The sequence below is a fragment of the Etheostoma spectabile genome, chromosome 5 (genome assembly GCF_008692095.1).
Source record: "Etheostoma spectabile isolate EspeVRDwgs_2016 chromosome 5, UIUC_Espe_1.0, whole genome shotgun sequence".
In the NCBI taxonomy this organism is placed as follows: Eukaryota; Metazoa; Chordata; class Actinopteri; order Perciformes; family Percidae; genus Etheostoma; species Etheostoma spectabile.
In genome coordinates this window covers 33,083,220-33,371,577 of record NC_045737.1, presented here as the reverse complement: position 1 = coordinate 33,371,577, position 288,358 = coordinate 33,083,220, and the positions used below count along the sequence as shown (strand labels likewise).

At 40.2% G+C, this 288,358-nt stretch overlaps 5 protein-coding genes and 2 long non-coding RNA genes across 9 annotated transcripts; 2 read left to right on the top strand and 5 right to left on the bottom strand.

Annotated features, from left to right (window-relative positions):
- Nucleotides 1-41,510: 41,510 nt before the first annotated feature.
- plk2b (polo-like kinase 2b (Drosophila)) lies at nt 41,511-47,384 on the bottom strand. The gene is made up of 14 exons (XM_032516342.1): nt 47,111-47,384; nt 46,908-47,015; nt 46,684-46,800; nt 46,287-46,416; nt 45,880-46,063; nt 45,492-45,690; nt 45,212-45,359; nt 44,884-44,978; nt 44,431-44,563; nt 44,128-44,208; nt 43,570-43,729; nt 43,051-43,180; nt 42,779-42,889; nt 41,511-42,582 (listed from the first exon to the last, which is right to left on the bottom strand). The coding sequence occupies exons 1-14, from the start codon at nt 47,300-47,302 to the stop codon at nt 42,391-42,393; spliced, it is 1,980 nt and encodes a 659-aa protein (XP_032372233.1). The 5' UTR covers nt 47,303-47,384; the 3' UTR covers nt 41,511-42,390.
- A 3,835-nt stretch (nt 47,385-51,219) lies between these two features.
- rab3c (RAB3C, member RAS oncogene family) lies at nt 51,220-63,939 on the top strand. Of its 2 annotated transcripts, none has more exons than XM_032516153.1 (5): nt 51,220-51,367; nt 53,164-53,388; nt 57,761-57,879; nt 61,384-61,508; nt 61,626-63,939. In XM_032516153.1, exons 1-5 carry the CDS (start codon nt 51,350-51,352, stop codon nt 61,814-61,816), a joined length of 678 nt encoding a protein of 225 aa, XP_032372044.1. In that variant the 5' UTR covers nt 51,220-51,349; the 3' UTR covers nt 61,817-63,939. The 2 variants fall into 2 exon arrangements, with proteins under 2 accessions (XP_032372044.1, XP_032372046.1); XM_032516155.1 differs by lacking the exon at nt 51,220-51,367 and adding an exon at nt 51,737-52,000.
- Nucleotides 63,940-68,181: 4,242 nt separating this feature from the next.
- Nucleotides 68,182-270,677, bottom strand: LOC116689604 (cAMP-specific 3',5'-cyclic phosphodiesterase 4D-like). The gene is given in 18 exon segments (XM_032516152.1): nt 68,182-69,421; nt 69,424-69,439; nt 69,526-69,708; nt 70,191-70,313; nt 70,409-70,563; nt 72,771-72,870; nt 73,046-73,210; nt 73,311-73,409; nt 73,586-73,761; nt 74,165-74,258; nt 82,607-82,719; nt 87,581-87,630; nt 87,996-88,072; nt 88,172-88,208; nt 90,473-90,664; nt 228,710-228,948; nt 245,747-245,805; nt 270,524-270,677. Coding segments are annotated over 17 exon segments (2,364 nt in total). The 5' UTR covers nt 245,792-245,805; nt 270,524-270,677; the 3' UTR covers nt 68,182-68,921.
- On the bottom strand, nt 203,025-222,779 carry LOC116689608 (uncharacterized). Its single transcript, XR_004332056.1, has 3 exons — nt 222,770-222,779; nt 214,255-214,260; nt 203,025-203,102 (listed from the first exon to the last, which is right to left on the bottom strand). It is a non-coding gene; the product is annotated as an uncharacterized LOC116689608 (long non-coding RNA).
- Nucleotides 218,568-219,467, bottom strand: LOC116689606 (cAMP-specific 3',5'-cyclic phosphodiesterase 4D). Its single transcript, XM_032516156.1, has one exon. The coding sequence runs from the start codon at nt 218,859-218,861 to the stop codon at nt 218,568-218,570; it is 294 nt and encodes a 97-aa protein (XP_032372047.1). The 5' UTR covers nt 218,862-219,467.
- Nucleotides 260,027-271,578, top strand: LOC116689607 (uncharacterized). Its single transcript, XR_004332055.1, has 3 exons — nt 260,027-260,189; nt 263,572-263,668; nt 270,023-271,578. It is a non-coding gene; the product is annotated as an uncharacterized LOC116689607 (long non-coding RNA).
- An 11,850-nt stretch (nt 271,579-283,428) lies between these two features.
- Nucleotides 283,429-287,827, bottom strand: elovl7a (ELOVL fatty acid elongase 7a). 2 transcript variants are annotated; one of them, XM_032516146.1, is made up of 8 exons: nt 287,437-287,827; nt 285,583-285,675; nt 285,278-285,468; nt 284,695-284,775; nt 284,541-284,597; nt 284,297-284,402; nt 284,052-284,188; nt 283,429-283,936 (listed from the first exon to the last, which is right to left on the bottom strand). In XM_032516146.1, the coding sequence occupies exons 2-8, from the start codon at nt 285,644-285,646 to the stop codon at nt 283,688-283,690; spliced, it is 885 nt and encodes a 294-aa protein (XP_032372037.1). In that variant the 5' UTR covers nt 285,647-285,675; nt 287,437-287,827; the 3' UTR covers nt 283,429-283,687. The 2 variants fall into 2 exon arrangements, with proteins under 2 accessions (XP_032372037.1, XP_032372039.1); XM_032516148.1 differs by lacking the exons at nt 285,583-285,675; nt 287,437-287,827 and adding an exon at nt 285,722-285,727.
- Between the last annotated feature and the right edge of the window lie 531 nt (nt 287,828-288,358).

The window sequence follows — 288,358 nt, the reverse complement described above, 5'->3', positions numbered from 1 at the left end:
TTTCTCCTTTTTGCCATTGCTGTTTATGAAAACAAAGTAAGATCTGTAACATATCGAAACTTTTGTATGAACACTGTGTGCTATTTTTTTTTCATAGCCTACAGTTATAACAGCAGTACATGTCATTGAGCTGACGCTTTTATCCAAAGCGACTTACAGTTGCTATGTACAGTATGTCAGAGGTTGCACACCTCTGGACTGGAGCAACTGGACTAGAGTGTCTTGCTCAGGGACACATTGGTTGATGTATCACAGTGGGAATTGAACCCAGGTCTCCCACACCAAAGGCATGTGTCACATCCACCATCACCACCTTACACCACCCCCAAAAGCAGTTTTGCTATTCTTATTCCCTTCCATCATGCAGGACTACTCATAAATCTTTATGTAAAAATTCCTGAACTCTCAAATAATGATTTGAACTAACTAAATTAAAACAATTATGCACAGTAATCTTTTTCTGTAATAAATTTGAGGTGTAGGGATTTTACAGACCAGCAGAGGGCAAGAGTACCCTGTACTGACAAAGTATGAGAACTCGAAACACTACTGAGATTCACTCCATCTTTCCTTCCTTCTCCCTCCCTTCCTGGTTTGGATGACGATGAAATCTCGTCATATTTGATCATAACATAAAAACAGGTTAACTCTTTAGGGAGGCACAGGTAAAGGTGGACTTCACTCTACATCAGCTAAAGACAATTTTACCCTATTGTTGTTAGGTTGGATACAGTAGTTACAAAGTGTTATATTCTACTCAGCAAAAGTTAAAGGTTACTACTAGTTCAAGGTGAGTCCTGCACCAGCTGCCGTCTGGGAATCTGCAGATGTTTATGCACAGGGCGCTGGCGATAAACTGCTTCCTGTCTCATCCTGATCCAGGAAGGGAGGTGGGTGTCCTTCCTGCAGCAACAGTTACTTAGTCATGTGTTTTTGCTGTCAACTGAATATATTTGTTCTGAACTTGTGTCAATAAAGATTTAAGTGTGACAGACAGGTGAAGGCTTTTTTTTTTTTTGCGTATGGAGCATCCTTTTGGTTTGCCTTTTCAAAAAGGCAGCTACATTTTCTGTTTGTCTAGTTTGGTCATTCAGCTTACATGCCAAAAAAAATAAGAGACCTGTAGCTAGAAGAGAAATGATAATGTGTCATAAATCAGATCTTGCACTATTTACAGAGGAAGGAGAGGTTCTGACGGCTTGATTGTGCTTTGTGAGGGCTGCCAGCATTATTGGACGTCACATTTGGTAAGCTGTAATGGCGATTTAAGTTATTTTGTTTTAGTTAGACTAAAAACCTCAAACGCATATACTGGAAATTCACATCCAAAGACTACCACACCAATACATGCATTACTGTAACTTACACATGCAGAAACCTTGCAAATCTATGAGCTCCTTTGCATTAAAAAATCATTATAGTGTAAACATGTGACTTGACAGACTATATACTTTAGGCCTAACTATCAGCCACTCATTGGTTGCAAGTGGTGGGTGGCAAACTCTTCAGGAACCGGCTATTGTTGTTTACATATTGGTCCCATTTAATTTGTCATTGGGATCATATTTTTTCTAAACTTGTCGCAGAAAGTAAACACTTTGTTCGAAAAACAAAATCCCCCGTGAGGCGTGGGAAGGGTAGTGTGGGCTTTGTTTGGAGGACTCTGCAAACAAATGAGTCGGACAGTTCAGAGGCACTTCCTTACATAACTTGGTCCATAATGGGAACACTAAGTTGAACCAGATCAAGTTAAACCATCTTTCATGCATGCACGTACCGTATAGACCAGGGGTGTCAACCATACGGCCTTAGGGCCAAAACCATGCCGTCAATAATATTGCCGTCAATAAAGTATTTCTGATTCTGATTCAAAGAGTCTAATCCAGCCCACTTGATGACTTTGCAAAGTGTGAAATTTGCAGAGAAGTCATAAATTCAAAATTTGGATATTCCTATTTGTCCACATGCTGTCCTTGTAACAGTAGCAGGCCCTATGCTGGATATGCTATTATAGATCCCACATGCTTACATACAGGCTAGACACTGTCAAGCCCAATGTTCATGCATGAGCCGCTGGTGGAAAATGTCTTTGTCTGTCAGAGTGTTGGGTTTTCCTAGAAATATCGATCAGTTCCTATTTCTTTACAGAGCTAAAGGGGAAGCCCCTGTGCTTGGTGTGTTCACAGCATCTTTAATATCATTTTGGCGCTAGACACATTTTCTTTTCCATCCTGACCAGAATACAGTTGAAAAGAGACGTATATGAAATTGCACATATTTTCCTCAAGATATATCAGGTTGTTCATCTGATTTGTAAATACATTGTTTTGATAATTGTGAACATTTGTCCTTTTACACTATAAGAAAAGGACACATTTGAAGGGGCTGTTATTTATGCAATGGTTTTACTGGTCTGGCCCACTTGAGATCAAATGGGTCGTAAACTCAAAAAGGTTTAACACGTCCCTGAAAAATACTTTTAATACTTAAGTTGAAGGGCTGCCCCAACACAAGTATTGGTTCTTTTTCTTCTTCTTCTTCTTCTTCTTCTTCTTCTTCTAGACAGGTAGTAGTACTTTTACTCTTTGTGTTTCCCTGTGCACAGGTGACCCTATTTGATTGTACAAGGAGCATAAATAAGAACAGCCATTACCATTTGTCTCTCGTCTTTGTTTTCTCTGCTGCTGATTTATGATTACCTTAGTCATTTGAAATCCCATTTGAAGCCTACTTTTACAGAACAATGTAGTCAGGAAGATGTGGGCCCTTGCCTAATGAGTGAAACTGTCAGGTCAACAACTTATCCTCTGACGTAGATCATGAAGAGGTGGGTGACAAAGGGTCAGAACCCATTGTTACAGTGTAAAACGGATGTGGCTGATTAACACTGTGGCCCACACCTACGCTGGTTTTGTGATTGTCCAGCAACTGCCCACTTGATGTGCTATTAGTGGGACTGACAGACAGCAAATCATTTTTCATACTTGTAAATTATAATTCAGATCAATGGACACATCAGCTGCATATTTATTGTTTCAAATTTGTATGATACATCACTGGTTGATATTGCAACTGAAGTGCAAGTCCTGTGTGAGTCTTTTAATACAGTATATTGTTTATGTTTATTGTAAATAGTGTCAGAATATGAATAAAGTATTATTTAACTGTACATGTAAAGAGGTGGAAATGCCCTTGTTAAAAAATACTTTTCTGTATAGGGGTATTTACTGCTTTTGTGCAAATGAAGACTGGATGGAAAAAGAGATCAAATCCACTTACTGTCTACAATGCATTGGATAACACTTCAAGCTGGACATTTTCTAAATACTAAAAGCATTAATAACAGGTGTATAACAACAATCAAATTGTTGTTGTTTTTTATTCCAAATAATAATGTATATAATGAAAATGTAATTTAAATAGACTTGAGACAGTTCCTTTATAAAGTATACAAGCCACCAGGTGGCAATGTGTGAAAGCTGGGGGTTCTTAATGACTCAGCTTTAGCAATTTTCATTTACTCTGGTCTCCAAACACCACCCTCAGTCAGGCTCCAACAATGACGGTATGAGCACTGAGCGCCTATTGTGTTGATATTCTCCAAGAGTATATTGCTGCAACCCGTCTCGATATTCTTGGGTGAATCATGTGAAACTCCAACACGTGTAGTGACATAGATTTGTGTGTGTTTACAAGTATAGTATCCCTCACCACATGTGGACCACTAAACAGTCAGCAGCTGCGGAGCATGTCCTGCAGTGTCAACAAACCTTTCTGGACTTAGACAGTTTATAGTTTAGATAATTGATGAGTAATATAAACAAGATGGTGCCGTTTCTGTGGGATGCTACAATTTCCACGAAATCCTAGATGTCATGTAGCGGCTAGAGATGTAAGTAAACAATTGGCAGCTGTGGAGTAAAATCAGCTTCATTAACAATACTATTCTGTAAGAATAAATCCAGTATTAGAATTTATATTTTTCATGAGCAAAAAACCCAAGCTGCTATGGTAAATGTGAATTTCAGTAACTGCTCAAAATGCTTTATGGTGTATTATTATAAGCACACATTAGTTACACTAAGTACATACATGGAGGTGAGTCCAAAGGTTAGCTATTACTGTAACAGCTGCAGTGGGTAATACTACATGAAGAGGATTCTATGCAAATGAAAATTATTTTGAAGTACTCTTAACAGCCCATCTCTACAGGTGAGTGTCAGAGATGCTACAATTTTGCTCACTATAGCTTTTTTTCAATGTGCGTAATCAAACAATTCAACTGCAATAATGTTGGTTTTTCAAAAAGAAAAGGGAAACCCCTAAAATGTCAAGGTCCTTGCATGGTCCAAAGTGTCCATGCCCTGTGTGGCCCTGCTCAGTCTGCTGATATGATGTATGCCTAGCCATTTTTAAACAACTAAACCATTATTTAAAGTGGACCCAGATGCTGTTTTTTTTTTACTGCATGAACATCTTTGAGAACTTTAATTGCCTAAGGGGACTTTACTGTATCTGTCCATACAAGGTGTGTTTCAGTGCATAGTCTTAAGTTCAAAAACACAGAAGCCACAGAAGAAGAGTATTATGAATTCTCCCACAGTCCATAAATGATTTTCAAACTTATTTTAATATTGAATGACTACACCGGTTACTTCTCCCAGCCAATGGGATTTAGGGGGAGTTCGTTAGCAAACCCCCCAAAGCTGTAAAAGATACCTCCAAAAGTGTACTCATTATAATTAGATACAAATTTCTCAGTTGCAAAAATGCCATTGTACACCATTGACAGTAGTATTACTGTAACTATTTAGGAAGTGCAATAGTATGTGTGCATGTCATTTTTGTGTGCTGTGCATTTTCCAACAGGATGGAGTGCTTATCTCACAGTCAGACAGACAGGCCTTGTGTGGCTATCATGCATATTTTCTTGTCATGTACAGTTTGTGTCACATAATGTGTGCTTGCTGTGAATTTTGGCCCCCACTTTATTGCATTACAATTATCTGAGGTGTACTAGAGCATATGAATATGGTGAGTTACAGTAAAAGAGGGGTTATAAAGTGCATTGGTTTTTGGGGCTTGTATCTTTTACAGTAAAGGGATCCAATGTTGCTTATACATTCAGAATGTACAGTAGATGCTCTAGCAGCTGCAGGCCTTGGCCTCCATTATAGAACTCAGGGATGGATGGTACATAATGCACTGTAAGTCTTAACAATTTTAAGAATTCAGAAAGTTATCATTGACATTACTAACTCAATCAACCACAGAAATATTGTAAAAAACACGGACATTTCCTTCAATGTTAATTACACTAACCCAGACTGTAGCATAAATCCCATTAAGCACCCATCTCCATTACTTTATACAATGCAGCCGTTATGAGCAGGTACACAAACTCCTCCGGGCTGTAGTGAATCTGTCATGTCTCCACAGGTAATATTGGGGTTGGTGAGTTCGAGGGCATGCAATAACCAAGACTGTGAGTATTAGCAGTGTTCCTTTTCTCCCCGGCCCCACACTGAGCTCTACATCACAGCACAGTGGACTCCACCTTTTAAACTGTCTGACTTGACATGTAATAAACAGACAGACAGAAAGGCAAACAGACAGAAAGACAGACAGACAGACGGAAAGACAGACAGACAGAAAGGTAGGCAGACAGACAGAAAGGCAGACAGACAGACAGACAGACAGAAAGACAGAAAGGCAGACAGAAAGACAGACAGAAAGGCAGACAGAAAGACACACAGACACACAGACAGACACACAGACAGACAGACAGAAAGACAGACAGACAGACACACAGACAGACAGACAGACAGACAGGCAGACAGGTAGGCAGAAAGACAGACAGACAGAAAGGCACACAGACAGATAGATGGATAGACAGACAGATAGATAGACATAGATAGATAGATAGATAGATAGATAGATAGATGATAGATAGATAGATAGATAGATAGATAGTGTATTTATCTGATAGCAAAACACAAAGTGTTTGATTCATATGTTTAAACCCATCCTACTATGTACATGTACACAATCAGTGTAAGAGGTCGGAAATGTTGTATAAATCCTGTAGTACAAACTTGTCAGCCTGTGTTATGTTCATTTTGCTAACTGCCTGGAACACTGAGCAGCGAGAGTCCACTCTAAGGCGGAGTCACAGCGAGTGGGCACTGAAATTTCCTCTTTCTGTAGTCAGACGCACTACTTGTGTAGGTGTTTGTGTATATTCGTCACTTGCGTCATGCTGTGTGCTTCCATGTTTTACAAGATTACCTCTTTGAATGACTTGTTTTAAATAGCAGCTGAAATGCGCATATCTGTGAAGATGATGCAGAGTAAATGCTAAAAAGGTGTTTCTCAGTTCAAATGCCAAAACATTTAATCAGTCCCCCACAAACTAACTTTGTACTATCTAAAAAGGTTGTAAAAAAAAGCAGCAATACAGCATGTGTAAAATCCTTTATGATGTATATTTTATTATATTTAATGCTTCCTTTGAACGTGTTTGTTTAGATGAAACACTCCCAAAGCTCAACCATATGAGAGGAAGCCTGTCAGCATGTGGTAACATCATTCAAACATTACTTTACACTGGTGTCAAATTTCAGAGCCACTTATCACGAGTGCAATGGTGAAGGTCTTCACAAGTTAAGGCAGGATGTTCAGCCATAAAGCATCTTTGATTCAAGTATTGTGCAGAATATACAAAGGGATGAGCAACGTATCAAATGTGAAGGATAGAGGAAACAGCTGTGTTGTCATGGATAAGAGGCTCCTCGTGACGAGGCATGTGGGTGATTCTGTCTCCATGGTAACCTAAGCTCCTACCACAGGAACAGTTTGCGAAGAGAACAGAACAGAAGATGTAGAGACTGGAAACTTTTTTGGAGTATATGAATTTGGATGTCACACATCCAACTCCCATTCTTACAGAGACATTCTTACAGTTGCCAAGTGCTGTCACTCTTAGCCCCCTACACAATGGCTCTCAAAGTGATCAAAGACAATGTTTTTTAATAATTAGTTAATACAGTAGGAAGGCCAAATAAAAAATTAGACAATCACTCTTGTTTAAGAAAACTGTCTGTTTTTTGACTTACTTGACAAATGAAATTATTTGAATTATTAACTTTTAAGTCAATAGAACATTGGATGAACAAGACATGTACAGTTTGTCTTTGCTGACCTCTTTAGTTTTTGAATTGTAAAAGTCATGCAGGCACACACTCTACAGATGAATACTTGGAGAGGATATTTTCATTCTGGTTTGGTCAAAATCTTCAGACTGAGCCTGAAAGTTGTGACGTTGTGTAGATGAAGAACACCAAACTCAAGAAAAGAAAGTCAGAATATGACTATGTAGTGTGTAATGGGTTGCTTGTAGTGATACATCCACTGATAATAATCAACCAGTACTGCAGTTCCCTTCAGTTTAGCAGAGATTTTTTAACATCTTTCAGCTTATTTTTGTTTAATTCATCGAGACATATCATGTTTTTATTAATGAAATGCACCTGTGGGATGCACCTGTACTGCCTGACATTTTCCTTCAGAGAAAGAGAGGTTGTGGTCAAAGAACCACTGTTGGAAATGTGCACACAGAATGTGTGTCTTTATGACACAGCGTGTTATTTGGCTGTCACGAGACTCTTGTTCTTTCATCGCTTCCCCAGTAAATATTCTTAAGAGGGGGATTTTTATTCAGACAGAAAAGTTTGCTGTAGGCATATGTAATGTTTTTGCAAACACAAATATTGGCATCCAGAGTCATCTAATGATTTCCATCAATTTGCTGTTCTAATCAATGTGTGTTCATGCACAGTGTGTTTATATTACAAACTTATATCCTAATTGGTTGGGACATGCTGTGCCTTCTCGCACAATGCTCATCAGCAGCATAGACCACAAAAATAAAAAATGAGAGGTCAGATAAATAATCAGTGTTCATGAAATTAACATTACCTTTCAAAGTCAGAATACCAGTACTTTACAGATCTCCCCAAAAAATGAATTAGACAGCTGCAGCTGATTCAGAACGCTGATGCTCGAGTCCTCCGTAATGAGACCAAGAAAGTGAATCACTTCACTCCAGTTAAGGTCTTTACACTGGCTATGTGTCTGATGAGAAGTGATTTCAAAATTCTACTGTTCGAAAGAGTTGAAAAATACATTTCTGATATACTAATACATTATGAACCATCCAGACTGGGACAACTCTGCAGTGTTCCGTTTTCCTGCTCCACAGATCTGGAACAAACTCCTAGAAAACGGCACATCCACTCAGTTCTTTTAAATCTTTTCCGTTTGACGCTGTCTTCTAATAAATCAAGTATTATTATTTTTTTACCCTTCACTATCACTTTTATTCTTGTATTTTAAACCTTACCTTACTCTATTTGAGCTTGTTTTTATTTGCTATTCTCTTTAAATAACTCTTTGTTTTACACAAAGAACTTTGAATTGCCTTGTTGCTAAAATGTGTCGTATAAATAAATTTGCCTACGCTGACAAATTAGATAATGATATAAAATGACTTTGATGTCCTATAATTCTAGTTTTAAACCCCATAAAACTAATTTAGGGTGGTTATGTAAATTGATCACTTGAAGAGAACACGAGGACCTAATAATGAGCTCTGGCTGACAGTAACTTTTGATGTCTGGCCATCTGGCTCTCTTTTTAAATTAAGTTATGATTAAAGCATGAAGCCAAGCTTTTGGAAGACCTTTACATAAACTTAGAAGAATAGTTCTCAGAAACTAAAAATGTCTTATTTTGCTGGCAGGATAAAGTGATGAAATTGTTTTACAATTTTGACTTCAAAGGAACCACAAATAAATATTTCATCTGTAAAGTAAAGCCATCTGTAAAGTGCGATAAGGGGAAGAAGAAGGTCTCTAACTTTTTCTTCAACTGAAAAATAATATCCCAGAGGCTTCTCAGCCAAGGGAGACAGTGCAGCAGTCTTCTTTGCTGTTTCACTCAGCAATCAAATTTGATGGACACGATTCTGAAGGGAGCAGTCATCAGTTTGGTATATGACAGAATATCTCTGTAAAGAAGCTTGTGTTTTAAAAGTCAAATATGTAATACTGACAGCTTGTGTTTGAAATAGTTACTGCAGTCCAAATTCAAAATACTGAAAACAGCATAGACAGTTAAAGAGATGGACCAACAGATCCCGTAGTTCTGGACGGAGAACGGTGAAGGAAAATAAAACCTCTTTCCCGGTGATGGTTAGGCGTTACTGCGCAGCCTCCAACTGAGCTTGACAACATAGTTGTGACGTGGACAACGTGTCTGAAAGTTGTAAGTCTTCTGGTAGCTGTGCCAAGAGAAATCTTCATCATTCCCAATCAGCAGAGATGGAGAGCGTAGGTGTATGTTAGGAGATAACATAGACATAGGCTAATTATTGCTAACTAACATGCTAGTTAACATTAGTAATTAAACCTAAACAGCTAATGTAAGTCGACTGTCTGCGAGCTTCTGCTGGCAATACGGTGATTTGTTGACTATGCAACAGTAAGGCTGAATCCCATTTCTTCTACTTACCCCTACCCCTTACCCCTACTTAAGTCGCTTGGTTATGACACAATCGTTAGCCTATTTTTACAAAAACGTCTGCGGAGCCATAATGTGAGAGACAAGGTAATGGAGCCTTTCATAAATTGTTGTGTTTCTTAAGAAATAAACAATGGACAAATAGAGTCTTGAAACGCTTTAGATGTCAAGTTATTCACTGTCAAAGTGGCGCCAAAATGAATGGCAGTCAATGGGATGCTAACTGCAGGTGATGGCTTCGTAGCATTACAATGGCGCCATGGGAGCTACACTTAGAGAGGAGAAGCTAACCCCCTTGGAAAATAGTAGTCTCCCCTGGCCACTCCTCCCCAGCATCGAAGTTCAAGGGATTTGCCAGGTTGAGAATGCTAAACCCAAAGTCACACAACGTCAATGCTAGCTTGATGCCAGTCTCACATTTCGAGGACATTACACATTATGGTTGCGTGCCAGTTTGTAAGAAAGTGGGAATCTTCTTACTGTCCAACATATCATAACCTTGAAGCTGGCGATGGTCACGTTACAATAACATAACATAACTTTATATACATGCGACCTGTAGGGAACACTGTGTCCCAATCCAAATATTCAGGCTACTGGCGGTTTTGACAAAGTTAAATTGCATGTTTACATTATGAGGAAGTCAAACTTGCTGTTTCTGGCATATGTCATGAATAATTTTGTTAGCAGTTAGCGTTTATTAGCATGGTGGCGTTGGCACCATTCAGGATCACTTCACTGGCTGTGTCTCGGGTTTTTTTTTGCGAGTAACTAACTACCGGTGGCTGGGTTAGTTCACTTGGTTGGTCAGGCTCACATATGTTACTCCTCAATGCAACAGCTGTGTGGCCCTTTGCCACACCCCCCCGCCCCTTTCATGTTTTCATCTGTCTTGTGGAAATAAAGGCCTAAAAATGCCCCCAAAACGATCTCCCTACGTTAACCTCGATAGCAATGAATGACGTTTAAAGCCTCCCTGTTTAGGAGGAAATTACTCAACTCTGTGTCCTTTTAGGCTCTACGATGTCTCCATCTTTTAATATTTACCCATATTTTACCTTGTCTCTGATTATGCAACCGTTTAAAGATGGCGAGTTTTGTTTTTAGGAAAAATCAAGATGTCTATTTTAAAACATATTCAGCCTTAAAATTCTATTTTCAAAAGAGGCAAATCATTGATAACTATCAAGCATTAAGTTCTTGACGTCAGACACAATGTTAAATGACATCCCCCTGAGTTTTTTATAATGCTGGCTTTTACACCTCTATTTTCAAGGGCACTCTCAGGAGACCGTAGGTGGTTAGACTGGAAATGGAAAAAAAAGTGAACGGAAAACTGTGGCAGAGCAGCATTTAGGGTTACAATATGTAATAGCTCAGTTTTAAGCTCTGCAGTAACTTGGCCCAAATATTCTATTGTCTAAAATTCCACTCTGCCTCCATCTCCTCCTCTACTCCATCTCTAATGCACCACTGGAAACAAAGAGGTATAATTATGTTAAAAATGAAGCACCCAAATGGTTTAACTCTTTTCCAGCTACTATCACTGTCAATTATTTGAAAACAAGGCTCCATCCACAGAAAAGTGGCAGATAGGAAAGCCAGTTCCTTATCAAAGGATACAAAACAGGCACAAAGCAGATTATTATATCTCTTAGAGGCTAAAAATACTGCCTGAGACTGGAAAACAAAGACGTAACTGTAAACTTCCATCCTTGTTGCTATTCTGATCACTTTTGCAACGTGAGAATGCTCATGACAAAAGTCTTCTTGGCAGAGAGCCTGAATTCTCTGTGACAAAAGAGGAAACGGTCAGCAACTGTGATTGTTTTCTGTTTGCTTCATCATGTTGTTGGTTGTAGTTGTTTTTTACTATTTTGTGAGCATTGTTCATCTTTATTGTAATCATATATGAAATCATGTACACTGTGGTTTAGACAGTGGACCGTACTTAGGGGGTTTTCACACCTATGGTCTGTTTGCTCTGGTCCGAATCAATTGATGAGAGAAAAATCCAAGCGAACCAAAATACATCACAATGAACCACGCAAGAACGCTCGCTCCACTAATTGGTCAGATGTGTCTGGGGTGGGAGCAAAAAAGTAAATACAGAAGGAAGGTCCTGTGTTCTGGACTAGTATTTTTTTGCATCTCCATGGTCAAAAAAGGTTATTTCATTCAAATCATTTTTTTAGACATTGTTTTGCGAGCGAAGTTACTACGTCTACTATGCTCTCTGAGACTTTGCTTTGCTCTGCCGGCGTCGTCTTCAACTTCTGTGGCGGCTGGTCTGGCCACGAAAATGTGAGAGATAGCTACCTTGACCACAGTCTATTTCTGTGAGAGAAACCTTGCTAGCTGCTAGTTTGCTGCTCTGTAGCATCGCAAATTGCAAAGCACTCCTGACTACAGGAGCTATTTAGCTCAGATTTGCGGAGTACACATAGGTGGGTCAGATCACGTTCTCATCATTAGGGGTGGGGGAAAAAAATCACTACATAGTATCGCAACATTTTCAGTGGCAATACTGTATCGATACGAAGGTGCCAAGTATCGATCTATTATTATAAATGTGGTGGTCAGTTTGTCTGCTTGACAATCCCATTTGGAAGCCATAAAATTGAAGTGTTATGAACAAACAGAGACATGTTTCTTTTTAGGTGAAACAGCAGTTGACAATGTTTCCTTTTGGGGACATCATTTGAAATAGGGAAAAATTAGAAGTTGGAAAAAAGGTTATAAATTGCAAGATATCGCAGAATATTGCAATATGTTCAAAATTGCAATAATATCATATCGTGGCATAAGTATCGTGATGATATCGTATCTGTAGGCCTCTGGTGGTTCCCACCCCTACTCACCATAAACAAATTGCTCCAGAGTTCTATTGAAAGCAGAGAGCACCTCTTTAAGGACGTCTCGGTATTCTTTTTAGGTCCTGCATTCACACCTGTCCAACAAATCGCACCAAGGGGGAAACTTAACAGATTCAACTGAGCTAAATGAGGCAGGTTAGGCAAAGCCCCCCCCAATTATTTAGTATTCATTGCACCTCAGGAAGAGCAGCGTTTGCATTAGCAGTGGCAGCTAATCTACAAGTAATCTATAATATAGAAAACATATATTTGATTTATCAATGTTTTCCGAGATGTCTTTTCAACATTTGACAACATAATGTCTAGAAACTGTTTAAACATGAAATGTTTTATATTCATGGAAACAAACTGCTTTAAATTCTACATAAAGGCCATAGGTGGGAAGGTGTTCCAACACGTGGTTCCTGCAGAATAGGGTGTAATGGGACGTGCATTGCTCACCTCTCTGCCCTCCGATTCACAAGCACCTCGCTCTCTAACCTGGGTGGTGGCCGACTTTCACAGCATTGTTCCAGGCCTCCCATACTCCGCCATTTTGTTTCCTGTGCAGAAAAGGAAGTCCTGCCTGCAGCTGTTCCCATAAATGTGAACTAAAGAGCTTTTGCAAGCACAAGCGCACACACACACACACACACACACACACACACACACACACACACACACACACACACACACACACACACACACACACACACACACACACACACACACAGGGTATACACACATCCTCTTCCTTCATGCTTCCCCTCAGCCTGAGTTCAGGATGCCCCTGTCTGATGTGAAGATGACCCCCAGGGATGATGGGATGAAGCCGAAAGCACGTCTGCTTTCCTTTCCAAGACCAAAACCCTGCCTGTATGTGAGATTCACATCTGCAAAAGTATTCAAGGATATTGCAACATACAGGTAATTTTGTACACGCTCAACCACAATAAATAATTGCGGTAATATAATAATATATGTAACATAAAACACATTCTTGTACTGAGTAATCGGATTAAAATCTATTCAGGGTTTATAGGATTCCATAGGTTGTTTGCTTTTATGACTCCCACTAGTATTTTTTGTTTTTCACGCTGGCAGCCTTGTCTTGTTGTAAGTGAACCTGTGATCCTGGTCCACAGCATGGCGGACAGATCATCACATGACTGCAATTATACAACCGTGGGAAAACACCTAATGACCCCATTCTTATGGAGAGGCCGATGCCCTCATGGCTGCATGTTGAAAAAGTTCTTCCGAATGGATGTTGATATTATTTGGGCATCAAAAATTACATCACAGTCTAGATAATACAGTTAGTGAGACATCTTATTTGCACTGTTATTGTTTCTGTGCAGTGATCCTAATAATCCCTGGCCCTTTTAACAGATTTGAAGTCAATTTAATAACCATGCAGAGTCTGCATGAGCTTGCATGTGGTTGCAAAGACCTACAGCATACACGCATCATGTACTTTATTGATAATGATGAATGTTCTTATCACGATGTACTTATCACAATCTTATCAGCCAGTGCCAGAACAGCTGGGATTGAAAAGATTTCCGGACACTTTGTAAACAGACTGAAAGCAGACAGATGTACCACCCACTTGCCAATCTGCTGCATATTATCATTTAACAACATTTAACAAGCACGGCAGCAACAAATTAGTTGGAAATGCTCACAGTGTGCCAGAGCTTAGTGGAACTAATTTCCATGATTGAATGATATATCGATAATTGCACTGTAATGGGTCCTCACTTGGCCCACTTTTCCTAAGGTCGCAAGCGTCTGGAGATTATACCTCAATACATTTGGTGGGAGACAGGAAAGTACCCTGGACAGTAGACAGTCCAATAGGTTGAACATACACCCTCTCATTTACCTGTGGGCAATGTAGACTGCATCTGATTTGAAGTGTGGGAGGGAACTGCATATGCAAACGCAAGGAGAAGCATGAGATAATTTAGACATTAGATTTTTTTTAACATATTTTAATACTCTCTTTGGAAATTTTCGTAGGAGTTATGATGTTAATTAACACTGCCATTATTCTGTTTTAAATATGGTGTTTGATTACTCATGGACTAAGAAAAAGCTGTAGAAAATACATTTTTCAATGTTGGCAATTGGGTGATGGCATTTAGTGCATAATTAAAGAACTTTCACAATTTGATATGTAAAACACTAAACTGAATATTGGTTTGTGGGTTTAATCACCAATTACAACAATCACTTATTTGCTGTTACCCTCTGCCCACTTGACTTTTTCCAAAATGGAAACAAAAATGCAATCACCCTAATAAACATTAAACATCACGACTAGAAAAACTTAATAGTGTAGTACATTTTCCACTTTATACAGCCCTCATCGGAAGAATTAGATGATGAGCAATACCAGTGAGTAGTTTATTTTTATTTTTATTTTTTTATTTTAATTTTCAAATGACTACTGAAATGCACTTGACTTTTCTGTTTCGTGTGTGGGCGAAAACTTGCCTCGAGGTATTAATTATTCCTCAAATACGCTTTCCAAAACAGACCCAGAAATATAGTGTCTTAATGATACTCATGAACCCAAAGAATGTAAATAAATCTCTTACATTCCTGCCATTAATTAGACTTCCTTTCCATATCCTTTGCTTTACCCTCTGGAGGAGCTGGTTTCCTCTCTGCAGCCATCCATATGCTTCCTTTAAGGAAGGATGTCATCACACCTCCTCCACTCTAATGGTTCCACCCTTTCCTCACTTTAAACTCATCGGCCAGCCAAGTTCAACTGGTTCGATTGGGTGTGCAGTATTCATACTCTGTTTCGTACATTAAGTCCTAATCACACCTCAGTGTGGAGTACAAAGGGGCATATAAGTATATTATGGGTGTGCACCTACACATTTTTTGTGCACATGGATTCTGTGTGTGTAATGGGTGTGCAAGGGACTGTGGAAAGAGTAAATGAACCTCAGAATTATGAAAAGCCAATTACCTCTGAGACAAAGTGTTGTCTCAATATTGTTACCAGCTAGATCAAATTCTCTCGTAAGCTAAATTTATGCAACATAGCCTGGATTCTACGCTGTATCTCTAAACTGTAATAGCCCAGGGACCAGGACATGTTGTTAAAGAGATTGCATCTGTGCATTGGTGTGGTGATTCCACCTGTAAAACAATACCTTGTTTATTGACAGACAAGGCACTCATGGAGAATATGAAAAGTTCATATTGCAGACAATTCATATTGCACATGTTTCAGTTAGGATGAGAACAATGTGGGGGAGTTGTATTTTTCATGTTTTTTTTAAAAGGAGGCTGGATGAGCTTTGTAGTTGCAATAACGGCAGTTGAGCACGGGGGGCACCATCCACCCACACAGTACATCTATATCTGTGGACCTGTTTGTGACTCACTTAGAAAAAAAAACCGGCGGCTCTCTGACTATGGAGGAAGAAGAAGAGGAGTGTGAAATGTTGCTTGGCTCAGGCAGGGAGAGGAGATGATAACTTGCTCAAGAGCAAGCAAGCTCAATGAATCATCCTTGGGATTCCATCAACACACAGGGTGGTGAAGCCTCCCCCTCAACAGGTTCAGAGGAAGTCTTACCCCCATAGGTGAGAGCCAGGGAACTTCCTCTTGAAAGGGACGATTCACCTCTGCGGTAGAAAATCAAGACATTTGGATTGAAAAGGTGTGGTCGAAGCTGGGGTCGCTCATGTCAAACAGTATTGGATTCGCTTCTTAATTATTGTAAATCACCTGAAGGCTGTAACCTGTACAGGATCATTAAAACAATTCTGCAAGGAGTTTTGTCCAAAAGTGAAATGGCTTTCAATTTATATGAAAGAAAAACACTTGTCTAAAGTCCTGCACTCAAGCATATGCTGCTTTCTGCAAAGAAACCCAATGCACACCCAAATTACCAATAGCTACATGACCAAATGTATGGTACACTTTAAATACCACTCCATTTTGGTGCCAGGCTTATGCTGTTTTTTCACATTTGTGTAGGAATGTCTCTGGGAATGTGCTTTGGCATGCGCAACTATGTGTGATTGCATATTAGTTCACACACCTGTCTGTGTGTGTCTCTGCAACCAGCCAGAATTTGTAAAACCCTGTCTTGTCATTACCATCTTTAGCCAAATGTGACGTCAGAGGACATGAGTGGGAGAGCTAGAGAGTGGGACTAGATTATTCAATGGGAACATATAGCAGGAAACACCAGCACAAGCTCATATACATGTATGTGACATCACAGTTGTAGTTAGGGCTGTGTAAGGTAATTCTCCCTAACAAACAAATACCACTCTGCTTTTTTGAATGAGCATCAGGTGCAGATTAACCACACAGTCTTGGAGAATGTTGAACAGCCTGCTTTAACAGGAAGTGTGCTCCATCCTTGGATTTACTCCCTGCTTGTACATGGAAATGTGAACAAAGGAGCGATTTTAGCTTCATGGTGTTCATCTGATCTTACAGAAGAAATTCACATTTACACCTATGGGCAATTCAAAGTCTGCATCATGAACGCATGCAAACCAGAGACTAAATATATTTACAGTACATCCATGAAGTTGCGTAGGGTAATGCATAACTACTGCTCTATCCACAAAATGGCTGCATGCTGGGACAGATGCTGAATCACAAATTTTGCTGTGACACTCACCTTCCTCTGGCTCTCCAAGGTCTGATTCATGTATCTCTGCAACAGCTGAGGTCAAAAAGTCTAAAACAAAACATTATGTGGTTAGTTGAATGGACTTAATGTTTGGAAATTGCTTTTCTCCAACTGCGCACAACTAATCTAGATATTGATCTACAGCCTTTAAAAAAGAATATGGCTTCACCCTCTGGATAATTATTTTTTTTGATGAATTTTTTGTCAAAGTATTCACGCACAGGTTGGCTCAACATACAGTAATGTCCAGAGCAAGTGGTAATAATTCACAGGTTGAGAGTATACTGTGTTTACTTTTTTCAGTTCAGTTTTCTGTCAACGGACTGCAGGTTTTTTTTCTGGCTGTTTACAAGATACAGTCTAACGTCATCTAGTGTTTTAATGTTAAACTGTGTTGCAGCAATTAAAGCCCGGAAAACAATGGATAAGGTTATTCTAAGAGGCAGAAATTGCCTTTCTTCTAAGGATGTTTTTAACAAAGAGGAAGGGGGTTGAGGCTGGTAAAAAGAGGAAAGGGAGGAAAAGAAGGGGAGGACCTTTCAGGCCTTGGTTCCCACTGACTGTGCAGCTGGACGAGCAAAACAATAATGTGAAACAAACAGTGAAATGAATAAACACTACCACTCCCTCAGGAAAGTCCCTGTGGTACATGCAGGACAGTACGGCAGCCGGTGTTTAAGCAAGACCATCAGTTGAAACTGTCATGACATCAGAAATCATGACCTTCAAAACCACATGATGGATGGGAAAAAGGTCCTTTTAACTTTTAGGCAAATTACCATGACATTTTGTACACACATTTATGGTCCCCAGAGGATGAATCCAACTGACTTTTTGCAATCTCTGACTTTTTCTGTAGCGCCACCATGAGGTTAAAGGTCCAATATGTAATACTGAATCAGAATCAGCTTTATTTGCCAGGTATGAGGACACATACGAGGAATTTTGCTTTGGATCATCACTGCTCATAGTGCGGTTACACATTCAAAACAAACCATAAAACAAAACAAACAATATATACAATATGTATATACACTAATATGTACACACTCTAAAAAGAAATAATATAGACAGGTTGAGGCAATAGTGCAATGAAGAGTGCAAAGTATGCAGGAGTAAATTATGATAGTTATTGTTTTAATTGTGGAGCGTAGTGCAAAGGGTGCTGGAATAAACAGTATTATGTTATGATATTACAATATGAACAGTAGGAACAGCTCTGAAATAGAGAGTGAGAATGATGAATGAATAATAAATGACCCGGGGTTTGTTACGTCTCTGGTCACGCAACTGTTTGAAACATGCCAGGTTGTTTTTTAGGTCAGGTAGAATCTATCTCTGTTGATCCCGAACATTAGAGCTGTAGCGAGCTGGGTTACTTTTTACACGTATATCTGGCAACCCGGCCTGGCTGCCAAACTGGGCAGTTGATAACAAAGGAGATAATACTGGCATTTGCATTGTTGTCAGAAAACATAGTATTTCAACTCAGCATGATTCCTTTATATCTGATGACGCATTGGGGTCATCTTTGGATTTATTACAGTACATATGCATTACAAATTGGACAATTTTGGCAATAAGTGAAACAACTATTGAAAGGATGGTGTCTTTTGGTTTGTTTGTTCGTGTGTGTTTGTCTGATTCTTTGGTCCTGGGATGCGTTCCTAAGTCCCAGTGCATAGTTTGTTATTTGTTGAAAAATAAACATAATGAAAATATTTGATCACTTTAAAACTATTGAATGGATGGTCATGAAATTTGGTATATGCATTCATGTTCCCTCAGGACAAATAATTAACTTTCTATATAGCCCCATCATCAGGGGATTTTTTTAAATTGTCCACTACTGTTTTACCACATACTTGCAAAACTTATATCTTTTCCATCAGCCTGAGCTGTACTTTGTGTTAATTTAGTTGAATAAGTTAGTGTTGGCATTAAAGTAGGAGCAAGCTAACAAGTAACGCACCAGTGTGAATGAATAGCTTTACAAAGACGCTAGCTCGGCTGCAGACTTTTAGCCTGTTAAACATCATGGGTACATTCTATTGTATGAAATTTCAGAGTATCAAGATTATGGTGTGCATCATCTCTCTCTTTCTCTCTCTTTATACCTATCTATCTACATGTGCAATTTCTGTGTATTTTATAAATTCAGTTTAATCATAATGCTTGCTTGGCTTATGTGCAGTAATAATGATCCAACAATCTCGGTATTGTCAGATATTTATTTGAGATTCTTTCACTTACATTGTCAACGATACATGCCTGTGAAGTGCCTAAGTACAGCTTATTAAAAGTCATTGTTCTCGGTATTATCTATGTATCCAGCTGAGCTTCCGTTGTGCTCTGAGTCATCAGTGGCAACTATGGCGGAGAGAGAGAGAGAGAAAGAGAGAGAGAGAAGGGAAGGGAAGGGAAGGGAGGGGGGGATGCAATGTTCTTGGCTTCCACCATGTTTTCACTTCATCACAACCAGTTATAGTTCTATTCTCTACAGTCTATTATGCTTAGTCATGGGCCGTAACTGGTTAAGTCAATTTTTTGTCACCACAGATGGATTTCACTTTGTGATTAAATTAAATTAAATTATAGTAGTATTATGGTAGACTTTTTGCATAGACACACTGTTGATTTAAAAGAGCAGCACAATCTTTTCTAGCTCTCTGAAGAGTCAGAGAGGATTCTGGGCTGCTTCACTGTTTGTAATGACATGTTACTCCATCCGGATGAGAGGAAAGAGCAGTCAGCAAGGGCAGAGAGGTTGAAGCAACTGGCACTTTGTGTTTCTGTGTATTCGGTAAAAGAGAGAAAAAGTGCTCAAGTCTGCTAAAAACGTTAAAGCGCATTAAATCTATGACCAATGCTTCAGAGAGTGTTACATTATTGCTATTTACTTATCATTATTGCAAAACTATGCTGATTTACAGTATTTGTTTCTTTCCACGTCTGCGTGAATGTATACATGTGTGTGTGAGTGCAAGAAAAAATAGAGAGGAAGAAGGACTGTGTGTGTAGCATGTGTGTGTGTGCACTTGCATTCTGTTTGTCCACTTGTGTGCATGAGTACATGTCACCGTGTATCTGTGCATGTGTGTCTGTTAACCAAAAGTGTTAAGTAACTGCCCACATGGAGCAAGATTGGCTAGTGTTGCTTGGTGGTTGAATATGATAACTCTTGACAAAGTGTCTGTGTGGCTGCAGGGACCAAGGCTAAAGTAGAGCAGACAATAACTGCAAGCGGACACTGAACTTTACGTCCCCAAGCATCAATAGAGGCTCTGCAATACCATGTAAACATTGGCAGCCACTTTCAAGTGAAAAGGTCCACTTTATGTGCAGCATAAATAGCAGAATAATACTCTTTCACATCCAGTAATGAATCACCCTTGATAGTATATTTGTCTTTTTTGAACAGATAAACAAGCCCTGTTTGGCGTAAAGCAGCTTCCACAATGGAAAGAAAGAAATACAACAAGAAATTCCAACAATATCAAATTCTCCCTGATCCCCATCATTATGATCATCTTTAAATTCATTACTATTTATCATTACTTTTGGATTCATTGCTTTTATCATTCTCTACATACTGTCTACATCATTAAACTACGTAGACTAATTATATCTTCATAATCGTCAGTCATCTCAGCGTAGGTTGTGTCTGCCATTGGCTGTCTTTATCATACTTCATCCATACTATAACCCTTTTTGCAATTTTGTTTTAATGACATGATCATCATTGTACATAGTATTGTGTCATTCACATCATTTTTGACATGTTCATTATTCCCAACATTTTTATTCAAATTGTATAACCTAGTTACTCTATTATTATCTTCATCACAGTATAGTCTTCATAATTTTCCCATATGTCGTTAGCTGTCTTTATCATGTTACATTTCCACAGCATTATTGTTGAGCAGTGCTTTTATTTTTATTTAATTTTTTGAGTCTTGAAATGCTGTGGTGCCAGCACAAGCATGTAAGCAGGGGAGGCTGTAGTTGACCTTAAGAATAATGCTACATCTGTGTGCGTGTCACCATGGACACAAAAACGGAATTATCATGATCTGAAGCAAGCATACTGTGTTGTGACTTACATTGGTGGAGTTCGTCATAGTAACGGTTTGATAAAGGTTTACTTTTCAGTCTCTCAGGAAGTCCAATGCTGTGGATTTTGCAGCTGTGACAAGTAATGCAGGATTTCTAGGTATTGTTGCCCTCTGAGCTCTCAGAGATTTATCTTTGCTTCTGAATGATATAAAGGAACACATTTTAGCCTTGTATTTCCACCACTGGTACTTTGTTTTCTAGTGTACAAAGCCAGAGCCTCTGTCTAAAGTTATTAACACTTCATATTTATGTTTTGCTTTGGATCCTTAGTGTTTGCTGACACAGTCCGATATAATATTTTTTTTTAGCACATTTGTGTTTATTTTCCCGAATAAAATACAGCTACACTGATCACAGTTGGGCTACAGTAAAATAAAATCAGCAAAAAAGCAATTTAAATATATTTGACAGCAGAATAGCTCTGGGGGTGCTGTATGTGCCTTGGTCATTGTCTCATAATGCAGCCAAGCCTTTTAGTCAAACTTGATGTTGATGGGGTCAGTGGTTATAATGAATTTGACTTCCAACAAACAGATCAAGAGGAATTTTTCCATTGGTGTTGCATAATGTGTGCCACGACAATGTAACCTAGAGTGCAGGTTACATCGTCTTACGCAACTCAGACAAAGGCCAGAAGCAGGAATGACAGGTGTGTATATATCAGTTCAAACACAATCACAGATATTTTAATGGAAAATGAAGGGCTGCATTTGGTAATGGAGCATAAAATGTCAGGTCAGTCGAAGAATGAACCAAACATACTAATCCATGACATTAAAGTGTCACACCATGTAAACTCCCTCCATGAGAATGGTGGTAATGTTTGGAACTCATGAACATACAGTATATATATATACACAATAGAAAGTACCTGCTTTGGTATTCGGGAAATGCAGCTCAACAACTTCACACTGCAGTGATCATTATTACGTAAGTGACATCCTGAAAATGAATGGCATGCTAAGCAGTAAGCATGATGTCATTTTTTTTCTCTTTGACTATGAAACCATCCTTGCTACTTACCCAATTGGACATGACTTGAACAATCCATCCCTAGGTTTTGTTATTGAATTGTTAACTTGAATTGCTTTCAGTGGTCGTCCGTAGAGAGGCGATACATGGAGCAGAAGCACAGGGGAAAGTGAGATGTCAACAGGTCACTCAAGGTTACTTTTCCTCCCCTTCTGTTCTCAGACAATCTTTCATTGTCACATGCTTTTGTAATATTTGAGCTATTTTAATGATTCACATGCAGATGGTCTACAAATCCTAACATACTGTCCTTTGCAATGGCAGCTTTTTATAGAGGAAGCATTTAAATACTGAAATACTTCTTCTTAACACATAACCAAATGTTTAAAATGGCATTTGTAATCATTTTAAGGTACCCGGGTTGTAATTTTATCCTTGCAGTCATAAACCAAATAAGGAATCAAATCAAAACAAGCATAGAACCTGTGTCAACCCATGTTTGCTTCACAGTAGGGATGGGTATCTTAAAAAATGGGATACCAATACCAATATCCTTAAAGTGATACTGATACAAATAGAGTACTTTATTTGATACCTTATAGTAATTTGACACCCATCATGTGAATGGAAGCATCTCAGCACGCTGAACTGTCAACTCCATCAACTCCGTGGTCGACTTCACCACACCACCGACTGTATGGGTTGCAGGTGCTGCGGTAGTGGGCTAATCACATGTCGCATTAAAATTGAAGAACGCTTGTCATGATTGGTTGCAAGCAAAAATATGTAAATAGTCTCTTTTTCTAGATCTGTACAAAAAGGATCGAATGAAAGTATTGTTCGACTGGAAAAGTTTCCATACTACTTGGTCCTGGGTTAACAATGCAACGGTGCCCAGCTTTACTTCACAGGGAGTCATAAAAGTCCCATGAACTCTCACTCTTTATAACGTATCTAAGGGCGTGAAGCTCATGGTGCAAGTGCATTTAGGGCGTGTCCAAATCCTTAGTGTCTTCATTAATTTATGCAATAAACCAATCAGAGTGTCATCTCCCATTCCCTTTAACAGTCAGGCACGTTTTTACATTGGTGCATTGCTATTATGATGGCGGATTTGCAACGTCATATTTTTATTTGTAATCTTTTGCATGTTTTTGTGCTGCTGCAATTCCCTGTGTATGTAACAATGCTGTGCATAAAAGCTGTTTTATGGTTCTGCATCAACTCCACGCCGTACCTACGCAGTATAACTATGTGTGTGTGTGGGTAATGAGTGATGGAGCGAGGGAGAAAGTGAGAGAGTGACTGCAATTGTCTTCGGAGCAAGTTGTGACTCCAGAGGCATACTGAGAGAAACAATGTGTCTTTCCTGTGCTTAATGACCATGATGGGAAATCTGTAGCAGGAAAAGTTAACCCTCTCCTTGATTTTTCTCCTTGAGCGACGTGCGTGGCTACGACGTAGGGTCCGGCCTAGATGCAGAGGGGTCAGCGGGGGTATGCCTTCAATTCCACTCAGAACCATAAAAACAGCCATAAGCCTAGGCGCATTTTACTAATTGGCTGTTAAAATAATGACATGCTGCGCCATTGACTTTAGACCAGGTTTTTGATGGTCAATGGCGCAATCACTTCCCACTGCCTCAAGACAGCAACACGCCAATAATTCACCTGAACACACCTCCCTGTAAGACCAGCACACCCATGGGCGCAAGTGCTTTTGCAATTTAAACAACGTGGACGCCGGGCGGGAAATTGACAACTGCGTCAGTCTTAAACTAGCAGAGACACTTGCATCAGGGTGCAAGATAGGGCCCTAATTGTAACATGACCAAAACTAAATGCTGTCATATGACACTAATGTTGGTGAAAAGACCAACATTGGTCTTGGTGGAGAAGGCGCACATATACGTAGAGGTTCATGCCTCAGCGCAGAGGTCTAGGGGTCACCTAGCTGTTCTGTCCATTAGAGGTGGAAATGCCCAACAAAAATACTATAAAAAAAAAAGTCGTGGCCTTTGTGAGTGTGTCTCACACCTATATGTTACATCACTGCATAAGGCTCTGATAATCCCTGTATTCACTCCTGTATGGTGTTTTTATGACTCATGCACCTCCATGACCCTTCCCTTTTCTTCACCATTTCCTTTCTTCAATCCTTCGTAGACTTTTTAGCTTTAAGGGATCTCTAATGCCTCTCCCTGTGTTTTTCATCTCACACTAGCTACCTGGTTCTCCTTTTCAATTCCCCTCAATTTCTCTCTGTCCGTTCTATCTCTCCCTCTGCCTCCTGTGCACATTAGTATTCTGTTCAGTCCCAGTCGGTCTAAGCAGGAAAGCTGTGGCTGTCTGCTCGCCTGGTTTGAACCACTGGAGTAAGGCACCCCAGCACGGCAGAGCACTTTATTCATCAGTGTGTAATTACTCAAACAGACACACATAGGCAGACAACCTCACACATAAACTCTGCTAAATCTCTACCTATCTCCATATCTCATAGGTCCCCTCCCCACTTTCTGTAAGTAGTGCTGCTCACTGCGAGCTGTCCCTGAGTGCACTCAACGCTGACAGATTTCATTAGAGCTGTAATGCAGCTTGTCTGAGTGTCTGCCTTGATCACTCCTACAGGACAACACAGACCCAAGACATCATGACACAGCACAACACACAACACAGGGTTCAACAGCAAGGCACTGCACATCACGACAAAGCAAAAAAAACAAAAGAAAAATACAGCACGACACATCATCTTGACAATCACTCTGGAATCACAACAGCTTCATTTACCAAAAATAAATGAATTTGTGTCATGCAAGTACTTACAATACTGTGTATTTCATGTGACATCCACTTATATATTAAGCATTACATTTTTGAGGATTGGGCTGCACTCTAACATTGTATTTTTACTGAATACCTTCTGTATCTTAGTAACCCAGAAGGCATTTGCAAAAAGAAAATTCAATTGTTCATTAGAGCAGAAGATGCTAATTCTCACATCAATGCCAACTCAACCAACGCAGGATGCTTTAGCTCCTGCTTGGGAAACATCATTTTAGTGTTGCTGCAGGAGCCCAGCATCAGTGTTTTTCACTCTCAAGCAGTCAAGCCGGCTATGGCAAACAGGGGCGGCTCTGAGGAACGAAAGCAGTGTCACACTCACACACACACACACACACACACAAACACACACCTGTTCTCTGTCCCCCGTTGTCCTATGAGGCACAAGTTCACAGCCCAGGGCTTCAGATGTCAGAGATGTAAGCACACAAACTGTGTGATCTCAGCTACGTATCACTTTCAGTACAGTCCTCATGCGTAACTTGCAAGTTGCCTGCTGCTCAGTCATTTCAACTTTTGAACATTATAGTCTCTTGAAATTCATAAAAGTTTTAATCCTAAAATGTCAGCCCTGGTTGATTTGGGCAACAACCATTTGGAACCATAGAGTATATGACTGTAAAAATAATGGGCGTAGCATCAGTTACATCACCTATTGGTTTATGGCCGTTTTGAAGCTTCGAGTTTGGCAATTTGCCAGTCACCATCTTGTTTTTTTTTAAACCGGCAGGTGAACGCTGACCTCAGAGTAATGCGGACATTCATCTGCATGTAGGGCAGTACAGAAAATCTGCATACTTTCCTTAAATGTACTAGCTAACACTAACGCTAGCTAGCTTGCTAGCTTGGTTGGCAAGATGCTACAGAATGCGGATCAAGACATTTTAAGGCTACCAAAATGTTCCAATTAACTTTGATGAAGCAAAAACACACAGTGAGATGGTCAAAGTTTAAGATGAAAATAGACAACACTCAAACACCAGTTCACGGCTTTTTATTGCCATGGACACAAGTTGCTAAGCCTCTACCATGATTGATAAGTCAGCACACAGTAGCCACATCCCAAAGCCGCATCCCCTGCATGAAAAAAACATAGTCCGCTTATTCATTTGAACAGTGGGTGTGCCAGTGAAGTGGCCGCCTGCAAAACAACTCAGTGATCTCAAATATCTCAGACTGTAGTTTTTTTCAACCTATTTCATATTTTTGTATTTTTAGGTCATTATCAGAGCCACCACATCACTTATCCCTTTGTTGATCTCTGATACTTAACCAGGTAAACTGTATAGCTTAGCTTCCCAGAAATGTTCATTTCCCAGCATTGAGCATTTGTCATTGAGTTCAAGTGGTGCTTCTGTATCTGTATGTGCAGCGCAGAAAGTAGAAACACACGTCACGATCAGCATCACACTGGCAACCATCATGCATTGTGACCCCAACATCTGCTGCTTGAGTTATATTTTTAACCCTTGTGTTGTCTTCCCGTCAAAATTGAAAAACAACACTTTTATTGCCTCTTTTTATGTTTTGTCATTGTATGTCTTTTTTCAACACTTTTTTCAATGTTTGTCACTTTTTTTGACATTTAACACTATGTAACATTAAATGTAATGTTATTTTTTTTAAATTTATGGTCAATAAACCTCAGTTATAGGAAATTATACCTATATTTTTTAGACTACAATTAAAGGAATGTATGTTGATTGATAATCACAGATTGGAACATGTCAACTTTTACTCAATACTATATCAAAACCACTTATTTTTAAATGCTGTAAAATTGAATAAGACATTCCAAAATTAATGAAAGCAGGGATTTCTACTTGCCAAAGAGCGCTGTGTGAAATCAATCATGTTATTTTGGGTAACTACAAATGGGTAGTTAAAAAGAAAATTGACATAGGAAAACGGGTCAACTTGACCCGAGGACAACATGAGGTCATGTACTCAACTTATTCAGTAGCGCACAAAGCAATCATACTGCCTCTTCAGATGGAGACCTCTAGCTCACCATGAAAAGCATCATATTGCCAGAAAGCTTTCCAAGTCATTTATTTACTTTAATTGATACTTTTTACTGAGCCCCAGTGGGGAAATTACAACTTACACTCTGTTAGAAATAGACATGCTCACGACCTATTCATGCACAAATGGAGAGATGTGAGTGGGCTGTCAGTGTCAGATTTGGTGCCTTGCTAACAAACATCTGGCATCTCTTCAGCAGGAGATCCAGGGACTTTGACCAGCGACCCTCCAGTTCCCAACCCAACTCCCTACAGACTGAGCTAGTGACAGAGTAATTTCGCACTGTGGTCCAGTAAGAGTGCAGTTTTTGGACAAATCAGATACCCAAACTTTCCTCTGTATAAAGCCGGGGGTGTGAGCAACACTTGTCATTAGTAAGCAAAATGCAGAATGTACTGTACTGTAGGATGTTGGAGTGTTTGATTTCCTTATTGCTTTTTAAAATATTTTTTAAAAGCATAACATTAAACATACTTAGAGTTAAGGTTGGTGCCAACCTTCATTTTCATTTCTCTGCCTGCTATTGACAAGTGAGTCCGCCTTGGTATTGTTGGTATGCTATTGAGCAACTGATGACTGGTGCAAACAAGCTAAAGGCATTCAGGGCAACAATAAATGCTGCGGAAAACACAATGAAATGTTGAAATGTGTGTAGATTTGTGTTCTCTTCTTTTCATGCTTTAATACAAAATCTGAAGCTATGTCTCAAAATCTGTTTAAAGAGATATAAATGTAAAATTAAAGGAATTGTTACATGTGTTCTGTTTGTGAGACTTGATTTTGAACCTGCACTCTGACAGTAAAAAGAAGAACAGGGCACAATGCAAAATGTATGAGCTGCCTGACAAACAGTTTAGGAATTTATTCTTGCTTTTAATCTTGCATGCATGGCAGACATGCCCGGACATTTTCTGTAGCTGAAGCTCAAAAATCAAGTCCAAGCAGGACAGCCAACTGAGCCAACACGAACACTGAGCTTTACACATGTATCATGTCACAACCAACCACATACTTAGAGTTAGACACCTCCTTAGAGTAACTTAAACTTAGATCAAGACACCTCCTTAATAAAAACAAACAACTTAAACAACCTAGATTGATGATCTGCTTTTAATGCCATAACATTACTTTTACAACTTGATCACCATTCGTCTTAGTCAATACTACATTCTTACTTACGTACTTACTGCACTGGTAATGGTGCATATAGATATTTTACTGCAGTCAATTTATAATTAGCAGTGATATAACATCTCTGAATAATCTGCACATAGTATTCTTCACACAAAAAACAATAAATACCACATGTATTTTAACACTGGGATTTCAGGATACTTTCATGTGTGGTAACATGTGGTAGGCCTATATGAGTGTTTCTGAGAATTAACTGTTTGATTTGCACCTGTGAGATTTGCTTTCAGCTGTGAGAACAACTGGCTCTAATGACGTTTTCTTTCAAGTAAACATTGCTAGATGTCAGTGTTTTGCATGTGAGGGAGACATCATTTTACTGAGATTGAGGTACTCTGTTTAAACTAGCAGAATTTACCTTACTGATCAGGTAATGTTTTAAGGTTATGGTAGGGGTTGAGCATGTGCAGTAGTTAGTAATGGAGGATTGCTTTGACATTTTTACATTGACATAAAATAGTTAAGTAGCAGTAACCTGTTCTTTTAGTACTGTGTTATGTTCCTTCACCACAGCTTCCCTGTCATATTTAATGGGAAAATTGCAGTTTTGTAGCATAGAAACATTCAGATAAACAATTGTATGTACATAGCTGCAGTATTTTCCTGTATAGTTCAACCCACAAAACCGTTCCACACTAAAATAATGTCTAATCTCATGAAAAAAACTACCCGAAAAGTGACTGCACTGTTTTTGTTATCCTGCAAAAAGGCTCAAGTGCACCTGTCGAGGAAAGCAAAGACAATGGGGTAAAACAAGCTCATCTATCAACTCTTCTGAGCCCTTCCCGTCTCTCTTGTACCGCTGTCCTACTTCCTGTTGTGCAGGAAGCGTAGCTAAATCCGCTCCACCCACTGCTCCAAAAGTAAACACTGTGTGTGATGGAGAGATAGAGAGCAAGGGCGAGTGGCCAGGTTGTTAGCCAGGACTGATTTTAACCAAGTGTGGCTCATTAAAAAGACGAAATAAAGTCATTGTTCATTTATTGAGGAAGGTGAAATAAAAAAAAATGAACAGTTTTGCTGAGCATAACACACAAAGCAAGGTCTCAGCAGCTGCACCTTTCCATTGTAGGAGTGGCTAATTAACTCAGGAAACAGTGTGGCAGGAAAACCACTATTGGGCACATTTAGGATGCAGGAAGCCTCGTGCTTGGACAGCCAACTCTTTCCTGCTGGAAGGAAAGGTGTGATTGCTTACTTACTCACTGATCTGCAGGTGCAGACCCTTTTATGTACCACCAACAGTTACAGATATTAGTGTAAGTAGAGCGAGAGGGGATCACTTTCCATTATTCATACATTGTAAAGGAAAGTTGTCAATTAAAACTTTCCTATGGTTAATACATGTTGAATTAATGCATTGAACATTAGAAAAATCAAGGAGGATCCCTTCCCTATTTTCTTAAGAGCACTATGTGGGCAGAGTCATCATAGTCATGATGTTTCCTTTTTGTGACAACCATCAGGTCTGCAGGGATATTAGGCAAGATGTCTATTGTTGGAAAACATCTTGGTAATGCTGATTTTTATTTCTGTCCTGATGTTGGCTGGACTATCTGACTATAACATCTCATGAGTGGCCTTTGTAAGTCGCCGATTAATATGTTTTTGCTTGGTTAGTGCCAAATATATGCTTCATTTTAATCACCATCTGGCAACCCATATGTTTTTTGTTCATTATTTGATTTGTCAACCACAGTCAAGCAATTACTGTCGCCTCAATGTTAAGTGGTATTTTGCACTCGAGTTTGGGATAGTGATGCAGAAAATCAGCTTATCAGTCAGCTCTCATCCAATTCCTGCGCAGTCGAAATGATTCAGCATAAACATAAGAAAAATCCATTGAAGCTGTGAAGAGTTTAATATTGGTCCCACAGCTGAATAATGAGCTGTCATTTCTGCTGGTGTCTCTCAGAGCTTTGCAAAAGCTGATCAGAGCTGCACTTTTAGTGAACTTCTGTCTCTGCATTATATTCCAGGAAACAAAGGAGCCTTCTTAACAACCTCAGTTAATATTCGCAGTGTCTCACTACAACAAAAATTTGGTTGGCAAAGGGCTCTCGTGGCATTTGGTTGTATTTACGTAGCAACACCAGGCATTTCAATCTGCCATTTGTGAGGGAAACTGCAGTGTATTTCTAAGAAAGCACAAAACCATGACTGACTGAATGATTTTGTACTTTGTAGATGTCACATGAAATCATTTTATTGAAGGTGCTCTAAGCGATGTTGGGTGACGTTACGTCTTGTGACGTTCAAAGTATTTTCAAACAAATCAAGACTAGCTTGGCCCTCCCTCCTCCTAATCCCATCCCCTCCCTCCTGTGCTTCCGCCCACTGACCCCCCCCCCACCCCCACCCCAGAATCCTTCTTGTTGGTTATTAGCTGGAACGCTGGAACACGGTTTGTGTATGCTTCATGGTGCAGGTGGGCCCAGTTTATTTTTGTTGCTGTTTGTAGACCCTGGGCTGTCTACAGAGACTGTGCTTTTTTACAGTGTGTTCTGTACACACATGAACACTTCATGTTATCTTTCTTCTGTCCTTTGAGGAACATAATCATGAACAGAGTGATGCACTTGCATGCACACATACACACCACTATATTCACATGCGTTGCCCTAATTGGCTCTGACAGTTGATCGCTAATAGACTGAAACCACAGGTCCTGCTGTGAGGTTCCTGCATCACCTCATCGTCATTCCAGTGCCCTACCAAGCTACATTTACCCCCCTCCTCCACTAATCAGTCATATTTTTCTTTTGCTGATTACACTGAACATATCCTTGACGATTGCTCCTGTGCCACGGGAAATACTGCCGGATGCATGTATGTCCCTTTATTTCTGCTTACTTTGTGTTGGAATTTTAAACTCCAGTGGGTTTATGAGGACTATGGTTTCCTGCTCCTCAGATTTCTGCTCGGTAAATCCAGACAGCTAACTATCTGTCCCATCTGACAATTGTGATTGGTTTAAAGAAATGCCAATAGCCTAAACCAGGGCACGTTTTTCTCCCATCCCCAAAAAAGGTCTCTACAGCAGATGCAAAAAAGCAATATTAAGCTATAAGCTATTAAGCTGTTAAGTTAGCACTTAGCATTAGGGGAGTCATGATTTTGATTTTAAACTGAAAAATGAGCAAAATGAGCTCTTGATTTCGGATAATTGAAATCAAATGCAGGATTATTGATTCCACCATATTTGTTTCTGTCTCCACCAATGCCCCCCACATCTTGCTTACTGGCCGGTAGCATGCAGCTACACACACAGGGTAACGTTAGCTTTCTAACATTACCCTGCTCAACATCATTGAGAATCCGCTATTTTAATTACTCCTTTATTCTTGGTATTTTTTCTTGCATTTCAATGACAGTGACTAAAATAAATTACTATAATTATGGTGCTTTTTCCAGCACCTACTAGATGCCAAAAAAATACTTTCACATAATTTGGACAGGCTTTGATGTATGTGCATGTGTGTTTCTGTGTGGATTTCTTTCTCTCATTGTGTGTGTTCCCATTGGAGAGCTCTGGATGTTGAAAAAAATGCATTAGGCTGATAGATATCTAACACTCCATGTCTCAAGGAAGATGATGCCTACCTCATGACTTCTTCAGACACCCATGCATCTCCACATGGTATCATTATCTTCCCATGATTTTGGACAATGGATCCTTATATTGAGAAACATAAGGAGCAATGAACAACACAGTCCTCTGTTTAGAGATTCCAGATAAAAACATTGCAGGGCACAGAGATTGCCCAACTACATGAAGCATCTTCCTCATTCTTGATGTGGGAGGTTTAAGTGTTGGACTCTTCCAGAGGCTTGTCTGGGCTTTATGCTTGCTTGTTGACATGATTTCTGCAGAAGGTATTTGGGCTTTTGAAGAGTTGTCAACTAGATTTTTTCTACCACTCTTATCCAATTATTGATAACAAAGAGCTGGGATTGTTCATGCAAATAATTGTTCATAGGCTGATAATGAATATAGATCCATATTATTTTCTACAGAGTGAATAACTGCTCCAAGAGAGAATGTTGGTGAGAAATTGAACACTACAGTAGGCTATATGCCAATTAAAAAAAACATTTGCACAAAGTGACTTTTCTATGTCGATAAGAGCATTAAAATGAGAAGAAAATAATGGGACAAAAAGAAATCAATAGACATTTAGAATAGATAAAAATGTGTGATTAATTGCAAGTTAACTATGACATTAATGTGATTAATCGCGATTAAATATTTTATTCGTTTGACAGCACTATTGCATAGTGAAAGATGACAGAGAGAGGAGTTATCCCTCCAAACCTATCTATCAACACACCCAGTTCTCCAGAAACTCAGCCATTCCTGTTTTGATTCACAGTAGTTATTATACCTGTATACTTAGTGGTGGATGAAGTATTCAGATTCTTTATTTAGGTGAAAAGTAAAAATAACCCACTATGAATTTTACAGGTAACAGTTATGCTGTAAAAATTGTACTGCAGTTCAATTTTAAGTTTAGTACACAAGTACAGACAGATTATCAGCAAAATGAAGTGTTAAGAACAAATATATACTGTAAAATTGCATCATCACAGCATTTGAGTATATGTACTTACTTTTCACAACTTCTTATAGATAAGTAAGAGAGGTCAGCAGACCATTGCAGGACATTAATACTCACATCAAGAGTTTAGAATCTTTGTTCACATGGGCATCATGTCTTTGAACCTGGATTCCACACTGACAAGTCTGTTGTTTAAATCGACTGACTCACTGTGCTGCAGAGAACCTGTAAAAATCCTTGTCAATGCATGTGGCATTTTAGCTACTATTAAAAGGTGTTAGTCAAGACCCTATATGGGTCGGCAGATGGGCTTTTAGTCGACACAGACAAAACTTTTAATTACCGACAGTCATCACGTCGCTCTAAAGTGAGGGTGAGTAAGCGGTTTGTCTGTGTTGGTGCACTTAGACTGGGTAGTCACACAGGTGAACTCAGCGGAGCCTCGTCGCGGTACGTGATGCCACCTGTTCCTCGGCACGGACAGTGAACTCATCTGGAAGGCAGACAACTTACATGATGTTAAAACAGTCCTTACATGGATGTTAAAACAGACTCTGAAACCAAAACCAAAACAAATTGTTGAGTACATTTCAGAAATAGAACTCATGTTGTTTGGGAAAAATTGTCTCCACAGTGTCTTTGTTTTTACTAAGTCACAATTTTTCACTACTCAAAATAGGGACTTTTCCATGGTGAGTTTACACCAGCATTCATCAGCATTTTCCCTTTGATCCCCTTTGATTTATCTTGGAACCCTTGAGGAAAAGTCTCACACCATGACATCAGACATGGCATAATCTGAATGACATCATCTGTATAACACCAGCAATGCAACCTACATGTTGCTGGGTTTGATACAAATATTTAATGCTGTGTTCCTTCTACTTGTCCCACAGGCCAAATTTAACTTGATGGATATGTAGGGCTGCTTATTATATATCTACCTACTATTACATTTAAAAGTCTATATATCTCAGTCAGTCCCTCCAGGAATTCCTGATGTCGCGATCGCCACAATTCACGCAAATTCAACCAATTACCCTGAATTTGGAACTCACAATTTTGACCAATCACTGCAACTTTGCCACAAACTTCAGCAATAACCAGAGTTTGCCGCGAGAACCACCGACCAAGCGGGAGTGCGAATGGGTTGATGTTACACAAATACGTCACCAAATTAATTTCCTTGTTTCTGGTATGAAGGCGAGATGTGTGGGACTCAAAAAGACAGACCGCGCATAACATTTCAGACCGTCCTGCCAACCTGTTTACATTTTTACATCAATGCACACTGTAACGTTTTTTTACCCTAAAATTGCTGAAAGCAGCTGCTGTTTCAGTCCTGTCGGCAAACAGACAAACAATGTAAAGCTCAACAAGCCACTGACAGACATGTTCAAATTTGATTGACTATTAGTCTTAAATCCACCAGCCATTTTCATATTATTCCAACACTTGTAACATCCTGAGCTTTTTTGTAAGGAGACTAGGAAAACTCAGCCCAGAGTAGTTTAATACTCCCCAAAATAAGTTTCCTTTTTATTTTTAAAGAAGTATACCAAAACAAATTGGTGGGTTGTCTCCCGCAACTTCATTGCAACAAAAATACTAAAGACATTGCGACTATTTTTGTAATTTTCCACAAAATCTCCCGCATAATCAGGCATTTTGGGCAGCAACAATCTAAAACAAAGACCGCAAAATCCTTGAGGGACTGACATATTATTACACGGGATCTTTTAGAGTGCGTAGTCCACGTCTTCCTTCCATCCCTACACTCATCTGGCTAACTGTTCCCATCTCGTCTGCCAGGCCAAACAGAGGATATCCATGAGGATGTGTTCCTGTTCACTTCCCCTGAAAGGAATACAAACAATGACAACAGCTATTGTCCTGCCGAATGGTTAAAAGTAAATGGCGTGTCAGTTTGTCCACAGTTAGTGTCACATTTTGCCAGTTGAACGTTTATATTCAGCGGGAGAGGTGCCAGTTCACCTCCTGGTCACTGCCAAGGTGCTCTTGAGCAAGGCACCAAACCCCCAACTGCTCGTGGCGCCTTTCCATGGGCAGCCCCCTCACTCTGACATCTCTCCATTAGTGCATGTATAGGTACTGGGCATGTGTGTGTGGTTCAGGCCTGTGTGTAATGTGTGTAATAACAACAGAGTGTATATTGTCATTTCCCCTTGCGGGACTAATAAAGTATGTATTATTATTATTAAATAACACATTAAAGTGTTAATGTGTTAATGTAATTTCATTAATCAGCAGTGAAATTAATGAATGCATAATAATCGTAATAACCGTAATTATTTTTCAGACTATAATCGTACCAACCAAATCTATAATTGTTGTATCCCCAATATGAAGTAAGGAATCCTCAGATTGTGTCTGATAGAAACACCTCTGTTACGCAAAAGTAACCACTGTTGTATGTACAAATGTAGACTGTAAAAACTAGTTTTGCAGTTTTATAAAATATCTCAAATAATCTCAAAATAAGCTTAACCAAGGAAGTGTACACGCAATGCAGGGTGACTCACAGAGAGCGGCCGAATGAATTGCAGCTGGGTGTTTACATGCAGGCAAGGATGAGAACACCAGTTGTCATGGAAACAGTAGTGTGTCTCCCACTCAGCTCAATGGCAGAGCAAGTGGAGACTGCTGATCTATTATCAGAGATGATGTAATGATTGGCTCACTGATGCGGGCTGTCAGACGAATCCCCGGAAACACTGCCCTACCATGCTAACCTCATGCCACACTCTCTTGTTTCCTCTTTGTCCAAGAATTTCACCTTTTTTTCTGGAGCAGGCAGAACGTTTTTATGAATGAGAGCGCCTCACAAAGAGGGCAGCAATATGTTGAACAGACAGAGATGATTGCAGTGAAACTACTCTCAATGAAAGAACGTGTCATTTAGCCAGTTTTGGTTGTGTAATGTGAGGTGCTGGTTTTCCTTTTAGTGAAAACATCCAGCAGACACCCAGCATGCAACAACACGTCAATAAATAGTAGTTCATGTTTTCTATATGGTTAGCTTGTTACGTCACAGAGAAGGCAGTTGTGTTGCTTGAACGCCACACTGCCAACTTTCAGTTGAACATAAATTGCTCTTCATTAAAAATAATCTAAAATAATAATACCAATATAAAATCACAATGCAATATCCCGTTTTCTCTCTTTAACATTAGCTGATTTGAAAATGTCCTGTGTGTCCTGAAACGCCGGCACACTGAAGCATCATCAAAGTTTAAAAGTTAACCTTGTGGAGATTAATTTCCCACCAGATGACTTTATGAATCCGATCCTCCTCCATCCGGCACTACAATCCATTAGTCCACCCATGCATTTTTGCTGAGCATGCTGGGAGAACGGCAATTTAGATAACATTACCTTTGGCATTTACTAGACCAGTTTGAAATAGCTGGCTCGGAATAGGGTTGGGAATGTACAGTTTGCGGTTTTATTGGCAACAAAGTGTGTTAGTGTAAGTAATGACGTTGGAATCAAGCAACAACCATGTATCAACAAATTAGCATCTATTGCTATTGCTGCTATTAATGACTTTGACGTATATTTATATGAATATACACAACATGATTTAGATATTGTATTATTGCAACAATAAAACATAGTTCTATCTACCAAATATGATGGAATGTATAGCTCCAGCATCAACCCATTGCGATGAACAATTCGCCGTGAACTTGTTGGGTGTGTGTGTGTGTGTGTGTGGTGTGTGTGTGTGTGTGTGTGTGGTGTGTGTGTGTGTGTGTGTGTTGTGTGTGTGTAGGATTTGCTTTGTCCTTCTATGAGTCACAGGGTTGAAACACTGCTTTGAAGCCTCTGGAGTTTCCTCCCTCCGCTAGGCAAGACGGTATTTAAACACTTGCCACACTTCACAGATCTTTGTGAAATGCCTTGCTTTCCACAGTCACACCAATACTGCTCAGCTTAAATAGCCTCTGAACTACGTGATTATAATGGTTGGTGTGATGGAATGATGGGGGGGAGGACCACGTGTTTTTCTCTGCTGATGACTCAAGCATGTATATCAAGATGATTCATAGATAGATAGATAGATAGATGATAGATAAATAGATAGATAGAGAGATTCAAAATGTAGCAAGTTTTGCACAATAAATGTTGTTAAAAGTGCCCATATTATTAAAAAAAACACTTTTTCAGGGATTTGGGGTTTTATTTTGTGTCTCTGGTGCTTACACACACATGCAAACTTGGGGGGGAAAAACATCCATGCTGTTTTGAGTGAGACACGGTTTCTAAATGTCCTCTGCCTTCCGTTTCCAGGTGGCTTTCTACGTCACTAGCCGAGACTAGGTGAAAAAAACACTGCACAACACACCTAGTTCACCATAATCTCCAAATGAACTACTTCCTTGTCCCTGTTCTGCAGGCATTCCACAAGTAGAAGAAGTCTCCCAGCTAATCCTGCCTTGTGCTGACCAAAGTCAGCGAGAGTTATCTAGCTGATGGGATCTTACCTAGCTACTGAGCATGTGTGACTCCCAACAAAGATAGCATAGAAGTGAGATGTCTCACTCTGTAGCTAAAACAAGTGATGCAGGATCTGTCGCAATGTGCAGAAAATACACAAAAATATGTTTTTTTAAAAAGTTAACCGTGTTAACCTATTTTGGTACAACCTCAAAATACAATTATCAATCTGAAAATGAGAATAATATGGGTGCTTAAAATAAGTAAGGAAAATATAAAGAGATGGAAATGCACTGCACAAGAAGTTACAGAAAATGTTGAACTCTGTCCTTTATAAGAAGCTAACCCTCCCATTTGGAAAGAGGAATTTGAGTATGACAAAGGAAACTTGAGAAAGTCACTGTAGCACACCCTTTCATTTGCCTGTTAGGATGGTATGCGGTTTACCTACTTTGTTGCAGCTATTTCAAAGAAGAGCTTAAACAATAATCGTATCCACACCCATTTCATTTCAATGATCCAAAACTACTACTGTACACTATTATGACAGGATGGGATGCATTGATTCCCACAGGAATTGTAACCCAAAATGCAAAATTTGCCACCATTATATCACTGAGAGACATATCTGGCCTAACTACTGGACTGGCCAAGAGACCTTTACCAGTGCAAGGGAATTTATAGAAGTATAGAAAATTGAGGGAGTTCAGTAAATTTGGTACGCAATCACTAAATTTGGAATAGTATGCACAGCCTCCCTAATGTTGGAAACTACTGTATACACACTATAGTAATAGCATAGCTATTATATTGTTTCATTCAACTCATCAGTAATGGCTCAGGAAAACTCGTTGTGTTGATTTTTTATTGCTGTGGCTGTTCAGGCTGAGTTTTTCTCATTTTCCCCTCTTCGGTCTTATCTCCTGCCCACACACAACCATGTGATGTTTTTATTAAAGAAGTCAGCAGGTTGTTACCCCGTGTACTGGAAGTCACATTCTCCGCTGACATCATCGAGGAGGGTGCTGATGCAGTACAAGGAGCCATGGCAAAATCGGTTATCACAGAAACTGAAAGGGAAAATAATTAGTCACTTAATTATAACGATCAGTCTGTGACGCTCATGCACTGCACATGACAGCTTTTGCAAGAATCCAGCAGCAATGTGCCAAAGACTGCGTACAAGGGTTCATCTCAGTTCACTGCAGCTGAGTTAGTCTGGCACGTGTGATCAAGGTCTGAATGAAGAAACCTCCATTACATGCATTTCACAAAAGGCCAAACATTTAAGTGATGGTTGAAGCGCTGTGCACATGTTGTGTGTCGATTGCATTCGGGTATTTCAGTCAGTCGTGTTTAGGTTTTAACCATGTACTGCAACAATAATACGTTTCAGTTTGGCTCATGTGATGAATCTGAAAATGAATCTGAGCAAGCTAGACACAGACCCTAAGCTCACAGTGGATGTAATGGATGTTATATGAAACCTGCCTGTCTGGGCTACATTGTGGCTCCATATGCTACAAGCAAATATCCGAAACGGACAAAAAGAAAGGAGGGAATAACAAATGCTAAGAGATTTCCTTTCATGGTTGAAACTTGAGGGCTCTCTTCTTAATTTCTCCTTAACTCTTTGCTGCTGTGTTGTCCAAAAATTGTGATCCATAAATGTTGCGGCAATCGAAAAAGTTTTTATTTTCAACCAGGATAAAAAGATACTGTACTGAGCATGTACTGTGGCCAGTGCATCATACAGGATTATTCATTCCCAACATCATCAGACTGAACACCTTGACTCTGTGCACTACATCCTGTATCCCATGTGCCATTATCATTGCATCTGTATATCATTTTCATTTGGACAACTTTCAAAGTGCAATTTAATAATTCATGTGTAATTTATTGTATGATACTGTTTGCTATATTTTGTACACTTATCTATCTCTGTGCACTTACACACACCGCTTTGCTCTTATCTTTGCAAACCGCAATTTCCCCGCTGTGGGACATGAAAAGCTTTTTGTTATCTTATCTTATTATACTGTAAGTAGTTGTTGAGAAGCAAACAAACGTTGTTACATGCACGTATGCAAACACAACACTTTTTCTTGGTAAGACTAAAGTATTTGACTAAGTTTGCACTGGCAAGTTTGTACATTTGACGGCGGTGCATTGCTCATCTCTCTAGTCGATACTGTAGGCCACAACAGAGAATGGACACAGCTAGTCATCCCAGCTCCCTCTGCAGTACATCTGTTTTTGTCCATATAGTAGGAGGAAGAGTGCTGACATTTGATATGCAAAGGCCCTCTAATCCCCCAAGTGCATCCCAGTATTTGCACATATAAAAGCATGTTTTTTTTCTGGCAGAATGTGCCTACTACCATTTTTAATGCCAAACTGACTCACTCTTCTGCCTCCAGAGAACTTTATGATAGAAGCTGAGGTAAAAAGATTTCCTTTGTCACTGCAGCTTAGACTCATTTCAGAGCTTAGCATGTCAGCATGCATTAAACTTTTCCCACTTTGTGTGGGTGATACTAAAAACTAGCAGTGTCATGACATGACAGTGACACTAAAAACATCAAGTGAACTCACGCTTTTTTGCTTTTTGAACTCCACAGGGTTTTCCAATTAGTTTATCTATGCAGTATGCTTACAGACGTGTAGGAAGTTGAAGTCAATAAAGCTGATCAGCTGGGCGCCCAGATTGCTCAGTTGGTAGAACTCCGGCAAGCGGCCCTTTGCTACGTGTCATCCCCCTCTCTCTCCCCTTTCATTTCTTCAGCTGTCCTTAAATTAAGGCCTAAGAATTCCCAAAAAATGATCTTGGAAAAAAAACAAAAAAAAATGATCAGCTAACATTTGTTGAGTCACAGAAGAGATCCTGACTTGACCTGAATTTTTGCTTACAGTAATTATTATAGGAGCTGAATCTACATTGGACTAGGAAATATTTTCCTTCACATAAGCTCAGATGCCAGTGATGATGCTGCACTCCCTTTCAGATGTCAGTACCAAGGGAGAAAAATTACGTCAAAGGCCAGAAAACCTCACAAAATCTATTTGTGTCTGACGATGCATCCATTCCAGGGGCCATTACTGTCAAATCACGCACACTCAGACCTGGAGGTGCTGTCATAAATAATTCCTGCTCCTTCTACTTGTAGGCTACTTCCTGTTCTGCTTCTGTCTGTGTGGGTATGGTTATGCATGAGACATTCATTATTGAACTCTGAAGAGCGGAGATATTTTGAGTGAACAGCTGAGGGGATGACTCAAACATCCATGTTCAACTTCCATCATTACATAAGCTCGGAAGGTGAAGAGGTGTCCAACAGACAGTCGAATACTCATGTGGAGAACAGAGCGAGTGCAGCGGAAGAGCCAATCAGCCGTGACAAACACAAGTTACAATTACAGCACAAGTATGTCAGGAAATGAGCTTGACTATCAGCAAGGACAAGCCGTGCCAGTGTGTTACGCAGCTTTCATTGATTTCCAGCTCTCACCAAATTGGTCAGTGGATGCTTGTTTCCATGGTTACAGTCAGTGAATGTGAAAGGATGTCTAAGAATGATTGTAGCCTCAATTGCTCTGATGCAATCGCCGACATAGTACAACAGAGTCTGTCATCTTATTAGTCTCTCCTTCTAGCCGTGTCATTATCTGGCCGTCTTCCTTCTGTATTTCCGACCCACCCAGCTGGCCTGTTGGTCAGTGCCTATTGTTTGTATGCGAAGTAACGTGCGCCCGTTCGTGTGAGACAAGGTCACCCGCATAGCACAGTCAAGCCATCTTTGCCATCCTCCATTTATCACTGCGGAAAACTAAGCAAAGACATGGCCTTGAGAAAGCGAATAAACACCTTCATTGGTACTGTAAAACTGCCCTTCATTATGTATTCATTTTTTGTGAGTTGCCCATTTCCTGTTGAAGTTTAGGATAATAGGCTTGCTTTGACTTGGACCAGTGCACAGATGAGTGTAATTTAATCCAATTCTTACCACACCGTGCAATACATAGACTCAGGAACTGCTTCTTACAAGGACAAAGTTCATTTTCAGGTTTGTTTAAATGCATTAAAAAAAAAAAAATCACAATACCAGCATCTGTGGAAAATGTAACAGCATTAAAAATCTAATAATATCTTTGGGCAGACAGAAACAAAATAGTGATTCCAAAAATAAAAATGGTGTACAAACACTCAATGAGAAGGACAAGTACTCAGAAATAGATTTTTCTTTTTTTTTTAGAAAATGCTTTTTATTATTAAATAAATAAATACTGCCATTATTTTTGCACAATAAGTTATTTAGAACATGTTCTACCATGGTGATAATGGCTCTTAAGGGATCCTTTAAGAATCTCTGGTACTGTTTTTTAAATGTAATTCTCTCCCCCTCACTCTTCCACCTCACATCACCCCTCTGGTTCCCAGCTCAATGTACTGAGTCCATCCGTCACCAAAGAGAACAAATCACAGTTTTAGAAGTGAGTGTGATGTTACACCCCCTCCCACTCCCACTCACATTCACACACACATATATAAACAGCCAAACTTTCTAGCATCCCAATCACTTGTCTCCACTGCTAAGTTGGCTGTGACAAACACTGTACATCATTTACAATTTTCCACAGTCTAGCTCTGGTTACATTCAGAGCATCAGTGTATGGATTCTATAAAACAGCATCAACTATACTATACACATTTAAGCTGGAGCCAGCCCAGCGTATGTCTTTACTTCCCAAACATCCCTTTTCCCCCCCAAAAAAACATCTGAGGTTCACATTCGTACCAACATACTCATTCCAACATGCTCAGTCTTTCATTTCCTCCAACAACCAACATACAAATCAGCCCTTTGCCATTGTAACTGTCATTGTGCTACATTTCATTCCCCAATCCGCAGAGTCTGTTATTTTTTCACCAGCACCTCTGCCGAGTCATGAAGGTGCAACAGTACAGGAATGTTAATTAACTTTTCACAGATCCAGCCTCAAATTTGTCCTTATCACACAAGATTCCTTTCGAGTCCTGGTTCCACTGCAGCACTGCAGCAGCACTATGTGTAGATTTGGCTGTGTAACGCCATCCAAAACATATTATTGGATTAGCTGCATCTCTGCAGAAGCATGTTGAGGGAGTACACCATGCGTTCACGCAGGTCAGTGGGACATCCAGACGTCAACAGGGAGCTGAGTTTGAAGGTTTTGGAGACGCGGTCCTCATTGATGTAGGTCAGCATGTACTCATCCCTCTGGCAACACAGGATGATTTTGGTGTGGTCGTGATAAAAGTTGATCTTTAGAGATAAAAAAATAAATAAAGTTAAGTTTTTGTTTATTCTTTATCAATATTCTCTAGCAATTTTGAGCAAGTCGTATTTGATTTGCGGTCTAACCCTCCTCTGTTAATCTGAGTTATGCATTCCAATTAAAAATGGGCTCCTCTGAACATGCCCAGCAATGGCTGTGTTTCCTTTGATAGTGTGTTTTTACCTGGAACGTGCCGTCGTTAAAGAGCATCATAAGGGCGCGGTCGGACTTGAGCCACTGCAGCAGGTAGAGTCTGGGCATGTGTGCATCCGTCATACTACCCAGGTCCCCACCCTGAGAAAGCAAAATAGCAACACAGCCAGATTAGACAGGCAGCAACATGAAAGACGCTGTTTCTAATGCTTCAGGGGATGGAAAGACAAGACACAAAATAGCAAGAAAGATACAGGTTACAGAGGGGAGGGGAGGGGGGGGGGATAGAGAGATTTACTTACATCCATAAGGTTCTCCTCCATGTAGTGGGAAAAGTACTTGAGGACAGTCACCTGGCCCACAAAGTGTTCAGGAACCTCGCAAGTTGGGAAGACAGAGCGCTGGCCCAACTCTGCATAGTAATGGATGTTCCTGAAGAGATGGAGAGAAGGAGATAAACCCAGTTACCCAACCACTCAGATAAACACTACATAAATGGACCAGAAATTAAGGAATTTCCTTGACATTCAAAACCCGTTGTTATTCTTGGCTGAAAATATGGCTCTTGCTTGAGAACAATCTAGGTGTCAGTGAGAACATTATAAGATATTTTGGTTGAGATGGAGCCTGTAATTTCATATGACTGCTGAAACCTAACAAGTCAAGCCCTCCCTTCAATTTGGTACTTATGTCAAACCACTAACAGGTTCTTCAAAGTTATGCACTCTTGCATGTTTACACAAGCCATCTCAATTATATGTAGCGATTAATAACTGTCAAACTGAAGGTGGAGTGTTGTAAAAGCATAGACTAGTGCATACTTTCGGTCTGGCAGGAGGCTCATGTGAGTGCCGTTGTTGAAGAGAACTCCCACGGTGTGATCAGACAACTGGTAGCCAAAGCCATACTTGTTGGAGTAGTCCACCCATTTAGTCACCCATTGAAGACTGCAGCTGTTGGAGCCCTGAGGAATGTCGTCGGCTGCAGGGTGAGAACACAGAGGAGGAGGATTAGAATACAAAGACGATTTAAAGAACCAACCACCTTGACTGTGAAACCACGAACAATCCTTGACTCTGTTAAAGCAAATAACTAAACTCCAACATTTCCTCCAGGTTTACAGTTAGAAACACGAAGAAGAATGAGCTGGGCAGTAATTTAGGTGTGTCAAAATCAGGGAGGGTATCTTTGAAAACTAAAACATGGAACATGAATGTAAATATACTTTCTGAGTCTTTTGATCAACACGTGTCTCTGTTTAGACATTTCAAGGTAAAATACAAATAATGAGCTTTAGTTGAATCCCAAAATCGTTCAATGTGTAATCATCTCATCAACAACTACATACAAAGGTCTCTCATTTCAACAAGTCAACTCACCTTTAGGCATGTTCTCCAGACACCCCCTCAACACGCTTGCAACAGTCTCAGCCACGCTTCCCGTCATGCTGTCTTCCAGGCCTTTAGGAACAACAACATAGGGTCATTTAGCTTGATGTTAACAGTACAGCACAAGAAATTACTTTGCACTCTAGCTGTTGCATCAAATCTCTCCATCACTGATGCACTTAACCAAATGTATTTACTGTTGTTGGATACACGTCAGAATAGAGTATTATATAACATCAATATCTGTCTGTGATCACTGGGCTGTGTGTGTGAAACAAGGGCTGGTAAACTCACATTCACTGCTGCTGCTGCAGCTCCCCAGACTCCCCCTGACGATCAGGCGGATGGTATCTCGCGTTGTCGGGGACTGACTCTCTGTTGCAGGACCGACGGGGCTTTCAGCAGATGACGGAAGTAGACTTCCATTCTGAAGGTGGGAATAAGTGACGACAGGGTTTAGAATCTCCAAGTTTGGACAATCTCTTCCTACTATGACTAAGCAGCACCCACAGTTTCTAAGTGGTTGGCTTAAAGGTTAAAAATAAGTGCTTTTATAAGTGCTTTGCTCTGAAATTGGTAGATATGAAGTGTTCGTACAGCATCAGCGTGACACATTGGATCTCCTCAACATGATATCTCATATCTACCTATTTATTTAATGGCTGCATGAATAATGTGCCTGCAGCGTCGCCTACACTAAGTAAGGGAAGTAAATGTGTGTTTTGTGTTGAATGTATGAGCTCTTACCTCAGAAATCTTTTTGCTCTGTTGTTGGCTGATGACAGTTCTCTCCAGGTCATGCTGCAGTTTGTAGATCTCCTCTTCCTCTTTAGTTAACTTATCTATCAAAAGGCAATGAAAGCGCACAACATGTCAGAGCATGACCTTTAAACCAGCAGCTACATACACACAGCACTATGGGATAAAATGTGACTTGTGCTTCCAATTGTCTGAAGATTTAACTGTGTTTCTTGTAGCAACCCCAATTGTACAAAGTGAAAGATAACAGACTGGTGTGACGAATGGCATTTAAAGTGGTACATTTATAATGCTCAGTGGTTGATGGAATACTCACTCAGAGTCTCGTAGTATTTGACCTTGTCTCTCTTCCCACCAAAGAGCGCAGCGGCAGCTTTCTTGAAAAAGCTCTTGGCTGGACTGGAGACGTGGAAATCTGGTGCTGAATGGCAACAGCTAGCTGACAGACGCTCTGGACTGAAGCCCTATGGAGAACAAAAGTGGGTCAGTGTGCGGCTGGTGCTAAAGGACTCGATGTTATTCTCCTACAGAGTGACATTTAGTGAGACAGACCGTGAGCAGAAGAGACAGACAGGGAGGAAAAAATAGGGTCTAACCTGTGTAAAGAAATCATGCCTCAGAATGTGGTCCAGGTTAGGTCTGTCCTCTGGGATCTTGGCTAGCAAACTGGTGATTAGCTGCTTAGCCTGTGGCGACAGGGAGGAGGGCAGGGAATAACGTGCCTCTCTAATACACCTGTATGTCTCCTTTAGGTTGGTGGTTTCAAATGGGGGCCTGCCCAACAGCATGGTGTACCTAGAGTGGAAAGAAGGGCAAAAGTGAGGTGATTTTCATCACAAAAAATACATTATATTACACTGACTGACCATGAAATATGATGCCAATGTGTCTTTTCAAGCTTATTATCTGTTATTCAATATTGGTTTATATATCGTTACTAAACCTTTTAAGTATCTAATGGTGAATTACAGTTTGCCTACTTACATTACACAGCCTAGAGCCCAGACGTCTGATTCACAGCCGTGGCCCTGCTTGTTGAGCACCTCAGGGGACAAGTAGTTGGGAGTTCCACAGATCGTTTTCCTCCTGTTTCCCGCGGGCTCCAACTTGGCAGCAAGACCAAAGTCCCCGACCTTCAGCTCCATCGACTCGCTCACAAAGAAGTTACCTTTCAGGAAGAAAAAGAACGAAATGATGAGCACTGGATATTTAACCCGGGATCAAAGGCTAAATACTGCATGGATCCTCTGATGAAATGATAAGAGAGAGAGAGAGGAAGAAGTAGGCTTGTATGAGAAAAAAAAAAAATCCTCACTGTACAGAATGCATCTTTACAAGTATTCATGTGTCTCAGCACTGTAGTGTGTCACTGCTGCATAAATATTCCTTACCAAGTTTCAGGTCTCTGTGAAGAATCTCTTGTTCATGCAGGTACTTCAGTCCAGATACAATCTGTCTTAGATAATAACGCACCTCTGGCTCAGTCAAAACTTTGCGAGCCTTCAGGATGTGAGCTAACGACTGCAAAAAGACAAAACAGAGAGAATTATTACAGAGCTGTTTCCTGAAGTGTAATCACTCTATAGGAACACATTTTATTTCATCTTGGGAAACTGTAGGGAGGTATGTCGATTTCCTGTACCATACAATTAATTATTATGTCATTACAGGACTTTTATAGAGAGGGCATATGTGTGCTGTCTCATTGACTTTAGGTGCAATGCAGGTGTAATCCAAATTTGAAAGACAAAGAACAAGAGACCTTAGTATGTGTCAAGTAACACTTACTTTTCTACTGCAGTATTCCAACAGGATGTAGATGTTCTCCTTGTCCTCAAAATGATGATAAAAGTGCACAATGTGTTTGTGGTGCAGTGCTCGATGCAGCTCAATTTCTCTGTCAATCTAGCAGGGAAAGAGACATAATGGTCACAATAGTAGCTGAAGGCAATGTTGCTTTATCTGCTGTCTAGACACACCAGTGCGCACGGGCGCCGGAGCCGCGCGCTTACCTTCTCTCGTTGGTGAGGTTTGGAGACGCGTGCATGCGGGATGATTTTGGCTGCGTAAACTTTGCTGGTGGAGAGGTCGGTCATCTCGTAGCATTTGGCAAACCCTCCCTGGAAAGAAGAACACACACACATGTTAACATGCTCCGTCTTCGGGTTACGTGGTAAATCCAAAAAGTCGACTACAGACTCTGTGCTTGAGCTACCTTTCCCAAAACTTTTCCACGGCAGTAGCACTTCCCAGTGGCCGGGTCAGTGATTATCCTGGCCATGTCTGAGGGCGCACTGCGCTCATCCGTTCGTTTTCGCCGAGGTTCGCTCGACCTCTGTGTGGATTCACACATGCTGCTGCTGCTGTTGTTTGTCTGTTGGGGCCCGATATTTCTCTGTATTTCCATTTGCGCTGGTTAGTAGTCTCGCACTCAGAATGCAGCCCGGAAAGCCTGTCACTGAGTTTTTATGCTCTGGCACCCACCCCACCTCCCTGCCTGCCGCCCTCTCTCTGACGTCACGGTGTGAAATGACAGCATGAGGTCTGCCAGATGTCAATTACCTTACACGTACATTACACTGGTGTTAATGATGGCACGTTTATGACATCAAATAGGAGAAACCAGCCTGTGGATTATGTCATTTAATCATTTCTAAGTTTTCATATGATTATTTGCATCACCTGCCGCCATTCACAACAATAATACAGACTGACTTCTGCAGTTTACCTATTTTGTCTATGGAATCCGAGTAGGTGGAAAACATATTTTACATTTTGGTCCAAACTAGAATTCAATGCGTTAGAAGTGGGATGCATTTGGTCGATAAAATATCCACTATGCAGAGGATAAACATGATCTGTATTCTACTCAGGCTCGACTCCTCCTGTGTTTTGCACCAAACTCAGTTTGGAGCACTAGCACCCTCAGGTGGAGATTGTAGACCAGAAGTCCAAGACCAATCCTGTATTACAATTGTGCATGGACATGTGAGACTGTATTCGACTGTTGGGTGGAGTGTGAGCAGTAGTTTGAGTGGAAACATTGTAGAGGTGGCAGTACACTGAAAGATCTATGTTTTAGCTTGCAGATGCAAGTACATTTTAATAACCCACTGTATGAACAATTAGACAAATGATAGTGTGACTCCTCAACGAGGCCAGACAATTGGGTAATCTCAACAAAACCAAATTTTGTGTGTGCATGTATATCAGAATCCAAATGAAATCAAAACCAGAGAAATTGTAGCTCCCTTTCAATACAATTTTCAAAAAAAAAATTGGCAAATGGCCTTACTTTCCAGCAAATCTGATTGAAATATTGTTGTACTGCTTACATACAATGGGTTACAGATATAACCATGGTTCTCAGACTAATGTGTCCTTTTGACTACCCAGTAAATATTCCATACAACCCACAAGGGTCAGGTGACAGATAATTTTTCCAGACCTTTCACAACCTAAACTTTTTTTTTGTGTCTCTAACCCTCAGTGGGTGTCCGGGGGACACACTGACTAAAAATTGGCATTCATATCTTGACACAACACGTGAATCTAACTACAACCCAACAAAAGCAAAGTGACAAAATAACAAAAGCAATAACCTTACAACCCCTCATGCAACATAATATTAAGGAAGTTTATTAGTGTCCATGTGGAAGTCAAATAATTTGTAGTTAAGCGCTCTAGAATGAGATCTTACCTGCTCTCACATGGAAATTGGACATTACGTAGACTTTTGTACTATGTATATTTTACTTTGTACAAAATTGTTTTTATGCCCAGACCAACTGAACGGGACATTTGTGTTCTCAAATATAGCTCCTTTGAGCAATGTCTAGATAAGGGTTGCAGTGCATGTGTGAAAGTGGCTTATGATTATCAGGTAAGACATTTTACATTGCAAACAAACTTGTCAGAGCTCTCCAGTGCACACGTGTAATAGGGACTGCTATGTGTATGTATACATATATAGATATATATCTATATATCTATATATCTATATATGTGTATATCTCCAACCTTTGCCATTTCTGTACTGTAGCTACTTATTAGCCAACAGATACGTAGGAACCGATATTGGCTGAAACCAATTTATTGGTCAACCTCTAACATGTTCAGGAATGTTTTTGGTCAGACACTTATGTAAAGAAACCAGTCCCTATCTAGCTTTAAAGAATATCTTTCTTAATGTCTATGCTTTTATGAAAAATAAATTATTGGAGTATACATTTAGACGTTACACAGTTACTTTGTCAAATACAATTATGTAAAACATTTGTCATCAGGATATCTCAAACTCTTGAATTTCATTTAACAATTTTGGCAAAGCTTTGACCTTGTAATTGTGTAAAGTTGTTCAGGATAAAAACAACCAAACGGTCTCCATTGGACACAAACATCACCAGGGCAATTGTCCAACAGCAGGTGGTGCCATAGAAACCTAGAAAGGTTTACTAAACTGGGGTTATGGTTTGAATGACATATTCTCGGTTTTGAGGCCTCGCCCCTACTATTTACGACATGGCCAGACGTAATCAGGCCAAGAAGTGGCACTTTCCAGAGGTGGAGATTGATCTCAGTTTTATTTGCAGTAACGTGTGTCCTATTTGGATTCCTAAAAACTGGTATTAGGCTGTATGAAGAATATGGAATAGAAAGAGATCACTGATGCTGCCATATTAAATAAGACTCCAGCCAGACTCCTAACAGTAGCTAATATGTAGATTTATATTGCAATCTCCAAGGCATATATCTTATGAGTCAGAGCCAGGCAACAGCTGTAAAGACACCTGAAGAATAAATAAAAATGTTGTGCATCGTCATGTTTCCTGCATTGAATATCATTGCCAAACACAACACCATACCTTTACAAAGCGAGGAGTAGCATCCTGTCTCCTTGGTGTAGCCCCCAGCTGGAACTGTGCTGGACCCTGGTCTCTGGGCATCAGCTGGCTCCATCGCTACATTTATGGAACCCTGTTTTCCTGCACAATGTTGTGCAGAACCCCACTGGCGTGTAAAGTAGCAAAGTTTTAACTTCTCCAACTGTATCACGGAATTCATTATTTGATGTCAAATGCAAGGAGTGCCATTGTCACAACCTACCCCACTACCAGGGTGTGTTGTAACACAACCTGGGGTAAATTGTAACAGTAAGATTGAAGAACCAAAAAATTAGACTACACCACAAAATCTGCAACTATATAAGTTTGTTGTGCATGTGCCAACACAAAAGCATCTTCCTGTGCTCATCACTGATGGCCAAATGAAGAAGAGTGTCAGTAGGGTATGGATCCTAACATTAGAAGAGCTTTTCTCCTCTAGGAGAAGGTCAGAAGTAGCTCGTAATCATAAATATATATATATCATATATAAAATCATGGGAAGATGTTTGACATTTAGTAAAACAACAAACATGCATTTTCTTATATGGTGTTACCCCCCCCCCCCCCCACCCCAGCATGGTTTGAAATTAGCATAGATGAAATGACACATTTTACATAAGAACCTACTCTCTTGCCTGATACAAGTTACCTAATTAAAACTTCAACAGTATCAAAACTAATCAAAATATAGACTTGTTTCCAAAAATTACTTTCATACCTGAAAATAGTTGTTTTGGCTGTAAAATCTGCACACTTTTTCTCACAGCTGTGCAGATTCACATGCAAAATCAGGGAGTGAGTGGTTATACATGACAATTCTCACAAGACTCTTATGTCATCCCTTATTGGTGAAAGTGATGCTGTTGCAACCATCCCTGGTCTCCCCGCCCTAGAACGTCATCCTCGCCCTATGAAATGTCTTCCAACTGGCCGATGCAAGACTCATGCCAGGTAGAGCCAGAATGTGTATTCGAGTAGTCCACGCTTATGTAATATCTGTTAATAATTGTGTTTGACTGTGGTGTTTCTTTGCGCACGGTGGACCATAACCTCCCGGTGTGAGAAGAGTTAACACCAGTACCAGTAAGACTAGGCCCACAGATGCTCCCAAGAGAATAATTGCTGGTTTGAGCCAAATGGTCCTCACCTCGTTATGATAATGGTACAGTTTCACATTTACATCTCTCAAATTAATTATGCAGGTACATTAATAAGTCTAAACGAGAGCCGGTGTGATTATAAATGCAAAGGTGCCCATTTTCTTCCACTTCCGCCGCGGCCTCATCCTGCACTTGCTCCCATTGAAAGGCCCACAATAACCATATTCATCAGCACTCAGACCGCTCTTATTTGCTCAGCCGCTTGTTCTCTGAAGCGGAGCTGGCTGCATGGGCGGGGGCGGGTTTGGGGGGGTGGGGGGGGGGGGGGGGCAGCAAGACAGACCACGAGTGACGCAAAAAAGGAGAGGCCATTATATTGGCTTCCTGAAAAATAGAAGAAAGAAAAATATAGGCTACTGTAGCTGGGAGTTTATTATAGCTGCTGGAGTGAATTTAAAACAGACAAATATGGACTTGTATGGGAAGGTAAGGTGCATGGTTTTATTATTAAGCTCATTATGAAGAGAGATAAAGAGGGAGAGATCATCCAACGTTAAAACCAACACATACAAAGTATATAGTGGATATATATGTATATAATTTTAGCCTATGGGTCTAGCCTACTGAGCAGTGAGGCTGAACAAAGGTTTCCTGTGTAAGTGGACACTTTCTCTGTAGGCGATGTAATGCTTTTTAAAGAACGAACTACAAAGCGTTTTCCTCTGCTTCCACCCAGCTGCTGACAGCTGTTGGAGCGCTGCATGCTGAGTAATGTAGTCGAATCTCGACCTGTGATGCCATCGTCCGCGTCTGCGCCGACGCCGCGCAAAAACTACAACCCCCATCTTCTCGGACCCCCTCGGTGACGCCGCAGACACGCGTGACGCGCGCTTTTCCCCTTTGCTCGTGCTCGTCTCACGCGAGCCAGCCTCGTCAGCTCAGGGGCGCGTGCCAAACGCGAAGCGAAGGAGGGGACAGCTCCCAGGTGCTGAAATTGGTCGGCGCTCGAAAGCGAAAGAGAGAGGGGAAGAAAACCAACGCCTGCATTAGACACAAATACAAAACCCGTATTCTGCAACACAGGGGCAGATACAGATAGAGCCAAGGTCTTCAAAACAGGTTTGTTCACACAATGTCCTTGTTTGCTTTATTAACAGTCATGTGGAAGAATTTCATTAATACATAAAATGACCTCCTGCCCAGAATTGCTCGTCTAGCATTAGCTGGCATGCAGCTCCATGCTCAGCTACAGCGTGTAATTTCTAATCAAATCGTTGGTTTCACCGTGGTGTGTGTAAAAACCAGCATAACACTGAGATTTTGAAAGCGACGTCCTTGCAAATACTGCCTCGGTGTTTTTTTTTTTCTTCATACACGGAAGCGAGCAGAAGCCCAGTGCAGGATGTGCAGGATGGAGGTCCGGCATCTTTTATAACTGGTTAGGCTACCGGGAGAGCTCGGCTGCCCAGGTTTGACATATAATCGCATCTTTGTCAAAATATTCACCTTGTAGCACAGATGACTGTGCTCTTGACATCTTGCTGTACCAGCTTGGCCTCTTAGGTCGTTGCCTGCAGGCAGCTCGCATGGAAATTCTCTGTGTAGATGCGTTTTTAATGTAAAAAATAAATTTCTATTGTACAACAGGGGGCTATGGTTTTCATTTGGAAGAAGATCTAATGCTGGGGACATTTGATTGCATTTTTACTAGGAAAGCTATTAAAATATCAATTTAAAAATCACACTCAGAACTGTTTATAGTTACATTTTAACTGGGAAATTGTAGTTTGACATGTTTTATTCTGATACAGTATGGGTGTATTTTGCCATGTAGGCTAAATAAAAAACAGTGTATCTGTTGTAGGCCTACACAAGATATCAGAGTATATTGCATTTGTGAACTCTTTAGTTAATTTCTGTATTGACATCAATTATCATAATCCTTTAGTTTCATTAATCATTTGGGCTTAAGAGAAGAAAAAGTCAGCTTTTTAAAATCCTGGTTATCTAATACTCATCAGTACAACAGCTTGCTGCGTTGGTCATGCTGGTTTTGCCTGACACAGCCTTCTGTCACCTCTGATCTGTGGCCTGTACAGCTAGCTTGTACTGGATTCTCCATTTAACATTGAGAGTCTACTGAAAAACAAATAATCCGTTTTTTATGAAAACGTGTCAAATCTTCTGTGTCACAGCTCGGATTAGCTTCATAGTAACTCAAGGTGAAGCTCTTAATACATTCTTTTCAGCATCTCTGTTTTTTTTTTGTTTTTTTTTTGCAGATGGCTGCCACTCAGGATGTAAAAGGAAAGGGAGAGGGCGGGGACCAAAACTTTGACTACATGTTCAAACTGCTAATCATAGGCAACAGCAGCGTGGGCAAAACGTCTTTCCTGTTCCGCTACGCAGACGACGCCTTCACTTCGGCCTTCGTCAGCACAGTGGGCATCGACTTCAAAGTAAAGACTGTGTACAAAAATGACAAGAGGATCAAACTGCAGATCTGGGTATGAAATATTAATATCCAAGCATTAAACATTTAGCGGGCAGTCACAAAATGTTGGATTCCTGACCAAACCAGATGAAACAAGTGGAATACAGCTATCAAAAATGTTGTTTCTGCTTATCCTGCACTGCTTGGCTGGTCAACACAAGACAATTAATTATCTAGTTGCTGTTAACTCTTGAATGACCTACTTTTTCCCCATTAATTTAGAAACCACACTCTATAGATAATTTGCATATGCTCCAATTATCGGACTTTATAGTAGGAAGAAAACACATTTCTAGACTACAAAAGCACAAAGTACAGCTGGGTTTCTTTATGCCATGCCAACCATGCACAAATGTCCATTTCATACAGTTACACTGAGAGCATTTGTAGAAACATAGTTAATGTATGGAAGAAATCTGTTTTCTGTTATCCTCCAAGGTCTCATTGAGGGCTACCAAAGCTCTAACGGGGTAAGGGCTCTTCAGAGATCCCCTTCCCCTTTGTTTCTCTCCGTCTTTAAGTTCCTGTAGAGTGACTCCTGTCTGTAAAAGGCTGTCCATCTTTGCACAGAGACCACTTTCTCCTGACCCCTAACCATGTCTTTCTTTGTAGATCAATATGTTTCAAGGGCTATGACGGGTTGTGGCTTGATAGCTGTGTTTGGCCACATAAAAAAAGTCCTCTCCACACGGGATTAGCTGTGTATTAATAATATTTAAGTTAGGGTTTTGTCTCTTAGGACAGATCATGCTTCATTGGTAATACAAAGCAAGTATGATCATAGTCCAAGTTGGTATGCTTGGACACACTTCCCTTTTGATCCTTTGTTTTTTGCATTATGTTATGTATACTTTAGTCGAAGTGTAGATTGTATGTATGAAACTGATCCTATTTCCTTCATTATTCAGCTCTGTAGATTTAGATAGACTGATGTCATTGCAAGCAATCTTTTAAAAGATCAATTTAAAACACAAAACGGACCATTTCACTTATAAAGGGACATTTTACCTGCCTAACTAAGGCATTTCTTTATATTATAGTGTTTAATTTAGCACATGGCCCATCCTGAAGCTTTAATTGGAGAAAGCTTGCTGCATTGTGTTTTCTTAGTTCAACACGCCACACTCCATCCAAGTATGGACACAGATGGAAGTCTCAATATTTCTGACAGGAGACTAGTAAGTGTTAGTTTGGCACAACGGAGGAGAACACAGAGGCAACACCTTCCTCAGAGTGTGTGGGAAACTGAAGAATGTCTGAGGCTGTTTAATTAGGAGTTCATCTGAGCTGTTAAAGCAGATTGTGTGGTCATACCTCTTAGATAGTGAGGGATAGAGTTAGGATAATTTCATCATCAAGAATAGAGAGTAACCACTGAAGTTGTATCAAAGTTCATTCACAGTTTCCACACTACAGAATAGTACAGAAAATGTCCAACTGGAAGCTCTCTACAGCCGCTTATTCGTACAAAGTGGATGTTAATACAAAGTCATAACAAAGTCGATATTGTCACTTTATCTCATTGGGTCTGGGAGTCTCCTCCGCCTGCTCTGCCCCCAGAAACATCCTGTGTCTTTAACAAGGACAGACGTGGCTCCATGGTTATCTTGTTTAGAGTGATCAGTATAATGAGGTATTCTTATGCAAACAGTTTTATTAATAATCAGAGAAAAGGTATGTATCATCATTTTTCTAACAGATAGATATGTTAAAGTTCCTCTCGTTCTCTCTTCTCATTATTTTTTTCTATTTTTCTTTTCTGTGCTTCACCAAATAGCAACTTTCCTTCTGAGTTTTTGTTCTCTCTTGTCATACCAGATACAGTGGCTTGAGAAAGTTCACACACCCAGGCTAAAGTTGATTAAAAAGAGGAACAATAAAGCATCTTTTGGAAAGTAATCTTAATGCCTTAATTAAAAAAATGTTGGAAAATCCAACCTGTTAAGGACACCAATTTTCTTGTGAATGAATAATGTATTGTAAATAAATACAGGGGGAAAGAGAGATGCAAATGCAAATCAAACCAGCTGTTAGGCTAACTGAAATAACATTAAGCCTATCTCTAGATATGGTGAGGGGTGTGTTATGATGATGTGTGGGGGTGTGTGGGGGGGATATTTTAATTCCAAAGGCCAAGGGAACTTTATCAGGATGCATAGAATCCTGGATCCATGAAACAACTGGTCTTTAATAATAAAAATGTGCCTGCCTCTAAGAAAATGTAACAAAGGGGTGTGTATAGTTTTGCCCCCTTGTAGTTTAAGGAAGAACATTTATTTATTAACAATACATTATTCATTCACTAAGAAAATTAGTGTCCTTAAAAGGTTGGATTTTCCTAAATTCTTTTCAATTAAGATCAATTTCCAAAAGATGTTTTTTAATCCTCTTTTTAATCAACTTCAGCATGGGTGTGTAAACTTTCTCAGCCACTGTATGTCTTGCAGCAATTAGTCACCCCCCAGAAATGTGTTGTTTGCTAACCATATAAAGAGCCAAAGAAGAAGCCGTCTAGCAGGATGTGAAAACTAGATTTGGACATTGGCTAATCGGGATAATGTGTTTTCATCATTAGCAAAGATAAAGCATATTCAGAGAGAAAAAGGATTGCCCTTGCATTCATTTAATTGGTTGGCCTTTTTTAATAGGGCCCAAAGAGAACTGAACGTTAAGTAAGCAGCCCTTAAAGGTCAAGGCTATTGGCTTATGTCATGCATGCTTATGTGGTAGTCGCACCATTGATCTGCTAAGAGTTAAAAGGGTCAAAATTCATCACAGACTTTTCCCTGTTGTCGTATTAGGCTGAAGTGAATGAAGCACATCACCGAGCATTGCCAAGATGAACCTCGTGAAAAAGTGGAACTCACTTTACTGAATGAAGAAGAGTTCAGGCACGTGTCAGCCTCTGCTCAGTACCTCTCCACTTGAAGCAGTCAGCTCTTTGGATTGATTTTTTTGTTGAGCTGCAGACCAAAATCGAAGCTTTTTAAGGAGCTCCAATTTACAACACTCAGCATTTTTTTTTCCGTCCTGCTCTGTCTTTTTAACTGAAAACAAGCAAACCGGCTCATTGAAATAACCTGGAAATGCAAAGGTCATTGTCAAGCACTTGAACAAAAATCAATGGGCTACTGAAATGTCTAAGCCTCAGACTTCAGACAAGAGAAAAAGCTGAGGTTAAAACAGGAGGACTTGTACATACTGTATCATGACTTGGGGCATGTACAGTAACAGTAAGAAGAAATCAATGAAACATATTCTTTGTCCATTTCTGCTGTCGAGAATGTCAATCCTCAAACGGTGCTCTTTCTACGACACACACTAGCTGTTTAAATAAAAAATGCACACATTCACATGCATTTTTGGTGTCATTGTAAACCGACAAAAGGCCTTAGCTGTGGTGTGTGTGGGAGCTCAGCAGGCTGTGAGCTTTGTCTCTACGAAGTGAAGGTCAGAGCTGTCCTCTGGCTGTAACAGGCACACTGTTGCAGCTATGTGCAGACTGACAGAAAGCGAAACCACAGTGCTAGATACAATCCAGTGCTGCCTGTCCAGCTTCTATTTAAAACGAGCTAAGTGGAGCAGCCAAAAACTGCTCCATCATGATTCACAGAAACTTGCAAAAACATGTGTTGTGGGTGGAAGAACACGCTAAACAGGAGGGACATCATTGGAATGTATTATTATATAACGTATCCTAAAATAACAAGTGTACACATCTTTGAACAAACAACAATATTCTGGAGCACACATTTCTCTGTCCTCCTCATGGACACTCTCTACTGACGAGTTGAATCTGTCTGCATCAGGAGCTATTCACATTTTTATTGACATTCCATAGCAAAGGCTGCAGTTGGCGCTTGTTTTCAGGGCAATCTGTGTACAACGCTCCTCGAACGCTGTGTAATCAACCGCTTGCTTTCCCTTTGAGCAATTTCTTCAGCCTTATCATAAACAGCAAGCAGTTTTCCCAATATTGAAATCATATTCTCTATTTCTCGTCCTTTCTCTGAGAAATGCATGCCATGAGCTGAGCGATTATTTTATCGAGGAGAGGAAAGAATCAATCTCATTAGCCGAAATTGAACAGCTGTTTTTGGCATTTTATCAATGCAAAGCCAGTGAGGCTGTGATCATAATGAGTATTTCCACATCATGAACACAACTACCACAGCCATATGTAAATGTAGATCCTAAATAGTGCTCAGATTGGAACCAAAGAGTCTATTAGCATGTATAAATAGCTGCAGATTAATAATGTACATGGCTTCTCATTTACAGTTATGGACTAATACAGGATGTGCTGTGCAGGGTCATGTCAATGTTGCTGAGCCTGACAGTATAAATAACAGTCAGCTGGGCTAAATCAAGTTGTCTGTGTGTAGGACACAGCAGGCCAGGAGCGCTACAGGACCATCACCACTGCCTACTACCGCGGGGCCATGGGCTTCATCCTAATGTACGACATCACCAATGAGGAGTCCTTCGGTGCTGTGCAGGACTGGTGAGTTGTTTTGAGCTCTTTGGAAACAACGTTGGTCTGTTTTTGACAGGGTTTGTATGTAGCTGCCACCTTCCATCTTACTTCCTACTTATAATTTATTGTTATGAGCATCAGATCAACACAGCAAAAGGGCTTTGTGTTTGTTGCTGGGATGCAATCAGTTGATGTATCCTGCACACTTAATAGTGTATATTGTTTTTCCTTTTTCCAAGACTAAACAGTTTAGCATCGCTATCTAACAGCTACGGTACATTTCTCTCTCTCAGTGTTGTTATGTGGTGTGCACCGAGGCTTGGAGATCTAGGGTAATATTGTAAAGGTCATGACTCTCGTCCATGTGTGACACAAGCGTCTGCAGGCTGAAGAGCAACTCTGAGCCAAGTCCAAATGTCTGTGATTTATGATGATTCATTTACGTCTAAAACTGAACTTAGTAGGCAACGTTCATCTGGCTGCAGAAAGCAAGTTTACGGGTTATTTGAGTTCTCATCGGCACAATCAGTGGAACGCTACAGCGAGAGGTTTTGGTGAAAGGAATTCCAGAACTGCCAATTAGAGATACATGTGTGTTTTGATTCACAGGTTGCTTCTCCTTACCCCCTCACTCTCCACAGGTGTTGTGGTGCGAAGCTGTCACTTTCCGTTTTATTTACACCCTGCTGTCCTACAGTTATCTCTGTCTGCCAGGGCGAAGAGATTATGGGAGTAGAGAATGAGCTTATTTTGAGAGGAAATGTTTCTGAATCGTCATATTCTCATGATGTTACTGTTCCAGCTGCAGGAAATCAGGATATGACTCACACAGACCTGATATATTGGTGATATTTTTGCAGTTAAGGCTCGAGCTGAATGCCATGTGACATGTATCCATGCAGAACTATGACAATCACTATTAAGGCCAGTGTCTACTTAGCCCACATCACTTAGCTGCAGCAGCAACACTTGACAGCTGCTTTAGGAGCATCTGTCATGGTTAAAACATCTGTATTAGCTGCATTTAAAGTGAGCACATATTCAAAGCCTGGTGGTCTTTAAATGGGGATTACATGTTTTAAAAAGGCACAATTAGGATTTATTTATTATTAGCATGAATTGTGTTAGAATGATTCACATTATCAACCTGTTTTGTATTTAAATAGATTTCGAGTCATTCTTCCTAAGAAGATCAAGGCCCTATTTTTAAGAGGGGTCGGAGACAGACACACCTATTATTCTTTTAAGGCCTGTCTGACACCTTGATGGTACACTGCAGTTTGAGCTCTGTCTGTGATGTGTATCTTAATTAACAAAGCCAAGTGTCGCTGGCAGAGACAATGCCGGAGAGTTACCTGTGAGCTCACGTACCAGACGTTGCACAAATCAGTCAACTATGTGGGAAGAGGCTTTTTTTTACCTTTCACATAATCAAAATTCTTCTTTTTTGCCTTTGCCACAGGCTTTAATTCCACTTTCTCTTTCCCTTGTTCCTTGTGACAAGGTTGTAGAAAAAAAAGATGTTGCTATGGCAACGGCTCCTTCCCCAACTGTGGCTGAATTAGGCTTGTGACGTGCTCATTTCCTGCCGGTGACAGAGACAAAACAGGGAACCATTGCAATAATGACATCAAACGTAGGAATCAGAAGAAGAAATCATGCAAATGAATTACGCTATACACACACACCACAATCTCAAAGCATTTACTTCACATTTCCCATGTTGTCCTCTGTTCTCCAGGGGGCTAAATTGTATAAAAAACACCTTTTGTAGCCTGCTTAGCTTTGTGACTTGATACAAACACAACTGTTTTTTCTGTCAGTGAACATTATCAGCAGTTGGCTTCAAAATGACCCATATCTGAACCGCTATCAGACATCAGAACCATACAGAAAGAGAGGAGTGCTAACATCATGCTGCTCTCTCTCTCTCTCTCTCTCTCTCTCTCTCTGACTCGTTTCTTCCTCTCTTTCTTACTGGCTCTTTCTCTAATGTTTTCAGCCTGTGGTGTGTTCACTGCCCTACTTTTAGTCAGACTGCAACACCACGGGAGATATTTGTTCCCTAAATGTTTTCTCAAAATGTGTTTGGAGGTTTGAACAGTACAAGAACTTCTTGCATTCACAGTTAATTTCCTGTAAATTATGTGAATGTTGAAAACGTCGTTGTTATCATGCAGGAACAATTGATAGGGCTTACTATGCAAATTATTTCGTACAGCAGAACATACATACATACATGTACATACATACAGTACATACATACCTACATAACATACATACACACATACATACATACATACAATACATACATAACTACATAAATACTGTACATACATACAGTATGTACTTACATATATACACACACATCCATACATACAGTACATACAGTATGTACTTACATACATAAACACACATACATACATACATACATACATACATACTTACATACATACACACATACATACATACACACACATACATACATACATACATACATACATACATACATACATACATACATACATACATATATACATATATACGTAAAATGCACATACAGTACATATCTTACATACATATACACATACATACATACACACCACATACATGCATACATACATACATACATACATATATATACGTAAAATGCACATACAGTACATACTTACTACATACATACACACATACATACATACACACATACACTACATACACACATATACATACATACAACATAATACATACATATAATAAACGTAAAATGCACATACAGTACATACATACACACATACATACATACCACACACATACATACATACATACATATATACGTAAAATGCACATACATACATACATACATACACACATACATACATACACACACATATATACATACTACATACATACATACATACAGTACATACATACATATATATACATACATATATACATACATAAATACTGTACATACATACTGTACGTACATACATACATACAGTACATATACTTACATACATACATACATACATACTGTACATACATATGTACATACACACATAAAGTACATACAGTTAGCCATCATTTAGTAACACACCAGTGTTTCCTATATGTCTTGTCAGTGAATACAATATCCATCAGCCTGCTTGTAACACATCCAATAAATGGCTTACCAATCAGAAGTAGGCAGAAGCCAAAGAACAAACCTAAAGGAAAGGATACAAACAATGACAAATATCAATGTCAAAAAGCCAGAAAATACCTAATGATAAACTAAATCTGACCAATAGTGATTACTGTTACTACGATTACTGTATTATTACTATTATTATGTTTTAGCACAGGCAGGCAGTTGTCCTACCTTTCCACTGCCACCATCAGTGACTCAAATATTACATGATGTCAAACACAAGGTGATGTAATAATTGTTTATGACGGGTCTATATGGCGAACAAAGCTTACATCGTGCCCTTCACTCCAAACGCAGCAACAGCATTTGACTGCAACGCTTTTATTTCCGATTGTGTGCAGGTCAACCCAGATAAAAACCTACTCGTGGGATAATGCACAGGTGGTGCTGGCTGGAAATAAGTGTGATATGGAAGAGGAGCGAGTGGTCTCAGTGGACAATGGCAGACTGCTAGCAGAACAGTTGGGTAAGTCTTGGAGCAACATTCAACCTTTTTGGGATATCATCAAAAACACTGCAACGTGGAAGCAGCTTTGTTGTTAACCATTTCCCGTTCTCGTGTTTTGCTCTCCCTCTTTCCAAGGTTTTGAATTCTTTGAGACCAGCGCCAAGGACAACGTCAACGTGAAGCAGACCTTTGAACGTCTCGTTGACCTAATTTGTGACAAGATGTCCGAGAGCTTGGACAGTGATCCGGCCGTCCCCACAGGAGCTCCCACTGCCAAACTCACAGACAGCGCTCCGCCCCTCCAGCAGTCTGGATGCAACTGTTAGTGACTGACGTCGGGAAGCAAAAGGGAGGGCAGCGCGGGTCCTCTAAGGTGGTAGTGTGCAGAGTTTTGTTCTCCCTTATCACTCCTGCTAGTGCTGCTTTCTCTGGACTACAGCTCAAACCCTGTTTAGTAGTAGAATTACAAAATATCACCTTATATCAAGAGCAAATAACCAGACAAACAGACATGGCTATTGTAAAATGTGCAACATTACAGGATATCTATAATATAGAGACACCGTATTCTCATTCTTCTACTAGTTAGTATGGTCATAAACCAAGTATGTGTGATAAGGCTGGAAATAGTCCATAGTCATGATGTACAGTTAATCCTTAAAACCTTTAAAAAATCCATAAGACCTAGAATAGCTATAAAATGAGGGATAGAGTCAGTGAGTGCTTACATTTTTATTTTTTGTACAGTATGTATTTTCTTTTTATAGGATTATTTTGTCTCCTATAGCTGCCAAATCGATGATTTAGTGCACTATAGTATGTAGCGGCTTTCCTTTGTGTAATGAGTGTGTGGTTGTTGTGTGACTGTACAGTAAGTGTGTGTGGGTTTGCATGAGTGTGAATATTACATCTGAGTCACAAACGAGTGCTGGAACGTTGTCATCTAAAAAAAATAATCTACCTTGGATAAAAAAGTGGCCTTTTAGCATCTCCAACACGGCCTGTGTAGTTCTTCTGTCATGTTTACTTTTGGAATGATTCCAGTGTGTATAATGTTGCTGTGAGTACTATTCCACGTTTTGCTGTCTGTATATGTGTAATTGCTCTGATAAGTATATCTGTAAATCTTAAAAGCAACTATTTCTATGTGCTTAGCCTCTTAGATGACCCGTTATAGTTTGATACGATAAGCATGCTGCCAAAAGTCTAAAGATAAAGCCTAAACATCCTCAACTCCATATGATAGATGTGATCCAGCATTTCATTAAATACAAATCTCACACAAACAAGACACAGTACAGTGTATGATATACAACAACTGATCAGCTCTGGCATGGAAGAAACAGCCATATATAAAAAAAAGAAAAGAAAATCTTTGTGCTTTATTAAAATGATTTCCCTGCTTAAAAAAACACCATAGACATAGACTAAACACTAGTTTAAAATCTGAATGCAGGCATGGACACTGATGTAGTGGTGTTGGATGATAACTTGAAGTCAATATAGTATAAAGGTTATAGCTGAAATCCAGAAAGCATTTCAGTCATACAACTCATGGAAAAAACGTGCCAAAACGTTCCGATTCCTTTAGCATCATCAGTTGCTTGTTGCATAGTTGAATAAAAACTCCCAAAAAATTGCATGAAGCCAGTTCTGACTTATCTATGTAGATTTATATAATAAGATGTGTATATATCACTCTGTGTTACAGATTTAGAAGCATTGTCATAGCAGTTGCTGTGAGATGCAATGGGCCAATAAGTGCAATATTTTATGAATGAAACCCTGTACATAGTTTCTCCTGTCCTTGAGTACAAAGACTCTATCTGCAGTATGTGAGTGACAGTTCGGTCAGAATGGCTCTGAAACTGATGTACAACCCTAAAAAAAAGTGAGAGTGTGCTTCATTCAGTGACGGCAGCCACTGAATGTGTGACTTGGTGTGTGTGTGTGTGTGTGTGTGTGTGTGTGCGTGTGTGTGTACCTGCCATATTGAACAGACAAATTACGTAATATAGTGCATTGTTTGTGTATACCTTTTGTACAAATGTATTCACGTACTATACGCTGTTCCCGCTAACTGTTGGGTGTTGGTTGATCTTGTATTATCATGTCAAAAATGCAGTGTTATTGTGAAAGATAGTCAGGGAGATAACTTAGTCCATGCCATCTGCCATACTGTCGAAATTCTAAGAAAAAGGATTCACGTACTCTGTGCGTGTGCATCTGTGTGTGTGTGTGATATTATAATTTTATGCTAGTAGCCACGATGTAAATTATTATTGTGTTGATCTCCCGTCAAGATTCATTTAATAGACAAATCTCAAATCTGGTCCAATCTCATTTTAGAAAAAACTTTACATATATAATTAATATATTTGTTTCTCAGAGTGCAAGCAAAGTTAGAAGTATGTTTTTGAGATTATAAGAAATAAATCAAATTCTATCAGTGGGTCTCTGTGTTCTCTCTCTTTTGCTGTTCTGACTACATAAAGGCATGAAGGAGGGATTGGGTGGCTGGGATTGGGTGGCTGCTGCCCTCCAACCCTAACCTGCTGTCTCAGAAGCATTGCTGTGTCCTGTTGTTGCGTCTCAGAAGCCTTGTTTCATTTTGAGGCAGTGTACACCACCTAGTGTTGGAGCGCTACTCTTGCATCGCTGGTGATTCATGTGAAACAGTTGATATTTTATTACATTTTCCTGCTTTGGTGGTCAAATGCAGTGGTGGAAAGTACACTCAAGTACTGAATTTAAATACAATTATTGGGTCTTGTATTTTCCTTAATTACACACAGTTTATGCTATTTTATTTATAGTTCTACTCCACTTCATTTTAGAGGCAACTATTTGACTTTACGTTTATATCACAGCTGTAGTCTTGAGATACTTTGCAGATTAAGATTTGACAAATTAATTGTATATTTAACTACCCAACAGCACATGTACAATTGGCCTCATCCTAACAGCTTCATTAAAATGTCCCTTACATGTTCCTCCATCAGAAGTAATAATCTAATATTCAATTATATAACACCAGTGGTGAAATGTAGCTAAATACAATTACTAAGTTTGTACTTAAAGTACAATTACCTTCAATGTTATACAACTTTGTATGTATACTCACCTACATTTCATTCAAATGTCCTTTTTCCTCCACATTTATCTGAAAGCTATATTTACCAGTTATTTGGAGATTTTGATTTTACATACAAAATGTATATATAAAATATGACGCATTGTTGTAGATAAAACTACCCAACAGTTGCAACATTAACCTAGTAAACAATGTTTAAACACAGTAGAACTGAGGCTTTACCCTCACCAGATACAACATGAAAATCCTACTTAAACAGTGCACGCATCAATAATAAAAATCCAATGATACAATATACAATATAAAACTGAGAAGGGCCATTCTGCTCCAGGAATACTTCTCATAAGAGTATTTGCTTAAGTAAAGGATCTGAATATTTTTTTCTACCAGCTTTATATACCAAAGTGTGTAAACCTGTATAACCTACATGTCAAAGAGGGATTTATTGATCACTTCATAACTGGTACTATCACAGTATCATATACAACATATTTCTTTGTCTTTATTGCACTTTTTAGGATATGAATAGCAGGTGGCCATGTAAAAAAAAACGCTTTGACAATAAACAGAAATCACAGTCTTTTCTTTCTCAATAGGGCTGCAGTGGTAACTGTTCGATGAGACGAACGGCGGATTACACTGTTCAGTAAGAATGAAGGACAGAGCTGAATGTGCTGCTCACGCCCTTCCGCCATGGTGGCTCAAAGACAGATATCACCCAGAGGTGGGTGGTGCGTAAGATTATAACACATATACGCAAAACAAAGAATGCAAAATTGAGCATATCTTCTAAAAAGTGTATTACTGTAATATGAATCTTTGTAAGAGGCTGTATAGGGACACAGAGTCTAGAGCAGAACTACAGACCACACCCAGCAGTCGGTGGAAAGTTACTGAAATGCCAAATATAGAAATTTTCCTCTCAGGCTGTCATCTCTTTCATCAGTGAAACAAATGTCCAGTGCATCCATCCCACACAGTATAACAATGACAACAAGAAACCAGTGAGTAGGCCGAATCAACCCATGCTTTTATTTAATCCATTGCATATAAAAACTTTTTTTCATTCTTTTTTTATTTGTTTTTTACATAAAGTTGTATGATCTACAGTGCTATCCAATAGACTGCAATTAACAAGGAATCCATTAAAATAACATTTTAATTGTCCTGTGAAACGTCCAGACAAGTTGGCATTCTAAAGACATAACCCAAAAAATAATTGTCCTGAAGACCTTTTTTTAAGTTACAGTTTGTGTTTTCCTTTCATACCATAAAAAATAGAACACAGAATGAGAAAAGAACCCACTGTTTCCATTGGTCCAGGGCTGTTTAGAATCTACAGTATGTGTGTCAAAATAAGAGTCCCTGTTTCGGGACAAAACCCAAACCCCTATCCCACCCACCCCAATCTGCCCTTCACTTACAGAAATACACTAAACCCTTCTCCTGCCCGGCAGAAAGATGTCAGTTGTTTTGAATATTGCAAGTAATGCGAGTGGAGGTGTGGGCCGAGCATAGATAAGCAACACACTGTCAGTGTTTCAGCCATAATTAATGCAGCAGTGGCTGAACATGCAGATGTGTCTCAAAGCCTCTGTGCTTTGTAGGCTGCGGTCGAGAAGCGACAACACACTCCTGTTGCACCCCGTTCAGTGTTTGGAGCTGTGGTACAACCACATGGATCTGCACGACACTGAAATAACTCTGCAAACACACAGCAAAGTTACTCCCATGTCGTTTAAATCCGAGCGGTTGGGTCACATCTTTGAGTATAGTGGCAGGGCGTAAGGAAGGTGTGAGCTGTTTCGACCAGGTCTACAGCAAAAAACGACTCTTGGACATCCGGCTATAGGCCACACATCACTCAAGTAGTCCATCGATGACTTGTGGTTGACCTGAATCCCTGCGAGCTTCTGCACTGACAACATGTTTTCTTCACAGAGACCCACTTTTGACGGAGCACGATGTGTTTGGTTGTGATAGTAAAAACGCAACATCTTCCAATTCACCACAGGAGATCAGGCCAACCCAAGCCAAAAGATTCACTAATGCAGCAAAAGAGAACTAGAAAAATAAATAGAAAAAAAGGCTAAAATAAAGTAAATGACATGCGTTGAATTTAAGGCACAGCCCATGGGCCAAGGAACAGTTTCTTTTTAAAAAACAATTTGGCTTTCCCCTCTCTTCACTGAGCTATTTCTCAGATAAGCAACCTGTCGATGGATCATTTTTACACTGAAGCTCTTACACGGTCATAAACATCCTCTCGACAAGATGTACGTAGTACAGCCACACCATCATCAAAAGGGATGATAAGAATCAACCATTTACAGCAAACGGCATTATGATAGTAATAACATTAATAATTATATATTATATACAGCACAATAAATATAATTTTGTAAACAGCGATAAAACCAGAACATTTTATTACAGGTAAGGGCATTGGGTGAGGATGAAAAAGAGAGAGATAAAAAAAAAATCTTGGCACAAAATGAATGATTAAATTAACTTTTGAAATGAGAATTAATATAAGCCCCCTTTAAAAAAAACAAAACAATGTGCAGTATTTCAAGTGTTTTTTTTTCTTTTTACATTTGTTGATTTTTCATATTTTATGTACACGGAGAGAAAAAAAGGTATATTTGGGTATTGTAACTGCCAAGCCTGTACTGTGGTCTATGCTACAGTTAAATATTTACTGTACCACCTTTATATTGCAAAAATGACTCAACGATTAGAAAAATATAACAATAAATAATAGAATCAGGTGTAAAGTGAAAAATGACAGAAACATGGAAGAAAAAAAAAAAAAAGTCTTGGACGAGGTGTAAGACAGCAGCGTTCAAGCCTACGTATTCATGAGAGTGTTTTGGCGCATTTAAACATATTACAAATATTTAAGTGGTGATATATGACTATATCAGTGCATTAGAATATCTAAGTAGAGGAGAGATTTATCTGATGACTTCGCAATGGAGCTGATTGTCTTGTCGAAAACAAAGACAGCAACTGGGTTTAATGTTGAGATGGCAAAATTCATACCTCTTAACAGAGATGAAGTGGCTGAAAAAATAAAAAAAGTATGCAGCTGTTTGGGATGTGGACGTCAAACGAAATGGGCAAGAAAAATAAAAGCACAGTAAAAGCTTTCATAACATTGGTATAAAATCCCCCCAGTAGTTTTTTAACACCATTACTATTTCTGTATACTCTGAGCACTAATCAAGCTTCTAAAAAAGGTGCTTTTTGTATCAACTACAAAGCATTGCATTGTCTCAGGATGTGTTCAAAAGAACTGCAGGCAACAATAATAAAAATGTAAAGACTTCATCGAAAACAATTTCAATGAGAGTAAAGCATAAGACTTTCGGGTTCCTGCTTCCTAGTCGGTAAAAACTCTCACCAAAATAAAAATAAAAACTATGAATAAATTCAAATTGTCAACTCACAGGAATAGCCACACAGGGGTTTAGTGGCATGAGAGTAGTAGTGTAAATGCTATTGGAGAAAGTACAAACACATCAGAACACTCCAAATGTATTCCAGCCATGACGCTATCCCTATCTGTTACACATTTCTCCCCATTGGTTTTTCGAAAGTTCTCTGATCTTCTTTGCTAACAAAAGAAAGCCTCTGATTGCTAAATTTAATTGTGAATCATACAGTACGAGACGAAAAGGAAAGTCTACGACAGCATCACGGCTGTTTAGTTTGAGCTTTGTATCAGTTAGGTTTTAAAGGAAGACTTCCACATCAGAAATGGGTCTGGAAAAGCTCCCGTGTGCTGCAGCTTTCATCTCTGCGGCGTCATCCGCCATCAGCAGCATCAAATGCCTCCTAATTCGGAAATAGAAGGAAACGGCCTAATCGAGAGGGAGATTATCCTTGAACATACCGATAGCTGTCTCTGTGGAGCATGGGCACTTGATAAAACACAGAAACGCCGCTAAACTTTTAGACAAGGCTGAGACGAAGCAGAGGTAAAGGAAAATGTGATATTATGTGAACAGCACTGAGCGGACTGTGCTAAATGTACTAAGTTAAGTTTGTAAAAGGGAAGGTGTAAAAGTGAAATAAGAACACACCACTTTAGTACAAACAGGTATGGAGAGCAGTATTCCTGAGTGCAAAAAAACTTGAAGTACCGGTGGGCGTGTCTGAACGAAGCTGACAGGCGGAGTGGCAAAGGTGGAGAGCAGCACACGCTTTGGAACCAGAAACATACATGTATAAAAAAACACAGACAGACCCCCACAAAACCCCAAAAAATATTCTATAAATAATCATCTGTCATTACTAAGAAGAACAGTTAATCGGGTGCTGTCCATAAACTGCTATGTGTGGGGGGTTTCCTCTTTCTCCTCTTCCCCCTCTGCTACCTCTTCCTCCACGGCACACGGTTGTGAGCAGAGGGTCTCCCCCTCCTCCGCTACCTCCTCCTCTTCGTCCTCCCCCACCTGTTCGTCTAAAGGAATCTCTGTTGATTCAGAGTCCTGTGTACAGAGTGTTTTAGAGTCAGTACAGCTATTTTCCTCGTCTTCTTCCTCCTCCTCTTCCTCCTCCTCCTCCTCCTCGTCCTCGTCTTCCTCCTCCTCAGGCTGGCTGCCGCTGTCTTTCTCAGTGTCCGACTCCCCGTCCTCCTCCAGGGTGAGCTCAAATTGGAACTTGTCCCCTCCTGGGGGTCGAGTGCCGTCCTCGGGCTCGTCCAAGGTAGGAGAGGGGCTTTGGGGGATGGTGCTTTGGTACCACTCCCTGTTATCTTCCAACGTGTCCAGGATGTCCTGGGCGTCCGGGTGGACCAGGTCAGCCCACGTCTCCCACAGAGGGTGAACATATAATCTATGAAGCCAACCTACAGGAAGCGAGGGGGGAAAATTAAGTAACTGAATGCGTGTCTATGCACAATATGCATGTACAGTACATGTGTATGCGTGTTACCTGGCTCTTTTCTACCGAGGCGTTGTGTTTGTCACACATAGGGCTGATCTCCATGCTCCTCTCCCGCTCTCTGTCCCCCTGGCTGAAGAACTCCTCCATGATGCGGTCCGTCCACTGCCGGTACAGCTGGAGAGGCTTGGTGGGGTTGCTCAGATCTGCACAGTGCACCATGTTCTGTAGAACCTGAACACAACAAATTAAAAGGTCTAAAACACGGGGCCATGATTCGTAATAGAAGGAAGCATAAAGGCTCGGTCACAGCATCATTACAACAGTGATACTTCAGGCTGAGATTCTAATGTTGTGATTAGTTCATTTACTTGCGGAGATGAAACCAATGCAACTCAAACTAATGCGTTCAAACTAATTCAACTAATTTCAAGTCCAAAATGAAGGAAGCTGGCATTTTACTGTCATTGAGTCCTGCAAGTAGTCTCAGCCTCACCATGGTTTCAGTACCACACATTTTGTAAGGACACCCAACAGAATGTCCTTGTTCTACTTCTGAGGTATGTAATGTATTCTTCTAAAAGATGTGAAAGGTTCCAGAAACTTACAGTAGGTCTTGCAGAATCTTGAAGGGGACCCAAGTATTCTTTGAATATACATGAAAATCACAAAAACACAGGCTACTTGGCGTTAGTGGTCTGCCGCTGTATCCTGACCTGTATCCTGTCAGAGTAGTTGTCCAGCAGCAAGACACCAGAGCTGGTCACCTTCTTGGTTTCCACCATAGTTTTCAGATCAGCCAGTAGATTCATGTGCTTTGACATGTCTGTTGCTAGCACCTGGTAATAGCAAAAAAGACAGAAAAAAAAAGTGATTGAATGAACGTATAATGTAGTGCAAATAATGCATTGCACTTAATATTTTTTTCACTTACAATGTCAATGACCATCTTTCGCAGTGATTGTCTTTGTTTTTTGGTCATGTTTTGAAAGATGTCACAGTTCTCTTCTTGTAGGAGCTTGAAACCAACTGCTAGATGGTGGTTCTCCAACACCGACGAGTCATTGTACATCAACGCTAGCTCTGAATCTGCAGGGAGGACATTTTAGTTAGTGGGATTCTGGTTTTTCAGGTTTTAAATAGCAGAATAAAAACATGGTATTAACAGAATTTATGCTTCAAGAAATTTGAGAGGATTTTGCCGGGATTATTTTGTAAGATAACACAACGAGGTACATCTTTCCAACAGAATGAGGGGCTAATTAGAGTTACAACATTCACTGCTAATAGACCTGAACAAATTTGATATGTGCTGCTGTGACACATGCACATCCATCCCTTGCTCGGTGCATGGCTGAAGAAAGCCCCAGCGCATTTTCCGCTGAGAGGTTTCCCCACTCTGAGTCATTTGAAGGTCCTCTAGCTGTATTTAGATTTCCCATTAAGATGCATTAGTCTCGGCCATAGTGGAACAGAGCAGCAGAGGGGAGAAAGGGGATCCTGCTCCGTTGCTCTGTGGCTGACATAAGATCAGTCTGGTGGCTCCTAACTAAGATGACTCACACTGCCTTTACTGCAGGGATTCCCCATTTTGGGCTTATGGGAAGCACAGCACATTTTGTGTGTGAGGCTGTGCGGTGTCTTTTTAGTTCTGATGAAGCTATTACTAATACTCTTATGCAAAACACACATATGGAGTGGTTTCCAGAATGGCTGATACCCACTGGATATCAAATCTATTTGATGGGTTTCCCTATAAATTACCAAAGCAAGGCGATATTCAGGGCACCTCCAGTCATGAGCGAGTGAGCCAGTTAAAGTCTCTTGCTTGAGAACACAACACCAGTAACCATGTAAGTCTGGTTAAAGGCTCGCTTCACTCACTTCCATCACTTCCCTGGGAGGTATCTAGTCATGCTTTAATCTTTTCCAGATTTTAAGATATCTTTGTGATATGGTGGTGGCCTAAAGGTTAAAGAAGCAAGCATGTGACCGGGAGGTCGTTGATTCAATCCTCCAGACCGACAGGATAAAATCTGTGCGGGGAAAGTGAAAGAGGCACCGCTGAGGTGCCCTTGAGCAAGGCCCTTAACCCAACGGCTCCAGTGGAGTTGCTCAGTGGGCAGCACATCAGACTGTGGTTGTACTGGGCAGCTTCCAGGTATGAATGTGGAACTGTGGGAATGTGATCTGCAAAAGAGAGGCTTCCTCTTAGTGAACCTTTCCCTGAATAAATAAAGATAAAAAATAATAATTTCTCCCTCTACTTTACAAACGGAGGATGGATATCTAACAACCTGCCTGCATGGTTAGATACCACTAGAGATAAATGAAAATATTACTTATTTATTTGTAGCTTTTGTAATTTGGTAGGCATAACTTTTATCCCACTTTATCCCAACAACAGCAGTTAAACTACACAATATGTCAAACAAAGATTTCCCTATGCAGTGCTGTCTACTACGTCCATGTCTTAGTGAGGATGTTACCCCCCCGAGAACATGTTTGCCTGAATTAAGTTGTGTTATAAGGAAGGGTACCATTGTGGACAATATTGATTTCCTCTTTGAACCCCTCTTTCTGGAAATCACTTGTCAAAGCCATGACACGTGAGTATGTTTGGTGTATGATGGCTGCGGCCTCCCTGCCTTTGTTGGCTCGGGTCTCGTGTTTGACGTGTTGCAGGTGCTGATTGGCGCTGACGAGCTGCACCTGGTACAGGCTGCTATTTTTGGCTCCGATAGGCACGGCGTGACGGCGACTTCAGCCTGTTTCTTTACTCTTTCCTTAGTTATGTTGATTAATGTCCTGATGTTTTTGATTATTATTTTTGATTGTTTCAAAATAAAAATGGTTTTCGGGCACCTGAGCAGCTCACCTGGTAGAGTGCGCGCCCGTATAAAGAGCCTCGAAGCAGCGGCCGCGGTTTAAACTCCGACTTGCGGCCCTTTGCTGCATGTCATTCCCCCCCCCCAAAAAATAATCTTCCAAAAAGCAGCCTACTCTCGTTGTCTCCTTTTCTTGTCGCGGTCGAGAGCCGGGCTGTAACACTAAAAAAAACTAACTGGCATGTATGCATGTGTGTTCTGTTTTGAACATTTGTTGCCATCCATGTACAGTAAATCTGCATCCAAGTTTGGTTGGGTTCATTGTCTGGAAATTGCAAATGTGTGTGCTGGTGAGGCAGAAAGTGTGCACCTGGGTATCAGAGTGTGTGTTCGTTTTTGTGAATATGCACTAATGACACTGCTGAGCTACTGACGTAGCTGCTAAGACAGTGCCATTTATAGACTCACTGGTGTTGATGAGGAACTGGTTGGAGACACCAGGATGGTCCACGTCGTGAATTGCACTGGCAAAGATGGCAGCTAAGATCTCAAGGTCTGTGAACACAGCCTGGAAAAAAAAAAAAAATCAAGCACAGAGGGGGAGGGGGGAAGGCATTGATGAGAGAATGAAATCATTTGACAAAAATACCCATGCAAGTAAGAGCCAATGATTGGACTTGGAGCAGAAGTTTGATTGAAGCTGATTGTGGAAGTGTGGGCTTTTGTGCGCACATGCGCCTCACCTCGAGGGCGGGGGTGGATAGCAGCACATGAGTTGACTGGGTGACGTCAGCAGCATGAATGTTGTTATGGTAGGCCACATCGCCATGATAATGGTCTTCTAAGGTCATCAGGTATGTTATAAAGGTGTCAAGTGGAATTTTAAATGTTTTTAACAAGTCTCTTTCCTACAAACACAAGAGAGAGTTCATGCTCAAAACATTTTCAAGATTCAACACGATTTTGTAGTAAAAGATTAAGACAAAAAGAACGAGTGACAGTGCTTACCTGGAATATAGTGTGCATCATGACTGTCAGTGGCCGATTCCCAGAGAACTCTGAGATTTTAAAAACGTTAAGGCCCCATTTATTCACATGCTCAAGCTCCTGAAAAAAGAAGTAGAGACACAATTAGAAACAAAACATTCTTTTTTTTGCTTCTTTCTGTTCTTTTATTATTACCTGAGCCCTTAACCCAAAGCACATTTCAGATTTTTATGTGAATGTGTGACTTATTTTGCACAACCTACGTGTACACTATTTGTCAGGACACACAAACACACCTTAGCGAGTTCATCCTCGGTCTCAGTCTTAACTCCGAAGCGGGGGATGTTCGAGTTTGTGAGGCTGGAGGAGTGTTGCAGCTTTTTCACCCCGCTGATCTGAGACATGGGCTTGTTCTTCTTCTCCTTCTCCTTCTGTGTCTGAGGTGTTGGCATCTCCACTTCATGTTGTTTGTCTGGAGAGATCCGGTGAAACACAAGTGGAAGGTGAATATGAGGACGATGACGTCTTTTGTTGCACACATCATTTTGGGGCTATGTTGGAGTGTTTGAACCAGAAAAAAACTGAGTCATCTTCTTGAAAATTTGGCCTCAATTTGATATGATGGTACTACTATATCCGGGTTTAAAAAAACACCTGTTTAAAACACCTGTTTACGAGATTATACTCATATCATACTGCTGTTTAAACAGGGTTTCTGAAAAATTTTATATACTGCATGTGTTTGGCCATATACGAAACATGACACCACTGACTCACTCTGAAGCTTGGCACCATATTCATTTTTACATTTCAGGCAGAAGGAGATTTTTTTTTTTAATTCCAAACCAGTGAGTTTTTCCTGTGTCATCACTCACCCAGGAAGGTGCTGGAAATGAATTCAGAAACCTGGTTCCCAGAACGGCTCATCTCTGATAGGTGAGTCAACTCCCTGTTCAACATCCTCTTGAACTAAAAGAGAAACACACACACACACACATACATACACATACACATACACACACACACACACACACACACACACGCACATTAATGAGGGGTGTCACAGTTTGTGACACAGGGCAGGGAAATCCCACACATATTTAAATACATCTTACCCAAAAACGGAAAACACAATTCAAGAGCTAAATATATGCTCATTTGACAATAAATGTTCTCTAAATATGTTTGAGGCAAAAAGTATGAGGCCACAAATACAACATATTTTTTATTTGATTAAAAACGCATTTTCCTGAAGGCAGTGGGGAAATCAAATGGTTACATCAACACTGACCCATTTTACTAACAGATTCTTTCATTTCCAGTTACACCAAAAGAGCTGCGCTGCACCCAGGAACATCACTGTTTGTGGTCACACACACACACACACACCACACACACACACACACACACACACACACACACACACACACACACACACACACACGGTCAGAAGGCCAGGGATGTACGTAATCAGTAACCCAATTTCCCAGTTTCTTTCTTTCAATTTCAGTTTTTCTCTTCCGCACTGCCTGCTCCTCCCTGCCTCTCCCTCACCCCATTCTCTTTTCTCTCTCCTGTGCCTAATTGGAGTGGCAGACTCAAATTTAGCTCCGGGATTTGATTTGAAGACCAAACCGATTGACAAGGAGGAGAATGCTTGAAATCAGGGATTTTTTAAAGTGGCTGCAAAACAACAGAGTTACAAAAATGGAGCGCAAATTAAAAAAAAACTAAACTAACCAAACTAAATCGCTGCATTATCTGAATCCTTCTGGCTTTGGTCCAGATGTATAATTTATGTATATTGATTAAGTATACAGATTAATATTGATCCCTTCAAATAGGCTATTACAACACTGCGGAGTGCTTAAAACAAGAGCCATCTGTAGTGTGCTTTTGTCAGGAAATAAAAGTCAATAGAGTAGAAAAGCACCAAATACGTCACATTGAGCTGTATTTACATGATGCATAACTATTAAAACAAATAAATGGAATGCCAGTGAGATTAGATCTTTCTTTTTTTAATTAAAATGTGTGGCTAACCTAAAAAAAAAAAATCCATCGCAACATCCCAAAAAATATGGAGCAGCTCAACTACCCAGAGGATTGTTGACCTAAAAATGTTTTCCCAGAGCTCTGAGACCCTTTGTGGCAATAAAAAAACTGAAATGACCAACAAGTCTTTAACAATTTACACATGTTGTAAATGTCTGTGCTTTTAAATCCAAATTCACTTAAAAGTGTATGTTCTTCTTTGCCGTTCATCCAGACATAAGGACAGTGCAAGCATCAGTAGCTGCATCGCAGATGCATCAAAATAGATGATGGACCCAGGAATGTCGCACCTTTGAAGAATTGTTTAACATGCAATATGTCAGCGAGGAGCTACATACAGTATGTGGTTTCTATTTGTGGTCATTTAACATCAAAATCGGTGTTCACATGAAGGATGCACCTGAGTTACAAAACACACAATTTAAACAATCACATTAAAACAGGTGTAGGAAAAAGGATAACACCTGAATAATTAATTGAAATAGATTAATCCGAGACCCCATCTTACCTTTATATATCCCCAGGACACAGAGAGCAGATAATTTGCTTCAGGCATTTTGACAAATCAACAATATCGATCCAGAAATACAGTTCGGGTGATGAAAGCGCTAAACAGCTAACGAAACAAAAACAGTCCGCAGCTCTGGCCGCTAAAATACTTCAACCTGAAGAGCTTTCAGAGTTTGGTTCAATGTCCATAAATGAAGCATCATGTTCCTGTCCTGCAAATATCCACATAAAAGAGCCCATGTTCCGGGAAGCAGAGAGGAAAAGCAGATTCTGAGAGAGGAGAAGTGGGAAAGTGGCTCCCCAAAGATCCGATGAGAGCATATCGTGACCACACACACTGTGATGCACATGACGTTCACTCACTCACTCACGTACACACTCACGTACACACACACACACACACACGCACACGCGCACACACGGGGACACACTGCTGAGGTTGTGAATAATTGATAATAGTGCGGATGCTTGGTAGATGCCAAAGCACCAGGACAACAAAATAAATTCTGTCAACAGCTCCCAAACAGGGCTGGCTGCCTGCCTCTGTGTGTATGACATAAGCTCCCATGTGACGAGCACAGGCTGCTTCTCTCTCTGTGTCACATAACAGCAGCAAATCAGAGCGAAGATATGGAAGACGTGTGAGCTCATCACCACCTCTTATTGGCTTGGATTGAAACAGACTTGAGGTCACCTGCTGTGTGATTGGCTGTGGTGGAAGTCAGTGGAAAACCCTGACCCCGTCCTTTTCCTTCCATTCCTGCAGTGCAGCAGGATGTATGTGTGTGTGTGTGTGTGTGTGTGTGTGTGTGTGTGTGTGTGTGTGTGTGTGCGCGTGCGTTCACATGCATTACATGCTTGTATATCTGTATGCAAGACATATTTACGTTACATGCAATAGTTGAATGCGTTTACATGTTGACTGACCTAACCTTCTGTACAATACAATGTACAAGCACAGGTTACCTCATCCAACATGATCCAATACAGAGAAACTGAGGTCAGCCTTCACGCCTGTACTCATGGAAGATGAGTCACAGTAGCATCACTGTTGATGTATTACATGAAATCCAATTAATCTTGCAAAAAGAATGAGCGTCACATTTAGCTGAAGTTGTCTCAGTAGGACAGAAACTGAAAGCACTGTCTCCACACAGACCTTATTGAACCAAGTGTTTTAATGCACTTTTGTCATCAGTAACAGCACAAATGGTCTTATAAAAGAAATCATGAAAATACACATATGAACAAATATGAAATAATCAAACATTTCGTGTCTCTGAAGTCATTTCTATGCAACTAATTTAAAAGCCCAATTTCCCCATTGAAGCTATGTTTTGATAGCAGTCCAGAGAACTTTAACGTCCTGTCAACCACCAAACCATGACCAAGTAACCTACAAAAGTCAAAAAGTCAGAACGACCAGAAATACATAGCAAATTGAAATAATCACCTGCGGGTCTGCTGAGTCTGACAGCAACTTATTAGCACAAGTATAGTACCATTTGGCGGTTCGAACAGTGTAAAGAATAACTCCAAACCTCTACGACAAAGCTACAGTAAGTCCGAAAAAAAAGCTTTAAGAACACTAGGTGGCGACCCCTGTTAACGGTTGTCACAGTTGGACCTTACAGGACATATAGCAAAAATCTGTAAACTTAAAATGACAGTTTAGTTTATCAGAGATTAGTTGGTACATTGACTAAGACATTTATAAAAATGTCATGATATAAAAATATGATTATCTACTTAGTTATTAAGAAAATTTTGGATTGAAGAATAAATCTAAAAAAAGATGTTGATTTTCTTCTCTGTTGTGTATATGTGAGCATTGTTTCAAAGGTTGGTAATCTGTGATCATCTAGAAGAAAGGCTGTTTTATGCGTCTTATTCTGCTGGTTGTGATTTAGCGCATGTGTTCAAAGGGACCCAAGGCTCAGTGCTTTGTACCCCCGCTTAGCTAGACAGGCACTGAGTATTTACATGCAGTCCTTTAATAGCAGCATGGACTGTGAGTCTAGTCCGCACATGGATTGAAAGGACCCAACGCCTGCACACACCCCACACAACCCACCTCACAAACAGCACGCGGAGCGAGCACAACGCAACAATCCAGCAGCTTTGATTGACTCTGAGCCAAGCAGGCCAGCACAGGCCCAACACCACACACACACACACACACACACCACACACACACACACACACACACACACACACACACACACACACACACAGCTTAGCCAAGAGGTGTGAACACAAACTATGGTAGAAATTGGAAAATGTCACAATAAGCTCAGCTGTGACTTGTGTGTAATTTGTTCCTCGGCGGAGTGACCAAAATTATCCACTCGTAGCTGTATTTACAGTAGCCCACGACACCCCCAGATCTCTGTTGGATTTGTTTCTTTTCTCACATTCTACATTTATTCTGGTGACTAACTCCCCCCCTCTCTACTGAACACAGGACAACAGGAACACTGTAATTGCCAATACTATTTCCGATCAATGTACCGGTGACTGCTAGATGTAAGTCTGCTATCCATTTATGACCTTAACAAAATGTTGAGAAGGACATCTGTACAGTATGTAGGAAGCTAAACGGTGATGGTAAGTGGTAAGATAGTCTCGCATTGACAGACGTTCCTCCACAGCACTGCGAAGGAGAGATGGGAGAAAAACCTGTTTAAAAAAGTAATAACAGAAAGATAGAAAATGAATAACATATTGGGAATGGAGATAGGCAAAGAGCCATTCTATCATCTCTCACTTCAGAAAGTCCAAAAACCAACAAAACCAACCAGCAACTTGTTCAGTTACTGAAGAATGACCTGGACCTGCACTTGTAAACCTAATGAGTTACTAACAGACTGATGACACAATTCAGAGGCGTCTCCTGGCTGAAGTAGATCGAACTTTAATGGACACAGCAGAACGTAGTGAGGTACACTAACAACTAAAACGCATCCACAAAAATCTGAACAAATCAACTGCTGTATAAAGAGCCTTTGCTGAATAATAACTCACCCTGTCTGATATCATCACTGTATGACATCAGAACAGAAGCGTCACATCAATGCTGATCACGAGCTGCTCCTATTTCTTTTCAACCGAAAAAAGCTGATTGCCTAAATGGGATCTCCACAGGTGCGGGCTGTGAGCAAGAGTACAAATTGCCAGCAATGTTTAGTTGTTTTCATGCACAACAAAACAAAACATGCAAGAATGAAATACAACACCATGCCACTCGGCCAGGCATGCCAAAATGATTCATGAACTTCAATGGAAAATAATCTAAAAAATGAAATAGAATAACGTGGTGTCAACATATAACATAGGGCTTTTAAGCCGGGGAGCGGAGTTCACTTCGCCATTTACTTTCACAAAGGGAAACACTCAGGAGGGTTTTAATCCGAAACCACAGTCTTTTTCCTAAACTTAACTAATCGTTTTGGTGTCTAAACTTAACTGTCGTCACGGCATGAAGCTTACTCTTTCTCGACTAAACTTACTTCACTTCCGTGGCCCCTGAAAGGAACGTCACCTGGCGGTGCCTGGTTGGCTCACCAGTCACCTATTGGCGGCTAAACACATCTACCACCTGCTGCTGATACGACGGAAGTCTGTAGCCGGCGTCGCGGAGCTCAGTAGCGGCTAAACACAACTAGCAACTGCTGCTCGGATTTTATCATATAGACTGTTCACGGTACAAGGCTCAAAACTTAAAATACTTTTATTTTAGGTAGATAGATAGATAGATAGATAGATGTTTATTGATCCCAAGAAAAATGGGAAATTACGGTGTTACAGCAGCAAAATCAGTCCCAAAGCACAGAATATAAATATAAATGAAATACTGGGAAAAATATACATACAATATACATGAAATAATAATGTGAATAGAGTAAAAAAAGAACAAATATTTGAATATGTACAGGATGGGGAAACAATAATGTGCAACTGCTTAAATAATATGTTAAAATGTTAAAATGTATGCTACATGTAAATAAACCAAATTGTGCAGGTTGCATTAGTGCAGTAGTGTGGTGCCCAAAAGTCTTATCTAGCACCCAGTGATGACATGTTAAAAAGTGTTATTGCTTGTGGAATGAATGATTTTCTGTAGCGGTCCGTGCGGCCAAGGTACGGTCTACAAACAGACAGGCTTCGTTCCACATTCACTAACTGCATTTTCATCAAGCATAATAAGCTGATTTTTAAAAAGAAGATATATAATAAGCTTTTTTTTAAACAGAAGATATTTCAATTCATTGATTCATAGCATTGATCACTTTGGGGGGGGAAGATACATTCCGTCCCCACCAGGGATAAAAAATAATTCAGCAGAGACAGGGATATGTAGACGCTACGTACGATATGTAGATATGTCCCCTTTACCCTCATGTTGTCCTTGGGTCAAATTGCCCCGTTTTCCTATGTCAATGTTCTTTTTAACTACAACATGATTGATTCCACACAACGCTCTTTGGCAAGTAGAAATCTCTACTTTCATTCATTTTGGGGTGTCTTGTTCAATTTAATAGCCTTTGAAAAAAACAAAACATTGAAGAGGTTTTGTTGACATAAAGTTGACATATTCCAGTCTGTGATTATCCATCAACTTCATCCATCAAAAACATCCATCCATTTTCTTTAATTTTAGTCAAAATAATTTCTAATTTCTGCTTTTCTAACTCAAACATGAGGTATAACTTCCTTCAAATGAGGTTTATTGAATATAAATTCCAAAAATAACTGTAAAACTAAAGTTAATAAGTTAGTGTTACGTACTGTTGAAAACGTCAAAAAAAGTGACAAACATCGGGGGGGGGGAAAGCGTCAAAAGTGTTGAAAATGGGACAAAAACATAAGAAAGAGACTTTAACATTGATAAAAAAGCCTCAACAAAAGTGTTGATTTTGACGGAAAGACAACACAAGGGTTAAATATTTTAACTGATTGACGGCTCTAGTTCGAGGGAAAATGAAATCTATTTTAAATATTGCAACAGACACACTCAGGCATAAGCGTTAAGGTTTTAGCCAAGTTGTACAGTATGTGTGGTGGCCAGTATCCAGGCATAACACTGCAGGTGTCCACCTGGACGCTGGTTTTAGTTATTGCAGATGTCTATCTGATTGGCTAGACATTTACCTTACCAAGGCTGCAACACGGGGTGCCAATTTTGAGAAGCTATTTCAAAATTTCAGTATTGCATTGTTTGCATCTCCGACTTTTCTTCGTGGATAAATTAAGGCTTATGTCGAGTATTGATTTATGAATGTCTGCAGGATACAGACACAAAGTACAGTATATGTGTAAGATGTAGTGACTGTATTTACCTATGATATATATGTGTGTGTGTGTGTGTGTGTGTGTGTGTGTTGCTGAGTGAGATAGCAGACTGGTTGGGCCTGTGGCTGTTGCCATGACAACCAGAGATAGCTGTCCTGGTGAGCAACAGTGAGGTAGTGCATGTTACAGATTTTGTCTTTCTTTCAATCTTTCACTTTACAAGGTGACGTCTTGGTCATGCATGTGACCGCGGTAACATCAGCGGTGAGTGTATACGTTTGTGTAAGTCCTTTGTCTGTCCGTCCTCCCTGATTCTCTTTCTGGTCCATTCCCCCCCCGTGTGACATCACCAGAGCTAATCAGCATTCATAGCAGCACAGCAGCCTCCGCACACGCGCACACATGCACACGCACACGCACACACACACACCAAGCAACTGAGCATGCTCACAGCACTACTCCTTGTCTGCATGACAATGCTATAACTAACACACGTAAAAAACATAACACAAACTGTCCAACGTGTGCTTTGACGGCTGAGTACTGAAAAAGGCATCAAAGCACATCATATGTACAACCAAATAAAGACTGTAGAAGAAGTGAGCTCCTCAGGCTCCAACAGTAACTGCTATGGGTTGAAAATAACTTGACAAATAAACAGGGAGGGGGGCTTGATGACAAAAGAGCAGTTCACACACACACTCAGGAGGTAATGTCTATTAAATTATACTACACCCATTCAAATTAATCAAATCAACGACCTGTAATGTACTGGGTATATATGCTCCGGGTAATTTGTATAAAGTTACACATCAGCTTGGCCTATCATTAAACAATAAACACCATTCCACTACTGCTGAATGACCATACAGTATATAGTACATTTCTTTGTTACTTTATATGTCTTTAGTTATGTATGGAAATGCAGCTGTGGGTGTGGGTTGATTAAAAAGTCTGCTTAAATGGTTTATTCACGGGCACACTCCTGTAACTTAACCCACAAGGACAGCGCTGTTTGCAGCCAATTCCAGATGTGTCTACTAAATAATCTAAAATAGATAACGTAACCTGAAACAAACACTAGATATATAATATACAGTAAATAAAAGTGTTGGGTGAAGATCAGTATATATATGCATCACTCTGGTGTCTTTTCCTGAATAATGGTGTCTTGTAAGCCTGTTCGGGCTGGGTGTATTATTTATGCACAACACAATAATAATAATAATACTAATAATAATACAATCAATTTATGCATACATCCTGTTATCATCAGCCACAAAAACCACACCACAGTGAATCCTGGGTAGCAGCCTATGTGACTCTGTTTCAATAAGAAACACATGAAGTGCGTTTATAACATTGGGCAATATAGGTATGACAAAAACAAAACAAAAGCTATAGCAATGAGGCCAACAGATGTTATCATTTTAGCCTCTAGAACTTTTGGTTTTTCTTACCTTGTTGGAGGCCATCTCGCTGACAGAGTGTCTTGTCTGCAGTGTCTCCAGCTGGTCCAGACACCAGTCCAGCTCCTCCAGGGTCTCAGTGGCCAGTTTCTGGTAGGCCTCCTCTGCAGGGGCAAGACAGGAGGGCAAGGGGTCAGTAAGGGCCCGCTTCAGAGGGCTTGTCGACGATCCAGGCCCGGGGTCTCCCACCCCACACACAGCTAAGCTGGGATACCCCGAGTAGACACATGGGTGACTCTTCATACTGGACAGGTGAGCCAGCTGTGCGGGCCTGGGAGACGTCCTGTGTCCTAACCCACAGATCAGCAGTCACAGGTCAGCTGAAGCAAAGCTCACCGATTCCCTTGGAGAAAAGAAACCTCCAGTGCAGTCCTACAGTTCAAATCCAGATTCTTCCTCTTAAGAGTAAGTCAGATACAATCCAAGGGAGTATAGTTGCAGGTGATGGATGATAAACGGCCACCCTGAGTCACTTCTGGGTGTCCAAATGAATGTTAACAGTAAGAAAATCCCAACAGAGAATACAGAGGTAACAAAGCACAAAAGGAGCAACAAGGATTTCTGTGTAATCTCACATACAGACTCATGCACTATCTCCCAGACACAGCACACATATCACAGTCAGTGATCTAGGTGTGTAAGGTTTACACTATCATTCTTTAGAGAGATGTAATTCCAGTCATGTAGCAGGATAAACAGCAGTCTGCTTAGCAGGCCCATGTCTGCCATAGGAGAGATTGAGGGAAGACAGGGACGGTGGAAAAGAGGATCCCGTGTTAAACTCAGAACCAGTCAAGATCCATGTCAATACTGTCCAGCAAGGAACCAAAACCTGATTGTTCACAGCACGCTGACATGTTTAACAAATGCAAGACACCTCACACACACACGGACGGTAACAGACACGCATATGCATACACACACACATACACACCAGACGAAATGCTAACCATAACACATCATGATTTTTGTCTGCCCTCTCTGCCAATGAAAACATCAATGCTATCCGGGAAGCAAAGGGTATAATCCGGTGCTGTGTGTGTGTGCTGGATAGTGTTTCCTATAGATGCTGTGTGTATAGAGGGTGGGCTTCTGTTGCTCCGGCGTCCCTGGTAGCCAAACGTGCTTCTCTCCCCAAGCTGTACCTAAAGCCTGAGAGGACTGCACTGTGGATGGGGAAGGGAGAGTGACAAAATGTGGACTGGAGTAGTAAAGGAGTGGAGCCAGAGCTGGGAGCTCCCTATACTCATACTGTGTGTGCTTGCATACTAATATAGGTTCAGTATACAAATACACCAAAAAAAGAGAGGTAAACAAATGACGGCTGATGTTATGGTAAAGTGTTGAGCGTTGCGCATCACAATCCCTACATCTACTTCAGTTTCTTTTTCATTTGAAATTGAAGACATGCCTCTCTCAAAGTCAGCCTTTTGTTAAAAGAAAATGTCACTTCGTCAAAAGCCAATTAATATTGATGCTCGACTAATTTGGGAAAGCACAGGCTTGTAATGTATGTGATCTGGGATCTGAGAAGGGGGGGGGGGGGGGGGGTCCACTTTAACTGTAATTCAATAAACCAGACAGAAAAAACCAGAGGAAGATTAAAATACACAAGGACCACATTTAATCACATAACGCCATGTCAGCTTAACAGTTCAGTTAGCATTTTGACCCCATTAAAGCTATTGGAAAATAAGGTTCTGTATTTATTTAGGTTTAAATGATAAAAATGCTGTTTTTTCACTCGTTTTTTGTTCCGGGACAATCCCCCCTAAAAGAACATGATGCAAATGAGTAGTTTTTTCAGCTCCTGAATATTTCAATTTCAATTTGGAGTGATGAATTATAATATTGTATTGTACTATGTTTGGAAACATGCAAACCATTTTTGTTTCAGTGCATGACTATAATTATTATTATTAATATTAGTGTATACAAGCATGACCACTGACCATTTATTTTGTCACCTCCTATTATCCACAATATCCCACCTCTCCTGCTTCATTGTCTTTGACATATCTCTCCCTTCCTCCTTCCATTAGCCCCCTTCCTCTCCCACACTCCTCGTTTCCCTCCTCTGGTCTATGAACATCCTTCCTCCTCCCTCTTTTGTCTCATTTCTGTCCCTCTCCTCTTTCTGTCTCTCAGTCCCCCTTTCTCTCTCTCTCTCTCTGGTGTGGTGTCGGTGGCTGGGGTGCTACTCTTTCTGACAGCAACTGCACTGACGTCAATGACATTCTTCTCATGCTTAGTGCGACATCAGACACCGGCGCTTGGAGAGGCCACTCTGCTGCACAGACGCAGGGCTGCAGCCAAACTATGTACCGGAACAGCTCGACAGTGAAGTCGGACTGTGTGAGGATGAGGAGAAAGAAGGAGAAAAATATGCAGAGACAAGAGGAGAGGGGAGGCTGAACTACTAAGAAATAACACTGATGTGATATCAAATGGTAGATAACTCATATATGCTGTAATTTTTATTGTGCATCAGCCTAGATGCTTGGATGTTCAGCTGTTTTGGTTACATTTTAAGATGGTGTCATGTACCAATTACAAAAGAAGCCTGTAATGGATTCCTAAAGAATGCTCTGTGCCACATGTGTCATCTGTCAATATATTGCTTATTTTTTAATTATCCTATTTAGTGATGTTTAGTTTCACTATGATTTATTCCTTGTCCTCTTGTGTTGTTTAATAAAAAGGTTATTTTTCCCTCCACGTGGAGCATTGTGTCCTTATACCAATGTTGTGGGGAATTTGAATGGTATGGAAAAGAGTCAAAGGACAATATTGGTAAAATATTCATCTTTAGTACTTCCCCTCTACCCCATATGGAAATATAAAGGAATTCCCATCTCTTTAAATACTCTAGCAAATTTTAAGAGGCCTGGGACCTTTAAATAAAATATCCTATTTATCTATCCAAGCCCAAGTTGTTTCCATATTATGAACAAGATGCAATGTCAAGAAGAGACGGAAAGGTAGAGTAGTTTAGAGTCGTGGCCTCACTCATTATGAAATGAACTTTATATCCAGCATACAAAACAAAGGTTTGAAAGACTACAACACCATTTTAGACTGAGTTTATGGGATATTAAGTGGTAAAACAATATTGTCCACAATCTCATGCTGACTGATTAACTGATTGATTACAAAGTTTCTCTCTTAAACTTTAAGCAGCATATATTCTCATCCACAATACATAAAAGCTCACAGAACTACTCATCATTTAAAATAAAATCTTAGATGATTCTGAAATATCTTCTTTATCTGAACAGTAAGTCAATGGCAGTGGGATGAGCATAGATAGGAAAGTAGAAATAGAGCAAAGAAGCGTCAATGTAACCATTCTTGAAAACACTGGTATCCTATCCCTAACTGATGTCCTGAGTAACTACTTCTTACTATTATTCTTCCTTTATTGTCTTTGTCTGCAAGACGACTTAGGCGCCGCATCAGCAAGCCATTGCATTACAACTAGTCAATACTCAAACAAGCATTCTCACGACTCACAGCTGTCACCAGTTTATGGCAGGGCCCATAATGGCTGTGCACCAGTGTGATTGTGTTCTAAACATAGCACAATGTCTCTAGTTCCTCATATATAAGCCAGTTATGTATCAGGAATGCAATTCTTAGGAGAATTGTTTAGATTGATCTCCCTCAAACGTGCAAAATGCCTTTACACTTGAAAAAACAGTCATGTTTTTACCTCTCTTAACAATATGCATGACTGTTTGTGTTTATGTGATTCTATGGGTGTCTGCGCAAATGCCTTAGGGATAATTTTACTAAACAAAACTCAGTGACATTATTTATTAATGATGGAGGTTATATGGTTTCCTCTGCAAACAGCAGCTAGATTACAGCCATTGATACTGCTAGAAAGCAAAGTGACTGTCAAGGACAAGTCTATTCTAGCCAGCTAAGACTGTCTGTGCCATGTCCTCCTCACAACAAAAACTCAAAAAGTAGGACAGAAAGATGTTGTCTGTCTATTGGCAGCAAAGTTAACATCACGATAAAAACTGCCTCGTGGAATATATAGGCAGGGTTGGCAAACTCTCTGTCTGACATAGGGTTACAATGGATGTCAACTTGCAAAGTACCTCAAAAAAGCAGCGAACAAACCTCTCTACTTGTTTACCTGCTTTTCAGAAGTTGAAGATTTAACAGCATCTTGGCTATAAAACAAACAAATGGCATCCACAAAAAGCCCCACATATTCAAACTTTATACAAAATAGCAAAACAGCTACTGACAGGGAACTATTTGCTCTTGGTTAACAGTCACGCTTTTCCGCAAAATATGTCTTCCATACTTGTATTCGGACCATGTTGGATATTCTGTTCATGTCCCCAGGCTTCCTGCACAGCATGTCTGTGTTTGCCGGCAAATCACCACCATGCTGATATCTTACAATAAACAAAAGCATCACTCCAGAAAAACTCCAATTCCCTTTATTGAATCTATTTAGCCACCAGTTTTAAATAATAGAGTGCATATTGCTACTATTATTAAAACTTCTGATATAGTCACTTTGCTTTAAGTCCCCTTATTTAGCATTAACTGTACAAGCAGCATATAAAGATATAATGGATGGTTTATAACACACCATAATGTTGTTGTGCGCAGATATATAGCCACTTGTAAGTGTGTATATACAGTATTTGTCAATTATAGAGTTTCCTATAACGACATTATATAATAATTGTTGACAAATACTTTATTAAACACTTGTATCATGATAGTGTGTCATGAACCACTTATTGAATGTTAATATACCGCTTATAAATGGTGAATAGGGGGACTTCAAGCAAAGTGTTACCTCTAATGCCAACAATAGTAATTATTTTCTTTTTCTATCGCTAAATATATTCCTGACATCTAATTGCACACACACGCGCACACACACACACACGCACACACACACACAAAATCATGCTGCTCTGGCAGTACATGTACCTGTGAAGGTGGTCTTGGTGATGGGTGGTGGGTTACACATTGGTGATCTCCTGTCATGGGGCAAACAAACACACACTGACATTTCCTTTGGAAAACATTACAATCGTTAGTTTACCTCAAAATATTTTATTTACAACTCACTCATTTCTACACATGCAGTGTACTGTAGCAGAGCTTACCTACAGACTACTGTTGTTGTAGTACTTAATAAGAGCAGCAGGGGGCGAGCAAAGCCAGGCTGTGAGTGAGCACTGGACACTTATTTAGTCAAACTTCTTAGTCATGAAGTGCGTATTACAAATATTGTGATATGCTGGCATGTTGACCATTGTTGTCTGTAATACAGTCTCTCCTCCCACTATGACAGGTTTCATTTTTATTTGAAGAAAAAAAAACAGCAAAGCTGACGACTTACTTATTGGATGCCCGGTCTTGCTGTAGATTAGTTAATGCACCAAAGTTGTTTCGTACGGTTCTCAAGCTGGCAAGAACCTGAAGGAAACGTGATATATTAGAACCGAATCATACATCAGTTTGTAAAAGTGTGAAGACAACACATAAAATAAGAAAAACTGGCACTCAAGAGCTCACCTGTGCAAAGGGCGTTACAATCATATCGTCACCATGACTGAAAGACACAAAGACAGTGGCTTTAATGTAAGCTGCAGATCTACAGTATTGACATCCAACAACAAAGGAGTGTGCTCATGTGATGAAAAGGTCAAGGGGAGGATGGAGAGAATGAGGAGGGAGGAGCGGGGGTCATCACATTAGATTAGTTTCGGCATCTCTGATGCACTCGATCAGAGTGACATGTTTACTCGTCACATCAGCGACCAGCTGAGGCCCGACGTCACCATGCGTAATAGTTTCAACAGCTTTCAATAAGGGATTAATTGGTGGGCATGTCTGTGTATACATAAGGTGGTTTAGTGAATGCCATGTCCAGAGAGATATTTTCACAACAAGGACACAGTAAAACAGCTGTCTTTGCACGTGCTGTACAGCAATGTCCCTCACACAGTCACCCTTTCTCCATGGCCTCTCCCTCTCTTTCCATCCCAGTTCCTTTTAATTTTGTATCTTATTGTGTTTTCTGTCTGTAACTGCGTTTGTATTTATACTGTTGTCTGTCTTGGCTCTCTTCAAAAAAAGAGATTCATAATCTCAATCGGACTCTCTTGGTTAAAAAGAGGTTAAAAGAAAGCTAAAGGAATCTTAAAGGGTGAACCATGAGTTGGAGTCCTGCTGACCTTCGAGTCAACATGTGTTCAGGTGACATGGCTGTGTTAATGGTCATGAAGCTTGCCTCCTCCAGCTCAGTTCTACAAAGCCGCAGCCACTTCATGCACGCACCCACTGGCATGTGAGCTAACATACATGGCAAGAATGTCAGAGGAGACGCACGCTTGTCATGTGCCTCAATCACAAGACAAATAGGAGGTATTTAGAGGAAAGACGATGTGGCTACGTACTCTCTGAGAGTAGACAGAAAAGAGGAGAGGTAAGAATACGAGTTGGGATATGGCTGTCCGCCTCTGACTTTGGCCTTTTCGGGGGACACAGACTGCCCTAGCTCTGTTTTCTTGTAAAAAAAAATGTCCTCTGGAATATGGTGTTCTAAAGATGACTCTTTGTTAAGTAGCCTACTTGCAACATGCAATTTCTTTTACATGTTTACGTCGATTGTGATTGTGAAGCTGTCTTATTAATATTATCAAGAGAGCTGTTAAGACAAGTTGCCTCCTAGCTTTCTCCAGTTTCCTTGTTTATGCAATTTAAGAGAAAAAAAAGATATGAAAGGATAAGTCATAAATGCTAAAGATTTTTTCTTTTTAGGTTTTTATCAAAGGAATGTGCTTTCATTATATACACTGACCCTGAAGATGCCAGTTGGTGTGTACCCATCTTTGCGCCCATGGGTGTTCTGGCCTTACAGGGAGGTGTGTTCAGGTGAATTCTTGACATATTGCTATCTTGAGGCAGCGGGAAGTGATTGTGCCATTGACCAACAAAAACCTGTTCTGAAGTCATTTCATTGTTATTTTTTTTTGACAGCGCATTAAAATTTGACGACTTGGGAACAGCGCAACCTAGGCTAGCACACACAGCAGCAGCACGCAAACATGCAAAAGATTAAAAATAAAATGATTACAATGTGAAATCGTATAATTCTTTGATCTGCAAGTGCACTTTTTACGTCACGCACGAGCAGATCAGTTTCTTCTCTTCTTCCTGCTCAGCCATCTTGCCATCATATTAGCAATGTGCCAAGGTACAAACGCACCTGGCTTTTAAAGGGAATGGGAGATGACACTCTGATTGGTTTATTACATGTTACGCACAAAACACACCTATGATTAATAATCCACAAAGTAGAACCCTTTTAAACCATGCGCCCGGCACACAAACCCTTTTTTTCACACTAGCAGAAGTGGATTTGGAAACAACCTAAACGCACTAGCGCCATGCGCTTCAAGACGCGCACTTAGATTGTTAAAATGGGGCCCAATGTCTGGAGCTTGTTCTACTCCATCCATCCCATTATTCTTATGAGTTATGCAGACATAGAGTAATCAACAATTTGCCAAATATCAAGAGTCACATACTTACTGCTTGTGGACACTTTGTGACAGACCACCTTGTTTATCCTACTGGATGTGGCTAAGAATAGATGTTACACCACACAATCAGCTGTTGGTCATGCACATTTCTCACCAGTGCCAAAGCTAGCCACGTGGCAGCTTTAAGACCTGGTCTAAAAAACCTTCAGCCGTGACACAGATTCAGAGAGGCAAAACAATGCATAATTGATCACATTTAGCACAATAGGCAGCATTCGGGTGTATTTCATGAAGGTTCAAGTCACAGCAAAAGACACCTTGCACTCACATGTCACTGGCAATGGAGGAGTTCCGGGACATAGACTTGGGTGAGAGGTCGTAGTCACTGTCGGAGCGGTACAGGAACGACTCTCTCCGTTGGCTATGGACAAAATTGGCCTGCAGGATGAGGCCTGAGCCCGGGCTGGCCATGGGGTCCAGGGGGCTGCGACCTGATGACGTGCCATTGTCCACATCGAAACTGCATATGGAGAGAAAGATAGAGGGAGAAAGATATTAAAATCAGAATCTGTAACAGAATGTACTTATTGCTGCGTGATGTGGCTTGTCTCTCCATGTCCAAAAAAATCAAAGGCTTTCTGTAAACATTAATATGTTAGAGGTCTTGATGACTTCAGAGCTTACTCACATATCAACTAAACCCACATGAATGTTTTTTCCACTGCAGCAGCATAGATCTGACATGCACTATTGCTGTTAATTGACAGGCCTACACGGTATATGACGTGCCTACCGTGTGGGCATGAGGGCCCGACACTGCTCATTTACTGGAGGATGATGTAAATTTGCTCATAAACTTCACCATTTAAAATTAGAATCAGTCTATGCCTCCTTATCTGGCTGATTATTGGACGATTATGATTGGACAAATAATAGGCTGCATCACCAACAGTTAGAACTAATGCAGCAATATTCAAAGCCATCTACACACAACCACTTGCGATATGATTTGTGCAAACTCTGCACAGGCCCGTAGGGACTACCTCTGTGCTAACAATGCCACTGACTCACAGCTGAAAGGTGTTGTACTAAACCAGTGACACCTTTTCCCACTGCGATGTTACGATGAGCTCCTTAGTCTCCTTGGTGATTGTTCGCCCAAGTATAAGTAATGCCTGTCACCACGGATATCTGCCTCATCACTAAGTCTATTAAGCAACCCCATAATCCCATCCTGTGTGGATGCTAAGGTCAGGGGGGATTCCCCCAAAGTGCGAAACATAATACGCACAGGGATGACGTCCCCTTTCTCATCATCATCCTCACTACCAGTACGGAACATCCTGCTCATGTTAGCGCTATGTTCAATATGGAAGAGGAGAGGATGTCTTAAGAACAGAGTGAACACTGGCAGTGTACATACCTTGAAAGCACGCTCCATGGCCAAACTTAAACATCCATCTAACAACTAAAACATTCCTCGTCATTACACAATGAGAAATGACTAAGATTGCCATAAGTACCCTTCCTGAGCTTGTACATTTTCTTCAGGGTATTTCACATCCTTAACAAACGGATGATTCACTGACCTTACAGGTGCAAGTTATTATTACTTTGAATGTGTTTACCAAATTTAGTAAGTTATGAAAATAGGAGGTTGTACTCATGCTTTGGGAATGTTTTATGAGAGTGGTTTTAAGAGGAAAAAAGTCATTATGCTTCTCACATCTAACAATCCAGTAGGTTATCTTGGAGTATTTCAACATGCTAGACAGCCACAACGACACAGGACATGCCAGGCATATTTTCCCCAACAATCAAATGGCTAAACGCTGTGTTATCTCTGTGTGAACTTTCAGAGTAGCAGCAGCTAAATGACTGTGAGCTTTGGTCGTGGAATGGGATAGTTTGGCTGTCTGCCTGATGACTGAGGGAAGGGCAATCGTTTTGTCCTCTTCCTGGTCTCTAACTTGCTCTTAGACTACATCTACACTGTTACTTTTTTTATTTTTAAAACAACATTTTAAAAACCAAAACTATCTGCACTTATATTAAGACGTCTGACAGCCCATATCACATGACCAGTCACTTACACTGGGCATGCTCATGCAGTGTGGTTGAAAATTATGGATGAGTAACGATAACCGCATCACCGCAATACTGCGACGACGTGACGCTTGCGCAGTGGTTTTTTTTTGGGGGGGGGGGGATTTAATTTTCTTTTGCTGCCAGACTCAGCCAGACATTCAGCGGAGACATTCTCTGCACTTCGGTGTTTTACCATTGCACTTTACCCTGCATGAATTTCCTTAGGCCCATAGCTTAATCCTGACAAAATACCACAGTTGAATTTAAGCCTACATGTACGTTTTTGTAGCATGACAGCCCTCTGTCTATGCTCAACTGCTAGCATGCTGTGTGTAAAGACCTGATAATACGAGCGGATGCATCAGAGAAAGCTGCGGACCCCATAGGAGCATAGTAGGTCTATTTATACTATTTACTTGGAGGACACGCTTGTCACATGAACAGGTCACTAACAATTAGAAGTATACTGGGTGTCTGTGTTAAATCTCACTCTAAAGCTTATTATCGTCACTCTCTCACTTGCTTTACCACACGCTCTCCACGCACACACGCTGCTGTTTCCTATATGTGTAAACTTCAGGCCACTTACACAGGCTACGACGAAAGCCCTGCTTGGAGCCTCTGCAAAATCATAAATCAGGCTTCACACACCACACACACACACACACACACACACACACACACACACAGTACGTGGCACTATCTTTGTGGGGACCCGTCATTGACATAATGCATTCCCTAGCCCCTTACCCTAACCTTAACAATCACAACTAAATGCCTAAACTTAAGCCTTACCCTCACCCTTACCATAACCCATTTCTAACCCTAATCCTAAAACCTAGTCTTAACCCTCAAACAGCCCTTTAAAGTTGTAGGGTCCAACATTTTTGCCCCACAAAGCTGTCGAGAACCTACAAGTATACTTATCTCCCGGTTTTTGGACCCTACGAATATAGTTAAACAACAGACAGACGCGCACACACACGCACACGGGCAACACACACACACACACACACACACACACACACACACACACACACACACACACACACACACACACACACACACACACACACACAACCTATTATCAGATCAAGTGATCCATCTGTTTTCATTACTGTAGGTGTGAAACTAACCTGACGCACCAGATGGTTTGTAACACAGAACCATCTGAGAAGCCGTCATTGGGAAAAACCGTTTGAAAAAGGTCACTTTCATAAAATACCTGTCAGGTGATTGGATGAACCATCTATCATGTCTGCCATTATTGGTTTGAATGAAATGAGGCAGCCGTCACACTAGAAAGCTGGTAGTTCAGACACAAACGCATTTGAAGCCTGACAAGATGGATTTTCGTGTGATACTTGATACGGGATCTCGGAATCCAGCTTCAGTACAAATTAAGTGTGAAACCACAGACACACAAAAAGGGATGTATCAACTGTCATTCCAGGCACAGGTTGGTCCGTTCTCCAGCTGTTCTTTGCAATGATAAGTGTGTGTGGGTGTTTGTATCATGCAGAGAAACAGAGACAGAGACAAATATGATAGAGAGAGGGACAGTGAAAGTGCCGAAACATAACACCCAGCATATGTTTGACAACTGATTCATTATCCCAATTACTTTGATGTCCCAACCTACACAGATTGTCAGCCAAACCCCTGACACGTAAATCTACTCACGTTGGCCCTCAATAGAAAAAAATCTCACGTCTGGTCTGACCTCGTGTACGCACGTTTTCGAGTCAGTGTGGTCTTGCGGTGCAGCATGTAACAGGAGAAGGAGAAGTCATCAGCCAATGGCAGATCTGGCACTTTTAGAAGGCCTCTATGAGCCGAGCAACAGTGCACATGTAGCCTACACACAGGGGCCACAGTGGGGGGGGGGGGCTATAATACATACCACTACACACGCCAAAAAAGGTCTGCTACATTGTTTTAGCCTGTGGGGTTCTGCACAACACCGCGCAGGAAAACAGGGTGCCACAAATGTAGTGATGGAGCCAGCTGATGCCCAGAGACCAGGGTCCAGCACAAGGAGACAGGATATTACTCCTCGCTTTCAAAAGATATAGTGATATGTTTGGCAATAATATTCAATACAGGAAACGTGACAAAGCAAAACATTTTTATTTATTCTTCAGGTTTTCATTTGTCTTTTAAAGTGTTGTTATTGGCCACAAGTGAACGATTTCTTTCTGCCATTGGCCGACATATTTCGGCTTGTTTTTCCAGCCCCTCTGCTGTCAGGATTGGCGTGGTGGTCCAACACGGCGGGGCGGAGGACACACACTCTCCCTCACAGAGTATAGCATACATATTGACATATGTATGCTATACTCCTGTATAAAAACGTGAGATATCAGGGTTTTCATCTCCACCTCTGAAAAGTGCCACTTCTTAGCCGGATTACGTCTGGCCATGTCGTAAATAGTAGGGGCGAGGCCTCATATTTAATATATTGGGGCGTGATATTTAATTTACGATTGTTTCCAGCTGCTGCATTCTAATAAGACATGCATAAAATAATTAGGCTGGTTATCTACTATATCACATTACATGTGACCACCTCCTGTCTCATGTTCTAAGAAGCCAATTCTCCACTTTTAAACTTGACTGAGCCTCTGACATGGAACATCAGTGAGAGAGAAGCTGACTTTCACAAGCATGTCTGAGGCTTAAGCATGGAATATGTACACAATAAAAACCTCAGTAGACAAAACATTTCATTAAAACTTGTGTGGCAAATACTATATATGTCAATATCTTAGCTTTGTATAGCTGCTTTTTCTAGGACGTGATTTGCAAACTCTGGGTAACAATTTCTAAAATCACGCATGGAAGTGTACATAAAAAAATAGTTTCATCGAGATGCATCGATAATTGGTTTATGAGTACAGTATGTGTGTGTATACAGTCACACACACACGCCCTCTTTGGGAATGATGTTAGCTACTAGTTTACTGATGTACTGCACCAGCATTGACATCACAGTGGGAATGTCTGGCCTTTTGCCTGCTCTGAAACGAAGAAGCATCCTTCAATGAGGAAGCATTTGTTAAGGAAAAAAAAGAAGAAAAAAAAAATACTTGAATTTGCTGTTTTCTGTATATATTGTAAAATCCTCTGGCACAAACTTGTGACGTTTGAATTTAACTTAAAATCCAGGTCTACAGTGTTTTATCTTTGTTGTGATCAAAGCCCAATATCTGTGTCATATCTAAAAATGGTTCACTGAAAAATGAAAGCAACACACATAAACTAAGACATAAGTATTAAAGTAATCTAAATAGCATTACTGTGGTAAAAAATGTAGCTGCAGCTATGTGAGTAGACAAGAAGACGGCCTGTAGGACAGGAGTAGAGTTTCATGCTCGAGTTTAGGTTGCACGGAAAAAAGGAAAAATGCACACGCGCACATACACACACACACAAAGCCCTGGGTCACTTGCACAATTAGAAACACCACACGATTGGACGTGACAGTGCTGTGAGGAGACGTACAGGAGAAAGAGGTCTGGGCATAAGTGTCTTTGATACATAATCAGCTGGTGGACCAGAAAATGCCAAACAATGCAATAAACAATATGTAACCTAAACATGATATTTAAGTCCCTTCCCAAAATGCCAAGTATATACAGAAAATTAACCTGAAAATGCAGTTACAGATGTGTTTAGAAACGTGGGCCATAGGGTCATAGGAATTAAATAGACAGTGGGAAGATGACACTTATTTTAGAACGCTGTGAGGACAGGCAGTGGAGGAAAGACAAGGAGAGACATGTTAGAGCTGTGAGTGTGTGTGTGTATGTGTGTGTGTGTGTGTGTGTGTGTGTGTGTGTGTGTGTGTGTGTGTGTGTGTGTGTGTGTGTGTGTGTGTGTTTGTGTGTGCATGAGCTTTCAAGTGTCTGTATTTAAGAGGATTGTGAGGAGTGTGTTCCTTTGCATGCATGCAAAGGGAAGGTATGTGATCCCGAACAAATGCATGGTAACCTTGACCATGTTCTAAGTGCAGAACAGCGACCCATGGCAGAGAAAAAGATGTAGAGACCAAAGACAAACGACTTGGCACAGATGACGCATACGATTCAGACATGCTGCACATAATGAAAAAGCTGTGTTGGTGTGTTGGTTCGGTGAGGCTTCAAAGCCACAACACATCTGCTTTACATGCTTATTCCCCTGATCACTTTAACTGCATAATAAAATCAACATGGTGCAGCTGAAGAAATCTGAGAAAAGAAGAGGATTAGTATTTTTATTTAAGGAATGTCACCTTCTCTGACTCAATGTGCTTACCAAATAAAACAGCCAATCCCACCAGAGACACAATAGGAGGTTAGAATGAGTTTTCTTACATGTTGAATTATGAAACAGACAGTCAGGTCAAAGATATTGAAACCACCAAATATATTACTACTTTATCCTCACTGACCAAACATAACATGTACATTTTATAGATGAGGCTAAGGTACTGTAAAAGAATGATTTGGTACCAGTACTGAAACACAAAAAGTTCAAAACACTGCATCACTTTACTGTGATACAGCCTAAAGATCATATAGACCAGCTAGCTCTACGGTAGGTGAAATGTGCCAAACTAAGAATGAGTAAAGGGATAGTCAAGACAGAGCATTCAGTTCTACTTCCTTTTCTTTGCCTATGCTTGCACATACAGCACAATGGGGAACCTAATGTTGCAGCACAAGTAGGCAAAGCAGAAAATTCAGTTCCATTGTTAAATACTCTCTTAAACATCCTGGCTAAAAATGGCTCCATGAGGCAACATGTATAGTGCTCACAAACCTCTAGCTTTTGCCTCCACCATCACCTTCCACGCAGCTAACCCTAACCTTAACCCTAAACATAACCAAGGGGACGTTGGGGGCAAGCAACACCAAACACCACTGTCTTTGCCATCTTGTATGGATAGTCAACAGGGGAGTGGGCAGAGCCAAACAATTCCTTTCCATCAGACAAATGTAACAGGAAAAACGCACATGGCACTCAGACCAATCAGATAAGTGATGTACCACTTGCTGATAACCGAGACATGTTTTCTCTATCGGCCGTTCTCATCCAATACACACCTCTTCTTAGACACTCATTACACGTAAACGGAAGCAGTCATACTAACACAAATGCACTAAGTGTAATTAACACCAACCAGGCGGAAAATCCTGGCAAAATAGGTCATTGGAAAATAAATCGATAAGGTGTGTGTGTGTGTGTGTCACAATGGCTGGTGAATTTTATAGTTGATAAAATTTCAAAGTAGGGAAGGGAGTCACCAGAGACCCCACTATATGATATTATCACGATACTTATGTTGTGATACGATATTATTGCGATTTAAAACATATTGCAATACTAGATTTAAGCAACCCCCTTTACAGCGTCAACACAAAATATAAAAATATAAAACGTAAGTAGTGCAGGAAAAAAGAGAGGGGGGAATGTGGTGCAGTTTGTCTTATGTGTTAATGAGAAAGTGCAGTTTCTTATTAACATAATACTTGAATTTGTACAGAACGCTGCACTGAAAGAAGATAGGGGCTTCTTTCTCTCTTGCTCTCGGTCTGGTTTTTCTTGCCCTGTCAGGTATTTGCAAACTGAAACCCTCCCTTTTAGTCGTAAGACTGCTTTAGTGCTTGCAGTCATCGCGCGATTCAGAAAACTCAGTCAGTCATGAGAGACATACAAAGAGGTCACCATGGCAATGCATCATCTTAGGTCACATGGTTCAAGGCAAAGGGGTATTTTGCACTTATCTATTAACCTATTTTTAGTCCATTCATCATCTCAGGTCCCTAATGGTCAAATTTGAAAAATATGTTAGATAACTGGCATATGTGAGACCCTATGAGAGGCCAGATAACATGTGTATTTACAGCCTGCCTGAGAGCAAAACTGCGGACTGACAAAGGCCAGATGCCCCACTTATCCACACTTTAGGACAGCATACCACAACATCCCTACAGGTTTTAAAGTGGGAAAGAGGCATTACAATAAAGAAGCTAAAAGGATTTCATAAACATCTGATCCCCAAATCGTCATCTTTCACATTTTACCAAACTCCCACAAAGCTAACAAGCTGGTAAATACTCAAAAGTCTGTGTACACAAACCTGAATTTACACAATTGGGTGGAGTGGGGTCTGAGTTTGGTCCAGCCAAAGGGCACGTCACACACAGAGATCGCATTGTTGTCTTAAATACTGTACGTAAGGACACAAGCACTCATGCAAGCTGACAAAGTACACGCCGTCACAAACATACAGCTAACATAGCTAACAGGCATTTTCCACTGGCCGTGTGTGTCTGTGCTACGTTCCGGTTTTGTTTCGTCCTCCACCACGCGCCATTCCACACTGGGAGCTTCTCACAGTGCAGATCCATTTTGGCGACACAACTGTTGCATCGTAATACATCCATGGTTAATGCTCCATGCCCCTGACCGGCAGATGATTGGACGAATGTATTTTTAAATAACCAATATTCGTATCGGTATCGGCCTTAAAAATCCTTTATCGGTTGGGCTCTACCCTGTACTACATGGTAATTCCTCTACTGTGCGACAGTAAGTCGCATTAAAACGTCTGCTACGGAGCCATAACGGGAGCTACAATGTAGTGGAGCCTTTTATACATTGTTGTGTTTCTTTAGAAAGAAACAACAGACAAATAAAGTCTTTAAACGCTTCAGATGTAAGGGTGGAGGGATTTGTAAACTGACTGGATACTCTCGTTGTTTCACTTTCTGCCTGGTTGTTTGGAGAGCCACTGGTGGAATATTAAGCATGGATTTTAATGGTGGAATATGCCTATTAGAAACACATACACAGATACTGGTCATGTGTGTTTTATGTACTTCTCTTGACGAGAATTAGCCGACTTTCTGCATTACACATGCTTCCATTGCACAAGCACACCCACCCTACCATACAAATCTTATCACTAGAATTATCACCTACAACTCAGATTTAAAATGATGCTTATAGTCACAAATCTACTGTATATCTTGTAAGCTCAGTGGTAACAGTTGTGAAATACCAAGCGATGATGAGCATTAGTGAAAGAAGCCTTGATACAACAGTAAATAACAGAAGAGGACAGATGGAGGAGGCGGTATGCTTTGTCCAGCTGAGTACTGCTTTTGGTAGTCATTCAAGAAGATGGCTCATACAAACCTAACACTGACAGATTATTAGCTTTTAACATGAAAAAAACTACATTCAGCTCTAAAACTAATATAAGTGTAGCTACACTACACTTCACACCCTCAAACCACATCACTTATTGTCTGTAATCTGCACCGCTCTGTGAACTATTATCCTCAGAGACCAAATTAATACGTCATTTCCTACTGGAGGGGTTATAGAGCAGATTATTAGACTGACAGAGGGAACTGAATACTTTGAACCTGCCACAAACGCGGTGTATTTGACCAAGATTGTTCTGATTTATTTACAGCTCTGCCTCAGAATACAACAATGAAAAAACTGTGCTACAGGGCATAGTGCTGACAAGCAAGGACAAGTTGAGACAGCAGGGGAAGGAGACGTGAGGGGGAGGGCAGAGGCAGGGTGATTTGTGCCCCTGGCATGAGCTCTGCATCCTGCATTCATCTGGAGCCATTTGCAGACGGGAGAATGTATGGAGCAACACAGCGCATTCTTCAATGAATGATTCCTTTGCTGTTTTACAACTTTGTGTTTTACACAATTTCACTGGAGGAGTAGACAGTGAGTTCTAATGAAAGCACAGTGAGGTTAAGATACCAGGGTCATGACAACTACAGCTAGTGGCATGTTGTTATTAAGTCCGTCTCATGAAGAACAAAATAACCAAATCTAAAACCGATCACAGAACTTATCATACCATGCTCGCAAAAACCCTGTAACTGACATATCTACAGGGTACAGAAGGTTTCCACAGCATACTATGGAAGAGACAGAGAAGTTTTGAGGTCAAGAAGAGTGATGGCAAGCAACAAAGTAAAGGAAGGACGTCCGGGAAGAAGCCGGTGAGGCAGAGGAAGTATTTAGGAAAGCGACAAACAGGCGGATGGAAAACAATAGAGCAAAAACACGCACACACACACACACACAGACACACCAGGATTAACATGGAAATTAAACCAGCAGGACAAAGTTCTCCATCTATTTACCATAGTCCTTCTGTGTTCTTCAGTGAGCTGGTGGAGCGCGACCGTGGTTTAAGAATGATACTCATGGTCTGGCTTTTCCTTCTACATTACATCTGCAAACACACACACATAAAGCCACACACACACACACCCTCCGGGCCACCTGGAGTCCTCTGACCAGCCCTCTGCTGTGTCCTCACTGGTCTGAAGTGATCCAGTGGGAGCGTCTCTCCCTCAGTGTTTGTTCGGTGGAGTGGTCAGGTCTGCCAAGCTGCTTGAGAGCAAACCCTGGTACAGTCAGATCCAACCCTCCATCCAAGATTATTCCACACGGCTGCTGCTGCTGCTGCTTTTTCCCGAGCTCTGGGCGTTTGACAGTAGGTGGTTCTTTACCCGTCTAACTCTCTGTCACTCACTTGCGCTTTTCTTTCCTGCCAGCGTGTGAGATTCCTATTTTCTCATCCATTCGGGCACACACAGTCGCTTCCACTTTCTCAATCTGCTTCTCTCTTTCAAGTCCCTGAGGTTGTTTTTTTTCCCTGACTGGGGGAAATAAGATCTCCTCTTCCTCTCACGGTCTTTTCCCCCTCCCTCCTTACCTCGTTCTCTCTTTTCACGACTGTGTCCCTGTCTTTGAGTTACTTGACTCTCCAGTGCTCTCTTTCTGCTTCCCTAAGCTGCAGCTGGGGTATGTCTGGAGTGGGAGTGGTTGTTTGGGTAGTAGTAATTCCTTGAAGGGCGTGGCTTGTGTCAGTCACTCAGCTGTCACACTAACATAAAACCAGCAGCTAAGGCATGTCAATAACCTGGAGAGAGCGTGCAAAGATAATGTTTGTTGACTTTCATTATTACAATAAAAGAAGTAATAAAACAAGGATTTACTGACAACCTCGTGCTTTTTTATGTTAACACGTTAGCATTATTAAAATTGAGAATCATGTGTGGGAGTGAAAATAGGTGAAAGCAAATGAGGACAAAATGTTGTTTACTTTTACTATTAATCGTAGCAAGTAATTTTAATAATGACACATGTATCTAATGATGTATCCAACATGTATAAATAATATAATTAATAAACTACTTGCGAGATTACTGAACAGAGCAGCTTTTTTAAATTGATTGATTGATTGATAAATACATGATCTGAGTTACTAATTGATGTATGCGTGTAGATAAACACAAAAACAGTGATGCGATATAAAAGTCAACATAGTATGCATGGGCTATTTCAGCCTGGTATAACATATTTAAAAAATCACATGCATACGCAGACAGTGTATGTAAGGATTGTTTTACTTTTAAGCATTATCTTGCATCTTCAAGTACTGCAGACAATTATTTCAGGATTTTGTGCAGTTATTTCTGTTGCAGTTATCTATTGGGGATGAAGTGAAGACACACATCACCAGCTCAGCAAACACAGTTAAAAAGTAGGACAAAACAATTGAAAGAAACACTGAAGCATCAGCGTAACATTATGTAAGCCCTCTAATCTTGTAAGCACTGAGAATATTTACATGTCATCAATACTGCAACTGGCCGTAGGCGTAGTTACAAGATGTGGACGTCAGTCAGAGAATGCTTCTCTATTGTTGAGGGAAGAATAATTGGCTCGTTGCACCCACAGACTGATAATACTGAGGTCATCCACTTTATGGTCACTGATGCTTTGGAAATGATTACATACAGTACTGGAGATGTGCTTTTATGTCATGGAAGAAAGGAGGAACATGGACCTGAGGAAAGAGCGACACAAATGACGTATCCTCATTTTTTGCATACACACATGCAGATGAGCTCACATGCAGAAACGAAACGACACATGGACAATACATGCCCACTAGCCATGCAGACACCTCCGAGGGTCCGAGCACAGAATAACGCCACGAATTAACAGTAAATGAATAACTAGGTACCAGAAAAGGATTGAACACTAATTAATAAAAGACAGAAAGCTTTTCACTCCTGACTGCCATCTCTTGGACAGTGCAGCTAATCTCATACAGGCAGGGTTGACAGTTGATACTGTGTGTTTTACATTGACGTAAAAAAAAAAAAAAAAAAACGTAAAACAAATATGTGTGGAGCACTTGAAGTGAGTAACAGGAGTTGAATAGGCACATCTAATGCTTTCAGTGTAGCATGGCAGAATGATGGAGTTTATAGCTGAGTCAAAGTGGTGAAACTAATCCTATTACCACGGTCTGCACATTCCATGCAGTCAGGGGAAGACCAACAAAGGAGAACAGTTTCCTGAAGAAAACTCCTTCCTCCCCTGCCTTGAAACCACATGAATCCCAAATGAAAACACAACAGAGAACATGATGACAAGACCTATGCAAAGAGTGTTTATCCCATGTCCCCATGCTGAGTTCCATATTTAAGAAACTAGACACATTCAGACCATATTATGTTATGTTCTTTTTTCCCCAGCATGTTCCCTTGGATCAGAGAGGCTCCAAAATCAGGGTAGCAGCGGTCGCCTTGGTCCCGCTCCATGTATTCTGTGATGCCATGTTCAACTGCTACACTGCAGTGCCCTGCTACGTCCTGCTACGTCCTGCTGTGCCTTGTAATGCCACACAGCGTCCTGCTATGCCATGAACTACTACAAAGAACTGCTACAAACTACTAATTTTTTCTATTTTTGTTATTGCCACTCTTCATTCTAACCCCAACCGGCCCGTCAGACACCGCCTACCAAGAGCCCGGGTCTGACCGAGGTTTCTGCCTAAAAGGAAGTTTTTCCTCGCCACTGTCGCACTGTTGCTTGCTCTGGAGGAAACCACTAGAACTGTTGGGTCCTTGTAAATTCTGGAGTGTGGTCTAGACCTGCTCTATCTGTAAAGTGTCTTGAGATAACTCTTGTTATGAATTGATACTATAAATAAAATTGAATTGAATTGAATTGAATTATTTTACTTTACAGACAGATCTGTTTAGATCGACGCAATCTGCAAACTGGGTCTTAATCAGTAAGAAACGGATATGTCTGAGAGGCACATTATCACTTCTTATTTTCCTCTCTACTGTTTCTTGTGAAAAACAACATAGCCCACTGGTGCATGCTTCCATTCACACAGACACTCATATATAATGAGTATTTACTTTTAGGCCACACCACTGCCATCTCCAGGAAGCCGAGGTGTAACAAATAATGAACCTGGTCCTGCTTAGCAGGGTTGAATTTGCAGGAGGCAAGAATGTTATTTTTCCTACGAGTCATAATCAAATAGTAAAATACGCATTAAATCAATTTAACTTTTCAACCCTATGTAGGTCCCTGTATGCCAGAAACGATCAATACCTCAGCTTCCCCCTTGCAGGATCAATAAAGTATTGGTTAATCTGAAAATCTTAAGACAATGCATGCTTTCTTATTAACAACTTGATAAAGTGATTTACTAAAAAATAAATTAAACCAGTAACAATCTGGTGCCAAAGCTGCAGTGATCTTGTTTATACATTTATCACCATTATAAAGTAGAAAATCCTTCCCATATATATTCACAATAAAGTATTGTTTAAAGCATTTAAATTGACAAAACAATACCAGCTAAAATAACATAATTACCCTCAATCTCAAAACACCCTGAGCAAAAAGTAAAGTCTCTGTTGGATCCTAGAGCTTGCAGAATTCCCATGGACATTCCAAGACAGATTACAGTCAATAGACGCAAGTATTTACAAGAATAAATGTGGTTAATACAAGCGTTGTGTTCCAATAGAATAATCCTCCCAATTGACCTGGATAAAAAATAAATTTTCTCTTCTTTCTTAGTGTTTACAGGTGATTCATTGCTAATGTAATTATTTCTAATGAACTTGCTGTTCCTTTGTTACCTTTTCCGTTGAAATTTTTGTAAGAAAAAACAACCTTTACAGTAAGAACCCAATAAAACTGAATGAATGAACTGATTGAATTAATAAATAGAGGATGCATTCAAGCAATAGAAGGTTACTGCTATAACATTATTGAAGGCTAAATATGTTATGTTAATGGTGACTTATTAAACCCTACCTGCATTGTATAATAAGCACTTAATGATTATTCTGTCTTAATCATGTTCTGTGCAATTCTGTGCACATTACAGAACCACTGCCACCTAGTGGTAAAATCGGTATAAGTGTTGTTGTAAAAAACAGTTGTATAGATTGAGTGACCAACAAAAAAAATTGATTTTGTTTAAAAAAAAAAAATACCTCTCCCATGAACCATGTTCAGTATATGGTGCAGATAAACACACTCAGTAAATGCTGATATAAATAGCACTTCAGTAAGGAACCATCAGTGAGCACAGATGGCTGGTACACAGTATTGACAAGGCTCCATCCATATCTATATGTCCACAAACGCCACCAGCCATTACCGCGCTCCATATTCAACTATTATAGAGGCACAAACACACATGCACAATTTCATGTCTCTCACACAAACACACACACACACAAGATGATAGCACATCTTAGGTTTTGTCAGGGTTCGCTGAGTATGTATTAATCAGAGAAATGCAGTACAAAAATGGGTCTAACAGGTCTAAATATGTTCTGTGTGAGCTTTAATGGACGGAGAGTGCTCTGATGATTAGCTTACGCTCTGCTGTGGTTAGTGAACGGGCTTGTCCTCTTGATAACCTTGATGCTTTAGATGATGACTGGATGCGGCCTGCTTATTTATCATTTACCTGGCTCTTAACCATGTTTTGTAGAAGCAGAATAGCTACTCCGCATGGACCACAGAGAGACACAAACATGCACGTACACACATTTAGACACACTTCAGGGTCGACACTCTAGGCTCAGCAGAGCAAACAGCAGAACTACAGCTTCGACTGAGCTCTAACAACACAACCAGCCGCCAAGCAACCACCATTTACACAACGCTCGGTTGTGAACACTGTTCCAGTTCTGTGCTATCCAGGTGGGGCTTTTCATCAGCTAATGTTCTGATAAGAGACACAAACACAAAAAATCTGCACAGTAGCGCATTACATAGTCACAGTTTACACTCATGGAGCAATTCTAAAGACTTTTAGAGAAGGACTTTCAGCTCAGCTGATGTTCAGCTTCACCCAGTTGTCTTCTACTTTCTTATTTACTCTATCTCAACTTTTCACATGCAAGCAGTGGTTGGATATTAATTATAGAAACAGCAACACAAGAATCTGCCCTTAAGTAACAGCAATGAATAACAGATGCATTTAAAGAATGCAGATACTATGAAATATTCCCATATAAAAGCAAATCCTCAGTACAAGACAAAGGCTAAGGTCACATCATTGATATGCTGTCCCCCTTCCTCCCACAAAGAGTTTTAGTTCCAGTGAGCAATCATACCCTCTCCTGCCACGAGGCTTGATGTCAATAGGCTTGTTTGTAGCAAAGGGTGAGCCGTTGGAACAGGCGTGGCGGTAGCGGGCTATCCTCTCCAAAGATAGATAATCTGAGTTCACAGGTAAACTCATTTTGGTGAAGTTCTTAACCACAGCCACACACACACACACACACACACACACACACGCAGACACACACACACCCACACCCACATACACACACACAGAGACTTGTGTCAAGACAGAGAGAGTAGAAAGAGAGAGAAAAGATGGAGTGACAAGCCTGATAAAGCGATGTCAGCAGGAAGGAGGGAGGGGTGTGTGAGAAGAGATGGGTGAGGAGAGGAAAGGGCTCAGCATGGGTGTGCCTTGATCAGGAAAAAGAGAGAGTTGGAGATGGAGAGAGAGATGCAGGAGAGGGAGGAGCAAAGTGCAGATGTAGAGCAAACTTATCTTTCAGTTAACCATCAAGAGTCAGTAATGACATCCATGAGAATCATATCTTTTTAGTGATATTGTGGACTTGCAGCAACGTTACATAATTGTGTTGTATGTACAATGCCAATTTACATCAGGTAAAGCTTTATGATGGATAAGTGAGTAAGGCAATCAGTGTACAGTAAAGATGAAAAGTAAGATGACGTTGATCACGTCAGTTCACTGTTCATCATCCATCAGAAGTCCAGAGTTAAACTTGCAACATTCATTTTATCAATAAAGTTGCTCCCACTGCAGGTAATGCTGTAGTTTGTATCTTCCATACTGTCTGCTTCTTCATGCACACTGTCAGTAGTGTTTGTCAGTGGTCTTGGATGATCCATGAGATTGTTGGTGAGGTGTGTGTGTGTGTGTGTGTGTGTGTGTGTGTGTGTGTGTGTGTGTGTGTGTGCCATTTAATCTATTGTTAACAAAAAATACTGATGTAACAGGCTACCAAATAAACCGTTCCGTTTACTTTAAAAGTGTTTTTAAATCTTTGTTTCTCCATTTTTCAACAAACATACAGTACATAAACTGTAAAAGTATTTGGTTAAATATACTGTGTATTTGAAATACTGATAAAACCAACAACAAAATGACTAAGTCCCTTCATGTCAGGGATTTTTTTTTTTTACTCAAAAATGTGAAAATTTTATTTATTGAAATTGAATGAAACCAACCTAAATCTGCCAGTCCCAAGCCCTGTCTCAACCCCCAACCTTGGTTAAAGCATATTTACACCACCAGGGGGGAGCAGAGTACCACAAAAAAAATGATCTGGACCCAGCAGTGCAAAACCATGTATCATGAGAAATACATGTCAAATTAACAGGAACTGCAATTTGAGCCAACTGTGAGAATAAGTAGAGCAGATAAATGTATATTCAGTTCTAAAAATGAAGCGCACAGCTCTGTTTGTAGATAGGATTTCATAATAATAGGAGCAGTAGGTGGAACAGGATCAACTGAGCATGCATATTTATGATCTTTCAAATGAGATTACTGACATTTGTTATAAGTGTAATTTTCAGTCACTTTATCACTAACACGATAACATCTAAATCACTCCAACTGTTAAAACTCTTAACTGTCCCGAGCTGTCGGCAGGGGGCAGTCTGCTCTGCAGAGAAAATGCTGTTCCAAGAGACAAACCATCAGCGGCTCTAACACACGAGTCGTGAATCTCTGTGGAGTTGCGGCTTCTGCTCAGCTCTGACAGAAGCAGCCAGCATGTGACAACAGCTCCTGGGTGGACAGGGAGGCTGTCAAAGTCACAGTCGCTCGCACTGAACATCTGAACACCACTACATGTGCAGCCAGATAAAATGCACACAGATCAATAAGACAAGGCTTCACGGATCTCTACTCGACTTGCTCCCTCTGACAAACACACAACCTGTAACATGAGCATATGTCTGCCTGGCTGCCTGAGACGGCCACACACTGTCAGTGGCAGCGACGAGCTGAGACGGAGTGTCAGGTGACGGTGGACTGTCGTCACTCAGTGTCCCTGGAGCTCAACGCAATAAAAACCAGAACCCCCCCCATCCGAATGTTCAAACGTGTACATACAAGCAGCAACACCTTTTCATATAGATGGTATGGGTAATACAGTAAAACTGTATATTCTTTTTTTCAATAATACATTGCAAATCATATTTTAAAAGGGATGTACATACTGGAGATATTGATTAATCCCAGTAGAGGAAGAAAGCCATGCAAATGAAAATGTAACATTGACAATACACAACAACGAGACCGTGGGCTTATATTCCATTGCTACCTAAAATAGACTATGCATGAAAAGTAACAAGCGACAAAAGCTGACTAGAGTAATCAGTGATACAAATGAGCAGGCAGGGAAGCAGACTCCATGGGTTAAGTACAAAAGTGCATAAACAGCTAATTGACTGGCTGTGTGCCAGAAAGACAGCAAGGGCTCTGTGATGCACTCTCCTCTCATGACTGGCAGGGTCAGGCACCTTGTTAGGGCCTTAGGATTTATGTTGCATGACAGACTGGTGACTGGAGCAGAGGCAGAGGGAGAATCAAAACAGGATCATTAAGTAATTTCGTAAATAAAAACATATAAGAGACAAGCTGAATGGCAAGTTGAGTCAGTAAAAGATGACTGGTGAAAGAGAAAAGCTAGGGAGAGTGAAGACTGAACGTTAGTAACGCTGCGTATCGTTTTTTGAGAGAAAAGAAGTCCTGGGTTTTGGTACCGATACTGATACGATAGAGCTTAGGACATGTCTTTCTTCAATCTTTTCCCCACATTTTTAAATGTTAGATGTCTGAAGTAGGGAGGCTTCAATTCAAGTCACAGAATTTCCAAATGGCCACGATGCGACCGATTACCATGAAATACAGTTTCTTTGTCGTTAAAAAATTGATTGGTTCCTTTATCAGTTACATTCACTGAGTAATGGTACTTTTTAGGTCCACAGCAATAAGTGGATTTGTGGTTCAACAACTGATTTGTTAGCCTCAGCTTCATGTAAGCTAACTGAATTTTATAAGAAACCCACGGGCAACAGTGTGATATAGCATGATGAAAAATAAGGTCAACTGTAACTGTGTGGCTTAAAGCTGCTGTTACAGCCTAGTGCCATGGGCTCGGTGGTGTTTTAAGGTCTACTTTAAGGCACTTAACCCTAATAATAACAATAATAATTATAATAATAGATTTTATATGTAATGCATTTCACATTTGGAACAAATCTCAAAGTGCTACAGTTAAGATCATAACAGCATGGTAAGAACATCAATATAAAATACCAATAGATAATGCAACAACTTGCAGGGTTAGTTAAAACTCATACATTTTGCTAAAAATAAATGTTTTTAGTCCTTTTTTTTTTAAAGTCTCAGTCCAACCCTAACCACTGCCTGATCCTACTGCATACCGTGCTGCCTTAAGGTGACGTTGGGGGCTTAAAACACCAAACACCCTGCCATGGCAACTGCACTTCCACTGCCGTTGCAAAAAACATTTAAGATATTTGTTTTTAAGCATGTAAATCAGCAAAAAGGTAAAGGGATTAAGAGACAACAATAGAGATTAATGCAGCCCTGTATTTATGATGGAATGAAACGGCGCACAGTCAGTCATGTTATTGTCTGTGTCAAGGAGCAATTTCTATGCCTCAGCTAGGCACGCACTTACTGCCTGCCTTTACAGTCCCCTGCTATATTCATGTTTATAATGTGGTTGCCATGGTGACCTGCCAGAATTCAAAAGGGACAGGTAGGTCTTGACAACCAATCAGCTTTCAGTTGCTAAGGATACAGCGGCAGATTGCGCAATGAATGACAGTGAGCTTCTTGGAGGGTCGGAGCTATCAACACGATTGTTATATTTGAGGTTTAAAGATGGACATGTTAACATACACTCAAAATGATCCACCCAAACATGTCACTGCAGAATGTGACTGGGTTCACATCAATAAATGAACTAGGCGTATTCATGAACTATTCACAGCAGCTATGCATGACTTAGCTGTCCTCTATCTATACATCCAGCTGGCTCACAGACCGGTGAAAGGATTTAAGTTGGCTAAACTATTGTTTGTCTCACAGACTCACCAGAGCACAAAGGAGAATAGGAAGCAGCCCTTACCACATAATACAAAAATGAAAAAATCTGGAGTAGCGTGATCACTGAAGATAAGACTAACAAAAGCTCCTACTTGTGCTGTGCATGTGTGTACTGCAAGTGTGTGTGCATCTAGCTGCTTACATTGACAATAAATTGTGTCGTGACGTGTTTAGGCTGAAGTGAGTTTGGACACTATGAATGTAAGCACCATGTCCTGAGACCAGCATGATGAAATCTGACTCAGAGGCAAAGAAATACTTTTGTCAGCACATTACTCTGAGTCACTCACATTCACATCAGAAACCCTACCAGCATACCAGTATCATAAAGGGGTGAAATATCCATAAATAGATAGAGATGGTGTATTCATTGTCCCATAGGGATAATCATTTCCACAAATCGTCTTCCATAGCACAAACACAAAATATATAACATATATGTCATATGCTTATGTTGAAGAAGCATCTCAGTACAGCTTTTACTTAACCTATCTTCATGTGCACAAATGCGGATTCCATGCAGATTAGAACGTTTGTGTCTCAGGGCTCAAACACATGTCTGAAACAGGCAAATTGACATAAAAGTTGCATTGTCTGCACTTGTCTTTAGTCGTCACCTCTCTGGTGGAGTTAATTGCCGCATAGGTAATTAAAACAAAAACTAATGCTTCAAAAAATGGAAAATGGTTTCAATCACATTTTCCCCAAAACTAAAGCCTACATTTTCAAATTGCTTATGTCTGACCAAAAGTCCAAAACCATAACCTGCTTAAATGTTTTTGTCATTTACGAAGATACAAAACAATGAGAGGCAGCGCATATTTACATTTATTTTGTAAAACTGGAACTTTTAAATGTTCATAAATGACTTAAATTATTTACTATAAACATTGTTCGGTACGTTTCAACCGACTAATTGATTTATTGACTACTCATTTCAGTATTATCGATTTAATTTGACAAGATCTACACAAGCAAATGTATAAAGTAAAACTAAAAAATACTTCTGTTCATTCTCAACAAAAATAGAAATGTATTAATAAGCCGAAGTGTATCTTATGAAACTTCTTAAACCAATTTACACATAATACACCTTCAATAATAAGCAGTGCTGTTTAAGTACTGCTTCCAGTGATGTACAGTACCTGTTGTCTGTTGTTGTTGGAGTTATGATATTATGATATCCCACATATTGTCAAAAAAGTCTAAGGTACACAAAAAAGCCACAGACACAAAAAAACCACATGACCACCAAAAGCAATTTAATGTTGGTCCAGTGTTGAAGCCATAACCTCAAGAACCCCGCAATATTTTAAGGGAATTATTAAACGTTTGTGTGTGTACTTCATAGACACATATCACACATATGATGTACGCACATGTTGAGTAATAATATAATGATATGGGTCTCTAAGGGTTTCTCAATAGACAGGTCTTGCCACGCTTTTTAAAGGTCTGCCGTTAATTCAACATCCCACACTGCACACTCAGTAATGGACATCAGACAGTGTCTTGGCCGGCAAACAAAGACTGTTTTTTGATGGACACATTAAAAGGAGAGATGAATGGATGGATGATAACAGGATGCAGACACCAATGGACTGCACCATTTACTCAATGGACTCTTGGACGTCATACAAGGACACACACAACTCTAGCTGTAGTGCACCGTGAGCACATTGTGACGCTAATAGGTTTACCTTGGAAGAGGTCCCAGTGATGTCAGAGCAATCCCTCATTAAAACCCTGATGACTTCACCACACTGGTGAGTGTGTGAGAGCTGAGGCCACATGCTTATGGAGAGGTTTGTAATGTGTGTGTGTGTGTGTGTGTGTGTGTGTGTGTGTGTGTGTGTGGTGTGTGGTGTGTGTGTGTGTGTGTGTGTGTGTGTGTGTGTGTGTGGAAGGGAGGGAGGGTTACCCTGCCACTGAGTGCCAAGAGTGTCCCCGCTGCAGTCCAGGTAATCCAGGTTAAGATGTTCCTCAAAACACACACAGGCAACACCAGCGTCACAGGGGCTCATCTTCATTATACGAGGTCCTAATATGCAGTTCATTAAGTACATCTCCCAATTTACACAAACAACTTTAATAACAGCCAGACAGAAGTGTAAGAACATTGCAGAAAGAGCAGGGTAAGGAGTTAGGAACCTGTTAACCCCAGGTGTAGAAATGTGCAGTGCAGGCTGTAGCGAACTGCAGAGATGAACTGAAGACTTGCGTAAATGCATAAGGACCCTTTTCCCTCCAAATATTGACATTGTCAAGATGTTGCAGGAAAATGAGGTTGCCCTGCAGATCATCCCAAAAAGTCCCCTAATCTCAACCTCTTAAAAGCACATTTGGGAGGACATAAAAAGACATTTGGGGCATGAATGTGCTTCTGGAAAAAAACAAAACCCCTGATGAAAGACAGTAAAAATGGTTGAGTACTACCGGCTGAGTGTACCACATCAAGTGCATGGTGGAAAGTGGAAATTAAGTGTAGATATTCAGTGCTGTCACAAATATTCTGTCATTCCTATCCTGCTGAGAGAGTGTTATTCTACAACCTGCAGTGAGTCTATCATACCGGATGGATGACAAGAGCAGCAGTTAGGGTTGTTTCAGTGGGAGTGTTTTTCTTCGAAAGGGAGCACTGTACAATTGCATTCAAAATCTAGCAGCGCATGCAAAAATACAGAGGAAAGTGAAATACGTAGACTAAAATTGGTCATAAAAAGGATATGCAGAGTTTGGAAAAGGAAGTCTGCAACCAATGCAACAATAAAACTGGACAAAAGAGAAAAAACATTCATCAAATAAAACCCTTATGCTACAGGATTTTGTGTGAACTCTACAGCTGAAATCTATTATACAGCACTGTCATTGCCAAAATAAAACACTACAAATTAAGACAACCCGACAAGTCATTCACCTTCTTTTACCCTCACAGGTTTCCTAGCAAGCATTAGCCGGAATAACAATGTTGAATAAATTGTAATACATTTTAATCCAGCCAGGTATGTCTGAAAGCCTGTGTGTGCGTGTGTAAGGGGCACCCTCTCTCAGCCTAAGCCTTTCTAATCGGTTAGTATGCCTGCTCATATACAGCATCAGGGCAATCCTAAACACCGTCATCATCACAAACAATTCCCCCCTGAGATAAACATAGTCATCGTCATGCTTTCATGTTAATAAGAGGTAATTCGTTTGAAAAGCAGACCGCAAGGGAGGTGGCTGAACTTAAAACAGCTGACAAAGATCCTCTGAGAATGAGTGTAACTGTCTTGGTTACGTCAACGCGTCTTTGGAAATCTGAATCTAAAAGGGGTTAGGCAACTTGTTAAGTTGTAGACTCCCACAAAAGCAGAAGCCACAAATCAAAGCCAGATACACACACACGCACACACACAAACACACACCTAGACAGAAAGTGAGCAGTGATGCATAAACTCTTCAATCTTAATGTATGTTAAAGAAAATCCCAGGGCTAGGACCCTACATTGTTTTTCTCAAAACTATTCTCCACATCTTTTTGTTTCATTAAAACGGTTTGTTTCTCAGCTGTGGTGGGAGTATATAACAAGCTGCTCTCAGAGTGCTGCTTTGTTCTTGCAGGAAAGAGCCTAGGCATGATTACATCTGTTGGCTAGCCGCAGGTTTTGTTTGGGTCAAATGGTGACGTACATGGCTGCATTCCAACTCCCCATCGAGAAACTAATGATGTCGGGCTGCATGATTATGGCCAAAATGATAATCACGAATCGTTTGATCAAAATTGACATATATGAGATCACGATTTATTTGTTGATTTTAACCAAAACAAATTTTAGTGTCACATAGGCTATTTATAACTGCTTTCACATCCATGTTGTGCTACATTCCTCTTATGTTGAAGTTGGATGTTGTATGCCCGTTATCTACCGGACCAAATATCAACGGGGGTACCTCATTACAGCCCACTAAAGTGGGCTAAAGATTCGGTTTTAAGTCAGCAGCCACTTTTCACAAGCTCTTTTATTAAAACAGATTGGGATTAAAATAAAATGAAAAGACAGGGTTTTCTTTCCCTGATAATATACAGCTGCACCACATGTAAATGAATATTATCTGAAATAATTAGCCTATGATATATTTAAAAAGAAAATCTCTGAGAAAGCTCCTTCACTTGTTTTCAACAACAATAACAGGCTGATTAAAAGAGAGAGGGAGAGAGAGGGTGGGGGGTGCGATGAACTGAAGCGTATTCAGAGTTGCGGCTCACTCATTATGAATGGGTCCAGTACAGGTCGAATGGCGGGTCCGCGGAGCTACACATGTGAAACATCTGTATCGTCAACAATACCACAGAGTGTGCATTATTAATAGTCTATGTTATTGTCACTGCGCTGCATATTTATTAAATATGATATTCTGGCCATGGGTCACATTTCTTGCAGGTCCAGCAGGCTCCGTCTCACATGTTATTACTCGACAACCTGAACTTAGTTGCATTCAATAACTTTTGTGTGTTTTTCGCCGTGGCGGCTGCAACAAAGACGAGTTACCAGCGGAAACACTGGTACAAATAAAGGTTTGCTTCTTATGCTTAATATACAGCGGTGTTAATAACAATTAAAACTGTGGACAAATGGCACAGCTACCGGAAGACTTACAACTTTCAGACAGGCTGCCCACGTCACATCTACGTCATCAAGCTCAGTTGGAGGCTGAGCAGTAACGCTCAGCATCACCAGAAAAAAGTGCTTCTATTTTCCTTCACTGGTCTCCGTCCAGAGCAACGGGATGGGTTGGTCCATTTCTTTAACTGTCTATGAACTGGCGCCGAATGTAGCCAAGCTCCGCCTATGTATGCAGTTTTAGTGAGTTAGAGATAGCAGCACTAAGGGTGAGTATGGCAAGTGGTGGCGAAGAGTTCAAGGACCCTCCGGCCACTTTAAGATTTGGGAAAAGTTCAGTTTCCCAGTCACTTACTGGCGAGAGAGTGGTGTATAAGACTGCTGTTGTAGATTAGAGTTACGTTTCCAGCGTCGCGGCTCCAAACTGTAACATTAGTTGGGACGCCTTGTTTCTTCAGGCTAACTATATTAGCTTTAGCCAGGCAGGGAGCAGCTGTCTGCGGTGAAAAATGGCTGGGAGACGTCTTGATAACGTTGCATTAATCAGGTGATTTAGTTTGTCTTTGCAGCGAAAAGAGATGCTGTATTTTCAGTTTTATAGCTGATTGTCTTATTCTGTTTACAAGTTCCAGATGGAGTCTGGAGATGATGTGGGGTACTTATTGTTTATTGTTTACATCTCATTTTACACAATTCAGGCTGTTTCAGCTAGCTCAGGAGAGAGACTGTGTGACACTAGGTGATACAGCCTGAGACAAACAATTTCTTTGAATTTTCTTTGCATTGTACCGAACTCATACCAAACAGTGATGCCTGAACCGAGGTATGAACCGAACTGTGACTTCTGTGTACCGTCTGACCCCAATCTGGGGGCAGTCCCAACTCCCTTAGCTCCAGTTTGTTAAATTTCTACTTTTGATTTATGCTGAGCTCATACAAGCACCTTCAGCTATCCCCTGCCTCCAATATGTCTGGCTGCCACGCTGTATTGTTATTTATCTGTCCATCTTCTTGCCTCGGCCCCGAAGATGAAAACAAGATTGAATGCCTTGTCTTGCAGCTGCTTTGTGGACAGCGGTGAGAGACAGCACAGACCGCAATGAATAAAATTGAAATGAAATAGATATTTAAAATGAATGTGATGTCAAAGCTGCCTCCAGGCTTTTCAGAACGGTGGCTCATGTACAGTATGTGTTTCAAATATACTCCAGTGAGCAAGTTATGTAACTATGGAGTTATAAAGCCACTGTTGAATCCAGCAGGACATCGCTAAGAAGCGCATTGTTCCTCTCTGTCGTATTGCTCTGTATTTATTTATTTACAATTAGCGAAAGGCTAAGGGGACAAAACAGTGAATGCATCCATGTTATAGGCTAGTTGACAGCTAAAGGCACCAAACTAGATCTCGCTAAATTAAGTCAGCAAGTGATTTCTGTTCATTACAAGCCCAAACATCAATACAATGGCACGCGTGAAACATATTATTGTTACATTAGTAATTATGTTATTAAAATGCTGAAAGCAGCCCATCATCAACTAGATAAACAGGGAAATATGACTAAGGTTAATTAATTTTATTTGTCTAGCTGAGGGAAAAAAAAAATCAGATATGGCACCTTATTTCTGTTTGTCTGCCAATGTGAAAGTGTGTTTTTGGCTTTGAGATGCTGAAACACTGTCTCTAGATATTGCTCATTCTGCAGTGAGGGTGGGTTCGAAAACACATGAGGTGTTCCTGTATAACACATAACACACAAAAGTAACAGGAAAAAATGATCAACTGTAAATATGTGGCAGAATAATGTGCAATGTGGGAAAGATACTGGATGATAAAGAGAGCAGCCCAGCTTGGGCATGGAGACTCTTAACTTTGCCAATACTGCCTGACTCAGTGTGTGTGTTCAGACACACTAACAGCAAATTTTCTGCAAAATAGGTGTGAAACAATGAACTGATAATTTAGCAACTCAAAAAAGGGGCTAATTGAAATCCATCTAACAGAGAGAGGGTGAAAAAGTTACTTGACTATCAATTTAAAGGCCGCACTGCCTCGCGGGAAAGATGGGAAAACAACACATTCCAGTTAAATCTTACTATCACAGGTCTAACTCAGACATGCCTTTAATATAAACTGTAGCTGAAATCAGTGAGGACAGTCATTCCTTTTTCAGAAGGCGAGTGTCACAGGATCTGAAATTCTACAGCATGAGATTAGTATTAGTCATACACCGTGTGATCAGACTGGGCTGTCTGACCATACACTGCTGTTTGACAGATTGTGTGACTCAAAGCAGTACACAATGCCTGCATCTAAAGTTAAAACTGATACAACTAACAATCATTTTGAATTATTATTTTATTTTTTAAGGGTCAATTCCTGTGTCGTGAATGTCATGAATCTGCAACTCAACGGAACATTTTAATTACTCCCAAATTCCTTTTAGTTTTTGCGGCTAGCAGCTTTACTATATTGGTTCCCTCTCAGCGCCTTTGTCAACCTAATTTCCAGCCACAGCGGGCAGCTGTTGGTGAAAAAGGTCTAATAAACCCATTTACACTGCCAACAAAGTCGGCAACAAGCTGGTGAACTTAGTGGGGAAATAAAAACAGAAAAATATGTCCATGAAAAGTTGGTGGAGACTAAAACAAACTCAAAAGGAGAGGGAATATTGGACTTGTACCTGTAGCACAACTTTAATTAATGACAACATTACACCAGATCTGTTGGATGTCATATCAATCTTTAACATGATGTTTTGACAAACACAAATTTTATCAAAATGAAATTAAGAAATGTGCACACCTTCAACTGTAGACCTCTGTAAGTGCAAAACATATAAAAGGATGTCCTTGCCAATCAATTCAACACAATTACCAAAAACTTCCTTATTCTAATTTTGTCGTTAGTCTTTTTTACTTTCTTTTTTGGGAAAATAAAATGAAAAATTCCTTCATCAGTCTGGTATCGCATTACACTGAAACTGGAGGCATGCTGTGTCCTTTTATCCCCACTCAGTCTTTTTTTCACACATAACAGCCTGGTTTCTGAGGGCGAATGCAGTGGAAGAAAAAGTGTGAAGAAGAGAGGAGCGTTAGACTGTGTGGTCCTGCACAGTAGGCTAGGCAGAGATTGATGAGAAGTGAGAAGTGGTTCTGTATCACACACACACACACACACACACACACACACACCCCTCCCCCAGAGACAACAGTGAGTGATGACTTTGTCTCCTCAAAACTGACAGCAGGTCTCTGCTGTATCCCAAAAGCCCATTTTAAAAAGCTCTGCCCAAGTCCCAGCAATGTAACTTGGAGTGATAGAAAGTAATCTAAAGTTTGGCTGAGATTGACCCAGCAGCGCGAGAATCAATGACAATGTGCAGTGGGAGAAAGCCTCAAAGAAATGAGATAACAACGCTTTGTGTCTTGTTATCTTTCTGACAAAACGTGGTACGTCTGAGGAAGCCACCTTTGGGGCCAACTAGAGAGACGGAGGGGGGGGGGGAGGGACCTGATGTCCTTTAACACCTTGCTTATAAAAAGGTGAGAAAAACGCAAATTATGTATTTAAACAATTTATTATCCACTGACCATACACACCCTGCAATATTTAGGAGAGTGGGAGATGGAAGTGATGCATCAATAAAATGTAGCTCAACGTAAGTTATTTCAGGAAGACCTAACTTTTAATCAGTGCACTCCTAAATCAATTCAACTCTTATCCAAATAAATGTACTTTTTTGCTGCGTATATATGCAACTAGCCTCTCCTGATTTAATTACAGCTCAGCGTAAATGCTTCAGGAAGACCTAATTCAATCAATGCTCTCTTCCTAACTCGAATCAGCTGGTGGAGGCATTCTGATGGTTCTCCACCCCTATATAGATGTACAAAATATTCGTATAGCGATGGATCCCCCAAAACGTTGTACATTTTATTGAGCTGTACAATAAACCTCATCTGCATATCTGTAAACATGTCTCTCCTGATTGAAATAAATATAGCCTCGTCTATCCTCTCCCCCTGGTCTCTGAGACACTGATTGACTTAATTGGATTACTCCACACACTTTTCATTTCCTTTCTGGTTAGTGTTTAATGCAGTTTAGACAATCATACATCTTAGGCTAGTCATTGTGGCGCTGAGGGCAACACCCTGCACATTTAAAAAATGTAGGATGAAAACAGCAGGCCAGTTATAATAACTCCAGAGAGTCTCTATACATTAACAATTATGTACCCAGTTCAGAAGCATAGTGATCGATAAAAGCTCCTGACTGCAACAATAATCCTATAATGCAGCGTGGCCTACTGAGAGAGAGAGAGGGATAATTTGCCAATGATGTTCCTCCATGGCCTCAATACGCTCTGGAGGGAGATGCATTTACCCAGATAAATATTGCAAAAACGTGTGTGTTCATGCTTGGGTAGGTGCGTGTGTGAATGCACATTTCAAATATAAAGGCATTTATTTTTGTGTGATTCAGTACCCAGATCCATTTCTGTGTAATCTTTATAAACTCTATTCTTTCAGTGCTACTGTATCTGCTTGTAGACCACAGTTCTGACACAGAAAGTAGGGGACTGGTTCATCATCAAGGTACAATGAATATACTACGATGTGGCATAGCTTGACTGTGTAGAAAAAAGAAGAAGCGATCCCTGCCTGAGGTTTGAATGGAGTCTGACATGCCCATCTCCCATTTGATAGATTTTATACATCTATCCAATTCAGCTACTTTATACATTCCAGCAGAATGGGAATTACAGCTTTCTCTTACACACAGATATTTTATTGTAAACAACTACTGTAAAACAGACACTTTGTGTAGCTTTAAAGTGTAGAGAGTAATTTATTGTGAAAAAACGTGACTTACAAATTCACTAATTCATCTCCACATTCTGTTTATACTTCTGTTTAGACTGTGTGTGCATTATTATCCCTGTGTGTGTGTGTGTGTGTGTGTGTGTGTGTGTGTGTGTGTGTGTGTGTGTGTGTGTGTGTGTGTGAAGAAGAAAGAAAGGAGCAAAGATGTTCATCTGTGTTTCTGTTTACAATATGTTCATGGATTACTAAGGAATTATTTGACATCGCTTCCTGATTGAAAGGCCAGCCCTCTTGTGTGTGTGTGTGTGTGTGTGTGTGTGTGTGTGTGTGTGTGTGTGTGTGTGTGTGTGTGTGTGTGTGTGTGTGTGTACAAGAGGAAGTCTAAGTAGCTGGGTAGACACACTTTTGTGTTTCTTTTGTGTTTTGACATCTGCGTAGAGTTCATTAATTGTCCTCATTCTTCTGTGTTCCATTTACTTCTCCACAGCTCTTTCACTGTCTCTACTGAAAAGGTCAGTAAATGGCCCTATAATTATTTTTATTTAAAAACAATTGACGCAATTTCTTATGTGATGCTGAATTTAACCCTACAACCCATCAAATTGCATTATCAGGCACATATTATCCTCTGCAATGTGAGCAGATTTGTAAGTCAATGGCCGCTAGTGAGTACAATGTGTGCCACATACTGTATATTGCATAGACATCCGATCTAGATCTCATCTTTCACATTCTCCTGCGTTTCCATGCATCATCCACCAGCCCAAAAGAGAAAGAAACAGAAATAAAGATGAGATATGGTTGGCATGTCTATGCTTAGCTTTAAAACAAAGCATAGAGAATACTCAGAGGCCCAGGGCTGTTTTTAAGTGAAAAAAATGCATGAAATAAGATCAAGACTGTGGTAAGGTGTAGCAAGTGGCATGTGTACTGACAAACCACAGAGAAGAATGATGACAACAAAAAAACAACAAGCAGGTCCGACAGACAGCAAAAAAACTACACCTACTACCATTTGTTGAGTTTAATCTATTTTGTGTGAGCATTAAGAACTATAACCACAACAAAAACCAACCTTGTTGGAAATATGAACATTGGCCATATCCCAACGGCCCATTATGATGACATAACTCCTTCTCTGTCCCTTACCAGTTCAAAACATAGCTGTAAGACAACTATTCCCATAAGATTCCCAGCTTAAGTAGGACTAATCAAAACAAGACAGCAGAGAAAACCAACAATACAGCACCTTTTCCATGATGTTTTTACAGGTAGTTTGCTATTAAAGTCAGTCTCCAACTAAGCATTCAAGACCTCTGTGTGCTATTCTATTGCTAGTCTATTTCTGACTCACCCTTGACTTGATCTACTGCATTTAGTGTGGGAGAAAATGACAGGAAACGTCTGGCCCATTTAACAATAAATTTCCCTGAATGCATCGGAGCTGAGCTGGGAAAACCTATACTGGGCTGGGCTAGGCTAGCCTTAGGGGAGCTCTAACCGTACCACAAAAACAACACACAGGTCCACAAATGAATTTGTGAGCCAATTCACATTGTAAGTATTTGAAATGGCCTCATGCACATAAGCCTTCATGTCACCGGGAAAGCAGCAGCAGTAAACACATGAAAAGACAGAAAAACACACCAAAAGGGAACAACTTCAAAAGCCTCTTTAACCCGTGACTACGTCTACTACTCACCATATCCAGGAGTGTCTTCTGAAAGGGTAATGGCTTAGGTGCATCATGGACCTGTCACTGGAAACACCTGGACATTGCCCAGGTTTCATACCAAAGCTGTGCCAGTACTGGTCCCCCTACTTGATAACCTTTCACCCTTTGAGCCCCTGTATCTAACTAGCTATCTATCTACAGACACTGACCCACAGTATCCACAGGCCACAGCACAATGTGTAGTGTCCCATACTGTAGTCCTCTGCTGTGATGTGCCCATTCAGACCAGTCTTCCATTAAGAGCCCCTTCGGAACTTCCAACCTCACTGGTAGTGCATCACAGCAAAAAGTGCTGGCTTACATCCAACAAGGCAATCTTAAAAGTCAAACAACATAGCACCATAAAATCCATTGAGTTCCAGAAGAGGAATAAAAAATAATCCCAATAAATGTGACAACAAAAAACCTTAACTGGGGCAGACTTAAGCCCAGTGTGAAGGTCTTTCAGCAAGCGTCTCGGCAGTGGGAGCACACACGCGGCCACCCAGCAAGACCAGCTAAGCTCTCTGGCCGCTTCTCTTTTTTCCTTGGGATTCTTCCGGCAAAGGTTTGGAAATTACTGTCCCACATCCACATGGTGAACCGGTTCAGGGACTCATTCCTCCGGAAAATATTCCTTTTCCTGACAGCCAACAACGGCAGTTGGAGGAGCAGTGGTAGTCACACCAGCATGACAGAGCATGTTACACACAGTCACTCAAATTCGCTTTTACCCTCTCAGCTTTGCCCCCTTTGTCTCTCCTACTTTGTGTCTCCCTCGTTGTTCTGCCCTTTCACAACCTTCCAGGAAGAGAAGTGAGGAAATAGGGAGAGAAAAAAAAAAACAGGGAAGAGCCTCTTCGGTATCTTCCCTTCTCTCTGTCTCGCTCTCGCTCTTGCTTTCGCTCGTCTCACTCCCCCTCCCTCCCTCCTCGCTCCAGTCAGTGGGATGTCCTGACCCTGTGTAAGAGGTGTGTGCCTGCTCCAGGATCCAGTCAGCTAAACCTATTGATCCTCTTACCACACACTGCACATCCTTATTCAGATAGGAACACTTCTGCACATGTGCAGTTTGCCTACACACAAGAGTGCACATATTCACACATCCTCTATTGTATTAAGTCATTGGGCCAAGTGTTGATGGAAGTAATTGCCCTGATTTCCTCCACTTAATTCCATCTTCCGCTCTACTTTTCTTTTCTTAAGTAATGTGTGTGTGTCTTTTCCAAAGCCTTCCTTCATCATCACAATGCAAGCACTGCTATTGCCCTGTCAGTTTGTTTTTGCGTCGCTAAGCACACTCTCTGTCTCTAGTGTCAGCACGCATGCCAGTGAACCATGACAATCCAAACAGCCCAACAAATACTTACAAAAAATCTTATTTTTCCTGTTTGTGTGTGACGTACTGTATAGCCTGTGCGTGTGTAACTGTGAAAGCATGCAGGTTTGTTTCAAGAAACTTACTTAGCCTTACTGTAGTATTACTTAGTATAATGCAATCCTCTGTTCTTACACCAGCGGCTTCAAGCCACACACTGTCTTTTATATCTACTCATTTATGAAAATAACAAGATAAATCCCAACTAATCTAAAATTCTTCATGTTGTTCATCGTGCATGCCTGTCTATGTAACAGTCTGTCTTTGAATGCTTGTGTATAAATGACTTTGCGTGCACATATCAATTCACACATTTGTGTTTGAGTTGTGTTGGCAATGAAGTTTTGAGTCAAAGCTAACACACTAAGGTTGTGTATGTGTGTGTGTGTGTGTGTTTGTGTGTTTTGCATTAAAGCCCATAGCTGTGGCTGAGCTCCAGTTGCTGCGGTCTGAAAAACAGGATCCAGCACTGCTTCTTACACACATCCTGCCCAACACACACGTCAGCAGCCTCTCAACTCCTGCCAAAAGTCAAACCACCTCACAGCCTCTGTAAGCCTGCACCTTCAGCCACAACGGCCACATCTTGAATAGGGTGGAGTGAAGCTGAATGTTGAGGAATCTGCTTGCGGGACAACAAAGGCAGATTGCAGTTCTCTGGGGGAGGGGGGTGTGGATGGTGGGTAGTTTTAGTGTGTTAAGGGACATGGTTGACAGTTTAGGCAGCAACAGGGAGCACAATTTCAATATAAGGGGCTTTAAAGGTTTAGCAAGAAAGCAGCTCAAAAGCACTGAGGCACCTGTTATTCATTATGTACACAGAGAAAAAAAAGCTCTCCATCTGTCGCTCAGATTTATTCTTAAAACAGTCATATTGTTTCAGATCTCTTAAATGGAGCATTAGAGCATTCGAATAACAGAACATACTGTCCACTGTATGTCCACGTGCGCATGTGTGTGTATGTGTGCATTACATAATCGTAGTCCCTGCTTTGGGGGCTGTTGGCCCCTATTCTGCACAACACTGGTGAGCTGTCAGGACTCATCCTGCAACCTGAGAGAGAGAGAGACTTTGTCAAATAAATATAAAAAAGCAGGAGAGAGGGTGAGAGCAAAAGTGAGAAAAACACAGATGAAGAGAGAAGGTGGGGTAGGGGTTGAAATGGATGTAAGTGGGCATTCACCGCAAGAAAAGTGATCCGGCAACAGGGTAGTGCGGCGTGGGGGGGGGGGGGGGGGGGGTCAACAAAGCGACCCATTTGTGTGACGTCCTGTTGTGTTCTTAAACCCTCCAACAGGGAGGGATGGAGAAGAGTTATACTCAGTCAACGTAATACAACTTTTTTTTCTGCCACATGGCATTGTTTTGTCATTGTTTACATCTCACTTTGCAACACAGTTATAAAACAGATATCTTATGTATTTATGATGATTGATTTCAATATCGGTCGATCTCACACCGAAGATTCTTTTGTACCTTAAAATAAGGTTTCTAAAATTGTTTCAGTCGTTCGTTAACCACCGTTCGAATGAGACATGTAAGAATAATGGTAATGGTAACAGTAATGGAAAAATCTGCTTCCAACCTGTGGGGGGACTGAAGAAGAAAAATGCTTTGGTGCCCACTGTTAAGGTTCTGGTTGACAAGCAAGAAGCAAATGCAAGGTCGTTAGCTAATTCTTGGGGGGTAACACAAGATTACGACACCGTTTAACAAGTTAATAGTAATAATAATGGTTAAAACTATTCTGTATCTTACTAAACTGTCATGGGTTTTACTGCCTCATTTTCTTCAATAAGTACTATAAGTACACATGCTACGATGTGGAAGTTTAGCCCGTGTTACGACATGTGTGTCTTATTGCATAGCTGATACACGTGCAGATTGTTTAATATTACTTGTGCAGACACGTGTTGATATTCAGGTTGTGTTAGGGAAATTTTAAAGCAACATGCAATCACCAGTAAATGGACTAGCGCTGTGGAGCCACGTGCTTAGCTAATAAAGGTGTATTGTTTGCTCCGTTATGGATATGTGTGCTGTAATAGATGTGGCTTATTCTTAGTTTGTGTTACTGAGCAATGTGTTACATTTATTTATATTATATTTATGATATTATTACAGAGAAATTAATGTCATTCTTAGTCTTGTTTCTTGTTATATGCTGACGATACATGACGTCAACAGAAGTGACCATGCAGGAACTCATAGTGCACCTTTAAGTGTTTGTGTTTCGTTTTTACCCTCATAGCGTTTAAAAGCCATAGTTCAAAACACACTGACATGTCTGATCGCTGGTTAGATGATTGGCCACCGCATGCGTTTTTTTGAGTGTCCCCCCTGCGGCAACCCCTCCTCCGCAGACTATACACACTACCCCCATTCAAAATAAACGGAAAAACCTGCGTTTTGGCCGGACCCCTCGAACGGCCAATGCAGGCAGTGTGAACGTAGTCTAAGAGCATATGCTAGCCTCTTTAGAACAAGAAGGGCAATGATGAGGCTTTTCTTTGCAATTTTCTTACCATGGGCCTAAGATATGAAAAGATGGAGGGTGAAAGTGTAGCAGTGACAGAACACGGTAGGATTGATGAGTATAAAATTAAAGATGAAATGCAGCCATGGTGCAGGGACACAGAAAGCATTGAAGCAATGATATGTGCCTGACAGAAAGTCAACACAATGGCATATTACAGCCATAAAGTACAGTGTTAACCCATCATCATCAGTGACCCCCGCATGTACGCAGAACAATGTATTTCCCATCTACAAAAATACATCTACAAAACATTTGAATCAGCTGGCCTTCTCCATTACATTAGTGCTCCGACATGGCTCTGCCTTTAACTGGGCATCAGGGGGAAAGAGGCCGGATTACACAGCGGAATAAGTACATATCCATTTCACGTGTTCTGACATTTAGCAAAGTACTTTTCTTCATTTATCTCCAAATCGATGGCCAAAGAACACATGCTGAACAACCTCTACAGTCAAATCACAGAGCTGGTACAACAGCATGGCCTGCCAGATGCATGACTGCTTTAAAACCTGAAAGGCAATGTAAGGTTGGCTTTGTACCACGGAAATCAATATTTGAACTGTGCCACATATTTATGCTTAATCACATAATGGAATTGCTGTGTAACAAATGACATTTCTACACCACAGTTAGCATTTAACAATAAAATCCACACCAGCACAGCTCAGTCATGACATTAATATAAAAATCCCATATACTTTACATCCAAATAGGAATCTCTCTAGAGACTGATAGAAAACTGGGCCCTCGTGCACGTTTTGTTCCTTTGAGGTAGGCCAGCTGTCCATCACTTTGTGTCGCTGTGGAAATGCCTTGGGACCAGTCCTCCTCCTTGCCATTCACAGATTGTTATGCAGTGGCATTTGAGCAAAGGTTAACACATTTCCCCTTCAAATCAGATATTTGTAATTAGATTCCCACTAATGCCTAACAGGGACACGCAGGCTTCAAGGGCCATTTGTAGAATGTGAAAAATGTTTAAGTGCCCAAAGATTGCTCACTTGTGAAGTGGAGAAGGTTTTTGACTCTTTGGTTTTTTTTTAAGGGTGGGATTATTAATTTGAAAAAACAGTTTTGCAGGATTACAACAAAGCAGCAGCTGTAGTCCGCTGTAAAAGATATATGTAAAGTATATGTACAGTACAGTACAATATTGTACAGTATATATACTGTGAGTCTCATCTTTCTATCATATATCAGTTAATTTACTTCCAAGAGAATGAATACTGGGGTACATATATTGTATTCAGTTACCCTTAAGTGTAATTTCTCAAACAAAAAAGCGTTTTCTAAGACTACAAATTCTACATACCATTTTGTGTGATAATAAAATTGATAAAAACAATTTTGAGTGTGACTAAAAGCACCAATATGTCACAGTAAAGATTATTCTTGAATGTATTTGATTTAATAGATTTATACAACTTTACCAACATTTATTTACTGCCTAAAAACATCTAGCCTCTCAAAGTCCAACCCCATGCCCACGTCCTGAGAGGCAGTAACACTTATAAGTAAGGGATTGCCAGGCAGGGTGAAGTATGGAGGGAGGCCACCCGGGCCGTTATGGGAGCCTTGAGGGCCTGCAAAGCCTGTTAGTTATTGGAGGTAGCCCGGGAATGGAGTACATCACTCAACCTCACATTCATCGACTTCCATAAAGCATTTGACAGCTGAGACAGAGAGACTTTATGGAGACTCATGGCACACTATGGCATCCCGAAGAAGTTCGCAACCATCATCCAGCAGTTGTATCTACAATCATCCTGTAGAGTGACACACAATGGAAACCTCACAGACAGCTTTACAATAGAGACAGGACTCCGACAGGGCTGCTGACTGTCCCCTTTTCTCTTCCCTTTGGCAGATTATGAAGGTAACAACATCTGAAACCTGGGCATTTTGTCCAGATTGGTATGTTATTTATTTGGAAGGTCAGCGGCGTTGTGGAGACGCTGTATGGCAGAGGCAGCCGACACATACACATACTTCTTTTTACATCAAGAAGGCCGCCTATCTCGTGGTAAAACACACTCGTTAGCAGCCACATCAACTTTATTCAGTAGGCCTACGGTTAAACGTTACAAACACAAAAAATATGCAAAATATCCACAGTCCGCTCTTAACTCTGTTACTGCTGATCAACATCAAACTACCTCTGCGAATCTACCTGCCTGGAGGAACACATACCATTGACCTGTGGAATTGTTGGATGAACTGGGGCGGTGTAAACCTGGCTCCTTCCAACTACACAGTGAGCACTGACACCGCAAGTCTTCACCACAATCTGCTGGGCTTCTACACAGTTTACCCGTTCGTGTTCTGTAAAGGGCAGTCCATGGTAGGTCGAGGTAAACAAACCACCAAACGGCAGAGATTCATCACTCCTTCTCAAGGGATTTATGGCAATCTTCTTTTGATGCTGCTGCTGTCAGGGGATGTTCATCTAAATCCAGGACCAGTTACTCCGGAGACAAAACATCGGTGATGAGGGCTTTTCTGAATCCGAGGTAACATCTCCCTTGGAGGTGAGTGACTATGGAATATCTATACCTGGTGCCCCCTTAAACAGCGAGGTTTCAATAGCAATTGTTAACTGTAACTTTGAACCGACACTTGAAGTGCTCAGTGGACATGACCTTACGGATTTAAAACCTACAAGCTACCCAACGTGTTGGAGTCCTGCAGTGATAAAGCAGCTATTCTCCTATTCACTTATTCCAGACTGTTAGTTACACAAAGGTTGTATAGGATCCAAAACTAAAACCTAGAAGACATTTTAGTGGACACTTGAACGTCAGAAGAGTTGTTTCAAAGACTAAACAGTTGACTAATTTACTATTAAACTCCAACCTGAACTATCTATGTTTATCAGAGACGTGGCTACAACAGTCAACCCCAATAACTGTTTTCTCTGTAGCAGGATATCAGAACTTCAGACAAGACAGATTTGGGGGGAGAAGAGGAGGGGTTTTGATAAACGTCAAAGACGACAATAAATGTGAGCACATTCTTTTCAAAGCAGCAGGCACACTGGAATATGTTTCTTTAAAAATGGTATTATCCCTACAACAATTCTAATAGGATTCTACAGACCTCTATCAGCAAATGACACTTTCCATGACCATTGTTAAAAGAGTGTAACCTTAACAAAGAGTTGATTCTTATGGGTGACTTTAATTTAAACTGGGAAGACAAGGGGAAGAGAAGCAAACTTAAAACAATTAAAGACAAATATAACTTACAACAGCTGATTAAAGGCCCAACAAGGGTTGCAAAGAATTCAATTTACAGTGTTGGATCTCTGGACGCTTGACAAGCTGTTTAAGCGTGCAGCTTACTTTACTTTCAGAAGAGCAGAACTGCCCATTTCAGACCAAAACAACTGTATTCCGAGCATGCGCCGCAGCGTTACAAACTAACGCAGGTTAAGGCTATGGCAGATTATGGCTGTGACCTATTTACAACAAAAATTGAATCTGTTAGAGACTGTAAGTAATATTTTTATATTTTCTTATTATGGCTAAGAGAAAACAGAAAGAGTTAATCTACCTTGGTTTAATGACAACTTGTGGCAAATGATGAAGTGTAGAGACTCAGCTTTAAATAAAGCTATTAAGTCTAGAAGAGAGAGATATTTTAATTTATAAAGGTTTGAGAAATAAAGTGGTTAAGGAATTGACGATTGCCAAATCACGTTTTTATCTTAAAGTAATAAATGAGGCTAAAAGCAACAGTAAAGAAATCTGGAAAAATATCAATAACCTCATAGGGCTTCACACAGGAGATATACAGCTCATATTTAAGGGAATTAAAACCAAAGAAAAAAAAGTGGAGACGCTTTCACATGGACAGTATGTTAATTAAACATTTAGACACTAACTCCCCCAGTCACACATTTAATTAATATTTCAATTACACACAGTTGCTTTCCTGATAACTGGAAGCATGCTGTTATCTCACCCATCTTCAAATCTGTAGACCGTTATGAAGAAAGTAATTACAGACCGATAAGTACTGTATATCACCAGTACTGTCAAAGGTTGCAGAGAAAGTTGTCATAGAGCAGTTGACAATGCATCTAAATAAATTACATGTAGTTTGGCTTCAGGAAGAATTATTGAACAGAAACAGCCGTTTTGCACTTCACAGAAAAAGTAAGAACACAACTTCATAAGGGAGGAGTTGTTGCATAAAGCCTTTGATACAGTGAATGACAATGTCTTTATTTTCAAGCTCTCTTATTGTAATGTTTCAGTACTAACAATAGCATGTCTCTCATCATACTTGTCAAATAGGATGCAGTGTGATAGAATTAAAGATGCAAGCTCCAGTTATATGAAAACCACAATGGGCGTGCCTCAAGGATCTGTGTCAGGTCATTTACTTTTTAGACCCTATATTAACGATCTTCCGCAACACTGTCACGGAGTAGATTCACAATAATATGCCGATGACACTTTTCTGTACACACATGCAAAAAAAGCTGAGGAATTAACCCATGCCATGCAAGGTGTGGTTGAGTGGCTTGAACAATCTTGTCTTACTTTAAATATTAGCATGACAAAAGGTATGCAGACATTTTTATTAAAAATGAATCAATTGTTATGGTTACTGAATTTTAATATCTTATTATCACTTTAGATTCAAATTTTAACTTCAAGAAACATATCAAGAAAATGACAAAATTATAAACTATAACTTATATAACATACACACAAACATACAAATTTTAGAACAATTAGATTGTCCCTCCCTATGGATCTAGCCAACATCTACATTTATACATGCTTTACATTTTTTTGCATATCTCATACTGTATCACCGGGTGGGGACAAGCCAGTGAATCTGCCATTAGACCTATAGAATCATTATATAAGCAAGCTAGAAAAATCACTGATAAAAAGCCATTTCGGTACCACCATAGTAAGATCCTAGAAAAACAAAATTTACTGAGTTTTGAAAATGGTAGACTCTTTTCAAACTTGACTCTAGTGTACAATATCCTACACAGCCTGGCCTTTGCATGCTTACTGTTTTTTGTTTGCCATTGCTCTGCTATTTTTGAAAGATCTACCCGAATAGCTTATATTTTTGACTGCAACAAACCTTTTTACTTTGACAATGATATAGTCCTCACCGAAAAACAAATGCTGACCAAACTCACAAAACTTTCCAGAATTGTAGCTACCACAGGACTTCACATCAATAAAAAAAAAAAAACAAGGAGACAACCATAAACCACAAAATAGATGTCATTAAACTGGATGGAGAGGCACTAGAAGAGGTGAACACATATGCATGCTTGGGAAGCGTTGTCGGGAGGAATGGAGGTAAGGACAAAGACATACAAGCAAGAATAGGGAAGAACAGCCTTTCTAATACTGAAGCCAATCTGGAATGCAAAATACATCTCCACAAATACAAAACTCCGCATTTTCAACCCCAATGTTAAATCTGTTTTATTATAGGGGACAGAAGCTTTGAGAACTACAAAAGCATCAAATGCAAAAGCATTTTCCCGCTTCAGTCCCCCTACACGTTGGAATTAGAATTGTCCCATTATGTCTCATTCAAACTACGGATCCGCTACCCGATCTGGCAAACTTGCATAGTGCGGTTATAGCCGTTAGAGAGCCAAAAAGTGAATGCAGAAGTGTCGTTCACCCTGTTTTGAGTTGATAAACCACTGAAATGATTTTGGAAACATTATTTTAAGTTTACAAAAGGTTCTCCCAACACAACCAGACAGGTCTTAACATGGAACCCACAAGAAGAACTCCAAAGAAAGAAAGGAAGACCAAGAAACAGCTGGAAAAGGTCTGTCAAGGGAGAAAGTAGCGAAATCTTGGAAGGAAGCATAGAAAATCACTTAACACTAAACCAGCTGGAGGAAGTTAATGAATGACCTATGCTCCCCAAAGAGCAAAAGGGTTTTCAGTTTGGATTTAGTTTAATTTGACAGTAGTCTATTAACGCAAATTGGGCTTAATTACACAGTGGAATGCAGCACAATATTTACAATTGAATACAATTTGGCCTGCCAAAGCCACCAATAATTATGTTTTCATCTCTCAACCCCCATACAAATGTGTATTCATTGAACACAATGAATAGAATCCCACTTAAGTAAATATAATATGTAAAAACAAAGACTAAAGGCAAATATATATGTCACATGTAGTGATTGACTTTCACCTAGTGCAACAGAAAAGGATACTTCATCTGCCCTCATTTATATTTAGGCATGTATCTGCTGCTAAAAGCATCATGAATATCTGGTTAAAAACCCCCATTGTTAACTGTGGAATCTAGTTTGACACGCTACATGAGGCTGTCTTCCAAAAGCAGGTAAAGATGAGAGCATACTGAAATATCAGCGGTCCATAACCCGCGGCAATCTCCACTACAACACCATCTGGTGAAAGGGGTCTAACTAACAGTCAGTGCAATCAGCTCTCTGCATTCTCTCTCATACCTTCATTATCCCATTACAGTGAAAGAGAAAACATCCCTTTTACTATTTTAAAATGTCAATACTGAAATCAAAAGAACACGTTTTATACTCATACAGTCATTTGGTACTGTAAACCTGCCATGACACAATTTATTAACAAGCGTGTAAGTACAAAGTGTTCACTTAATACTAGTGCTCAAACACTGCATCAGTTTACCCTATCAGGTGCTTTATAGGGGAAATTATCATTTACTATTTGCTACAGAATACTCAACATATAAAGAATTAGTCCTGTCTATGTGGATTTGTATTTTGTCACATGTCCTTATTATATATCACAATTTATAAAAGTGTACTTTCAGTGTAAAAGGTGAATTTTGTTCCCCATGACAAAAAAATCTAATTGGGTTAGTTTAATAATTTTACATTAGTGTTTACCTATTTTTTGGTGCACTGTCAGTCTTGGGCCCTTGGAATTGCCCTCACCTTCCCTCATATATGACGCCCCGGGTTGCAAACATGAGTAGGATATGTAGGAATGCATTGCTGGCTTTGGTATTCCCCCTAGTCACAAACTGCAGAGGCGTGTTCACACAAGTGACAGAGAGTATGGAGAAGCCACAGATACTGGCAGTCAAAATAAAGACAAACATGTAATTCTTCAGCAATGGCTATACTAACACAATTAACCATATTTATTTATATGCACAGTGTATTTATCAATCTAATTAGGTACCTTTGGCATACAACATCCTGTAAGTTAACACTATTCTGTGTTTTTGGCTGGTTGACTTTTCCAATGCACCTGATATCAATAAGGCAGTAAGTAAGAGGTACAGGGCTTTCGGATCTATTGCAGGATGTGGTATTTGCCTCTTGATGTCACAAACCGCATAGGTATGTCCGCCCAAGTGCTAAACATGGAGGAGCCACATATTACAGATTACTGAGCGAGCTATTAAATAGCTTTAGCAACATGTCATCCTTTTCTTTCAGTTTCGTGATAAGCAGTCTGCTAGGTCAACAAAGAAGTGAGAAATCAACCCCAAACACTGTCAAATGAGTTAAAGAAATGAATGCCATGTCACAGGACTGGTGGGGTATTTTTTAAAACTTACTATACTATACTATACTATACTATTATTTTTCAAATTATTGTGGAGAGCAATGCTCTCTGTAAACTCCAAAAATGACCTGCTTTCTCTTCCGCAAACTACTTATATATACACATTAGTGATTTATCGGTATACCGATATTCACGTTTTTACATGTATCGGCATTAGCCGGTAAGTAGCTGCTGCATTTGCCAATTTGCACACACACACACACACACACATACACACACACACACACACACACACACACACACACACACACACACACACACACACACACACACACACACACACACGTCAATGAACACATATTGCAATTGTCAAAGCCCTCCTTTCCTATATTAAATTATCCAGTATTAAATGATGTCTTGTCATTCATGTCAGTGTCAGTGAGCCAATAAACATGCAGCATGCTTGTATCAAGATCTAATAATGCTGGTGATTGGCTGTCAAACGTTACCAGTTGTAGAGTCCTGCAGGGAAAAAATTACTTTATGCACAGTAACGTGTGTGTGTGTGTGTGTGTGTGTGTGTGTGTGTGTGTGTCTGTCTCCCTTAGTGGGACACACGCATCAGAGCAATATATAATGACAATGTATAATGACAATAAAGGCATTCTATTCTATTCTATATGAGAGTGCTGCGCCAACTGAAAGAGAGCATTTAAATCTTATATGAGAAATATGTTTTATATGTCGTTGAATATTTACATTATAATATTAACAGAAACTGGAACAATTTGTTGCTTAATGTGAATCTGACATCACGTTATTTTCCTCTGCTGATTTATGTTCGACAAATCTGCCAGCTTCTTTTACGTTTTTGTTTAGACCGACTACTGTGTTGTCTTTGCATATTACACGGCATATTGGCCATTTGTCTTAAATTACAAATCAAGCCCTTTATATCGATGGCTACTTTTAGGTTGTAAAGTTGGTTACGTTTAAAATTAAGTACTATTAATATGATGCTTGCTTGTTGCAACTGTGTGCAATAGTGTAATTATTTTATTTATGCTTAAATAGTTATTTTTATTATTAGAATTTCTTTTCAGAATTTCAACTATGCTTAAATAATTATCTTCAGTGTTTTCAGCACTTGACTCTTTTTTTTTACTTGTTGTACCTCACCTGTTTTTACTATTTATTGGGTTTTTTAAGGTCAATACATGTTCCTTTTTTAAATTGAGACTTGTAACATTTGTTATCATCGTGTCATTTTTATGATGTAAATTGAGGGAGCAAAAGCAGTATTGGCTCCAAATATCAGAAAATATCAAGAAAACCAGCAGCCCATATCGATCATATCGGCTAAGGCTGATGAAAGAAAATGTATGTATGTGTAGCGTGTATGTACTGTATGCATGTATGTATGTATGTAGCTCTCAATAATTATCAAGTGTTTTGTCAATTTTCAGCATTGTGCTTTTTATCTGTTGCCACCAGAAAGTAAATAGGACCAATTAGATGCATTGAACATTGAACATTTCATTAAGAGCTTTGTACCCGGGCTATTAAATGAAGCTCACCCACTCACCCAGAGTGTGTTTTGGAAGTGGGTAAATCTGGGAGCACGCTAGTTAGGGGGTTTCAGTGGTCACCAGTCAGCTGCATTGTGTCCACTTTAAAATCCAAGGGCTCATTATTGTCACTACCAATCAGCATTCTGCACTGTTGTCATAGAGACAGTCCTCAAAGGTGGCAGCTATTTTGCTCAGTGACAGATTGCTAACAGTGAATATAAGTGATGTTTGATAGTATAGGTCGGGGAGCAGACGGCAAACATTTCAACATGCTGGCTCACTGACACGGCATGGCTTAAATGGAACACAGCCATCATTGATGGCATTAATTACACCTGGGCTTTTCCTGCTTTGACCAAAAAATAAAACTGCCTGCAGTAAAAAAGACCATTAAAATGAAAAGATAGCTCACAAATAGACTAACAAATTGGTGTGATCCCGTAGGTTAAATCCTCATATATCATCCAAAAGCTGGCAAAAAATAAAGAGTTATCTAATTGTTTTGGTGGCCAATAGTACTATCATAACTCAAAGCCTAAAATACCTTAACAAAATACTAAACAATATAAATTAAACATTTGAATTCTATTTGTTAAAACTGACTTGTGATAGATTTACCTTGCTCAAATCGAAAATTAAATAAAATTGCATTTACTGGGCTATTAATTGCATTGGCTTGTACTCGGTAAATCACTGTGTCTGCAGGAGGACACCGATGTAATTAGTTTCATGTGATTAATTGTTTGGCTCTAATTTGCCAGTTGCATCTGTTCTGCTTTTCACCTGTGAGCTATGAGGACATTTCTCGCAGCTAAGGTTGTTAACTATGTAGAAAAGTGACAAGATACATATTGTTCACAGATGTGTTGAAAAAGATCCATGCATGCTCAATTTCACTATTGCAGCTACCCGTTTCTCAATCTCTGTAACCCTGTTGTGCAGATCCACAGTTTGCTCCCACTCGTAGCCCCTAAACATCTGTATCCACCCTATCCAATACTTTCCGCACCTCCATTCCCAGCCGTAGTGTCAGCTCTGTTGCTCAACCCCTCCAAAAATAGACTTTTCCTGCATTGCACCAACGTTGTGTCACTGTTGCAGCCGAGAGGCTCAACTGGCTCCCTCTGCACTGGCTGACTAGTCTGAGCCTTAATCATTGCACTGGATGGACTGAGTGTTTATCTGGGTGTGATTAGGGATTCCTCTGGGGGATGATATGACCCAATGATGACCTCCAGCAGAGCGCTAATTACTGTAGGCTCAGGGGACAACAAATGTCTACTTACACTAAATGAATGAAGAAGAATTTAGATCCTGTTCTGTGTGGTTTGTGTTTAGGCGGTGTATTTAATTAGGGTCCGTGCACCGACATCATTGGTCGGCGGAGGCCGTATTGAAACCAATAGGATAATTATTATTCTAAAAATGAATTACACTGTTGAGGGTCTAAAGGTGTTCACGCCTCAGAACCAGTTTAAAATGTGATATTTTATATCTTGTGCTTGGGTGTAACAAAAGGGCTTGATAGATACAAATAGATACAAATAGGTACAATTTCAAAGAAGCAGCCCTTTCCATATGTTTTCACCTAGATGTATGAAAACTGGTATGCATATCTATCATGTCCAGACAGTATGCCACTTGGTGCATACTCTGAATGCAACAGAAAGTCAGCTATTTTTAATTTAATGTGCATTATTTGGACGTTTTTGACCATTTGCAGGCCTTGACTTCAAAATTGTTGGCAAACTTTTTAAGTTTACGTTGAAATGCGTTAGCATGAATTGTCAAGTTACACCATGAAACAGGAAGTGGTGTGCAACAAGACTGTACATTGTCCAACTTGCCCAAAACTTCCCGTTTGAGAAGAATCCTTTCCTGAAGACATCTACATGGCAATATTTAGTTATCCCACACACTCTAAACAGAAAATAAAGTCTAACTTGGGCGCACAGTGACCGACGGTCACACAAATTGGCTCTAATTGAAGTGGTTGCAATTGGCCAGTTTAAACTCTTGCTCAAAGGTTTGGAAATGAAATCCATGGTCTGTAAATGTTTTAAATAGTTTTATGAAATTGTTATGAAATTGTCTGTAATGTACGAAATTGTTGTGATCTGTGCCGCTGTCTTGGCCAGGACTCCCTTGAAAAAGAGATTAGTAATCTCAATGGGATTTTCCTGGTTAAATAAAGGTTAAATAAAAAAAATAAAAAAAATGCAGGGCAGCTTCGACAGGCGTGCCACCATGCTACAGTATCATGCGCACAATGACAATAGTAACATGCTAATGCTTAGCATGTTTAATGTTCACCATGTTCACCAATTAGTTAAGCGTGTTCTGATGATCACCTGATGATGGTGCTAGATGAATAACCAGAGGATCACCACATAAAGCGATTAGAAATCATCCTTTGGGGAACAGGTGTCTATACCAAATAATGTACCATCCAAAAGTTATTTCAGTCCGAACTAAAGTGGTGGACTGACATTGTCATACCTAGAGCCATGCAGCTAGCACTGCTAAAGCAAGTCACAGAGAGAACAAAGAAGAAGAAATATTGATTCAAGCTACTGAGATAAACCTGAAAACGCTTTTAAATGAACAAGAGACGTGATTGACTATTTGAAAGGGATAATTGTGTTCAATGTCATTGCAAAGTTTTTCTCTCTCATGTTTTTCTCAACTGCCCCAACTTCCATCACAGGGCACGCATTATGACGAGGGTGCAGAATGTAGGAAAGAGGATTGTGGGGGACTTTGTGACATTAAATTAAAAGGTTAGGAGGAGGCTTGCAGACTGTAAAATTATCTTACTCTGAAAATATTTCAGTCTGTGAAATTCCGTCTGCAAACTGTGGGGGAAACTACCAAACTCTGTCACACGGAACAGCACACGCCCTTCTAAATGCTCGCATATTGGGCTCATATTTTAGTTTACGTGCACAGTGAAAAAAGACGAGCAAAGGAATGCAGAACTCACACGTGTTAAAACACAATAAATGCATGTCGTCTGCTGGGTTACAAGGCCTCAGAGTAATAAAGGGGAATAAGAGAGCAGCCGTTTTAACAAATAGAATATTACTCAAAGTGATAATGGGACTGATGTGAGAGCAGATTCATCAGACGTGGAACACAACATCTAGGGTGCACATTAAATGATAAAGTAAAAGTCTTTCCAAATGGACAATAAATGGAGAATAAATGTACAATATTAATGTGTTGCATCTCCATTACGTTAATGACAAGCTTATATAACACAAAACAATGTGTTGGTGATTTTTTCATTAACAGAATGTGGGTAGCCCACCTAAACAGATTTGTCCTCAGCCAAATGGATTATCATTTAAAAAGCCTGTAAAATAATGAAGTTTAAAGTGTGATTGATTTACAGTGAAATGCCTGCCAAATGATTAAAATTATGAATTATTTCGTATTGTATTATTTAACTGAGAAAAGGACCTGATATTAAAGAATTGCATTTTGGCGCTTGACCCTTACAAATAATAATTTGCTCTTTAAGGAGACAAAGACAAATTTAAAAAAAAAGTGGGTGATTTTAATTAATAAATGTGAAATATTTAATATAATAAAGGGTTTAAATAAGTCTAGGCAGTAGTGTTCAAGTGGCAGGTCACAAAATGTTATTGGTGGAGTGGCTCAAAACAACCATTTGTGAATATCATTTACAAATGTAGACTGCCACGGGAAAAACATTGATTATGCCCACATTACCTTTTTTGTTAGTATTCCCGTTACTGTGTTTCGAGTAATTTATTACTCTCTTAATATCATGGTGATAATAGCATTCTGTGTTTGCTTCTTGACAAGGATGTGACAGGAAAAGCCGAGTCATGGTTCCCATGACATTTAAAAGTCAAACTTTCACCTCCCTTTCATTCACTCCTCAACCCCTCCACCATGAAGTTAGAGACAATTGGTAAGAGGAACGGACAAACGGCGTCGGAGACATCCTAGAAAATATTCTGAGAAAGTCACTGTGGGGGTTAAGGTGAGAAGCGATCTGTGTAAGGCTTATTACATTTATGTAACACTGTTGAAATGGGCGGCTGTGGCTCAGTGGTAGAGCATTTGCCTGCCAATCGGAAGGTTGGTGGTTCGATCCCTGCCTTGGGCAAGACACTGAACCCCGAGTTGCCCCCAGTGTTACGCATCGGAGTGTGAATGTGTGTGAGTGTTTATCTGATAAGCAGGTGGCACCTTCTACGGCAGCCTCGGCCACAGTGTATGAATGTGTGTGAATGGTGAATGTTTCCTGTAGATGTAAAAGCACTTTGAGCAGTTGTTAAGACTGAAAAAGCGCTATATAAATACAGCACATTTACATTTGTGACAAATCTGTGTGATGCTGGTGCAGATTTCAGATTTATTTGTTCTTTGGCGATGCATATTAATCAAAATGTAAGTCCGCCAGAGTTAGCCAGTCGGCAAATTTTCAACTGTGGTCCTTGGTACCTAGAATGCAATTCTTTACAGTGGAAGGAAACCAGAGCACCCGGAGGAAACCAACACAAACACAGGGAGAACACGCACACTTCACACAGAAAGGCCCTGCCCAGACCGGACCGGACCTTGAACTCTGCCCAGACCAGGTATCTGCAGTGCCTACTTGCTGTGAGGCAGCAGTTAAGGTTAACAAGTGCAGTACGGCATCCTCTGCTGAACTGAAAGCAACTCACACACACACACACGCGCACTCTCTGCCCTCTGTTGAAGAACTAAAGGTGTGTTTTATTATTGTCAAAAGAGCTTGCTGATAAAATACAGAATGGATCACAAAGTGAACTGAGCACTCAGATGCAAACAGATGTTGAGTCCAGTGGAGATTGCCTGTGTGCCTTTCAGTTGGCATCCTGTATGTGAACTTCAAAAACATGCAAATGGGAATGATTGTGTGAATACTGTGTGCTTGCAAGCATATGGATATGGATATGCCTCTCTGTACCATCTGTTTGGTTTGATGTAGTTGCAAGCTTCAACAGGCAGACGAGTGCAGAGACATTAACCACAACGGTAACACTTTACAAGTAGGTACACAAAAAAAGGATAGTTACACTTTTTCCTTTTTTTTTTCCTTTCAAAAACAGTACCTACCCTTTTTTGTGCACCTTATTGTAAAGTGTTACCACCACAACTCTGGATGTCTTATAACATGGAGATCAAAGGATGAGCTTACTGCTCTCCTGGAAACCATAAACCGTTTGGCTGATCATATTTGTTGAAAAGTGTCACAGAGCAGAAAAGAGTACTGAGCAAAAAGCACCCCCCTCACTGCTGAGGAATATTCCACCCTTGGATATGTTACATACAATAAAGCTCCCTGATGCGGATGCAAGTGCCCAAGAAAAAATTCTGGAGTGGAGGGGAAAAAAAACCTTGGCGTTCAGGATTTAAAGTAAAAAAAAACAAAAAAAAACGATCAAATGAAGATGAAGAGAGCACTCCTGAGGGCGGGGGAGACGCGGCGAGTTCGCCTGCAAGACTACGCCATAAGCATGCGCCAACAGTGTTTGTGTAATTACTCGCACTGCCAGAAGGGGGAGACAAATGATCCGTATTCAGTTTGAATCCAAGACCGTGACGTATGGTCTGACAGTCCTGGTACTGGGACAGGAAATATAGGTATTGTGATTCATCTTCGTGCCATCGATACTTTCCTAGGGGTTGTCAGTAGTTAACCAATTCAACAAATGACACAAATGTACCGAGAAATCGAAGGTAAATCTCCAACAGCCATGCTACAATGGATATTCCTTTTCCAGTCCAGCCATTGTGAACAGAAAAGAATTAATCAGCCAGATGCAATTATGCATTTTGGATTCATTAAATAAATCAAGTTACATTCATATTACACTGTACTGTGTAGATTAGAATCAGTGTAAATGTATTTATCATTTTTTATTTCCTAAATATTCTTTCTCCCCCATACCATCTCTTTATAAGTGAGGTAATAACTCTTTTTGAGAGAGGTAATAACTCTCTGGTGTATAACTGAATTCTCTTCAAAGTGACTGTTATGAAGGGAGTACTCGTAAAAAACAAATCTTGTTTCCTGCAATTGAGAGGAACTGTGAGACTCCAGCTGTATCACAGAAGGGCATGCTGCAGAGAATGAGTGGGTGGGGATGGATGCGCGGATACACAGACAGAGAGAATACAAAAATACAAAACAACAACATACAAAAAATAGTTATTCTACAGGGAAGGCACGGCTAGAAAGAGACAGAGAGCAAAGCAGAAACAAAAAAGAAAACGAGAGAACAAACAGAATGCTGATTGGACGCATCCACAAGTTGCTGTCTGCTGCATTGTGGCACACACTTAAGTTCTGCATCAGCACAAACAATCCCCTAAATCCCACCAAAAACCACTCAACTGCTTTGAAAATTGCTACACTTTGCACATGCATACGTAACAACACAAAAGTAGAGACGGATAGGGAAAGTCAGAGAGAGAGAGTGAGGGAGAAAGGGCAATCGTGTGAGAACAGCATAGTTACATAACGGATATAAGCAGCATGGGAGCTACCAACGGGAAGCTCCTGGGCTTCTGCAAGTCGCAGAATGACGCATTACACACACGCACACGCACACGCACACACACACACACAGCAGCAAATGGGACACATTCACATTGATGTGCGCCATACAAGAGAAGCCACTCCCACACATTTATTATAATCCAGCGTATGGCAGCAGGATTGACAATCCATTTATCAAAATCCTGCTCAGCATCAGAGGAGCAGAAATGCAACAATTTGATCCATAAACGTTTTCGAGGCCATAAGCCACAGAAGTTGAGAAACATTGTCGTGAACCACAAAAGAAGATCTGCTTTCTTTTTTTGGCGTGGAGTGAAAAACCTTTGGCTTTTTCCTCCCAAACCAGAGTAAGAAAAAAAAAATCCTTATCGCTTTTTATGCCTCTGCATAAGATTTCATGTCACTCTGACAATAAGGAGTGGGGACTGTGAAGGGAATTGCCTTTGATCAAGGCAAATGCATTTTACGAAACACATGTCATCAAGTTAAAACTTCTTCTGCATTTGATTTTGATGATTCTTTTACCATGCAACCTTTTACCGAGTGAAACTTAACTGATTGCGTATGCTAACCCCCATCTTCCACTGCGCACGTCTGTGCTGCTTAACGGCCTTTGCCACACCCCAGTACCACACCGGGGGCATCTCAGAAACGGAGCGTCTTGCCTGCCTCTACTTTGTACTTTACAGAACGATCACGTGTTTATGAAATTATTATCTACCTTCCCCTTTACGCACCCTTACAGTTAAACTCCCCACCTTCTCTTCTCTGGCATTGTCCTTATAAAAAAACATCTGTGGTGTCTATTATGTTTTCCCACTCCAAGATGGATCTCTCGTCGTCTGTGGTGTTGTAGAGGAGACATACGATATTGGGGGAGGGTGTCTTTTGGTAAATTGACTAGATTCAAATGACCCGCGGGAAAATAGACCTGGAGCATATCTTTAGTGGAGTGGAGAGCCGCTTCACACGCGCTTCTGGGACGCTTCTTTGTCTTGTGTACCATGCTCGGAGCATTAAAAGTGTGACAATACTGTAAGAGATTTTTGTCTCCTTCCTCATTGTCAGAGTGTGAATATTAAATTGCCAGAGTGTGAATATTAAATTGCCACGACACGAAAAAAAGGTAAATTTAAGACACAGAAGTTGCTGTCAGAACCTCAGCTGTGCAAGGTGTATAAGACTATTTTTCATTAATCAGAAATGCATCATAGCATAGATGAGGTCTTATGTTATAAGAGCCTATCTAGAGGAAGGGTGCCAAAACGATGCGACTAGCCTAATCATTTTTATCACCAGCAATCTTTCTGTCTTTATCTCGAGCTGGTCTCTAGCAAGCAATCTGCTTTGGTAGCTATTTTTACACCAATGCATGACTGCGAGCACACAAACACACAGCACAACAACCCTGAGCTGAAATGGGATCGATTGATGAGCTACGAGGAAGGCATCCTGCATTCCTCCCATCTGGGAATGTAGAAGCGGGCCGCTGCGGAGCACTTTGCACTAAACACAGGAAATCAATGTCCTGCAAATTAACGAGAGACCCCGAAACCTCAGCATCTGATTAGATAAACAGATTAGCAGCAAAACACAACACCCCCATTAGGTGAAAACAGTGCCGGCACATACTGCTAATGCCAGGCCCAGTGTACGGAGGGGCAACCTTACAGTTAGTCATTCAAATAGGCTGGGATTTTATTATGTTGCTGGTGCTCAGATCTGAAAGATAATTCACATTCTGTTTTTATCCTTATTTATCACTATTATGCCTACATGATTGCTGCTTACAGTTATAAAATATGTCATTGAAGAAATGGTCAGGTCAAGTGATGCTAAAGGTTATTAAATAATAATTTAAAAAAAGTATTTCTAGTTTTTGACCACCATGAAGATATAGTATTGCACAACACAGAAAAATCAACAATGGTTACGTTACCTTTCGAGCCATCTTATGTTCAGATAAAATGTCTGCTGTTTTGTTACTTACCTAGAAAGAGAAAAGAAATGGATGGCAATAGAGGGAGGGAGGGAGGGAGGGAGGGAGAGAGGGAGAGAGAGAAAAACAGAAGTTATCAGGACAATCTATTGACACCAGTGAGATGTAATTTGTACTTAAACAAGCATTGGGGCACAATGTATATGACTCCTGAAACCTGCAATCACACACCCACACACAAACACACACAAACACACACACACACACCAGTAATGAGAAAGGCTGGGAGCGTTTATCAATATACTGCAGTGGTGAAAAAAACACTCTCTCTCCATCCCAGTGCAAGCCTATAGATCTGAGCCTCCCTTCTCATCTCTCCCCACACCCTTCACCCTTTGTTATCTTAATGCAGAATCCTCCTGTATAAAAATGCCTGCAAAATTATAACTAGGACTGGGTTAAAAATAATAATTAAAATTGATGAGAAAAAAAATATCAAGAGGAGCATGATACCTTGAATTTGATACTGGTTTATGAACGATACCTTAACCGATATCAATTCATAAAATTAATTTTAACAAAAAATATTAAGATTTTTTTCTTTCTTCAGCTGCTTTGCACAACACACTGTAGTCCTGCCTCTCAAAATACACACACACACACACACACACACAGGCTGGGAGGTATGGATTTTTTCTTACCGCGGTTGAAAAGCAAGAAATTCCCACAATAGCGCGGTATACCGCAGGCTGAAATTCAACCGTGCCGTTTAACGGGATAAAGCTATAAAAGACTTTTTTCCGATACAAGACATCTCACAGGTATTCTCGCATACGGGCATAATAGTCAACGCTAATGAAATGTTATTATGTGTCATGGAAAACTGTGCTACCCAACTTGAGAAAGGTCACATTTGCTCCATCTTTTGGTGATAAGTTATGTTTGGAAAACCTTGAATCCATGTACGACACAATGTCATCAGACACAATCCATGTCGTTGGAATCAATGACTCCATGTCGTTAGACACAAGGTGCACACGGGCAAGCCAATGTTTTTTTGCAGTGGTGATGGTGACGAGTTCAGACCCGCGGTAGGCGTCACATGATCGCGGTATCGCGGTAACCCCTAACACACCCACACCCCTGTTACTACGCCTACAGTAATGTTTTTTTCTGTGGGACTCTCTGGTAACGTTAGACAGCCAATCACCAGCAGTATTAGATCTTGATACTAGACTTTAATACTAGATAATGTAATTTGGAAAAGGAGGGCTTTAACAATTGCAAAATGTGTGTGTGTGTGTGTGTGTGTGTGTGTGTGGTGTGTGTGTGTGTGTGTGTGTGTGTGTGTGTGTGTGTGTGCGTGTGTGTGTGTATTATATGTTAAATGTGATAAATATAAATAAAATAAATATGAGTGGTAAACATGTGGTAAAGGAAAATAAAATTTACTGAGTTATTATATATTTCCTACTCCTTTTCAGACATGTTAGATAATGTCACTTATTGTTTATTGAATGTTCTGCTTATTTAACTTATTAGTACATTTCTTTGACGTTCTGTTTAGTTTATTTAGCTATGTCTGAAATAAATTTCTTCATTCATAATATAATATTGAGGCAATTTGGTTGGTACGCAGCTCTAATTATAATGATGTCATAGATTACTGTATGTCAAAACAACGGATGAGTGGTGACATGAGATTAAGCCCACTAACAGGAAAGAATATGATTAATATGAACACAGTGACACACAGTTATGCAAAAAGCACACGTCCCGAGAAAACTGAAGTGGCTCTGGTACCTGGCCCAGGGTACTTCCTATTGGGGCATACTATATGTTCAGACCCAGGACATGCTGGTGGGACTACATGACTACATGGGACTACATGAGCTCACTTTGAATGTTGCTTATGATGCAGAGATACAGGATATCTGGGCTATCCCACTTCATAGATCCCCATAAATGTCCCTGTGCAGGACAAGAACCTATAAGAGGGATGAATAGTTGGACAAATGACATCTCTTGTAAGATAAATATCTCATCTAAATTCTGATAACACTTTAATACCATTGCAAGTCAATACTGGACCCATTTCAAATTCTGCTGACAAGATGAACACCAAACCTATATATCAAACCCACTTTACAAAACGTATACATAAAGTTGTTCCACTGAAGTGTGGCAACACAAAATAAAGCAGCACACACGGCCAAGTTGCATCCTTTGATGTGCATCAACGGACATAGGCCTACCAGAAAATCAGACCCGGAACCCTCTTTCTGCGTGCAAACTACTGCACCACCATGCCACCCACAACATAGACCATGATATAAATTTAGTCAGAGAGCAGAGAGGATTTTTTTTCCTTATTGCCAACACATCTGGTTATATAATTCATGCAAAATGCAGTACAAATTGGTATCAAAGTCAATTTTTTTATTAACATAATTTTACCTCTCACTTTCATTCATCAATTCCCTATCCTTCCCCATCGTCTACCTGTCTGCATTCCCTGCATCTTCTGTCTCTGTTCTCTATTGGTCAGACAGGTTGAAGACCGGTGACGATCAAAAAGGTAGACTCACAGAAAATGCAGCTAAAATGTATCTTGCACAGTTACTTTTATGAATCCTAACACTGAGACAGACAATCAGTGATAAAGATAGAGAAGGAAAGCGAGGCACATGGACAAGCAGTGCTTACTAAAAAGGGCAGACACGCAGGTACATAGACAGGCATATGAAAAATGAATCCCTTGCTTGATTGGCTTGCAGCCAGGAGCAACCACCTTTTGCCATTTAATGTATCCACAAAACTATTTTCTCCCCTACTATGTCACTGTTGAAGCTAGGAAGGAACACACACCATAAGAGGAAATTCACACATCCTAATAGAATATATAAGCATGGCTTTGCTAATAAAACTGCATCGTTTTGACCATTGATATGATTAAACAGACTTTCAACTTGGTTTTCAGGGTAGAACTAAATTACATTGTTTTGTTATTAAATAACTATATTTGATTAGGTGGCTCAAAAAGAAACACATAAATGGAACATCAACAAATCTTCCCTAACCATCTCAGTCCACTCTGTCAGTCATTATTCAGAGGTTTCGTTGAGTTGTCTTGTTTGAGGGGCAAAAAGCCTTTTAATGGAAGACTGCTGGTGGAGATGTCACATCATCCATCCACAAATTGTCAGTGGTGACATTTTAAGAGAGGTAGTTGGTCTACGAGCTGCAAAGACACCAGCTTTAAAGACATTAGGGATACACATGCTCTCAGACCCATTTCTCAATGTGGGAAAACAGGCCCATATATGACTTAAACTGCAAAATTAAATGGAAAATGGCTACTACCCAGGACCAATTCAATATTGCAAACCAAACTCTTGTGAATGCATTATGAATTCATGAAAATATGTTCCGTTATGTCAGCCATGGTTAAGCCCATATGTGACCTCTACAAAAGCTCCATGACTCATTAAGCTGGGCATTACTGGGCCTTTGATTACCCACATGATGAGCTAATGCTACAGTATACCTCGCCTGCATGCATTTGTTGCCAAAGGCTAGGCTGAAAGCGCATTCTGCTCCAGGACTTAGAATGCAGGGGTAAAAGATGACCCTCTTCGTTTAGCTGATTCTAATGAGGCTTGTTTCCGTGGTGACTAGATTCTCGGCTGGTGATTTATGGCATCACACAGTCATCACCTCTGAAGCGTCTGGTCCTAGAGTGAATGACGACAGCTTGTGATTGGGAACAGCTGCGGAAAACAGGTGTGTGCTTCTCATTACGGCCATAGCAAGATAATGATGGCTTTTAATCACTAGCCCAGATAGGGGAGAGAGAGAGAGAGAGAGAGCGAGAGAGAGAGAGACTGTGTGTGTATGTGTGTTTGGAGTTGTGCATAGCTCAAGAATGAATGCACCAAAGACAGCAGTGACACAGAGTTCTAGTGCTGCATCCCCCTTTACCACAAAGTAAAACACATCGTCTTTGTTTTGTGGCATGAGGTTTGAACCTTCTTATCGTGTCTTTTCACTCTCCTTTATATGAGGAATCAGAGGAAGAAAAAAATGAAAAATAAAAACAAAAAATACTATGAAGGGGGAGGATGATGTTTAAAAAAAAAAGAAAAGAAAAAAAATCAAAAGGAATGCAAGTCTGAGGCCCTCAACTCAGTACTCGCTTAAGAACTTAAGCTCCACAACAAACAAAGATACCAGAACGGGCTCTACCTAATCGTAGCGGCTTATTCCTCATGACTCTGTCTACAATTGGGAACCCACCAATAGCTGCTTTCCCACCACTGGCAGACGTTGCTGATGCCTCTGCCTTCTCCTAGCACACCGCCGGCTTTAACATACACTCGCAAACATACAGGAATATGCACACAGACATGGAAGATAGAAAGAGATGCTAGCAGGTACTGCCAGACATTTGCACTAGAAAAACATGTATGCACATGATCATATACTGTACAGAAATGATGTAGAAATACACAGTAAAGGGTGCAAATGTAGGGATAAGAAATGTATATTTACTAAATTAGTACGCATTGACATCACTCGTTCACATACTACCCACCACCACATAATATTACCACCCTCACCACCAAATGGCCAAACTCTTTTTTGTGCAATAACACTGGCCTGACATGTGTGCAATTCTCAACTACTACAATTATTATTATTATTATTAGTAGTAGTAGTAGTAGTAGTAGTAGTACTTTTCACCATTGCAATTCCTTAATTATGTTAACTATGTAAATAATGTATAATAATATTCCTTTAACTATGTAAATACCGTACATATCCACACTCCTTATATTTCTTTGTTTATATTTCTACTCTGATATTTATACTATTTGTGCAACTGCAACACAGAGTTTCCCTTCGGGGATCAATAAAGTATTTCTGATTCTGATTCTGAAACAAATATGCAGGTGGCTGCTATGAATATAAAGCAAAAATTCTAAAACAGGGTATCCATCTCATATGCTAATATCCATATTAAACCTAATTAAACTAGTCTGACTAGTCCAAATTACTTCAGCAAAGTGCCTTTACATTTGGTTTAAATTTCTAAACACTGTTCCATATGATTATTCTTTCCTTAAGTTACGTACCTTGCTTCTAAACTTATCATTCTAGTAATTTGCTATTTCTATGGGTTTTGTGATAAAATTACCACCACACAGGTTTTTCTTCCCATTATGTTATTAAGTGTACTCCAAAGCTTTTTCCCATCACTCTTTGTCAGCCTCGGTATAGAAATCCTCTTCACTTAAGAAAATATGATCGATGTATTGATCCCGTTGTTTTTAGTACATATTCTTGTCAGTTGTGTCATCAATCGATTCAAACAACGTGCATCAGTTACTGGAACTAGTTGGCGTTTTAAAGGATTGTTCGGTAATAGCCAGTCAATATTCAAATCTCCTGTAAAAACAACTTCCATATTCAGTTCACATACTTTATCTAGCATGTCATCAATAGCTTTTAAATAATTAAATTTGAGCTTGGTGGTCTATAGCAGCAGCCCACTAACATAGATTTAATGTGCAGTAAGTGCCGCCATTATCCTTTAAATTCTTTACACACTGTCACCGGAATATGATTTTGAACAAAAAAGCTACACCACCTTCATATCTGTTCCTGTCATTTCTGTATGAATCATACTCTTGCATGGATACAGCTTCATCTCCAATGTCTCATCCAAATGGGTTTCAGATATTGCAAACATGTTAATTGTGTTTGAGAACAACAAATACGTAATTTCATCCACTTTGCTCCTTAACCTACCTAATATTTGACCATTATAGTTTTTGTGTTAAAGTTGTTTATGTCATGTGTTAAAGATTCCCTTTCTCCTTCCAGCCTTTTGTGGATTTTCAGCTTGTCATACCTCAGAAAGGCAACGTCTCCTCTTTCTCTGGCAGCTTTCCTCCTTGGGAGCAGCTCCTTTCCTCTCTGCCTGACTGAGTCAGGATAGTCATTTAAGTAAATGTTCGATCCTTTAAGCTTTCTCGCATGGCTCAAAACTCTGTCTCTGTCCTTAATCCTTTGTAATTTCACCATCAGGGGTCGAGGTCTACTAGAGAAGCCATCTATTTTAACCCCTTTTCCAGCTCGATGAACGTGTTCTATCCCAATGGTGTGTGGGTCTAGGTCCAATTTGCCCTTGAGCAAAATCCAAACCTTCTCCTCTGATTCTGACAACCTTTCGTTCTCATTCTTGAGGAGATCATCAATAATCACATTGTGGCGCTCGGCTTGACTATCAAGAAAGTCTACTTTTGCATCTATTAGAATCATTGATTCTGCCAGTTTGTGTATAGCAGCTTCATTTGATTTGCAGTTCGCAGATAGAATCGTGCTGGCAGCTTTCAAGTCATCCACCTCCTTTGTGTAAATTGGAGGCTGACTTTTAATTCCTGCAGCTTTCAAAAAAACTTTAAAATTGCTTGCTGTTAAAATTGCTGTTATAGCAGTTTTTTATAGAAAGCTGTTTGTTGGTCAAGTAAACCACACACCTGTTCTTGTGAGATGTAATGTACAGTGGCTTGAGAAAGTTTACACACCCAGGCTAAAGTTGATTAAAAAGAGGAATAAAAAAAACATCTTTTGGAAATTGATCTTAATGTCTTAATTCAAAAAAGTTAGAAAAATACAACCTTTTAAGGAAACCAATTTTCTTTGTGAATGAATGAATAATGTATTGTAAATAAACAATTGTTCTTCCTTAAAATACAGGGGGCAAGTGTACACACCCCTATGTTAAATTCCATTGAGGCAGGCACATTTTTTTAAAGGCCAGTTATTTCATGGATTCAGGATACTATGCATCCTGATAAAGTTCCCTTGGCCTTTGGAATTAATATTTACACCCCCCCACCCCCCCCCCCCCCACACACACACACACACACACACATCATTACATACCCTTCACCATAGGCATGGGGAACTTTCCATAAGATCATCTCTTGTTGCAAATCAAACCAGCTATTAACCTAACTGAAATAACACCATGCCTATCTCTAGGTATGGTGAAGGGTATGGGATGATGGGGGGGGGGGTAAATATTAATTCCAAAGGCCAAGGGAACTTTATCAGGATGCATAGTATCCTGAATCCATGAAATAACTGGCCTTTAAAAAAATGTGCTTGCCTCTATGGGAATTTAACATAGGGGTGTGTATACTTATGCCCCTTGTATTTTAAGGAAGAACATTTATTTATTTATTTACAATAAATTATTCATTCACAAAGAAAATTGGGGTCCTTAAAAGGTTGGATTTTCCTAATTTGTTTTGAATTAAGGCATTAAGATCGATTTCGAAAAGACGTTTTTTTTATTCCTCTTTTTAAATCAACTTTGGCATGGGCGTGTAAACTTTCTCAAGCCCCTGTACATTGTCCTTTTCTTTATCCTTTCGGTCGGCCATCCTTGCAGCTTGGGGGAGAGTCTTTTGTTGTAGACCCCAACAGCCTGTTGTAGGCCCCAACTCCAATGAAGGGAAAAGGTCCAACTCAATTCATTTGGGAAAAAACAACAACCTTGAAGCCTCTTCTGAAACTTGAAGTAATTATGAGGATTGCGACGCTTTATGTCCTATTAACACAAACACAGTGTCACAGGCAACACACTCCAGTGCAGCAGTAGTAGCAGATGTTAATGTATGAGCTACTGTATGTTGAAAATTCTTTTATCATCTGTGTCACCCCACATTTCAGCTAAATATACTGATGACACAGGAGTTGTGAGCTCAATCTGCAAGGACAGAAACAATCATTGAGGCAGGGCTGGCGTTTAGATTTGAGAGAGATATAATTATGTTGTTTTATGTATTACATCCTCCCTTGGTGCATGGTTTTACTTCCTAACAGTAAGCAGCAAAAAATAAGATGAATAAAATTGGGAGTGTGGCCAGCGAAATCTGGCATCTCTAAGCACAGTTACATCTTCAGTATGTCTGACACTTGTGCAATTAGGAAGAGATTCATTGTTGTGAATGACCCAGCTCATTCTTTAAACAGATAATATGAGCTGTCATAAATTATGATATTAATTATAATAAATTACTCGTATGTTCGCTGGAGTTCCAGTTGTTACACGGTTGTTTGTTTTGTAATGTCAACTGACAACGTGTCACACGCAACTAATTTCTCCTAGGGGACAATAATATCCTCATCATCATCATCATCATCATCACCCTCAGATTACTCTCACAGCTCGTTACGGCCTTTTCCATCTCCATGAATAATGTAGGCCTCCTCTCCCCATGTGGCATCAGTCTGTGAATGGCAACATTTGAAATTACGTCCTTAGAAAATGCAAATTTACGTCATCTGTGTTGATATTCAAACATAAAATTTGAAACAAGCTCTGTATCACTTTCAGGCATCGTGGATCACTTTACAAAGATTACAGAGTTCACTGATTTGGATTAATATTAGTTTGTATTGTAAGTATAAGTACGCAACTAAGAATTATTTCCTAATTGCAAAGTGTTTTTTCATACATATTAATGTGATAAGAAAATCTGGAAAAGACAGAACTTCTGTACCTCTAACGTCACATTACATGGCTCAAGGTAAAATCATTTTTGCTGCATCATATCTAAACACACTGGTCAACAACTTGCTGATGTATGGTAAAATCAACTGTTGGATTTATGGCAGAACTTCCATCACTTGATGCCTCAGCCCTGAACGGCCAAGCTTATCTTGTTTATGTCTCTATTTACAATAGAGTCGTTTATAGCACTTGCATAATATCAATAGTTCTTAAATTTTCGGTTTTTGTTTGGAAATGTTTACTATAACATTGGGAAAGGCCAGATAAGCCCTCCACAACATCACCTTGTAGACATTATATCACCAGTTGGATCATGCAACAGCCGATAAAGACAAGACCTACTGTACATAAACTGTCTATTCCAAGCACAAAGCAACCTGGGAAATTAAATACTACTGTATTCTGTGATAGAAAGAGAAAAAAAAAACACAAAAATAGATAGGAGTCCAGAGTTTGTTGTTTTTTTGAAGAAAGGTCTGCTACGTAAATTCATGCATAGATTTGCTTTCGTAGTCTAGCCATACATTAATTTTTAGGTTGTTTATGTGGATCCGGGTCACAGTGGTAGCCCAGCTATCCCCCCCCCCCTCCCAGGCCACGTCCACCAGCTCATCCTGGGGGATCCCAAGATGGCCAGACAGGATAGGTAGTCCTCCCAGCGTGTTCTGGTTCTGCACGGGGGGGGTCTTTCCCAGTTGGATGTACTCCAAAAACGTCTGTAGGAATGCAACCAGGACGCATCCTTGAGATGCCCGAAGCCCCTCAACTGGCTCCTTTTCAAGCAACGGCGCAGTATGTCCACTCCGACCTCCTTTCCCTATCCAGCCTGAGCCCAACCACCATGCGAAGGAAACTCATTTTGGCTGCTTGAATCCACAACCTCACTCTTTTCAGTCACTACCCAAAGCTCATGTCCATAATTAAGAGTTGGAACATGCTATAAGTCAACTGGTAAAGTGTTCACCACCCCAGTCCCGTAACGCCCACGTTACTGCTGACACAGCCAAAATCCACCTGTTGATCTCCCACTTCATCTTGAAGACTAAGGTAAACTACAAAACATGTCTCTGCAGCTGTGCAGTTTGGTTTTGCTGAGTCAAATCATTTGTGGGTGTTTTCGTATGATGAGGGTAAGTCGGCAGCACAGATTAGTTTTACACTGGACAGCAGCAATACACCGCTTTCACTATGATGAAGGAAAAACTATTTCTTTTAATACTGCAGATCAGTTTTATTCAAGGAATCGTGCACAGTTCTCTAACATTGAAAGAAAAAGAACATCTATTTTACAGTGGGTACAGTGCTGAAAATGGCTACATGGTTGGCTTTTCTCCAAAAAACACAGATTACCATGCTTTATGCAGCGGATGGCGTTAAGTCTAAACAAAGAAGTCAAAGTAGAATCAGGCCAATGACGCAAAGACACAAATCCCACTTCCATTTCTTTACTCCTCTCATTTCTTTCTCCCTCATCCACCTCCCCCTCTCTGGCGTTTGAGATAAGCTTTCTGTCGTATACCAATTTTAAAGAAGATTAAGCAGTTCTTGCTCCCAAATCAATTTCAACCAATGCAACATGAAGACAAGTGCATACGCATACACACCAACACACAAGTGCCTGCGCGCACAGACATCAACACACAACTCATAGCACAGAGAAGAGATGGCATTGCAGTGTCTTAATCAAACACACACCAGAAGTGATTATGAGAAGCTGTGACATTATTTCCTTAGTCAAATATCAAGGCACATTACATTCTAAAATTAGCTCCTTATTTCCAGTTGCTATCAATACCTATTACAACACAGGAAGGCTGGAGTCACTAGCACTCCTGTTTCTCTGTGCTACAACTTCTGCATTGGAAATTTCAGCACAGGTGAACCCAATTATTGGGAAACCTTGCAGCAAGTCAGGAAAAAAAAAACTAAGCACTTAGGGAGGGCGATATGGAGAAAATCAAATATCATAATATTTTTGACCAAAAACCTTGATATCAATACTACAACGATATTGTAGTGTTGACTAGGGCTGGGCGATATGGAGAAAATCAGATATCGCGATATTATTGTCCTAATACCTCAAGGGCGATATTGTGGAGATATTAAAAAGGTTTGGGACAATGGTGCTTTAAACAAAGTTTTTCCCCAAAATGAGATTTAAATAAAAAAATCTTAAGAAATTTTGTGAAATAATAACTAAGGGTAAAGGGTTTAAAAATAATAAAAGGGAAACTAAAAACCAGTCTGGTAACACAGAAAAAAGGACATAATTTCACTGTAATGCAGCTTTAAAGACCGGGGGAAAAAACCCATTTAACCCCTTTTACATATAATGAATCCAAAACAAGAAGATATTGTCTTGTACACAAATTGTTTTACTATGTTTTTTCCCCAAAGGCCTTTAAAAGCAAGGTCTATAATAACTCAGCCCAAAATAGAAAAAAAAATTAAAACTTAAGGTCCAAGAGAGTCTTAAAAGCACTAAAATTTGGGGCCCGTGAGCCCCCTGGTTTTAAATTTAAAATATATAATGCTAAGAAGAGAGAAGGGCAAAAGCACTACAAAAAGGTTTCAAGTAATAAAAAAAGCAGGGGGGGTTTTTAAACCCCTTAAAGCCTTAAAACCAGTTTGGCACACAGCAACCCCTTTAAATGCTGGGGAACAAAGGGAAAACCCCGGGTTAGGGGCCTGTTGCCCCGGGGGAAACCAATGAGTATGTTTTAAAGAGGCTAGTGGATGAAAGCCCCTTGGAAAACAATGAGCAGTCCGGATGCGGCAAGCTACTCTGAGAGCTTCCTTAAATTAACAGGGGACCCGGGGTACCCTGATCGGACCGGTACAGGTTGTAAATTTAAATTTTAATGCGGTTTTGGCTGTTAGAATGAAGGGGGGGTTTTGCCAGACCAGGTAAATCGAGTCTGGGGGAATCAGTTTCCCCCCCCCCGCCAGAACATAAATGGTTAGGGAAAAAAATTTACCCCAAAAAAAAATAAAATCTACGACGTCTAAATTTTAAAAAGTGTGGTGAAATTAGGGGTCGGGTTGTCAGTGTGCAAATGTTTTACCTCATAATTTTTGTAATTCCAATCTATGTTTTTTGTTTTGCATGTGATTTTTTTTTTGTTGAAATTTTTTTCATGCTATTTGGCCGGTTTTCCCTTGTAAAAGAGATTTTGTTTCGGAAAATAGTTAAAAAAAAGCAAATTTAAAAAAAAAAAAGCTAAAGCGGGGGAACGGCCCCTTTTGGACCAAGAAATTAAAAAGAAATTGCCCCCCCAATGAAACCACAATCGTTATAAATTAAGATTTTCCAAAGCACTTTTTACAAAATGACAAGCAAAATTGGACCATGTGGGGTTTCGAATTTTGCACAGTGATTTGTCCTCCCCTCACTTTTAGTAGGGATCGTCACGTGAAAAACTGGTGTTCTTTGAGAACACATTTGAAAGTTTACCTATTAAAGTCAGGTTTAACTCCCCAGCAGCTCGGATTTTTTTAAAAAAAGTTGTTGGAACAGAAAACACCTCTTAAAGTCCATGTTAAACATAAAAAAAGCAATAGGCAAAAATACAGACCAAATCCTTTTTTGCCAAAGGGGGTTTTTTTACCATTTCCCCCCCAATTAGCACATCAGTTACATAAAGGGTTCACCCAGCATGCGTAGGTAACGGCACCTTTTGTCCAGAATTTGTTTGACCCTTTCTTGGTTTAAAGCTGAAAAAAGAACTTCTGATAGCTAAAGTTTTGAGGCGTTTTTAATTAATGGACAGCACAACTCAACACACTGGAAAAAAAAACCCCAGGGAAAAAAAACCCTTTCAAAGCCCAGGGGGATAATAAAAAAGATTATATCCAGTTTCGCCCATTTTAAAAAAATATATTTTTTAAAGGTGAGACATTTTCAAATTTTTTTTATAAAAAGGAAAAGAGGATTTGGCTGAAAATAGTAGCAAGGAAATATTTGGATTTGGGGAAAAACATGGAGTGTGGGTTTTTATACGTGTTGGGGGGAAGGGAGAATTTTTTGTGTCTTTCCAGTTTCCCTATTTACACTATTGGGGCATTTATTAATGTTGCCAAATTAGGGGCCTTTGGGGGTTAAAAATGCAAAAATGTCATACTGCTAAACTTTTTCCCAAAAAAAATAAAGCAATCTGAAGCCAGGTTTATTCAGCAAAAAAGGATTCTGTGGGCCATAACAAAGTGAAGAATCTCAGGACCAATGATATCAATATCCATATTCACGAGAAGTATTATTACAGTGTACAGTATGTACATTTTCAACTTTATTTATCTTACAGCTGTTTTGTCTTTATATTAATTTAATATACTGTATGTATTTATTTCATTGTGAAAAATCAGACTAAAAACTGAATAAGAGCAACACACAAAAATTCCAATGCCCCTATATGGCGCTGTACCTGTGCAAATGGCAATAAATATCTCAAATAAAATTACAGTTGAGGGACTTTACAATCGATGTTGTAAAAACAACCCAGCAGATCATAGCCCACCCCCTTAACCAATACCCTTTCTTTTCCCTCTCCTGTGCCATGGCTGTTGCTCTGGCCGAGAGCATCCATTGAAAGCCATGGGAGGTGATCTGAGGCACAGATCTGGTTCAAGTACCTGTACTAATCCTTCCAGTCATCCAAACACTCCCAGACACTCCCTGAAAGCTAGCAAAAAGACCTTGTTAACGCAGCCAGACACAGCACACGCAAGCCCCTTCAACACATGCACCGCAAACATGTAATGATCTAGACATTACCCGGCGGAGCTGTACGCGAGAATGCAAATGTCCGGGTTAGTTGGACCGGACATCAAACAGAGTTTACCCTGCCAGCTTCTTAGTAGAAAGATCTCTGTGTGTAATCTCAGAGGAGCTCATTTGAGAAGAGAGCTGCTCATTGTGCTAAGTTTTCACGAGTGGGGCGTGTTGACAAAAGAAGACAATGAAAACCTCTAATTGGAGAGACGACGAGATTTGGGAACTTCTGTCGGTAAGGGCCAACGCCGATATTGGGCAGATAAAATTAAAGGTGCAGAAAAAAAAAAAAAAATAGTTTTTTGTGACAATTTGATACGGTTTTCCCCCCAGGGCGTGTGATCCGATCCTGCCGTCCTGCCGTCCCCCCCCTTAAAAACCAAACAGTAAGAAAGAAGTAAGGTCATCTACATGACAACTCCTTTGTGTGCTACATGTTAAAAGGGAAACCCCGGGGTTAGGACCTGATTGGACTTTCCCGGGATTTCATATGAAAAAAGGGCCACTCCTTAAAATCCCGGGCTTTACAGAATGGATTTCAAACATCATTTGATGAGCAACATTTTGCCGTTTTAGGCTCGCCATGTATTGTAAAATCTGAACTATAGAAATAATGCCAAAATTTAACAAAAGTAACCATAGAGTCTAAAAATCCTGAAAACGGCCCCCCCGTTACCCTTGATTGCACTGTTTTTTTTCGTTTCTAACCCATGTGCGAAAGCACTGAAAAGATGAATCAGAGAAGAAAGCCCCCGTTCAGACAGACATAGAAGACTGTAATAGGTAGGCCTGACAAAACAAAAGCCCCCCCCCCCCCCCCCCCCCCCGCCCCCCCCCACACACACACACAATTGTAAAGATGTGCAGATGTATTTGCACAGTCTATATTTGCACAAATATACGCACACAAATGCGAGCACATAAAAGATGAAAACAAACCCTCATAAAGAACAGGATATTGGAAGCAGCTGTGAAAAATGATCAAGGGATGACATCAATAACAGGATGGCTTTCACAACACAGGATGCAGCTGCATCTTAATTGGGCATGCAACTCATTAGAAAAGCTAGAGGTGGACACTGCCTCTCTGTTCTCAGGCCCCGTTCCGCCAGAGAATTGCAAGGTGGATTGAACAAGCTGTGTGGATGGCAAAGAGAATCTCATTGGATTTCCCTCGTCACTCAGTGGTCTTCTGTAACAGTTTGCTGCATCTTTTCTAAACTATTTTCCAACATAATTTTTTGCGACAACAAAAAGGTGCCACGTCTGTGCTCCCCACCCCACCTGACCGCTAGGAGTCACAGGCATTTCAATCCTTTGTGCTACTTCTATCTCCTCCCGTCATATATCGTCTTTGCAATTGCTGCATGGATGACAAGATGCAGCATGTCATGACATATCTGGCTTGAGGCTTTAGTGTTTTATTATTTTAAATTAATGAACGTCCGTTACATTCAAGCCATTTCCAAATGAGATGATCAGAGCCTATCAGCTCCACAAAATTCTCTGTGTTTCACAGTATGGCTAGGTTTACAAAAATTGTGTCGTCCGGTGACATTTGCAAGCAGAAGCTCGAGTAATACATTTCACGTCCCCGCCAAGAAAGGACAACAGCAGCGTTCAGCTTTGGAGACAAAGGGGATATAAAAATTACAAGGGTCCTTCATGTTTTTAAAATCCTCCGTGTTAGCAACTGCGTGGTGGAGGGGTGGGGGTGGTGCGCGGGTCATCAATGGCTTGCGTCATGTGGATGCTCCAGCAGTGTTGTTGTCATTACTAAGAATTCCCAATGAGGGCGACAAAAAACTATGCACTATATCTTTAAGACCACTAAGAATTAGAGGGATGTTAAGTGAATTCAAAAGGATGAAACGGCCCCGGGGATCTTGTTACAGTAGATGATGGAAGATGATCCAACCTCAGGGGAGCCATACACTGTACAATGCCTCGTTGTGGCTCATCATATCAGACCGAACCTTGAAAAGCGGATATACTATAAGATGCACACAGAATAGGTATTGGGTGAGAAGTGGCCAGAGGAAAATGATAGGTTCTCTCAACTTTCTGGGCAAGGACAGACTTTTTCTTCTTTCTTTCTTTCTTTCTTTACTTCATGACATAATTTTTTATCCAGAAATGTACTGTACATGCTTTATGTGATATCTCTCAAACACTTTAACAGATTAGTGTCTAATCTTTGTGATAAAAAACAAGTCTGTGTCTCCTGTATGGCTCTGCAGTCATCTTTGCAACATATGGTATCAAACCGAAAAATGCAATTCTCATATTTGACTTTTTTTCATTTGGAGATCTTGCATTAATTAGAATTTAGAATGTAAGAGCTTTTCATTGTGTTCCACTTTCTTAGCAGAGAAAATACTCAAGTGTATGAATCTACCCAAGTTTGTCTATGGAAATACATATAAAGATTATGGAAATAATACAAACTATTGGCATTTGATTAGGAACCAAATAGCATTCCATTCCCTCCACAATATACACTTAAAATTTAAACGCTGTGTGTTTACTAAAAAAAACACACAAAAAAACAGATGGCCTCTAAAGTTTTCTATCTGCCTACTTCCCATAAACTCTGTAACTGTATCTGTAATCCTGTAAAAACGGCCTTGAATCACTGCCTTGCGGCCTTCTTGGAAAGAACCAATGCAATGCCTCCTTGCAACGCGTACACTCTACAGTGTACCTCAGTGGCATATTAAAATCCTTTGAGGATGTGGTACAGCAATTTGGAATCCCTAAGTCTAAATCGTCTAAATCTTTTGATATTTCCAACTTCACCATCTAATAGTGAGGATTTTTGGATCCAGTTCCTCAGCCCCGAAGGCACCAGCATGTTTAGATAAGGTGTTGTTGAAATATGGAAAAGGTCATGAGGCTTCTGGGTTTTATTCAATGCTTATGCAGAACCTGGGGATAGATAGATAGATATAGATAGATAGATAGATAGATAGATAGATAGATAGATAGATAGATAGATAGATAGATACTGATCCCAATAAAATGGGAAATTACAGTGTTGCAGCAGCAAAATCAGTCACACAGCACAGAATATAAATGAAATACTAGGAGACAATATACATAAATACAATATACTTGAAATAATAATAGGAATATAATAAAAGAACAAATATTTGAATATATACAAGTGGAGATGGAGTTGGTCAGCCTTCAAAAAGACATTGGAAAGGGATCAGATTATTAAACTGGATGATGAGAATGGGACAGAATCCGTATTATTTAAACTATGTCATGTGACGTGCGGGTGCGTCTCATTCAGTTTAAGATTATGCACTGCTTCTATTGGACTCCCCCCAGATTGTCTAGAATTGGTCGGAAATGTAAGACAGATGACGGCCAATTACTTCATGTCCCATGCTCCTGTCATAAGGTCCAGGAATTTTGGACCAGGATACATGATAACTTGTGTTGGACTGCAGGGACCCTGGTTCCAATCAGCCCAGGATGATTTGTTCGGGGAGATGGGTCAACCCTAAATGGATTAAACACATAAAATAAACACGTAAGAAGCTGGGCCCAAACTAGTTTAATGATAGCCAGACAGATTATTTCAAGAGGAATGAAGGGGGGCCGTCAATCCAGGAATGGGCTTTTGAGATGGCTAGGGGTGGCGGCGTTTGGAAAAATATCATTTAAACGGTTTGCCAGACTGGATAAAACCAGAAAATGGGGAAAGTACCTGAACTTCTGGAGGACTCCTAAGAAGCTGAATCTGTGCTCAGCAGAGACATGTATGATGGGCTTATGATGCTGTCATTTATACATATGTTTATTTGGTTTATTGTCTAATTTGTTACTATTTTGTTGAATTATCTGGAATATTGCAGTTACTGTGTCATCTTTTCTTGATTTTTGTCCGGGTGGGGGGGATTTGTTCATGTTGCGAGTTATAGGTTTTGCATTTTGTTAAAAAATGAAAAATAAACATTTTAATCACAAAAAACATTACCAACCCTGCCTTTAAGAGGGTTATACTTTCAATGATTCTTTAATGAGCTGAGCCTGCATACTATAATCATGAACTGACCAATGGATTTACCACAGCTATGCACCGTTAATGGATCTCACTTCGGGCTAATAAGGCTCTCAGAGAAAATGATAATGAAAGCTTTAGGCTACAGCCAACCCTCATTTTGTGTGGTGAAAATGTTCCTTTTCTCTCCGTGATTAGAACAAATCTTAACCGCGGTGAAAATGGAGTTATGAATAGGGACAGAAACATAGCCAATACCTCTCAACCTCCACAGTGGCCATATCAGAAATGCACAGAAGAGTAGATGGCCATCTGCAGTCCATTAAAAAGATACTTATAGCTATAAAAAAACGTCCCCTCATATTGGCAGTCATCTTCTCAACTCCATCCGTAGGCTATTCTGCCAAGGCTCTGGTGCAGCTGCGTTTATCAGAGCGGCCTCCTAATCAGTAACTGAAATCTCTCAGCAAACAAGTCAACGTCCTGGTGGTGAAATCAGCAGAAATAAAACACAGCTGAACATAATAAAGACAATTAAAGAAGAGAGTGTGAAGAAAAAAGGAGAAGGAGGAAGGGAGGCACAGCAGGAACAGCCCACTAATTAGATAGACCTCTGAAACTTTGTAAGGTATAAGTTGAAATTAGTTTCAAGTGAAAGGATCACGCTCCTGTTTTCCTTACCAACGGTAAGCAACTGAAATGCTACTGTAAAGAATAATAAAAGGATCAAATCTGCCACCCTTTTGTTATACTCCCCACATATCCATTATCCATCTGCCTGTATGTGTATTCAGTGGAATAAAAATTACATAAAGACTTACTAACATTTATAATCTATACATATTATTTATGTAATGCAGCATACTAAAGCCAATCAATCTATCTATCTATATAGAGAGAGGCGAGAGAAAGAGAGAGAGAGAGAGACAGAGAAATATTAGGGCTGTCAAAAGTAACACATTAATAACATAACGCAAATTCCTTTTAACAGCACTAATTTTTTTTAAGACGCAAACTGCCCATGGACCTTTGATTTGGCTCTGCAGTTTGGGAAATGAGGAAACCGCAGCACTAACATGGACAGTGGTGGCAAATTGCGGGGGGGGGGGGGGGGGGCTGTGGACAACTTGCGCGGAGATGAGACGGCGTAACGGGGGCGGGTCTTACGGATCTATGTATATGAACAGGAGTGGATGACTAGCAGAAACAAAGCTCAGTTAAGTTAACTAGGACACTCATGTGATTAATTGCAGTTAAAAATGAGCTCTAATAAATAATATACACTACCGGTCGAAAGTTTGGGGTCACTTAGACATTTCCATTGCACTCCATTAAAGACAGAATACCAGCTGAGATCAGTTGCATTGTTTTTTTAACCAGGGCAGCAGTTTTCAGATTACATTATGTGCGTACATGATTGCAAAAGGGTTCTCCAATGTTTTCTCGGTTGTTGTTTTTTTAAATTATATCAGATTAGTAAACAGAATGCATTAAAATATCAGCCACCCACTCAGATCAGCTGATAAACTGTCTATATGAACATGTAACAAGGCATGAATGAGTGACATGTTGGAGCATGAATTAACAGAATGTATTAGTCATTTTGTTGTATTCAAAACACATCAGCATATCAAAAGGCCTTTTATAAAGCGCATCAGATATAGCCTCTTCAACTTGGACTCATTTAATTATACCGTGGTCTGGTTGAATATTCAATTCTGATTGGCTGCAGAGTGTTCATTAAAAAGTGACACCTATTAACGAGTTCTGGTGAAACCACTTAGTGTTCTAAATTAATGCACCACATTAAATGAAAAAGAAAATCTGAATCTTATTTCCAACACTGAGTGTAGTAGATATTAACATTTAGCCACCCCAGATTCATATAGCCCTTTACTTTCTACTTTCAGATATGTCAAAATAAAATTATTGTTTCCTTTTAGTCATGCACATTTATTGAAATACTTGGTATTGAATAAAAGTTAATGTACTGGATAAGTAAAGCTAGAGACATTTGAAAATACATGATATCTCTCCTAAATGTTTTACCAAAGAAAAAGTGATACCGCTCACATATACTTTGGCCCTCTGGGATGTGCCTGAGGTCATCGGGAAGTTAACACTCTCAATTTTTGTTCCAAGTGTCAGTGTGATTCTAGGCCTTACTGACACAGAGCTACAGAGGTTAGAATAGAGAATTTCTATTTCCGTCTAAGTAAAACATCTGTAAAATGATTAAAAAACCTACTGTAAGCATATTAGATGGGCTACATACAAAACTAGTACCCTAGCCACATGTCTCACTTAAAACATACAAAATCCAGAAGAAAAACACTCATAAAATGTATATTTTATGAAGTTATTCAACAGATATGTCTGCGTTTTTCTTATTTCCTTTTGAAAAGTGCAAAGAAAAAAGTAAAAAATACAAAACTTCTCAACTACAAAAACACATCCACATCAATCACACACATACTTAAAATAACTATACACGTAAATTTAAAGAAATAAGTAATTATAAATTGATGAAATGGTGAAATGCAATAACTAAGGCCCTATGTTTGCTTTGACACAGCTGCAGCCATCACAGGGTTAAGATTTTCTGGTCAAGTTTGGTTTCAATCGATTTGTGTTCTTATTGGCTAAACAGCTAGGCTGTTTTCGTAACATCTAGTTTTAACTGGAAGGAAAAGATGTCAATCTTTCCAATGCTGGTCCTCCCTGAACTCTGCGACATGATTGGCTTCTATTAGGGGCATCTTGGGTTACACAAGACGGATTACAGGAGTTTGTTCCATTTACACCTTTCAACATTTCAAAAAGACACTCTTTCCAAATCTGGTTATTTACAATGAAAGGATTCTTGGGATAATTAAGTTTGGAAGAACCTTTATAGAAGCTTTTCAGGGGTAAAAGATTTCTTAAAAAGGTCCATAAAAGGTAACTTTTTTCTGATAATGGATGACCATTTTGCAGTCATTTGCGGTCAGTCAATGGCCGCTACACTCATAAACAAGGTGTGACACAGAGTAGAGCATCAGGGGTTCAATTTATAAAAGGGGCACTGATATAGTATTTATAATTTCCATTTATTAATGAATGCAGTTATGTTCTCTAACTCTATGGGATGATTGGATTACAAGGGGGCTACAGTGTATTACAGTTATTGGGATATGAAATACACTTCCAGCATTCAAAAACATAAAAATATGCTCTTCCTCTATGCAAGTCTACCTCACTCATCCTTCTTCTCTCTTTCAGTCTCTTCTAGTCACACAGTTATGCAATCTTGTTTTATTTACCTCAGCCATCACCAACTCGGCCACAAGCTCAGGAAACATAGTCAAGGCTGAGTCATAACCGGTTTCCTGTCTATTATCTAACAGTAAGAGAAGAATGTTTGTGTTAGTATACGTTTGTGTGCATGTATGCAAGATTATGTGCATGTCATCTACTTCATTAGTCCAAATCTGCAAGCCTTTGAGAATTAAAAAGCTTGTACTGTGCCGACGTGTCATGCAGCCAGCACTGTTAGCCCAGTAGCAGCAGCAGCACCGCTCAAATGCTCATATGTATGCAAATCACAGTCGCTCTATTCTCCTGGGTGGTGAGCAGTGTTTGGGCTGATAAAACCTGGAGAATCCTCCTTGCTGCACAGCAGGATGACAGCCCCAATCCAACGCCACCTCAAAGGAAAGGAAGGCAATTACTCGAGCAAAGCAACATCCTGAAAACAAAGAATGTTAGGAAGGTACGGACCCTGGACTGGGAGGCCGGGAATACAGAAAAAATAGCAAAATGGAGCTTGCTATTAATAGAAATTTCATCTAAAGCGACAAACAGAGTTCTATTTCACCTGGAATACCCACTTTACAGTGGCTGTAGGAGGGCTTTGGTTGAAAGGGGGACACGCATCAATGGACAAACCTTCACACCTTCCCATCAAGGCTCTGACAGTCTGCTGAAGGGCGTTTTGTTACACAACTGTGTGACTTATTAATTTAACACATATGCACTGCTCTTGCAAACTAAATATTTTTCAACTAATGTGAGGAGAATCAGCTTTTCTTTGCCTCCGTACTAAAATATTCTATTGATTAGGGCTGACACTAACATTTATTTTCAGTATCGACCAACAGAATTTTTCCTCAAAATACTGTTTGAAAATAGCAAAAATAACCATTTTAATATCCATTTATTTACTAGGGTGACATACTGAACTTGCATTCTTATCCGAACAACAGTCCAAAACTTAAAGACATTCAGACTACTATCAAGTTGACAAAAAAAACTTTTTGTCTTGAAGAAATTACAAAACATCAATCATTTATCAAATTTGTTAATAATTTGTTCAAATAATTTGAGATAAAAAACCTTTCACAACATGTTGAAATAGTGTTATATTCACTCTTCCACTATATTATTTTCTATTAAAACCATAGACTGAATATACAGTCCATGATTAATACAGAAAAAAACATTTGAGTTCCATTACTTAACCTTATCAAATATTGGTCAGGTGTACACTGTTTACTTAAACCTGTTGACTCTGCTGCTTTTAATCACACCACCTTCACTTTATCAGCACCACTTACTTTAACATGTAATCTGTCTTCAATTTATCCGGAATTCGCTGATTTTCACGGGATTGGCCATGACCGGCGATCAGCAGGTCCGTCGGCCCGATTTTATGCCGCACTAGCAACCGTTTGTGTTGTGGTAGCAACCGGTAGCAACATGCGGGTTCATGAGCTTGTCTCTCATGAGTCGTGTCTCTTACAAGTACAATAAAGGTTTGCTTTCTTAATACATCCATGGTATATGTGGCGCTTATCTAAATAAACAATGGATACATTTAGACAACCACGGCGATATAATCATTATGTCGTGCTACTAGCTAGATACTAGCTAGCGCTAGCTACTAAGGTTAGCCTGCAGTCATTGACATCATGAGTCAACAACAATGTTCATTGTAACCCTGCACATTGGCATGTATTTTAAGTAATGCTTATCAAAATAAACAATGGATGTTTTAAGAGAACCAATGCGATGTATTTACTATGTCTGTAGTAACTTTATCTAGGCATAAAGCTATGTACAGTGTTACCGTTCACCCATGCACCCATGCTAGCTACCGCTGATGTTAGCTACTAGCTAACATTTGTGTGTACTGTATAGTGGTTAGAAAAAATGACATTGGGAAAAAAAAAATTGGTACTGGAATGTCAAACTCAATGAAAAATCAGAATCAGCCTAGATGTTATATCTTGTTAGTTTTAATCTATACAAAAAGTGTACAAATGAAAAGTTGTGGTTTATGAGAGATTGTGTCCCGGCCTATCTCTTGGTCAGGAGCAGTGACCTCCTCTACTCACTGTCAAACTAATTCTTTTATTTTTTAAAGCACATGTCAGATTCCAATCACATCCAACCAAGAGTCACATCACATGTACAGTGGCTTGAATAAGTTAACACACTCATGCTAATGTTGATTAAAAAAAGGAATCAAAATTTTTTTGGAAGATCTTAATTTGATGATAAAAATTTACACCAAGGACACCAATTTTCTTTGTAAATAAACAATGTATTGTAAATAAATAAATGTTCTTCCTTAAAATACAGGGGGCATAAGTATACACACCCCTATGTTAAATTCCCATAGAGGTGGGCACATTTTTATTTTTAAAGGCCAGTTGTTTCATGGATCCAGGATACCATGTATCCTGATAAAGTTCCCTTGAACTTTGGAATTAAAATACCCCCCCATCATCACATACCCTTCACCATACCTAGAGATAGGCATGGGAATTTTGCATCTCTTCCACCTTTCCCATCTCTCAATGCAAATCAAACCAGCTATTAGGCTAACTGAAATAAAACCATGGCAATTTCTAGGTACGGTGAAGGGTATGTGATAATGTGGGGGGGGAGAGAGGTTATTTTAATTCCAAAGGCCAAGGGAACTTTATCAGGATACATAGTATCCTCGATCCATGAAATAACTGGCTTTTAAAAACAAAAATGTGCCTGCCTCTATGGGAATTTAACATAGGGGGGTGTATACTTATGCCCCCTGTATTTTAAGGAAGAACATCTATTTATTTACAATTCATTCACAAAGAAAAGTGGTGTCCTTAAATGGTTGGATATTCCAAAATTTCTTGAATTGAGGCATTAAGATCAATTTCCAATTTGTATTGCTCTTTTCAATCAACTTTAGCATGGGTGTGTAAACTTATTCTAGCCACTGTACAGATACTTGTAAACAATTGCAATACTTTGACTATAATATAATTACTGGAGGAACTCCATCATCTGTCTTGAAGTCAGAAATAGCAAAGAGAAATGAGAGAGAGCAGGAAAGTCATACTAAGAGGGATGATACAACCCAGTCAGAAGTAGAGAGAGTCATTCTCGGCCTAGATTAGCACCACTGTGTTTAGCTTGAGGTCCTCTACTCCTACACTCTCCCTCTCTTCTGCCATGGGTCCTTCCTTCCATCCCACCCTTCCTGCATTCATTCACCCATCATCAATCATTCACCCAGCTATCCATCAATCCATCATGTCCAAAGCACTCCAGCCATCCCCACCAAAGCGCCCTAGTCGGACCACTCAGCCAGAGAAGAAGCACTGGCATCAGCACCACCAATCAAATCCACCTGATCGCCCCTCGCTGAAATCCCTCTCCTGTTACATAAAGAGACAGTTGCAATGTTGCAATGCAGCATAAGACGCTGTTGTGCAAAATCATAAAAAACATACCTCAGGGTTATTGAGAAGGGAAGTTAAAAACAGGATATCAACTGAGTTATTCTCGTCGAGAGAATGCAAACACTAAGTCGTGAGTGTTGGTCTGTCTGTCACTTGAATGGGAGAGCACACCATTCAACCCTTGCTTTATTTGTACTGTGCCTTTGTGTGGCTGAGAGCAACCAATTAATAACTTTGTGGAGAGAACATTTCTCAATCTCAATAAATAACAGCTATTATGAAGCAGACGTGACTCTTGAAAGCAATTAACTTCCTGTTAACTGCATGACAAGGTGTAAGCATGTTAGAGACGGTGCAGTGTGCTGGCAATGATTATGTCTCAATATTGCTGAAAGACAGTTGATGATGCAAGTAAAAAGTCACAAATACGTACATCACATATGAGGGAATTATTAGCAACTGCTGTGTAGATATCCAACATCAACTCCTGTCCTTCTCAAATTGACTATTGCACTACTAACGTGTTAGCTTTTGTTAAAAAAAAAAACATATACCTTGATAGCAAGGCACAATGTAATACTGAGTCTTAAGTCTGTTGTCAACACACCCAGTTTTGCAGAAACCCTTTTTAATTCTATACAAAAGGCCACACTAATGCTTTTACCGCTGTTGGAGGTAGTGCTGCAGCATAGGTTGTAATAATACTAAATTGAATAAGAACCACCACACTCTACTTAAAATCCTCTCACGCAAATTAAGTCCCAGTCAAATATTTACAGCTTTAAAAATTCCATTATACCATTATCACATTTTGTCAACAGTTGGGACTGTTTGGAGTTAGAAGTTCGCCATAAAATGAGACCAAACCCTTTCGCGCTGAACTCAGAAAATCATTCCTTTTCATTAAAATTCCCAGAAGTACCTTCTTTATGTCTTTGTAAATAAATGCAGCCAATCAAATTCATCCAGAGAAGCTAATCAGCATTTGGGATGCATTCTCTACAGTATTCTCAAAGCGATTGGAAAACAGTTTGTGTATGGTGTGCACGGTGTTGTGCCGGTAAGGACAGTGAAGCAGTACATCAGGCCAATGTGTCCATAGAGAAGGATTGTCTTGTTAATGAAGTGTGGAGTGGAGCCACTGAGGGCACCAGATTTACAGTACAGTGGCCCTGCGATTCCCTGCAGCTGTAAAACTATGAAGAGGTGATCGGAGCAAATTGCACCGCAGTTGTCAACCTCCCTCCTGCTAACAGTCATGGGATGGTGTCTCTCTTACAAATTGTCTCTCTCCAGCGTCCTTGCTCACACGCATGACACACAAAAGCACAGCAATTTTTCTCCAAACCTGCCACACTCTTTATCTCTGTCTGATAGTCTGTCTGCCACTGACACAACACAGGTACATGACCAAGCAGTTACACAGTAATTAAGTGATCATTGTTCTTTCTTATCACTGTCTTTTCCTACTCTTACTCCACCTAAACAGTCATGATGCAAAGACCAGTGTCTAACAAAATACACATGTGACGTCCAAATCCTCAGACACGTGAAAGCAAATGTATTCCGTTTTTCTATGTCATGTGTTGAGATGTTTTCCACAGCAGGCTGAGGTGAAGGCCAAACATTATCAAACACTGACTGAAGAATGTGGGAAAAACTTTAAGACTGGCATTTCAAATTTACATTTAAAGTCTAAGGCTTAGGTTACATTGAACGCGGAATGTATGCGGACCGTTCACGGAGTTTACGTGCCGCAGAACGCATCTTTTAACTGGCTACACCTGCAGCGCACACACGGCGTAGGATTGTGAGAGTCACAGGCAAAACGGTGAGCTTTTGCTTGGGATTGCTGTTGTTTCTTCAGTTTTTTTTGGAGCCGGCACAGCGCTGTGAAAACGTCAATCTACTGTCAGCTGTTATCAGAGGGCGCAGGCGAGGGAAACCAGAAATAAAAACAGAAACTCTCAGAATTAAACGGCCAATACGCTCATTGACAGTCATTAAGTCCTTTCCTATATCGGTAGTTTAATAAAAAAATATATTAGAGACACTACGATCCATTTCTATGTAAACGGACCACACACACTTCACGTAAATTATATAAATAAAAGATTGTCCTATTTTTACACGTGTAGAGCTGATCTTTGCGGCTCATACGCATCACTGCGCTGCTCTCGTGTCCGGTGTAGCCAGTTTCATTGATTAAAGTGGAAGTGCAGTGTCCGCTCTGCATGCATTACGCATGCAATGTAGCCGGCCCCTAACGGTGACTTTATTTTTAGAGAGAAGATTTTTAATCAAGAAATCCCTTAAAATTGCCACTAAACTAATAAAAACACATTTTTTTAAACTATTTTTTTTATCATTTATTCTGAAACAATTCGGGGACAGCATTTTCAGAGTAGCTCTGTATCAGGATGTTGCTGCATATGGATGCATTTGCAGCATGGTTATCTTAAGGCCTATAATATTAATTGGACTGCAGAGCATTCTACGGCCTGGAGACAATCTCTACAGTACTTGATCGCAGAATACATTTTGTTGGTCTTGCTCTTTTGAAAAGAAAAGATTAAAGATACAAATGTGTTATCACAAAGAGTATTTTAATACATGTATACTACCATACATGAAGCTCAGCTCAACAATGTTGCTGAGGCGTGGCTCAGGTTCTAGCCGTTTGGCTAAAATTGACTTGAGATTGTCTGGAGATGATAGAACCAAAATAGAATTTTAAAAAATTGGGCTTGTTTTCAGGGTGGTTTCAACTCAGATGTACTTATAATAGAAGATGCTTGGAAATCCAAACAACAACTAGATATTACAACGGCATGCTCAAAAGCACATCGACAGCAGATTCCAAAGAGAGGCAAGTGTGAATCATTGATACTGATACAGGAGTTGAAGACAATTCAAAATGTATTCCCACCTACAAGAATGACCAAAAGGCTCCCTCCAGGCGCATACTGAGTGTTATCATGACAAAATATGCTGAGCAGCATTTCACATAAGCCAACATTTGCTCATTTTTCTTATCTATAATGAATGCACCATCATGCCACCAGTGCTACTTGCTCTTTTCACCCCTGCTGTTTTCATCAGTTGCAGCTATCTAACAAGTGGGACGTTCTTGAAAATCAGGCTCACTTGCCCCACCGTCATGCTGCTGACAAGGCTGAGCGTCAAAACATAACAGGGAAAATCCATTCCAAGAATGAAAGTGTGTCTGCTTCCTAATATAGAACTGTGAGAAATAGCTTTCCGCTTAAAGTGGCACATGGAGAACGATGGTGGTGGTGTGTGAAATTGCATACCCTGAATTAACAACCACCACACAGAGAATAATTTTGCACACAGATAATTAATTCATACAATTTAAATTATACAGACACACAGGAAGCAGTGTGCCTCTAAAATAGCAAAAAGCTATAGGAGCCATTATCTCCCTAAGCTATTAGCACCATCAGATATAAGAAGTGGAAGGGAAAAGAAAAGAAGCAGCTAGGAGAGATGATACAATATGTATGTATTCATATGCAAAAGAGGAGAAGAAAGATCAAAGAAAACAGGAAAAAGGGGGATTAAAAATGGAGATAGTGAGACTGAACAGTAAATGCAGAATATGAAAGGAAAACTTGAAGCAACTGTCTGTGATCAAACATTGAGATATAGGACACCTTAAGGTAGCTGCAGAGGGAAAAATTAAGAGGCGAAATGAGAAGTAAAAGAATAAAGTATCTCTGATATGGGAATTTATGCGTGAGAATATGTGAATTTTTTGAATTTCATGATGAGACGTTGCAGAGACCAGAAGGGAGGTGTGTAATTGGAGAGATTGTGAGTAAAGGTAGTGGGACAGAAGACAATGCAGAGAAAGAGAGAAAGAGAGAAAAGGGGAAGGGGAAGGGGAAATATGGAGGGGGAAGAGGAAGACATATGACACATAAAAAATGGAGAAGGAGATGAGAATGTTGGGCAGCGGGGGTGGAGGAGAAAAAAACTGAATTGGTTAAAGGGGAGAGAGAAATTGAGTGGGGAGGAGGCAAGAAGTACATAAGGGGGAGAGTGAATGGGGAATAGATATGAGGCAAAGGGAGGGGATGAGGCGTGGGCGAGTGCAACAGAGGCTGATAGACAGCCAGGAATAGAATACTAATTAATAGTCAAAAACTGCAGGCAAGCAGGTGTGGAGAAAACCACAGCAGGATGGTAGAAATGTAGCAATGAATGGCTTCCTACTCTACCTACATGACAGACAGCGTTGGGGTATATCTCTTCCAATATTGTGTTGTATATCAAACAAAGGTAAAAGGAGAGAAAGCCTGGGAAGGGGGAAGGTAGAAAGAGTACGACTGGGTGACAGACACACACACCACACACACACACGGGGGATAGAAATGGAGATTAAGCTTGACAGAGAAGAGCCAGAGAGAAACTCATAATCTTGGTGAGAAGAGGGTCTCCATGGAGATTTGACATGCATTACCTCCACGAGAGATTTGCTCACGCACCCTCCTGCCATTTCTCTGTGAGGGGAAAGCATTCAAGTTAAACCGCAAACAAAGTTTGATTGCTCAAATGGCTTATCACACAGCCACCTCCCTCGCACACACGGTTCAACAAACACAGTCCCGACCTTGAAAGTTTGCCAGGGTGCGGTTTACACCACACGTCTGACAAAGACAAACACACATGCACTTTGTAAACCTATGCAGCGCCCCATTCACCAACACACACCAGTGAAAATAGCTATGAACCTTTCCGTCACTATCTGTCCATCTGAGTCTCACCATGTGTGTGCGACAGTGAAGCGCCTCTGTTTATGGGTGTTGTTGTTGAGCAGCATGCGGCGAAGCAGTCGCGGCGAGTTGCGGGGGGAGAGCCGGGGGGAGATGGAGGAGGGCGACCGCCGGTGTCCTCTTTGCCTCTCTGGCTGCAGCAGGTTCTCCCGCAGGATCTTCACCAGGTCCTCATTCAAGCCGGAGTGTTTGGGCATGGGGGGCACTGCCAGGGTGTCCTGGTGGGTCACCCCCATGCCTGCCTGCTGGGCCATGCCTGCCCCGGCCGCACCGCCAACACCGGCCAAATGAATGAACAGCAAAGGCAGCCAAGATACAGAGAAAAAGCAATACACCCACTAGTATATGCTTCTTCTTTGTCCGAGTCCAAATGTTTCCTTAAAATGTAGGAATCTGCAGAAAAGAAAAGGAAAAGCAGCACATCCAAAAATCCTCTGGATGACTAACTGAAAGGCTCGGCTGGAAATTCCTCACACCGGCAGCTTCCTCTGTACAAATGCAGGAGATGAAAAAAAGGAGACGAAAAAATCCCTGCGCTTTTTCTCCTTTTCCGTCTTTTAAGGAGGCAGCAGATGAACAGAAGCACTGAGGGATGCTGCCTTTGTCTGCTCTGCAATACTGGATGTCTGCTGTGAAAGTGCAAGGGAGATGATGAAGGGAGGATGGAAGAAGGAAAGAGGGAGGGCGGGATGCAAAAACATATAAATAAATAAATAAGGGAATTCCGTCTATTCCAGCCCTGTCTCCCCCAGGCCTGCAGGCATACTCAACACAGTAAGTGGAATCGAGCCCGGCGAGAGTTTAGCTAAACTAATTCAGTCTGTTCCAGCCCGGAAAAGCCCATCTCTGTCTGGTAAAAGCCAAAAGGGAACCTGTGTTGGCTCAGCCATAAAAAATAAAAATAAAACAGCCCAGCAAGACTCAATCCAGTAAAGCTTGGTTGAGTTCTGTTGCATCCAGTCGCAGCAATTTATCCTTCCTTCCTCTCACCACACGGAGAGACTGACTGCAGCCAGTTTACAAGCTACTGATCCTTTGTGTGTGTGTGTGTGTGTGTGTGTGTGTGTGTGTGTGTGTGTGTGTGTGTGTGTGTGTGTGTGTGTGTGGTGTGTGTGTGGTGTCACAATAAAGAGGAGAAAAACAGGGAGGTATGAGGAGAGATATGGTAAGCTTGAGTAACACTGTAAAAATGTTATACGCATGCTTGCACACATCTGTGAAGGCACATTTGTCGATGCAGCGGACCGCACTAAAGTACCCATTAGTTTTTGAATAACCCCAAATCCAATCTCAGCTTGAGAGGACATACTTGGGGAAATTATGCCATGTGTATATGTGTGCATGTGTACAAATTTACATTCGCATTTGACTAACATTTCCACAGTATGCAGGAAAAACTAGGAGTTTTGCAATGCAATCAGCGTCATCTTGCCCCTTGCCTCTGCCACACCCTTTCACTGTGTTAGTTCAAACAAGGGTAAATATGAAAACACTTGTCTGCTGAATCTCATATGCTACCCCCTAGCGTTTTCCCTCCTCTGTCTTTTCACCTTTTAAGCATTTCTTCTCATCGCTGAATCATCCCAACACAAATGCAATAATCTACAATTAAATGAATTATGAGTTTATCTTTGGTTGTTGTCACTGATCTACTCAAACTAGTATGCAACACTTATAAAGCTGTATAGTAAGCTGCTCCACATCAAGGCATTCCAGATATGCAGTAACAAAAAACGTAGAAATAAAGAATAAAACGTAATCAGGGCTCCCGCTCTGGATACAGTTCACATTCCTGAGATTTATGGAAACAAGACTTACAGACTTACTAACTCTGCTCTACGCAGCCGTGGCACAGTGCTGATGTGACCTAACTGCTAACGGCAGCTTTGCAACATGCTCACAATGACAATGTGAACATGTTTATCAGGTTTAGCCTAAAGTTTATGCTCACCATTTTGGTTTAGCATGTTAGAATATTTCTTTATGCTAAACAAAGTTCAGCTGGGGCAGGTGGGAATTGGTTTTGCAGGAAGCATGTTTTGCATGTGGCCATACATTTGAATTTTAACAAAAAGTGTCAACCTGTTGATGGCCCTAAATGAATAGTGAATAATCCGAATATATTGTCAAGGAACTATCTATGGTTTAGTAGGCCAATAAAGATGGCGGAGGTTTTGAAGAGTATATAGCAGAAGGGGATTTTGAAGATCTGGTGTGCAAATCCGATGGCCGTGGCTACCGGTACGAGATGCAAGGCTAAGGCGTACCACTTTATTACAGACAGAATACTCGACACACTACGCGGTGTGCAAGGAAGCGGAAACACGGGACGAGGGCAGGAGTCTGAGCTAGGTGGAAAGCTAACGCTAGCCGGCCACCTGTCCCATCCATCCTGCTTTAAAATGTCCCTCCTTAATAAGACAACAAACTGGACCACATCCAACTTCAACAAAACTCGCGAGTTTAGAGAATGCTTTGTTTTTGGTGAACCACAGCTAAAACAACAATGTACCAGACTCCGCTATCCAGCTACCAAGCCTGCTAGCCTTCCAAGCAGATAGAGATGCTGCTCTGTTGGGTAAGACCCGGGGAGGTGGCCTGTGCATATATGTTAATATATGGTAATATAGTACTTGTATCCAACTACTGCTCGCCGCTGGTGGAGTTTGTGACTGTTAAATGCTGACCATTCTACATTCCACCCAAATTCTCAGCTGTGTTTATACTCCGGGTTTCAAACCACCAAGCGCTAATGCTACCAATGCGTTAGCTGAACTTTGCGGAGCAATCAGAGAGCTCCAAAGACGGTGAACCTAACTTATAACAATCAGTGCTCTGTTACAAGTCTACTTATGCACTGTCTTTTGTTGTCTGTTGTGCATCCTGTCCCTTGTCTGTCTTAAATGTTCTACTTTAAGTAGTAATTGCACTTTATGTCTATAATGTGTGTGCACTAAATGTAGCCTGTCTCGTATGTCATTTTTATATAATGTTTTATTTTTGTTGCTTTTATAAAATGTCGTTTTTATATATTTCTTTCCAGCGGTGAATAATCCCTTTAAGCCCCGCCCATTTGATGTTAACCGCTGCTACTCAGCCAAGCTGTTGCAGCTAGCATGGTGCCCACATTGTCACTAACTGCATTCCCCTAAGAAAGATGATCAAACTTTGGAAAAAACTGAAAAGCAATTTCGAAGAGAAGCAGACAGAAGGGTCTACAATATGCATTTGAAGGATCTCTGAGATGTCAAACTGACTCAGCAGCAACAACAGGTGGCGGTGAGCGGGGGGGAGCTCCAGCATGTTCATCTACACGTACTGCCCGCGCTGCAGTGACAACTGTCACTGTAAAAGCAGGGTATGTCTTTATTCACTGTTACAATCATAAAAAAAAGCAAAAGCAGAAAGTGTATACATTCACGTTACCTTCAGTAGCTAGCATAGCATAGTGCTGGTTTATGATGTGCCGTACTCTGCTAGTGTTAGCTCCACAGGTTTTTACATCCTCCTTCCAACCAAAATCCCTATTACACGTGCCCCAAGCACAATGTTTAACCACATCTAGATGAAATCCACAAAACCAGTCAAGAATGTAGAGAATCTGAATCGATGGCATGAGAGTCTATGCAGCAGAGCTGCAGAGTTGCTGCACCCTGGTTAGATTGGCCGATGCTGCACTATGATTGGTCAGTCATGCATTAAATGCTCTGCAAAATAGCCTCTGGAAAGAACCTGTTTTGGTGGAACATGTGTACGTTCAAAGGTTGTTTTAGTCGTGCAACAGGAAACTCAGCTTGGACAGATAGTCCAGCTAGCGGTCTGGATTTACCCAGCAGAGTTCTGAGGACCAGGTAACCATAGTCCGGAGTTTAACATGCCAACACAAAAAAAGCGGAAGGTAACGGACGTCAGGCTGAAATAAGAGACATCCTGCAGGATTTTCCGGCGCCACCTGAACAATCCCAGAAGTGGAAAGTCGACGATAAAGACAAGGCAGTCACCAAAGTCTATACAAGTGCTAACCCATTCTACCTCCAAACCAAATTCCATTCTCAAATGTAGCATTTTAAAGTTCAATTCTTTAAAGATTATTTAAGTTTTTGAAGGAACTTTAGAATATTTATCAGTTACTTCAAAATCCACATATCAGCATAAATTAGATGCACCACAGAGCACTCATTAGAGACATTTGAAAATACATGATAATCTTGCCTAAATGTTTTACCAAAGAAAAAGTGATACCGCTCATACATATACTTTGGCCCTCTGGGATGTGCCTGAGGTCATCGGGAAGTTAACACTCTCAATATTTTGTTCCAAGTGTCAGTGTGATTCTAGGCCTTACTGACACAGAGCTCCAGAGGTTAGAATAGAGAATTTCTATTTCCGTCCAAGTAAAGCATCTGTAAAATTATTAAAAAACCCTACTGTAAGCATATTAGATGGGCTACATACAAAACTTGTACAAAAGCCACATGTCTCAACTTAATACAGAAAAAATCAACAAAAAAAACACTTAGAAAATTGATAGTTTATGAAGTTATTTCTACAGATATGTCTGTGCGTTTTTCTTATTTCCTTTTGAAAAGTGCAAAGAAAAAAGCCAAAAAAGTGCAAAATACAAAACTTCTCAAATACAAAAACACATCGACATCAATCACACACATACTTGAAATAACTCTAAATTGATGAAACGGTAAAATGCAATAACTAAGGCCATATTTTTGCTTTGACACAGCTGCAGCCATCACAGGGTTAAGATTTTCTGGTCAAGTTTGGTATCAATCGATTTGTCTTCTTATTGGCTAAACAGGTAGAACGGTTTCATAACATCTAGTTTTAACTGGAAGGAATAGATGTCATTCTTTCCCACGTTGGTCCTCTCTAAACTCTGCGACATGTTTGGCTTCTAGTAGGGCCATCTTGGGTTACAGTAGACGAGTTGGCTTATATCACCTGTCAATCGAATGCTTTAGAGAATCCGCCGGTGTGCTCAGTAACAGTGTAGCAGCCCCGGTGGAGAAGAGAGAAGCGATTAAAACCCACAGATGATAAACTGTTTAGCTTTCTTTCCGTTGAAACTCGGCCAGAAAGTACAAGATTGTGAGGGGACCAGCTCATTTTGGATAAAATGGCTCACACATTCTATTTCCTTGGATTGTTGTTGCTGTATGAAGAAAACGTTTTTGGCGATCTTTCACCGCTGTGACTGAAGACACAAGGAAAAAGGTATGGATGCACACTGGACTTTAGACACTAGCAGCGCAGTATCTTTTTTGTATTTCTTTACTTCATAACAGGAAACAACCGCTATAAGTCATCTTATGCTTTGTGTGTGGGCTTAATCGAATCATGAGAAAACGTTTTCTCTTAAATGGAGAAAACGGTCCCGTCAGCGGGACGGAGTCTCAACAATGTCTAAATTCATTTTTATATAGCTGGTTAGCTTTTCTCCTGTTATTTGTTTTTCCAAAGTGTTCTTCCAGAGTAGAAAAAACACCGGGAACAAATGTCAGGAGTTAAGTTTTCATTCAAACAAAATGATGACTGGCATGTTAATTGCATGCCAGATTAATTATAGCACACAACACCAAACTGCCTCCTGCACCATATGACCGGTTGCAGACAAATAATACTGTGGGCAAAACAACATTACCGATGTTTATTTTAACTGAATACTCTCTGATCTAGCTTAGCTAATAACACAGATTTTTTTAGGGGGGGGGGGTGTATTTGGGCCTTGTTTTGCTGATTTTCGTTTGATGATTTAATGGTTTGCCTCTGAAGAACAGGTGAGAGCCGCTGGTACAGCGCTAAAACAAATGTGGACATAGGTCTGGTTACTAAGACTACTCAGCGACAGACTCTTGTTCAGCGAGCTAACCCGGTAACACAACAAGGCGAGCAACGGCAGAGAGAGAGAGAGAGAGAGAGAGAGAGAGAGAGAGAGAGAGTGAGAGAGAGAGAGAGAGAGAGAGAGTACGTAAATACAGTCATGTGGAGCCAGCATATTTTCTAAACTAACTCTGTGAATTAAGGTTTTATTTTGACCAAATCCGAGTTAGTGAGACTCGGCTGAGTCTCATGCCTTTGGCTTGTCAACATCATCAAAATGCACCCGCCAGAGGCAAGCTGCGTCGGTCAGTCAGACATTCAGTCATCACAGCTATGAGAGCTGTTGGCCTTCAATTGACAGCATGCAATTAATCATCACTTCACAAAAGTCAAAGGAGATGTATGTCACTCTTTGAGCAAATGTTTTATCTGTGTTTCTCTCACAGGAACATGCATCATTATTGTCATTTTTCCATTCACTCCTCTCTAATACTTCTAGTTTTTCTTTCCTCTGTTATGCTACGTGTCTTACTGCCTGTTTTTTTTTTTTCTTCTTTTCTTTGTAAAACGTTTTTTTTTCCCTCACCCCCTCCCTATTGCTGCACATGATGACCATGGGCATTTCCACCTGGTAACCAGGGGCAACATGGATGGAGAGGGATGGAAGTGGATTAGGCTGAACTAAAGGCTGGAGGAACAAAAGCAAGAAAAGGGGGGAAGCAATCTGCAAGGCAAAACCGTAGTATAGACAGACCTTATTATTATAGTCTAGGATGCAGATGCTCAAACAGACCCACAACACAAAAACACAGAGAAACCAGCACACAACACGGGCATGCACTGAGAACACAAATGAAAGAGCAAAATGCAGTACATGCCTAATGTTATTATTATTATTATTTTTTAAATTATGAATTTTTTTGTTATGAAAATTTAAAAGATATCTGTATGGCGACTGCTAAACGGAAAGTGCGGTAGTTGTGTTTTTTGTTGTCTTCAGCAAACAATGTGATACTCTATCACTGGAATAAAAAAAACAAAAAGTGATAAGGAGCCCACTTTCTTTAATAAACAGGGAGTGGACAAAAAAACATAAACAACTGACAGTGACGTGTAATAGTCCAAAAAATACTTTCGATGAGTCAACGCCTCTCGGAGTGTCTTAACACAAACTAGGTTTCACAAATGTTGCATTCTGTGTATGTATTGGTGATAAGCTTTGTACATTGTTTTAAGCCTATGTAGGTATGATTTGTACCTGATCAGCAGAAAACGCATCTTCTACCTAATGTGTATGTATTAACCTTAATCGCCATAATTCGGTTATGACTTCAGTTGTCCCATTTCCCTTCTTTGTAAAACAAAACCTTGTATGGAAAATGAGAGGGGAACACTGTCATCTTAAATATCACATCATCCGCGTGAAAATCTGAGCTCATTGCCCACAATCCCCTTGCAAAACATAGTTTAATCTTCTTCACAGATTGGGTGCCATTCTTTTGGCAGTACACAGCATGCCGTCACCTCAAAGAGCACAGTCTGGAGTCTGGGTTGTTATTGGCAAAAGGGGTGCATCGTGTGATACTTGACTATCAAATCAATGCACTTAATTTCATGTTTTTGTCCAAAGGATGTCTATGATGACTAAGATTTATTACATGTGCCTGTTGCTATAGTTACCACTTACATAAATGCAATGTTCTAGCAGACATAATGGATGAGGGGACAGTGCTGAGATACTATTGAAATAATATTTAGTGGGAGGACAGGGTCGCAGGCAGTTAAAGAGAGACACTGAAAGGGTGACTTAAATGACGGTTTCTCTGCAGTTCAATGTAGACCCTAAGGAGTCTTTTAAAGCCATTATATTACTAACACAAGCATCCAAAATCCTAATGCAGCTCTGCCACCCTCAAGTGGACATTTTCTACCACTGTGAGGTCCAGTGGCAGATCTAGGAAATAGGTACTGTGGTTATAAATGGTAATAAATGTGCGTTTTCTCTTTGTTTTCTTCTTGTATTGTGCTTTTTGACACTGACATTGACATTTAGCACATGCTTTGACCCAGTGACACTGCTGCGCTGTATTCCTGATTAAGTTGATATCATCGGATCAAATCAACATGAACATTTGGACGGAATCAAACGATAAGCTGACCACAAATGTTAAAATGGTGCAGCAGAAAGAAAAAGAAAAAGTAGCGCTGAACTATGTCAATGTCAATTTTATTTCTATAGCACATTTAAAAACAACGACAGTTGACCAAAGTGCTGAACAGGGTCGACGTCAAATCCATAAATGACAAACAAAGTGTAAAAATGACTACAACCAAAGTGAATCACAGGGTAAACAACACAACAACACTTTAAAACATCAGAAACCAGATTAGCGAAGGGTAAAAGCTACGTTTGGAGGGTCTGTGCAGCTTTAATATGCATGGGGAGGTTGTTCCATAGGATGGGGGCACCCACTGCAAAGGCTCTATCACCCTTATTTTTTAGCTTTGATCTCGGGACACCCAAGAGCAGCGGATTTGTTGACCTCAGTGTTCCGACTGGACAACTAATAGAACTAATACGCTTTAACTCACTCTGGTCTACAGATTTCCATTTAAAAAGATTCATGAGTTAATCATGCTTTATGTGGAGGCATTTGTATTACAAAACCATTGTATATTTGTAAAAATGGATTGTGTACGGTATTTTAAGCAAAACATCTGAAATTGGTGAGTGTTCATGCATTTGTAGTAGTAAAGCTGGAATATATTTTTCACACATTCATACACACAACAGAGAAGTCAGAAGGTACCCACCAGGCAGGCCCGGCCCTAAACAATTTGGTGCCCTAGGCAAGATTTTAGGTGGCGCCCCCTTGCATCACTGTACAGTTAACTGATGTTAAAACTAACAGATAGCGCTCGCTATTTATTGATTAGCCAACTATGTCATGCTAACGGCTAATGCTATTATCGATCATTGTTCTGCAACAGCAAAATAATATCATTATCATCATCACCTTTACTGTAACATTACCTCTGTCTTTGTCACGTTTTTCCTCCTCTACTTTTCTTTTTTCCCTCCCCTGGGCACCAGACAGTTTAGGACGCTTTGACATTATGAGATTTAGATGCAGGTAAAAGAAGTCGGGCTTGTTTTTTTAATTAAGGTGACGTTATAGTAAGGTGACCAGATTTCTCAGACAAAATCCGGGGACATTTTCAGCTCAGAAGCGTATTTACCTCCAAAACAAGTAATGTTTTTATTTTTGTAAAACTTAAAGGGGTGATAGAATGGTTGTATAGAGTATATCACGCTGTTCTTTGAGGTCTCCTGATAGGGTATGTAACATTTGTTGGGCTAAAAATGTTGTTTTAGCTGTTCTTTTGGCCCTCACACCACCCTGCTAAATTGACCTGGCTTGAAACGAGAGCTTTTCTGCCTTATATGGTCTGCTCATGAATATTTAAATAAGCTGCGCGCTGATTGGTTGGTGTGCAACGAGCTTTGCTGCGGCACACAAACATGACTAAAACATCCAAGGTGGCGATAGCATGGTTACCGTATCTGTTTGAGCCTGAATCAGAGGAAGGATCTGATATCGAGGAGCAACCTGCCAGTAAATTGGAAATGACTTCTTCAGACTGGTAAGTTTTGTCATTTAGCATTTACTTGCTTTTTCAACATTAGAGGTTTGTTGTCACACTAGTGTAATACTCCCACTTCAGTGTTGTAGCCTAAGAATAACTTTGTATTAGCCCCGTTTTAGTATTGTAAGCAACATAACTTATTAATTTGCACATGGACAAATATTTTACAACTTGTTCCCTCGCAATTTCAGTCAAGATGTCCAGTTGGCAGAAAAGTTAGTGGCTAGTTCATAGAGCTGCTCACAACGAAAGTCTCGTAGTCACATTGTAACATTTGTTACCGTATACTCTCCTGCTGAATAGTGATTGATTGTGATTATGAGTTACGTACATTCTTTACCACGTAGTAGTAATGTTATCTTACAACAGGACGTCCATTTAGCTGGACAGGAGCCTTTTTCTGTTCAGTTTGTATGCTACGTCTAATGTTATCTTGGAACTACTATCATGCAGATTAGATCATCTGACTATGAGATTATTACCTTCTTAACATGTAGTAATCTAATGTAGTATCTTACCTTGGCAGGTGTTCTTGTGGAAACTGTGCACACATGCCCCAGAGAGAGAAAATATGTTGCCAATAAATACCTCAGTTAATAAAACTAGAGATACATTAACTCAAGCTACTTTATGCTTTCTGCTCATTCAACATTATGAAATAACAACAGGCTCATTATGTTTGTTTTACAGGTCAGAAGAATAAGAATGACCTAGATTCCTGAGGAGATAACCTGTATGGCTCACCATCCTGGCCTTCATCCGTGCCTCAATATATATTCTTTGCAAATGCAATGAATATTTACAGAGTTGACCATGGCCAGTTGAGAATCAGATGGATGGAAAGGTGAAGCCAATTTGATACCACTGTTAGCAGTTCAAGTATCTAAATAAAATGTTTATAACAATACGCATTGATTATTGATTCAGCATTATTACAAAAACACAGTATTATCAAGACAACAAAATTACTTTATTTTGTTTCAAAACAATCATCATTACTCTTAAATCTAAAAAATGTGATTGTCCACTACACCCTGTTCTCTTTGTAGGCAATGCAGACACAGGGCTTATAGGACTTTTGTGAGCTGGTGCTGGGTTTTCTTGGTAGAAGTGTCCGTGCCGTGACCCCTCTTGTGTCGTGCAGCGTGGAGGGAGTTTCTGGATGTTTCAGGGCAGTATGTCGGGTTGGGTGCCTGTCGAGCTGAGCACACAGGTCCTGGGGCACAGGACTGCTTCCAGATAAGGAAGGGGGTCGTGGATGATCTCCTCAAACACCAGTCGCATCAGGTCTAAGACATAGCCTGTTGTGTGTGAAAAGTCATTTTAGCACCTATATCATTGCACATTCAGATTTGTTGTTTGCAGTGTGTGAAAAGTTATTTTGAGTGCCGATAAGATGCAATTTAGTATTTTTTGTTTGTAATAAAAAAATATTTAAACTTACAAACTTTTGTCTCTGTCTTCACTTCTTTGACGGTGTAACCTCCCCTGTTGGCCTTTGGGAACAGACGTCTGTACATTAGTTTCCCCTTGGCTGTCTTCCGTGTGGCTGCAAGATACAATCAAACAAAACATAAATATTGTAACATAACTGTATTACCTTTTACACACACCAAGCAAAATACTCCAGTTGACTCATAGCAAAAGCAGTTGCTAAACCTCTAAGCTGTGCCAAAGCAGGACTCTAACCAGTGTTGTTACAAGTGTCTTACAGTGGGAGCAGCTTAAATCTGAAATGATTTACATTTATATGGCCGGCCATTAGGCTTGATGTCTCTAGACCATGTTTGTGTCTCACTCCTTCACTGAACAAAACCAGTTTCTGCAGACAATTTGTCCCCCATTCACATTTGCCTTTTCTAAAGACTTGTTTTGTTGAATGACAAGTTCATAGGGCGTGTACATACCTGCAAAAGGCATCGTCACACACAATCTAGCATTCAGTCATACCTGTTGTATACAAACACATTCCTGCCTATTGTCCAAATTATTTTCACCAGCCCCCCCCCCCCACAAAAGGAAATGCAATTTATTGAGATCAGACCAATCAGTGATAATCCAGATGAATAGTTCTATTCCTACTTTAAATAATTCACTAATGTGTTGGTAATGGCTCACATATTTGATAAAAGTCACTCACTCATCATGATAACATTAGATAACACTGCTCTGCTAAATGCTACCCAGTCACAATGCTACACAAACACTATAAGACGTCTGGTTTGTAAGAATAATTAGAAAGGTTACCTTGTATGATATGTGCGGTCTTGATGTCTTATGAGACAGTTGTGTCCCCCGAGATGACACACTCGAGAGCATCTGTTTGGCAAGCTGCATCTTGTCCTTGTGACATAGCGTTGCTCTGAAAAAAAAAAACTGCAAATCAATACATTGCAGTCTATATACACACTGTTTTCACGAGATTGACTAGAATACATATGAAATGATAACGTTTTCCAGTTCTGTTGTCGAAGCAAACGGGATAACAGAGCTAGCTAGCTAGCTGAGTAACGTTACAGCTTAGCGCTAGCTAGCAACCAAACGATCATGATTCTACTCAGCTGCAGTTAGCTTTCTTGCTGAAATACAATAAAAATGAACCTGACAAAGTGGACAAACATGCATGGTGAACTATAGATGGAGCTACATGACAACACGGGGTATTTATTCGAATGGAACAGTTAGGAAAATGAAACGTTAGCCCCTTTGCCATTACAGTTATCAACACACATTCAGCCTATGCTAGCTACAGGATACCTTAGCATTGCCAATGTTACTGTTAATGACGAAATCCTACTTACAGCTTGTGGTTGGGATGACCAGACAGTCGGAACAGCAACAGCAGCTTAGCAAATCCTGCTTTAAATTGTCCAAAGTTTTGAAAACTGTCTTGGTGAAAACGTTCCCTGGGATCTCCTTATAAACAGCAGCCGAGCCCGTCAAGTGGTTGCTTCCTTGGGAAGGCTATGAGAAGTGTCACCGTTCCTTGTACAGCCTGGAACTCTGCATTTACGACCCTGGTTCATTGTCATTATCCTGGGAAATATTCCAAACTTTCTTCTTAGTAAATCCCGTCAGAGTACACAAGCAGCGTTCTCAGTCGGACATCTAACTGAGCTAACGCTAGCTCCATTAGGAGCTGGTCTCAGGTCAGTGGCCTGTGTGTAGATGTTGGGGCTGGACCGTTCTCCTTATACGGTAATGGGCGTGACAAAGCTAATGGTTCTGAGATCCTGACGTCATCTTTTGGCTTTGTTGAGATTCGCCCGTTTTCAGCGGCAGATTCAAAATGTGGGATTTTCAGAGGAAAGGCATGTCAATGGGATTTAAAGCTTCTTTGTATGTCCTATTTACCCACCAAACTGTCGGTATTCACATATGACAGGGTAAAATCGGTTTTGCATTCTATCACCCCTTTAAAACGGGAACACTAGACCTAGAGCTGTTCTCATTAGGGGCTGAGCCCCCCCCAAGGTATCATCCTAGACCCACCCCTGCTGCTAGTTCCTACTCCACTCCACTACACCTCAAGATAGAAAGTCCTAATATTTCAAGATTAAAAGGCCCGAATATTTCAAGATAAAAAGTCCTAATATTTCAAGCTAGAAAGTCCTTATACTTCAAGATAAAAGTCCTAATATTTCAAGATAGAAAGTCTTAATATTTCAAAATATAAAGTCCTAATAGTCCTAATATTTTAAGATAGAAAGTCCTAATATTTCAAGATAGAAAGTCTCAATATTTCATAATGTTGTAATGTTTACTGAACTACTGACAGCTTTTGCTTTACTGCTCAAGGCTTGTTTCTGCAACAGCTCCTTGAGAATCAGATACAATAAAAACTATTGAGGACATATTTTCCTTTGACATTGATGCAATATTAAACGAGATCGCTGCAATGTAAGTTAATAGGATAATTGTCCAGCTTGTATTTACGTTCATAAAAGTGCTTGTTTAGCTGCTGACAGACTCAGATTAATATTCTAAGTGTCTGACAACATTATGGAAAGGATTTCTAAGGAGCTCGACCTTTCTGTTAAAGATTAAGATCCTTTTTAAAACATAAAAGTCCGCGAAATTGCGTTCGCTAAACCCACCAGACTCCATGTAAATAATCAGTGATTTTTAACATCGTAAAATACGGCTTCTAAAACATCTCTGAGCACCGCTGGCTCTGGCGGTCTGGAGCCTGCGTGTGTTGGGTGTGCGATTATCGGCTACGTTTTTTCTTTCATTCCAATTTCGGGTCTGTCAGTCACAGTGAAAACCGGGGACATTTCCGGGGAAAGATCCAGCCGGGGACAGGTAGCCAAAATAAGGGACTGTCCCCGGAAACCTGGGACGTCTGGTCACCCTACGTTACAGGTACAGCACAGGCCGGGCGCCCCCTGGTGGTTTGCGCCCTTAGCATTTGCCTATACTGCCTAAGCCACAGGCCGGCCCTGCCACCAGGGGACATCCTGATTCCACAGCTGCTCAAAATGTGCATTTACATTTTCTACAAAAACAAATTAATTTGTAGGCATCCCCAACTATTTGGTACACATACAAAATGCTACTATAAAGTTGCTGCTGCTGTTAGTCTTTGCACTGTTGAAAAATTATTTTACATTTAGGTAAAACTAACAGTAGTACATGCTTGTTTCTATTACAAATATTGTTATATTTGATATTTGCTCATTGAGATTGTAGAACGATCAATTCTAGCCATCACACACTCTTTATTCACACTGACAGTGTGATTATTGGCAATATGTCCATATCTTAGTCAAGTAAGAGGAGCATAAAAGTGCCTTTAGTATTAATTTCTACATAATCAGTTAAAAGGGCTACATGTGATAGCGATGATCAACATGAAATGTTCTGCTGGTGGGGAATCCATTATCAAGCACAGAGAGAAAGTAATGTATTTGACCAATAGATGGCAGCATTTTTGTAGAAATGTTTTCTAGTGAACAGAACGTTATCCATAAGATGCAGACCATGGCTACATGCTTCCTATCCTGCTCAGGCCAACAGTGATGATACTCTTTATGCAATTACATTAGTCTTTGATATGATTTTATCATCTTTATCAACTTTATCATCTCCATCTTAGGCCATGTGGGGTGACTTCAGCTAACATTTAATAATAATATTAATAATAATGTATCCTTCATTAGTCCCACAGGGGAAATTACAATTTACACTCTGTTGTTATTACACACATTACACTCAGTACCTATACATGCACTAAATGGAGAGATGTCAGAGTGAGGGGGCTGCCTATGGAAAGGCGCCCCAAGCAATTGGGGGTTTGGTGCCTTGCTCAAAAGCACCTTGGCAGTGCCCAGGAGGTAAACTGGCACCTTTCCAGCTACCAGTCCACCACCATACTTTGATCCGCATGTGGACTTGAACCACGACCCTCCATTTCCCAACCCAACTCCCTACGGCCTGAGCTACTGCCACTTTCTCAGCATCTTAGTTATATCAACTGTCATTTCTATCCTGAGCACGCAGTGCTGTTGAGAAGTGTTTTTCTCCTTTAGAAGCAGTGTCATTTCTTTAAATGTCGTTTTAACAATTAAGGAGCAATCGCTTCAGATGACTCACTGCCCGTGGTGAGTGCGGCCAGCCATGTGAATGCAAAATAGAGCCGGTCCATTCCTCTAAAAAAGACCAACAACAAAAAAACACTGAGTGAACACTGGTTCTGCATTGCTGCTCAACATCACAAATAACCAGGCGCTGGCTCCTGAGAGAGAGCTGAAAACTGAAGTAAGCAAAACCTGCATGTACTGTAAGTATATCATCAAAACAAAACCCCTTTAAACACACGGGTACAGGTCTCTCAGCCCCAGTGAGGTTATCTCACGGACCGTTAGTTGGCTGGCACAGCTGTTATAGTGACCCTGATAGGGACTGTGGTAACATTTCCTCCCACTCACTGATGGTCACAGGTCACATCCTCTCCCCTCCTGGCCTAAAAGCACATACGCACACACACGCACACACACACACACACACGCACACTCATTCTGGCCTGCACAAAACAGTGTTTCCTCTATGTTGATTTTGCCGTGGCGCCCCCCCCCCACGGGGGTTGTTGTTTGGACAGACCTGCCCCCACTATTAAAAAAGAAAATCCTAAAGTAAACACTGCAAAAAGAGGAATTACATCAGACAGGGTGGCTGTGGTAGCGCTCTGTAAATAATAGGCAGCAAATGTTACAGTTTTTCGATGTGTGTGATTTTACATTCATCATTGTGAAATAAAGTGAGCTGATGATTTCTAAAGCCAGCAACAGCATTTTAAATATCTGGCATCCAACACTAGGCCCAGAGGCTCAAATTACTTTACAAAAACAATTTTAACAGAATCAGGAGAAAGGAAAAATAATAGAGCATATATATATATATATACAGTATATATATATATATATATATATATATATATATATATATATATATGCACTGCAATTCTCATAGCATTATGAGTCGTAGCCAGTGTGCGTCAAGACTGAATAATGACCCAGTAAGTTAAAACTTCAGGGAGTCTAAAGTTATTATTGGATTCACTGCCAATGAAAAAAAGTAATGTAGACCCTGGCCAGGATCCATAATAATACTCCACGGGAACGTTTGATTAAATGTGTGCATGCTGTTGAATAGCAGCCTTTGTGTATCTGTCTTATGTTCAGTTGCATTTATTTTTGAGCACGGCAATGGGTATTTATTGAGCTTCACCCTGACATGCACATAGCCCGCCATGATGAGAGGAAATGGGTGGGGGAGATGTAGAACAAGGGGACGGAGGAGAGTAAGGGAGGAAAACGAGGGGGAGCAGCTTTCCAAGCGAGAGGAGTTCAGAGCAGGCTGTGTGTGACGCAGGGTGACAGCAAATGGAGGTGGATGAATGCAAATGACCACAGGGACAAGGAAGAGACGATAAGGGGAGAAGAGACAAGGGGAAAGATGAAGACAAGAAAATAAAAAGGTAGCTCCTATAAATTGCCTGTTATTTTATATATATATATATGATATTATATTATATATATATATATAAAGAGAGAGAAGGGGAGAAGAGAGAGAGAGAGTTGGTGGAAACAATAAGCTAGTGTCCCTTTTTTCTTCCTTCTCTACATCCATGGTGTACTTCAAGAAGAATGAAGTATTTTTCATCATAGGTACACTGACTGCACACACCAATTCACACACAGACACAGAGAGAAAAATTTTAGAACCCCAAAATGACTATGCTCTTCCAAGGATCTGTTTAGTGAGTTACGAGTGTATAATATGTCTCATTTAGTGTGGAATAATATGGGTATGATGCTGGGATGTGGAGTGGCCACTGATGCATGATGGAGGGGGATTACTACTCAGAATTGACACTGAATAATTAAGGAGAAAATAAATGCTCATCCCCACTTTTCAAAATAACACCCAGGATTTGCAGAAGAATATTCACAAGACAAAAGTGAAACGTAAGTGATATCTACAGTATGCCGCTACACAAACCTCATGACAAGGCAGAACAGTGGCAGTTGCATCATAGTCTCAGAAGACTGTGCTGCATTGGGACCAGGACGAGGGTAATTTAAAGAACCATGCAACTAATGACAGGCCGTGAGTACATATAGTAGCACATATGAAGCACATGTGGCCTTTACATACTTTAAATGAGTACTTCCCAGATTTAACATTACATCCTACATTACACAGAATGCAACTCAAGACATTTCGGGTGTGTTATGCAAGTAGCAGCTTATGTAGCCTCGAGCTACTAGCCTCAAGCAGAAATGAGGAGCGGGCTCCATAAGGCTGGTAAGATTAGTTTATTCTAACTTTGCACCCCCAGATTTTTTTTTCACTTTCAAACTTGTCTTCAGACCCAACGGACGCTGACTCATGTCACATCACAACAATTTCTGATTTCCTGCAGCTCCCTCGCAGCCACAAAGAGCTTCATGCAACTCTTTTCACATATTCAGTAGTACTCTGCAACACCTTCTAAAAGGCCGTATTTTATTGAAATCAATCAATGTCAATAAGTAAGGTATCTGTTGTATAACTGTGGTTCAAAGTGAGATGTCATCAATGACAAAACAATGCCATGTGGCAGAAAAAAAGTTGTATTTTTAATGGGTTGCTCTAATCATCAATAGACAATCGTATATCTGATGTTTTTCTTCCATGGAATATGGGTCTGGAAATAAAGTAAACTAAACTCAATTGGCAGATGATTGCTTTCATATTATTCATGTTTGCCTTCAAAGTGATGATACATCTTTTAGGTTTTGATTCAGAGTCAAACCTCACACAGCTTTGCTGGCCAGTTTAGCCACCAGCTTCTCAGGGCCTCTTACATCTTCAGTATACTGACAAGAGAGAGACAGAGAGAGAAAACCTCGAATCTAAAGCAACCATAATAATCTTTCACACACCCGCGCAATGGTGTGGTACATGTTTTGACATCGGCCAAAGCAAAGCACTTCCATGAACTGTTTCCAAGCCACACTGGCATAACAAAGAGCACAGTGGAAGACCGCAGGAACTGCTAAATCATGGGAATAAAAGTGAGGCAAATGGGGAAAATTAAAGTTCAAAGGTATTTTATTTCTGCTGATCTCATCACAGTGGAGAAAATGAGGGCAGTCAAACAGACCGACATCAATATCATGTTCTTCCCTGGGATACTTTCTTATTTCTCATTTGTGTTATGTCAATCCACTACTTCATTGCGTTCATTTTACAGTTCAATCTATCCATTTAACAACAAAAAAAACTGAAATAACCCTGTTTTGGAATCAATAAGCTGTTTCTGTTATTTTATGTATTTTATTGAAAACATAAATATCTAATAATTGAAATTTCAGATAAGATAACCATGTAAATGATTGTTCTTTAAAAAAACAAACAATATAATGTAAAGTGACTTTGTTGACTGAGGTAATTATTGGCTCTATACAAGACTACAGTAGGTCATATTTTAATAGAAAGAAAATGTATTTATGTCCATTAGAAAGTAAAGATAAACTGAAACTGTGGTTGGTGTAGTTATTTTGTATGTTAGAATTTTGTATGTACACAAAACTGGCACTCCTACCAGACTCCCAGTTAGTCAAAGTGCATGCTTACTGTACCTGTGTTATAATGTCTGAGCATGAAGTTTCCATTGTAAAAGCACAACCAAGTACTTTGGTAACCTGGTGAAGTACAGGAGAGTAAATGTATTCACCGACAGGTTTGGATGGATGGTAGAGCCATTTTAATTTAGACCACGCTCATGTGGCTTTTTGGCGTGTGTGTAAGTCGTGTGGCACTGTAATTATACCGAATTAAAAATTCTACAAAGTAATGATGTGAGGACCATGGAGGACGTTATAGTATTTTAGTCCAATGTTTTCCCTCCCTTATTGAATGTCAGAATGTCCTTATCTTAGTTATTAAGTTATTCATGTTTAATCATAAGTATAATATTACCGGTGAAATGGTATTGAACCTATAATCTGTTTCCTTTAGGTGCAATCCTGTGGGTGACAAGGTCCTAGGCCTATTAATCCCATTCTGAGGCTGCAGCACCATTATTAACAGAATAATAATTCAAAATCTTTTATTTCAAAGGGTTTACGTCATTCACCTGCGGTACTGTAGAACTCCGTTTTAATGGCTCTACCTGGGTTGTGTCTCACTCTTCTGACGGCGCTTTACTAATATGCTCCGCATCACCGATGTAAGGAAAACTGCAGTTTGCAAAAAAAATGAAATGTGACACAAAGAATGTGTTGGGATGTAGAGCATGTCCACGACGGGGGACGTTAGTGATATGAGGACAGGTAAGGTTATGGAGGCTACATAACTGATAGACTGGGAAGAAAAACAATACCATTACAATAGGTAGCTATCTGGAAATTAAAAAACATCTATGGTCGGGCCTCGATATCATCTCCCAACGTTTGTTTTAAGTAATACAGCTTTTTCATCGACGGGATCGTCGACAAAAGGAAATGCCATGTTTGGAGAAAAAAAAAAGTTTTATAGTGTGCTTAACATGGTTAATAAACCAACAGTGTTTTTTATTCATGCAGATGACAAACCGCGCTAAAATGCACCTGATACAGACTGAATGAATGAATGAGGAAACGAGATAGCGCTGCGTCAGAGAGGAGACTGAGAAGACAACCTGCTCCCGACCAGGTTAGAACCTAACAGGCTTGGTTACCATAGTAACTGACTTTCAGGTTTGATTAACCTCCCGTTCTGAAACAGAAAACCCAGAGGATTCCCTCATCTCAGGGTTAACAAACTCAGAGTTTTCACTAAACCTGCTTTCTGAAACGGACCCCTGGCTGTTTGAAAATCCAAAACATGGTTGTGTAGCTTGTCCCCATGGAGATTGGGATTACAGTACGAGACACACATCAGCATAACAGTGAACACTGTAGTTAAAGAGCTCCAATTAGACTAACTTACAAATAACTTTCCAGAATACAAACAAACCATTTTTTAACTAAGGGGAACATGTTTGATATTTGGTAGATAAATAAAAGAGGACAAAGTTGCAGATTAGAAGTGGTGTGCTGGTGTGCCTCTATAAATCCACTCTAAGGCTAAAAATCAACATATAGTATAAACAGATGACAGAGTAATAGTTTATAGACCTTCAGTGGTTGATTGCAAAATAAATGAAATTTCGCAGTGTTGCTCTAAATACATGTATCATCTGTTTTAGCATGTTTTAGCATGGAAACAGGAGGAAACAAACAGACAGATCACAAAAACACTAGTTACTTTTTTTGTAAAATATACTTATAATAATCCCCCAAAACGCACTTCAATCAAGGAGAGTCACATGGGATTGTCTTACATGTCTGCAAATAATTAATCACCTGGAGGAGAGCTGCCTCTGCTCTGTGGAAACGAGCACTGACATTTCTAAAGTTAGTTGTCCCTCATGATTACCGTGATATTCTGGCAACGCTCTAAAGCATGCACATTTGAAAATGAGCCATTATTCTAAACCCTAGGGCAACATATGGCACTGCCCAATATTATTAATTAAAAAAAGCTATTTCATATAAATACTTTTGCTTGGTATACGTAATGTAGGAAACCAAAATACTTCTACAGAGTCAACTACACTTGGAAAAGTGACTTTACAAACATAACCTGTATATTAGATGAATTATTGTTTATTAGATTGATAGATTAATTTTTGCAATTTAAGTAATGCCACCTGCATGTACTAATTAGGCATAAAGTACAGTGTTTTCAGCATTTGTGACTCATTATTGTGTCATTTTCCGTTGAGTAAACTAAAGTTAAGGCTTCCTTTTAAAATGTGCTTGGGTGTGAACAAAATGTTATATAATGTAATAGAGCAATTTGTGCAGTGTTTGAAAGTTCATGACTATCATCGAAGCTCCAATTTATTCCCTATTAAACGTCTGACCGTACCTTTTTCATGTCATATTGAAATTTGTGTATTTTTAGAATCTGCATATAAACACAGACAACCTGTGCTCAGTGTTATTATTTCAGCTTCACTCACCAACATGCTCTGGCAGGGAGGTATTTTTGTATGTGCATGTGAGGAATATGAATAAGACCACACGGCAAAGTGTAGGGGGTCACTCCACACTTCTGTCACGACCAGATAATCTATAAAATGAATGAAGCGACTAGATAGAAGAAAAGGGGTTTTCTTCCACCCACTTTAAACCCCATACTTTTCCTGATGCAGAAATATGAGAAAGTATGTAATGTTTATCTACTGCAAGATAAAGCGCCATCAATTTTTCTAGGATACTCTATAATGGATTCCATGTATGATAACATCTTGGAGTCAACAGCGGTTTTAATCTAATTCCAACCACACATGCTCTCTGCAGTGATAGCTTTGTAGAAGTGGTCGTGCACTATGCTTTCCCACAAAGCATTACAAGATTTGCCCTAGCCGCTGACTCCTCAGAGCCTCGGAGTACAGCACCATCCACTCTACTTCCCACTGTTCCACCACCTCTTCCTGCGTCCTTGTTTCCCCCCAAACTTGCACTCCTTCGTCCCCGTGACCCCAGTGGACATGGTTGGTGTGACCCTGTCTAGGCCTGATAGTGGTGGTGGTGGTATGGGAAAGAGGGTCTCTTCGTCTGCTCCACTGTTGTCCCTTTCACTCCGCTGCTCCCTTTAGGAGGAAACATGCTGAGTGCCTGCATGCACATCTCTTCTCTCAGATGTGCACGAGCCATCTACAAGCACCAAGTAATTATTGTAGATACCCGCTGTGCTCTCGTCCTTTTGCTTTCGAGCTGCACCAGTGTTTGCAGTACTTTTTTCCACATTGGGGAGCGAATGACATGATTTCTAAATGCATGCCCTTATATACAGCGGGGCTCGAAAGTTTGGGCACCTCAAGTAAAAGTTTGTATGATGTGCATAAAGAAGCCAAGAAAAGATAGAAAAATCTCCAAAAGGCATCAAATGACAGATTAGACATTTGTATAATATGTCACAAAAAGTTAGATTTTATTTCCATCATTTACACTTTTAAAATAACAGAAAACAAAAAAAAATAGCATCTGAAAAAGTTTGGGCACCCTGCAGAGTTTCTAGCATGCACCGCCCCCTTTGGAAAGCTGAGACCTGACAGTGTCATGGGTTGTTCTCTCATCGTCTGGAAAGACCAGGTGATGACAATCTTAAGGTTTTTAATGCCCAGACTCATCTGATCTTGCCCCAACAATCAGCACCATGGGTTCTTCTCCAGTTGTCTAGAAAACTGAAACTGAAAATAGTTGACTCTCACAAAGCAGGAGAAGGCTATAAGAAGATACCAAAGAGTTTTCAGATGCCAATATCCTCTGTTCGGAATGTAATTAAGAAATGGCAGTCATCAGGAACAGTGGAAGTTAAAGCAAGATCTGGAAGACCAAGAAAGTATCAGAAAGAACAGCTCGCAGGATTGTGAGAAAAGCAAGTCCAAACCCCCGTTTGACTGCACGATCCATCCAGAAAGACCCTGGAGTTGTGGTACACCATTCCACTACAAAGAGATACTTGTACAAATATGGTCTTCATGGAAGAGTCATCAGAAGAAAACCTCTTCTACGTCCTCACCACAAAAATCAATGTTGGAAGTTTTCAAATATAGACAAGCCTGATGCATTGTGGAAACAAGTTCTGTGGACCGATGAAGTTAAAGTAAGACTTTTTGGCTGCAATGAGCAAAGGTACGTTTGGAGACAAAAGGGCACAAAATGTAATGAAAATGACCTCTGTCCAACTGTTAAGCATGGGGGGGATCAATCATGCTTTGGGGTTGTATTGCCGCCAGTGGCACAGGGAACATTTCACGAGTAGAAGGAAAAATGGATTCAATAAAATTCAAGCAAATTTTGGTTGCTAACTTGAGTTTTAGAGAGAGAAGTTAAAGAGAGATGGCTTCTACAAATGGATAATGATCCTAAACACACCTCAAAATCCACAGTGGATTACATCAAGAGGCGTAAACTGAAGGTTTTGCCATGGCCTTCGCAATCTCCTGACCTCAACATAATTGAAAATCTATGGATAGACCTTAAAAGAGCAGTGCGTGACAGACCAGAAATCTCAAAGAACTGGAAGACTTTTGGAAGGAAGAATGAGCGAAGATACATCAAACAAGAACTGAAAGACTCTTGGCTGGCTACCAGAAGTGTTTCCATGCTGTGATACTTGCCAAAGGGGGCAGTACAAACTCTCAAATATATATTTCAGAACAAAGTTTCCACGCTGGCCGAGCCCGACTGATGGCGGGCCGTCTGCAGCTGCAGGACCTGGAGCTCACCCCCAGTGTTTCAGTTTGACTGTTAAAAAGTGTTAAGATATTTGAAAGGTATTTATTTAGAAGTGGGCTGGCTGCTAGTTAGCTAACGCTAGCTTCCGCACACTATGGCAGTGCATCTATGGCGGTGACAATGGTGTAATGATTCAGATTGACTCCCAAGAAAAGACGGTGCTTACCCAACTGGCCAATTTTAAATAAAAAAGTGCTTCACTGAGCTGCAAAACTAAACCATTTAAGCAAAATAGAAAGGGCTACTGTTTGAAAGTGCTTCCTGAACTGGGACCTAACATTTCATGGATCAAGGTCTAATTTATGTTCAGTTTTAAGTCAGCAGCCACTTTTCACAAGCTCTTTTATTCAAATAAAATACAAGACAGGGTGTCCTTCCCAGATTGAAAATATACAGCTGCAATACACGTAAATGAAAATTATCTGAAATAAATAGCCTAGGATATATTTGTTTTAAATTATCTCTGAGAAAACTTGTTTTCAACAACAATAGCAGACTGATTAAAAGCGAGAGGGTGAGAGGACGAGTGTGATGGACTGAAGAGTATGCTACTCAGAGGGACGGCTGACTCGTTTTGAATGGGTCCAGCGTTACACACGTTGTGTGTATGAAATGTCTGTATCGTCACTGCTCTGCGTTTTTATGAACTATGATATTCTGGCCCAGGTCCAGCAGGCTCCGTCTCACACGCTATTACTCTACGAACTGAAGTTATTTGCATTCAAAAACTTCTTCTGTGTTCTTTGCCGTGGCGGCCGCAATAGCAGAGCTACCAGCGGAAACACTGGTACAAATACTGGTTTCCCTCTCATGCTTATGAGAACATATGGTTAAAACTGTGGACAAATGTCAGAAGCGTGGACCGGCGGTGTGTCTCTTCATGTTGCTGGGGAGCCGTGTGTGAGTGCATGGGGGCAGGGCTGCACGGAGAGTAAGAGGAGAGGCATCCAAACACAGATAGATGTGACTGTCTACATCTAGAAACTAGGTTGCGTGGTGGAGGGAACAACTCTGATTGGCACATGAAGGGGCGGCTGTGGCTCCGTGGTAGAGCGGTTGCCTGCCAACTGGAAGGTTGTTGGTACACTGTGGGTTGCAGTCCCATGTAGAAGAGTCCTTGGGCAAGACACTGAACCTCAAGTTGCCCCCAATGCTGCGCCATGGGAGTGTAAATGTGTGTGAGTGTTTATCTGATGAGCAGGTAGCACCTTGTGTGAATGGTGAATGGTTCCTGTATGATGTAAAAGCGCTTTGAGTAGTTGTTAAGACTAGAAAAGCGCTATATAAATACAGCCCATTTACATGATCAGGCAGTGGTTTATGGAGCAATAGATTGGCTTTGCTAAAAACAAAAAACCATGTAAATTTGATTGTAGGAAGCCATCGTGGATTGTAGGAAGCCAAATCGTGATCACCGTGAATAAAATTTGATTAATTGTGCAGCAACACTCATCACAGGGCACACTCATCTTATTGCAAAGGCACAAGCTGGAGCATGCAGGGCTCTTGACTCTTTACCATATGCCTCCTGCTGCACTGAGGCTCCCTTGTCAAACCAAGGGCCCTCTCAAGGTCTTCTCACAAACAAACCAATAGTCTCATTAGACCTCTGAGTAGCCATGCTGTACTATTTAGTATGAAAACCTCTCTGTTCCTTCTCTAGAGAATTTTGAGAGGTCACCCAGAGATACAAAAACATTTAAAAGTTAACAACAAAATGAAGATGACAAAGTAGTGAGAGTAAGATATGGCTAAGAAAAGGTAATATACAATACAAGTACAAAAGCGAAAGGAAGAAGGTCAAGAGATTCACAGGCAGGAGAAGTTGAGTGCTCACTCTGTTGAGGAGATAAACACTACAGTCCGTTTCTGCCTGCTCAAATTCACCCTGCTTCTCTGTGCTTGTTACTGAAGCGTCTGCTCTGCTTTCATCTGTTCTGCTGTAAAGCTATCAGGCATTTAGCCGTCTCTCACCCCTTCGGAAAAAACTGCATCTCTCAATAGGCCTCACTGATGTATAGCCAATTAGTACATCCATGTACAGTACGCAAGTTTTGGCAGGGTCATAACTTATTCATATGATTTGCTCTTGGCTCCTTTTGAGAATATTCTGTGCTAGCGGACGTCTCCCAACTCATGTTTCTGACTGATTCTTTCATAATTTCATTCCTTTTAGCCTTGGGTGATTATATTAAACAGCAAATCAAATTTGCATGGATCAAGTGAAAGTACAAATGCATGCTGCTTGAGTTTTGGATAAGATAAGCCTCAGCCGGGCAATTTCTAAATTTCAACAAGTGCGTCTGCATTCATTATTTCTCTAATTTGCTTAACACTGGATAAACTTGAACAGCCTAAGCCTTATACTTGTGGTCACTGAGCAGTTTTCTTTGGTTTTTAAGTGCCTTGCTCAGAGCCTATCAGCAATATCTATTAGGGCAGGGACAACATGCTTTTGCCCCGAATTAGGTTCTTTCACAATACATGTGTGCCATTTTGATTTGTATTGCGATTTTCATTTATTGTGATTCCAGAAGTATTGCAATTAAATAGTATTGAGTTTTGTGATTTTCTTTTCCTTCTTTACGAAAAGCAAAAGTTGAATAATACACTTCAAGAGACAATATATCATGAGGAATTTCTAAAAAATTAATTGTTTTCTAAAAAAGAATGCACATCACAAGTCAGTTAGTCTGACATTTATTTAATTTGTAAAGAAGTTATGGCTGCACAATTAATCGAATTTTAATCGCGATCACGATTTGGACTTCCCACGATCAAATTTGCGTGATCGAGCGATTATTTTTTATAAAGCATCATTTCATAGAACGCTCCGGGTTTTTTGCAAAGCCCATCTCCCGCTCCATAAAGCCGTCTGCTCATGAGCCAGTCAGAGTAGTTCACTGCACCCCGTGCAGCTTAGTTTCTAGATGTAGACAGTCCCAGAGGACAGAGTAACGGGAGGAAAACTCAACAGATAGCAGTCGGTAATACGTCGGTCTCAAGGTTTACCAGTTTACGCAACACTTTGTCCCATTTGTTGTTTTTCAGACAACAGCAGTGACCGGTGCTAGTCGGTGCTAGTAGCGTCTGTTAGCTGTTAGCTCTTCTAGGACGCACCGGTGCTAATGTCCTCGCATCCGCTGCAATGCTGTTTATATGGATACGGTTTAATTTTCCGTTACATGACCCATTTCGTCTGTAAAGCCGTGCCTGTGTTGGATCTTTCTACGCTCTCTCGTCCTACTCTCTCTCCTCTTACTCTCCGCGCCCCGCCACACAGCAGCCGCCGGTCCACACTTCTGATATTTGTCTACAGTTTTAATTTTTCATTAACACAGCTGTATATTGTTAAGTATGAGGGGGCAAACCTGTATTTGTACCAGTGTTTCCGCGGGTAACTCTGTTATCGCGGCCGCTACGGCGAAAGAACACAGAAGAAGTTATTGAATGTAGCTAACTTCAGTTGGTAGAGTAACAGCGTGGGAGACGGAGCTGCTGGACCTGGATCAGAGATGTGACCCATGGCCAGAACATCATAGTTCATAAAAATGCAGCGCAGTGACGATAAAGACGTTTCATACACACGACGTGTGTATCCGCCGTTCGACCCGTGCTGGACCCGTTCATAATGAGTCAGCCGTCTCTCTGTGAGTAGCGTCCATCACACTCCCTCTCGCAGTTATAAATAGCCTATGTGACAATAAAATTTGTTTTGGTTAAAATCAACAAATAATCGTGAGAATAATCGCGATCAAAATTTTGATCAAAATAATCGCGATTATCATTTTGGCCATAATCGTGCAGCCCTAAAAGAAGTGCACGTATTTTTTTGCATTTTCTGCTTTCGGTCTGTTTGGCCTAAAAACGGATATATGTATCGCTGTCCGCGGTACCATACAACAGAAAAACTAGGATCATGTGGGGGGCGGGTTGGATTAAATGGTCGACTAGGGATAAAGATTTAAAAAACGTGCGAAACGTTGTTCATACAATTGCGTTCAGGGTTGCCCCCATGGCGTCATTGAGAACAAGCACGGCCATTTGACGTTCATTGTTCTCCATTGAACTGCGACATGTTCATTCAGATGTCAAAACAGATGAACTGTATGTGTTCAGTCTGTTGGCCTCGATCAGGCGTGCACTGGTTATCGCTTGTGCTCATTGAGAATGGCACTGCTCCTCTCTGAGATGGTTTATGTATCTAAGCATGGAACCTTGACAGAAAGAAAGTTATCACTCCCGCAAGTGGGAAGACACCGGTCTGTACTGACTGTATATGCTTGCGCAGATGTGATCACTGACAGCTTGTACGATATGTGGTTTCGCTGAGCTGCTGTTTTTTTTGTTCTGATCTCATTTCTAGCTAAGAATTGGTGTATTGTTTGTCAGCTTATGGCTGACTGTGCCGCCTAACCCGCCTTTGCTTCCATACGACGGACACAACCACACACACCACACACACACTTAACCTTTTGTCTCCTTTACTACGATCTGTGTATACCTCAGCTTCCCAGAGTGTCATTAATGAGCACCTTAGAGAGACGTGTGTAGGGAATATATTCCCTGCACACACTTATGTCAATGCCACTGATTTCCCTGTTACTGTTTGCTATAATACACCATCATTTGATTAAGAAAAATCTAAATCTGTGTGATCATTTTTGTCATTGTCTTCCATGTTACTGTGTACACTACACTCTACATTGCCGTGTTTGGCGTCCATTTACTGTAGCTGGAATTAACACAGGTCTATATGCTCAAGAAACACTATCACAATCAATAGCCACAATTGATCTGTGTTGGTAAGAAAACCACTATAACAATCACACAGCTTTGATTTACATTGCCCGTAAGCAAAGAGCTGCATGACCTCTATGAAGCAACCTCAGCTCACCTCAATATCACGTGCCATCTCTACACAATATCCCCTTTGATTAGAGACAATGTGCACGATTTTACCTCTCAGCCAGCCCTCTTAGGACAACCTCTACAAAGCTGTGCACTCCCCATTGTGTGTCTACACCCCTCTATTCATCTTTTACAAGTCAACATTTGAGAATGTCACCTTCTCCTTGCTTCCATCTCCAGACAAGCTTACATTTCCATCCCTGTAAGTGAGTGGATCTGACAGTAAGTAGGACGTCTTAAAAAAAACATATGAAGGATTTAGCCTGAAATAAACTGTGGGATAACAAACAGCTGATCACAGTGTGGCAGTGATTCCCAACTGGGATTGCCCCTTTAAAAGAAGAGTATCTGTTTAGCCTTTAACGGCATATTAACCAAATAGAGACTTGATTCAGCAAGCTGGGTAAATGTCTACAGAGGTTTGCATTCTATAAAGGCCTTTTTATTTGAATGAATTATCAACTTTTCAGAGAAAGGTTTGATGCAGTAGCATGACTTCTTTTACTGGAATTAAATTCCTAATTTAATGCATTTCTTTCTTCAATAATGGATAAAGGAAAGAGAGAAGACTAATTAGACTGCAGTGTTCATTGGAAAAGTACTGGCTTTCAGAAACCCCAAAAAGCTTTCAGCTCCACAGCTGCTTCTGATGACAACATTTAACAACTACATCCCAGAGGGGACACAATCCATAACTGCAGCCCCCGAGGTATCAATCAGGCTCATATCAAACCAAACAATAAAAATCCGAAACAAAGAAATGACACGGAGCTGAGGTCGCCAGCAAAGTGAAAAGATGACAAATGAATGAATGAATGATGTGTTTGGCTGCAATTTAATCAGGAGCTCAGTTTGCAACGGTGCTGTTACTGTAAACAAATTCATCCGACATTACACACGTGCTCTGCAATGCTGAACTATCCACAGTTAAATGATCCACTAAAGAAATAAAATTGACTTGACTGTATAAATACCAAAGAAGTATTTAATAATTGTTTTGCACAAAGAAGTGTTTAATCATTGTGTTGCACTGCAAGTACTCAAAGTTAAAAAACGTGAACTCCTTAGCATCGGCCCTCGTTATCCATGTGATTTAAGCCATGTGGAACAGAGCACATGTGGCGTATCTCATTTCGACTCTTTCCATATGTCTTAGCAGGTCCTTCCTGCTTCGTTATCCAGCTTTGGAAGGACCCAGAGAGGGCTGCTAATTTAGCTAGCTCTCTCAGCATGGGTGCAGCACAAATCAGGTAACATGAGAATCTCCAGAAGACAGAACCTGGTAACATTTACAAATACTCAAGCAAGATGGCTCTGACAGTGTGAACCCCACTGAGACCACTTAGAAACAGATAAATATGTCACACATTAAGAACCAAACTGTCCCGATGCAATTTCCAAATTGTGAGCAGATGGATTTTGTTTAACGACTGCTATCCAAAGCACACTGCTAAAAGTGTTATGGAATGTAAATTATGGTATATTAGAATACCAAATGTAGGGCCCCTAGGAGGCTCACCTGGTAGAGCGGGCACCCAAATATTGAGGTTTACTCCTTACACAGCGGTCCCGGTTCAATTCCGACCCTTTGCTGCATGTTGTTCCCTCTCTCTCCCCTTTCAAGTCTAAGTTGTCCTACAGAATACCAAATTTATGTAATAAGGTATTCAACTAACAATGGTCATTAGCATTAAATTACCTGAAAACATAATCCTTTTACTGCTCTTTGCCATGTACTCTACAGTCTATTTCAAAGCCACAAAGAATTTTTTGAATAATGTGCCATAAGGCTTTTGTGACATTTCAAATGTCATGAGGGAGTCTGACCTTGCATTCACCTAAAAATGAAAATGTGTGAATTTAAACGTCAGCCTTTTAGTCAAAAGACTGAATTTAAATTAATCTAGTAAGGGGGAAAAACAGTTTGGGTGTTTTTTATGTTATGTTATGTTATGTTTCATGTTTTCTGTATTTATCCTCTGCAGGGATCTAAGCAGTGGCTGTGGAAAACACTCTTAGATTACCCAATATGAACAGACACTGGCATCTCTCAGTCTTAATAAATACCAGTGACAACCAATCAGGTTGCACAGAATTAAGCGATTCATTAGTTGTTTTTTGACACTGTTACTCTTTCACATTTCAACCAAGTCCGCCATTTCCTTGGATTTGAGCTTTAAAATGTCCAGGCACAAGAGGCTGGCTGAAACAAGCAACCAACAAAAAAGATAAGGATGATTCAAAGAACAGTAACAGTAAAATAAGATGTTTTAATACCAAGTGGACAGTTGGCAATGAAGGCAAGGATCCTGAGTGGTTGATTTACAACAGCATTACAGAACAAATGTACTGCAGTGACTGCCGTGTGTGTAGCTCAGACAACGCAAAAAGACAAGAAGGTAAATCCCTTTGTAATAGGGAGTGAAAATTAGATGCCTGAATGCTCATTGAGAGAATGCCCAAATCAATGAAACTCCATTCCACGTTATCACTGTTGCAGTACCTTGCACCCAGGCAGATTCTCATTTGAACACACCACACACACACACACACACACACACACACACACACACACACACCCAAGTGACAGAGTGCCGCAGTTTGAGACAAAGAGAAGAGAAGGTGGTTTCTGTAAGTTATTAATAACGTACTCTTAACGCTGTCACTTTTTGACCTGCCCGAGCCCGTGATATTTTCTTGTGCCCTGAACCGGCCCGACAGCAATGTTAGGTGTGTAAAAAATAAAGTCGTAAAGTCCAGCCTAAACAAAGCCACTAGACTATTTGTCTTGTTAATGTGCGGTTTCTGCTTTTTTTTTTTATATTGGATGACATTGCCTCTTTCTTCTGTGTTCACAATAACTATTAATGCAGATTAGGTGAGAGAAAATCAGTGGCGTGTTGGAGTTATTTACATGATTGCATGAACTGACAAAACAATCATGTAAACAGTATTTTTGAAAAAAAAAGATGAGAGTACGCGGTTTTAAATTTTGCTTTAAGAAAAAAAAAGAACATGAACTGTGACAATTCCTCCTCCATGCAAACTGAAATGCAGCACAAAATGTAGTCTTTTCCTAGAGATGTTTCAGAGGATACTAAGGATACCCACACCGTTGACACATGCGTGATTACTTGCAGCACACTCCTCAAATTACAGATTGCAGATGGGTCGGATGTACCACTCCGCCTGCTATGTGATATACTTGTAAATTGACAGAAAATCCTGAAAAAGGCTCAAATGATACTAGATAAGTAAATAATGTACATCAAAGTGAAAGATACTAAATTCAACACACATGAAATGTGTGCCTGGGTGTGTGCCTTTCGCCAACAAAAGCTACGAAAATGCCACTTTGCCGTTGGTTTTGCAATGAGGGACACATTATAAGCTGTTGGAAACAAAACTGCACTGCATTCATTTTGCAAAAAGAACTGCAAAAACACAACCTTGGCTGTACCATTGCCAGTTTGCACACCTTAAAAGGGGCGCTATGCCGTTTTGGCCATTTCTTTGCTGTTTTCTCGCATTTTGCTTGCAGGTGTCTCTATAGAGCCCCCCCCTACAGCTACGGTTTGGATATTTGGCAGCTCCTATGTTTACTTGTGTCTGACTCCTCGCCCGGTCAGTCGGCCATTTCCTCTCTGTGTTCCTCTGACGATGCTTTCCTAGCTTTCGGCTTCTTTTTTGCCGGTTCAGCCATGCAGATAATGTGGAAAAACTCCATCGCTACCTTGTTAGCCGGTTCCTCAGATGGGCGTATGTGTGCAGTGCCGTGAAGCAATTTGTTACATCGCGAGACCTGATATCACTCACAGGCGCTAGGGGTGAGCGAGACGACACGCCATTAAACCTGAAAAAAATCATTTGACTCCAAAAGGTGTTCAGTTTAGGCAAATTAAAAAAACTGCATAGTTTCATTTGAATGCAAATTCATTTGAAGAAAAAAATGACCAAACAGACACTGCTCCTGTGTTTGCACTGCCAGCAAACAAGAAAATACAGCTGTGTGTGTGTGTATGTGTGTGTATATACGTGTGTGTGCGCAAAGCCTCCACTTCTGACATCTCTTCTTTTCACTACAGTGAAAAGAAGCTACTCATTGCGATAAAAAGTTCATGTTGTTAGCCGTGATTTATATGTATATATATTAACTGCCCACATATAGATCTATTAATATTATTGTGAAGCTGTTAAGAGACTACAGCCGATAGATAATGGTGATTAGAGTCACTACATTGAGCTGAAAAGATTCACACTTATTATTCAATAAAATAAAATGCCTTTTGTGATGTTATCAGCCCGGCTGACTCATAAATGTCTGTGTCGTCTTAGTCTGGCTCATTGGATGTACATTGCCGGGATAAAGCCTGACATGCAGCGCTTCTCTCATGCAGGACTACTAAATGGCACACACATTCATAGAACAAAAAAAAAAACTCAATTTTTACAGATCATTTACAAAAAATGAGCAGCATCATGTCACAGCCTTGTGATAGGAACACTAACCGTAAGCAGACAAGGACACCCCCCCCCCCCCCCCCCAAAAAAAACAAAAAACACAACGTAATTGAGAGAAAAGACCACTTTCTCCATGTAAAATATCGGCTGTCTTTCTGGTAATGCACACCATATATCTAATTAAATACTGACTAGGGGAAATATGCTAGAGGGAATAACTGCACTCCTCACACACACACTTATGTAATGTGCCGCTCCCAGCTGGACTGGTAGCTGGAGAGGGGCCAGTTCACCTCCTAGGCACCGAACCCCCAACTGTTCTGGGCTTCTTTCCATGGGCAGCCCCCCCACTCTGACATCTCTCCATTTAGTCCATGTATAGTACTGAGCATGTGTGTGTAATTCAGGCCTGTGTGTAATAACAATAGAGTGAAAACATTGTAATTCCCCCTTGTGTGATTATTAAAGTATACATTATTAGTGTACATTATTATTACAACTTTGAATCCACTAGTGGATTAGTGCAATCCTTACATATGTTTAAATGAATTGTGTAAAATTAAAAAAATATATTATATTCTCAATGTAAATGGGCTGGATCTTTAACAATTCTCTCTCTCTCTCTTTCGCTAACTGAGTATGGTAAATGGAGCAAGACAAGAGAAGACAAACGGGTCAAGATGAGACTTCCGTCCCTGACGGTGCACCCACTGTGTTCCGTGGTTTTAGAGTGTCAGGTGAGGCTGAAACCGCAGCTGGCTGTGATGTTTGCCTGAGAGCAGGATTGACAACGCCATAAACCTCTTCCACAACCTCAAGCAAAAGCATGCTGTTGAACATTAGCGTAGCTACATTTTAGGGGAGACTTGTGGCATATTGACATATTACCCTGCATGGGGTGTAGATTTAAGTAGAAGCATTTGTTATTTGGTGCCTTCATTACCAGCATTCATAACCATACCAAAAAGCAGCTTTGAGTTCATTGAAAAGCGTTATATTATATATATAAATTCAATTATTATTATTATTATTATTATTATAAAAAGAAGAAGTCTGAGAACTACTGACAATCTAGAGTTTCATGTTTGACTTTATAGCGTATTAACTACACAAGCAGTAGGAAAAATTGCGTTGTCTCAAATGGCCAAGATTCATTTGTATTTCCAAGTTGTTGTTTTTTACGTTTCCAAACCCTGCAGCCTTCGAAATGTGAATTTCTGATATTATACATTTGAGCCTTGAGTCATCTTGCGGAAGTAAGGCACAGTCATTTGGTGCACCGAGATTCCCTGCAGACGCATAACAGTTTTGCTATCACTGTTGCAGCTAAAGAAACTCAGATGAAATGTGACAGACTACCACATTGCCCTTGCCCTTCCCAACTCTGTGCATGTATAGCCAAGGAAAAACGTATGGCAGAAGACGCAGGACCTCTACAACGCCTGTATTTCGACTGTGAGGCTATGAACCCTTTGTCTCCTTTCTTGCACATAACCCACTGCCAGCCTTTCATGCCATGATTCTGGACAGGTATCAAGTGTGTCAAATATTAAGCTGACTGATGCGGAAACTACAATTACTTTAATTTATCCTCATTTCTAGGGAAATGTCAGGCATGCTGCGTTGGGATGACCTCCAGCTTTGAAACGTTTTGCAATCAAGTAGCTGCAATTCTAACAAAATGTTTTTGTATAGTTTCTGCCTTTACATGCATGTTTTTTGTGCATTTACTCATCGTGTGTATCCTCGAGGCCTGACAAACAATCAAGTTATCTCATTCCTGATAATAAAAAAAAAAATAGCACAGCCGATTTTCATTAATATTTAAAATCGTGCCATGTTAACAGCGGCTCGACCAGAAGTGTGTATTGCAAGCTCACATGCCTGCATGCACGTATACCATACGACAAAAGGGGGAACCCACTGGTAAAAACGTTGCTACATACATAGCACTGCATAGCAAGGGTAACTTTAGATTTTTTATTTTTCGTATTTTAAGAATGTGAGCACCCAGTTGAGAGTTTGATAAAAACTGCTTTGAACCAGAACTTTCCTATCTTTCCTACTCTACACAAATAATCTCCCCACACCCCTCTTTAATGCTCTCTGCTCGCTGTCCTCAAAGCATCCTCATGAGATCTCATCACTAATTAAATCAGTGTGCCCCTCCAACTAATGTAGACATGACGACTATTTCCCAAATGAGCAAGGTGACCTTCTGTGAATGCAATGAGGAAAAACGCAACATTATCTCTGCCGGGGGTTCAAAGTTAGCAATGCTTTCTACAGATCTGCCACTGTTATTTATCCCACTCTTAAGATTATCCCTGCGTTGTCCTTCCGGCTCAAAATTCACATTTTTTTTGGACTTTTTTTTTTCACTAACTGCTTCATCGTTTTTGTCTCTTCATCGTTTTTGTAGCAGTTTTTGACATTGTTACCACTAGTTTTACACTACATTTTTTGGATTTTAAGGTCAATGCACCATATGTAGCCTATATGAAATTATAACTGATGAGAAAAAAAAGCAGAAAGTATGAATAATACTAACTAATATTCAAGATCAAAAGGAACATATGTTGATAGAAAATCACAGATTGTCAAAGTGAAGTCAGAATAATTCTATACAGTTAAATAAAACACCAAAAATTCAATAAAAATTGGCTGAAAGAAACCCAAACTTTGAAACTGGTCAAATTTGACCCGAGGACGACAGGAGGGTTAACGGATAGGGCCTAGTCTTCTGTAAGTCTCCAAAAAATGCTGAAAATGTGCCGTTAAGTGGCACATTCTGTGAAAGGGGAAAGCCACAGTCCTTACTTTGAGGTTTTTAAGCTGATGCTTTCTGTGGGAGTCACTCTGACATTTTGTGTTGTTCATGGCAGAGCATCCACCTTTGGAGTCAGCCGAGACGTGAGTATTTATACTGATAGCCAATGTTCACTAAACAAAATACATTGCAGTGGCAGCAACACAGGCAGATAAGTCAGCTTGTCACAAACGGGCCAGGAGAAGCACGTTACATTTTGAACCAGTTTCACCACCAAACTCAATAGCTACTGTAACTGTGCTGCAGTGGGCGTGTGTGTAATGTCCATTGTTGCTTGATTCTGATGTGGACAGGGGGGGGGCAGACATTTCTGAATGTGTGAGACAATGGGGGCTTGGAACCGTATAAACTAAAAAAAAAAAACACACAAGCAACACCAATGCCAAGAGAAAACACATGCTTATCACTGTTCAAAAAATACTCAATCCAGAATATGTTTTAGTAGAAAATACTCACACCCTGTAAGCTTAGTTTATGAGGATTTTTATACTTTTTTCCACTGTAGAAACTTCAATGTAAGTGAATCAAAATATTTAAAAAAGGACCACAACCTTGTTCTTTGGGAAGACAGAGACACCCTACAGCAAGTGTGTCCCAGTAGCAATTTAGCAGTACTGCTATTATAGTTCCATTAGATTTTTTTTTTTTATTGTTACACAGAAATATAGCTATTATTCAGTTGTTGTGTATTATATGTAAGAATGTATTAAATGTTTTTGTACATGGGTGGTTATACATATAATTTAGCATGAAAATATATAAAAGGTTGTGACTGGGCATAGTCATTGCATAGGATACGTCTCAAAATGCTTTGTTTGTAGTGAATGGTGTATTGGGTAATAAGGTATTGTTGGAATTGAATGTGATGTTATTGGATTCAAATAATGGATTTCAAAGAGTTGGTTGGTACACAATCTGAAGGCTTCCACTAATGGCTCTGTAACAGAATCCATCAAGACCAGCCTCTTCATTCTTCCCCACGGGTCTGATACAAAATCCATCTCCTGTTAATAAGCAAATGGTCCAGGGCTGATTTATTAGCCTGTCAAATCCCCCCGGTGACATAAAATCAACTCATGAGTCAGTCTTAAACTGCTAATTCACCCAACATCTTTTCAATATCAAGTGCACACACCTTGTAGGCTTGTGTATTAGCAGTAAAAGACAGATGCATCCTTCATATTGAGCTTGTCAGTTACAGGCTCAAACAACTCCTGCGGCACAACCCACTTTTCTGTTGTCCATCACAACACACTCAGGTTAGGTTTACGTTTGCTTGCGTTTGGCATGAGCGACAGCATGCAAGCTACAAAGGAAACCGTAGAGATAAACAGACTGCTGTCAACCTTTCAAGGGTACATAATTCTTAAAATGATAGTATCAATTTTGGGAGAAAACAGGTACAACACTTGTTTTTCTTCCTAGCACAATTAATCTGCAACAGCACTGATGAACCATGAATAATGCATGCATGTCTTCAGATGGGCGGCTTTTTTTTTAATTCTTTTTTTTTTTTTTTTATCTGTCTCAAGGAAACATAAATGCAAATCACAGACGACCTTGTGTTTTTGCACGGACGTTGTACTGTACACCACACAAGCAGTGGCATAACTGCTGGCAAGACCTGGGTTTTATTATGTTATAATGCCGAGCCACCATAATAAATTTCAGGTTGGATGGTTTTCCCTTCATTACAAATTTGATTTCATTGACTTTATGACCATCATAATACTACTACTTTTTTTTTAACTGTTTGTACTTGTGTTTTATCTGTTTAACTGATTTTATGTAAAGCACTTTGAACTGCCCTGTTGCTGAAATGTGCTATACAAATAAAGCTGCCTTGCCTTGCCTTACTAATACTAGTTACTAATACTGTAATTCTAGCATTGCCTGACCATACTGCAGTGCCGTGTCAGCACTGGAGTTCGGTCTGGCTACACTACTATCCATTCTGGGATAGGGGGGGAAAAAATTGTATTTGTATTTCATTCAACCAATTACAACCGTCCTGGGCGGCGCTAAGCCCAGGATACAGCAACGGTGCACTTGCAAAATGGATAGCGGAAGGGAAGGGACATGCAGCGCACATGTGTCAGACATCATGCAAGCAATGTGCATCCTTAGAGCCAGACTGTCATAATACTGAAGCCGTATTCTACTGTAATTTATTATGGTGATGTGGTCCGTTAGTGAGCCAACCATACATGCCAACAAACACATGTAAAACATGTACAACGAACCATGTGTGCAACCACGTGACAATGTTAGTTTTGAATTGCATCCTGGCCTCAATGGACATGTTAGTCACAACATGTTAGCAAAGGATAGCGAAATTACACATAGCAGAAACAAAGCCATATGGGTATCCCATGGAATTTTTTGTGCTATTAAACAAGTCTCTCTCTCCCCTCACTCCTTGCCATCTCTCTACTGTAAAAATATCATAAATAGTCTAACAAACATCCCAAAACTGGCCTTTCAATTATGGCTTGGTCCACTAACTCTCCAAGAAAAAGATCTGGGCCTCTTTACCATGCCAAATGTTTGACTGTCTTTACTTCAATTCTGCTCTCTGCCATTTCATTAAATGGAGGAATGAGGAGAGACATTGTCTCTGCCGTTTTGTTTAAGTCACAGTGAGTCACGGCAATGCAAAGAAAGTGTAGGTTTACTTTCCAAAACGTCACGCATACACCGTTTGCTGCGATGTAATATATTGGCAAGGCCAAAGCGGTCACAGTGCTGTTAACATTACACTTTCTCTGAGACAGGCAGGCACAACTGTGGTGTCTGGTGACTGACTGAGAAAAAAAAGTTAAAACCAACGTTTATGTTCTCTGACTAGCCCCAATTAGCATTCACCTGCCTCACACCAACCCAAGCTCCTAAAAGAATTGATTAGGTCATGTCTGACATTCAACATACAGGAGGAGGCTCACTTCGCTCACACAGCAAACAGCCGAGAGTTGTTCTGTTAATTAGGTCACGTCTGCCATTTAACATATAGAAAGAAAAAGGTTTGTTCGACAGCAGGAAGCAAACGTGTGGTTTAGGCTTAAAACCATCCCCTCCTGTGCTGAGACGAGATTAGAACACATGATATCTTTTGATCTGTGTCCGGGAGAAACCCAAATGTGCACGCTAGGCTATGAAGAAAGCCAATGAAATGCGGCCAACACATCACCATGCCAACAACGGACCAATGGAAATAGAATCGCCCCAGGTACAGGGAATATAATTCTGAAACTTCCAATGATTCAAGACTGATTGATGTGACTCCTGAAGCTGCTGTGTAACATTTGGTAACACCATTCGCCTATTGACATTAGATAAGGCCACCGTGTCTTGAGAAGCTCTAGCTTGTTGTTTTATTGTTCATTTTAAACTATTTTTCTTCTCTCTTTTCCTCACAGCAGCACTCATACCACACAGGCACTGACGTCACTCACTTAAGGCATCCTGCCATTCTTGCTCTAACTTGCACTACTCGCGTAAGGGGGTTGTGGCATACCACACTACTTTTGTGCTTTTCAAACGCGGTAAGAAAAAAAATCCATACAGTCCCTGCCCTACCCACTACTAGAGATGGTCCGATACCTTTTTTTTGCTTTCCAATGCCGATTCTTGTTTTAACAGCTGTATATTACTATCCCTGTATGGATGTGATTTCTATAACTTTGTTGTCGATTTGGCTTAGGTTAAACTCTTTGTGAAACATGAACAAACAATGAACGCCACAGAACTTTTTTATTATCCAGTTTATAGTCAGTTACAATGGAAAAAGAACATAAATAAATTACTTTAACGAAGATCTTCTTTATGGCTTTATTGCATGGTATCGGACACACATGCAAATCACAACCACATGCAAAGTAGCCTGCCCCCTAAAAACATTGGCAGTGGAGGGTTTATTGAATATAAACTTTTATTTAACTCTTTTTTTTTTAAATGGCAGATGTCTGGTTTTCTGGAAGGCATGCATTTACAGTGTATGCATGCTTAGTTATGACCATAAACAGCTTCTCATAGCCATATACAACAATTTGTATATAAGGTTGTGTTCATACTATGTTTAAATTCAGACCCATGTGCAAAGATGCAACAACAGCAACACAAAAATATTCAACTACAGACCTATTTATGTATGTTATAGACATGTGTTTTACGTTGCAGCAGCTTTAAAGTGGAACATATATTTAGTGACTTCTGCCACTTCAGGACTATGTGCTTTGTAACATGTAATAAATGATGAAAAAGTCATTCCTCTTGTCATAGATCTCTCCACAGCTTTATTCCAGATGTCCTGACAGAAACCATCACAAATTCATGTCTGTATTATGCGCTCTTAAAGCTGTCAGCAGTCCCTAGACCAGGCCAGTCGTGAGTCCAGCTAGAGTCTTTATAACCCAGTTGTATGTAATGCGATCAGTACAGCACAGCCGGCCAAGACCTCAGGGAATCACCCAGCATCAAGCAGGCTGTCGAGAGAGGCTTTGGCTGGTAACCTTTTACAAGGCTGTCCTTCAAAAACGGTTTGATGCATTTTATTAGCCTAGCAGATTGTAAGGGAGGAATGGGAAGCCAGGGGAATGTAATGAAAACAAGTGGCTGTTCCTGCTGGTAGAAATTTGATGACCAATCCTTGCTGCTTCACATAGGCTGTTGGAGCTCTGTTTCTATTTGATATATCACGCTTTCAGTACAGCGCCTTTCGTTTATAAAGCAAAGCTTTTTCTAGAGCCAGTCACACTCACTGGTCTGTGGTTTCTGCTGGACATTGTCCAGTTTTCACATCCAACGAATATGTTCCCGACATACACAACCCCTCCCATCATGTTGAATTGGTGTCAACATACAGCAAGCTCTATACATATATATACACACTGTATATATATATAGCCGGGCCAAATAAACTCCTCACATTCAATCAGGCCCAGATTGGTCTTCAGTATAACAGCAGAAGACAAATCTTCCCCCCAGTTTGGCTTCAATGGATCTTGGTTGTATGGCATCATAAGGACAGGGGTTTACAGCCACTGTGTATTTGGTGCAGTTTAAATCCTGACTGTTTATAGATCTATGGAGCCTACTCATCTCCAGAGAATACTTAGAGACACCAGGGAGCAGAGACACAAGGATACTTGAAGAAAGTTTTGATGCAACCGCATACAATGTTAAAACGCTCCAAATAGGTAATGGCCTTGGTGTTTGAATTAAGAGGATTTGTTAAGGTAAGGGCAATCCCCTTCGCTGAGTGGACTGCCCTTCACATTTCTGCAAGATGTCATTTAAAAACCTGCATTTATCCAAAGGATCAAATACAGCAATTACTGATTTCACAGTTAATTCAACATGAAACATTAGAGACGTGTGTAAAGGTCAGTGTTCTTGAGTGTACCCTGGTGTTATAGATGGAGGTATAGTAACTTTTCAACTGAATTAAAGTTAAAGGTCACCTTATGATTGTATTACAAACAAGACTGACAGGTGACACAGCCAATACTAGAGCCTGACTGATATATTGGTGGGCTGATATTAGGCATTTCCCGAATTACTTTGTCCACCAGAGGGCGCTCTACGGGGAGGGGAAAAAGTATTGAATCCCCAGCTGATTTCGTACATTTGCCCACATTTGGCCATGTGTTTTGGGTCATTGTCATGCTGGAATACCCATCCCTGACCCATTTTCAATGCCCTGGCTGAGGGAAGGAGGTTCTCACCCAAGATTTGACGGTACATGGACCCATCCATCGTCCCTTTGTAGCGGTGAAGTTGTCCTGTCCCCTTAGCAGAAAAACATGATGCAAAAGCATGATGTTTCCACCTCCGTGTTTGACGGTGGGGATGGTGCTCTTGGGGTCATAGGCAGCATTCCTCCTCCTCCAAACGAGTTGAGCTGATGCCAGAGAGCTCCATTTTGGTCTCATCTGACCACAACACCCACCCAGTTGTCCTCTGAATCACTCAGATGTTCATTGGCAGACTACAGACAGGCATGTATATGTGCTTTCTTGAGCAGGGGGACCTTGCGGGCGCTCGAGGATTTCAGTCCTTCCCGGCGTAGGGTTGTTGTCTTGGTGTATATGGTCCCAGCTGCCTTGAGATCATTGACAAGATCCTCCCGTGTAGTTCTGGGCTGATTCCTCACTGTTCTCATGATCATTGCAACTCCACGAGGTGAGATCTTGCATGGAGCCCCAGGCCGAGAAAGATTGACAGTTCTTTTGTGTTGCTTCCATTTGCAAATAATCGCACCAACTGTTGTCACCTTCTCACCAAGCTGCTTGGCAATGGTCTTGTAGCCCATTCCAGACTTGTGTAGGTCTACAATCTTGTCCCTGAGAGCTCTTTGGTCTTGGCCATGGTGGAGAGTTTGGAATATGATTGATTGATTGCGTCTGTGGACAGGTGTCTTTTATACAGGTAACGAGCTGAGATTAGGAGCACACTCTTAAAGGGAGTGCTCCTAATCTCAGCTTGTTACTTGTACAAAAGACACCTGGGACCCAGAAATCTTTCTGATTGAGAGGGGGTCAAATACTTATTTCCCTCATTAAAATGCAAATCAATTCATAACATTTTTGACGTGCGTTTTCTGGATTTTCTTGTTGTTATTCTGTTCTTACTATTCAAATAATTCCACCATTAAAATTATAGACTGATCATTTCTTTGTCAGTGGGCAAACGTACAAAATCAGCAGGGGATCAAATACTTTTCCCCCTCACTGTACACCATTAGCAACACTTTATTTTATTTTTTGTTATTGTGTTTTTGTACAAAGGACTTTAAATTTTCATATCTCACGTTTGTATTTTAAACATTTAACAGAACTTGGATATATTTTGATGTTCCTCTGTTCTGTTGTGACAATATAACTACTTATCATATTATTTTAGTGAGAACTAAATAACTACAGATAACTAATGTTAGGGAAATCTGTTTTGTTACTCGTTTCTGGATTTTCTTTTTTTAAATATACTGATTTTGGGATTTTTAAATAACCAAATATTTGTATCGACCTTTAAAATCCTTTATCAGTTCGACTCTAGCGAATACTTTATACTTGCTTATGGCTTCTGAGTTGCTATCAATTGGCATGTATGGTTTTGCATGAGAGTTTTTGGTTATTTTCCATCCATTTTGCATGCATATGTTGTATTATATGTACCAGTGTCACAATGTATGCATGTTGGGAAGCATAGTATGCATTGAATATTCTTTGATAGATTGTTTTGTACATATTGCTGAGGTAGGGAGAAATCTCATAGCTACTTTACATATAAAAATGATCTATAGCTGTAGTATAATGAAATACAGTCCCAGGATTAAATATAAATCCTTATCTTATCAGTATACATCTATTACCATGATGATTTGAGAACATTTCAGAAAGCGTGACAAGAATGAAGCCTGCAGCACTATCGCCTGCAAATCTAACACATCCTTTGTGATGAATGACCTTTTGCCTTTCTCCTAAGTAACAGTGGCTTTACTCCAAGATTGACCAAAATTGACTTCCCCACCTCAGTATGTCTGCATCATTGACATCCTAATGCACATGTTCCTCTTTCAAAGCCCGGGTAAGTCGCAGAACTTGCCTGACGGACATTCTCAATACACCTTCCCTTTCTGACTGAATGAACAGGTCAATAAGACCCAGACAAGGGCATTCACCTAATTATCAGCTCTGCCTGCCTTTCATGCTGTGACACCAAACACAAAAAAATAATCAAATCTCAGCCAGAAATTATTACTCATAACCCATTTCATTACCCAAGCTAGAGGATGCTGATGTCTGCTAATTTAGTACCATGTCTGCAATGTGTTCATTAGCATGTTATGGACATCTTTTACACACCTAGGAGCCTATGTAGTATAATTGGGAGTATGGCTGGGACTGTGGTTATATATAGTCACGTACCAAAAAGCAGTTTCCAACTCGCTCAATAACATCCTCGGGGTCTGATGACATAGCCAGGGGGTTATGCTTCATACTGGCTAAAAACCTCACTCTGGCAAGTCACAGTAGGACGAGGAGGATTGGCTGAAGAAAAATCAACGACTGTTTAATACAACGTAGAGTGAGTGGGCAGGGGTACGTTTTCTGCTCGAGAAGCAATGGGGAAGGCCTCCATGCCCATACCGCCTTATATTACCATCCTTTCTGTTTGAAAGTATTTGACGAGGCAAGAATCATATATCCTCTGCCTCTTCATGCTGCACAAAACAAAAAACTACCCCAACTCACCCCAACACCCCACTACTCAAACCATTAACGCCAAGAGAAATGGGAGAGCTGTCAATTTAGTAGCGATGTCTGCATGTTTCATTGAGCATGTGATGACCTTACACACCTAGAGCCATGTGTAAATTGGGTGATGGTTTCGGGCTGGGTATTGACTTGACCAAAAACATTCCAACTCGCCATACATCGCTCGGCGAGCAACAGCCAGGGTTCTCTGGATGTGTGAAACCCTCACCATGAATCACATGTAGTGAGAGCAGGATGCTGGACTAATCAACGTGTTTACAGGGCACTGACGATGGATGGTCAGGTACGTTCTGCTGTAGAGGAACAAATTGGACGAAGCGTCCATCCAATCCATGACCGCCTATAGTCCATACTTACTTTCTTTTGTTTTGAAATTATTAAGTGAAAGAAACATGATTCCTCTTTTATGACAGTCACAGATAAGACTCCTACCCATCTTACGCCGCAACCCTTCCCGCCATCAAACGGTCTGGAGAAATGGCGTAGAAACGCCAGTCTCATTGGAGTCGCCAGATTCTTAGCTGAAGCGTTAGTAAGCGCAGCCCAGACCCCATGTGGACATTGGCCTGATGTGTTTACCTTGGGGACGGACCTTTGTAAAAAGTCCAATTTCCATTGACACAAGCTACAGCACGGTTTGAGGAGATGTGTGTCTCCTCTAACCAGCATGGAGTCAACGATATTGATGAGCAGAGCGCCTCTCAATGTTTCATCGGTGCCCATTGGAAATTGTTTTATCAGTTGATCATGAACTTGTGGTTATTGCTAATCGACGAACAACTGTGAGATGAAAGCCTGACTAGCTTTTATTGGTTTTGTTCAATACAAAAACAAACAGAGCATCTTTTTTAATGATACAGCGATGAAAAAAAATCTGACAAAGAAATCAAGGAACATTTAGCATAGATAGAAATGTGCTATTGATTGTGAGTTAACTATGACAACAATGTGATTACATATTTGAATTGTTTGACAGCAAGTATCATCAATCTATTTTATTTTAAGGGAATAGTCTTTGCCAAGCTCATCTTAAAACAGCAGATCTGCAGCACGGTAACTTGCCTTGTGCATGGACTCATGGCATTGCGCTGCTGAGAGTTAACAGGGGGAACACTGGGATAGATATTTGGCGTTATCTTAAAAAACGAATATGAAACACTGATGCCAATTAGATTAATCTACTTATTATTTATCAAAGTGCTGGAAGGCCGTTCTGACCCATTCCCTCCGGCCAACTCTGGCAGACTTTTCAACGAGAAATAAAATGTCACACTTGTTGTAATAAATGCTCGCACTGCTTCAAAAAATGGTGCGACCATTTTTGGTTGCCGTCTGGAGTCCCGGAAGATATGTGACCTGCTGCTGCCTTGTTGATTGGAAAAGTGAATCAAATGCATGGCTCAAATGTAAACACATGCATCAGGCATTGCTTTTATATAAAAATATTGCTTTTTTTTTTCAAGCATAGAGATGGTACTAGTTTTCTTTATAGCTTAGCTGTATGCAATTCATTTTTAACAATGTGCTATATTTAGGTTACAGTTAAATGTAATTTACACAGAATAAAAAAAAAAAGTCACTTTAAGAGGTGCATCCGTTTGCTACACACACTAACTGTAGCGGCTCTGCTTTCACACAACAGCTGCTGTTCTGACGGTCTTGCGTTGCACAATTACCTGTATTGATATTGTGGACAGTGTATCATTATAGGATTGTATATTATGATTCCTAACCCTAAGGTGTGTTCATTTAATGAAATCCACACCGGATGAATGCCCTTGCGAGTCCCAGAAGACATTGAAATAATAATTACAAAACCGTGCAACCCAATGACCTTATTGACCAGCTACAAATAATGGTGTGCTGGGCTGTGGTGTAAAAGGGGGCAAATTTGATTTACCCTGCTGTGAGTGTTCCTGAATATGTGCTGAAGTGCAATGTGCCTCTTACGTAATTAGCCTCCTATGCAAAATGTGATTTGTTTTGGTTAATCTCCGTGTAATTACCCTCTGAAGCAAATATGAAAAGTGCTTGAAGGATAATTGATACAGTTAAATGACATGATCATCTCCTGTTACATTTTACTTTGTTAGGATAAAATACAAATTCGATCCAACATTTAAACATCACATGGGTGTTTTGGTCCAGCACACCACTTTGCAATGTCACTTCCATCTGTGCTCTATCCGCTGCCTCCCTCCCTCCTTCTTGCTCTGCCACTGTGACCACTCTGTCTATCGACCATTCTGTCTAGCCAAGTATTACTCAAATCTATACCAAGAGTATAAGGAAACCGCGAGCTGTTTGACAGAAACTTACATCGCCAACAGTCACTTAAATCCGGGAGCTGAGGTGACCTTCTCGGATTGCATTGCTTTTTTTTTTTTTTCTCTCCCTCCTTCACAGAACAAGTAAGTAGTTAGAGCGGAACCATTTCCCCACACACCCGAGCTGTCAGAGTGCAGAGCTGCTTTTGTGCCTGTCTGTCTGAAGGCAGGCTTCACTAAAAACTGTCTTTACTGCAAACAGTACTGCTGTCATTTTTACAGTAGCTGCTCTGGTTAAACAAATCATCTGGAATCACACTTGTCATGCATGCCCTAAGATTATCCATGTGTAGGGAGTCAGATTATTGTGGGTGTCATTTCAGAGAATGTGGTCACCATGTAAAGCCCTCCTACTGTATCTCTTTGACCGATTTGATTTACAAACATGAACACTGGTGGTGTTAATCCATAAAGGTCACTTAACACTATTTTAAAAAGGTACAAGGGGGCTGACAGCATGTGCTGAGTTTGGGGCCATGTAAATATGAAAATTCCTGTGACCTACCTTTGGTCAACGCCTCCCTTTGATTTCCACCAGTCTGTGTTATAAACTACATCTCTGCCTGTCTAGTGTGCCGAATAAAAACTAACAGATATGAGCATAGAAATAAAAGCCTAACTATTAAGAAAACACTCAGTAATTTATGTGGACTTTTTCGAGGAACGAACCTGTCGTTCTCGGCTGACACATCTTCGAAATAAGCGCGAGTGAGCTCCGTTATTATAAAACATATTCAAACAGATTTAGGTTATGGGAAAGCGTGTGTCTAAGACCGAAAAACAAACACACGGCAATGTTTTTATGAGGATAATTTTGCGACTATTTTATTCTTTTAATTATTTATTTATTTTGACCTTTTTGGGATCGACTTACCAAGCTTACACTTTATCCATCCTTTCTTTACCGTTACAGTTACATAGTAGATGCTTTCGACGGTGCGAAACAAAAAAAGTGATGGAAAATAGAGGTCGAGCACAGGCGTAGCCAAAAATCAATAATCTCCTCAAAGTTAGGACTATATGCGAGCCGAAAGACTTCTCTGCTCTCGCGCGTCAGTCATGCACACAACGCCCATCTTCATCGAGGGGGAAACCGAGACACAAGATGAAGAAATACAGTTCCCCTCGTGCTCTTACCGTCGAAGACCTTGAAACGACGACGGCCACGACATCCGGGATTTCTTCAGCCCGGGTCGGTGCCCCGTGTCCACCGCGTAAGTCCGGTCCATGTTCCTCGGGTTGAGGTATCTCTCGGTGTCCGAAAAGCCTCTTTGTCTCACGCGGTCGTTCTTGCGCACTCCCCCCAGCGCGTGGTGGAGCGGAGAGAGCGCCGGCTGGTTCTGCTGCCTCCACAGATGTTTGGGCGCCTTCGCACTCACGCCGGTTCCGCCGCCGGCAGTTTCCACTTTCCCGCAGACGGGGTCCATCCTCGCCTGGCTGGCTTTTTAATACTTCGGAAAAAGAAATAAACACTTTAGGAGCATTCAAATGGAATGACCTGGTGGAAGTTGATGGAAAGGTTGGGGGGTTGGGGGGAGTTTAAAAAGGTGTTTTTAGAAAATAAATAAATCCCAAATTAGAACTAGAAGTAATCGAGACACCTTTGTAGTTACTCCAGGTGCTTCACGCCCACGTTGCTTTTTGGAGCTCGAGTGATGAGTTTAACTCCCTCAACTTTATTGTCACTGCCTTGCAGAAACTGGACAGAGAGAGACATGAATCCATTTACGCATCACGGGGTAGACCTCTATGTGGTTTGGAAAGGGGGAAGTGTCCCGGAGCGAGGCTGCGAGGAGGAACTCGACTGATATGAGTCCGGTTTCCAAATGCTCCCCGCTTCTCCGTACACGCCCATATCAGCAAGGTGTCCACACGGGCGGATGGTCTTCCCGCAATATCATGCAAACTTCAGTAGTTGGAGTTATCTTGATCCACGCGGTGTGCGTAAAACCAGTCAGACGTGACAACGCTGTTCTTCCCTTCTCAAGTCCCCTGGAAGGAGCAAGCGGCGACGGAGTATAGTGAGCAGGATGACAAATCACACCCAGGGGACCCTCCCGAAGCACCTCCCCTGAAATCCACTGTGAGTGAAAAGCAGGACATGGAAGTGGACAGAGAGCCAGGTGACCACATCATACAACAACACTGAGCCAGTTTCATTATCCACTAGTCCAAATTATATTTAGGCTTATCACATAGATGCAGGCATTTCACACACTGCATGTTAAATAAGCTCACCTTGACCCACACAGGATTACAGGATGTATGTATGTGTCTGTAATGTCCACAGGGCACAGAGGAGTGCAAACATCCAGCCACCTTGTTAAAGCTTTCCTCCTCTGTTGTTTGTCATAATTTCCAGGGAAAAGGGACTTTCCTACACTTCCGCAGCAGCTCGAGCCTATTACTCTGCGAGCCAACAGTGTGGGGCTGGCAGTCTCTCCTCTTTTAACAGAATAGATGTATTTCTCTCAGAAACAAGGTGACTTAAAACAGAAGTGGCAGTAGGGCTGGGCGACATGGACAAAATCCAATATCGCAATATTTTCGACCAAATACCTCGATATCGCAACAATATTGTAGTGTTGACTGTTGGTGCTTTCACAACATTTTACAGATTGAGATTTTTGATACATAATCATCAGTAATGTGAATATAATGACAATGCGGGTAAAGAAAAATAATATTGTAATAGTTACAAAAGGCTGGTAGGTTCAGAAAATGGCATAACTTTACTGTAATGCAGCCTTTAAAACCAGGATAAAACACTTATGCCATATTATGATATTACGATATCCAAAATCTAAGACGATATCTAGTCTCGTATCACGATCGATATAGTACCGATATATTGCCCAGCTCTGAGTGGCAGGTAATTGAAATGGCGACAGGACAGCACACACAGAAGATAAAATAGGTGTGTGCCTTTTATGCAAACATGAGCAGCTTGTGTGTGGACTTTGTGTTGGTCCACCTTTACTTCTGAAGTTAACCATACTCCCTGCAGGAATGCGCTGACAACAGCAAAACTGAATACTGCACATATTGAGAACTGACCTGAAACCTAATGTGCATATTCATTGAATTTATTTGCCCATTTCTTAGTTCCTAAACAAGGTCATGGGAAAGTGTGTATCCCATCACGCAGTGGAAGTCCTCACCAAACAACGTACCGGATGGGAAACCTTTTACATTTGCACAGGTTGCAAATAGGGGTGGAAAAAAAAAAGATTCTCAGATGCATCGTGATTTTCTCTAGAACAATGCAATGCTCAATTCTGATAAGTTAATAAAAAAATATATATATATATATATATTTTTAAATGTGTTAACTTTTATGACTCCAAATATGTAAAATCAGAAAACAGAGTGACTGAAAGATGATGGGATAACGGACAACAACTTAGAGTTTAGGCAAGAGTGCAGAACAAAAACACACGCACGACAATGTACATAAAAAAATCTTTTGCATCGAGATGCATCGATAATCGGTTTAAAATCAAATCGTTAGCCTCTGAATTGAAATTGAATCGTAATTTGCCCTGAGATTCCCACCCCTAGTTGCAAATATGGCTAATGGATTTCATTTGCAGACATGTTGACATGCGAAGCTGTCAGTAGTCAATACAACTTGATCGCTTCGAGCCATACGGTGCTTTCAGGCAGCATGACGAAAACGAATATGTTTCGATATACATTATTTTCAATTAGTTTTGGATTGTAAGGCAGTTCAGAATAGACAACAGTCCTCCCTACCCTTACAAAATGTGTTGATTGGTCAGTGAACGTCACGATTACTTATGTAAAAAAAAGTAGCAAGATTCCACATGAAGAGTTGAATGAGGTTTAACAAGGAGAAACTTGCATGATAACTTGCTATATTAATTTTATTCTCAAGTTTGTTTCCATTTCTACTTATGTTGATTTAGACCGTTATTCTGGGCTAATAGGACAATAACTGAGATAACTATTAGTGCAGTATCTGGGCCAATGCTTGTTTAACAGAGGTTATCAGCCAAACCTGACTAACTAGTTTCTTAGGTCACAACACAATTTTATAACTCTTATAGAATATAACAAAAGTAGCGAATGTAACACAGTCAGTAAGGATGAAATAACATATCTGAATTTACGGGAGGGAAAGTGGGATCTTAAAAAGTAAATTAAAAAGGAGAAAAACAGTTCATTTCCAATCGATCTCTGACATAATGCATGTGATGGGCTGACATTTAGCTTTAATCAATGTAGCTGGTTTTGATCCAGTATTGAGCCAATGTCTAATACTATTATTGGTACAGTCTTTGTCAGTACAAATGTACATCTTAGGACTTGTGTCTACCAGCACAACAAATGTATGTTTATGCATTTAAGACATGTATTTTAAGGCAGTGAGAGCTATAAACTATGTCAAATCTCTACTCTTTCTACAGATTAAACAAAAGAGAGAGCATGACTATGAGAGCCTTTGTGCAACTTCTTGGTCCGTTCATTAATACTGCAGAGTCTTAATGAGCCACATACAAAGTTAATGTCACTAAATTCTCTCAAAAGTTGCAGTTGGTGCATTCCGTACGGCACGTCTTTCATCCTTAATGGTTTACAACCGTATATTTCTTCTTCACAGCTGTGCTGAATTATAAATGATTCTAGCTTGAAGCAAGGTTCAGATGTATGGCCTTTGTTAAAATCCTCCCCAGCAACCATTTTTCTCCTCACAGTCCATTCTTTTCTTTAAAACTTAGTATGTCCTGTTATGAGAGCAGTCTTGCTTGATGTGATGATAACACGATGGGACGTGACTGATGCTTTAATAGGTAGGCCTTTTTCATACTTTGATCAGGTGGGGTCTGTTTTGGGTGCTGCATGCAATAGTTTTCAAAAGTAAAATGACAAACATAACTAGTTTTTGAAATTCGCCAAGAAAAATATAAAACAAGAAAAGGCAATGAGAATTAAAAATGGTTGATACAGGTGCCCGGATAGGTCAGTTGGTAGAGTGGGCGCCCATTTATATATATATATATATATATATATATATATATATATAGAGAGAGAGAGAGAGGTTTACTCCTCGACGCAGTGGGCCAGGGTTCAACCCCGACCTGCGGCCCTTTGCTGCATGTCATTGTCCCTCTCTTTCCCCTTTCATGTCTTCAGCTGTCCTGTCAAACAAAGGTCTAAACATGCCCCCCCAAAAAATTCTTCAAAATAAAATGGTTGACAGTGACAAGCCTGCCCTGCCTTTGTCTTTCAAATAATCCCACAATCCCCTTTGAAATAACCCAATAACCTGATTTATTTCTTCTTCTTCTTTTTAAACGTCAATTGGACAGACTTGGGAATAGTTTTTCCCTTTTCTGAAGTCCCTTTTTTTTCGACAATTATTTAAAAAAGGATGGGCTGCCTTTACATCTGATGCCTGACACATTATACCCAGACAGGTGGAAATAGCACATAAAGTCAGTCCCCATTGTCCTGCGTTAGTATTGGACATGGAAACTGGATTACAGTTCACTTGTCAAAGAGAAAGTGGTGTTCCTCTGATATGGCTTTGATTGTGATGGCATGGTTCAGAAGACTCGGTCTGTCCCTTATCAACATCATGCTATGTCCATTACACAGTGTAATGGCTTGCCATGTGCCAGATGAGACAAAAAAATGCATCCACTTTTCCCTGCATATTGCTGTCTTGCCCTTTTCTCTCTCTTCGCCAAGGATGATGAGCACTATGAGTACATTTTTCGGTATTGCTTATGTTTCTTCATTATGGGTAACAGTTTGTGTTGTGAGCAATGTAGATGTGCGACGCACCAAGCTACAGCTATTTCCTGGAATCAACACGTTCTTGAAATTTAAGCACTAACTTTGAAGCAGAGAAAACTATTTCAGCACAGTTCATCTGAGTCTGCATCTGTGAGTTGCCATGAAAATTGCCCTGTCTGCCTGAAAACGTAATTTAGAGCTAAATGACACCAGCTTTTATTGTTTCCGTTAAAAGAAGTCTACAAGTCAATACCAATTTCTTGTTTAAAGACTCTCCTTGTAACATATTCTCTAATTCCAGTCCTTTTAACAAGAATAGCCCTTATTAATGAGCTGTAACTCGCTCATAACTCTATTCTTTATTTACTCTGAGAGACAAAGCAGGTCTCATCATCCTTGGCGAAGAGAGAGAAAGGGCCAAGACCGCAACATGTAGGGTAAAGTGGATGCATTTTCTGTCTCACATGGCACATGGAGAGCTATTACACTATTATGGACATAGCATGATGCTGACAAGGGGTAGACAGAGCTTTCTGAACCATGCCATCACAATCAAAGACATGTCAGAGGAACACCACTTTCTCTTTGATTGACGAGTGAACTGTCATCCCATTTCCCGTGACCCAGACCAACGGGGACTGAATTAATATGCTATTTCCACCTGTCTCCACCAGCCATAAACGTGAGATACAAGGTAACGGAGCCTTTTATACATTGTCGTGTTTCTTTAGAAATACACAACGGACATCATGTGTAAAGTTATTTGCTGTCCACGTGGCGCCAAAACGAATGGCAGTCAGTGGAATGCTAACGGCGGGTGAGTGCTTGGTAGCATTAACATGGCGCCATAGGAGCTACGCTTTGTGGACGCTCGCTTACCCCCTTGGTTCTTCCTTGTGTTGTCTTGTGTGTCTTGTTTTACTTCCTGTTGTAGAGCTTCCCGCCTGTGTGATCACCTGTCCCCGCCCTAATGTGTTGCCCCTGTGTCTCATTGTCTTCCCTGTTTTGTGTATTTTAAGTTCGGTCTTCCCCTTCCCCAGTGCGAGATTGTCTGCTTCCTTGTGTCCTGTATTCTGAGTTGTGTTTTCCCTTTGATTTTCACCATTGCCTGTTTTTCTGTCGGTGTTGGACACTAGTGCCTGTGAGCTTATTAGCTTGCTAATAAAAACAATGGATTTATGTACCTGTGTGTGTGATCTGTCGTTCCAGCAAAACCTCATTTAATTTAAAACCGTTTTGATACAACACATTCTCCAGCATTCTCCGGATAGGATTTGATTTTTTTCTCGTTGTTCTACAGTATGGTCCTGTTTCCAAGCATGAGAGACTGTAAGTGCACACTAAAACTAAATACTGAGCATTTCCCATACAGCTGTTTACACTCTGTCAGAACACTAAATAGCTGTCTTGACGTCTAAAAGCCTGTATGATATGCTACAGAAAAGCTTAGATTATTACAGTTAGAACTATATAAATAAATGCCAAGTATAAGACTACTGTGTTGTATAGCACTGTAAATTCATAAAAACCACAGTGCTAAATGTGAACAGACGGATCTTTACTGCACTCCTCTGAGAGGTCGCTTTTATTTAGTCATCTTTCAAATGGTAAATTATCTTTTTTTTTTCTTCCAGAATCTCACGGGGATCAATTCCAGTGAAATGTTATCCCATGAGCTCCTGGTGCATGATTGTGGCTGGGGTGGATCAGTGGGTAAGCAGGTAAGCAGGCGCACGTTTACTTTGAGCTTCTGCTTTGACGCAGGAGTCCAGGGTTCGACCTGTGATCATTTCCAGCATGTCTTCCCCCCTCTCTCTCCCCTTTCTCACTTAGCTGTCCTGTCCATTAAAAGCGGGAAAGCCCAAAAATAATCTTTAAAGAAAAATAGTTGTGCATGATTCATCATAAAGCGTAATTCGGCCATCAGATTGGCATATAGAAAAAGAGTCACCAGCCTGAAGGCGCCGGCACTCCAGGACCCAGTGCATTACTTTGCCCGTTTTAAGATTAGTAAGTGACAGTGGTGACAAATATACGAGAGATTGGAATTGTTTTATTTCAGTTAGCTTAATAGCTGGTTTGATTTGCATTGAGAGACGATCTTATGGAAAGTTCCCCATGCCTGTCGCTAGGTATGGTGAAGGGTATGTGATGATGTGGGTTTATTTTAATTCCAAAGGCCAAGGGAAGGGGTACCTACAATAAGATCATCTCTCAGTGCAAATCAAACCAGTTGTAAGCTAACTGAAATAACACCGTGCCTATCTATAGGTATGGTGAAGGGTATGTGATGATGGGGGGGTTATTTTAATTCCAAAGGCCAAGGGGACTTTATCAGGAGACATAGTATCCTGATCCATGAAATAACTGGCCTTTGAAAATAAAAATGTGCCTGCCTCTATGGGAATTTAACATAGGGGTGTGTATACTTATGCCCCCTGTATTTTAAGGAAGAACATCTATTGATTTACAATACATTATTCATTCACAACAAACTGGTGTCCATAAAAGGTTGGATTTTCCTAATTCTTTTGAATTAAGGCATTAAGATAAATTTCCAAAAGATGTTTTTTTATTCCTCTTTTTAATCAACTTTAGTTACATTTTCAGTTTTTTCCATTTCCTGTTTTATTTTTGAAGGGTTTCTGTTCCCCCTTGTGTTGTCCTGTTTTACTTCCTGTTGTTATTGTTCCCACCTTTGTGATTACCTGTCCCCTCCCTAATGCAGGGGTCTTCAACAGGGGGTCCGCACCCCTAGGAGGTCCGCGGAGGTACTGCATGGGGGTCGCGAAAGTTTTGGTTGATTAGACTTTTTTTTATATTCCCCCCCCCCCCTGCAATTTTTTCCACTAATTGAAATGTCTTTAAATACACATTAACATGAATTCAACACACTGTAGTAAACAGATAAATGGAGGCAGAAGATGTCTTTCAGTCATCAATGCACACATGGCACTATAGGACCAGTTTGATATAACACAATTTTATACAATATATATAATTAGGGGGTCCCCGCTCCATCTCGCCATCAGTTTGGGGGTCCTTGGCCTGGAAAACGTTGAAGACCCCTGCCCTAATGTGTTGCACCTGTGTCTCATTGTCTCCCGTCTTGTACGTTTAAGTTCAGTCTTCCCCTTACCCCAATGGGAGATTGTCTGCTTCCCTGTGTTCAGCTTTCAAGCTAAATAAACCTTTGTTCTTTACGTACCTGAGTTGTGTAATGTGGGTCCATCCTTCCGTGTGCGTGATAACATCTATTGGGCCTAGTTATTTGATGAGTCACACATAAAGGCAAGTAGCCAGTCAGCGATAATTTACATATCAGCTGTTTGCATGGACACATCCAGCATACTTTGCATTACTGCAAAACCATTTTCCAGATCACACTGAATTGATTTCCTACCTATAGGCAGCCAACGGTTTCTGTTGATTTCCCTACAGTATGAAGCTGAATTTGCAGAGGTGTGTAAGTTGCGTGGTAAAAGGTAATCCATAAACTTTCTGTCATTTTCAGTTTTCATTCAAGTAATGAGCATGTGGCATCTAAAAACAGACTAATTTGGAAGCTGTCTTTGTTATGTTTAATACACACACACACACACACACACACATCTGAAAAATGAGATTACACAGTTTTTTGAAAGATTGTTTTTTGGGGCCTTTTTTCCCTTCATCCCTCATGTTGTCCTCGGGTCAAATTGACCCATTTTCCTTTATCAATGTTCTTTTTAACTACCCAATTGTAATTACCCAAAATAACATGATTGATTCCACACAACGCTCTTTGACAAGTACAAATCTCTACTTTCATTCATTATGGGGTGTCTTATTCAATGGCTTTGAAATAGTATTGAGTAAAAGTTGACATATTCCAGTCTTATTATTCATTAACATACTTTCCTTTCATTTTAGTCTAAATAAATCCTAATTTCAGCTTTTCTAACTCAAACATAGGTACAATTTCCTATAAATGAGATTCACCGACAAAAAAAATTCAAAAAAATAACTGTAAATCTAAATTGAAGAAGTTAGCGTTACGTAGTGTTAAACGTCAAAAAAGTGGCAGGCATTGAAAAAAGTATCAAAAGTGTTGAAAAAAAGGAACAAAAACATGAGAAAAAGTTAAAAACATTGATAAAAGCGTCAAAAGAAGTGTTGATTTTCAATTTCGACAGGAAGACAACACAAGGGTTATTTGAGAGTGACAGTGGATAGACAGGAAATGTGGGAGTGAGATGGGGGATGACACGCAGCAAAGGCCTCAGCCTACATGGGGCGTACGCTCTTACTGAGTGAGCTAGAGGTCGCCCCTTCCCTGTTGCCTAACCCTTTTACATTACATCAATTTGTCAATTTACCCTCCCCCACATACAAACATATTCAACTGCCAATGTTATGATTCATGTATAATCTCTCTATAATCTGAGCTCCAGCCACCCCATCTTTTAGTATTGCAAGTCATGTTTGCTTATTCCTTGTCTTCTGGGTTTTATTTCTTTTTTTATAACATATGGGGCTAGTTTCACAAACAGACTTACTATATGGCTTAGATCTAGTTCACGGTCAGATTTCATACAGACGTAAATTCATTCATTGTACAAAGCTGTCTAGTTCTGACTAGTTTGCCAGGAATTCTGGGTGAATTAAGACTGTTTTTCAAACAAAAAAACGTGGCTGACTGAGAAACTGCAAGTGTAACAATGCAAAAAAAAAAATAAAATCATACTAAAATCAGTGCAGGGCTGAGCAGCTGTTTCTTGATTTAGAAGGGCTCAGTACTTCTGCTAAATCAATTGATTTATAGTTCTAACAGTTTATTGCAGTCTACAAAAACATGTTCCCTTCTCATTGCTCACGCCACAACATTGTTAGCAATCCACAAATTCTCCTAACGTTTTGGCTTAGGCTAACATTTTAGGCTTAAAACAAGACATTATCTTTGTGAAACTGTCTAACTTGATTAAACTACTAATCTAGGAACAACATTAAGACTGGCTCAACACCACAGACCAGTATACAATGTTGTAGAATTGTACTGAAACAATCCCATGGTTGTCACAAATCATTTTTGTTGCTTGTATGTGTAACTGTTTTACCTGTAATTTTGTATCTGTGAATAGTGCTATTGCTTTGAACACCTCCAAGAAGATTTTTTTGCAACATAAAAAGTTTAGGAAATGTTTACTGTGATGGATTGCATATCGCAAGCGAGTTCATAGTCTCTTTAAGTAGATTTTAACACCATACTGACGTTGATGTCGACAAAAAAACACAAACTCCAAATGTGTGGGATGCTTTGGACTGCAAGCATGTCAACTACACACAATCTGTAGCTGATGAGAAAATATCACACAGCCATCAAATGCATTTCAATCTGCATGCAATGGAGCGAGTGATGTGTCCTCAATCACTTCAGACAGCTGCCCTACTGAACCACTTCACTCTACTCACCCTCCACTTTAATCATTGGACTGAGACATTTCGTAGGGAAAAAACACACACACAGTCCTACCTGCTGGTGTCAGCGGAGGTGATGGCGATGAGTGGTGGGGTGCGTAGGGACAGTGTCGTTGGCCGTGGTGGAACTGTGACTGTGTCTGACTCGGACTTGCGATCACAGTAGTACTGCTCTGCCTGTCTAAAGGCCAAAGGGGGCAACTGGACTGTCCGGCAAGACAGCCTCCGCACCAGGAAGGGCTCCATGCAGGTGACTGGCCCCGGCTCTGGGGAGTCAGAGGAATCATCGGACACCTGAATGAGTTGGAAAGAAGTGTAGGAAAAGATAGGTCAGAATATGAAGAAAGAAAAAGAAGAGAAATTGTCCTAAAAAAGGGATTTAACAACAGAACAAAAAACAACAAAAGGTGAGAAATGGACTTCAAGCATATTAGTTGCCAAGCGTAATTAGTCAAGTGGCCAGTGGAGGGTTTTGGTCAATGCAGAATACAGTTTTTAACTAAGTTCAAGGTGTGCAATGTTTGGTAAAAGCGAAGGTTAACAAGTGTTATCAAATTCTTCGTGTGATGTGTGGCCATGAAAAGCCATAATAACCAACATATGGCGCAAGTTCCATGTCGTTGTCTTATCTGCTCAAAGTCAAAAGGTTCATAAAGTAATAAAAAGCCCATAAAAATGTAAAGACATCCAGCCGCCTCAGTCCATGTATATGTGATACGTTATGTTGAAAAGCACATGGTTCCTTATGATTTTAGTGACCTCAGACCTTTGATCGTCCACTACTGTCAAGCAAAAGTTTTGAATTTTTGTGAAAAAATGATGATTTCATTTAGCGTAGAAAATCCTCCTGTTGCCAGTTTATTACTGGTGCCTAGCTAAAACTAATGCAGTCTAATGTAATAAATCCTACCTTCATGAAGATTATTACATTCAGATTTTTGTTGAAACCGGTTTGGAGACGTTGGAGACATAAACCTTTCAAAATGCTTTAGACTGCATTAGCTTTAGCCAAGTCACAACTTTCACCTGGGAGTGTATTTGTGTTAAGCTACCCTACAGATGCTTAATAGGAAAGATTTTTCTTTGGATTCCTTTTGGTACGTTGCTCATTTTCCAGCAACATGTTGCTTCCAGCTAGGTTCCTCCATTGACGCTCAAACATAATCCAAAAAACAACCAAGGCAAAAAAAATAATTTAGTGTAAATGATATTTTCATATGAAAAATGGGTCATGTGTAAAAGGGGTTGCTGGTATTAGTGAACCAGCAGAGAATAAGCACCAGCTCTGCAGCTCCTCCACATTTACAAAGTCTTTTAGCATCTTACAGGTTATTGTTTGGGTTATTGTGTAAGCTATTCTGGTCAAAAAAAGATACAAATACAATACAATATAATACACAACAGTGTCAGTGGTTTTCTTTCTTGTTAGCATTAAGCGTTAACACAGAAATGTGCTTAACCTTGTGTTTCTCAGGTCAAACTACCATTTCAAGGTTTTATCAATAATTTTTTCACCAATTGCCCAAATAACATGTATTCATACCACTCCTTCAGTGGCATTAAAGATTACCTTCTTTTTTGGTGTTCTTTTAATCTTATGGCTTGAATTCTTTTTTTTTAATGGTTTCAGACCAGTTCTGGCTAAACTTTACTCTACCCATCGTTGATCACTCAACAACCCTGATCTAACTATAGTCAAAATAGTGCCCAATCTGCCTTTTTAAAAAACTACATATTTTGATGTAATGAGTATGTTGACCATGATTCCAGAATAATGTAAAACTGATTAAGCGCTAAAAGCTGGAAATGGAAATGTCAGAAAAGCACAAAAACTTGGAAGTAAAAACACAACTGGAAGGCAGTCCTGTTACGAATCAACACAAGGTTAGTATGAGGTTGTTTTCAAGAAACACATTTCCTTCTATACACTTGTTTCCTATTTGAGTCACCATTTTAGTCCACTGCTGTATAGTGGCTATTAGTATTTCTTTTCTCTTCACTATCTACCCTACAGTTGGTTTAATACATTAGTTTTGATTACTTTTTTTCTCGTTCTATGTATCCCTGGAGTACTTCCCAACAAAGGGCTAACTGAAGTCAAAAGAGGCACCATAAGTTATTTTTATCTATTTGCTTTGCTTCTTGATATAGACCAAAATGTGCAACACTATTTGTATGTATTGTATCCGTTTCATTTGCATTTTAATATTTTCTTCATTCCATATTTGTGTCTGTATATTTGTTTGTGCAACCTTGGCCTAAATTTTTTGGCTATTTCCTTCCACCTCAGTGTTATCTATACTCACATTACGAATTTTTAGTGACATAGTTTTGATGATTTTCTGGTTTCACTGCTAATTGATTCCTGCTTTCCTAATTGAAGTAACTTTTAAAAAACTGATGGTTTTTTGTTGCTTTTAACATTAGCACTTAAGCCTTTTCTGCTTGGTCTCTTACTCAGTATATGGAATAGTTTTGTTTTCTATTTCTGCTATTCATTTGACCATAACTCTATTTTGATTTGAATTTGTTTGCATATATATATATATGTGCATCTCAAATTTTCTCTTTCATGTGACTTTAAGAAGGGTTTTTGTACTTATGTTGTATGCATGGCGTTACTGATCAGTGATGCGTCATGAAGAAAACCTGTGAAAAAACAGTGTTGTTGTTCATGTTGCTTTTAGGAGGAATTAGAATTAGAATTCAACTTTATTGTCATTGCACTGTCACAAGTACAAGCAACGAAATGTGGTTTACATTTATCCAGAATTGCTATACAGGGTATAAATATTGTATATAATTTTATGTATAACCAAATGTAATAGTAAGGAACTTTAAGATGTTGTGTAAAAATATAAATATGGGAGCTCTATGACAGATTATACAGATTATACAGAGTATAAAGTATATGTATAACCAAAAAAAGTAAGTAATTGTAAGGGACTATAAAATGTAGTGTATAAATATAAATATAGGAGGTCTATGCACAGATTATACAAAATATACAGAATGACGATGTCTAGGGATTATTTGTTGAATAAATTGCCAAGAGAAAAAAAATACAATGAATAATTAGTCTTACTGTCGAGGACTTAAAGGTTCAAACAGAAATTATAAAACTCCTTAAAAATACAGCCCAATATATGAAAATCCCCGGCAAGACGTAGAAAAAAAACGATAATCCATGATTCTGAAATCAGGGAGAAGCGCCATCTGATGACAGTGCATTTTTGAACCTTTGTAGATTTTGAAATTCTTTCTCACGTAAATTTCACTGGTAAATCGTGTTCTCATTTGTTTAGTAGTTATTCTAAAAGTAGTTTGATGCTGGGAATATAGCTTCGTTAAACATGCTCTTTCAGCTCGTTAATAAACCTGTGTCAAATGCACTTTGAATGCTGAATCCTTGCGAAAGTGCAACTAGCAAAAAAATAACATATGCTCCTAGCCAAAGACTCATTTGAAGCAAATAGCATTCCCCTTAAACAATCACCACTGGGACAGAGAGAAGAAGGAAATAAAATCCTGAAGAAACACGGGAGTAAGCGCCATCTGAAAGCTGACAGTGTATCTTGTGTTGAGACCTTTGTGAGATGAGAGGAAGTCGTTCTACAGTCACAAGTCAACGTGGAAACACATCAGGTGGTCAATGTACCATTTAGTAGTTATCAGAAAAGTAGATTCTGATGCAGTGGAGGCAACAGCAAAGCCTCTCCGTTAAAAACAAGACCACTTCAAGCTACAACTATAATCAAACCTTTCACTGGATGTATGCAACTGGAATCCATTAGCAGGTATCAATCTCATTTGGCAAAAAAAACAAACAAATATATTACCTAATGCAAATGACTATTTTTATATGCAAATTGCTTTCTCCCTCTGAACACACAATACACTCAAGACTGCGAGACAGAAGTGAATAGAAGATATTTTTTGTGTTGTTTCTTTGGTACCTTGGGGACAGCACAAAGTGAATGTGTTATTTGCGTACTGAGTAGTTCCAGGACTATCTTTGATTCAGGACACACTTAAGTACACAAACACACACATGTGGAGTGAGCTGGTGAAAATAGCGTGATGATCATTATTCATGCCACAAACCAAAAGTTGTCATTGTTTCTGCATTGATAACAAAGCTTCCCCGTTCAGTAAGGGTCACCAGTTACAGTCCACACTCTTTTACAGGTGACACACCCTTACATGATGTGTCTTTTTAATGAGTACAGATCATAAACTGTTAATATTAATGATATACAGTCTATGGTACAGATCAGCCCTCTCCTCTATACACTGAATCTCAGATCCGGAGAGTACAGTTAAAAGCCCTGGTTTTCTGAAATACCAGAATCAGAAATACTTTATTGATGATGATTTATCATCGCCAGGTTAACTTGTCAAGGGGGGTGGGGGTCCGTTTTTGACAAAAGATAAGACAAACAGTACTCCTAAACTGGAATAATACTTAATTTTTGTATTTAAATAAACACAACATAGTATTATCATGTGAACACAGAACAAACTAAGATGATAAAACTCTTAAAACTGGTTAAGTTGGTTTTGTACTTTAATGGTGAAAATTGCCTAACAAACTTTCAATTAATTCAATTACATAAAACCGTTTGAAAGGCAGTGGACCTAGTCAATAAATCTGTCTTACTTAAAATAATCATGCAACAATAGCAGGCTGAAATTATTCTTATTTGGGCCTTTTTCTTACAATGCAGACTTCCATAAAGTAGATTGATTCACTGTGTCAAGCAGAGGTGCATAGCCTGGGGCAGTCTGCTGAATAAAACACCTATTTGCCCTGCACGTGCAAATAAATGAATTATCCTGGCAGTAAGCACTATACGCTGCCCCTTACAGCATAATACTTCTCTATTAGACCAGAAGGACCGACTGTCAGCCAAGAATGAAGAAAGGAGGAAGAAAATATGTGCAAACGTGTGTGTGCGCATGCAGGCCTGCATGTGTGCGTGCGCTCCCCTCTTCATCTTTGTCGTGACTTTTATGCCCCGCCATACATCACGCAGCCAAAGCACCCTCCACCCATCCACCCCTGCATCCATCAAGATGCCAATCTTCATCCAGGAAGCCATCAAGCCTTTCATTCCTACATAATTCCCCGTAACAGACTTGTTGCTGCAGACAGTGCCTTACAGAGGAGAATGATGGAGCCAATATGATTAACTCTCACTTTTTATTTGATGGATGATGGATCTAATGAGTCAATGAAGTTATGTCAGTATTAACCCTAACCTCTTTCGACACAGACTGCTATATAATTGATGTAGTCGCCGTTTGATCTTTTTGTTATTCTTACAGTGATACAGGGAACTGCTGTTGTATTTGCACTTGCATGCAATACATTGTAGCCCTATTACATAGAACTATGAATGATTTATGCACTTAAACTCATTATTTTTTTCCTTTTGTCCAAACTCGCACCTGAGCTAGCGCAACAGTGTCGCAACGCCTTCTGCAACGTTGCATCCCGCGCATACAGCTCCACTACAGCAGAGAGAGGCCTTCTGGAGGAAACTGGTCTGCACGAGTACCCCGTGATCCTGATGCTTCTTGACGTCACTGCCAATGACGGGCAAAGAATCGGAACACTCATTTGACCTGGCGTCTGACACAAATTTACATAACTCATAAAGCCGCAAGCAAGCTGAACCTCCGCAGTGAAGATGTCACACTGGTTGTCCATGGCGTCGGAGGAATGAAGGTGTCTGTTGCAACCAAGCGCTACCTCCTCAAGATCCGCATCAGCACCCCAAGAGGGACCCTCAAGTCTCACCAACTGGTCTGCTATGGACTTGACAAAATTGCAGAGGTGCACAGACATGTTCCACCTACCAAACTGCAAAAGACCTTCCCTCATGTTCCCCTTAAAGCAGTGGTTCTTAACCTGGGTTCGATCGAACCCCAGGGGTTCGGTGAGTCAGTCTCAGGGGTTCGGCGGAGGTCAAGACACACACCCAACTCATATGATTCGTGATGACACGCCCCGCTTGGCTTCATCAGAAGGGTTGGGTGAACGCGCATATGAAACTGGTGGGGGTCAGTACCTCCAACAAGGTTAAGAACCACTGCCTTAAAGACTTCATCAGACCCAGAGAAATCCAACTTCTGATCAGCCATGAAGAAGGCCAGCTGCTGCCTCAAAAAGTCTGTTCCGTTGGTGACCTAGTGCTCTGGGACGGTCCACTCGGCAAGACAGTTGGGGGCACACATCCAGACCTCTTCGAGGAAGTCACCCTGACGGCCCATACATCCAAGACCCAAAAGGACACTTGACAGTATACTGGATTGCATGTCTATTCATTTGTCTATTACAGAAATAGTCCAACATGGAGCTTTAAGATTAGTTTGTGTCCTTTGGTGTTTCTTCCTAGTTATACTGTATACTTGACATCTGAGGAAAGTCAAGTCTAATAAAAATAATATGTAAATTAAAGATTCCCTTAAGAAAAGAGAAGAATAATAGATGGCATGTGAAAATGACTTTAGTCACGTTGAGCACCATGGGTCAGAGGTATGACACAAGAGACTGCCGAGAGTACAAAGGTTATTACACCCAACTCAGTGTGTTTCCCGACTGCAGATTTTACACACGGTCCTTGATATGCACTCACTTGTGCTGGCTCTCCTAATGCCTAAAGTCGCCCTTTATGATAAGTGCGATCAGTGAAAGGTTAATTGGTCTGCTGTGACTCTTCTGTGCTCTCTGTGTACTTCAATGTGTCAGTCCAATGATGGTCTAGTCCCACTGTTTGGGAAGGGTGCCTGCAGGTTTGGGTTTGGGCATCCGCTCTGTGTTTTGGTTGACAGCATAGCAACCCAGAAGTTTGATTTATGCTTTCCGGTTTGTATTTTCAAACAGTATGTTTCACTTTTTTCAGGACAAAAGGCTCTGAGCATGTGTGAACTTTACCAACTCCTCCAAGGACCAGGGAGCCGCTAGCGTTAGCCTGATATTGTAGCGCCCAAGACCGGCTCTAACCTAGTGGATGTTCCACTCAAGTCTTTTCTAGTCTCGCATTGCCAGACCTTTCTACAAAGCACTGCAGAGGAAGGTTTGGCTGGTCCACACAACTTTTTTGGATAGGAGAAAAATGTGCTCTGGTTTATTGCCAGTTCTTTAAACCTGTCTGCTCCCCTCATATCTGTGTGAATATATTCAACCAAAAGCGGATAGACTGTATTCTTTACGCTCACAAGACTTACTGCTACTGTCTGTACCAAGTGTCCGCACAGAAGTTGGTAAGGTGGCATTTCCCTATTCTGCCCCCACAACAATTTACAAATGTTCTGGAAATTAAAGGAAGTGGTTGCAATTGGCCAGTTTAAACTCTTGCTCAAAGGTTTGGAAATGAAATCTATATGTGTAAATGTTTTAAATAGATTTATGAAATTGTTATGAAATTGTCTGTAATGTACGGAATTGTTGTGATCTGTGCCGCTGTCTTGGCCAGGACTCCCTTGAAAAAGAGATTAGTAATCTCAATGGGATTTTCCTGGTTAAATAAAGGTTAAAAAAATAAAAATAAAACAATCACAATCATCTTGGATGGCGCTAAGAGCTGGATGCAGGTACACTGCCTCTGCAAAATAGCCTTGGAAAGGAACTAGCTTTGGGAGGACATAGGGAGGCGAGTGTGTGTGATGAAAATTTTACTCAAAAATTAGATAAATATAATTTAATTGTCCATTCTAGCTCAGAGGATGTTTCCTGAATCAACCGGAATTTAGAATGCCAACACAAAGAAAGCGGAAGTTGACGGACATCTGGCCGAAAATGAAGGACATCCAGAGGAACCGGAACTATCCAGCAACTGAAACGCGGTCGATATAGACTACTTCTTTTCTAACATAACCCCACAAAATACTGCAATTTGGTTAGGTAATGTAGCTCCCTGGCTGTGGAAGTAACGATTGGTTACTAGGTAGGAAGCCAGCTAGCATGGCATGCTAACGTTTGCAGCTTGCTAGATATACACCCTGATTATTCTCTTGTATTTCTGGTTCTGAAAAGGTGATAAAAAAAAGGCATGACCATTCTAACAATTTAGATACCAAGTATTTCTCTCACAAGAGCGCCATGCACATTGAGAAATCCAAACCATGACAGTCTGGTTGTGCCTAGTTACGGTTGCTATGTTGATTGGACAATTGGGGAGAGGTTTAGCAAACAGTCAATTTAGCGCAACAAACTATCCAAAGGTTCATATAAAGTAGGAAAATGAGGATTACTTTCAGGTCTATAAATCAGCCTTGAAACATATAGTGATTCCCTCCTTTCATGTCATGGTTAAGAAGGACTTCATTCAAGAAAAATGTGGTTTCTATGGGCATTTAATGGGATTCTGGTGGCTGGTGAGAGAGGAAACAATTCAGTCCAAAATAAGTCCTGTTCTGACTTGAACCCTTAGTTTTTATGATTGCACAGCCCTGACAAAAATGTGATAGAAAAGAGTTACTGTGAAGACAGAGAGGTAGAAAGTATGGTTAAACAGCCTGATAAAGATTTGATCATGACAGCAAATCGATACGTATTACCGAATGAAATCTCTGGACCTATTGCAAAAAAATAGATACACAAGACTTGGGAAAAGCACACACACTTTGCTTTATTTTAAAATGGAAATAGTTAAAAATGTATGTGAATTAAAATTTATTTTTTCCGGAAAATGATTCACCAACTCATCTGCAGCGTGCTGCGTGTGAGACTTCTTGCAGGTGGTTCAATATTGGTTCCATTTATGTATTTTTATCACATGCAGCTCTTATTTATTCATGTAACTGGGAGTCGGCCACGTCTTTTCTTATCTTATTACATTCCTTTCATCCTAATTCACTCATCTTCTTCGTCTTGTCCTCTGACTTTGTGATTAAACCAAACAATCTGGGCTCCTTTTCACTGTTCTACCTTTCTAATGGTCTTGCTGCACACCAGAAATCAGGCACGTCTGCACACCATCTGTCTCTATTGTCACGCAGCATCGCTATTAGAGCTTTGAAAGTTACTCTCTCCCTCATGCATGATTTATTAACTAGTCATATCAATTAGACTATTTCCTCAGCAAACAGGAAGCCATCCCTTTTTCAGAAACAGAATTTTTCATTAGCACCTTTTTTTCTGTTGACCTTAAGAGAGATTAACATGGCACCAAGATGGTCGTTTCTTGGCCTTTCAATTTTTCCAAGTGTTCACAGTGGAAACAGCATCTGGACAAGACCACAGTCATGTCAGCTCTTTTTGTTTTATAATTGCCCCAGAAAGGACAATAATGGCGTGAAATCATCAGTATGCAGTGGATGTGTCGATGTCTAGAAGAGCTCCCTTCCTTGATGCATTGTTTTTTTTTATCTTCCACTGAGTGTCAAAGCATTACCTTGGGCGAGCTAAGAGGCATTCCCTCCATTTCTTTCTTTGTTGAGCTCAGTGTCCAGCAGGGTCGGTTCCAATCTTGCAGCTGGCTTCACTGGAAGTTGCCCTAGTCTTACAAAGGCGTTGACAATACGGGGATAGATGGAGAGAAGGCTTCGTGGTAGCTCTTCATCCTTCCAATGTAATCGCAGGTTGTTGCAGGACCTGGTTGTGCCTGGTTTAGATTCATGGGTGTAGGGAGAACATCGTAAGTGGTTCTGAAGGTGAAACTTAATGTGCTTTCCTCCATCTCCCAAAGATCCTTCCAGGTGAGCTTCTGATGCTCCAGATTTTTTCCAGCTAGTCCATTGGCTCTGTTTGGACTGTGAGACTGACTTTGCACATCTCTCTGCCTCGCATCACCATTTCAGGTTCATTGTATGTTGCATGACCGAATCAGGAGCCATGTTGATAACATGTGTTTTGATCTTAGTAACACGCAACAAGTTGGATCAGGTCATAGGTTAACTCTTCAGAATTAAACTCAGCAGAGTTTCGGATTTGCTATAAGATACTTAACAAAACAGCCACGATTATGAAATGCTTCGAGGGTTAGATTAAAATACAGCAATGCATCATCAGTGCTTACTACTATTATACCCGGTATGTAGTAGTAGTAGTAGTAGATTTATTTATTTGATTAGGAAAATGCACATTAATCAACATTTCTGTAAATGCACCAATGTTAGCCAGTTGCAGTCAACTGTAGTCCTAGTTAGCTAGCATGCATGTCTTTATCGCATTTTAGCATGTCATGTGCAATCCTTCATCGTCAGTGCCATCATTCCTCTCTGATGAATCTGATTTTTATCAGAGAATTAATCTTAAAAAGATTCTGGGTAAAGCCTTGAAGCAATGTGAGAAGTGACTGGAATAGAAGTTAACACAGCTAAAGCAAAGGGGGGGGGAGAGAGAGAGAGAGAGATGAAATGGAAAGCTTGCTATTGGAGGAGATGCAGTAAATCACCTGGTTAAAAAACAATTTAGTCCTTCCATTTATCTGCCGGTACCAAGGCAGCTCTCAGCTTTCTGAAAACCTATACTGCATCTGAAACCAGGAGCTAGAAGGAGGTTTAATCTCCAATCTTCCCTACTCCACCTGAACAGCATTGGCTCTAAAGAAAACATGTATGCAGTGTATGCAACCTGATTTATTTAGGAGAGTTTGATATCCGGGGCTCATGTTACTCTGCAATCTGAATGTCTTCACCAGTCACGGGTTTGCTCGGCACATGGCGTCTTAGTTTATCTATAGATAAACACAGGTTTATGTATCGCTTCACTGTGAGAGTTACTGGTATTTACAACCAGGGTGTGTGTTTTTACTGTTGGAGCTAATGGTTTACTTAGCTGTAAAACATAGTAAGTATCCTGTGGGGTAATACCAATTAACTCAGTTCATCAGTACACAGTGCTCACAGCTTCACACATCAGATTGTCAGGGTCAGGGGATGAAGTAATCTTGGGAATTTTGTACTGTGTGCTGTCTCACTCCTCTTTTTGCCTTGGATCCACATTATGAATAAATATGCAGACATATACAAGTTAATATTATGTTCTGCATTGGAGACAAGTTTACAAGTTTATTATTCACGCCTGTAGGTAACAAAATATTTGGTGTATTTACAGTCCTAGAGATGGAAAAGCAGAAACATGGTGAACACAGTGAGGGGATTTTGCTATCATTTTTTATTGCACACTATAGACAACAGAAAGGTTTTTCCACTGAAAGTGGCAGTAAATTTGTTTCGACCTTTAATGGTTCTCTGAAGGTCTGGATTCTCCATCAATCATCAGAAAACCTCAGTTTCATCACACATTTACTGTGTGAAATACAGAGTGTGCATGCACCACATGTGGCAGTAATGCTGAATTCAAACATTCTTTGTGTTATTTGCATTACATTGTGTGGAATGTCAAACACCTCCATACCTCTTCTTGGTGTATGCTGATAAATGTATATGCAAATCAGATTTCTATTCTTAGACAATTATGGCATACATCAGGCCATGAGATCGCCCCCCCCCCCTTTCAATTTCAAGTAATGCACATCTTACATTTCCATTTGATTCACCCCTTGGGCTATACAATGGCTAGCTTCTAATGAGGTTGCAAAAAGTATCCAATTTGTCCAGTATGATAGCAGGATATGGTAGTTTGTAAAGGCAAAACAAACACAGGGGATACTATGATGACGACACATATCTTGTTTGCAATTATCTTAGCAGGGAAAGTGACAAGAATAAGACACGGGAAAAGATTTACTGTGAGGGAACTAGCAGGACAAGTGATGAAGACGTAACAATGGTGCACTTAAAGGTGTTCCAAGCAATGCCACACGTGTTTTAGGCTACAACATTTGTTGTCAAATACATCTCCTCACTGCAAGCTGCCTTTCCCCAGAACACACTGTAAAAAAACATGGTTTCTGTAGACAGCCCAGGGTCCACAAACAGCAACAAAAACAAACTGCTCCCACCTGCACCACAAAGCATACACAAACAGTGTTCCAGTGTTCCAGCCAATAACCAATAAGAAGGATTTGGGGGTGGGGGTTGGGTGGATTTCTGGCACAGAAGGGAGGGGGAGGGGACGGGATGAGGAGGCAAGCTAGTCTCATTTAGTTTGAAAAGGAACGTCACCCAAGATCGCTTGGAGCACCTTTGAGCGTCTTATTGGAGGTGAGGGAAATGAATCCCTTCGTTTCAAAGAGCCCCCCCCCCCTTTAGCCTTTGAGGCGGTAGAACAAATGTCTGGCCGGGACAAGACCCAGAGTCTTCCTCAGCTTCAGACGTGGATCTGCAAAGCACTGGTATGTGCATGACAAAATTAGATCCAATACCCTGGAGGTGCCCCAAATCTACTTTTGCAAAAACAAATGCTAACACTCATAGGTGGCTAATAATGTGACGTATTTAAACCCCACAACACATTTTCTGTATTTTCCTCATCTGTGCAAAGGCTCAGGGTCACTGTGCTGTAATATAGATACATAAAGTGGAGCCTACTTGCAATGTTTTGTATCTACATGCAATAAATTGCTCTGAAGATATAGCGTGAGGGTCTGGATTGTTTCGTAATAGGAAAGTGAGACAGAAAGATACATGTCATCCATGAATTGAATCTGGGTAAACAGTGACATGAACAAGACGGCAGATTCATCACTCCATGAATCTTCCATGTCGACCTTTCTCGAGCAGAGTTTACACACCGACCTTCATCCATCAGCCCCTAAATCCGCGCTGAGCATGCTGCTAAACAACTTGTGCAAGAGTCATCACACAAACAGGTTGGGAAATGAGAGCGGTGATCGGGTGGTGTTTCTTTACACAAGTTGTAGCAGAAAAAAAAATATATATATTGAGCCTGCCAATCTATCTACCTATGTGCGTGGATGGTGATTTTATGTGCAGGCTCCCCACAGACAACAGAACAGGCAGAAAGCTCCTGACAAGGATGTGTGGACAAGACAAAAGAAATTTGCCCCGCTGAGTTTTGGCAGGCTTGAGGAGACAAACACATGTAATTTCCCTGAGTGCCTGAGTCCTCATTGTATGGTGCTGACTGCTAGTAAAATTACGTGTATCAAATATGCAGTAGATTAATCCATTCTCTCATAAATAAACAAGCAGCCAGATAAGCAGTTGCTCAAAAACAATTAACAATGTTTGCACTGGGCCTGTCAAATCAATGATAAGAAAACTGCTTTTATCAGGTTTATCTAACAATGGCCACTGCTGTGTATGATGCAGTAAAATGTTCTTTTGGCTAAAGAAATAGTGGAGGGTGGATTTAGAGAAAAGACAAAGAGCCCTTTCTCCCTGAGTTGAGATATTTAAAAAGAAAATCTTGTTTTAGATATGTGGTATCTGTCTTAAATGGCTCTCTCAAATCCTGGAGGGGATTTCAACAAGTGTTAAAAGCTAGAGTGGAGGCTTTTTGGGAAATGATCATCACAAAACTGTACTTAATGTTTAGAGTGTTAATGCTCTTTTTAAGATGTCTGTGAGGTTAAGGAGCATACAGTACATATATTTATTTATTTATTTATTTATTATATGTTATATATATCCTTTGTCCATTTTCTTTATTTGATCTCCTGCAGCTGTCTTTGTCTTTCTCATCCTTCAGTCACTTTTCTGCTTCTCTAATAATGTTCCCCTCCTCTGATCCTGTTAAATCTAATTCCCCAGCTCTTTTCATTTAATATCTTGTCATCCACTTCCACTCTACTCAGACTGCCAGCCTTCAACTGTATGAGCTGAGTGTCAACTGGCTTTACTGGCGATTTATGGGATTTTAAGTCATCAAATAATTCTAGCTGAATCCTCCTCCTCCTCCTCCTCCCTCTTTGCACTCTTCCTATGCATTAAATCCTAACCATCATCTTTCACCATATCGCCTTGTCAGGTCTCCTCACTCTGAACCTGCTCCCCTTATCCTCAAGGATGGAGAGGCCCAACACATGGCCTAAATGCTCCCCTGCTGGGCTCTAATTGGTGCTCAAGATGTGCGCGGGAAGGAGACGGAGCGGCGTTTGGGCCATTTCTATTCCCTCATCACATTCACATGGCCCCAGTCACATCTGCGTAACCATGGTGATTCTGATAAGGTGACTCATGACTATTCATCAATGGTACTGCCTGATTGGACAGCCCCCGAGAGCCTTGCGAAACGTATTCATCAGCACAGCCTGTGTCCTTGCTCTACCTCAATATGCACCTCAGAATGATGAGGGAGCATCTCTGCTGCTCTGTGTGTTTTTCCACATTCACTTCTTGTCTTAATCTTACCCCCACACCTCCTCTCTTCTCTCTAATTACCTGTCCTCTCTTGCTGTCCCACCCATTTCTGTCGCAACACTTGTCTCTCTTCTGCGCCCCCTTGCCCTGCTCTCTTCACTTGGTCTTAATTGACGAAGGCATTAATCACAGGCACATCTGACATAAATTATTGCTCACCTCGCCAAAACTCTTACTGCTGCTTGGTTACAAATCCCGCCCACTCCCGATTTCAAACATTCGAAAATCCCGCAGGACATGTTAGAAAATCCATTGTCTCTTCAGTGACACAAAATGTGATTCATCAATCAGTGTTTTGTTCCATTAGTAGTGGTTTTATTCCATTTTAAAAGGTCATGTTTTCCTGTCGCTGTTGGTTTTTTTTAATAAACATTTACATTTATGCAGGTCTTTTTAATATTATGGCAGTGGGACTACATGCTTTTTGTTTTAATTTAATTTTATGCCTCAGCTTGAGCAGGCTTTCTCGCAAGCAATCATGTCTTTGGATATATTTTTATTGATGACCTCTGGCTTTAGTGTTTCCCCACAGGAGATACAAAGAGCTCATCAATTTAGCATCAATTTATATTTTCTGAAAGCCGCACTGTTTAACACAACACTGGTGTACATATTTGTCCCATAAAGCTACAGAAAAGTGCATTTGTACTATAGAACTAATAATTATAATAATAATAATAACAAATTTAATTTATTTAGCGCTTTTCAAGGACTCAAAGTAACTTTACATGGCATGGTAGAAAACAGAAACAAAGCAAAACAAGATTCAGGCACAGATAAAAAGGGAGGGGTCGCGTGGGTCTACAGATAGGCACAGGTGAAGAGATTTGAGTTTTGAGGCGGGACTGTAAGATGATGAGGGACTCAGAGGTGCGGATCTCTTGGGGGAGGGAGTAGTCCAGTCAGGAGGAGATGAAGGTGTGAATGAGTCTTTCAGCAGTGGGGGGTGTGAGAGAGGGTCCGATTTTGAGACGTTGCGGAGGTAAAAGAAGGAGGTTTTAGTGACATGGCGGATGTGGAGCTCAAGGGAGAGGGTGGAATCAAAGATCACACCAAGATTGCGGGCCTGGGGAGATAGGGAGACAATGGTGCCATCGATGGTGAGAGTGGGGTTATTGATTCTGCTGAGTGTGAATTTGGAGCCTATGACGAGGAATTCTGTTTTATTGCTGTTGAGTTTGAGGAAGTTGTGTTGCATCCAGGTTTTACTAGCTGACTGACAGGAGTTGATGTGGGAGAGGGTAAGATTGTGGGGGGGATCTGATACTGAGGTAAATCTAGGTGTCATCGGCATAACAGTGGAAGTCCAGGTTGAGGTGGAGGAGTATCTGACCAAGGGGAAGGATGTAGATGATGAAGAGAAGGGGGCCGAGTATGGAGCCTTGGGGAACACGTTGAGTGACTCTGGCTGTGGCAGAGGTGTGGTTATGGAGAGAAAGGAAGTGGGATCTGTTAGAAAGGTAGGAACGGAGCTAGCTGAGTGCAGTACCTTTGATACCAAGGTCTTTGAGTCTAGTGAGCAGGATGTTATGGGTCAAGGTATTGAAAGCTGCACTTAGGTCGAGGAGGATAAGGATGTTGAGGGAACCAGTGTCAGCAGAGGTGAGGAGGTTGTTTCTGTGCTGTGAAGAGGACGAAAACCAGATCGGAGGGGTTTGAATTTATTATTGGCATGAAGATGGGTTTGGAGGTGTGAGGCAACGATAAATTCCAGGGCTTTAGACCGAAAGGGGAGAATTATATTTCTTTATATATTATTTATATATGGCTTCTGTACAAGCCAAGAGAAAGTTGAAATGTGTGGCTTTCTGTCTTAGCTTTTACTATGATTCACATAGAAGGGTGGGCCATGAGGCAAACTTACAGCAAGAATGGAAATCTTTTTTTTTTCCTCTTTTATATTTTGGCTTCCCACAAGAGTCTTTTTTAGGGCAAATGCTCTGCCTCTGCATACTTAATGTGTTTCCTCTCTGATGTCAGACAATTGGAAAGACTTGCACACTGGCGCTACGTTTGAACTTCAGTTGAAGGTCAGCAGTCGAGGAGTATGATTGAATATCTTATTCATGTACGGGGGGGGGGAGAGAGGATATGCCTCATAGTGTCTGCTGCTGCTCTATCTGAGCTCCATCTCTAGTTGAACACAGCAGCTCTGACCTCTCTAGTGGTCTGTAGGATTTCCAGGAAGCTGCCTAATGAATCCAGATGGATAGTGGTGGGTGACTCCGACAACATCAAGTGAGAGCCCAGATACAGTTAGATGTTGATGCTAGTGTAGCTGTTATGGGGGATGGGGGATGAAGGAGATATGCATGAAAGGAATGTGTATGGAGATTGTATAAAATAGTGCTAGAAATGACAGTATTGGATACTCACATCAAGGATTACATCATCATTAAATCATCATCATAAAGATTCCACCTCACTATTCCAGGGATGATTAGTTAAACATCTTTCTTGTGTTGTGAGCAGCAAAGTGAGTTCAGGCATATTCACAAGTCGGTTCCAAATTTGAATCATCTCACACTAAATTTGTCACGTTGGGGGGTTTCCATCACATCTCACCATTAATGGCCAAAACTGGTGTGACTTGGGACTTTCCAGAAATTATTGAGTAGCTCTATAATTAACTGTGTTACAACTTGCATTTTAATGGAACCAATTATTGCCAGAAACACAATCTGAATCAGGAAATCCACAAGACCTATACAAACTCGTTATAATTACATATATAATGGAGCACAATTGAATACATAAGAATGGTTCTGCCTATCAAGATGTAGAGTTGCTCTAAAGATGAAAGATGAAAGGATGTAAATGGAAAAATAAAAGGACAAAGCTGCAGTTCACTTACACTGTTCCGCTGGCTTTCGTCCCCGGACCGGTCATTCTTTTGCATGGTGCGTGCCACCTCTGTAAACAGGCAGGCTTCAGTCACACAGTTATCCGGAAGGGGGGGGGGGGGGAGGGGTCAGCAAAAAAATACAAGCAAAAACATTTGTGAGGAGGTAGCGCATCTCAACTAATTCCCAAACTGATGATGTAAACTTTAACAAGTAAATCAAACATTCTGCTAGATTTTTCAAAAATGTATTTAAGTTACTTAATTTAAGTAAGTGAAAAAACACAGATTGTTCAAATCTTGGATGCATTTTTATGCAGTGTATGGAGTTTTTTTTAAATGTGTTTGTTTTCTAGCAAGATAGCACTGTCTTATCAGGCTGAGGGGTTTTGCGGTTTGAGAATATGAAAGCGTTGATCTCCTAGACAGGTACATGTGTGTGGTGAAGGGGGAACACGATGCATGTGTGTGTGTGTGTGTGTTGTGTTGGTTGAGAAAGTAGCCATGCTGGGATCCACTGGCCTATTAGAATGCATTAGAGTGTAAAAGGTCAGTGAATTATCAGCCAGACTTACGTTACACAACCGTGTTCTGTTTACCTGGCCTAATAACCTCTACACCTGCCTCTCTCATCTCTCTTTTTGTCACACACACACAAACACACACACGCACCTGAATTGAATTTTCACAACCGTTGATAGAATGCTAAGTGCTGAGACTAATGGGAAAAATCCTGTAGAACTTCAAAGAAGTATACAATCAAATTCTGCTGTGGTTTGATCATATACAGTAAGTCTACTTGTGTTTTAGTATTCGTGTCACGTTTCACATTGTCTGGTTTATATCAACCAGCAAGAAGTATCAAGAAAGTAAGGAGACAATTCAGTACTCCTCGTTTTGCTCTGCTTTTCTGTTACAACTCACGCTGTCCTCTCTGTGTATTTCTATCAAGTTTTGTGTGAATGCATATATGCAGTCCCTAAATAAAATATCTTCCCTATACAGCAACTATCTTTATGGCTGTCTGTGTTTCACATTAGGGAACACAGAATAACACAGCTGACAGTTCATTTTTATCAGCCTATTCCATGCAAGGCAACAACTGCATGTCACTTGCCATTTATTACAAACACTTCAATTACATGGTCCATGAGCTTAGAAACAACACCAATTCCACTTAATCCCTGTCTACCAGGACTCATCAGCAACACTGGGTGTACTTTGAATGAGTGATCAGCCAAACGGTACAATGCCTCACTCTGGTCCCTAGCTCGGCCCTCCCACTATGAGTGGGTGAGGACTGCGTATCAAGCAGAAGACCGCGATGACGACAGTCCCATGTTGGTCTCTGAGGAGAATTGGCATACATGGTGCACAGGCTTTGCATGATGTTGGAGTAAAGAGCACCATGTGTATAACTCTGCATATAGAGGCCAGAATGTATGCACAACACCTAGCATGCACATGGACTTTATATCAACACTTTTTCAATGACAGTGGCTTGATTCTTTTTATCAGAGTTTCTTAGGATACTTTCCTTCCCGCTGTACATGTACATTTTGATTATTAAAACCCGTTCTCTGTTCACATTGTGGAGTATTTACACCTTTAGTTAGATCTTAGTTAGATCACTAGGTTTGTTAATTCCGGCTGGTGAGAACAGTGTCATTCAGATGGAGAGGTGCAACAAATAATCACATTAAGACAATGTGAAAATGAAGATTTGTTCCTCTTCCTGCTGTAACTGAACTGCAGTAGGGTTTGGTAGAGTGGCAGTGTAATCTGCCCACAGGGCACAGGATAACACAGGGCAAACCACAGCCTTGACTTATGCTCATATTGAGCTATCTCCACAAGTGTTAACTGCTATGAACCATCATGCTTAACCACAGTCACAGGCTCTGGAATCACTGCTTTGTCCCTACACAGTCACCAAAATCCCTCAACACAGCAAGAGTGATGTGTACATTTTCAGTCTGAAACATTTCTTGGCACCTCACATTGTACCATCTATCTGCAGTCATTAAGTGTTATAATGATGCAAGTCCATATGATTAAGCTGTCTGCAAAGCATTGCTGGATATGTTTCAGTGCCTCTCAGGAAAACCCAGTCAATTATTTCGAATTTGTCTAGACTAAAGATTTAAAACTGTAAATAGCTACATTCAGTCAAGCGCTGGGCACAGACTGAGAAAACTCTAATCAACAGAGTGATATAACATTTCTTGAATGTGGCGGTGCAGTTGACATTTTGTCCAACTCGCGGGTTTTATTGTCTCTACTAAGTACTTGAAAGAATTAAGATAGAATCTACATTCCAGTCCAAGCACTCCTGTAATTACACTCCATGCCTTTGCTTTTCTGGCGTTTGCTTGTGATAAAGGATCTGTGGTGTTGATTATGTTTTTCCACCTTCAACATGAATCTCTCATCATCAATGGTGTTGTAGAGGGGGGGGTGTCTTTTGGTAAATTGATTGGATTTGCAATGCATGTCCATGAACAGACTGCTATATGTTCTCACTTTTACTTTTGCTTACAACGCGCTAACTGGCAACATAGGATTCCATTCACTACGCTAAGCTACAGCTAGGGGAGACGGTGATAAGCACTATTTAAACAAACAGCGGCGTATTCCTTTAACAGCCATTTATCAAAATTGACAGTGTCATGATCAACTTTGTAGTTTATTCATGGCAGCTAAATCGGCTTGAACGAGCTATAAATGCAATGAGCAAATGAATGAAATAAACTCTTCCTCTCTTAAGGGTGGGCCAAGAGCCCAAATACGACGATTCTCCAGAATAATGTGGATTTCAGCCTTGCCAGCACAAGGCTAATTAGGCAAAAAACTAAATCAGCAGGAGAGAAGGTGCAGATGCAAAGAGAGAAATAGATGGATAAACAACATCACAGTCTTGATCTCAGCCATCCATTATTATTTAACTTCTTATGCATTCTTCTAAAAGCTGCATTAAGAGGTTAAAAGTATTTTGACGTGCAGATTTTCCATTAAAACGGGTTAATGAATCTTTGCCGCCACAGTGATCCGAACTGGGCTGCAAAAACTGTTGTATGTGTGAACTCTCTGTGACACAAGTGCATTTTTAGACTCATTAACCAGTCACATAACACTCTTCTTTTTCAGAAACAGCAACACTGCAGTGACCATTTTCTAGTCTCAGTGGTGATTGCAAAGCCGGCCAGTCAGCAACACCGGTGTTTGTGGACTAAAACAAACAGAACATGTCTGTTGTATTGCAGGCGGGCAGCCCTCATTGTTTGTGTGTCTGGGTGTGTGTGATGGAACAGTGTGGCAGGGTGTTTGCCTACAGTGCAACCACAGGGGGTTGATTTCTGTCTGAACTCCAGTATTAGTTACGTGAGGTGCTACGGATCCCCCACCAGAGAGATCCAGATATGAAAACCGCCCTTTGCAGATGATTATTTCTCCCCCTGTCCCTTTGATACATCCTTTGTTGGCTTTTTCAATTAACTTCATGCCATCTTTGGGAGAATGATGAGAGTTTATCTTGTGTGATCACGTTAGGCGAGTGAGCAAAAATTGAGCTAAGCTATGGTTTCTCCTCACCGCAGTAGAAGGTCATGGTTGTCTCTAACATGCTCTAAATTTCAGCTATTCCCACAGCTGCTTATTGAATAAATCGCTCAAAAGTATCTCAGCCGTTTATTGTAGCCATTCAATCAGCCGAGATGAGCAGGCGCCTGTGGCTGTGTTGAAATAGCCAACAGTCACTCTTTGTAGGCAGATTACCATAGACCCTTAATCAAGCACGCTTTCTACTAAATTTGTCAAGCTCGTATTGCGGAGGAAAGCCACTTGAAGAGTATACATTAAAAGCTAAGCTCAGATGGCACATACTAAAATTAAGCAATCAGTAAACAAATCAGTCAACGCTGTTGCAAGGCTCAAAATCAAAATATAGTACAACCCACTATAGCGTACATAAATATGTTTGCAGGGTAGGAAGAAATTACAATTATTCGAGGCTCACTAAAAGCTCCTTGTGGCGTACCATCCAATCAGTCTCATTTGGCAGGCATTAACTGAAGTGGATTTTTCCACCTTGTGGAGACCCATTACCTAACTAAAGATTGCAGCGTAAATTATCATCCTATTGATTAAGTTATTGTATTTTGGTCACTGATTGCAGCTTAAAGATCACAGCTGAACCCCTTTTAAGTAATATGGGTTTGTTGTTGGGTTTGTTGTAAGAATATATATATATATATATATATATATATATATATATATATATATACACACACACAAATATATAATATATATATATATATACACTGTATATACAGTTATACAGTACAGGCCAAAAGTTTGAACACACCTTTTCATTCAATGTGTTTCCTTTATTTCCATGACTATTTACATTGTAGATTATCACTGAAGGCATCAAAACTATGAATGAACACAGGTGGAATTATGTACTTCACAAAAAAGGGTGAAATAACTGAAAACATGTTGTATATTCTAGTTTCTTCAAAGTAGCCACCCTTTGCTTTTTTGATAGTGCTGCAAACCCTTGGTGTTCTCTCAATGAGCTTCATGAGGTGGTCACCTGATATGGCTTTCACTTCACAGGTGGGCCTTGTCAGGGTTAATTGGTGGAATTTCTTGCCTTATTATTGGAGTTGGGACCATTTCATATTATGGCAAGAACCAATCAGCTAAATAAAGACAACCGAGTGGCCATCATTACTTTAAGAAATGAAGGTCAGTTGGTCACATGAGGACCGCCCAAGGAAGGGGCCAACAAGTGCTAAGCATCTCTGGGAACTCATTCAAGACTGTTGGGAAACCATTTCAGGTGACTACTACTTTCAGGTGTCAAGAGTGTGCAAAGCGGTAATCAGAGCAAAGGGTGGCTACTTTGAAGAAACTGGAATATAAGACTTATTTTCAGTTATTTCACACTTGTCCACATGTGTCCATTCGTAGTTTTCAGTTATTTCACACTTTTTTGTTAAGTACAGAAGTAAGAAAACGCATTGAATGAGAAGGTGTGTGTGTGTGTGTGTGTGTGTGTGTGTGTGTGTGTGTGTGTGTGTGTGTGTGTGTGTGTGTGTGTGTGTGTGTGTTGAGCAGCAGCAGTCTGCTGAGCCACAGAGTGAGCTAAGACAGCAGTGGCTCCTCCAAGTGGTGCTGCAGTTACAAGACATGAAAGCACAAATAAAAAAAAAAGATCAGTCTTAATTTTATCTGACATATGTGGAGAGACATTACTGAGGAGCAGATCCTCAAAAGTCCCTGCCTTTCTTTGGCTGACCTTATCCTGTCCTTAACAATGAGGACTAGCATTAGCTGCCACCGCAATCCCTCAGTCCATACATCACACAAATCAGCTACAATCCAACCACTGGAAGGCTGTCGCTTCCTGTAATACAATCACACACACTCATGCACTAAAATTCAAAGGCATGCCAACATACGTGTGTGCACACGCGCGCACACACACACACACACACACACACACACAACCCTGAAACATGACCTCCAACTGATGGATGTGTGCTGTCACTTGGTACAGACTCTACATTTTCAGTATGTGTGATAGTTTATTCTATTAGAGTATTCTATACCATACAATTGATCCTATGGAGTGTGTGTAGGGGCACCAACTCATTCAAAGGCTGTTATAAAGCCATATCTGGCAAAAGAGCTTAGTTTCATTTCCATTCATTCCTGTAGCACTTTGTTGACAGTGAGGAGCCCTTTTGTAACAGCTCAAAAACAATTTCACAGCAAGTGGACCAGCGAGGAAAGTACAATAACACTTACTTGAAATGTAAATTAGCTCTCACACCTCTAGCTCCTTGAAAATAACGGTCTTCTATTTCACCTGTTGTCTCGCAGACCCAAGTATGAGTCACTCATTTTCTTGTTTGCTTGTTGTGCTGTGAAATTGGGGTCATCCGATGTGGGAGTATTTTGAAAACAGTTTGATGTGCATCAACCATGAAAGTCTAAAATTATTTCTGTTCCAGGTTCTTCAGACACTGTATTGGATCACCTTTCTATGATTTCCTTCACTGGAATATGTAAATAAATTCTTCTATTAGAACCATGGACTATAAATAAGTGGATGTAGCCGTCGTGTTGTTGTCATTTGTTTGGGGACTACAGTTCTGAAGCCTCGAGTGACATGAAACAAGAACAAGACATTTGAACAAGACCTTTTTAGGCTTATTATAACTAACTTTCATGAACTGAAACCCACTGGTCAACACCGTAGTAGCGACTTGTCAATCACAAGGTAGTCTATTTTGACATGTTTCACTACCTGGGACTGTTCAGGTGCCGCTGGAAATTTTGCCGGATGTACCTTACCTTCCAATTTTTTTTTGTGTTGGCATTTTAAACTCCGGATTTAAAATGGATTCATGAGGAATATGGTTAACTGTTCCTCAGATCTCTGCAGGATAAAGCTAGACAATCTGTCCAATCTCAGATTCCTATGCAATGCGAGACTAATCACAAGTTAGCTCTCCTCTGCTAAATAATAAGATAAACCTATTTCATACAGTCTATGAGATAAACCCACTGTACGCTACCTCCAGAGCACCAAACGGATGACTGACTAAATGAGTGACTAGCTGGTGGACCTTACATTTGCCAGATGGACACAAACACAACCAACATGTTTTTGCTAAAAACTTTATAAGGTGAACGTGCCATTGTTGTGTTTACAGCTTATTTCGCTTCCCCCAAAAATACCAAAAACCATCTATTGATTGTGCTATAATTCAACAAAGCATACTGTCATGCTGCTAAACTGTGAGACCAAGACAATTTAAGTATACATTTGCTGATTAAGTCTTAAGTATTTAAATATCTTTTTCTTTTTACTGTGATGTGTTTTAAGAGCCAATTTAGAAGCTTACTGGAGGAAAGAGACCATGTGTTGTGTGTTGTCCATACAAATAAAATGACTGACAATTAAGGAAGCCTTTGTGTCAGTACCAGTTAATGGCCGGTTTATCACTTTTAACCAGTTAAACCAAAAGGAAAGGTTGCGTGACGCCTGCAGCGAGCGAATTACTACAGTGTCACAGACGGAAGCGGCTACAACCCACATTGGTGTGTTGTGCACAAACAGCAGGATGACCATAAAACAACATGTTATATCTACAGTAACTTTCTAGGCATTCAGATGCATGAAAACAGAGTGCTGCTCTGCTTTAAAGTGCCAGCAGAGGTCCCCAGAGAGCAACAGCTGCCTGTACAACTCACACTCAATTTTCACTCCTTTCTGTCTTCTACTACATGATTAAAAAAAGTTACAGAATGTGATTTTTTGGATTTACAGATTTAGATAAAAACACATCTAAATCCATACTGTACATTGTTTACATACCAGCTGTCACTATACTGTACACCCATCCGTTAGCGTTCTGCTGATATAAAAAATGTATAGTATAAACATTTCTAGTGTTTATCTTTTTATCTTGAACCAACAGCCTCTTTTACAAAAACGCATACAAGGCATTGTCTACTATACCACTTCTCTCATACACATGGCCCACTACAGCTAAATGGCATCACTGACCCAAGGCAGAAGCGGGCCCTGCCGAGCCAGGGATGACTCACTCCTCCCTGTACAGTACAGCAGAAAATAGCAGGAAAGCAGCGGTGAGGCAAATCTCAGCCTGCATCTCTCATCAGATGTGATTAAATATGGGGACACTGATGACTGACTGAACACAGCAATGCTACTTAATGTCAAGGTTCGCAAACCCAGTACTAGTGGTTTCTGGCCCTATAACCCAACTAGTTAAGAGAACGACTGACAGCGTAATTAATGCTGGGTGCCTGCGGTCCTTTTCCATATGTTAAAATAAGCTTGTGTAAGCTTATGTTGGGGGGTGACATTTTTTTTTCAAACAGGATGAGGAGCAGCCTTACACTTATTTAATATACTGTAAGTCAAACTGGTAAACGCAATGATTTCACAGCAGAGTCATCATATAACTATCTAGGCCAAAGTTTGATTTATTTTTCAATGTAGTGTTTATTGTAAAGCTCACAGCAGACAGTCCTAGTTTCAAAGGTTTCACACGCACACGCGCGCACACACACACACACACACACACACACACACACACACACACACACAATTCATCCAAGCACATTAGAACATTTTCACCCAGGGCACGACAAGATATATCCTTCGGCACAATAGCTCCACTGTCAGTTTTACACCTTTTCCTTTTGTCTCCCACAATATTTTGGAGGGCAGCATTTTCCTCCATGCGAGTAGATATATCCTAGGCCTATGTGTTGTGATTTTAAACTTCTAGAAATCCTACTCGTATGGAAACATAAAGACAAACAAGTGTGACCATTAATATTTGGGTTAGGCAGGCTACACATCACACCATGATTCTTTATCTCCATAGACAGTTCGAGAAGTTTATCTCTCACTTGCTAACGCACACGCACGTGCATGCGTCATAGAAACGAAATGACGATGGATCGAGGTACGGGTATAAAAAGCCGTCACTCGTTCCAAACTTCCCTTTTGCATCTGAGTTTGACACGAGTTGACATACGCTGTTGCAAAAAACCTGAACGCTGAAAAGCTGAACTTTTGGAAAACGAAATTTGTTCTGGTGAATAACTGTGGACTATTGTCTCACTACTGTTACTGAAAAAGTTAACTGTAATAATGGCTTTAAGTCGGCTGCGATCTCCTGCCTGGGAGGGACACCTGATTGGAGCTGCCGGTGTGTCCGACAACGACTATGATACTAGTAAGACAACTTCTGATTTCACGTTTTTCGTCTTCCAAATTCATTAATATCTGTAACTGTCTTAAAGCTATTTCCAGTATGAAGTAATGTAATTTACTGAGTTTAAAGGTAACAAGCTAAAGAACTAAATGGGTTTTATTTTGAAAAATTGCATAGTTAGCTAGCGTTACATTTGGTGGGAACAGCCAGCTAGCTCCACGACGTTTTCTCTGTGTAAAACCTTTATTTTATGTTTGGAACATAGAACATTTCCCGGGACAAGTGCAGAATGTACTAACAATCATTTAGTGATTTGCCAACACTTATTTTCGTTTGAGATGGCCATCTTTGGAAAAGAATATTGGCGTCGAAAGTTTACCAAACAAAATGGCGACCGGGCACATTTTCAAATAATGCCCAAAAATATTTTCTTAATCACCATGGAGACTGTGTAATTTATTAAGAAGGTAGCTCAACTGGCCCGGGCCTCTTTTTAGAGATAGTTAACCCATGGCTCTTCCTCTGAGGAGAGTTGAGTTTAATTGTTGAAGCTTTGCTAAAGCTTTAACAATTAGCTAGCTGAAGCATCAGCTTTTAAGTTCAAAGGCATCGAAGTTTACAAAAAATGTCGACTGTATATTTTAGAATAATGCCCAAAAATGCTTTTTGTTGATCACCATGGAGACCGTGGAATTTAGTACGGGCATACATCAGCAAGTTAAGGGTGCAGGAGTCAGAACATACATATGTTTAAAAAAAAATTATAAATCAAACCAACTGAAGTGTGATTTTCAAATGTTCTAATAAAGGATCTGTACAATTAAGAAATGTATATTTATCTTTCATTTATGCTGTAAAACATATTCACTGTGTGTATAATATATATATATGTGTGTGTGTGTGTGTGTGTGTGTGTGTGGTATATATATATATATATATATATATATATATATATATATATATATATATATATATATATGCCAGTAATTTCATGGATCCAGGATACTATGCATCCTGATTTTTTTTAAATATTTTTTTTTCTGTTTGATTTGCATTGAGAGATAATCTTATGGAAAGTTCCCCACGCCTATCTCTAGGTATGGTGAAGGATATGTGATGTGGGGTTATTTTAAATCCAAAGCCCAAGGGAGCGTCATCAGGAGACATAGTATCTGGATCCATTAAATAACTGGTCTTTAAAAATAAAAATGTGCCTGCCTCTATGGGAATTTAACATAGGGGTGTGTATACTTATGCCCTCATTCACAAAGAAGATTAGTGTCCTTAAAGGTTGGATTTTCCTAATGTTTATTTTAATTAAGGCACCAAGATCAATTTCCAAAAAATTTTTTTTTTTTTATTCCTTTTTTTTAATCAACTTTAACATGGGTGTGTAAACTTATACAAGCCACTGTATGTCTTTGATTTGGCACACATCCTGTTAGGCACAGGGATGTGTGTGTATTTTTTTAATCATTCCTTTATGTAAATATGTACAACAATCTATATAAATATGCATGTATCTTCTTTTTCCATTAGGTGACTCCTCTCAGGATCCAGCTGGACTTGCTGAAGTGCTCCCCCAGCTGATCAGAGCAATCAACTTCCCTTGCTATATCGCTGATGATGTGGCACCTGAGGTCGAGGTTGAGGAAGGTGAGTATATCCCCCCACTTTTGTCTGATGATGATGAGGAGGATGGGAGTATTTTTCAGTATGAAGATGGTGAGATGGCTTCCTACGCGCTCTCCTCTGATGATGAGGAAGAGGAGGACGAGATGCTGGATGACTCCGGTTACGACAGCATGTCAGATGAGGATGACGAGAACGTCGGACATCGGTTTCCTCTCATCCAGCCGCCGAGGCTACTAGTGTTGCCTCCGGTTTCCCCTCGTCTTCCTCCTGGTCTTCCTGCTGGTGCTCCCCTCCACCTTCCCCCCTCTTATGGGATTCAGTTGCTGTTCCTCAGAGACTGATTATCAGAGACCTTCTGGTACCTGTTCAGAAATAGCAGCCTGTGGAATATCAGCAACTACTGTCTTTGTGGTCGTGGCAGCTTCCTGCCTGCAGCCTCAGCATCTCACATGAGGAGATGGACGCAAAACGTCATGGAGGGAAATGGCTCAGAAGATTTGGCTGCCTGAATTCCTGGCCTCAGCTACTCCACAAAAAGGAGCAGCTTAGAGAGCCAGACGCAGCTAAGTGAGAAGAGTCCGAGGAGGTTTTGGAAGTAGACCTCAGAGAGGCAGAATGCTCCAGAGACCCAGTTCCACCAACGCCTGGGCACAGCTCCTCCACAAAGAGGACAAGCCTTTCATCCTGTTCCCACTGGTCTTCCTGCTGGTGCTCCGGTCATTCTTCTTTTTGGGATTTGGTTGCTGTTCCTCAGAGACTGATTGTCAGGCACCTTCTGGTGCCTGTTCAGAAATAGCAGCCTGTGGAATACCAGCAACCCTCAGTGTTTCACATGAGGCGCCCACAATTCCTGGTCTTAGCTCCTCCACAAAGAGGAGGCAGGCCTGAGGGAGAGAACTGTAAGTAAGTTACTACTAAGAGGAAGTCCCATCATCACCTTTCTAATAATTCAGTGATCATCTTACTCACTCTTTTGTTTTATAAATGTTTACTTTTTGCTGAACCAGAGGTAAGACGATAACAATTTTCTCCTGCAGTTATTTTTATGTAATGATGTAGTTCTCTGATGTTGTAGATGGCTATATCGAATACATGGTATTATTTAATAAAATTAACGTTTGCTGTTATTATCATCACCTTTTCAGTGATGATTTATCTTACTGTTCTCACTATGTTCTTTGAGTATTTATTTACATACTATAGATAGCTGGAGCAGACTGAGGTAAGGCAATAATACATTTATTACTCACTTAATACTCTTACTATGTTGGACTTTTTTTTATTAAGGTGTATCTGACAGAGGTATGATAAAAATAGCATTAATCTGCAAGTCTATCTTTAATATTTTAGTGATTATTTAATCATACTCAATCTGCTGTACTTCTTAAACATTACTATAGTTAGCTGAACTGGACAGAGGTGAGGAAATAATAGTCTAAACAAAAGTCTCATACATGTGTGTTATCATTTTCAATGAGTTAGTCATTTTTTTTATAACTCTGTTTCACTTTATGTTTAGATGACTATCAGATGAATGGTTATTAACATTGTAGAAAGCTCTCATACAGTTTGTATTATCAATTATTCAAAAATGTATTTTTCTTACTTTGTTGTACTTTTATACTTTTTTTTTTCCTGCAGAAGATCAGCTGTTTCATTGACGACAAAAGAGTTAGTCCCCCCCCCCCCTCGACCAGATGAGAAGCATGGCTGACAACAAGACAAGTTGGAGAGCGATGGTCAACTGCGTTTTAGTCAACACACCTGCAAAGACAACTAAAGTAGCAAAGGTGACATGAAGCGGCTAAGCTATACTAAAGTTACAGCCTGCGTACTTTACTAAATATGTAACAATACAGATAAATGTTTATTTAGAGATGGAGTCTGCAGGAGAAATGTGGTAACACCTCATGATGTCTGTCATTTCAGAGGAAATGTAGTGTGCAAAACCATTTGATTTGTGTTTTTATAGGGCAGTCCTGGGCCACGTGTGAGTGGATGTGGACCAGCTGATCATCCCAGGACAGGACACAACTACATGTAGCAGCACATCATACCACATAATGAACTACTCCCAGCAGCCCCCTGGGTCAGCCCAGACTACACAGCCTACTGGACACTTATATTTTTACCGCTTCACTGGTTTGGTGTTGAATTCAAAAAAAGAACACCAGGCATCTGACATGACTGTGTTATGTGACTCTTTACAGTGGTCAAGATATTTGTAAAAACACTCGGCTTCAATGCTTTCAAAACAACTACGTACAGTATGTCACTGGGGGCTTGTTTCAATGAACATGGTTATTCAGGAGATAACTTGGTAAAATCCACAACAGTTAGTTTTACATCAGTTCATTTTCCACATTTGAACACCTACATATATAGTTTTAATGCGTCATCAAATCCAAGGTATACAAAGCTTAAATTTAAACTATTCAAGAACAGTTAAAGACAATTTTACCAGTGATTGTGGTGATTTATAGCAATGGACTGTCAATGATGTATATGATTCGTAACGGATATAAAACGTTTTGTTTTACAGCTATGATTAGTAATGTGTGTGTGTATATAATATAAAAAAGCAGTCATCCTTAGTGTATATTACTAGGATAATCTAATAGAAATATAGTAAATAATGCAGTTAAACAGTATAATATATATTATAGTTTCAGTACAGTAAAAAGTTGAATGGGATATAAGATATATTTAAAGGTAAAATGTAGGAAAATATGTAGTAGAATATATTCAGTACATTTAGGCTTCTCAAGTACTGCCCTTAGTTACAACCTGGAGGGTTCTATCTTCATGGGTGTTATAGCAGGAAAAGCACAGGTGTAATTAATAACGTTAATTGAGACAAGTACCCTTGTGCACGCTGGCCACAAGTGCTGAGCCACCGCCCTTTTTGTGTGATGATGTTCTATTGTTAAGAAGAAAAAGTTAATGTTTCTCTCAAGTTCCTTGTCATGCAATTGTATTTAACTGGAAAAATTCAAAGCCAATGTACCGTCAACTGGGTGACAGGCTGAGCTTGAGTTAGATCAATCCAGCTCTGGGGGACTGGCTGGTTTCCTGTGTGGTGTGGCCTCATCTAAAAAAGTAGATATGAATATTGGTCAGTTCATTTATGGTAGGTTTCTTGCACATGCCATTGCAAAAGATGAACCTATGCAGTTACGTTTAGACAATCACTTGTCTTGCAACTTACATGCAGGTGGTGGAGGCAATGACGTCTGCTGACCTGAAAGGAAGACCCACACACACATCAGAATAGTCACATGATATGCACCAGGTTGAATGTAATTCCATGGCAGGAAATATGACTGTTTCCTAAATACATTATGCATAATGTTAATTTACGGACAGGGATTCCAGACACACGCCCTGTAACGGTATGCTTACTCGTTTGTGGAACAGATTCATCTGAAATAACAGATCATACAATTTGTACTAATTGCAAAAAGAATATTTAAAGGTCTACAGACAGAGTAAACATTGCACGTGACAGGATTTCTGCATTGTAGCCCAGATACTTTTTAATAGGGGGACACCGCATCCACAGAAATGCATAGGGTTAGTTTGTAAAGCCAGTACTGCAGCTGTGTAGCAACACATATTACGTACCTTGCTGTATCTTTCACTCAGCTTGCCGATAACTGCCTAAAGTGCGTTGCAAGATGGCTGCCGATCTACCTGGACTAAGGATTTTGATTGTATTGGCTTTATTTATGTACTGTACACTACAACTAATTAAAAAAAGACAGAAAAAAGGATATCTTATTTGTAACATAAACGCAAGCATGTTAACATGATTACACAAAATATACAATGCAACAAAGTAGACAAACACAGTAGCCTACAGAGCGCCAAGACTCTTAAGTATGATATATTTATTCTAAATACAGAAAACTACTGTATAACTATCCATACAATGTCACCATCTATTTAAATTATTCTTGCACATTGCACTCTCAACTCTATCAGTTTAACGGACATATTGTTATAACATGCATCTTTCTACTCCTCAAATACCCCTGATGGATTATCATCTGTAGGTAGGCGACTCTTTTAATTATAGCTGTTATGTCATTGTTGATTTGTAATTTTTTAATATAGTTTTTACAATCAGAAAAAATTGTAGTTTAAAAAAAAAATCAGTTTAGCTAGCTGGTTCGAAGCAAGCTAACGTTAGCTGTTGTATATGTGGCTTTTGTGTTGCTAATACAGTAGCCAGCTAGCTAACGTCATTCTAAATAGCTGTTTGCTTTAACTTTACTGGCTAGCTAACTGTTGTAACGTTGTATATATATTTTGTATTATTATTTTAGTCTTGTGGACTCTACGTGCAGTGTTTACAAACATGTTACAGTAATGTGACTAATTTTAGTTAAGTAAGTAAAGTTAACACGGTTTCAAATTTCGTATAATGTTACATTACACTTAGCTAAGCTAGCTATCTTAGTCGTTAACATTACTAATCCCAGTAATTTTGACATTTGGGGTGTTTGCTTTGACTTACCAGGAGTTTGAAGGAGGGTTCACATCAATTTCATCCGAAATGTGTTGCTTGACACAGTGGTTGGAGGTATGGGAGTCTCCAGCTAACTAGCTAAATTGTGTTAACATAACATAACGTTACGTTATTAGCTGGCTTGCTAACGTTAGCCAATGATAAGCCCACATTCAGCAATGAGTTAGGTTTCTTTCTTCCAGTGAAGACTTCAAAGACCAGCTACTGTCTTCAACCCATGTTGAAGTTGTATTGTCTGTGTTGTGCACAGAGAGGGCAGAAAAGTGTTTTAGTGTATCTCTTTCTGTCCTTAGAGACCCTCACATGATAAGAATGCTATGTTCAAAGTTAGCTCTCCAGTACGAGCCTTTGCAAACTTCACTCCAACTGCATTCTAGCACAAATGCACATATGGCGGTAAAATCAGCTGAGCTGTCCTTAAGGTACGATTCACATCAATGATGGTGCGTGTAGTGAATGTTTTTGCCAGTGGAGGAGCACTCTCCCCTGGGCAGGTTGTGTGACTTTTATTCTGGGTTAAGGTAAGCAAAGCAGACAAACCAATCAGCTAAGGAAAGGACTGCCAACATACTGCTGCACAGAGGTGATATGTTGTTTCTGATTTCTCGCCATGTTATGTAAAGCAGGCCTGGGGTTTAGTTTGGCCTTGGATTATATGAGGAGAGGCAGAAAGCTGATTGCATATCTGTAATCTTGTTTTATAAAAACACTTCCAGTGGCAGAAATATGGAATGCGGAAAGGGCAGATTTCCCCAGTGAACCCCTGCAATGATCAGATTTGACAGTTTAAAGCAGCATCAAACCACTGAGAAATGACAGCATCTTGTCTGCGTAATAACAGACAGCTATAAAACCAAATATTTCCATTAAATATGCTTATACCAAATGTATTCATCCAGAGAAAAACTTTCCTATTAAGTAGGGATGTGCAGGATAGTTGGTGTCTTCTGGATGATTCAGAGTAAAAGTAAAATAGCAGAACAGATTAATCACAAACTCTCGATTCCCCTCAGCTATTTAAACTGTGGAATTGGTGCATATAATGTAAAGACAACCCTTATTTCACCATAGGGTTTTATAACAAGCAAATGATGTAGTGCCCTGAACTTCACAAGCTTATTTCAGTAGAAACGTCACTAATACCATGACAGATGACCTTAGTATGCAACACAGCACATAGTTCAAATAGAAAATGTAACATCTCCATTGAATTGAATTCGGTACATGGTGTAATTGCCCTGCTACTGCATAACTTGATCATTTGTTTTGACTGATTAATGAGAGAAACACATCTCTATGTTACAGCTCAACATGGTATGAGACATAACATTGATTTAGGTCTGCCTGAGGCTTGTGAGCCAACATCCTTAGATGGTCACATGGACTTAGACCCTGAGACTCTACCGAATCCTCTTCCACCCACTGTGGTGAGAGAAGCGGAGAGTAGGAGTGAGATGGAGAGTGACGTTTTACTACAGAGAGCATTTTTTCTAGTTTGAACCAGCAGACAAATGAAACAAGGAAGAGGGCAAACTCATTTCAAGAGAACATTTTGTGAATATCCGTGTGCAGAAGTCTCATCTCAGCTCTGTTTATTACGGTGGCCGACCAGGGCTCAATCAGCTGACCATAAAGACTGTTCGGGGCGTCCACACCAAAATAATAACCATAACGACAACGATGTAAGCATCCACACTGATAAACGATATGTGGCGCAAAGCACATATACACTAATTGAGGCATATATTGCAACATAAGGTTGTTGTATATATCTTATATTAAAGCTCATTGTCTACTAGCAGACCTCCGTGATGCCACCACCGCCATGCACAGAGCTGCAGAAAGCCAGGGATGAGGTCTACCAGGCAGGGGGTCAGATCTGTGCACAGTACCTGAACAAAACACTGATACATCACTGCAAGTATGATGATAACATCCATAACACAATATTCCCTCTCAGTGGTTTCTGTGACATGAGAAATACTTTAAAAATATTAACAATTATTGAAAAGTCACACAATGCCACTGACCCTCTGGCGTGGAAAAAATACACCTTCATATCGTTCATACATGTAATAGTCAACTATTTTTTTTCTGTAAATAAAAAGGCAAGAAGGAAAATCAGGTCTTTAACCCTTGTGTTGTCTTCCTGTTAACCATAAACTTGTCATTCCAGGTCAAAATTGAAAATTAACATTCTTTTGTGCTTTTCTGATATTAAGTCACTTTTTTCATGCTAGTTGCTCTTTTTTTTTTAAACCTGAGCTGGTTTAATAATAGGTTTTACACTTATTCTTGGAATTCATGGTCAACAAACCTCATTTATATCAAATTATACATAAGTTTTTTGTTAAAAAGGCAGAAATTATGAATTATTTTGACTAATGGTTAAGATCAGAGGATGTTGAGTGGACCACAGATGGGTAGATGTCAAAGTTTAGTCCGGATACTGTTTTGAAACCCTTAAAAAAAAAAAAAAAAAAAAGTTCAAATGCTTTAAGATTAAATAAAACACCCCAAAAATTCAATGAAAGTCATCATTAATTTTACATGAAGAACAGTTGTATGGAATCATCCATGTTATTTTTGGGCAATTTTGTTGAAAGAAAGGACAACATAAGGGGTAAGGAAGCTCTCTGTAATGTCACCTGCAATGGCACGTTGTAAATTTAGATGGATTTTGACTGTCTGTCTGAAAAGTGATCCCAACGATACAATCACTGCCGTTGCCCTCCGCCATCCACTTGAGTTTGAACGTTTTTTAAAACTATAGTTATCGTCATTGGTGTGGACGACCCTTACAAAGCTTTTCGTACTACTTCAAAATCAAACCCAGTTGTCTGGTCTCTCTCTCTCTCTCTCTCTCTCTCTCTCTCTCTCTCTCTCTCTCTGTGATCCACTTATAGGACTCCCCCTAAAGGCCGGGAGGACTTCGTCGTGTTGACTGGATATGCAGCGGTTTAGACGCCGGAGCCGGCAACACATTTTAACACTTCAACAAAGGTATTCATTTCCAAACCGGCTTAGTGACTTAATGGTTATAAAGTCACGTCAAAGTATGGATTGAGTTAGCGGAGGTAATGTTATTGGTGTTATAAGATTAGCACACTTACACAACCTACTCTAAGCGAGACAAAGGAAGAGAGCTCTCTTTGCCTTGTCAGCTCCGAGATGACATTATCTTCTTATCTCCGTCAGCTTAGAAGTGGTAAATTCTTAGACGTGGTGAATTTACAGCTCACAGCAGCTTAACACATATTGTTTAATACCCAACGCTTTACTCACTTCTCCAAATTCCAAACCCCACGTTCACCCAGGAAGCAGCCAGAGGGTCCTCGATTTTTAGTAAGATGATGTTAGAAAACATAAAGCAAGCTGTCACACTAACCTATTGATTTTATGTTAAAACATTTGTCTGATGATTAGAGGAATATGGAGCATGAGAGGAAAATATGAATCTGACATTGTGTGAAGCAAACCATGTTGTGTTTCCCACAAAGCCAATACGTTACCACGGGAAAAATAATTGTGTGAATGGGCTGCAGCCAATTTACAATATCACTTTGTGTTTTTCTGGGTTGAAATTTCAACATTTTGTTGTTCTTCTTCTACACTTTTCACGACGTTTTTGTGAATTTTCTTTTTTACGTTTTTTTAATTATGTTTGAGTTCATTTTTTGACAATTTTTTGTCACTTTTTCTAATGTTTTTGATGTTTTTTTTGTCCCTTTTTCAGCGTTTTAAAAAAAAAAGTATGTTTTTGCTGATTTTTTTCCCTGTGTTTTTGTAGTTTTTTTCATTCCTGGTCCAAGTTTACAGTAAGTCAAAAGCAAAACCCGCTCCAAAAATATGCAATTATGCTGCAATCAAGTTTTTTTGAATCGCAATCCTCATAACAACATGAATGATATTCCATAAGAAACTGCACTCCAGCACCATAACAGAGTGTTAACCTGCCATCCCCCCCCCCCCCCCCCCCCCCCATATTTAAACTATTACGGCATCTCGTCCCTTTCCATGACAACAGGCTTTTTTATGCACATTCAAACACTTTTGTCTCTTGATGTGGGCCCACGGACACACGTACACGTCGTACAAGCTAGTTCTTTAGGAGCACACCCTACCTTAACCCTTGTGTTGTTTTCCCGTCAACCTGCAACTTTTTCTTGTTCTTTTTCTACACCTTTCTCAACGTTTTTGTCAATTTTATCCCAGTTTTTTGTCACTTTTTTGACGTTTTTTTAAATTATGTTTTAGTCGATTTTTTAACAATTGTTTTGTCGCTTTTTTCAATGTTTTTGATGTTTTTTTGTCACTTTTTTCAGCGTTTAAAAAAAAGTATGTAATTTTTTTCCCCAGTGTTTCTGTAGTTGTTTTTCAACATTTGTCACTTTTGCCATAGTTCTGATATAGAAAGTTTTTGTAAATGGGTCAAATGTGACCCGAGGACAACAAGGAGGGTTAAGTCCAGTGGGGTATGATGAAACATAAGAGAAATGATTAAGTTCTGCAACAGTGGAAAGCACAGTGAAAACACGATTCACAAATCGTCCTGGTGCAACATGATTGGACTGTTGCCAAGCCAGTTTGGCAGAGTGAAAGAGTCGTTGGTCTAAAGAAATAGTGCACGAATATTCTATATTGTTGTAACGTCCATTTTATTCAAGCCATTGCCAAATGAGTTGATACATCAGCTCCACAGAGCACTATTTCTCAGTATGACAATTTTACAAAATGGTATAGTCCGGTGACATTCACCCGCAGCAGCTCAAAGAGAACATACAAATTACAAGATATCCTCTAAAGAGTCCATCATGTTTTCTAAATTCTCCGTCTCTTCCTTGATTTTGATGAATAAATGCTACTAGTGACTGCATGGAGGAAGGGTGGGGGTCAATCACGCAAGGCTTGCGTCATGTGGATGCGCCAACAGTGTTGTTGTCATTACTTAGAATTCCTCATGGGGCAACGGAAACTCAACCTATAGCTTTAAATAACTTCCTTATTGAAAAAGGTGCATGATGTTTCAGAGAATAGAGGGTTTCTACATGCGTAGCAATGCGTAGCAGTGTAGCAGTACAAGCAAAGCCTGCCTGATTTCATCTTAGCTAGCTGGCTTCACTTTGTTCACAGTGTCCTACACCAAGCAGGGCTCTTATCAGGGCCATGAGCTGATAAATAATATAGGACACATGACCAAATACCCTTGTTTTAATATAACTCTTGCCAACTGGCAAGCCGTCTCTACTGGCAAGAAAGCATATACCTTATGGATAATCTAATTCAGAGGAAGGTGACAGCTCAATGCAAATATCAGAAGGAAGCTCAAGTCCTTTTTGGCCCTGCTGCAGGAAAGAAATCAAATCTATACGTGCCTCCCCGTGTTTATTTATCCCTTCCTTGCACAAACACAAGCCGTCAAAGGCACTTAACTCCAATTACTCTGCGGCGTGTGCTTACTCCAAGCAATGCAATCACCTCTCAGTGTTGATGTGTTACAGTACAACACTATCCAGTTGCTGGACTCTCTGTTGGACACGTTGTCGTGGGGCTGGAGCATCATTGGCCCAATCCCAAAGTCTGGACTCCCAGACTTTGGTGCGCGTTCTCGCAAAATTCTTAAGGGTTGTCCCAATGTTGAATTTCAAAGGGCCTGAGGGTTTGAGTACACACTTAGCGAGTCCTTTCTGTGAGTGTGCATCGATGCAGACTTCACCAAAAGCAATAACCCACAGTTCAAAGCGTTGTGACGTTCACCGCGGACACCATAAGGAAATCCGGAAATTACAAAGATAAACAACAGCCCAACACATAACCACGGAACGGAACGGACCTGTTTTCCAGCTTGTAAAATAAGAATTTGAAAAAATTTGCTGGCAGTCTCCTGCGCCTTGGCCGTGTGGAAAGCAACACTCTCAAAATGAAAACACCCAAACCGGCAAGTGTCTGCAACATCTTTGTTATTAAATGTCGCCGAGGTAACGTGATCTGAGCCCATGTGGCCTCACTCACTCACTCACTTAGCACCTGAGATCATTTGAGTCTGTGAGTCTTTAATCCTCAGGGCTCACTTTGGGATTGGGCCATTTAAAAAAAATCTGTTGAAAATGGTGTTCATTTTTCACTACTGTCCTGTTCTGATAGTGTTGTTCAGACTCACTCCCTGTGTTTGTGTGTGTGTGTGACTGCGAGAAAAAAACAAAAAGAAAGGAGTTGGATGTCAAGGAAAAAGTTAGGTACAGTCTGCAGAAGCACAACGCAATCTTCTGTCTACATCTTGTGTTTTAAAGAGCAACATGCGTGACCCATGCAGTCTAAACACCCAAAATGTCAACAGTTGTTTACGGAAAGTCTTACTGCAGTGCAGGGAAACAACGTATTCTCTATTCCTTTAAACAAAGCACCAGGATGTGCCGTGCGAGAGATGACCAAAAGATGACCAGCGCATACCATCACTCTCTCGAGACATAGAGTCCCCCCCCCCCACTTATTCCCTCCACAATCCAGGCAGATCCCAGATCACTAGCGTCTGTAAACGCAGCGTAAGCTGTTGCTCTTAATTTTTTTAAAGAAGCTAACAAACACAATGACAGGACTTCCAGTGTAACAAGGGGAAAGGGAAGTTACTCGAGGCCCCAGCTTTTTCTCTCTTCTTCTTCTTCTTCTCCTCTCTCATGTCACTTGGAGGTCATTGTTCCTGCCTAACGTAACAAAGTCATCACACACAGATGCTGCAGCAGAGATCGTCAATCCCTGCATATGTCGTTGTACATGACATCAATGAAAGGCTGTATCTCTGGCTTGATAGTAAGACATTGTGTTATGGTTGCCTTGACACCATCCAGCTGTGCTGAAGGTCAGTGTCTATTGGCTCTACTAGAGAGAGAGAAAGAAAAGGAGACAATTTTATCTTCTTGTATCTTTTCCACTATGTTGTTTTGGACATGCTTTGGCAAGTCATGTGTCTTGGGACGCTCTCAAGGCAAGCCTTTGGTGCTGCTTTTTCAGGGCGTGCAAGGGGAACAGAGTTTATTAAAAGTCACACACCTTGAAATGAATATTAACCAACACATTCCCCACAAGCCTCGTGACAACATTGCCAAAAATCTGGAAGCAGGGAATATCTTTTACCTTAGCAATAAACCGTTCTTGATTCCAAAACATGTTTCCTGTCACTTTAAAGTTAAAAACAGATGTAAGAAGTAATTGATGAAAATAATCTTTCAAGCGTCTCTTTAAAAGGACTGGACTTTTACAATCAAATACCCGGCCCAGTAAATGTTACTGAAGCTCGATAAACCAGCAATGTCCCAGAACGGCCTCTAAAAGCTCTAAGGGAGCGTTATTTATGGAATGGACAATAGGGGAGGGTCTTCCAACTTTTTTTTAGTCTAGGGGGGAGGGTCACCCAACTTTTGTATTCATGAAAACAGCAACATCAGTCTTTCGTATTGTATTGTAACTAAGACATCTGCTGAAAAATTAATTTTATTCATTAGCATGATTGCCGGACTGTTTAGTTCAAAAACATCAAAAACACCACCCTGCAAAAACATACCGGACCAGACGCAAGCTTTTATTTTGAAAAGTCAAAGACTGAGGACAGCACGCAGCCGCGTATCTGTGTATATATACAGTACATATTACACTGTCTCTGCATGAGAGATTCAGAGGACTTTTGTATACTCTCCCTTGCCAGGCCAAGGAAAACAAACACTGCCTTTATTAAAGTAATGAATATGCTTTGGGAAGCAAATTATAAAATGTTTCCATTAACTCCCACTTATGAAATGCCAAGAATGGCTCAGGGAAACCTGTGACATTTGACTTTGTTGGCACCGAACACTGCAGTCCTCCACTGTTGCTTGAAAGCTTGACCCTATCACCTCTGGAAACTCATAAAAGCTAAAACACATACTATATCACATAATTGGTCCCACTAAAAGCCATCTGAATACAAAAAAAGTCTAATAAACACTTGTTTATTGTCAACGCTGTCACTTAAAGTTTAGGTCTTAAAGAATATCATCAGTGAAGCCAGTGGAGGATTTGTGCGTGCATTCAGACGCACACCCCTGCAGAGATCCTCCTTCAAAAGACGGATGATGGTGCTTTTTGTCCCTGTACAGTACTCGCAGAGTACATCAAGCCAACCTCATTACTCTGTGCTCTCATTCGCTCACACTGGCAAGCCGCAATACTTATTCAGAAATGAGACTTAGGGGACCATAACAACAAGGATACAAACAGAGGTTTGTAAGAATAAAAATAAAATTTAAATTTTTAAAAAAAAATCTCTGATGTGTGGTTTTAAAGTCATTCTGGAGTCAGCGCAGCCATCCATAATTTAGCCTAATCTGACTTGGTCCTGTCTCTGCACGGTAGATGCTTCATCACAGAACCAGAAGTGAGGAGGAGAGCCTGTCACATAGGTCACTCTCCAGCCTTTATTCCAGCACTCAAGGGATGTACAGGTGAAACAATGGGCATAGTGTTCCGCTCAAATCTCACAGACTCATCCATGTGGAGGTGGAGTTGCGTGTTGGCTGGCAGTCTGACAATATACAGTATATTTGCATAGTAGAGGTCAGGTACAACACAAGGCTCTGTGTGTTCTACACTGCAATTGTGGAGCTCTGAGACAGATATCACACACAACAGGCTGAGCCCCCTGCATTGAAGCAGGACAGGGCAGCAGCTCGTTTGGATGCATTTTTTTAGTTGATGTCATATGCACAACTTGTAACTTTTTATCTTTAGTTGGCTTCATACTAAGTAAAATGAAAATGTGGACTGAGGAGCTGCTTTTTCTATCCAACCAACTTTATTACAATGCCATATCCGTCTCCACCTAAGAGGGGAGCTGGGATATGAAACATAAACAGGTCCATATGTTTGTTAGATGGTCAGCTGGATCAACATGACATCCTCCTGGGTTTAATTTGGATGTGATGATATGATGTCACTTTTTAAACTCACTCTTCCTGTGTTTCAGTGAGTACACATCATAACAAGACAAAGGTCCGCTCCTTGTATGGATCACTGTCGTATTTGTAAATTGTTTTTATGGAAATTAAGAGACTTGTTATTTGACTAAGCAGTTAAAGTGATAACCTCCTTAAAAGGGAACTGTGGGTAATTCGCAGAGTATTGCTCTGACACAGTGTAACAAGGAAAACTCTGACACATGCTAACACTTTTCATCCAAACCCACACACACACTGACGGACACGTGCATTTACACTGGAGTCAAAGGTTTTTTTTTCTTGGCTGCATAGAGGATCAAAGTGCTGCCAACTCAAATACAACAATGACTGTGTCATTTCTTGTTCCCTCTGAATTTATGTGTGACTGCAGCACTATTGGGAGCAGGCCTATTTATAGCTGACTACCGCCACCACCACCCTGCAGCCTGAAAGTCACACCAGGAGATTTTGGGAGGGAAGTCCTTGAGCTACTCTGTCAATGCGAAGCATTGCAGTGACAATTTTGCAGATGAGGTTGGTCACTGTGAAGACGCACTGCACCGTTCCCTACGCTAAAGCACAAGCTACATCCGTCAAAGACAGATAGTAAGTACATACTGTCAGAAATCCAGTGCGTGTACATATCTCATCCCATGTGCACACACATGCCCATGTATGTACACAACTTCTAATTCTATTATCAACTGTAGTAGTGCATTTGTTATCATTGTCACATGGTGTGCTGTCATTACAATTATTATATGTTAATCTTTATGTGATGGGGGCACTTTTGCTACAATACTAAGCACATAGCAAGAAGAGCTGCTGTATCACAGTTGCAGTTATCACTTTAGAGTGAAGGGGAGGAAAATAGGTTAATATAAAAACTTACTTTTGTATCTTTTTGAGAAAGTTCCGGAAAGATAATAATTATCCACTCCTGGCTACTGTACAGTGTCTTCTGTTTGCTCTGTGAAATTCCCAACCATAGAAACCAAAACACACTAAATTATCTGGTGTGCATCTCTTAACACTGCAAGTCCTACTCCGCTGCTCACTGATGTTCTCTGGAATAAGGAGGGAACTCTGCTCACAGCTCCCAGGCTCTCAGCCAATCTTGTCAGAGTGGTTCCTGCCCCTTGGCCAATCATGTGCCTCTCAGCCCCTCCTCTTCCTCCTCCCACTGAAAGTTCCCAGGGTTGTAGTTGTGCACAAACTCAAAAAGAGAAGAGAGGGAAGGGGTTTATGAAAGAGAGTGCCGAAGAGGGGAGTAAGACAGAGTGGGAAGGATTGCTGTGGTATTTGCAGAATGGAAGATGTTAGATCTGAGCACTTGATAAAACATTTCCATTAGAAAAGAGTAATGTCAGACAGAGTAAGATGACAAAACTATGTAAATTGTGTAATCTGCAAATGGTTGCCAAAGATCTATCAACCTGGTTATACAGCTAACACGTCTTTACTCATTTATTTGTCATTATAATTGATTCTGATGAATGAATATTTAAAAATGCAGATTCCGATAGATCGGGAAATGCCTAATGTTGGCCGATATATCGATTGGGCTCTAGTATGGATACATACTTTCCTTTTGGTATATAAATACATGTAATACAAACCATCAAAAACTTTTTATGAACAATTAATTAGGTACATTTTCATGTTTTCCATGTTTTCCGTACATTGGGGGGGGGGGGGGAGAAGAGGAAAAACTGAACTTTATCTCCCAAGTTGAATTGACCATGTAGGATGTAAATTTAACATTTCATATTTGTTTTCAGATTATCTTCCTCACTGGTTCCTCCTCTTAATCTGATGAACCATCATGTGGCAAAACTTTAGACTTCACCTCTCTCCCTCTTGTACTGTAGAAACTGCGGAAAGAAATTCCCTGAAAACGTGTGTGCAATGGCGAATTCATCAATAATACACATTTAAGAGTAAAATGAAAAAATGTTCAGTATTTCACACCTTTATCTTATTGAATATGTTTAGAGAACGGGCCTCAAAACATAAGTATATCTGTGAGTGATCCGCCCTGTTGCACACCCTTTTATGGGCAATGTATCCCCCAGAATAAAGGCATTCAGTGCCTGATTATAAAATGTGTGATAAGGTCATTTTAAAAATATCCACAAGAGAAAATATCCTTAAAAAACAAAATCACTCTAAAATATAATAATCGTAAAAAATATAACACATACCTCATGCCCAGTGTTTTTTCCACATGTGCTGCCATTTTGGATTTTGATACAAATGCTTGGAATGTTGGCAAAAAAAGTCACATGACCTGATTACAAGACCCATCACCCCATCAGTGTTTCGCATCAACTGCAACCACATAATCCCCCCCCCCCCCCCCCCCCCCACAACCTGTCAGATGAAGTATACAGATACAGAAACTGCTTAAGGGTTAACAAGACTGACATGGCTCGTGTTGCAGCTGCAATCAACGTCATATTTGTTAAGCCTCCAAAGCTATCAGTGACACACACTGGAACACATTCACACACACACACACACACCGTTCTTTTTGCCTTGGAGGGACTGCAGCCATGGTGTTTGGTCAAGAGAGCGTCTCACCTCAGTTAAAGGGTGAATTTCGTCAGGCAGACTTTGAGCTGCCGCCTGGTCATCTAGAACATTTGGATAAAGATCTGAGATAAAAACGATCGTGCGCAGAGCTTTGCATGCATATTTTGTGTGGACATTAGTGGTGATGTGACGCCATGAGGAGGTATATGAGTGCAGTAGCCAGAGCGCAGGGGTACACAGATACAAAGTAATTGTAATTGAGCCTTAGAGGTACAGATAGGATTTCTGGTCATTGTGTAACCGTACAATTATGTAAGTTTCTGCCGCTAGGGTTCTCGCAATCAAAACAATGACTGGTAAACATAGACTTTTGATGATGTTGTGTAGTTGCGTGGGTTTGTTGTATCAGTACTTAACTACGCAGGTTGGGATGGCTGGTGGAATCTCCGGGGCGGCGAGGATGTCCGATGGCTGTTTGCAGAAGATCTCCCAACTGCCCGGAGTTATCTCTCCCTTCATTTTTTTGTAATCTTAACTAGTCGTTTTGGAGCCTAACCCACCTTTTGTCAGGTAAATTTAACTACATAGAAAGCTAAACACGAAGGGGGGAGGATTTAGGTGATTTTGGAGTGTGCTAGCTGCCTAAATTAGCATTAGATTGGTCGTCTATCTATACAGCTTACATCATGTGGTGAGCATTAGCATTGGCTACTTGTCAACCAGCACATTGTTGTAACGTTAAGCTTGATCAATCGATATTGAAATGTATTAATAACTAAGGTCTCTGCTCCAGTTTAACATTTTATTACCAAACATATAACTCAATACCAATAACACAATAGCTGCATCAAAATGTAACACCTAAGAACAATAAACGGAAAAAAAAAAATCACCTTTGTAAACGCAGTACACAAAACAGCCAAAACATACATACACGCACGTATTGGGATGTGCAAAATCTTAGGAGAAATTACATAATCATCCATAAATACAAAGTATACAAGTCAACCGTCTTTAATAAAGCAAAGATTTCAAAGTAGAAAAGTCCCACGTTACTTTACTTTGTACTGTAATATACTATGCAGAACAGCTAAAACTCACAAATTCAAGTATTGACAAATGCATAATTTTATAAAAATACACCACATATTTTCCAAAATCAATCAAATCAAATCAAATTGGTACTGTTGTGGAGTCTACAGACCTGCTGGCCGGCTGGTTGATGTGTGCCTGAACTTGTAGATGGTTGCTGGTAGTCTGTATCTTCCTCTTGTACATATGTCAGCATTGATCCTGCATTAATTTCCAAATACGAAGTAAAAAGGATCATTATAGAAAGAGACAAAATATTAAAAACACAGAATCTTATACCGAAAAAAAAGATAAACATTTAAAACTGTAAGCATGAAGCCAAGGAATTCTCCCCTTTATTACTTTTCTATCAACTTATCTATTTGACAAATCTAATCTAATCTAATGTAAAAGCATAATATAATGAATATTGTACACAATTCAATAACGTTTGCTTCATATCATTCATAATGATATTTTATGTTTATATCTAATCTACAGGAATAAAAGAAAAATGATACACTTTACACAAGACGACATCTCTGAACTTAATCATTATTTTACCATTTAACCCTTGTGTTGTCTTCCCGTCAACCATGGTCACTTTTTTTCAACAATATTATTGCTTTTTCCAACATTTATGTCACTTTTTCATTGTTGTGGGTGCCTTTTTTCTTATGTTTTTGGTGTTTCTTCCAAAGGTTTTCGATATTTTTAATGTCTTATTTTGACGGCCCATTTTTTTGTGACAAATAGAATAAAACATTTACTGAAAACGGGTCAATTTGACCCAAGGACAACATGAGGGTTAATTGAATACAACTAAAATATAGTTCCAAGAGCATTTAGTCTACAACGTGTTTTTCTATTTCACCGGCATGCCTTTGCATCCTGACATGAATGCAATTAAATCAAAACGCCAGTTCATTTTGTCATGTAGCTTCTGTCCCATTCACATGTAGCTAAGCTAGCTGTCGCAGTAACACTTTACAGTAACAGTTCACATTATCAAGAGACGTTTTCTATCCCACTGCACATCCATCACCTCACCTAATTTGTGTGAGCGACTGTAGCTTACATTCTGCTGGATTCTACTGAATGACAATCCTAAAAATAGTTGTGGGTTTATTGGGCATCGCACACGCCACAACATGCGTTCTTAAATGATGCTAGGTCAGCTTTGCTTAACCCTCATGTTGTCCTCGGGTCAAATTGACCCGTCCTATGTCAATGTTCTTTTTGATTACCCAAAATAACACAATTGATTCCACACAACGCTTTTGAAATGGTATTGAGTAAAAGTTGACATATTGATTATCCCTCAACATACTGTACATTCCTTTAATTTTAGTCTAAATAATTCCTAATTTCTGCTTTTCTAACTCAAACATTAGGTATGATTTCCTATAAATGAGGTTTATTGACCATACATTTCAAAACTAACTAAAACTAAAGTTAATAAGTTAGTGTTACGTAGTTTTGAAAACGTCAAAAAAAGTGACAAACAGTGGAAAAAAAGCGTCAAAAGTGTTGAAAAAAGGGACAAAAATGTAAGAAAAAGTTTTAAAAAAACATAGATAAAAGGCATCAACACAAGTGTGATTTACAATTTTGACGGGAAGACAACACGAGGGTTAACGCCTTAATCGCACGCTACACAGTAATAAATGGTCTGAAGCAAGAGGAATTGTTAGCTTACCTTGTGCGCGGACTGCTAACGGCTACTGAGAAAGTATCAACCAGGGTCATGTTAAAATAAACCTTAAACCACTGTTCAATATCTAAAGTAAAGTAACTGCTAGCTGGTGTCAGTTACTTGTAAAACGCATAGTGTTAAAGTATTATCTCAAATTAGCTTGCACCTAAGTTAAAACATATTTGAGTTTGCTAACGTTAGCAAAGCGTTAGCTAGTTCGAGGTGTTTGCATAGGCTAACCATTACATTAGCAGCGCATTTCCCGTATTTTAGAACTCGCATTTTCTTCTTCTTTTTTTCTCTGCTCCTGACGCCATTTCCAAAAATGTTACTACTTCTACTGTCAAACTTCGTCAGACACAATCCAACACACCACTGAGAAAGGGAAGGGCACCACGGGGAGCTTGGGAAGTGTGTGTGTGTGTGAGAGGAGAGAGAGAGAGAGAGAGAGAGAGGAGAGAGAAGAGAGAGAGAGAGAGAGAGAGAGAGAGAGAGAGAGAGAGAGAGAGAGAGAGAGAGCTGCTGCCGCCTCTATGGCTGTATGCTGTCATATCTGCTTAAGGACAAGAGGCAAAGAAAGGCTATTTACATGTTCTGCTTTCAGATGTTTCACGTGTTCATGTGTGTGCTCTGACAAATCACAGATGTAAATGTTCCCGCTGTTCCATACTGTAGCAGCGTATGACGTTTTGATGCAACGAAAGAAGGAACAAAGCGTACACACTTTGCATGGCATTAGCATAACCCTTCCACTCCTGTGAGTTTGACGAGCCTTGGGGCCAGACAGCTTCCAACAGTAGCACTCTGCTCGCCTGCTCTGAATCCCAGGCTGCGTGCCTGTTTGCCGGCTGTTCCCCGAGGGCCTACCTGCTCCACTGCCCGTGTTTCTGTACGTCTGTCTTGCCTCTTTGATTCCCCATTGAGATATGCATTGCAAAGTGAGATGAGGAGATCGGCATCCGTCTGTAGAATCTGAACATTGCTGGAGCCAGAAGATGGTTATCTTAGGTTAGCATAGACTTGATGACATAAATAATCTTCCTACCACCATCCTTAAAACTCACTAATTAACATTCTTTTTCGTTTGCTTAATCTGTGCAAAAATCAAATGCTAATAAAAATGAAAAGACAAGTTGTTTCAAGCGATTTTATGGATGGTTGGTTCTTTGTTGCCTGGCGACTTCAGACTAAACTCCAGGAACTCACTGCTCCAGGCTATGAAATAGTCTGGGGCTTAACCCCCGGCACATTCTTGTTTTTGTTTTTTTAACATTTGGACCGAGCCAGGCTAGCTGTGTCCTCCTGTTTTTAGTTTTTTTTTATGATAAGATAATTGTTACCTGGCTCCAGTTTCATATTTAAAGTAAACTTTCAGAGTGATCCTAATCTAATGTAACTCTTTGGCAAGAAAGCAAATAAGCGTGTTTCCCTGAATGTTAACTGCTCCTTTAACTGCTGACCAATCCTTTTTCTGTTTTGACATTCAACCAACATACAGCCTTGAATAACACATTAAAACTGGTTGGGACTCAAAATGAGTTTAGACGTGAAAATTCCTGTAATATATTTAAATAACTGTAATGCACCAGAGATTGACGAGACGAGCTGAAAAGGCAGTCTGATTGAAATATCATCACTACTTTCAACTGTGTAAAAAATGGCTGGCTGTTACAAATGTGGGAGGAGGTGCATTTCCTCTCCAGTGTGTATTTATGTGAGCTGTACTCTAGGTTTTATGGACTCTCTGGGCTTTGTTCATCCTTGTTATTGGAGTTGCTATTTGTTTTACAGTCTATGACGGCAATGATGAATATTGTGATCAATATCATGTTTTGAGCTGTTAGAGTGGATGAGAGCCTTAAGCTGACCATATTACCAGGCATGTAATAACAGACGGGAGGCAGATTTGGCAACAGTTGTCCAGAGGGGCCTCTCATAAGATACACAATTTGATTTGGTTATCCCTGATGTCTGCAACACAATGTGTTGTTACGAAGGTGCTGACTTGAAGTTACCCTTCAAGCTGTTCGTGGGCCAGAGCTACTTTAAGTCCTTATTACCTTAGAACATCCACATAAGCACTGACTGAACCGAACTTCCTTTGACCTGCAGTCCTATTTCATTTTGGGGCCTGTGAGACTCACAAGGGACATTTGAAGAAATAATAAGATAAAAGTGGTGCTATCCCTAGCTAGTCCGTTTGTAAGGGTCGAGCTGGAAAACTGCTGGATCATACATTTCCCATAATGCAATGATGCACTACGTCTTTTCCATAGACTGTAAAAAAGAATTCATATTAACGGTCTGTGGTCTTTCCATGACCCTTCCTGTCTGGTAAACACCCCCAGTTTGCAAAACAGCAGGATGGTTTAAATTAAAATTCTTCAAGCTCAAACTGAGATAACCATGACAACGTTGCTATGACATAACCAGATTACTTTACCTTAAAGGTACAATATACATGCAATAACATTTCTGCATTAAAATGTCTAAAAACGACTACCTTTGTTATATATTTTGTCAAGTTGTGTCTTTACATTATTCCACATTATCCCAAATGTTTCAATGTTTTATTTCTGAAACGGGTCGTTTCATTTGGACGCCTGCCAGTGGCGTCATAACTTTTCTAGTTCCTCTATCTTCTGTTACAATACTGCTTCAAAATTATCAGTCATAATAAATATAATGCTGATATTTAATTTATACTGTTTATTGATCTCCAGTGGGGAAATTACAATATATACTCTGTTTTTTGTTTGTGAAATCACCACACACACACACACACACACACACACACACACAACACACACACACACACACACACACACACACACACACACACACACACACACACCACACACACCCACACACACACACACACACACACACACACACACACACCACACACCACACACACACACACACACACCACACACACACACACACACACACACACACACACACACACACACACACACACACACACACACACACACACACACACACACACACACCTGGCAAAATGTACTTTGCATCACCTTAAGATGTTTTTGTTTATAGAATCCATCCTAACTATGACCATGGAATATTAACCTAGATATGCTTTGTTCTATATGTACAGTATATTTAGTGTTTAGCTTTTTATTAATTCTTTTCCCTCCCTCTTCTTTCCTCATTCTTTTTCTTGAAAATCCAACATATTTTGTACTTTGCATCGCCATTTGAGAGGTTCGTGAGATGGAACCAAGCAAAATTAGCTTCCCCTTCATCAGTTGAGCCACTGTATAAAACCACAGATCACACTTCTCACATCACAGAGACTGGATCTTAAGAGTGGAACAGGACAGGAGAAGTTTTGGCTCCTCTTTTTGTTTATCCTGCTCTACTTTGTTGTCTTTTTTTCCCCTCCAGCACCCTCTGTTCTTTCCCCACACTGGGACTTTTTCCAAACGGTTGTCACAAGTCCCAACGAGTACCGCTAAGAAAATGGTCGAATGACGATGCCACCGCCTGGGACCACCGGGATCTCGGAAATTATAGTGCCCTCGAAACAAAAGCAATTACCGCGTAACGTTTCTCATTCTCATGACTGTGATCAAGCCTCACGTGTCCTCCTGACAGTCAGCGCTGACCTGAACACTTCATTTCATATTTACGGCTCCTGTGATTATGGCATGGTGTGACATACTGTATGGAGTCACCATTAAACAGGGGCTCAGTGGTAGAGTGGTTGCCTGCCAATCGGAAGGTTGGTGGTTCAATTCCTGGCCCTGCAAGCCCTCCCATGTCTAAGTGTCCTTGGGCAAGACGCTGAACTCCGAGTTGCCCCTAATTGCATCGGAGTGTAAATGAGTGTTTAACTGATGCCAAAGTGTGTGAATGTTTCCTGTGTGATGCAAAAGCTCTTTGAGTAGTTGGTAAGACTAGAATATGTTCTTTGTTAGGTTTTTATTATTCTATATAAATTACATTTAAACACCCTGCACACTCAACTTCACAAAATAAGTATTTCTATGTAACATTAACCCTTGCGTTGTCTTCCCACTGACCATGCACTTCATGTTAAAATAAACAAGTTTTTTTTTTCCCCTTTTACTGTTTTTTTTTTTTTATTTTGACGCATTTTCTGAGGATTTTGTCCCTTTTTTTTGATGCACCTTTTCAATGTTTTGTCACTTTTTTCAATGCTATTTTTCACTAACACCAACTTATTTTCCACTAGTTTTACATTTATTTTTTGGAATACATGGTCAATACATTTCATTTACAAGAAATTATACCTCATTTTGAAATTATGAATTACTTTGACTAATGTTAGCGGAACCTGTGTGGATGGAGAATCACAGACATGTATCTCAAAGTTTAGTCAGGTTTTAAATCCATTTCAATTTTTTCAAATGATACAAAATTGAATACCCAAATGTGATTTAGTATTTGTAATTGTACTTAATGTTTTGGGTAATTTGTTTAAAAAGAAACCCGTATTTCTCTTAGAGAAGTTTTGAGAACGGGTCAAATTTGACCCGAGGACAACACAAGCGTTAAAGCTGATATTATCAAAATGTTCATGTTAACAATGAACTGTAATAAACTACTGTTGCTAACATATTTCTTTCGGTCCAGGTTTATATAAGCCTATTTATTTACTGATTTATTGATTTTTTTTTTCTTCTTCTAACGTTACTCTGGTACAACGTTGCTGTTTATTATGACCGTTCTACAAGCTGGGCTTTTATTTTCATAGGCTATATTTACTATTACTTCCGGGTCACTTGGCCCACCTTCCTGTCTTTCTTTTAATGTAGATCTTCAAACGGAGAAATGAAAATAGGAATTTCAAAAAGCCGAAATCGGACCGTTATTTGAATTTGGTTTAGTTAAAAACGGGAGAACGGCTCTTTTCTTTTCTTTTTTCTTCTTTTTTTACTGTTTCTTTGTTTTGGGTTTGAAACAAAAATTGAAAAAAAAGGTGTTTTTCTCGTTTTTTTGTTTTGTGGCTCAAACAAAACAAAAAAATCAAAACATACACGGACCCACTAGAGCCCCACTACACGCTCCAATCAAACGACGTTAATCGGCCAGATAGTTCCCTCCAGAGTGATGGAGACCAAAAACAGAGCAAAAAAGGAAGAGTGAAAATTGGACTTACATTCCGACAGGTCACTATGGAAACACAACTCCCCGTGAATGATAACGGGTTCCACGTCTGCTGGAGGCCATTTCAAACCACTGAGGAAACAAAAACATGAATACAGAAAAGTCTCCCGTGAAATAGCTTTTTTTTTTTAAATGACAGAAAGTGTTATGTTGATGTCAGAGACCATAGTAACGAACTTTATATACATTTCAATCTATTATGACTTCATCTTAATCATAAAACGCTGTTGTTGAAGGCTTTCATTTGTCATTTTCGGTACTTATGCTGTAAAACTGACTCCACTTGCAAGTTAAACTGTTGAGATACCTCTAGTGATTCTGTCCATTCTTTGATAAATAATTACCCTAACAACCCTTCAAATATCCCTTTATTTAACTCATTTAAATTATAGCCTACTTTTACAGTTTATGGGTGACCAATATGGATGAAATGCAAATGGTCAGGGCACAGATCCAACTGAGTAATGTCGGAATATACTGACTGTTGATAGATGTTTATGTCCATAATCAGACCAAATAGAGATTAAAGCTGCAACATATTCATGTCATTGATAAAGGTTCAACGTAGGGGAATAGTTGCTGATCCAGATGTCACAAACTCTGGGGATGGCAGATGCCGACAATTAGTACGACTATCATTTTGCTTCCGCTGTCCTTTATTAAACAAACGTATGTGAAATGGTTTGTGCAAGGCAAACGTAAAATCTGTGAAATGATTAAAAGGTTTCTAAATCGTTGCGTAGCTCGTGGTTTAAAGGTAGCAAAAATCCTGCTCGCGACTTGCCTCATTCAGCTGATGATGACCTAGTCATCCACAGTGCGGGGGGGGGGGGGGGGGGGGGGGGGGGGGGGGTGGGGGTTGGGAGACACAGGGTTGAATATGGGGAAGCTGTCAAAATACTGGTTAGCATAAGTAGTCACCCCTTCCAAAGTGTGCAGTGGGATGCACCTTTAGCAGCAGTTACTGTGCAACATTGAGTCAGGGAGGAAAGGTCTCTGGTTTTCACCCAACATGCAGGATATACAGTACATTTAAATAGTTGATGATGATTTCACTTATAATACAAATTAAATATTTCTCTGTTCTGGAAACACAAACAGTTCAAAGAAACAAGCTTTTCACCTAACAGCAGCAAAATACAGTTCAGTGTTATCCTGTAGATCACACAACCACAAACCGGTGCGGTCGATATTTTGAGATTTAAAATGTTGATTTGTTGGGCACCCAGATAGCTCAGTTGGTAGAGCGGGTGCCCATATATAGAGGTTTACTCCTCAACGCAGCCGGCCCGGGTTCGAATCTGGTCTGCGGCCCTTTGCTGCATGTCACTCCCCCTCTCTCTCCCCTTTTATAACTTCAACTGTCTTGTCCATTAAAGGCCTAAAATGCCCAAAAAAGAATCTTTAAAAAAAAAAAAAAAAAAAAAAATGTTGATTTGCTTAATACATTCAACCTGATGACTTACACCAGGGAAACCATACTTTGTCATGAATGGGAAATAAAGTGGCGCTATGGTTTGTGGTAATCCATTTTACTGTAATGCACTGTAAACTGCAAACCTGCAGTCTCAGTCTAACAGTGCCTCCTACTGGGGAAGGTGGCTCATCACAATCAGGTTAAAGCATCACTTCTATTAAAATATGGTTTTATCCAAGCCAGCATTGATCTAATTTTCAAGGTTCTATTGAACTTGATCATATCATACCCATAATTCATTATGTGCAGATGGTAACTAACCTTTTACCAGACCATAAACACAAAATAGTAATTTGCCAAATACATAATGTATAATAATGAGCATGTGGTGATTTAGCAAGTTACCCAATGGTGAAATATACTTTGGCCTGACAATGTGGGCCGTGTGCAAACTTGGGGTTAAAAGTGAATAAGTAATTTAATTTAAAAAAAATTAAATCTCAACTAGCATACTCTATGAATATACATCCCAAGGTAAAAGCTAGCAGAAACTGTTACATAAAACTGTACTTTGCTTTAGGCTACTATTGAAATATTAAACATTTACTCCAATAATCTCAAGCTTACCTGAAGGCATGTCCTTCGGCTCAGACAGCGCAGTGGAATGAGCAGACTTAACTAAAACATGGCTCTAATTTACGTGGCTGCATTTCCCCCCCCCCCCCCCCAACCAACCTCTAAATGAGTGGAAATTATGCAAAAATACCTGAGCTTAACTTTGTGGACATTTTCCAAATCTGGTATTTAGGTGGAATTTTTAGTCTAGTTTCTTCAATATTCTGCCAGCTTTGTGTCCACGTGAGACGCTCAACTCTCCTACGTCCACTACTTAAAATTAACAGAAAAGCAAATAAGACATTTATAAAGTACATTGACCATTTATTGCCATATAAATACATATAAAAAAGACATTTCATACAATTTCTTACAGTATTAACTATTGGTATAATAAGGGATCTGAAAAAAGGTTCACCCAAATTTGTACTCAATTTTACAACTGTAAATCTTTAGTGTCAGCCTGGACTTGCACCTGAATAAAAGATGGAACCCTTTCCACATCGAGCTCAATCCTGTGTCCTCAGTCAAAAGGAGCATAGTGTTACATTCACTTTTTTTTTTTTTCTTACTTAAGATCATAATACACTGCTCCACAGACCTCATTCTAAAAAAAGGCACAACTTGACTCCAGCTGCCTAAAGACTTCTTTAGCCACAGAACTTCAAACACGTGAAGCAAAAATACTTAACATTTTCCGACTGGTTGGCTAAATAGTAAATATGCATACTGCAGTTCTATAACAATGTAATTTTCGCAATAAGGAAGTAGTAAAACTCCAGCTCTGGATCCTACAAGAACCACATTGGCCCATCAGCCTTCCTCTCTGGCATCTGTCACATCATCGCTTCATAGGAGAACCATTACATCAGGAGAACACACGTGTTCTACTGTAGATAAAGACAGCCCTTTTCACTGAGTGTGTACCATCAGCAACAGTTGTGACTAGAGAAGTGGGTTTTAATATGTGATCAAAGGACACCCTGTTGTACATGTAACCATTTAACAAAGACATGTGTAGCCTGAACACCATTTTAATATATTTTTTGGGGCCAGGTGAAAAAAAAAAAAAAAAAAAAAAAAACTTTTCAGTGCACAACTTTAAAAAAAAACCCAACCCTAAACTGGATTTCCTGAAAAGTCTTAAGATCAAGTCACAAAAGTTAAAAACGATCACATCATTAGAAGCTTTTTTGAGGAAGCCATGTTGGGGTGTACAGCCGAGGGTCCCACAGTCTTATCATAGGTGAAGCCCTACACTCAGTGTGAAAAGTGGGGTCGATTTCGGACGCTTGAAATTTTTTTTAAACCATACTGTAACAGAGAGGAGGGATATTTGGAAACTTCATAGCAGAACTTGGGCTTTACCTTCATTGTAAACAAAATATATACACACGATAAAAACCCTTCAGCTTGAGTCAATAAACCTCTTAAATAGAGCTTTGGTTATTAAAGATTGTCTTTGCAAGTAGAAAACAGAAAGTACAGTCCAAAGTAATGGGGTTGAGCCCCACTGCAGTAGTAGGCTTACATAAATGAGGTCAACCCCAACCCCCCAGCCTGCATCACTCATCTTTTTCATGACTGGCGTTTCCATTCATAACTCCATTGCTGTGGTGTGCCCATGTCTGATTCTGCAGTACTTTAGGCAGCCTCTTGCCCTTGGTGTAGGCGTGGTACCAGAAGTTGAGGAAGAGGAACAGGAAAATCAGGCCGTACGAGCCGATGATGTAGACAAAGATGGGGAACTGGTAGGCGCAGTGCTTCACGAAGAAATACTGGGAGATGTGGCTCGTCACCATGACAAACTGGATCTGGGGAGCAACAAGAAAAAGAAAAAAAAAAAAACACACAGTCAGTCTACTGTCAAGATTCCCCACAGGTATTATTCAAAATAACAAGATATATACGTCTGACGGCACAACGTACCAGCTGAATGGTAGTCAGGTACTTTTTCCACCACAGGTACTTCTGGTAGTTTGGACCCAAAGCAGTCAGGCCGTAGTAAGAGTACATGATAACATGGACGATACAGTTAAGCAGGGCGTGAAATGTCCCCATCCCACCTGGGAAAGAAAAAAAACAATTTTTGGATAATGGCACAAAGCGTTCAAAAAAAATAAATGTCGTCATGAACACTATAGCTTGTACATTAAGACGGGAGGAAATCCTACCTGCAGAAAAGCGAACTCCAAACCACCAGGTAAAGGGCATGATTGAGTGATGAAAGAGATGAAGAAATGTCACCTGGCTATTCTTCTTTCTCAGCACAAAGAAGATCTGGAAATCAAGATTACTCAAATGAGTGAAAAATGATAGACTTAACTGTGTGAGATGAACTCAGAGTCTAATGCAACACACCCACTACATAAGGAAGTGTGTTCCACACGAATGCCTGACAGTGAACGCTCCACTCACCGTGTCCAACATCTCAATGAACTTTGAGAAGTAGTAAAGCCAGCATGTGGACGCCATCTAGGGGAGACAGTTAAGAATATTTCAGTACTGGTTTCAAACGCCATGTGTTTAGATGCTGAGATTACGTCCCATGTTGTAAAAAGGAGTTGCTTACTCTCAAAGCCTGTGGAGAATCAGAGTAGTCGACCGGGTCACAGTGGAAGGAGTATCCGGTTCCCCATCCAGACATCACAAACTGAAAGTAACAACCATGGAAAGAGTGGTTAGTCACAAGTAAGTGAAAAACATACTTTTAATTTAAAAAAAATAAAAAGCTTAAGCTCAAACAGCAACAATTCAGGATTAATATTTAAACCTACAGAGTGTTGCGGTAGTATTTCACAATAAAAGCATTCTAAATTCCTAACTAGGGTTGGGATACCGATTACATTGGCAATGCAGCAAAATTTTAAAAAATTAAGTAAGTCTCGACAAGATGCAGGCGATTGTTAGTCATGGTGAAGTCACACAGCTCTTAGGCAACATTTGCAGAACACAGTGCTGGAAAGAAAACACCTGCAGATCTGGTTTAGCCTCGCATCAATGGTCGCGTTTAGCCAATCAACAAGTGTATTGCATAAGACTGCCGACAGCATGTGTCACGGCTGTTAACAATGGGCTCAGCAACGCGAGTACCAACTCCAAGCATGTACTAGGAGTGCACCACTATGCAATATCTTCTAGTGAACGTGACTCACCTCGTAGCACATGTAGAGCGAGAGAGCCACCACGCCGAAGTTGTAGAGGATCAGAACTCCTTTGAGGTCGAAGGCTTTGCGGTTCTGCATCAACCGAGGCCCCAGCGATGTGACAAAGTAAATGTACGCGGCGATGACGATTGTTTGGGGGAGAGGAGAGGACATGAGGAACCAGGTGTCCGTCCGCCGGTCTGTAACCAAGCGAGGTTCAGATGCAGAGAATAGTGCGATGTCAAAGCGGAGTCATTCACAGAGTCAAATCAAAAAGGGATACTGTAGGTCACCTGGAATGCTGGAGGACTCACCGGCATTTTGGATGAACTCATCGTAAATGAGTGCGGCTGAGGACTTTAAGTTATCAAATTCCATTTTCCCCCGACAGGACTCTTGCAGTTTACCTAGAAGATAAGGTTAGGAAGTCAGTTTGAACCAAACAAGGGACACCGGCATTTTGGACAAGAAGCCCAGCACAGAATCAGTCGGTGATCTTTGTGTCCAAGACCAGCAAAAACATGTTTTGGGACATGTTCAAAAAGCAACACTGCATTTAAGTCATTTTTGATTAGAAGAACGAAGTAAGTTCCACATTGAGGAACTATCAGGTAACTAATGGCTAGTAGAAACTACCAGTCAGCTTCTACCAAGTTCAACGAAACAAAAACCTACCGCTCCACGTGCAACTAGTTTCATTTCAGGGTGGAATTTTAACATATACAACTCAGATTACCATTTGTACTTTTGCTTTAAAAACAAATCATGGCATAAACAGTGGACTGTATAGATTGAAAAAAAAAAAAAAAAAAAAAAAAGCCACCCAGCCATTCTTCACTGTCCCTCCAAGCATCTGAGGCAGACAAAGCAAAGAGTGTACGGGGAGTACAATGACTAGCAGTCAGCATTGCGGTTTTCAGAGAAACAATGACTAGAATTTATTTTGAGCAGGTTTGTATTGCTAATAGTCAATAAATGAGTGTTGCCCAGTTACAAGATCTCACAAAAAGCATGCTGCCTGACCAATGCAGGGCATCTTATATGACTATATAGGTAAAACTCATTTTCCCAGTGATGCTGGCACCAGGACTCAATTGTTAATGAAGTTAAATCAAGACTTTGTCTATAATGCATCCCATAAGTTTCTGGCAATGGGGTGGTGTCTGGCAGAGTTACACTGAGATCAAAAAGTTCACAATGACTGGCTGGACTGGTTTAAGAGGTGTGTGTGTGTGTGTGTGTGTGTGTGTGTGATGGGCCAAGAGTAAGTTCCCTTCTCAGGGTCTTCACTTTAACAAATCAGACCCAAACGGAATCTTACTTAGAACCATACCAGTAAGATAGTCGGTTTCTGGAAAAGCAGTGTGCCTTTTGAGGAAATAGGAGCAGGCTAATTGGATAAAACGCATCACCCCTGGTGTGCCAAGTGCACACAGGACATAACCCTACGTGACAGGTTTTTAAGGTGTGTTATACCTGAATGCAACGAAAACGAAAAGGCATGGGTAAGTCAATGGGTGAAGGTTGGGGGGGGGGGGGAGGGAGGAGAGAAAAAAAAAAAAAAAGGCAGACTGTCTGGAGTTTACACTAAAAGACATGGCAAACCTCAATACGCTTATCGTCATTATAGTCAAGGAGCTTGATGTAAAGGCTGCTATTCCTATGGCACACTCGTTTGGTAGACTATGCCTTGAATGTCTGCATGTCAACTCACGTTTTACAGAAGATCAAATCCACGTTTGAGAGAACTATAGTCCTACAGCATCCCAATCCGGTCCCACTCAGCCATTCAGTAACTGAGACAGACGTATTGATGCGATATAAACGGGTTAAAACACTGGAGACCAGCATTACTCAGCCATACAACATATAACCTCAAAGAATGTTCAATTAGTTGGTGCACCATTTCAATAGGCTAGTTTTTTTTAATGTCACAGAGTCCAACACAAACATCTTTCTCCTTAATAAGTGGTCTAGTTGAGGACCAGGTGAAAACAAATCAGTTATCATCCAACTCGGACAGGAAGTGTTTAAGTAACGTTTATCACGGGCACGCTCTCGTCGACGCACCGGTGCTGTAAACATTTAAATTGGAATGTCTTCAGTGGTATTGTGGCTCGTTTTTCTCACTTGACTCCGACTCAGTTGAGAAAAGTCAAACTACTCACGTTTCGCTGCGGCTGTCACTCGCCAAAAATCCTTTTTGGTCTGTCAAAGTGCCAGTATCCAAACTCCCGGCTCACCTACAGCTGCCCAACAGGTGTGCTTCGTTCTCTGTTCACGCGCCGATACAACGCGAGCTCCTCCCTTCTTATTGGAGCCCCCGGAGGGCGGGGCCTGCTCTCAAGCCACGTTTCTTTGTTGCTGATTGGCCAACTCGTGGTCCAACCACTCTAGTTCATTCTTGAGCGATGCCTCATCGAAAGCTGTCAAGATTCAGTACAGGATATACTCCTACAACGTTATTAATCACTGGTTTCAGTAAAAAGAAAAGGATCAGCAGCTTTACAGTTAGTGCTGTCCAGAACCCCCACCCCCCCACTCCCCAAATCCACGGAAAGATTACAGAAGTACGTGAAATAAATAAAGTAGCAATCCTTTAGCTACTATAATACATACAAGTTTCAAACTGTAAAATTCAAGACACATCAGTCATTTGGGGGAATAAAAGACTGGCAAATTATGATGATTGAGACAGAAACCTTATACTGGATATAAATTGAGTGTGTGCGTGTATGTGTGTGTGTGTCTGGGGGGGGGGGGGGGGGGGGGAGATTCCATAAGTATATGTAAAACTAAGAGTGGGGTGGGACAGAGAAAGTCGTTTCTTCCTCACTCATTGCTTCTAGTTTCAACAAGGGCAGAGAGCAGACCTTACAAACAAATGCTAATTTCTTTAACAATTGGTGTTTTTTAAGGCCTGGTTACTCCCATTGGTGGATTATGGGTAGTCTCTTCTTAACTCCGCTGCAGAAACTGAAAGACTGACACCACGCCTGTTTAAAAAGCTTACAAATGTCTCTCTCTGCGGTCCATAATGTCCCTTTAACCTACATTGGCATAATATACACTGTATACATACTGTACATA

Excerpts from the sequence above, each read along its gene's own strand:
- plk2b (XM_032516342.1), bottom strand. The coding sequence starts at position 47,302 with ATGGAAATACAGAGAAATATCGGGCCCCAACAGACAAACAACAGCAGC. Across the intron at positions 46,801-46,907 it reads AACCTCACCAACGAGAGAAG|ATTGACAGAGAAATTGAGCT; the intron begins GTAAGCGCGCGG and ends TTTCCCTGCTAG. Across the intron at positions 43,181-43,569 it reads AGCCTCCTGCCAGACCGAAA|GAACATCCATTACTATGCAG; the intron begins GTATGCACTAGT and ends CCATCTCTTCAG.
- elovl7a (XM_032516146.1), bottom strand. The coding sequence starts at position 285,646 with ATGGAATTTGATAACTTAAAGTCCTCAGCCGCACTCATTTACGATGAG. Across the intron at positions 284,598-284,694 it reads ATTCTCCACAGGCTTTGAGA|ATGGCGTCCACATGCTGGCT; the intron begins GTAAGCAACTCC and ends TGTCTCCCCTAG. Across the intron at positions 284,403-284,540 it reads TCATTGAGATGTTGGACACG|ATCTTCTTTGTGCTGAGAAA; the intron begins GTGAGTGGAGCG and ends CTTGATTTCCAG.
- rab3c (XM_032516153.1), top strand. Across the intron at positions 53,389-57,760 it reads GGATCAAACTGCAGATCTGG|GACACAGCAGGCCAGGAGCG; the intron begins GTATGAAATATT and ends GTCTGTGTGTAG. Across the intron at positions 57,880-61,383 it reads TTCGGTGCTGTGCAGGACTG|GTCAACCCAGATAAAAACCT; the intron begins GTGAGTTGTTTT and ends GATTGTGTGCAG.
- LOC116689606 (XM_032516156.1), bottom strand. The coding sequence starts at position 218,861 with ATGGACCCCGTCTGCGGGAAAGTGGAAACTGCCGGCGGCGGAACCGGC.